General features: G+C 43.8%; 1 protein-coding gene across 1 annotated transcript; it reads right to left on the bottom strand.

Annotated features, from left to right (window-relative positions):
• Nucleotides 1–50,180: 50,180 nt before the first annotated feature.
• Nucleotides 50,181–263,885, bottom strand: myg1 (myg1 exonuclease). The gene is made up of 7 exons (XM_060910257.1): nt 263,458–263,885; nt 263,203–263,315; nt 201,710–201,869; nt 182,312–182,461; nt 118,981–119,103; nt 118,690–118,871; nt 50,181–50,575 (listed from the first exon to the last, which is right to left on the bottom strand). The coding sequence occupies exons 1-7, from the start codon at nt 263,704–263,706 to the stop codon at nt 50,395–50,397; spliced, it is 1,158 nt and encodes a 385-aa protein (XP_060766240.1). The 5' UTR covers nt 263,707–263,885; the 3' UTR covers nt 50,181–50,394.
• Nucleotides 263,886–288,358: the final 24,473 nt, after the last annotated feature.

The raw sequence follows: 288,358 nt of genomic DNA, 5'->3' as shown, positions 1-288,358 counted from the left end.
ATGAGTTGGAAAAAAAAGTGTCTACAACAGCAACGTACTATCACAAGGTAGTGTTGTGAAGGAAAAGAGGAAAGATTGGATTTTTTGCCCAAAAATAGCGCCCCCAGTGGCGAAATATCACAGAAATTGGGTAACATGTCAGAAGCCCAACGAGTGATTTGCGTGTGAAGTATGAGCAGTTTTGAGCAATTAGAAGATTTGTTATGAATTTTTAAGCATGTAAAAGTTTGCATTAAAAATTGATTGACGTATAATTTCTGAACGGTTAATGCTACGTGAAACGTATTCAGTAACTTTTGTCAGCCATGTCTGTAGATGACGTGTATCAATTTTGGTGACATTCCTATGAACGGTCTAGGAGGAGTTGCGCCGTCTTCGTGGCCATGCATTTCGCACAAAAGTGAAATTACCTCACTTCCTGTTGGGCGTGGCTAATGCATTGGCATTACATTTTTGTCCGGCTTAGTGAGATACATATGTGAACCAAATGGCATGCCACTACTACAAACTGCATGGCAACCAGGCACCTTAATGCGGGAGGCCAAAATCAAAATGAGTTAGGGGGCGCTATAGAGGCCCTGAGGCCCGCTTGGATCTGGGCTTCTGGTTCTCAGTAGCAGTGGCAGTCTAAGAAAAAGGAGCCAAATTTCGTGCGTTGTCGACCATGGCAAGCGCCCCAATAAGGGTCTTGTAAAGAGTTTGCTTGCCAAGTTTGACAAATCAGAAGCTGCAATATCATTTCTGCCATAACCAGCACCCCCAGCGGCGAAAGTGCACAAAATTTGGCGTACATGTCAGGTGAGCTATGAAGAGTTAGCCTATGAAGTGTGATGAAAATTGAGTAAATAGAAGATGAGATATAGATTTTTGAAGAATAAATTTTTTGGTTTTTCCCATGTCAGTAGGTGGTGCTATGCTGTACATGAGCGATTATGAGTTGGAAAAATAAGTGACAACAACAGCAACGTACTATCACAAGGTCGTGGTGTGAAGGAAAAGCATTATGGAATTATTGACCAAAAACCCGTTTTGGAGCAATTGCGTCGGCAAAAAACAGCGCCCCCCATGGACGAAAATTCCCAAAATGTGGTATACATGACATGGGAGGTAGTAAGAGGGTGGCCGTGAAGTTTGACCAAATTTGAGGAAAGATTGGAATTTTTGCCCAAAAATAGCGCCCCCAGTGGCGAAATATCACAGAAATTGCGTACCATGTCAGAAGCCCAATGAGTGATCTGCGTGTGAAGTATGAGCAGTTTTGACCAATTAGAAGATTTGTAATGAATTTTTAAGCATGTAAAATTTTGCATTGAAAATTGATTGACGTAGAACTTCTGAACGGTTTATGCTACGTGAAACGTATTTAGTAACTTTTGTCAGCCATGTCTGTAGATGATGTGTATCAATTTTGGTGACATTCCCATGAACGGTCTAGGAGGAGTTGCGCCGTCTTCGTGGCCATGCTTTTTGCACAAAAGTGAAATTACCTCACTTCCTGTTGGGCGTGGCTAATGCATTGGCATTACATTTTTGTCCGGCTTAGTGAGATAGATATGCCTACCAAATGGCATGCCAGTACTACAAACTATATGGCAACCAGGCACCTTAATGCGGGAGGCCAAAATCACAACGACTTAGGGGGCGCTATAGAGGCCCTGAGCCCCGGCCAAGTTTGGGCTTTTGGTTCTGAGTAGCGGTGGCAATTCTCGGAAGTGGTGCCAAATTTCGTGCGTTTTCGCCCATGGGAAGCGCCCCGAAAATGGCCCAACAGCGGAGAAAAATAAATAAGAAGAAGAAGACGGAAGAATAATAATAGTGAACTCTTACAAGAACAATAGGGCCTTCGCCCATAGGGCTCGGGCCCTAATTAAAGCCGCAAGCGGCCTCGACGGGCCCTCGCGCCAGCGGCCAAGGGGGGCGGGGGCATGCGTCCCCGCGAAACACCTTCCACAGCTTCTTCGGCAAGAGACATGACCACAAGGTAGTGGTGTGAAGGAAAAGCATTATGGAATCATTTACCAAATACCCCTGTTGGAGCAATTGCGTCGGCCAAAAACAGCACCCCCCAATGGACGAAAATTCCCAAAATGTGGTATACATGACATGGGAGGTAGTAAGAGGGTGGCCGTGAAGTTTGACCAAATTTGAGGAAAGATTGGATTTTTTGAACAAAAATAGCGCCCCCAGGGGCGCAAGTGCACAAAATTTGGTGTAGATGTCAGGTGAGCTAGGAAGAGTTTGCGTATGAAGTTTGATGACAATTGAGTAAATAGAAGATGAGATATAGATTTTTGAAGAATAAATTTTTTGGTTTTTCCCATATCAGTAGGTGGCGCTATGCAGTACATGAGCGATTATGAGTTGGAAAAATAAGTGTCTACAACAGCAACGCACTATCACAAGGTAGTGCTGTGAAGGAAAAGCATTATGGAATTATTTACCAGAAACCCGTTTTGGAGCAATTGCGTCGGCCAAAAACAGTGCCCCCCATGGACGAAAATTCCCAAAATGTGGTATACATGACATGGGAGGTAGTAAGAGGGTGGCCGTGAAGTTTGACCAAATTTGAGGAAAGATTGGATTTTTTGCCCAAAAATAGCGCCCCCAGTGGCAAAATATCACAGAAATTGCGTAACATGTCAGAAGCCCAATGAGTGATTTGCGTGTGAAGTATGAGCAGTTTTGAGCAATTAGAAGATTTGTTATGAATTTTTAAGCATGTAAAATTTTGCATTGAAAATTGATTGACGTATAACTTCTGAACGGTTAATGCTACGTGAAACGTATTAAGTAACTTTTGTCAGCCATGTCTGTAGATGATGCCTATCAATTTTGGAGACATTGCTATGAACGGTCTAGGAGGAGTTGCGCCGTCTTCGTGGCCATGCATTTCGCACAAAAGTGAAATTACCTCACTTCCTGTTGGGCGTGGCTAATGCATTGGCATTACATTCTTGTCCGGCTTAGTGAGATACATATGCGTACCAAAGGGCATGCCACTACTACAAACTACATGGCAACCAGGCACCTTAATGCGGGAGGCCAAAATCACAACGAGTTAGGGGGCGCTATAGAGGCCCTGAGGCCCGCCTGGATCTGGGCTTCTGGTTCTCAGTAGCGGTGGCAGTCTAAGAAAAAGGAGCCAAATTTCGTGCGTTGTCGACCATGGCAAGCGCCCCAATAAGGGTCCTGGAAAGAGTGTGCTTGCCAAGTTTGACAAATCATAAGCTGCAATATCATTTCTGCCATAACCAGCACCCCCAGGGGCGAAAGTGCACAAAATTTGGCGGACATGTCAGGTGAGCTAGGAAGAGTTTGCGTATGAAGTTTGATGACAATTGAGCAAGTAGAAGATGAGATATAGATTTTTGAAGAATAAATTTTGTGGTTTTTCCCATGTCAGAAGGTGGCGCTATGCTGTACATGAGCGATTATGAGTTGGAAAAATAAGTGTCTACAACAGCAACGCACTATCACAAGGAAGTGGTGTGAAGGAAAAGCATTATGGAATTATTTACCAAAAACCCGTTTTGGAGCAATTGCGTCGGCCAAAAACAGCGCCCCCCATGGACGAAAATTCCCAAAATGTGGTATACATGACATGGGAGGTAGGAAGAGGGTGGCCGTGAAGTTTGACCAAATTTGAGGAAAGATTGGATTTTTTGCCCAAAAATAGCGCCCCCAGTGGCGAAATGTGACAGAAATTGGGTAACATGTCAGAACCCCCATGACTGATCTGCGTGAGAAGTATGAGCAGTTTTGAGCAATTAGAAGATTTGTTATGAATTTTTAAGCATGTAAAGTTTTGAAGTGAAAATTGATTGACGCATAACTTCTGAACGGTTGATCCTACGTGAAACGTATTTAGTAACTTTTGTCAGCCTTGTCTGTAGATGATGTGTATCAATTTTGGTGACAATCCTATGAACGGTCTAGGAGGAGTTGCGCCGTATTCGTGGCCATGCATTTCGCACAAAAGTGAAATTACCTCACTTCCTGTTGGGCGTGGCTAATGCATTGGCATTACATTTTTGTCCGGCTTAGTGAGATACATATGTGTACCAAATGGCATGCCAGTACTACAAACTATACGGCAACCAGGCACCGTAATGCGGGAGGCCAAAATCACAACGACTTAGGGGGTGCTATAGAGGCCCTGAGCCCCGCCCAAGTTTGGGCTTTTGGTTCTGAGTAACGGTGGCAATTCTCGGAACTGGTGCCAAATTTCGTGCGTTTTCGCCCATGTCAAGCGCCCCGAAAATGGCCCAACAGCGGAGAAAAATAAAGAAGAAGACCGAAGAAGAATAATAATAGTGAACTCTTACAAGAACAATAGGGCCTTCGCCCAGTAGGGCTCGGGCCCTAATTAAAGCCACAAGCGGCCTCGACGGGCCCTCGCGCCAGCGGCCAAGGGGGGCGGGGGCATGCGTCCCCGCGAAATACCTTCCACAGCTTCTGCGGCAAGAGACATTACTCCCACAATGGCGACAAAGCACAGAATTGGACACATGGCAACAATAGGGTCTCGCACTGTACGGTGCTCGGGGCCTAATAATAATAATGCCATGACTGCCTGACGGATGAGAGACAGACAGACAAACACTAAAGTATGTGTGTGTGTGTGTGTGTGTGTGTGTGTGTGTGTGTGTGTGTGTGTGTGTGTTTCTCTGGTGTGAAAATGTACATTTATATATGTACAAAACTATACATGTGTCTCCTCCTTATCTCCATCTCACACTGTAATCTTAAGTCATCTTAGCTTCCCTGTGTCTGCAGTGTGTGTGTGTGTGTGTTGCTAGGACAACTATCATGATTCATGTCATTTTGGTACTGATCTAAGGGTTCTGAGTAAGGTTCTGGCCATAAGTTCTGAAGAGTTTTGTTTCAATTAGGGGGCGCTATGAAGTCCCTGGGCCACGCCCGGGCCAAACGTCCGTGGCTGAGAAGCGGTTACAATGACTGATGTGTGTATCAAATTTCATGAGTTTTCGTGCATGGGGAAATGCCTCAAATAAGGTCAAATGCGACAGAAAAATAATAATAATAACCCCCAGGGGCGAAAGTGCACAAAATTTGGCGTACATGTCAGGTGAGCTATGAAGAGTTTGCGTATGAAGTTTGATGACAATTGAGTAAATAGAAGATGAGATATAGATTTTTGAAGAATAAATTTTTTGGTTTTTCCCATGTCAGTAGGTGGCGCTATGCTGTACATGAGCGATTATGAGTTGGAGAAATAAGTGTCTACAACAGCAACGCACTATCACAAGGTAGTGGTGTGAAGGAAAAGCGTTATGGAATTATTTACCAAAAACCCGTTTTGGAGCAATTGCGTCAGCCAAAAACAGCGCCCCCCATGGACAAAAATTCCCAAAATGTGGTATACATGACATGGGAGGCAGTAAGAGGGTGGCCGTGAAGTTTGACCAAATTTGAGGAAAGATTGGATTCTTTGCCCAAAAATAGCGCCCCCAGTGGCGAAATATCACAGAAATTGGGTAACATGTCAGAAGCCCAATGAGTGATTTGCGTGTGAAGTATGAGCAGTTTTGAGCAATTAGAAGATCTCTTATGAATTTTTAAGCATGTAAAATTTTGCATTGAAAATTGATTGACGTATAACTTCTGAACGGTATAGGCTACGTGAAACGTATTGAGTAACTTTTGTCAGCCATGTCTGTAGATGATGTGTATCAATTTTGGCGACATTCCTATGAACGGTCTAGGAGGAGTTGCGCCGTCTTCGTGGCCATGCATTTCGCACAAAAGTGAAAGTACCTCACTTCCTGTTGGGCGTGGCTAATGCATTGGCAAAACATTTTTGTCCGGCTTAGAGAGATACATATGTCTACCAAATGGCATGCCACTACTACAAACTACATGGCAACCAGGCACCTTAATGCGGGAGGCCAAAATCACAACGAGTTAGGGGGCGCTAAAGAGGCCCAGAGGCCCGCCTGGATCTGGGCTTCTGGTTCTCAGTAGCAGTGGCAGTCTAAGAAAAAGGAGCCAAATTTCGTGCGTTGTCGACCATGGCAAGCGCCCCAATAAGGGTCTTGTAAAGAGTTTGCTTGCCAAGTTTGACAAATCAGAAGCTGCAATATCATTTCTGCCATAACCAGCACCCCCAGGGGCGAAAGTGCACAAAATTTGGCGGACATGTCAGGTGAGCTATGAAGAGTTTGCGTATGAAGTCTGATGACAATTGAGTAAATAGAAGATGAGATATAGATTTTTGAAGAATAAATTTTTTGGTTTTTCCCATGTCAGTAGGTGGCGCTATGCTGTACATGAGCGATTATGAGTTGGAAAAATAAGTGTCTACAACAGCAACGCACTCTCACAAGGTAGTGGTGTGAAGGAAAAGCATTATGGAATTATTGACCAAAAACCCGTTTTGGAGAAATTGCGTCGGCCAAAAACAGCGCCCCCCATGGACGAAAATTCCCAAAATGTGGTATACATGACATGGGAGGTAGTAAGAGAGTGGCCGTGAAGTTTGACCAAATTTGAGGAAAGATTGGATTTTTCGCCCCAAAATAGCGCCCCCAGTGGCGAAATATCACAGAAAGTGGGTAACATGTCAGAAGCCCAATGAGTGATCTGCGTGTGAAGTATGAGCAGTTTTGAGCAATCAGAAGATTTGTTATGAATTTTTAAGCATGTAAAATTTTGCATTGAAAATTGATTGACGTATAACTTCTGAACGGTTAATGCTACGTGAAACGTATTAAGTAACTTTTGTCAGCCATGTCTGTAGATGATGCCTATCAATTTTGGAGACATTGCTATGAACGGTCTAGGAGGAGTTGCGCCGTCTTCGTGGCCATGCATTTCGCACAAAAGTGAAATTACCTCACTTCCTGTTGGGCGTGGCTAATGCATTGGCATTACATTCTTGTCCGGCTTAGTGAGATACATATGCGTACCAAAGGGCATGCCACTACTACAAACTACATGGCAACCAGGCACCTTAATGCGGGAGGCCAAAATCACAACGAGTTAGGGGGCGCTATAGAGGCCCTGAGGCCCGCCTGGATCTGGGCTTCTGGTTCTCAGTAGCGGTGGCAGTCTAAGAAAAAGGAGCCAAATTTCGTGCGTTGTCGACCATGGCAAGCGCCCCAATAAGGGTCCTGGAAAGAGTGTGCTTGCCAAGTTTGACAAATCATAAGCTGCAATATCATTTCTGCCATAACCAGCACCCCCAGGGGCGAAAGTGCACAAAATTTGGCGGACATGTCAGGTGAGCTATGAAGAGTTTGCGTATGAAGTTTGATGACAATTGAGCAAGTAGAAGATGAGATATAGATTTTTGAAGAATAAATTTTGTGGTTTTTCCCATGTCAGAAGGTGGCGCTATGCTGTACATGAGCGATTATGAGTTGGAAAAATAAGTGTCTACAACAGCAACGCGCTATCACAAGGAAGTGGTGTGAAGGAAAAGCATTATGGAATTATTTACCAAAAACCCGTTTTGGAGCAATTGCGTCGGCCAAAAACAGCGCCCCCCATGGACGAAAATTCCCAAAATGTGGTATACATGACATGGGAGGTAGGAAGAGGGTGGCCGTGAAGTTTGACCAAATTTGAGGAAAGATTGGATTTTTTGCCCAAAAATAGCGCCCCCAGTGGCGAAATGTGACAGAAATTGGGTACCATGTCAGAACCCCCATGAGTGATCTGCGTGTGAAGTATGAGCAGTTTTGAGCAATTAGAAGATTTGTTATGAATTTTTAAGCATGTAAAGTTTTGAAGTGAAAATTGATTGACGCATAACTTCTGAACGGTTGATCCTACGTGAAACGTATTTAGTAACTTTTGTCAGCCTTGTCTGTAGATGATGTCTATCAATTTTGGTGACAATCCTATGAACGGTCTAGGAGGAGTTGCGCCGTATTCGTGGCCATGCATTTCGCACAAAAGTGAAATTACCTCACTTCCTGTTGGGCGTGGCTAATGCATTGGCATTACATTTTTGTCCGGCTTAGTGAGATACATATGTGTACCAAATGGCATGCCAGTACTACAAACTATATGGCAACCAGGCACCGTAATGCGGGAGGCCAAAATCACAACGACTTAGGGGGTGCTATAGAGGCCCTGAGCCCCGCCCAAGTTTGGGCTTTTGGTTCTGAGTAACGGTGGCAATTCTCGGAACTGGTGCCAAATTTCGTGCGTTTTCGCCCATGGCAAGCGCCCCGAAAATGGCCCAACAGCGGAGAAAAATAAAGAAGAAGACCGAAGAAGAATAATAATAGTGAACTCTTACAAGAACAATAGGGCCTTCGCCCAGTAGGGCTCGGGCCCTAATTAAAGCCACAAGCGGCCTCGACGGGCCCTCGCGCCAGCGGCCAAGGGGGGCGGGGGCATGCGTCCCCGCGAAATACCTTCCACAGCTTCTGCGGCAAGAGACATTACTCCCACAATGGCGACAAAGCACAGAATTGGACACATGGCAACAATAGGGTCTCGCACTGTACGGTGCTCGGGGCCTAATAATAATAATAATAATAATTAAAGCCGCAAGCGGCCTCGACGGGCCCTCGCGCCAGCGGCCAAGGGGGTCGGGGGCATGCTTCCCCGCGAAATACCTTCCACAGCTTCTTCGGCAAGAGACATTACTCCCGCAATGGCGACAAAGAACAGAATTGGACACATGGCAACGATAGGGTCTCGCACTGTATGGTGCATGGGCCCTAATAATAATAGCGCCCTAATAAGGGTCTTGTAAAGTGTTTGCTTGCCAAGTTTGACAAATCAGAAGCTGCAATATCATTTCTGCCATAACCAGCACCCCCAGGGGCGAAAGTGCACAAAATTAGGCGTACATGTCAGGTGAGCTATGAAGAGTTTGCGTATGAAGTTTGATGACAATTGAGTAAAGAGAAGATGAGATATAGATTTTTGAAGAATAAAATTTTTGGTTTTTCCCATGTCAGTAGGTGGCGCTATGCTGTACATGAGCGATTATGAGTTGGAAAAATAAGTGTCTACAACAGCAACGCACTATCACAAGGTAGTGGTGTGAAGGAAAAGCATAATGGAATTATTTACCAAAAACCCGTTTTGGAGCAATTGCGTCGGCCAAAAACAGCGCCCCCCATGGACGAAAATTCCCAAAATGTGGTATACATGACATGGGAGGTAGGAAGAGGGTGGCCGTGAAGTTTGACCAAATTTGAGGAAAGACTGGAATTTTTGCCCAAAAATAGCGCCCCCAGTGGCGAAATATCACAGAAAGTGGGTAACATGTCAGAAGCCCAATGAGTGATCTGCGTGTGAAGTATGAGCAGTTTTGAGCAAGTAGAAGATTTGTTATGAATTTTTAAGCATGTAAAATGTTGCATTGAAAATTGATTGACGTATAACTTCTGAACGGTTTATGCTACGTGAAACCTATTTAGTAACTTTTGTCAGCCATGTCTGTAGATGATGTGTATCAATTTTGGTGACATTGCTATGAACGGTCTAGGAGGAGTTGCGCCGTCTTCGTGGCCATGCATTTCGCACAAAAGTGAAATTACCTCACTTCCTGTTGGGCGTGGCTAATGCACTGGCATTACATTTTTGTCCGGCTTAGTGAGATAAATATGCGTACCAAATGGCATGCCACTACTACAAACTACATGGCAACCAGGCACCTTAATGCGGGAGGCCAAAATCACAACGAGTTAGGGGGCGCTATAGAGGCCCTGAGGCCCGCCTGGATCTGGGCTTCTGGTTCTCAGTAGCGGTGGCAGTCTAAGAAAAAGGAGCCAAATTTCGTGCGTTGTCGACCATGGCAAGCGCCCCAATAAGGGTCTTGTAAAGAGTTTGCTTGGCAAGTTTGACAAATCAGAAGCTGCAATATCATTTTTGCCATAACCAGCACCCCCAGGGGCGCAAGTGCACAAAATTTGGCGTAGACGTCAGGTGAGCTATCAAGAGTTTGCGTATGAAGTTTGATGACAATTGAGTAAATAGAAGATGAGATATAGATTTTTGAAGAATAAATTTTTTGGTTTTTCCCATGTCAGTAGGTGGCGCTATGCTGTACATGAGCGATTATGAGTTGGAAAAATAAGTGTCTACAACAGCAACGTACTGTCACAAGGTAGTGGTGTGAAGGAAAAGCATTATGGAATTATTTACCAAAAACCCGTTTTGGAGCAATTGCGTCGGCCAAAAACAGTGCCCCCCATGGACGAAAATTTCCAAAACGTGGTATACATGACATGGGAGGTAGTAAGAGGGTGGCCGTGAAGTTTGACCAAATTTGAGGAAAGATTGGAATTTTTGCCCAAAAATAGCGCCCCCAGTGGCGAAATATCACAGAAATTGGGTAACATGTCAGAAGCCCAATGAGTGATTTGCGTGTGAAGTATGAGCAGTTTTGAGCAATCAGAAGATTTGTTATGAATTTTTAAGCACGTAAAATTTTGCATCGAAAATTGATTGACGTATAACTTCGGAACGGTTTATCCTACGTGAAACGTATTTAGTAATTTTTGTCAGCCATGTCTGTAGATGATGTGTATCAATTTTGGTGACATTCCTATGAACGGTCTAGGAGGAGTTGCGCCGTCTTCGTGGCCATGCATTTCGCACAAAAGTGAAAGTACCTCACTTCCTGTTGGGCGTGGCTAATGCATTGGCATTACATTTTTGTCCGGCTTAGTGAGATACATATGCGTACCAAATGGCATGCCACTACTACAAAGTACATGGCACCCAGGCACCTTAATGCGGGAGGCCAAAATCACAACGACTTAGGGGGCGCTATAGAGGCCCTGAGCCCCGGCCAAGTTTGGGCTTCTGGTTCTGAGTAGCGGTGGCAATTCTCGGAACTGGTGCCAAATTTCGTGCGTTTTCGCCCATGGCAAGCGCCCTGAAAATGGCCCAACAGCGGAGAAAAATAAAGAAGAAGAAGAAGACGGAAGAAGAAGAAGAAGACGGAAGAATAATAATAGTGAACTCTTACAAGAACAATAGGGCCTTCGCCCATAGGGCTCGGGCCCTAATAATAATTAAAGCCGCAAGCGGCCTCGACGGGCCCTCGCGACAGCGGCCAAGGGGGGCGGGGGCATGCGTCCCCGCGAAATACCTTCCACAGCTTCTTTGGCAAGAGACATTACCACAAGGTAGTGGTGTGAAGGAAAAGCATTACGGAATTATTTACCAAAAACCCGTGTTGGAGCAATTGCGTCGGCCAAAAACAGCGCCCCCCATGGACTAAAATCCCCAAAATGTGGTATACATGACATGGGAGGTAGTAAGAGGGTGGCCGTGAAGTTTGACCAAATTTGAGGAAAGATTGGATTTTTTGCCCAAAAATAGCGCCCCCAGTGGCGAAATATCACAGAAATTGGGTAACATGTCAGAAGCCCAATGAGTGATTTGCGTGTGAAGTATGAGCAGGTTTGAGAAATTAGAAGATTTGTTATGAATTTTTAAGCATGTAAAATTTTGCAGTAAAAATTGATTGACGTATAACTTCTGAACGGTTTATGCAACGTGAAACGTAGTTTAGAAACTTTTGTCAGCCATGTCTGTAGATCATGTGTATCAATGTTGGTGACATTCCTATGAACGGTCTAGGAGGAGTTGCGTCGTGTTCGTGGCCATGCATTTCGCACAAAAGTGAAGTCACCTCACTTCCTGTTGGGCGTGGCTAATGCATTGGCATTACATTTGTGTCCGGCTTAGTGAGATACATATGCGTACCAAATGGCATGCCACTACTACAAACTACATGGCAACCAGGCACCTTAATGCGGGAGGCCAAAATCACAACGAGTTAGGGGGCGCTATAGAGGCCCTGAGGCCCGCCTGGATCTGGGCTTCTGGTTCTCAGTAGCGGTGGCAGTCTAAGAAAAAGGAGCCAAATTTCGTGCGTTGTCGACCATGGCAAGCGCCCCAATAAGGGTCTTGTAAAGAGTTTGCTTGGCAAGTTTGACAGATCAGAAGCTGCAATATCATTTTTGCCATAACCAGCACCCCCAGGGGCGAAAGTGCACAAAATTTGGTGTAGATGTCAGGTGAGCTATGAAGAGTTTGCGTATGAAGTTTGATGACAATTGAGTAAATAGAAGATGAGATATAGATATTTGAAGAATAAATTTTTTGGTTTTTCCCATGTCAGTAGGTGGCGCTATGCTGTACATGAGCGATTATGAGTTGGAAAAATAAGTGTCTACAACAGCAACGTACTTTCACAAGGTAGTGGTGTGAAGGAAAAGCATTATGGAATTATTAACCAAAAACCCGTTTTGGAGCAAAAGCGTCGGCCAAAAACAGCGCCCCCCATGGACGAAAATTTCCAAAATGTGGTAAACATGACATGGGAGGTAGTAAGAGGGTGGCCGTGAAGTTTGACCAAATTTGATGAAAGATTGGAATTTTTGCCCAAAAATAGCGCCCCCAGTGGCGAAATAGCACAGAAATTGGGTACCATGTCAGAAGCCCAATGAGTGATTTGCGTGTGAAGTATGAGCAGTTTTGAGCAATCAGAAGATTTGTTATGAATTTTTAAGCATGTAAAATTTTGCATCGAAAATTGATTGACGTATAACTTCGGAACGGTTTATCCTACGTGAAACGTATTTAGTAACTTTTGTCAGCCATGTCTGTAGATGATGTGTATCAATTTTGGTGACATTCCTATGAACGGTGTAGGAGGAGTTGCGCCGTCTTCGTGGCCATGCATTTCGCACAAAAGTGAAATTACCTCACTTCCTGTTGGGCGTGGCTAATGCATTGGCAATACATTTTTGTCCCGCTTAGTGAGATACATATGCGTACCAAATGGCATGCCACTACTACAAACTACATGGCACCCAGGCACCTTAATGTGGGAGGCCAAAATCACAACGACTTAGGGGGCGCTATAGAGGCCCGGAGCCCCGGCCAAGTTTGGGCTTCTGGTTCTGAGTAGCGGTGGCAATTCTCGGAACTGGTGCCAAATTTCGTGCGTTTTCGCCCATGGCAAGCGCCCCGAAAATGGCCCAACAGCGGAGAAAAATAAAGAAGAAGAAGAAGACGGAAGAAGAAGAAGAAGAAGAGGAAGAAGAAGACGGAAGAAGAATAATAATAGTGAACTCTTACAAGAACAATAGGGCCTTCGCCCATAGGGCTCGGGCCCTAATAATCCTTCAAAAACAATAGGGTCTCGCACTGTACGGTGCTCGGGCCCTAATAATAATAATAATAACTAGAAACTATATGCCAAGGAGGCACCTTAATGCGAGAGGCAAAAATCACAACACGTTAGGGGGCGCTATAGAGGCCCTGAGGCCCGCCTGGATCTGGGCTTCTGGTTCTCAGTAGCGGTGGCAGTCTAAGAAAAAGGAGCCAAATTTCGTGCGTTGTCGACCATGGCAAGCGCCCCAATAAGGGTCTTGTAAAGAGTTTGCTTGCCAAGTTTGACAAATCAGAAGCTGCAATTTCATTTTTGCCATAACCAGCACCCCCAGGGGCGAAAGTGCACAAAATTTGGCGTATATGTCAGGTGAGCTATGAAGAGTTTGCGTATGAAGTTTGATGACAATTGAGTAAATAGAAGATGAGATATAGATTTTTGAAGAATAAATTTTAGGGTTTTCCCATGTCAGTAGGCGGCGCTATGCTGTACATGAGCGATTATGAGTTGGAAAAATAAGTGTCTACAACAGCAACGTACAATCACAAGGTAGTGGTGTGAAGGGAAAGCATTATGGAATTATTTACCAAAAACCCGTTTTGGAGCAATTGCGTCGGCCAAATACAGTGCCCCCCATGGACGAAAATTCCCAAAATGTGGTATACATGACATGGGAGGTAGTAAGAGGGTGGCCGTGAAGTTTGACCAAATTTGAGGAAAGATTGGATTTTTTGCCCAAAAATAGCGCCCCCAGTGGCGAAACATCACAGAAATTGGGTAACATGTCAGAAGCCCAATGAGAGATTTGCGTGTGAAGTATGAGCAGTTTTGAGCAATTAGAAGATTTGTTATGAATTTTTAAGCATGTAAAATTCTGCATTGAAAATTGATTGACGTATAACTTCTGAACGGTTTACCCTACGTGAAAGGTATTTAGCAACTTTTGTCAGCCATGTCTGTAGATGATGTGTATCAATTTTGGTGACGTTCCTATGAACGGTCTAGGAGGAGTTGCGCCGTCTTCGTGGCCATGCATTTCGCACAAAAGTGAAATTACCTCACTTCCTGTTGGGCGTGGCTAATGCATTGGCATTACATTTTTGTCCGGCTTAGTGAGATACATATGCGTACCAAAGGGCATGCCACTACTACAAACTACATGGCAACCAGGCACCTTAATGCGAGAGGCAAAAATCACAACATGTTAGGGGGCGCTATAGAGGCCCTGAGGCCCGCCTGGATCTGGGCTTCTGGTTCTCAGTATCGGTGGCAGTCCAAGAAAAAGGGCCAAAATTTCGCGCGTTGTCGACCATGGCAAGCGCCCCAATAAGGGTCTTGTAAAGAGTGTGCTGGCCAAGATTGACAAATCAGAAGCTGCAATATCATTTTTGCCATAACCAGCACCCCCAGGGGCGAAAGTGCACAAAATTTGGCGTATATGTCAGGTGAGCTATGAAGAGTTTGCGTATGAAGTTTGATGACAATTGAGTAAATAGATGATGAGACATAGATTTTTGAAGAATAAATTTTTTGGTTTTTCCCATGTCAGTAGGTGGCGCAATGCTGTACATGAGCGATTATGAGATGGAAAAATAAGTGTCTACAACAGCAACGTACTATCACAAGGTAGTGGTGTGAAGGAAAAGCATTATGGCATTATTTACCAAAAACCCGTTTTGGAGAAATTGCGTCGGCCAAAAACAGCGCCCCCCATGGACGAAAATTCCCAAAATGTGGTATACATGACAAGGGAGGTAGTAAGAGGGTGGCCGTGAAGTGTGACCAAATTTGAGGAAAGATTGGATTTTTTGCCCAAAAATAGCGCCCCCAGTGGCGAAATATCACAGAAATTGGGTAACATGTCAGAAGCCCAATGAATGATTTGCGTGTGAAGTATGAGCAGTTTTGAGCAATTAGAAGATTTGTTATGAATTTTTTAGCATGTAAAATTTTGAAGTGAAAATTGATTGACGTATAACTTCTGAACGGTATATCCTACGTGAAACCTATTTAGTAACTTTTGTCAGCCATGTCTGTAGATGATGTGTATCAATTTTGGTGACATTCCTATGAACGGTCTAGGAGGAGTTGCGCCGTCTTCGTGGCCATGCATTTCGCACAAAAGTGAAATTACCTCACTTCCTGTTGGGCGTGGCTAATGCATTGGCATTACATTTTTGTCCGGCTTAGTGAGATACATGTGCGTACCAAATGGCATGCCACTACTACAAACTATATGGCTACCAGGCACCTTAATGCGGGAGGCCAAAATCACAATGACTTAGGGGGCGCTATAGAGGCCCTGAGCCCCGGCCAAGTTTGGGCTTTTGGTTCTGAGTAGCGGTGGCAATTCTCGGAACTGGTGCCAAATTTCGTGCGTTTTCGCCCATGGCAAGCGCCCCGAAAATGGCCCAACAGCGGAGAAAAATAAAGAAGAAGACGGAAGAATAATAATAGTGAACTCTTACAAGAACAATAGGGCCTTCGCCCATTCGGGCTCGGGCCCTAATAATATAATAGTGAACTCTTACAAGAACAATAGGGCCTTCGCCCAGTAGGGCTCAGGCCCTAATAATAGTGAACTCTTACAAGAACAATAGGGCCTTCGCCCTATAGGGCTCGGGCCCTAATTAAAGCCGCAAGTGGCCTCGACGGGCCCTCGCGCCAGCGGCCAAGGGGGGCGGGGGCACGCGTCCCCGCGAAAAACCTTCCACAGCTTCTGCGGCAAGAGACATTACTCCCACAATGGCGACAAAGCACAGAATTGGACACATGGCAACAATAGGGTCTCGCACTGTACGGTGCTCGGGGCCTAATAATAATAATAATAATAAATAATCCTTCAAAAACAATAGGGTCTCGCACTGAACGGTGCTCGGGCCCTAATAATAATAATAATAACTAGAAACTATATGCCAAGCAGGCACCTTAATGCGAGAGGCAAAAATCACAACACGTTAGGGGGCGCTATAGAGGCCCTGAGGCCCGCCTGGATCTGGGCTTCTGGTTCTCAGTAGCGGTGGCAGTCTAAGAAAAAGGAGCCAAATTTCGTGCGTTGTCGACCATGCCAAGCGCCCCAATAAGGGTCTTGTAAAGAGTTTGCTCGCCAAGTTTGACAAATCAGAAGCTGCAATATCATTTTTGCCATAACCAGCACCCCCAGGGGCGAAAGTGCACAAAATTTGGCGTAGACGTCAGGTGAGCTATCAAGAGTTTGCGTATGTAGTTTGATGACAAATGAGAAAATAGAAGATGAGATATAGATTTTTGAAGAATAAATTTTTTGGTTTTTCCCATGTCAGAAGGTGGCGCTATGCTGTACATGAGCGATTATGAGTTTGAAAAATAAGTGTCTACAACAGCAACGTACAATCACAAGGTAGTGGTGTGAAGGAAAAGCATTATGGAATTATTTACCAAAAACCCGTTTTGGAGCAATTGCATTGGCAAACAACAGCGCCCCCCACGGACGAAAATTCCCAAAATGTGGTATACATGACATGGGAGGTAGTAAGAGGGTGGCCGTGAAGTTTGACCTAATTTGAGGAAAGATTGGATTTTTTGCCCAAAAATAGCGCCCCCAGTGGCGAAACATCACAGAAATTGGGTAACATGTCAGAAGCCCAACGAGTGATTTGCCTGTGAAGTATGAGCAGTTTGGAGCAATTAGAAGATTTGTTATGAATTTTTAAGTATGTAAAATTCTGCATTGAAAATTGATTGACGTATAACTTCTGAACGGTTGAGCCTACGTGAAACCTATTTTGCAACTTTTGTCAGCCATGTCTGTCGATGAAGTGTATCAATTTTGGTGACGTTCCTATGAACGGTCTAGGAGGAGTTGCGCCGTCTCCGTGGCCATGCATTTCGCACAAACGTGAAATTACCTCACTTCCTGTCGGGCGTGGCTAATGCATTGGCAATACATTTTTGTCCGGCTTAGTGAGATACATATGCGTACCAAAGGGCATGCCAGTACTACAAACTACATGGCAACTAAGCACCTTAATGCGAGAGGCAAAAATCACAACACGTTAGGGGGCGCTATAGAGGCCCCGAGGCCCGCCTGGATCTGGGCTTCTGGTTCTCAGTAGCGGTCGCAGTCCAAGAAAAAGGGGCAAAATTTCGAGCGTTGTCGACCATGGCAAGCGCCCCAACAAGGGTCTTGTAAAGAGTTTGCTTGCCAAGTGTGACAAATCAGAAGCTGCAATATCATTTTTGCCATAACCAGCACCCCCAGGGGCGAAAGTGCACAAAATTTGGCGTATATGTCAGGTGAGCTATGAAGAGTTTGCGTATGAAGTTTGATGACAATTGAGTAAATAGAAGATGAGATATAGATTTTTGAAGAATAAATTTTTTGGTTTTTCCCATGTCAGTAGGTGGCGCTATGCTGTACATGAGCGATTATGAGTTGGAAAAATAAGTGTCTACAACAGCAACGTACTATCACAAGGTAGTGGTGTGAAGGAAAAGAGGAAAGATTGGATTTTTTGCCCAAAAATAGCGCACAAGTAAATACACACACACGAGTGAATACAGACACACACACATGAGTGACTATAGACATACGACTGAATACACACACACAGACACACACGATTGAATACATACATAAAGAAACGAGTCAATATACACACACACACACGAGTGAGTACACACACACACACGAGTGAATATACATGTGCACACACACACACAGGAGTGAATACACACACACCAACACGAGAGAATACACACACACGAGTGAATACACACACACACACGAGTGAATACACACACACATGATTTAATACACACACAAACGAGTGAATACACACACACACACGAATGAATACACACATGAAAGAATACACACACACACAAGTGAATATACACACACACACAGACACACACACGAGTGAATACACACACACAAGACTGAATACACACACACACGAGTGAATAAACACACACAAGAGTGAATACACACACACAAGAGTGAATACACACACACAGACACACACACACGAGTGAATACACACACACACGAGTGAGTACACACACAAACACACACACACGAGTGAGAACAAACACAAAAACTTACACGAGTGAATACACACACACGAATGAATACACACACACACGAGTGAATACACACACACACACACGAGTGAAAAGACACACACAGACAAGAGTGAATACACACACACACACGAGTGAACACACACACACACACAAGCGAGTGAATACACACACACACGAGTGAATACACACACACACAAACGAGTGAATACACACACAAAAACACACACGAGTGAATGCACACATACACACATGAGTGAATACACACACACACACAAACACACACGAGTGAATACACACACACACGAGTGAATACACGCACACACACGAGTGAATACACACACACACACACGTGAATCCACACACAAACACGACTGAAAACACACACACACACACACACACACACACACAACTGAATACACACACACACACACACGAGTTAAAACACACACACACACGAGTGAATACACACACACACACAAACACGCAAGAGTGAATACACACACACACAAACACACAGGACTAAATACACACACACAGATGAGTGAATACACACACACACACGCGAGTGAATACACACACTCACACGAGTGAAGACACACACACACGAGTGAATACACACACACACACACGCGAGTGAATACACACACACACGAGTGAAGACACACACACGAGTGAATACACACACACACACGAATGAATACACACACACACACACATGAATGAATACACACACACACACAAGTGAATACACACACACACACACTAGTGAATGCACACACACACACACACAGGAGTGAATAGACACACACAAAGACGAGTAAATACACACACACACAAGAGTGAATATACACACAAACACACACACACACGAATGAATACACACACACGAGTGAATACACACACACACACGAGTGAATAGACACACAAAGACACGAGTGAATACACACACACACAGGAGTCAATACACAGACACACACACACACAAGTGAATAGACACACACAGACACGAATGAATACACACACAAAGACGAGTGAATACACACACACACACACACACACGAGTGAATACACACACACTCACACACACGACTGAACACACACACACACACACACGAGTGGATACACACACAGACACACATATGAGTGAATACACACACAAACACCCACACACGAGTGAATACACACACACAAACGCACGAGTGAATACACACACACACACACGAGTGAATACACACACACACACAAATACACACACAAACGCACACGAGTGAATACACACACACACACACACACACACACACACAGACACAAGTGAATACACACACACACACGAGTGAATACACACACACACACACACACACGAGTGAGTTCACACACACACACACACACGAGTGAGTACACACACACACACGAATGAATACACACACACATGCGAGTGAATACACACACACACACACACACACACGAGTGAATAGACACACACACAGACATGAGTGAATACACACACACAGATGAGTGAATACACAAACAAACACGAGTGAATACAAACACAAACACACACACAAGTGAATACACACACACACGAGTGAATACACACACACACACACACAAGTGAATACAGACATCTGACTGAATACACACACACAGACACACACGATTGACTACATACACTCAGACACGAGTGAATATACACACAGACACACACGAGTGAGTACACACACACACACACGAGTGAATACACACACACAGACACGAGTGAATACACACACACACTAACACACACACGAGTAAATACACACACACATGATTTAATACACACACAAACGAGTGAATACACACACACACACGAATGAATACACACATGAAAGAATACACACACACACAAGTGAATATACACACACACACGAGTGAATACACACACACATGATTTAATACACACACAAACGAGTGAATACACACACACACACGAATGAATACACACATGAAAGAATACACACACACACAAGTGAATATACACACACACACAGACACACACACGAGTGAATACACACACACAAGACTGAATACACACACACACGAGTGAATAAACACACACAAGAGTGAATACACACACACAAGAGTGAATACACACACACAAGAGTGAATACACACACACAGACACACACACACGAGTGAATACACACACACACGAGTGAGTACACACACAAACACACACACACGAGTGAGAACAAACACAAAAACTTACACGAGTGAATACACACACACGAATGAATACACACACACACGAGTGAATACACACACACACACACGAGTGAAAAGACACACACAGACAAGAGTGAATACACACACACACACGAGTGAACACACACACACACACAAGCGAGTGAATACACACACACACGAGTGAATACACACACACACAAACGAGTGAATACACACACAAAAACACACACGAGTGAATGCACACATACACACATGAGTGAATACACACACACACACAAACACACACGAGTGAATACACACACACACGAGTGAATACACGCACACACACGAGTGAATACACACACACACACACGTGAATCCACACACAAACACGACTGAAAACACACACACACACACACACACACACACACAACTGAATACACACACACACACACGAGTTAAAACACACACACACACGAGTGAATACACACACACACACAAACACGCAAGAGTGAATACACACACACACAAACACACAGGACTAAATACACACACACAGATGAGTGAATACACACACACACACGCGAGTGAATACACACACTCACACGAGTGAAGACACACACACACGAGTGAATACACACACACACACACGCGAGTGAATACACACACACACGAGTGAAGACACACACACGAGTGAATACACACACACACACGAATGAATACACACACACACACACATGAATGAATACACACACACACACAAGTGAATACACACACACACACACTAGTGAATGCACACACACACACACACAGGAGTGAATAGACACACACAAAGACGAGTAAATACACACACACACAAGAGTGAATATACACACAAACACACACACACACGAATGAATACACACACACGAGTGAATACACACACACACACGAGTGAATAGACACACAAAGACACGAGTGAATACACACACACACAGGAGTCAATACACAGACACACACACACACAAGTGAATAGACACACACAGACACGAATGAATACACACACAAAGACGAGTGAATACACACACACACACACACACGAGTGAATACACACACACTCACACACACGACTGAACACACACACACACACACACGAGTGGATACACACACAGACACACATATGAGTGAATACACACACAAACACCCACACACGAGTGAATACACACACACAAACGCACGAGTGAATACACACACACACACACGAGTGAATACACACACACACACAAATACACACACAAACGCACACGAGTGAATACACACACACACACACACACACACACACACAGACACAAGTGAATACACACACACACACGAGTGAATACACACACACACACACACACACGAGTGAGTTCACACACACACACACACACGAGTGAGTACACACACACACACGAATGAATACACACACACATGCGAGTGAATACACACACACACACACACACACACGAGTGAATAGACACACACACAGACATGAGTGAATACACACACACAGATGAGTGAATACACAAACAAACACGAGTGAATACAAACACAAACACACACACAAGTGAATACACACACACACGAGTGAATACACACACACACACACACAAGTGAATACAGACATCTGACTGAATACACACACACAGACACACACGATTGACTACATACACTCAGACACGAGTGAATATACACACAGACACACACGAGTGAGTACACACACACACACACGAGTGAATACACACACACAGACACGAGTGAATACACACACACACTAACACACACACGAGTAAATACACACACACGAATGAATAAACACACGAGTGAATACACACAAACAGAAACACAGACCACCGAATACACACACCCTCACAAGAGTGAATACACACACACACACACGAGTGAACACACACACACACACACACACACACACACAAGTGAATACACACACACACACAAGTGAATATACCGACACAAACAGACACACACACGAGGAATACACAGAGACACACGAGTGAATACACACACAAACACGAGTGAATACACACAAACTCACACGAGTGAATACACACACACGAGTGAATACACACCCACACACAAACTCACACGAGTGAATACACACACACATACGAGTGAATACACACACACACACACACACACGAGTGACGACACACACATAGGAGTGAATACACACACACACACACGAGTGAATACACACACACACAGACAAACACGAGTGAATACACACACACAAGTGAATAGACACACACAGAGACACGAGTGAATACACACACACACACACACGACTGAATACACACACACACATACACACACAAGTGAATACACACACACACACAAGTGAAAACACACACACACGAATGATTACGGGCACACAGACACGAATGAATATACACAGACAAACACACACACACATACGAGGGAGTACACACACACGAGTGAATACACACACACAGACATGAGTGAATACACACACACACAAGTGAATACACATGCACACACGATTTAATACACACACACACGAGTAAATACACACACACGAGTGAATACACACACACACGAATGAATACACACACGAGTGAATACACACAAACACACACACACACGAGTGAATACACACACACTCAAAAGGTTGAATACACACACACACGACTGAACACACACACACACACAAACACACACACGACTGAACACACACACACACGAGTGAATACACACACACACACACACACACACACATATGAGTGAATACACACACACACGAGTGAATACACACACACACACGAGTGAATACACACACACACACACACAAACACACACACACAGAAGAGTGAATACACACACACACAGACACACGAGAGAATACACACACACAAACACACATGAGTGAATACACACACACACACACGAGTGAATACACACCCACACACAAACTCACACGAGTGAATACACACACACATATGAGTGAATACACACACACAAACACACACAAGAGTGAGTACGCACACACAAACTCACACAAGTGAATACACACACACACACACGAATGAATACACACAAACACACGAGTGAATACACACACACACACACATGAGTGAATAGACACACACACACGAGTGAATACACACACACTCACACACACACACACACGAGTGAATAGACAGACACACAGACACGAATGAATACACACACTCAGATGAGTGAATACAACCAAACACACGAGTGAATACACACACACACACAAACACACACACACACACACAAAGGTGAATACACACACACACGAGTGAATACACACACACACGCACACAATTGAATACAGTCATCCGAAGGAATACACACACACAGACACACACAATTGAATACATACACACATACACGAGTGAATATACACACACACACACACACACACACACACAAGTGAGTACACACACACACACACACACGAGTGAATACACACACACAGATATGAGTGAATATACACACAAACACGAGTGAATACACACACAAGCACATGAGTGAATACACACACACACACGAGTGAATACACACACACACACACACGAGTGAATACACACACACACGAATGAATACACACACGATTGAATACACACACACACAGACACACACTCACGAGTGAATACAAACACACACACCCTCACAAGAGTGAATACACACACACACACGAGTGAACACACACACACACACACACACACACACACACACACACACACACACACACACACACACGAGTGAATGCACACACACACACACGAGTGAAGATACCCACACAAACAGACACACACACACACGAGTGAATACACACACACGAGTGAATACACACACACACACACACACACACACACACACAAGAGTGAATACACACAAACTCACACGAGTGAATACACACACACTCACACACACAGGAGTGAATACACACCCACACACAAACTCACACGAGTGAATACACACACACATACGAGTGAATACACACACACACACACACGAGTGAGTACACACACACACACACACACTCGAGTGAATACAAACACACAAACACACGAGTGAATACACACACACAACAGTGAATAGACACACGCTGACACGAGTGAATACAGACACACACACACACAAACACACGAGTGAATACACACACACACACACATACACACACACAAGTGAATACAGTCACACACACGAGTGACTATAGACATACGACTGAATACACACACAGACACACACTATTGAATAGATACACACAGACACGAGTGAATATACATACACACACACGAGAGAATACACACACAAACACGAGTGAATATACATGTGCACACACACACAAGAGTGAATACACACACACAGACACGAGAGAATACACACACACACGAGTGAATACACACACACACGAGTGAATACACACACACATGATTTAATACACACACACGAGTGAATACACACACACACACGAATGAATACACATGAGTGAATACACACACACACACGAGTGGATATACACACACACACACACACGAGTGAACACACACACACAAGAGTGAATACACACACACAAGAGTGAATACACACACACACACACGAGTGAATACACACACACACACACACACACGAGTGAGTACACACACACAAACACACACACACGAGTGAGTACACACACAAAAACTCACACGAGTGAATACACACACACACGAATGAATACGCACACACACGAGTGAATACACACACACACACACACACACACAAGTGAATAGACACACACACAGACACGAGTGAATACACACACACACACACACACGAGTGAATACACACACACACACACACACGCGTGAATACACACACACACACACACACACACACACGAGTGAATACACACCCACACACAAACTCACACGAGTGAATACACACACACACATACGAGTGAAAACACACACACACACGAGTGAGTACACACACACACACACACACACGAGTGAGTACACACACACAAACTCACACGAGTGAATACACACACACACAAGAATGAATACACACACACACACACGAGTGAATACACACACACACATACACACACGAGTGAATAGACAGACACACAGACACGAGTGAAAACACACACACACACACGAGTGAATACACAGACACAAACACACACGAGTGAATACACACACACACACACACGAGTGAGTACACACCCACACACAAACTCACACGAGTGAATATACACACACACACACACACACGAATGAATACACACACACACACACACACACACACACGAGTGAATACACACACACACAAGAGTGAGTACACACACACAAACTCACACGAGTGAATACACACACACACACACACGAATGAATACACACACACGAGTGAATACACACACACACACACACACACGAGTGAATAGACACACACACAGACACGAGTGAAAACACACACACACACACACACACACGAGTGAATAGACACACACAGTCACGAATGAATGCACACACACAGACGAGTAAATACACACACACACGAGTGAATACACACAGACACACACACACACACACACAAGAGTGAATACACACACACACACACACACGAGTGAATACACACACACACAAACACACACGAGTGAATACACACACACAGACACACACGATTGAATACTCACCAACACACAAACTCACACGAGTGAATACACACACACATACGAGTGAATACGCACACACAAACACACACACAAATGAGTGAGTACACACATACAAACTCACACGAGTGAATACACACACACACGAATGAATACACACAAACACACGAGTGAATACACACACACACACACACGAGTGAATAAACACACAGACACGAGTGAATACACAAAAACACGAGTGAATACACACACACACACACACACGAGTGAATAGACACAGACATGAATGTATACACACACACAGACGAGTGAATACACCCAAACACACGAGTGAACACACACACACACACAAGTGAATACACACACACGAGTGAATACACACACACACGCACACAAGTGAATACAGTCAACCGACTGAATACACACACACAGACACACACGATTGAATAGATACACACAGACACGAGTGAATATACACACACACAAACACACACACACACACACGAGTGAGTACACACACACACACACGAGTGAATACACACACACAGACACAAGTGAATACACACACACACATAAACACATACACGAGTGAATACACACACACACACGAGTGAATACACACACGAGTGAATACAAACACACACACCGACACACACACACATGAGTGAATACACACACACACACCCTCACAAGAGTGAATACACACACACACACGAGTGAACACACACACACACGAGTGAATACACACACACACACACACACACACACACACACACACACACACACGAGTGAATATACCCACAACCACAGACACACACACACACGAGTGAATACACACAGACACACGAGTGAATACACACACACACACACACACACAAGAGTGAATATACACAAACTCACACGAGTGAATACACACACACACACACACACACACACACACACACACACACACACACACGAGTGAATACACACCCACACACAAACTCACACGAGTGAATACACACACACATACGAGTGAATAGAGACACACACAAGTGAGTACACACACACACACGAGTGAATACACACACACACACGAGTGAATACACACATACACACACACGAGTGAATACACACACACACACGAGTGAATACACACACGAGTGAATACACACACACGCACAGACACACACACGAGTGAATACACACACAAACACCCACACACGAGTGAATACACACACACAAACACACGAGTGAATACACACACACACACACAAGAGTGAATATACACACACACACACAAATACACACACAAACGCACACGAGTGAATACACACACACACACACACACACACACACAGACACAAGTGAATACACACACATACACGAGTGAATACAAACACACACACACACACACAAACACACATGAGTGAGTTCACACACACACACACACACACACACACACGAGTGAGTACACACACACACACACGAATGAATACACACACACATGCGAGTGAATACACACACACACACACGAGTGAATAGACACACACACAGACATGAGTGAATACACACACACAGATGAGTGAATACACAAACAAACACGAGTGAATACAAACACCCACACACCCACAAGTGAATACACACACACACGAGTGAATACACACACACACACACACACACACACTCACACACACACACAAGTGAATACAGACATCCGACTGAATACACACACACAGACACACACGATTGAATACATACACTCAGACACGAGTGAATATACACACAGACACACACGAGTGAGTACACACACACACACACAGGAGTGAATACACACACACACACGAATGAATACACACAAACATACGAGTGAATACACACACACACACATACGAGTGAATAAACACACAGACACGAGTGAATACAAAAAACACGAGTGAATAGACACACACACACACGAGTGAATAGACACAGACACAGACATGAATGGATACACACACACAGACGAGTGAATACACCCAAACACACGAGTGAATACACACACACACACACACACACACACAGAGACACACAAGTGAATAGACACACACACGAGTGAATACACACACACACGCACACAAGTGAATACAGTCAACCGACTGAATACACACACACAGACACACACGATTGAATAGATACACACAGACACGAGTGAATATACACACACACACACACACACACGAGTGAGTACACACACACACACACACGAGTGAATACACACACACACAAACACATACACGAGTGAATACACACAAACACACGAGTGAATACACACACGAGTGAATACAAACACACACACCGACAAACACACGAGTGAATACACACACACACACCCTCACAAGAGTGAATACACACACACACACGAGTGAACACACACGAGTGAATACACACACACACACACACACACACACACACACACGAGTGAATATACCCACAACCACAGACACACACACACACGAGTGAATACACACAGACACACGAGTGAATACACACACACACACACAAGAGTGAATATACACAAACTCACACGAGTGAATACACACACACACACACACACGAGTGAATACACACCCACACACAAACTCACACGAGTGAATACACACACACATACGAGTGAATACAGACACACACAAGTGAGTACACACACACACACGAGTGAATACACACACACACACGAGTGAATACACACACACACACACACGAGTGAATACACACCCACACACACACGAGTGAATACACACACGAGTGAATACACACACAGGCACAGACACACACACGAGTGAATACACACACACAAACACACGAGTGAATACACACACACACACACACACAAGAGTGAATACACACACACACACACACACAAATACACACACAAACGCACACGAGTGAATACACACACACACACACACAGACACAAGTGAATACACACACATACACGAGTGAATACACACACACACACACACACACACACACATACACAAGAGTGAGTTCACACACACACACACACACACACACGAGTGAGTACACACACACACACGAATGAATACACACACACATGCGAGTGAATACACACACACACACACACACACACACGAGTGAATAGACACACACACAGACATGAGTGAATACACACACACACAGATGAGTGAATACACAGACAAACACGAGTGAATACAAACACACACACACACCCACAAGTGAATACACACACACAAACGAGTGAATACACACACACACACACACACAAGTGAATACAGACATCCGACTGAATACACACACACAGACACACACGATTGAATACATACATTCAGACACGAGTGAATATACACACAGACACACACGAGTGAGTACACACACACACTAACACACACACGAGTGAATACACACACACACTAACACACACACGAGTGAATACACACACACGAATGAATACACACACGAGTGAATACACACACACACACAGACACAGAAACACAAGTGAATACACACACCCTCACAAGAGTGAATACACACACACACGAGTGAACACACACACACACACACACACACACACACACATACACAAGTGAATACACACACACACACAAGTGAATATACCGACACAAACAGACACACACACGAGGAATACACACAGACACACGAGTGAATACACACACAAACACGAGTGAATACACACAAACTCACACGAGTGAATACACACACACAAGTGAATACACACCCACACACAAACTCACACGAGTGAATACACACACACATACGAGTGAATACACACACACACACACACACACACACGAGTGAGGACACACACACACGAGTGAATACACACACACACACACACACGAGTGAATACACACACACACACACACACACACACACGAGTGTATATACCCACAACCACAGACACACACACACACGAGTGAATACACACAGACACACAAGTGAATACACACACACACACACACACACACACACACACACACAAGAGTGAATATACACAAACTCACACGAGTGAATACACACACACACACACACACACACACACGAGTGAATACACACCCACAAACAAACTCACACGAGTGAATACACACACACATACGAGTGAATACAGACACACACAAGTGAGTACACACACACACACACAAGAGTGAATACACACACACACACGAGTGAATACACACACACACACACACACACGAGTGAATACACACACACACGAGTGAATACACACACGAGTGAATACACACACACGCACAGACACACACACAAGTGAATACACACACACACACCCTCACAAGAGTGAATACACACACACACACGATTGAACACCCACACACACGAGTGAATACACACACACACACACACACACACACGAGTGAATACACACCCACACACAAACTCACACGAGTGAATACACACACACATACGAGTGAATACAGAAACACACAAGTGAGTACACACACACACACACACGAGTGAATACACACACACACACGAGTGAATATACCCACACAAACAGACACACGAGTGAATACACACAGACACACGAGAGAATACACACACACACACACACACACAACCAAGAGTGAATACACACCCACACACAAACTCACACGACTGAATACACACACACATACGAGTGAATACACAGACACACACAAGTGAGTACACACAAACACAAACTCACACGAGTGAATACACACACACACGAGTGAATACACACCCACACACAAACTCACAAGAGTGAATACACACACACATACGAGTGAATACACAGACATACACAAGTGAGTACACATACACACGAGTGAATACACACACACACACACACGAGTGAATATACACACACACACGAGTGAATACACACACACACAAGAGTGAGTACACACACACAAACTCACACGAGTGAATACACACACACACACACACACGACTGAATACACACAAACACACGAGTGAATAAACACACACACACGAGTGAATAGACACACAGACACGAGTGAATACACACACACACACACGAGTGAATACACACACACACACACACACGAGTGAATAGACACACACACAGACACGAATGAATACACACACAGACGAGTGAATACACACAAACACATGAGTGAATACACACACACACACACACACACAAGTGAATACACACACGCACACAATTGAATACAGTCATCCGACTGAATACACACACACAGACACACACAATTGAATACATACACAGACACGAGTCAATATACACACAGACACACACACACACACACACACGAGTGAGTACAAACACACGTGAGTGAATACATACACACAAACACACACACGAGTGAATACACACACACACGAATGAATACACACACGAGTGAAAACACACACAGAGACACACACACACGAGTGAATACAAACACACACACCATCACAAGAGTGAATACACACACACACGAGTGAACACACACACACACGAGTGAATACACACACACACACGAGTGAATATACCCACACAAACAGACACACACACACACACACACACACACACACACACACACACACGAGTGAATACACACAAACACACTAGTGAATACACACACACACACACAAGAGTGAATACAGACAAACTCACACGAGTGAATACACACACACATTGTTAAACATCCATTGTTAAAAGTAACGTTTTACTTTTACTCAAAGTACATTTTAAATGATCTACTTTTTACTTTTACTTGAGTAGATTTTTTGTCTGGTAACTTTACTTGTACCTAAGTAAAATTTCATCAGAGTAACAGTACTTGTACTTGAGTATAATATTTTAGTACTCTTTCCACCTCTGGTGAGTACACACACACACACACACACACACACACACACACACACACAAGTGAATATACATGCGCACACACACACACACACGAGTGAATACACAGACACGAGTGAATACACACACACACACACACACACACGAATGAATATACACACACACACAAGTGTGAATACACAACCAGACACACACAAACGAGTGAATACACACACACACACACACACACACGAGTGAATAGACACACACACACACACACACACGAGTGAAAACACACACACACACACAAGTGAATACACACACACAAACACACACGAGTGAATACACACACACACACACGAGTGAATACACACCCACACACGAGTGAATGCACACACACATGAGTAAATACACACCCACACACACACACGAGTGAATACACCCACACACACCCACACACACACACACACACACACACACACACACACACACACACACACGAGTGAATACACACACACACGAATGAATACACACACACACACGAGTGAATACACACACACACACACACACACACACAAACTCACACGAGTGAATACACACACACACACACGAATGAATGCACACAAACACACGAGTGAATACACACACACACACAAGAGTGAATAGACACACAGACACGAGTGAATACACACACACACACACACACACACAAACACACACACAAGTGAATACACACACACACACACACACGAGTGAATACACACACACACACACACACACACACACACACAAGTGAATATACATGCGCACACACACACACACACGAGTGAATACACAGACACGAGTGAATACACACACACACACACACGAATGAATATACACACACACACAAGTGTGAATACACAACCAGACACACACAAACGAGTGAATACACACACACACACACGAGTGAATAGACACACACACACACACACACACGAGTGAAAACACACACACACAAGTGAATACACACACACAAACACACACGAGTGAATACACACACACACACACACGAGTGAATACACACCCACACACGAGTGAATGCACACACACATGAGTAAATACACACCCACACACACACACGAGTGAATACACCCACACACACACACACACACACACACACGAGTGAATACACACACACACGAATGAATACACACACACACACGAGTGAATACACACACACACACACACACACACACACACGAATGAATGCACACAAACACACGAGTGAATACACACACACACACAAGAGTGAATAGACACACAGACACGAGTGAATACACACACACACACACACACGAGTGAATACACACACACACACACACACACACACACACACGAGTGAATACAGACATACGACTGAATACACACACACAGACACACACGATTGAATATATACACACAGACACGAGTGAGTACCAGAGGTGGAAAGTAACGAATTACATTACTCACATTACTGTACTTGAGTAGCTTTTTTGTGTACTTAGACTTTTTCAAGTAATTTTTAAAGAGTGTACTTTTACTTAAGTATGTTTTCTTTTAAGTAGTGTATTTCGGTACATTTAACATCACAACCATTACTGAGTAAAATAAATAAATAAATAAAGGCTAAAACAGAGAAGGGGAAATGCGTTCTGGAAATGAATCACTGGAAGGACAGTTGTCGCGCGCGCGAGTCTCACACAGATGATGGCGGACATGGACGAGACCGAGGAACCTGTGGTGGACGACCCTGCAGAAAACGCAATTTCTTCCAGTAATGAAGTGCACCCCTGGCCCTACATATGTGATCACTTCAGCTTCATAGAGAAAAGGGGTGACAGTTTCATTATGCAATGCAGATTATGTGTGCCCAAGAAGACAACCATTGCGGCATACAAAAATTCGACGTCTAATCTGCGCAAGCATGTTGAGGTAAGTATTGTCATTGGCATCATAATGTTTCCTTTCCATAGTAAAACCGACAATAGGCTGGTTATATTCCAAAAATAGTGGATGGCATTGCTAATGTTGAAGTAGCAACCTGTTTTTACTTTTACTTGAGTAGATTTTTTGTCTGGTAACTTTACTTGTACTTAAGTAAAATTTCATCAGAGTAACTTGTACTTGAGTATAATATTTTAGTACTCTTTCCACCTCTGGTGAATACACACACACACACACACACACAAGTGAATATACATGCACACACACACACACACACACACACACGAGTGAATACACACACACAGACACGAGTGAATACACACACACAGACACACACACACACACACACACGAGTGAATATACACACACACACACACACACACACACACACACACACACACACACACACACACGAGTTAATACACACACACACACACGAGTGAATACACACACGAGTGAATACACACACGAGTGAATACACACACACGAGTGAATATACACACACACATACACAGACACACACGAGTGAATACACACACACACACACTCACAAGAGTGAACACACACACACACACGAGTGAATATACACACACACACACGAGTGAACACACACACACACGAGTGAATACACACACACACACACACACACAAACGAGTGAATATACACACACACACAGACAAACACACACGAGTGAATACACACACACACACTCACACACACACACACACACACACACAAGAGTGAATACACACAAACACACATGAGTGAATACACACACACACGAGTGAATACACACCCACACACAAACTCACACGAGTGAATTCACACACAAACAAACACGAGTGAATACACACACACAAACACACACACGAGTGAACACACACACACACACACACACACACACACGAGTGAGTACACACACATACACACACACGAGTGAGTACACACACACACACACACACACGAGTGAATACACACACACACATGAGTGAATACACACCCACACACAAACTCACGAGTGAATACACACACACACACACACACGAGTGAATACACACACACACGAGTGAGTACACACACACACACACACACACACACGAGTGAGTACACACACACACACACACACACGAGTGAATACACACACACACACACGAGTGAATACACACCCACACACAAACTCACACGAGTGAATACACACACACACACGATTGAACACCCACACACACGAGTGAATACACACACACACACACACACACACACGAGTGAATACACACCCACACACAAACTCACACGAGTGAATACACACACACATACGAGTGAATACAGAAACACACAAGTGAGTACACACACACACACACACACACGAGTGAATACACACACACACACACGAGTGAATATACCCACACAAACAGACACACGAGTGAATACACACAGACACACGAGAGAATACACACACACACACACAACCAAGAGTGAATACACACCCACACACAAACTCACACGACTGAATACACACACACATACGAGTGAATACACAGACACACACAAGTGAGTACACACAAACACAAACTCACACGAGTGAATACACACACACACGAGTGAATACACACCCACACACAAACTCACAAGAGTGAATACACACACACATACGAGTGAATACACAGACATACACAAGTGAGTACACATACACACGAGTGAATACACACACACACACACGAGTGAATATACACACACACACGAGTGAATACACACACACACAAGAGTGAGTACACACACACAAACTCACACGAGTGAATACACACACACACACACACACACACGACTGAATACACACAAACACACGAGTGAATAAACACACACACACGAGTGAATAGACACACAGACACGAGTGAATACACACACACACACACACGAGTGAATACACACACACACACACACGAGTGAATAGACACACACACAGACACGAATGAATACACACACAGACGAGTGAATACACACAAACACATGAGTGAATACACACACACACACACACACACACACAAGTGAATACACACACGCACACAATTGAATACAGTCATCCGACTGAATACACACACACAGACACACACAATTGAATACATACACAGACACGAGTCAATATACACACACACACACACACACACGAGTGAGTACAAACACACACGTGAGTGAATACATACACACAAACACACACACGAGTGAATACACACACACACGAATGAATACACACACGAGTGAAAACACACACAGAGACACACACACACGAGTGAATACAAACACACACACCATCACAAGAGTGAATACACACACACACGAGTGAACACACACACACACGAGTGAATACACACACACACACACACACGAGTGAATATACCCACACAAACAGACACACACACACACACACACACACACACACACACACACGAGTGAATACACACAAACACACTAGTGAATACACACACACACACACAAGAGTGAATACAGACAAACTCACACGAGTGAATACACACACACATTGTTAAACATCCATTGTTAAAAGTAACGTTTTACTTTTACTCAAAGTACATTTTAAATGATCTACTTTTTACTTTTACTTGAGTAGATTTTTTGTCTGGTAACTTTACTTGTACCTAAGTAAAATTTCATCAGAGTAACAGTACTTGTACTTGAGTATAATATTTTAGTACTCTTTCCACCTCTGGTGAGTACACACACACACACACACACACACACACACACACACACACACACACACACACAAGTGAATATACATGCACACACACACACACACATGAGTGAATACACAGACACGAGTGAATACACACACACACACACACACACACACGAATGAATATACACACACACACAAGTGTGAATACACAACCAGACACACACAAACGAGTGAATACACACACACACACACGAGTGAATAGACACACACACACACACACACACGAGTGAAAACACACACACACACACAAGTGAATACACACACACAAACACACACGAGTGAATACACACACACACACACGAGTGAATACACACCCACACACGAGTGAATGCACACACACATGAGTAAATACACACCCACACACACACACGAGTGAATACACCCACACACACCCACACACACACACACACACACACACACACGAGTGAATACACACACACACGAATGAATACACACACACACACACACGAGTGAATACACACACACACACACACACACACACACACACACACACAAACTCACACGAGTGAATACACACACACACACACGAATGAATGCACACAAACACACGAGTGAATACACACACACACAAGAGTGAATAGACACACAGACACGAGTGAATACACACACACACACACACACACACACACACAAACACACACACAAGTGAATACACACACACACACACACGAGTGAATACACACACACACACACACACACACACACACACACACACGAGTGAATACAGACATACGACTGAATACACACACACAGACACACACGATTGAATATATACACACAGACACGAGTGAGTACCAGAGGTGGAAAGTAACGAATTACATTACTCACATTACTGTACTTGAGTAGCTTTTTTGTGTACTTAGACTTTTTCAAGTAATTTTTAAAGAGTGTACTTTTACTTTTACTTAAGTATGTTTTCTTTTAAGTAGTGTATTTCGGTACATTTAACATCACAACCATTACTGAGTAAAATAAATAAATAAATAAATAAATAAAGGCTAAAACAGAGAAGGGGAAATGCGTTCTGGAAATGAATCACTGGAAGGACAGTTGTCGCGCGCGCGAGTCTCACACAGACGATGGCGGACATGGACGAGACCGAGGAACCTGTGGTGGACGACCCTGCAGAAAACGCAATTTCTTCCAGTAATGAAGTGCACCCCTGGCCCTACATATGTGATCACTTCAGCTTCATAGAGAAAAGGGGTGACAGTTTCATTATGCAATGCAGATTATGTGTGCCCAAGAAGACAACCATTGCGGCATACAAAAATTCGACGTCTAATCTGCGCAAGCATGTTGAGGTAAGTATTGTCATTGGCATCATAATGTTTCCTTTCCATAGTAAAACCGACAATAGGCTGGTTATATTCCAAAAATAGTGGATGGCATTGCTAATGTTGAAGTAGCAACCTGTTTTTACTTTTACTTGAGTAGATTTTTTGTCTGGTAACTTTACTTGTACTTAAGTAAAATTTCATCAGAGTAACTTGTACTTGAGTATAATATTTTAGTACTCTTTCCACCTCTGGTGAATACACACACACACACACACACAAGTGAATATACATGCACACACACACACACACACACACACACACACACACACACACACACACACACACACACACACACGAGTGAATACACACACACAGACACGAGTGAATACACACACACACACACACACACACGAGTGAATATACACACACACACACACACACACACACGAGTTAATACACACACACACACACACGAGTGAATACACACACGAGTGAATACACACACACGAGTGAATATACACACACACATACACAGACACACACGAGTGAATACACACACACACACTCACAAGAGTGAACACACACACACACACGAGTGAATATACACACACACACACGAGTGAACACACACACACACGAGTGAATACACACACACACACACACAAACGAGTGAATATACACACACACACAGACAAACACACACGAGTGAATACACACACACACACACACTCACACACACACACACACACACAAGAGTGAATACACACAAACACACACGAGTGAATACACACACACACGAGTGAATACACACCCACACACAAACTCACACGAGTGAATTCACACACAAACAAACACGAGTGAATACACACACACAAACACACACACGAGTGAACACACACACACACACACACACGAGTGAGTACACACACATACACACACACGAGTGAGTACACACACACACACACACGAGTGAATACACACACACACATGAGTGAATACACACCCACACACAAACTCACGAGTGAATACACACACACACACACGAGTGAATACACACACACACGAGTGAGTACACACACACACACACACACACACACACGAGTGAGTACACACACACACACACACACGAGTGAATACACACACACACACACGAGTGAATACACACCCACACACAAACTCACACGAGTGAATACACATACACACAAGAGTGAATACACACACACACACACACACACACACGAGTGAGTACACACACACACACGAGTGAATACACACACGAGTGAATACACACACACACACGAGTGAATACACACACACACACGAGTGAATACACACACACACGTGAATACACACACACACACACACGAGTGAATACACACATACGAGTGAATACACAAACACACACACACACACACGAGTGAATACACACACACACACACACACACGAGTGAATACACACACGCACACACAAACACGAGTGAACATACACGCACACACGAGTGAATACACACACACACACACGAGGGAACACACACACACGAGGGAACACACACTTTCAAATGAGCAAACACACACGAGTAAACACACACGAGTGAACACACACGCAAGCGAACATACACAGACACACACACACACACACACGTGAGGGAACACACACTTTCAAATGAGCAAACACACACGAGTAAACACACACATGAGCGAACACACACACACAAGCGAACATACACAGACACACACACAAACGAGTGAACACACACAAGAGAAAACACACACGAACACGTGATCACACACACACGAGCGAACACACCCGCACACATGACCAAAACACACATACACGAGCAAACACACACACAAGCACAAACACACACACGATGGAACACACACTAACATTCGGGTTAAATGTAGACAATATTATCATATTTCCACAGTCTGAAGTTATCTCAAATCATTATCTCTTCTCATTCAAACTATGTCTGAGTAATATATGCACCTCACCACGCTACTGTATTAAACGTACATTTGCGTCAACTACTGCACAGGGCTTTATAAATGATCTCCCAGAGTTATCAACTTTGATTAGGTCACTGTCAGCCCCTGCAGAACTTGATCAGGCAACTGAATGCTTACAGTCAACATCCCGCCATACCTTAGATAATGTAGCTCCTCTTAAAAGGAAAATGGTCAGAGACAAAAAATTAGCACCCTGGTTTCATGATGACACTCGCACATTAAAACAGACCACTCGAAAATTGGAACATAAATGGCGTCAAACAAAATTGGTAGTGTTCAAATTAGCGTGGAAGGAGAGCTTCCTGAAGTATAGAAAAGCTCTTAGTGCTGTGAGATCAACATATCTCTCCTCCCTAATAGAAGATAACAAAAATAATCCTAGATTCCTATTTAATACTGTAGCAAAATTAACCAGGAATAAGTCCACTATAGACACATGCAGTATATGTATATGCTGTAGTATGTAGTAGCAACGATTTCATGAATTTTTTTAATGACAAAATTGAGAATATCCGACAAAAAATTCAATCTACTAATTTAAGGTCACACAATGTAAGTGACCCTGTAGTTAACAATATAACTGTATCAGATCATCAGTTAGAATGTTTTACTCCCCTAAAAGAAACTGAATTACTTTCATTAATCTCGGCATCAAAAGCCTCAACTTGTGTACTAGATCCCTTACCTACACGTCTATTCAAACAGATGATACCTGAAGTAATTGAACCACTTCTAAAAATAATAAATTATTCTCTTATGATTGGCTATGTACCCAAATCCTTTAAACTAGCAGTTATCAAACCCCTGATTAAAAAACCTGACCTTGATCCCTGTCAGCTGTCCAATTATCAGCCAATATCAAACCTCCCCTTTATCTCCAAGATCCTTGAAAAAGCTGTGGCACAGCAGTTATGCTCATATTTACATAGGAATAACATCCATGAAATGTATCAGTCAGGATTTAGACCTAATCATAGCACAGAGACAGCTTTGGTTAAAGTAGTAAACGACCTACTGTTGGCGTCTGATCAGGGCTGTCTCGCTACTTGTGTTGCTTGACCTTAGTGCAGCATTTGATACCATTGATCATTCCCTTCTTCTGGATAGACTAGAAAATGTTGTGGGAGTTAAGGGAACAGCCCTCTCCTGGCTCAGGTCTTATTTAACTGATCGCAATCAGTATGTTGATATAAATGGTGATATTTCTAGATGTACTGAGGTAAAGTTTGGTGTTCCACAAGGTTCTGCCTTGGGTCCACTGCTTTTTTTCTTTATATATGTTACCTCTGGGTGATATTATTCGTAAAAAAACATTGTATTAGTTTCCACTGTTATGCTGATGACACACAGTTGTATGTTTCTGCAAAGCCTGATGAGAGACACCAGCTTAATAGAATTGAGGAATGTGTAAAGGACATTAGACACTGGATGCTTATTAATTTCCATCTACTTAACTCTGACAAGACTGAAGTACTTGTACTAAGACCACATGAAGCTAGAAGTAAGTTTTTTGATTACACAGTAACTCTGGATGGCCTTTCTGTTTCTTCACGTGCAGCAGTAAAAGACCTCGGAGTGATTATTGACCCCAGTCTTTCATTCGAAACTCACATTGATAACATTACCCGGATAGCTTTCTTTCTTCTCAGAAATACTGCTAAGATAAGAAATTTAATGTCACTACATGACACGGATAAACTAGTTCATGCTTTCGTTACCTCCAGGTTGGATTATTGTAATGCCTTACTGTCTGGATGTTCCAATAAGTGCATAAACAAGCTCCAGTTAGTTCAAAATGCAGCAGCAAGAGTCCTTTCTAGAACTAGAAAATATGGCCACATCACCCCTGTCTTATCCACACTGCATTGGCTCCCAATCAAATTTCATATTGATTATAAAATACTATTATTGACCTTTAAAGCACTAAATGGTCTCGCACCACAGTACCCAAGTTAACTTCTGCTCCTCTATGACCCACCATGCCTACTTAGATCAAAAGGTGCAGGCTATCTGCTGGTACCTTGTATAGTGAAGGCTACATCAGGGGGCAGAGCCTTTTCTTACAAAGCCCCACAGTTATGGAACAGCCTTCCAAGTAGTGTTCGGGAATCAGACACAGTCTCAGCGTTTAAGTCTAAGCTGAAAACATATCTGTTTAGTCAAGCCTTTTGTTAATGGTGTTTATGAGGTAAAGGTGTAGATATGGATGGTCCTCAGACATGGAGTGTTTTGGTAAACTGGGATATATGGATGCTGTCAGTCCCCACTCGCTTGCTCACTCGAGTTTGTTGACGGTGTAGTGGCTGGCTCCTTTATGTCCTGGGGCTCCCTCATGCCTGTGTTACCTTCTGGCTCTCCCCTTTTAGTTATGCTGTCATAGTTAGTTGCCAGAGTCTCTGCTTGTACTCAGTGCAATATGTATACTGTTCCTACTTATTCAGGTGACATTGGGCATACCTAACAACCCGTGTTTTCTCTCCCTCTCTCTCTCTCCCCCCCTCCCCCCAAATCTATCCCTCTGAGTTACATGTTAGTCCTGGGATCGAGATGCTGACCTCTTCTGCTCCTCAGACCTGCCTGATCCATCCTGGTGCCCTGTGTCTGGTTGGAGTCTCATCACATCACTCCTGTGGAGGACGGCCCCATGAGGACAGTTGAAAGTCACACTTGGAGGACGCTCTGGACTCTTACAGTAATGCTTTTATGGCTGAGGACTACAGTTGACTTGCTAACTTTAGGACTGCAGTTGTCATGAACAACTGCAGTCCTAATAAGACAGTCGTTTTAAGATATTTTCATCCATGAGAGGATAAATACCTGATGCTCCCTACCAGTCAGACAGAACTGAAGAAGCCTTTCGGATGAGAGGTGAAACGTCTTCAAGAATCTTCAAGCAAGTCCAGTTGCTCTCTTTTACCACCCACAAGAGTTTATAACATCAACAAAACTGACGTCTTGTTAAAACTGTTAATATTATAGTCATGCTGTCTGTTGTTGCCCAAATGAGGATGGGTTCCCTTTTGAGTCTGGTTCCTCACGAGGTTTCTTCCTCATGTCGTCTGAGGGAGTGTTTCCTTGCCACCGCCGCCACAGGCTTGCTCATTGGGGATAGATTAGGGATAAAATTAGCTCATATTTTAAGTCATTCAAATTGTGTAAAGCTGCTTTACAACAATGTTTGTGGTTAAAAGTGCTATACAAATAAACTTGACTTGACTAACACACACACACAAGCAAATATACACAAACACACAAAGGAACACACACAAGAGTGAACACACAAACACATGAGCGAACACACAGGCATACACGAGCAAACACACAGGCATACACGAGCAAACACACAGGCACACATGAGCAAACACACCCTCACGCACGAGCAAAAACACACACGAGCAAACACACACACGAGCAAACACACACGAGCGAACACACACACGAGCAAACATACACAAACACACGAGGGAACACACACACACACACACACACGAATGAACATACACGCACACACGAGGGAACACACACAAGGGAACACACACGCACGCATGAGGGAACACACACTAACACACACGAGTAAATATATACAAACACACAAAGGAACACATACACGAGTGAACACACAAACACACATGAGCGAACGCACACACGAGCGAACACACAGGCACACATGAGCGAACACACCTGCACACACGAGCAAACACACCCGCAAACACGAGCAAAAACACACACGAGCAAACACACACACACACAAGCAAACGCACATGAGCAAGCACACCCGCACACATGAACGAACACACCCGCACACATGAGCGAACACACACACACACACAAGCAAACACATACTGTACACACGAGGGAACACACTCACACACACACACGAGCGAACACACACAAGGGAACACACACGAGGGAACACACACACGCACACGAGGAAACACACACGAGCAAACATATACACACACGAGTAAACACACGCAAGCGAACATACACAGACACACATGAGCGAACACACGCGTGAACACACACAAACGAACACACACACATGAGCGAACACACACAAGGGAAAACACGCGAACACAGAGGCACACACACGAGGGAAAACACACTCACATGAGTGAACACGCGCGAAAACACAATCACGATCAGACACACACAAATGAACACACAGACACATATGAGCGGGCACACACACATGAGCGAAAACACGCGAACACGTGCAAACAGACATGTGCATGAACGCACACACACATGAGCGAACACACACACGAGCGAACACACAGGCAACCACACGGACACACGCGCGCGAACATACACAAGCAAACACACAAGAGGGAACACACAAGCACACGAGGGAACACACACACACGAGCAAACATACACACACACGAGGGAACCCACATGAGTGAACACACACATGAGCGAACACACACATGAGCGAACACACACACAAGGGAAAACACACACGAACACGCGATCACACACACACACACACACACGAGCGAACACAGAGGCACACACATGAGGGAAAACACGCTCACACGAGCTAAAACACAAGCACGAGTGAACACACGCACACGATCGGACACACACACGAACACACAGACACATACATGAGCGGGCACCCACACACACATGCATGAGCGAAAACACGCGAACACACACGTGCAACAGACACAGACACGTGCATGAACACACACACGAGCGAACACACACACGAGCGAACACACACGAGTGAACACACAGGTGACCACACGAACAAACAGACAAGTGAACACAGACCCGCACGGGTGCGAACACACATATGCACAATCAAACACACATGCGAACACACACACGCGAACCAAACACGAACACACGCACGTGAACACACACACGCATGCAAACACACAAGCACGAGTGAACACACACACGATCGGACACACACACGAACACACAGACACACACACGAGCGGGCACACACACACACACACACACACACACACATGCATGAGCGAAAACACGCGAACACACACGTGTTCAAACAGACACAGACACGTGCATGAACATACACACGAGTGAACACACACGAGCGAACACACAGGCGACCACACGAACAAACAGACAAGTGAACACACACTCGCACACGTGCGAACACACATATGCACGATCAAACACACATGCGAACACATACACGCGAACCAAACACAAACACACGCACGTGAACACACACACGCATGCAAACACACACACACGAGTGAACACGCACACACACGAGCAAACACACACGTGTAAACACACATACATGAGCAAACACACACACACATACATGACAGAAAACACACACACACGAGCAAACACACAAGCACACACGCGCAAACCAAACACGAACATGCGCATGAACAAACGCACACGAACACGCACATACACGAGCAAACAAGCACACACACGAGCGAACACGCAAGCAAGCAAACACACACGAGGGAACACACACGCGAGCGAACACAGACATGAGCGAAAACGCACACACACTCAAACCAAACACACACGCGTGAACACACACAAGCGAACACACACACAAACGAGCGTGGAAGGACCTGAAGCGAGCAGTTCATGTGAGGAAACCCACCAACATCCCAGAGTTGAAGCTGTTCTGTACAGAGGAATGGGCTAAAATTCCTCTAAGCCGGTGTGCAGAACTGATCAACAGTTACCGGAAATATTTATTTGCAGTTATTGCTGCACAAGGGGGTCACACCAGATACTGAAAGCAAAGGTTCACATACTTTTGCCACTCACAGATATGTAATATTGAATCGTTTTCCTCAATAAATAAATGACCAAGTATAATATTTTTGTCTCATTTGTTTAACTGGGTTCTCTTTATCTACTTTTAGGACTTGTGTGAAAATCTGATCTTGTTTTAGGTCACACTTATGCAGAAATATAGAAAATTCTAAAGGGTTCACAAACTTTCAAGCACCACTGTAACTTCAACAAAATAGACTTCATGCTAAAACCATAATGAATTTGCTGGTTACACAGTTGTACTTTGTGACTCTATAGGACACAGTTACAGTGCCTTGAAAAAGTATTCATACCCCTTGAACTTTTTCACATTTTTCCACCTTACAACCACGAACTTAAAAGTTTTTTATTGAGGATTTTATGTGATAGACCAACACGGAGTAGCATATAATTGTGAAGTGAAACGAAAATGATAAATGGTCTTCAAAATTTTAAACAAATAAAAATGTGAAAAATGTGGTGTGCATTAGTATTCAGCCCCCTGTACTCTGATACCTCTAAATACAATCCAGTGCAATCAATTGCCTTCAGAAGTCATCTAATTAGTTAATAGAGTCCTACTGTGTGTAATTTACTCTCAGCATAAATACACTTGTTCTGTGAAGGCCTCAGTGGTTTGTTAGAGAACACTGAAGAACAAACAGCATCATGAAGACCAAAGAACTCACCAGACAGGTCAGGGATAAAGTTCTGGAGAAGTTTAAAGCAGGGTTAGGTTATAAAAAAATATTCCAAGCTCTGAACAGCTCAAGAAGCACTGTTCAATCCATCATTCAAAAATGGAAAAAGTATGGCACAACTGCAAACCTACCAAGACATGGCCGTCCACCTAAACTGACAGAGTGAGCAAGGAGACCACTGGTCAGAGAAGCAGCCAAGAGGCCCATGATCACTCTGGAGGAGCTGCAGAAATCTACAGCTCAGGTGGGAGAATCTGTGCACAGGACAACTATAAGTCGTACACTCCACAAATCTGGCCTTTTTGGAAGAGTGGCAAGAAGAAAGCCATTATTGAAAGACAGGCATAAGAAGTCCCGTTTGCAGTTTGCCAGAAGCCATGTAGGGGACACAGCAAACATGTGGAAGAAGCTGCTTTGGTCAGATGAGACCAAAGTTGAACTTTTTGGCCTAAATGCAAAGCGCTATGTGTGGCGGAAAACTAACACTGCTCATCACCCTGCACACACCATCCCCACTGTGAAACATGGTGGTGGCAGCATCATGCTATGGGGATGCTTTTCTTCAGCAGGGACAGGGAAGCTGGTCAGAGTTGATGGGAAGATGGATGGAGCTAAATACAGGGCAATCCTGGAAGAAAACCTGTTGGAGGCTGCAAAAGACTTGAGACTGGGAAGGAGATTCACCTTCCAGCAAGACAATGACCCTAAACATACAGCCAGAGCTACAATGGAATGGTTTAGATCAAAGAATATTCATGTGTTAGAATGGCCCAGTCAAAGTCCAGACCTAAATCCCATTGAGCATCTGTGACAAGACTTGAAAATTGCTGTTCACAGATGCTCTCCATCCAATCTGGCTGAGCTTGAGCTATTTTGCAAAGAAGAATGGGCAAAAATTTCAGTGTCTAGATGTGCAAAGCTGGTAGAGACATACCACAAAAGACTTGCAGCTGTAATTGCAGCAAAAGGTGGCTCTACAAAGTATTGACGCAGGGGGGCTGAATACTAATGCACATCACATTTTTCAGATTTTTATTTGTTTAAAATTTTGAAGACCATTTATCATTTTCATTTCACTTCACAATTATGTGCTACTCTGTGTTGGTCTATCACATAAAATCTCAATAAAAAACTTTTAAGTTTGTGGTTGTAAGATGGAAAAATGTGAAAAAGTTCAAGGGGTATGAATACTTTTTCAAGGCACTGTATAGAAGCAAGTTTTTTATAAATCATGCTATCTGTTATCACCCAGATGAGGGTGGGTTCCCTTTTAAGTCTGGTTCCTCTCAAGGTTTCTTCCTCATGTTGTCTGAGGTACTTTTTCCTTCCCATTGTCACCACAGGCTTGCTCATCAGGCATAAATAAATTTATTAGGGATAAAATAAGCTCATATGTTTGAAGTCTTTAACTTTCTGTAAAGCTGCTTTGTGACAATGTTGTTAAATACAAATAAACTGACTTGACTTTAACGACAATGAGTTGGAGTCTTCAAAAAAATACAAACAAACCAAAAAACACATCACTGTCATATCCATGTGCTCTGAACACCATTAGGACTAATTATAGCACTATGCACTTGTTCCGGATTAGAGCGCCATCAAAGCACACACTGATAAGGACTCTCTAAACCAGGGGTCATCAAACTACAGCCCGCAGGCCGACTATGGCCCGCCAGCCCCCTTTGACCGGCTCCCCAGCCCCTCTGCCCCCCACCACTTGAACTGGCCCTATGAGGTAATCCCCAAAAGTGGTCATGGCCTATTTTTTTAAATTGCTTTTTGGCAATTTAAAATACAGAACAGCTTCAACTCTGGGATGTTGGTGGGTTTCCTCACATGAACTGCTCGCTTCAGGTCCTTCCACAACATTTCGATTGGATTAAGGTCAGGATTTTGACGTGGCCATTCCAAAACATTAACTTTCTTCTTCTTTAACCATTCTTTGGTAGAACGAGTTATGTGCTTAAGGTCTTTGCCTTACTGCATGACCCACCTTCTCTTCAGATTCAGTTCATGGACGGATGTCCTGACATTTTCCTTTAGAATTCGCTGGTATAATTCAGAATTCATTGTTCCATCAATGATGGCAAGCCTTCCTGGCCCAGATGCAGCAAAACAGGCCCAAACCATGATACTATCACCACCATGTTTCACAGATGGGATACGGTTCTTATGCTTGAATGCAGTGTTTTCCTTTCTCCAAACATAACACTTCTCATTTAAACCAAAAAGTTCTATTTTGGTCTCATCCGTCCACAAAATATTTTTCCAATAGCCTTCTGGCTTGTCCACATGATCTTTAGCAAACTGCAGATGAGCAGCAAATGTTCTTTTTGGAGAGCAGTGGCTTTCTCCTTGCAACCCTGCCATGCACACCATTGTTGTTCAGTGTTCTCCTGATGGTGGACTCATGAACATTAACATTAGCCAATGTGAGAGAGGCCCTCAGTTGCTTATAAGTTACCCTGGGGTCCTTTGTGATCTTGCCGACTATTACACGCCTTGCTCTTGGAGTGATCTTTGTTGGTCGACCACTCCTGGGGAGGGTAACAATGGTCTTGAATTTCCTCCATTTGTACACAATCTGTCTGATTGGTGGAGTCCAAACTCTTTAGAGATGGTTTTGTAACCTTTTCCAGCCTGATGAGCATCAACAATGCTTTTTCTGAGGTCCTCAAAAATCTCCTTTGGGCCATGATACACTTCCACGAACATGTGTTGTGAAGATCAGACTTTGATAGATCCCTGTTCTTTAAATAAAACAGGGTGCCCACTCACACCTGATTGTCATCCCATTGACTGAAAACACCTGACTCTAATTTCACCTTCAAATTAACTGCTAATCCTTGAGGTTCACATACTTTTGCCATTCACAGATATGTAATATTGGATCATTTTCTTCAATCAATAAATGACCAAGTATAATATTTTTGTCTCATTTGTTTAACTGGGTTCTCTTTATCTACTTTTAGGACTTGTGTGAAAATCTTATGTTTTAGGTCATATTTATGCAGAAATATAGAAAATTCTAAAGGGTTCACAAACTTTCAAGCACCACTGTAACATGAATGTTTGGTGTGACAAGTGGGTCCATTTTAGTATTACAAACTTTTTGGCATAACAAACTATTTGGACGTCTCCCAAGCAGTTAATTATGGCAGGGTTGCAGTGTACCTGCAAGAGTGAGCAGCTCTATATCCTTGGAGGTTCATTACCATATTAACATGATGTGATCTGGCAATGCATGTAATCTTGATGTAGTTCTGGACAACTAACTATAATTCTCACCCTGCATTACTAACCTGACTTGGTCATGCAGATGCCAACTTTACATCTTCAGGAGGATATGGCCATTTCAGTTGCTAATGCTATATACTATCACTTTCTGAATATTTCCCATTAATGCCTTATATGAACACATGCATTGACCATATGATATTCATAACAAGTCCATCTAAAAATAGACAACAGAAAATGGTACAATAAGTGAATCTTAATATCTTAAGATATGAAACTACACTCAGCTGCACTCAATATATTAGGTATACTGTACCTGTCTTGAAACTACACTTAGTGGCCATGTATTCAATTCTATCTACCATATAGATGCACTTCATAGATATACAATAAATTGAACTCTCTGGTCCTATGGACAACTTCATCAAACACCAGGAATAAACAATAATTGTAATGATAATGTCAAAGGTCTTTAATGATTTAAACTGCAACCTATTGCCATTTTTAAAATTCTAATGAGCCTTGAAATGGAATACTAGTTACACAACATTACTTATTACATACTTCAAATTCAAATTAACAGTAACAACTTTTGTATCATCTAGAAAGCTTTAAAAAAAAAGGTCACAAAAACAAATGTTGAGATCGCGTCTTGCGATTTTATTTGTACCAACATAAAAATATGGAACATGCACATTAGACTATATTTCATTATTACAAAAGAAATGTTGGTTAAGCGAACAGAAATGAGACTTAGCAATAAAGCAAGGGTGTCTTAGCAACAATTTACATTGTTCTCTGATCTGTAAGATGTTGCAAAGTTCTTCTAGCCATCTCGAGAACACCCTCCTTGGTTTTGTTTCCCCCAATGAAGCCACTGGCATGAACAAAGATACAATCAGGGATTCCAGTGAATTGGGACAAGGCATAGTCCCTAAGCCCACGCCATTCCTCCAGCAGCGACAGCCTGTATAATGAGTGGATAAATAAAAAACTGATGAATTATAGGACAAATATCAGAATCCTTTCATTATAGTGACAATTCAATAGAAAAATTTATTACATAGGAATTATAAAATTATGTAGATTATATGGCCAAAAGTGTGCAGACACCTGACCATCACATCTACTTGTGGGCCTTTCCCAAACTGTTGCCAAATTCACAGAAAAAAAGTTTGATGCCCACAATTTTCTAGAATGTCTTTGTACACTATCCACAAAAGGTCACAACTCTGACCTTTCCCATAATTCATTGTTGTGTCATAGCGGAAGCCAGTGTCTTTCTTCTGCTCCACTGTGTTGACATTTGTAGCTAACGCTAACTGCTAGGTAGGTCAAAGATGACTAAAAGATGATTATGCAGATCTGATTTTCTGATGTGCCCTAGGGATAATACGATCAGAGTGCTCCATCCGTCTACCCTCATGGAGTCCTGCAGTCATGCAGCAGCTATCATCTGGAAAGTAGGCTATGTCAGAGTAGAACGACTATCATTTTATTGGTTTACTAATAATGTAGTGTATATACTGTAAGTCGCTTTGGACAAAAGCATCTGCCAAATATCATAACGATAACCATCTTGGGTCGAGAGCTTCACCGGCGAAGCTCGACAGGTTTAGAATGAGTAGGTCATGTATTTAGATAAATACCTCATCTCATCTCATTATCTCAAGCCGCTTTATCCTGTTCTATAGGGTCGCAGGCAAGCTGGAGCCTATCCCAGCTGACTACGGGCGAAAGGCAGGGCACACCCTGGACAAGTCGCCAGGTCATCACAGGGCTGACACATAGACACAGACAACCATTCACACCTACGGTCAATTTAGAGTCACCAGTTAACCTAACCTGCATGTCTTTGGACTGTGGGGGAAACCAGAGCACCCGGAGGAAACCCACGCGGACACGGGGAGAACATGCAAACTCCGCACAGAAAGGCCCTCGTCGGCCACAGGGCTCAAACCCAGACCTTCTTGCTGCGAGGCGACAGCACTAACCACTACACCACCATACCGCCCTAGATAAATATCTTCATGAGTTTTTCATCATACAAGCATGATAAACATATCGATAGAAACTTTATACTATACACTTTCCTATGCGGCGGCACGGTGGTGTAGTGGTTAGCGCTGTCGCCTCACAGCAAGAAGGTCCTGGGTTCGAGCCCCGGGGCTGGCGAGGGCCTTTCTGTGTGGAGTTTGCATGTTCTCCCCGTGTCCGCGTGGGTTTCCTCCGGGTGCTCCGGTTTCTCCCACAGTCCAAAGACATGCAGGTTAGGTTAACTGGTGACTCTAAATTGACCGTAGGTGTGAATGTGAGTGTGAATGGTTGTCTGTGTCTATGTGTCAGCCCTGTGATGACCTGGCGACTTGTCCAGGGTGTACCCCGCCTCTCGCCCGTAGTCAGCTGGGATAGGCTCCAGCTTGCCTGCGACCCTGTAGAAGGATAAAGCGGCTAGAGATAATGAGATGAGATGAGACTTTCCTATGCGCCCACTACCAAATAATATTATAGTTTTTAAATTTTAAGTTTTTGAACCTGGCGACTTGTCCAGGGTGTACCCCGCCTTTCGCCCGTAGTCAGCTGGGATAGGCTCCAGCTTGCCTGCGACCCTGTAGAACAGGATAAAGTGGCTTGAGATAATGAAAAAAATGAAAATGAAATTACCTAAATTAGATGAAACATAAAACTTGGTCACCTTAGTCACACCAGAGTCAGAACGCTAAGCGCCCACTTATGCATTCCTAAAAGACATTGTAATGGCATGATAATCACGTTCACTCTTTCGGTTTCGAATTATTTCTCTTTCACGGTGGGAATGCCCACCGTAAACAGGATAAAATCTGTTGACATAGTTTAGGCTATTTGGAGGTAAAACTTTTGAGATGGCACATGGATTTTATGCGCTTCGGATGATTCAGGACAGCAATTCAATTAATGATTCAGGACAGCGATTCAATTCAATCTTGAGAACTGCGACACTGATGATGAGTGGTACCCCCCCCCTTTTAAAAAATACTTCGACTCGATCCAGCTAAAGATCAACTTGAGTAAGTGTAAATATTTCTTCTATTTCTGATGAGCATATCGGTTGCGTGCGCTGTAGTGCATACACAGAAAAAATGACATAGCAATTTTTCCAGAGTTAAAAGTATTTTCCTCAAAAATAGTTAATTTTGCTCTATTTTGAGTTCGGAGAGTAACATTTGGAGCTGGAGTGGAAGAAAAGTTACAGAGTAACTGTGTAACAGAGTTGGTTGTGGCTCTGAACTGAGTAAAATAGTACAAGAGTTAATTTCAAGATGCACTGAATAGAGTCGAATACCAAAATAAAATCAAATACCAGATAAATGAAGCTGTTGTAAAAAGAAGTTTTAGAACTGTTTTGGAATGTGTGAAAAACATTACCTTACTCATTGTGACTTGACCTGATGAAATTAAGAGTTGACTTGATGTGATTAAAAGTTGGCAGTGGGAGGGGTTTTCACTCTTCTCATTGAATGGAATGGAAATTTTTACCCTTCTCATTGAATACCCCTCCCACTGCCAACCCTTTATCCCAAAACAATAGGACATACATTTTTTTGATGGCCAGTTAATTATCCAAATCAGTGGAGCAGATTTAAGTTTGTGCTTGATACATTCCCAAGACTGAACAGAAATAACACCTCAAGTGACCAAAATGGTTCATCACAATGGGTAAGGTAATGTTTTTTCACACATTCCAACACAGTTCTAAAAATTATTTTCCAACATCTTCATTAATCTTTTTTTAAAGTACAATCGTATAGTATACATACTACAGAGATATTACTGTAGCTGAACTTGTGCTGAATACAAAAAAAGGTCATATGACTTTGAAAATACTGCTAAGATTTGTTGAAATTGACAAAATCAGAGCATGCCAAAATCATTAGAGTGCCAGGAAATACCCTCAGATCCCAGAGGGTTAACCATAAGCACATACGGTAGATCTAGTCTAATAGAACTCCAGCCTACTGTACCGTGATGTCTCTTGTATAGGTTCAAGAAGCAAAAGCTAGGTCAGAGAAGCATAGGCTAACCATTTTAATGCAGATGTAAATGCTGTCAAACTTTGGAAACAATAAACATACCATACATAAATAATTCCTTGACTATGTATTTGTCCAGGCTTCTTCAACTATCATGACCATTCCAGATATTGGATGGTATTTGTAAGCTATCTGTTTACACTAGTACTTCAGCACTGGCCACTCTTGGATTCTCTTGGCTACCTAGACTACATGCACTTATTGTTAGTCACTTTGAACAAAAACGCCAGCTAAATGACTGTAATGTAGTGTAATGTTTGAATAATGTACAATATCTAAACAACAATTACACAGAATTAATGTTGATTCAGGTCCAAAATGCAGTGGTTAGTGGAAAGACAGGAATCGCATGTACAGATAAGCAGTGTATGGTGCTGGACAACATGTCTTGCAAGTCCGTTTGTGCTCAAAACAGATACCATTCATAAGATCTTTAAGCTTTCACGAGTTGTTTGTGCACCCGATGATGGCACACACTGAACCAGAAAAAGACACAATTAAAAAAAAAAAAAAAGACATTATCCTCTGACTAAAACATGGTTGTTGTAGCTAGCTCTGCTTGGCTACATCCGGCTCCCTCAGCTTCAGCTGCTTGGATAAACTGAAACTCAAAGCCCGACATCCAGGAGAGGCAAGTGTCATGGCAACCCCCAATGTCTCTCACAGGAAAGCCGTGGACAGGATTAAGGATTCCCTTCCCAGGAATTAAGGGGCTCAAACCTGCTCCAGTATGACAGTGTCCCTTTGCACAATTTGAGGTTTATAAAGACATGGTTTGTCAAGATTGGTGTGGAAGAACTCAAGTGGCCTGCACAGAGTCCTGACCTCAACCCCACTAAACAGTTTTGGGATGAATTGGAACAATGACTGCATGCTAAGCCTTGATGTTCTTCAACATCAGTTCCTGACCTCACTAATGCACTTTTGGCAGAATGGACACAAATCTCCACAGCCATGCTCCAAAATCTAGCAGAAAGCTTTCCCAGAAAAGTGGACAGTGTTATCATTTAATCTATAATCAGATGTTCAACAAACACGTATGGGTGTGACTTAGTCAGGTGTCCACACATTTTTTTGGAATATAGCGTATCCATCAGTACACACTGATATTGTGGGGCTGAACTACAATAAAAATGTTACTTTTTTTGAACATTCTTTATTTGAGATTATGCATATAAAAATAACACAAAACAATGCACTGAAAACAAAACACAACAGACAAGGAACAATTGGTATCTCAGCAAACCTACAAACCCAATTCAAGATCTACTTCACAAATGGACATCCCACAAAACTAAGCCTTGGATAGGGGGAAGAAAGTACACCCGACAGGAGACCTCCACAAAACAACAAAAACCACCTTATTTCTCACGACCAGCTGTTACCAATTCATCTATCTGTCCATCCAAAATGAGAAATGACAAGGGCCCACAAAACCAAATACATATCCATTTTTACATGAAGTTTTGTGGTCATCTTCTCCATTAAATAAACATTCTTTAGTCTCTCTCGCCGTTGTTGAAGGGTGGGAGGCAGAGGCTTGAGCCAGGACAGGGTTATCATTTTCCTAGCCACAAGTAAGAGAATCTGTAATAGTTGGACTTTCCTCTTCCCTATATCTTCCCCTGGAGTCAAACCCAGTATTATAATGGATTCAGTGGTAAATTTATTTTCAGAATGTTTTGAATTTCTGCTTGGATCCCTCGCCAAAATGGAATCAATATCGGGCAATCCCAGAAAATGTGAGTGCGGTCCCCGATCTGTTTACATTTCCTCCAGCATAAATTTGAATTATTTGTCATTTTGATGTAGTGGAAGGTGTCTTGAAGTATCTCATTCTTAATTTCCAATTGAAATCCTTCCACACTGGACTATGAGTGATTTTATGACCCTGTCCACACACCACCTCCCACTCTTCATCTTCAATAACAACATTCATTTCCAGTTCCCATTTTTCCTTTATATCTAAAGAGTTTCCTGAAAAATGTGTTTGTAAATGTTTGTATATATATTAGATACTATCTTCCTCTTACCATTCTCCTCGATACATTTTACCAGAAAATTTTCTAAAGGTGATGGTTGTTTCAAAGCGTTCCATTCAGTGTGCGACAAAAAATAATCCCTTAATTGTAAATACCTATAGAAATCCTTAGAGCACAATCCATATTTATCTTGTAGTTGCTTAAATGATTTAAGTGTTTCTCCCTCAAACATCTGGTTTATGGTTATTAGTCCTTTCCCTGCCCAGATCTGGAACCCAGCATCCAACTTATTTGGCAAAAAATCAACAATCTTAGCTATTGTTACTGCACGTGATATTGTTAAAGGTGCACCTATTTTTTTTCCCCTCACCAGAGACCAAACCCTGTGGGTACAAATAATCCATTCATTATCAATTTTTAAATCTCTCCATTTTTTTGTTCCATAAATGGCATCGTCTCAAGAGGTACTAGCGGGCACGCATGGCTCTCTAAACCAATCCAGTTCATTTCCTCGTCATGAACAACCCATTCAACCATACTACGTAGTTGCGCCGCCCAATAGTATAACTTCAAAATTAGGCAAGCTAAGACCGCCTTTTCCCTTTGGGCTAAATAGCAACTTCTGTCTAATTCTAGGCTTTCGCTTTTGCCAAATAAAAGCTGAAATCATTTTCTCATCTCATCTCATTATCTCTAGCTGCTTTATCCTGTTCTACAGGGTCGCTTTTCAAGCTAAAGCTTGAAAAGCTTGTATATCCATTCACCCGCACTTTTGACATGGGTCCTGAATATAATACCCCAATCCAACTGATGAAATCTGGATGGAATCCCATTTTTTCCAATGTGTTTTCCAAATACAGTACTTCCAATCCACCCTATCAAATGCTTTTTCAGCATCTAGGCTGAGAAGCATTGAGGGTTCCTGTTTTTTGTTTCACCACTGAAATCACATTTAGAATTCTCCTAATATTGTTTATCCCTTGACGACCTGGTATAAACCCAGTTTGGTCTGGTTTGATTATTGTATTTATACACTTTTGAATATGCTTTGCCAATATTGTGGTTAAAATTTTCGCATCGCAGCAGAGCAAACTTATTGGTCTGTAAGAGGAACAGTTTGTAGGGTCTTTGCCTTCTTTGGGGATTATGGATATTATTGCTTCAGACCAAGATTTTGGAGGGTCATTCTTTGTAAGGGCATAATTAAATACTCTTTGTAAGAGGGGCGTAACCTCACCTTGAAAACGCTTATAGAATCCACCTGGGTATCCATCTACTCCCGGCGCCTTATTGTTCTTTAGATTTTTTTAGGGTTTCCTCAATTTCCTTTCTTGTGATTGGTTCTCTCATTGCTTTGGAATCACTTTCAATTAATTTGGGTAACTTAATTTTTTCTAATACGATTTTATTCTTCTCCATTTTGTTGTCTGATCCCTTTGAGTCATAAAGTGTCTCATAGTAGACAGAAAAAGCTTCAACTATGTCTTTAGGGTGGGACAGTGTTTTTTTAGTAACAGGATTCACTATCCTTGCCACCATGTGATCTGCTTGTGCCTTGCGCAGTTGAAATGCTAATAGCCTGCTGACCCCATTTCCTGCTTCATAATATTTTTGGTTGGCAAAACATAATGCACCCTCCGCCTTGTGTGTCAATAAATCATTTAAATGTTTGTCTGTGCAGGCTAAGAGACTTCAAAATATTCTCGTCATTTGTCTTTTTATGCTCCATTTCTAACTCCTTTATGAGTTTTTCAAATTTTCCTTGTTCATTATCACAATCTTTTTTAATTTTGGATGACAGAGCAATCAATTTCCCCCTCAGCACAACTTTTGCCGCTTCCCATAAGATGGATACTGAAAATTCTCCATTATCATTGTGTTCCATATATTCGTTCCAATCTTTTTTTTTTTTAATACTTTGAATTATCTCTGGATGATTCAGAAGTGAAACATTCATTCTCCATTGTTTAGGTTGTTTTTCATTCGCTAAATTTATTGACAACCACTGGACCATGATCTGATATTGTTATGGGTTCAATATGGCAGTCTATAACTTTATAGGCATCTCTTTTTTTTGCCATTTTTTTTGTAAATCACTTTTTATTGGTTTTCAGCAACACAACATAATCAACATACACAAACCTGAACAACGACAAGAACAGAATAACATAATTGGAACCCCCCTCCCCCCCAAAGGAGGAAAAAAAAGGGAAAATATTACTCATATAGAGACACTTGCACAAATTAAACTAATATGGACACAAAAATAAATAGAAATAATTACACATATCTACATGCACAAGATTCACATTACATTCACATTACCAACATCTCTCTCACCTCCTTTACTCTCACAGACTCCACCTCACCATATATCAAATTTATGTCACAATCCAGACATGGCTTATTGTTTACATGAAAACCCATCAGTATAGCTACTCCAATCAACTACCTAGTATGAAATTCATGTATGGACCCCATATTTTCATAAATACCTCCTCCCTATTGTTCAGCCTAAAAATCAATTGTTCATAGCTAGCTATTTTGGTCATTTCTCCCATCCATTCATTAAATGGGATAACACTTTTTGACTTCCAGTGTCTGAGAACAATCCTACATAAGGGCCACCCTACACCACTGAGTTTGCTGGGATAATAACTCTATTCCCTCTGTTATTATGCCTAGAATACATAAAGCGGGGCTCTGAGATAAATCTGTCCTGAGTACTTTGTTGATAATATTATTCTTTCCCATAGGTTTTGTGTCATTTCACATTCATACAGCATGTGTAAAAGCGTTCCTCTACTCCTCTCACATCTCCAGCAAATCTCAGATTCATAGAGCTTTAATCTTGCCATCTTACAAGGAGTCCAATACATCCTATGTATGATTTTATACGTAATTAAGCGGGTCTGCACCTCTCTAGATGTCTTATACCAGGATCCGATTATTTCCTTCCATTTCTCCAGAATTATCTCACCCTGTAAATCTGTCTCCCATGCTCTCTTGAGACCCTCTAGTTTAGGTGGGTGAGATTGCCTCATAAGACTATAATATCTAGATGCCCCACCTCTCTTCCCCTGATCTCCCTGAACTAGTCTTTGTAGCTCTGTTTGAGGCAATAGGGGGAGTTTCCTTTGAGCAGACATTATACAGCTTCTTAATTGCAAATATTTCCAAAAGTCTCATCTAGGGATTCTATATTTAGTTACCATTTGTTCAAAACCCATAAAATTATCACCCTCGAAAACATCTCCAATAAAAGTAATCCCTGCTTCAGCCCATGATTTCCAGTAAAGAGTTTTTTACCCACTTTCAGTAGTTTGTTATGCCATAAAGACGACTTTCTAGTAAAAAACGGGTTAAGACCAATAAGATGATGTGATGCTTGCCAGGTTTCTCCTGCAAACAACAATAATGGATTCCGAGTTGGAATTTCTCCCCCGTTTTGTGAAATAAAAGCCAATAATCGGATTGGTTCAGTGAGTTCTTTTTCAATCGAGACCCAACCCGGAACTTGGTCCTCTGCAATATTTATTTTGGCCAATTGATTAAGAGAGGGCGGCACGGTGGTGTAGTGGTTAGCACTGTCGCCTCACAGCAAGAAGGTCCGGGTTCGAACCCCGTGGCCGGTGAGGGCCTTTCTGTGCGGAGTTTGCATGTTCTCCCTGTGCCCGTGTGGGTTTCCTCCGGGTGCTCCGGTTTCCCCCACAGTCCAAAGACATGCAGGTTAGGTTAACTGGTGACTCTAAATTGACCGTAGGTGTGAATGTGAATGGTTGTCTGTGTCTATGTGTCAGCCTTGTGATGACCTGGCAACTTGTCCAGGGTGTACCCTGCCTTTCGCCCGTAGTCAGCTGGGATAGGCTCCAGCTTGCCTGTGACCCTGTAGAACAGGATAAAGCGGCTAGAGATAATGAGATGAGATGATTAAGAGAGAAGGCATAGTGGTACCAGTCCACTCTTGGCAGGTTGAGGCCTCCATCCTCCTTTGCAGCACACATTTTAATTCTATTTAAACGGGGTCTTTTACCTCCCCACAAAAAGGTAGCTACCCCTGCATTAAATCTTTTAAGTAGTAGGGGAGGGAAGCTCATGGGTAATAAATATATGATATAATTCAGTTGTGGAACAACCATCATTTTAAGAATATTTATTTTTCCCAGCAAAGATAACCCTATTTTAGCCCAGTTTTGCAGAGTGTTCTCGATTTTCAGAAGTAGGGGGAGAATGTTCTCAGTCATTATGTCTTTTAAACCTGGTGTAAGCTTTATCCCTAGATACACTAAACCCGAAGGAAGCCATTTAAACTGCCAGTTCTGTCTAATGCTAGGTGGGCATAACCTAGACAGAGGCATTGCCTCTGATTTTCCCCAATTTATTTTGTAACCTGAGATATGGAAGAAAGTATCAATAAAAGACAAAATTTGAGGGACAGCCGTTTCTGGATTTGAGGTCAGTAACAAAATATCATCCGCATACAAAAATAATTTATGTTCCATCTTTCCCGCTTGGATACCCTTGATATTTGTGTTATTCCTAATGGCAGCTGCTAAGGGTTCTAATGCCAATGCAAAAATTAAGGGACTCAAGGGGCAGCCCTGTCTTGTATCCCGGTGCAGAGGGAAATATGGGGATACCCTTCCATTTGTTAACACTGAGGCCTTAGGGTTACAATATAGAAGTCCAACCCATTTTATAAATAAGGAGCCTAATCCCAACCTAAATAGCGTCCTGAACAAGTACCTCCACTCCACTCTATCAAACGCTTTCTCAGCGTCGAGAGAGAAAGTAACCACAGGATCAAGGCTATTCCTTACTTGCCAAATTAAATGAAGTAACCTACGAACATTATCCACTGAGGACCTTCCTCGAATAAAACCAACTTGGTCTGGATGTATAAGACTAGGCATACGTGCCTCCAGTCTCATAGCTAGTATCTTATAGGCATCTCTTTTTAACACACACAAAAAAAATCTATTCTGGAGTAACTTTTGTGAACCTTTTTTTTCAAAGTATAATCACACTCGTTGGTGTGTTTTTGACGCCATATACCTACCATCCCCAGTTCCTCAATCACATTGTGCAATACCTTAGTTTTCTGTAGTATAGGTCCCTGTTTAAAAGGATGTTTTATTTGTGTACATGTTCTATTTTTTTTTTTTACTAGTACTGTCTTGCCTGTGGTGCAGACTAGCACAAAGTAAAACAGTTGCCCTGTAAGACAAAGCTCATAGGTTCAGTTCTGTAGCTCTCAGTTCTGCCATGATTAGTTTGTACCCAGTTCTCTGTTGTTAGTTTAGAGCAGTGAAGCCCCTGCAGTAGTTCTCAGTTCAGTTTATGACCTTGCACTTTAGAAGCCAGGCAAACACAATGAACCCAAATGTCTTTCCATTTGCCAGTTGGGTTTTATTCCTTAATGGCATCAATTCTTTGCATCATCGTAAGATGTAACAGAGTGTAGAATTGAAACCTTGCTTTCAATTTAAAACTACAGGTTGCGGATGCAAACACTGAATGAAGTACATTTTGGGTAACAATCTATTGTTCAAGCTAGAAACTTAATCTTGACAAAATGTAATATGACGTGTAACATGAAAATGAATGTTTTGTTTCTTGAAGAACAGTTGTGTTCTATTTTTTATTGTGGTGATACCTTTATTAGTATGTTGTGTGGAAGGATAATGTCTGGGTGTGGTAACTAGTACATTTATGAATTAGTTGGTATACTTCAAGTTGTAGTAGCCCATAGTGTCAGGGCAAGGGGGATGAAAGACCTGTGGAGGTATCATGGAATGATAACTTTGCTGCAGCGAAGGATCTGTGAAGACTGAAATTAAAAATAGAGTGAAAGAATAAAGAATTACAGTAATGCTATGAGTTGTAAAGCTAGATATGATGTAAATATAGGCATTATTAGGTTGAGAAGGGTGTAGTATGGAGGCTTGTGTATTTGCAGAAAATATTTCCAAATTGCAGAACAAAATTTTGACATTCTGCAATATTGCAGAACACTGGAAAAAAGCATTTCGACCACTGTACCCGTAACCAAAATGTAGCGCCCCTTCTCGTCTTCGTACATGTTCTCTGAAGTAAAACCTAGTGATCTATGACACAGAATTGCAACTCCTCTTTTTTTACCCTTTTCACATGAAGCACTGAAAACCTGCCCTGCCCATTCCCTCCTAAGCTTTTTGTGTTCTACGTATATCATGAAGTTGGGTCTCCTGAAGTAACATGATTGAACAGTTCAATCTTTTCAACTGGTTCATAATTTTCTCTCTCTTTATGGGATGATTAACTCCATTTATATTGTAACTCACTACTGTCAACTTGTCCATTTTTGTAACTTAAAGTATTTTTATAGAAACCTGTTGTTTTAATACTCTGATAGTATTTTTTCATTCAACTGTACCATAATAACTGAGATCAAGATAAAATTATAAGCCGTAGCTACCTTGATGATATTGTTTGCCAAGAGACACATAACATTCTTAACAAAGAGATAGAATTATTTTTTTGAACATGAAAAACAACTATGAACTTCCAATACTCCCGTGGATTGCCCCTGAAATGAAAATGAACAGAGTCTTAACCTTACAAACAGACTCCGGGGATCTCCACTCCCGATCTTCACTGGGCAGAGAGAAAGGTCTCTCTGGGTAGAGTGCACAAAGTGCAATAGCGACGGTCCACCAGGTTGTCCCAGAGATGTGCTCATGTCGCCTCGATAGCAAAGTTCGCCTCATATTAGATGGTAATCATAACTCCCATCCCACCCTGACCCTAATATTCAGCTTATTTTCTTATGATAATACTACAGCCTGAATCAATAACCAATCAGTAATTTACGATAAACGATGGTCCTGTTTCATTTCAGCGTGTCCCCGTTTTAACCTTATTCCTAGCAGGACCAATCTCTTAGTGCCTCTTTCCTTTTCTTCTTCCTCACAAGTCCAGTCTCATAGTGACTCTTTCTTTCTGTTGCTATTATTTATTATTATTATTATTTTTGATCATCACCAGTCGAGTCTCCAAGTGTTTTTTGTCATCATTCGTCACAGGTCTAATCTTATGGTGTTTTCATCTTTACTCACAACCAGTGACTCTCACCTCTCTGATATCACCCTGAATGATGGCTCTGATCTCCACTGGATTCAGCTGTTGGTTCTTCCTCCTGTTCTGCTGTATTATCCATCCCTCTCGTGTTAGCTCCCTTTCCAATATTTCTCGGTCCTCCATTGCTGTTTCAATGGCAAGTTCTTTCAATGTTGACTGTGCCTCCAGGAGTGAGGGGAACAGTTTTGTGCCACCATCCAAGAAGAGTCTTAGCTGGGCTAGGTATGGAGACTGAGCTCTGATGTTCTTTTCTTTTAACTTTTTAATAACATCTCTGACTTTCTTCCTTTTCCTCTGCAGGCCGGGCAAGTAGTCATGGTCAAAATAAATCGTATGCTCTTGGAACTGAACATTTCTCTGCTTCCAAGCCTGCAGCAGCACCTTTTGTTTCACATTAAAGTCCAGAAACCGAGCTATAATGGATCTCGGTGGTGCAGCTGCGGCTTTGGGCTTCGGACCAAGCGCTCTGTCCGCTCTCTCTAGTTTAATGTCGACTTCTCCTTGAAACTCTAATGAAGTACTCAGAAAGTCTGTTAAAAAAGATACCATGTCATCCTTCTCCGCGCCCGTTGGAACTCCATACAGCCTGATGTTGTTGCGGCAGAGTCTGTTTTCCATGTCATCACATTTGGCAGTGAGATTAGCCTCTATCTGCAACAGGTAGGCCAGTGCCCTCTTCTGCCATATACTTCAGTCTTCCCTTGCACTTACTCTTCTCTCGGCGTCGGTCAATCTTCTGTCTAGCCTCTCAATTTGTTGTTTTAATTCCTCCATGGATGACTCCACTTGGTAGAGAGAGGTTTTCAAATCCCGAAAGGAGTCACTGTTCTCATGTCGAAGTTTCCTCAGCTCCACTAGCATCGCCGATTTCCCGCCAGCGTTGCTGGCTGATTTCAGCGGTGTAGATTCGGCTAACGTTAGCTGCTTGGAAGCTGTTATAAAGTCATCATTTTTACCGACTGTAACACTCCCTACGTGTGGGTGGAGCACTGAGGACGGCAGGACAGAGATCAGGTTTGGGAAAAGGCTTTATTGCCACACTTTTCAGTGAACAATCGTTACGGTGACTAGACAGACACACACACACAGCCAGCGTCTAGTCCGGAGATCCCCTCTGCTCTCACTCTCCCTCCTTAAATAGGGCGCGGTCACTGGGAAGACACACACAAACACAGGTTAATTGTTCTCAGGTGTCGTGATTCTGCCACTTACCTTCCCTGACTCCGCCCTCCTGTCACCGACCGGCGCTTGACCACGCCCCCGCTGCCACATACCCCCACCGCCCGACTCAGGCCGGGCGCCCGTCCGGCCTGCAGCCGACTCCCCCCCCCCTTGACGGGAGAGGAAGTCCGCCACGACCATCTGCGCCCCCGGCCTGTGGACCACCTTGAAATTAAAGGGTTGGAGCGCCAGATACCAACGGGTGATCCGCGCGTTGGAATCTTTCATGCGGTGGAGCCACTGGAGGGGCGCGTGGTCCGAACAGAGGGTGAAAGAGCGCCCCAGCAGGTAGTACCGGAGGGCGAGGACCGCCCATTTGATCGCCAGGCACTCCTTTTCAATCGTGCTGTAGCGCCCCTCACGCACTGACAGCTTCCGGCTGATGTATAAGACCGGGCGATCCTCCCCCTCCACCTGCTGGGACAAAACGGCCCCCAGCCCTCTGTCCGACGCATCCGTCTGTAACATAAAAGGGAGAGAGAAGTCAGGGGAGTGTAAAAGTGGCCCCCCACACAGTGCAGCCTTTACCTCCGAGAAAGCCCGCTGGCACTGCTCCGTCCACTGGACCGGATCTGGCGCCCCCTTTTTAGTGAGGTCAGTCAGCGGGCTGGTGACGTCCGAATAATTAGGTATAAACCTACGATAGTAGCCAGCCAGCCCCAGGAACTGTCTCACCCCCTTTTTGGTCTTGGGCCTCGGGCAGGCCGCAATCGCTGCTGTCTTATTAATTTGGGGACGCACCTGCCCGTTGCCCAAGTGGAAGCCCAGATACCGTACTTCCACCCGCCCAATCGCACACTTCTTTGGGTTGGCAGTGAGCCCCGCCCGTCTCAGCGACCTAAGGACGGCCCTCAGGTGTTGCAGGTGCCGCTGCCAGTCGTTACTATAAACGATAATGTCGTCCAGGTAGGCGGCCGCATAGGTGGCGTGGGGCCGGAGGACCCGGTCCATCAGCCGCTGAAACGTAGCGGGCGCCCCAAACAGCCCAAACGGAAGTGTGACGAACTGGTGTAAGCCAAACGGTGTGGAAAAGGCCGTTTTCTCCCGGGATAATGGAGTCAAGGGGATCTGCCAATATCCCTTCGTTAAATCCAGTGTCGAGTAGAAGCGAGCCGTGCCTAGTCGATCGAGCAGCTCATCAACACGAGGCATTGGGTATGCGTCAAATTTAGACACCGCGTTGACTTTTCTATAGTCCACACAGAACCGGACCGAGCCGTCGGCCTTGGGAACCAAGACCACCGGGCTGCTCCAGTCGCTGTGGGACTCCTCGACGATGCCCATTTCGAGCATGGCCTGAAGTTCTTCCCGAACCACCTTTTTTTTGTGTTCGGGTAGTCTATAAGGGCGGCTACGCACTACCACCCCCGGGGGTGTCTCTATGTGGTGTTCTATGAGGTTAGTGCGACCGGGCAGGGGCGAGAACACATCCGAAAACTCGGCCTGCAACTGGGCGACCTCCGTGAGCTGGGTCGGGGAGAGGTGGTCTCCACAGGGGACCGGAGAGGTACGTGATGCCAAACTCTCTTTTTGAACCTCCGGCCCCAGCTCCGCCTTCTCCGGAACTACCGACACCAACGCCACGGGGACCTCCTCGTTCCAGAGTTTGAGCAGATTGAGGTGGTAAATCTGTGGCGCCCCACCCCTGTCTGTTCGCCTCACCTCATAGTCGACGTCCCCGACTCGCCGTGTGACCTCAAAGGGTCCTTGCCACTTGGCGATTAATTTGGAGCTCGACGTGGGCAAGAGTACGAGTACTTTATCTCCCGGTGTGAACTCTCTAAGGCGCGTACCCTTGTTGTACAGGCGGGCTTGCCGTTCCTGGGCCTGCCGCAAGTTCTCCTGAGTTAGGTGGGTGAGCGTGTGGAGTTTTGCGCGCAGGTCCATAACGTACTGAATTTCATTCTTACTTTGTGAAGGTCCCTCCTCCCAATTTTCCCGCAGCACGTCCAGGATGCCGCGCGGCTTACGCCCATATAATAATTCGAACGGGGAGAACCCCGTGGAGGCTTGAGGGACCTCTCGCACTGAGAACAGCAAGGGTTCGAGCCACTTATCCCAATTACGTGCGTCCTCACTTACGAATTTCTTAATGATATTTTTGAGGGTGCGGTTGAACCGTTCTACTAAACCGTCCGTTTGTGGGTGATATACACTGGTGCGGATCGGCTTAATCCCCAATAACCCATACAGTTCGCGCAGTGTTCGTGACATAAACGTAGTGCCTTGATCAGTCAGAATCTCTTTCGGGATTCCAACTCGGGAGATGACGCGGAAGAGTGCCTCTGCAATACTGCGTGCTGAGATATTGCGCAGAGGCACTGCTTCCGGGTATCGCGTTGCATAGTCCACTAGAACTAATATAAAGCGGTACCCTCGTGCTGACCGATCTAATGGCCCGACGAGATCCATCCGAATTCTTTCAAACGGGGTCTCGATTAACGGTAGAGGGCGCAATGGCGCTTTTGGAATGGCTGCTGGGTTTACTAACTGGCATTCGCGGCATGCCGTACACCACCTACGGACATCGCCGCGAATCCCCGGCCAATAGAAACGGGCCATTATTCGGGCTAGTGTTTTATCCTGCCCTAAGTGTCCAGCCATGGGATTAAAGTGAGCCGCCTGGAATACCAATTCCCGGCGGCTTTTTGGAATCAAAAGCTGCGTGACTCGCTCCTTAGTTTGAGTGTCCTGCGTCACTCGGTATAATCTATCCTTCATAATCGCGAAGTAGGGGAAGGACGGGGTGGCATTCGGCTGGAGCGTTTGACCATCGATTACTCTCACTTGGTCAAACGCATGCCGCAGAGTCTCGTCTCGCGACTGCTCTAATGGGAAATCCGTGAGGGAATCCCCAATAGAGAGAGGAGGGGCCGGCGGCTCCTCACTCTGACGCGGAGATGACGTAGACGGCTCTGTGACAGCTGCTCCCGCCAAAGCGACACCGGGACCTCCCCCTGTCAAATGGCAGGACCCACTCTCGACTAGGCGTGTCATTAAACCCCGAAATCCCGGCCAATCCGTCCCCAAAATTAACGAGTGGGTAAGGCGAGGATTAACCGCCGCCTTCACTATAAATTTTTCCCCTCTGAAAATAATGTGAACCGACACCAAAGGGTAGCTGTGAACATCCCCGTGCACACACAACACCTTCACCCCCTGTGCTCCCCCCAATGCCTCGTTTTGAACCAGGCTTTGGCGAATTGAGGTCTGATTACAACCAGAATCCACCAACGCCTGATATGTAGCCCCTTGGATACTCACCGGTATGCGATACGCTCCGGCCCGATCGAGGGCGGCCTCTGGCGCGTCGGGGATCCGAACCACCGCGCCCACTTCCATTGCTGTGCACTGCTCATGAAGGTGGCCCGGCTCCCCGCAGCGCCAGCAAACCGGCCCGGACTTTCCCTCTGCACCGGTGATCTGGGGCTCACTCACCTGAGATGGGGGAGAGACAGACACAGAAGGGAGACACGGGAGGGCACCGCGGGTGCGGCGGGCCGGCTGGGGTGGAGCCGGCCCCCGCCTCCGCGGTGGGGGAATGGGGCAGGGACGGGACACAGGAGGAGAGGGAGAGAGAGAGAGAGAAGAGGAGAGAAGAGACGATGCCATCTGCTGTCCTGCCGCCGGGACAGCCGCCAGATGATCCTCCGCCAGCTCGACTGCCTGATCCAGCGACGCCGGGCGGTGGCACTGGACCCACTCCGCGGTTCCGGCTGGTAAGCGGGCGACGAACTGTTCCAGTACCACCTGGTCGACGATTCCCTCGGCGTCGCGATTGTTGGCCCTCAGCCACCGCCAGCAGGCGTCCCGGAGCTGCTGGCCGAACGCGAACGGCCGGCCGACTTCCTCCAGTCGCAGCGCGCGGAAGCGCTGGCGCTGTTGCTCCGGTGTGCGCCCCACGCGCTGGAGGACGGCCCGGCGGAGGTCCGCGTAGGCCAGCCGGCGGTCGGCGGGGAGCTGTAGCGCGGCCAGCTGCGCCTCTCCCGTGAGCAGGGGGAGGAGGCGCGCCGCGCGCTGCTCGATCGGCCACCCCGAGGCTTCGGCGACCTGTTCGAACAACGTGATGAACGCCTCGGGGTCGTCCTGCGGGCCCATCTTGGTGACAATGAGGGGAGACGGGCCCGCGGCCGGAGCGCTGGTGGACCCCGCCGACGCGAGAAGATGCCGGAACGCCTCGCGATCTTCCTGCTGGGCCAGCACCAGGGCTTCGAAGCGCTGCTCCTGCTCCTTTCGGAGAGTGACGAGTGCCTGGTGCTGGCTTTGCTGAGCCGTGGCGAGGGCGTGGACCAGATCGGTGAACGGGGAGGATTCCATGGGGCTGCTGGTTTGGTGCTCCACGTCCCGGGTTTCGGCACCACTGTAACACTCCCTACGTGTGGGTGGAGCACTGAGGACGGCAGGACAGAGATCAGGTTTGGGAAAAGGCTTTATTGCCACACTTTTCAGTGAACAATCGTTACGGTGACTAGACAGACACACACACACAGCCAGCGTCTAGTCCGGAGATCCCCTCTGCTCTCACTCTCCCTCCTTAAATAGGGCGCGGTCACTGGGAAGACACACACAAACACAGGTTAATTGTTCTCAGGTGTCGTGATTCTGCCACTTACCTTCCCTGACTCCGCCCTCCTGTCACCGACCGGCGCTTGACCACGCCCCCGCTGCCACACCGACTTTCAAGTCTTTCTTGCCTGTTTTCTGACTGGAACTCATTCCTTTAGCAACCTTTTCCTGCAGTCTGGTACTCATTTATCGTTTTTTGTTACTTTATCGGCTATTTATTAACGCGTCTGTCTACTCCATAGTGTCACCCGGAAGTCAAAATGTTACATTTTAATATGGTATTTCTTTTTCATTTTCTTAATACAATATATATGTATGGGCAAAAATTATTGTAAAAGAATTACCCAGATAAAATATTCCCAAAAGGAGTTAACTATCAACCTGGAAAATGAATGTAATGACCATACTGGTTAAAGGAGTATGCTCTTCATGCTTGCCCATAAATAATCAACTAAAGCCTCACTCTCAACCCACCATAAGTGTTTTGGACACGCACGGGTTGCAGGGTTTGATAGCTCGTAGCCGTGCCGCAGGGTCGCGGTGAACCTGGGGGAAAGTTTGGGGGAAGAGTACGGGCAAAGTACTTGTCAAGTACAGGTTGCACGCCTGACTTCCTCGAGGTGTGGGAAAAACCACACCGTTAGTGCGTGGAAAGCCTATGTCTGATGGACGTGATCAGTGCGTGTTCAGTGAGTGTGTAGTGCGTGTGACTTGCATTTTACCAGTTTCCTGCGCTACAAGTACGAGCCACCCTTGTGAAGCATGTGTGACGCATGTGATTAGCATGTTACAATCACTCAACTTGTGTGTGATGCAAGTCAGGAGTGGGTATGAAACCAGTGTGTCTGCAGCATTCTGCATCTGTCTTTTGACTGAAGAACATTGGATATTTTGTAGGAAAAATTTATAAATTTTCAGTTTAAAGGTTTAGAAAATGGGACCCAAGAAGAAGCAAGCAAAAGTGAAGTAACCCAGCCTGAAACAGCAGAGGGGGAGGAGGAGGAAGAATTTGATGATGGTAGCAGCACCAGCAAGCCCTGCACGGACAGGGAGAAGTATGCCTTCAAGCCAGCAGAAGCCACAGCACCCCGCCAGAGGTATTTTCACAGGTAAATACACATGCTTTAAACATTCATTTCAGTATCTATATGCTTATGTAATTAATATTATATTTGCTGATTTTCAAGCATGTTTCAGCTAACGATGCCCAGAAGTGAGGACATTGCAAGCCTGTCATTGCATCGCTGTCAGGCCATTGTGCCATGCTCAGTGATAAGGACAAGGACATCCCGACACCCCATCCCACCATTCAGCAGGAGTAGGAGCAGGACAGTATCTCGAAGTCAGTGTCAAAGTGTGTTTGAGTGCTCAAACTATTGGGCTATTTAGTTGGCATTTTTTACAATGTAATAAAATGTGTTATTCCCTTATACTCATGTTTTATTATTTGACGTTTGCATGATAAATTAACATATACTCGAATAAAAACAGCAAATGAGGTGGTCTTCCCTTCTACAATGCTACAAGCTACATGATCGGTTCCTTGGTTCCTCCCCAATATATATACCCAGAGTCTTGCCCCTCATGTCGCGTGCGCCACACATGCCACACATAGGAGTAGAAAGTGAGATATACTTCTGTCTTGCAGGCTGCACAAACAGCAAGTGTGGAATACTTGTGTAGTACTTCTGAGGCATGTCACTAGTACAATGACCGTGTGTCGCTCGTGCGTCTTACTGTCATCACAAAAAGCCCCTACTAGCCGTGCTGCTGACTTGGTTCAGGCGTACAAAAGGAGCAGTCCCATACATAGTGTATGCATTCTTGATTTGTCGCAAGACCTGTAGAATTTGCATGTGCAGGACCAAGTCTCCACAGCCAGTCTGCAACCTTCTACGGCGCTGAGAACACACAAGTGTCGTGCAAGTCTCAAGCATAGTTTTGCCAAATTTTTTACCGTAGACCACCCATAGTAGCACGTACAGTGGGTTGTGAGTGAGGCTTAAGTCCCTGCTTAGCACTGCCTATATGTGTACAGTCATAGGAAAAAGAATGTACACCATCTTTCAATTCTATATTTTATTAGAGCCTAAATAGCAATTGTATGGTCCTCACCAACTTCTGTAAACAACCAACCTCAGGTGACAAAAAGAATATATTTCAATATTTCCTATCCATCTTGGGAAGCAGGTCCTTCAGTGCCATGGCACCCAAGCTCTGGAATTCTCTCCCTCAATCTCTCTCTTACTGCTCTTCTTTCTCAAACTTCAAATCTGATTTAAAGACTTTTCTTTTCCATGAATACTTCTCTTCCTCCTCCTCTGTTTAGTCTAGCAATTTTCCCCCCGTAAAGCAACCTTGGGTCTGTGAAAGGCGCTATGTAAATTAAACTACTCCTTCTTCTAGTCATTTTTTCCAAAAAGTAAACCAACATTCAGAAACCTGGTGGAGGGGAGGGGAACATATAATTCAGGAACATGTATTCGGGGGTGGATGACTACATATTGAAATCTGGCTCGCTTTATATAGAATAGAAAGAGGTTGTAGATTCTTTTTCCTAAGACTGTACATACATAGGCAGTGCTAAGCAGGGACTTAAGCCTCACTCACAACCCACCATACACTCTCCATCCAGCCACTAAAAGAGGTCATTGTTGAAGAATGGAAAAAGATTGATGTTGCAAAATGTCGCCAACTTGTTCATTCCATGCCTAGAAGACTTGCTGCGGTCATTAAAAATCATGGAGGCCATACAAAGTACTAGATATAGTAGTTTTTGTTGTGGGGTGTACTCATTTTTGCACCACCCTAATTTGAGTAAAACTGAAAAACGTGTAATCCAAGTTTATATTATTAACCTTACTTTCACGTTACAAGTTAAACAGATGTTATCTTAAACTTTGTCTTTTCAACATTTTGGAAATTGTGTTCATTGAGATATTGTTTAAAATATTACTTTTCAAAGGGGGTGTACTAATTTACGCTGAGCACTGTATACACACACACGAATAATAAATCACCGTGGGTGGCATGGTGGTGTAGTGGTTAGCACAGTCGCCTCACAGCAAGAAGGTTCTGGGTTCAAACCCAGCAGCTGGCAAGGGCCTTTCTGTGTGGAGTTTGCATGTTATCCCCGTGTCTGCGTGGGTTTCTTCCGGGTGCTCCGGTTTTCCCCACAGTCTAAAGACATGCGGTTAGGTTAATATGGGACAGCCTTGGGCTGAGGTGTCCTTGAGTGAGGCACCTAACTTCCAACTGCTCCCCGGACGATGTTAGTATGGCTGCCCACTCCTCTGGGTGTGTGTGTGTGCTCATTGCTCACGTGTGTGCGCATGTGTGTGTTCACTGCTTCAGTTGGGTTAAATGCAGAGAGGAAATTTCACAAGCAGGCATGCAAACTGGTCAGGGGTGAAAAAGGTGAGAAAGGTGCATGGACACACGGCACGCACGCAAAAGTACATTTTGTAGTCTACGTTACAAAAAAAATTGCAACCAGTGACATCTTGAATTTAATACAGTACAAAATAACTTTCCATAAACATGTCTTTATTGGACAACAATTCAATTCAAGTGGACGCTTTCTTTACAGCCATTTTATTTTTTTTTCTTTTTCGCCTGCACCAGAAGTTCACAGGCCCTCTTCCTGTGTTTAGCTGCGTGCCTCAGCCTGGCCTGCTTCTCCTGTGTGTGGATGCAATGATTTCCATCTTCTTCTTATGTATTTCTGTTTAGACGTGAGCCATCAAAGCATGGCTGCCCTTTTTCGCATAGTTTGTCCTTGTGGCAGAGGACACACCTGGCCAATCCCTGTCTGTCAGTTTTCTTAAAGACATCACCTATGTGAAATGACACCTCTTGTCCCTTCACGGATACCTTGACCTCCAGTTTAAGCCAGGCCCACTTCCAGCTGCATTTTATTTCAGCATCCAGCTTTTTAACAGCTGCAGCGTCCTCCTCCCCTAACACACTCATTCTGCAAGAATAATGTTTGTATTAGTGTAAGTGGTACATCAGTACTATTAACTGTAAACCACTCTCTTTACTGTGTTCAGAGATCACAGAAGCTAAAGCTGTACAACAGCCAAAAGTAATTGACTTTGAATGGTGACGAGCGACAAAAGCTACAGCAGCGACTAAACAACAATGGCAACAAAGCGACTTTACACTACAGCTTTAGTAGCTTCTGGTCTAAATACACAACAAGCCTTTCCTGACGTCTCCTCTCACGCTGAAAAAAAATTGCGCCGAGTCAATGGATGAAGGCAGAACAGTGTACAACATGAGACGGGCCAGTTTTCGCTATTTTTAGATGGCTCTCAGAACTATTACGTTTCAATGAATCAATAAATAACAATCCTGGAGACCAGTGTTTCTGTTACTTAGCGTTGACAACACAAGTTTGACACTAATTTCATTAAAATATCTAGCAAACAGGAGCAAATCATTTTCCACCGGAGCTTTACTAGCTCTCGCGGTGTTCAACGCAAGTTGTAGCGAACGGTAACTAAACCAAGAGTTCCCCAGTAACTTCAATACTACCAGAAAATATAAAAATAATTGGAACCATTACTTGTGCTTGTGCATTGCTTGCGATCTACAGCCAGAGCAAGCTAGAACAAGCGGTTGTCATGGGGATTTGAAAAGACGCTTGGTGCTTATTTTTAGGAGAAAAACATCCTGTCGGCTTTCTAGCTCTCGAAAAAAAACCTGTATTTGAAAACCATCCATTGTGAAGAGGGAATTTCTCTATACCACGCCACTGAGCTGATCATGTGTTCGTTTTCACATCTTTCATATCTGGCGACAGTAAGCTATAGCAGCTGGTATTTACATCTGTAGCCGTCTTATGGAACTAGCTAACGTGTTATGTCTTAAACTTGATTTCAGCACGTATGTTAAAACATATTAGACATAGTTACATTTATGTACACATTTCTGGCACTGTAAAAGACTTACCTCAACACGTAACAGCAACAAAATCCAATGACTTTTCCAGTTATTCACCCCCGAGCGCGCTGGAAACTGTTCCATTGGTATGTTCAGATCCAGTCGCGAGATGAGGTTGCCAGATCTCTCTATAAAAAGGTGACTTTACGGTCTGAATCTGTGGAATATTCGTAAGCGAGGACTGGCAACCAGCAGTGGGTTGCGCACCAGCTGATCAGAACTCCAATGGAAAAGAAGTGCGTGTTACTGTTTATCTCGATTGGCTGTAACCTTGTAAGTGAAATGTTTGGCAACAATAACGTTGTAGCCTGCCTACCCCCCCAAAAACTCTTTGGATCTACACGATTCATACAAGTGACCTATTTTGGGACCAAAACGGCGAATTTCGCCGTAAGGTGAGGAGTTTGCATGTGTGACAAGTGTGTGATGAATAAAGTTGTGCTTTCTTTCTTTCTTTTTCACTGGGTTCTCAAGAACCTTTTATCTCCATCACCCTTGGATTTGTTGCCAATTTGCAAAGCCGAGTTTTATGAACTACTCCTAGGATTTTTGGCCTATCTTCACAATTGTGGGGTCAAACTACGCAGGCGAGTGTCTATCAAAAACATGTTCAAATATGTAAACAATATGGCTGCCATGTGTCAATCAATTCTAGAAAGGCATGGCTTTGCATTAAATTCGAACCATATAGAGCAGGGGTTCTCAACCTTTTTTACAGTAAGGCCCACCTATTCATACTTGTAACGAGTCGGGGCCCATTAAAAAAGATCACCAATTATTTTGGCTCATCTATTCTACTAGATTCTAATAATCTATTGTAAAGTGTATTAATGGGATGCAGCATCACTCCCTGTTACAGATGGGAGCCCAGGAATTAAATACATGCAATAAAAAAACTTTTTAATTGTAGGTATTGTATTTAAAACTGTATGGATGTGCCAGAAGCCAACATAAAACCATGCAAGCAGGGCATTCTTATGCCGCTTTTCCACTACAAACGCGGCTGAGCCGTGCCGTGCCGAGTCGAGCTGAGTCGAGCTGAGCGGGGCTATTGAAGTTGCATTTCGACTACAACCGCGCTGAACCGTGCTGGCTGGAAGTGGGTGGACACATTGGGTGGAGTTAGCGAAAGTGGGTGGACGTCACGTGATGTCGTTAAGCAGCGCAAACAGTGACATCAGTGACAGTGGCGGAACAAGTCAGAGCCGGGCCGGGGGCGGGGCAAATGACCGGGCCCTTTATTAAAGCTTATCATAACATCATTTTAGGCTACAAAATGTCCGCAACTGCGGTGTTTACCAATTTCAACACTACCGGGTGCAACTATGTTATTTAGTACATCAAGTCCTTCAAACGAACATGTAACTCAGAAACAAAAAACATTAGGATACTGTACATGGCTCATAATAAAACAACAATAGCCTATACTGCGCACATTATTTGAAGGGCATACGAATGAGCGCTCAGAGGTTGCAACGGTGACAGGAAGAGTCAGAAATAAAAGGAGGGCGGTGCAAACCTCACTGAATGCACTGTGTTTACCAATTTCAACCCTCCGGGGTGCAACTATGTTATTTTGTACATTAAGTCCTTCAAACGAACATGTAACTCAAACAAAAAAACATTAGGCGACATACTGTACATGGCTCATAATAAAACATCAATAGCCTACTGCGCGCATTATTTGAAGGGCATACGACGAGCCTTGCGCTCCGCGAACTCGTCCACGATGCTCTGTATGTCACTGATTCAGTGAGCTTTTAAGCGGTAGTCTCACGACCCGGATAGTAAACAATAAACATGGAGGACATGGAGTCGTTAGTGTTGCTGGTCTTGGTGCTGTGGCTTGTTGTCACCGACAACGCCAACAGATACTGGCAAGAGCGTATAGATGAGGCGAGGCGCATAAGGCTTCAGAAATTCTCGTAATTAGGGCCCGAGCCCTACTGGGCGAAGGCGCTATTGTTCTTGTAAGAGTTCACTATTATTATTAGGGCCCGAGCCCTATAGGGCGAAGGCCCTATTGTTCTTGTAAGAGTTCACTATTATTAGGGCCCGAGCCCTATGGGCGAAGGCCCTATTGTTCTTGTAAGAGTTCACTATTATTAGGGCCCGAGCCCTATGGGCGAAGGCCCTATTGTTCTTGTAAGAGTTCACTATTATTATTAGGGCCCGAGCCCTATGGGCGAAGGCCCTATTGTTCTTGTAAGAGTTCACTATTCTTCTTCTTCTTCCGTCTTCTTCTTCTTCTTTATTTTTCTCCGCTGTTGGGCCATTTTCGGGGGGCTTGCCATGGGCGAAAACGCACGAAATTTGGCACCAGTTCCGAGAATTGCCACCGCTACTCAGAACCAGAAGCCCAAACTTGGCCGGGGCTCCGGGCCTCTATAGCGCCCCCTAAGTCGTTGTGATTTTGGCCTCCCGCATTAAGGTGCCTGGGTGCCATGTAGTTTGTAGTAGTGGCATGCCATTTGGTACGCATATGTATCTCACTAAGCCGGACAAAAATGTAATGCCAATGCATTAGCCACGCCCAACAGGAAGTGAGGTATTTTCACTTTTGTGCGAAATGCATGGCCACGAAGACGGCGCAACTCCTCCTAGACCGTTCATAGGAATGTCACCAAAATTGATACACATCATCTACAGACATGGCTGACAAAAGTTACTAAATACGTTTCACGTGGGATAAACCGTTCAGAAGTTATACGTCAATCAATTTTCGATGCAAAATTTTTCATGCTTAAAAATTCATAACAAATCTTCTGATTGCTCAATACTGCTCATACTTCACACGCAAATCACTCATTGGGCTTCTGACATGTTACCCAATTTCTGTGATATTTCGCCACTGGGGGCGCTATTTTTGGGCAAAAGTTCCATTCTTTCCTCAAATTTGGTCAAACTTCACGGCCACCCTCTTACTACCTCCCATGTCATGTATACCACATTTTGGAAATTTTCATCCATGGGGGGCGCTGTTTTTGGCCGTCGCAATTGCTCCAAAACGGGTTTTTGGTAAATAATTCCATAATGCTTTTCCTTCACACCACTACCTTGTGACAGTACGTTGCTGTTGTAGACACTTATTTTTCCAACTCATAATCGCTCATGTACAGCATAGCGCCACCTACTGACATGGGAAAAACCTAAAAATTTATTCTTCAAAAATCTATATCTCATCTTCTATTTACTCTATTGTCATCAAACTTCATACGCAAACTCTTCATAGCTCACCTGACATCTACACCAAATTTTGTGCACTTTCGCCCCTGGGGGTGCTGGTTATGGCAAAAATGATATTGCAGCTTCTGATCTGTCAAACTTGCCTAGCAAACTCTTTACAGGACCCTTATTGGGGCGCTTGCCATGGTCGACAACGCACGAAATTTGGCTCCTTTTTCTTAGACTGCCGCCGCTACTGAGAACCAGAAGCCCAGATCCAGGCGGGCCTCAGGGCCTCTATAGCGCCCCCTAACTCGTTGTGATTTTGGCCTCCCGCATTAAGGTGCCTGGTTGCCATGTAGTTTGTAGTAGTGGCATGGCATTTGGTACGCATATGTATCTCACTAAGCCGGACAAAAATGTAATGCCAATGCGTTAGCCACGCCCAACAGGAAGTGAGGTAATTTCACTTTTGTGCGAAATGCATGGCCACGGACACGGCGCAACTCCTCCTAGACCGTTCATAGGAATGTCACCAAAATTGATACACATGATCTACAGACATGGCTGACAAAAGTTTCTAAATACGTTTCACGTGGCATAAATCGTTCAGAAGTTATACGTCAATCAATTTTCACTGCAAAATTTTACATGCTTAAAAATTCATAACAAATCTTCTAATTGCTCAAAACTGCTCATACTTCACACGCAAATCACTCATTGGGCTTCTGACATGTTACCCAATTTCTGTGATATTTCGCCACTGGGGGCGCTATTTTTGGGCAAAAAATCCAATCTTTCCTCAAATTTGGTCAAACTTCACGGCCACCCTCGTACTACCTCCCATGTCATGTATACCACATTTTGGGAATTTTCGTCCATGGGGGGCGCTGTTTTTGGCCGACGCAATTGCTCCAACACGGGTTTTTGGTAAATAATTCCATAATGCTTTTCCTTCACACCACTACCTTGTGGTAATGTCTCTTGCCGAAGAAGCTGTGGAAGGTATTTCGCGGGGACGCATGCCCCCGCCCCCCTTGGCCGCTGGCGCGAGGGCCCGTCAAGGCCGCTTGCGGCTTTAATTAGGGCCCAAGCCCTATGGGCGAAGGCCCTATTGTTCTTGTAAGAGTTCACTATTATTATTCTTCCGTCTTCTTCTTCTTCTTTATTTTTCTCCGCTGTTGGGCCATTTTCGGGGCGCTTGCCATGGGCGAAAACGCACGAAATTTGGCAACAGTTCCGAGAATTGCCACCGCTACTCAGAACCAGAGGCCCAAACTTGGCCGGGGCTCAGGGCCTCTATAGCGCCCCCTAAGTCGTTGTGATTTTGGCCTCTCGCATTAAGGTGCCTGGGTGCCATGTAGTTTGTAGTAGTGGCATGCCATTTGGTAGGCATATGTATCTCACTAAGCCGGACAAAAATGTAATGCCAATGCATTAGCCACGCCCAACAGGAAGTGAGGTTATTTCACTTTTGTGCGAAATGCATGGCCACGAAGACGGCACAACTCCTCCTAGACCGTTCATAGGAATGTCACCAAAATTGATACACATCATCTACAGACATGGCTGACAAAAGTTACTAAATACGTTTCACGTAGGATTAACCGTTCAGAAGTTATACGTCAATCAATTTTCGATGCAAAATTTTACATGCTTAAAAATTCATAACAAATCTTCTGATTGGTCAAAACTGCTCATACTTCACACGCAAATCACTCATTGGGCTTCTGACATGTTACCCAATTTCTGTGATATTTCGCCACTGGGGGCGCTATTTTTGGGCAAAAATTCCAATCTTTCCTCAAATTTGGTCAAACTTCACGGCCACCCTCTTACTACCTCCCATGTCATGTATACCACATTTTGGAAATTTTCGTCCATGGGGGGCGCTGTTTTTGGCCAACACAATTGCTCCAAAATGGGTTTTTGGTAAATTATTCCATAATGCTTTTCCTTCACACCACTACCTTATGACAGTACGTTGCTGTTGTAGACTCTTGTTTTTCCAACTCATGATCGCTCATGTACAGCATAGCGCCACCTACTGACATGGGAAAAACCAAAAAATTTATTCTTCAAAAATCTATATCTCATCTTCTATTTACTCAATTGTCATCAAACTTCATACGCAAACTCTTCATAGCTCACCTGACAAATACGCCAAATTTTGTGCGCTTTCGCCACTGGGGGCGCTATTTTTGGGCAAAAAATCCAATCTTTCCTCAAATTTGGTCAAACTTCACGGCCACCCTCTTACTACCTCCCATGTCATGTATACCACATTTTGGGAATTTTCGTCCATGGGGGGCGCTGTTTTTGGCCGACGCAATTGCTCCAAAACGGGTTTTTGGTAAATAATTCCATAATGCTTTTCCTTCACACCACTGCCTTGTGATAGTACGTTGCTGTTGTAGACACTTATTTTTCCAACTCATAATCGCTCATGTACAGCATAGCGCCACCTACTGACATGGGAAAAACCAACAAATTTATTCTTCAAAAATCTATATCTCATCTTCTATTTACTCAATTGTCATCAAACTTCATACGCAAACTCTTCATAGCTCACCTGACATATACGCCAAATTTTGTGCACTTTCGCCCCTGGGGGTGCTGGTTACGGCAAAAATGATATTGCAGCTTCTGATTTGTCAAACTTGGCAAGCAAACTCTTTACAGGACCCTTATTGGGGCGCTTGCCATCGTCGACAACGCACGAAATTTGGCTCCTTTTCCTTAGACTGCCACCGCTACTGAGAACCAGAAGCCCAGATCCAGGCGGGCCTCAGGGCCTCTATAGCGCCCCCGAGCACCGTACAGTGCGAGACCCTATTGTTACCAAGTGTCCAATTCTGTGCTTTGTCGCCATTGTGGGAGTGATGTCTCTTGCCGAAGAAGCTGTGGAAGGTATTTCGCGGGGACGCATGCCCCCGCCCCCCTTGGCCGCTGGCGCGAGGGCCCGTCGAGGCCGCTTGCGGCTTTAATTAGGGCCCGAGCCCTATAGGGCGAAGGCCCTATTGTTCTTGTAAGAGTTCACTATTATTATTAGGGCCCGAGCCCTATAGGGCGAAGGCCCTATTGTTCTTGTAAGAGTTCACTATTATTATTCTTCCGCCTTCTTCTTCTTCTTCCGTCTTCTTCTTCTTCTTTATTTTTCTCCGCTGTTGGGCCATTTTCGGGGCGCTTGCCATGGGCGAAAACGCGCGAAATTTGGCGCCACTTCCGAGAATTGCCACCGCTACTCAGAACCAAAAGCCCACACTTGGCCGGGGCTCAGGGCCTCTATAGCGCCCCCTAAGTCGTTGTGATTTTGGCATCCCGCATTAAGGTGCCTGGTTGCCCTATAGGTTGTAGTAGTGGCATGCCATTTGGTATGCATATGTATCTCACTAAGCCGGACAAAAATGTAATGCCAATGCATTAGCCACGCCCAACAGGAAGTGAGGTAATTTCACTTTTGTGTGAAATGCATGGCCACGAAGACGGCGCAACTCCTCCTAGACCGTTCATAGGAATGTCACCAAAATTGATACACATCATCTACAGACATGCCTGACAAAAGTTACTAAATACGTTTCACGTAGGATAAACCGTTCAGAAGTTATACGTCAATCAATTTTCACTTCAAAATTTTACATGCTAAAAAATTCATAACAAATCTTCTAATTGCTCAACACTGCTCATACTTCACACGCTAATCACTCATTGGGCTTCTGACATGTTACCCAATTTCTGTGATATTTCGCCACTGGGGGCGCTATTTTTGGGCAAAAATTCCAATCTTTCCTCAAATTTGGTCAAACTTCACGGCCACCCTCTTACTACCTCCCATGTCATGTATACCACATTTTGGGAATTTTCGTCCATGGGGGGCGCTGTTTTTGGCCGACGCATTTTCTCCAAAACGGGTTTTTGGTAAATAATTCCATAATGCTTTTCCTTCACACCACTACCTTGTGATAGTGCGTTGCTGTTGTGGACACTTATTTTTCCATCTCATAATCACTCATGTACAGCATAGCGCCACCTACTGACATGGGAAAAACCAAAAAATTTATTCTTCAAAAATCTATATCTCATCTTCTGTTTACTCACTTGTCATCAAACTTCATACGCAAACTCTTCATAGCTCACCTGACATGTACGCCAAATTTTGTGCACTTTCGCCCATGGGGGTGCTGGTTACGGCAGAAATTATATTGCAGCTTCTGATTTGTCAAACTTGGCAAGCAAACTCTTTACAAGACCCTTTTTGGGGCGCTTGCTATGGTCGACATCGCACGAAATTTGGCTCCTTTTTCTTAGACTCCCACCGCTACTGAGAACCAGAAGCCCAGATCCAGGCGGGCCTCAGGGCCTCTATAGCGCCCCCTAACTCATTGTGATTTTGGCCTCGCGCATTAAGGTGCCTGGTTGCCATGTAGTTTGTAGTAGTGGCATGCCATTTGGTACGCATATGTATCTCACTAAGCCGGACAAAAGTGTAATGCCAATGCATTAGTCACGCCCAACAGGAAGTGAGGTAATTTCACTTTTGTGCGAAATGCATGGCCACGAAGACGGCGCAACTCCTCCTAGACCGTTCATAGGAATGTCACCAAAATTGATACACATCATCTACAGACACGGCTGACAAAAGTTCCTAAATACGTTTCACGTAGAATAAACCGTTCAGAAGTTATACGTCAATCAATTTTCAATGCAAAATTTTACATGCTTAAAAATTCGTAACATATCTTCAAATTGCTCAAAACTGCTCATACTTCACACGCAAATCACTCATTGGGCATCTGATATGCTAGCCAATTTCTGTGATATTTCGCCACTGGGGGCGCTTTTTTTGGGCAGAAAATCCAATCTTTCCTCAAATTTGGTCAAACTTCACGGCCACCCTCTTACTACCTCCCATGTCATGTACACCACATTTTGGGAATTTTCGTCCATGGGGGGCGCTGTTTTTGGCCAACGCAATTGCTCCAAAACAGGTTTTTGGTAAATAGTTCCATAATGCTTCTCCTTCACACCACTACCTTGTGATTGTACGTTGCTGTTGTAGACACTTATTTTTCCAACTCATAATCGCTCATGTGCAGCATAGCGCCACCTACTGACATGGGAGAAACCAAAAAATTTATTCTTCAAAAATCAATATCTCATCTTCTATTTTCTCAATCTTGATCAAACTTGATACGCACACTCTTAACAGGTCACCTGACATATGTGCCAAATTTTGTGAACTTTTGCCACTGGGGTCGCTGTTTTCAGGCAACAATTTATATCTCGGCTTCTGATTGGTCAAACTTGATCAAACTTTACAAAACAACTCTTCATAGGTCCCTTGACATGTATACCAAATTTGGTGAACTTTCACCACTGGGGGCGCTCATTGCGCTGTAGCAGTTGCAGGAGAGGTGTTTACAATCATGAGGCACCAGGAGTATGTTGTTTTGGTTGCCTTAAACACACATGACTTGTGGACCACTGGGGGCGCTCATTGCGCTGTAGCAGTTGCAGGAGAGGTGTTTACAATCATGAGGCACCAGGAGTATGTTGTTTTGGTTGCCTTAAACACACATGACTTGTGGGGAATGGGTAGGCAGTCGGGAGCAAGTGTTGTAGCGTTACATACAGACTAATAGATGTCTAACAGAAGACAATCCTATGTAGCTATAGCTTGGTGACTGATGAGGTAAATACATTAATTTGGTTGGGAAGCCATGGCATAAAATGTTCTGTCCATGACAACATCTCAGCGCACCGTGTACTCTGTGTCCAATTCTGTGCTTTGTCACCATTGTGGGAGTAATGTCTCTTGCCAAAGAAGCTGTGGAAGGTATTTCGCGGGGAAGCATGCCCCCGCCCCCCTTGGCCGCTGGCGCGAGGGCCCGTCGAGGCCGCTTGCGGCTTTAATTAGGGCCCGAGCCCTATGGGCGAAGGCCCTATTGTTCTTGTAAGAGTTCACTATTATTCTTCTTCTTCTTCCGTCTTCTTCTTCTTCTTTATTTTTCTCCGCTGTTGGGCCATTTTCGGGGCGCTTGCCATGGGCGAAAACGCACGAAATTTGGCACCAGTTCCGAGAATTGCCACCGCTACTCAGAACCAAAAGCCCAAACTTGGCCGGGGCTCAGGGCCTCTATAGCGCCCCCTAAGTCGTTGTGATTTTGGTCTCCCGCATTAAGGTGCCTGGTTGCCATATAGTTTGTAGTAGTGGCATGCCATTTGGTACGCATATGTATCTCACTAAGCCGGACAAAAATGTAATGCCAATGCATTAGCCACGCCCAACAGGAAGTGAGGTAATTTCACTTTTGTGTGAAATGCATGGCCACGAAGAGGGCGCAACTCCTCCTAGACCGTTCATAGGAATGTCACCAAAATTGATACACATCATCTACAGACAGGTCTGACAAAAGTTACTAAATACGTTTCACGTAGGATCAACCGTTCAGAAGTTATACGTCAATCAATTTTCACTTCAAAATTTTACATGCTTAAAAATTCATAACAAATCTTCTGATTGCTCAAAACTGCTCATACTTCACACGCAAATCACTCATTGGGCTTCTGACATGTTACCCAATTTCTGTGATATTTCGCCACTGGGGGCGCTATTTTTGGGCAAAAAATCCAATCTTTCCTCAAATTTGGTCAAACTTCACGGCCACCCTCTTACTACCTCCCATGTCATGTATACCACATTTTGGGAATTTTCGTCCATGGGGGGGCGCTGTTTTTGGCCGACGCAATTTCTCCAAAACGGGTTTTTGGTCAATAATTCCATAATGCTTTTCCTTCACACCACTACCTTGTGAGAGTGCGTTGCTGTTGTAGACACTTATTTCTCCAACTCATAATCGCTCATGTACAGCATAGCGCCACCTACTGACATGGGAAAAACCAACAAATTTATTCTTCAAAAATCTATATCTCATCTTCTATTTACTCAATTGTCATCAGACTTCATACGCAAACTCTTCATAGCTCACCTGACATGTATGCCAAATTTTGTGCACTTTCGCCCCTGGGGGTGCTGGTTATGGCAGAAATGATATTGCAGCTTCTGATTTGTCAAACTTGGCAAGCAAACTCTTTAAAAGACCCTTATTGGGGCGCTTGCCATGGTCGACAACGCACGAAATTTGGCTCCTTTTTCTTAGACTGCCACCGCTACTGAGAACCAGAAGCCCAGATCCAGGCGGGCCTCTGGGCCTCTTTAACGCCCCCTAACTCGTTGTGATTTTGGCCTCCCGCATTAAGGTGCCTGGTTGCCATGTAGTTTGTAGTAGTGGCATGCCATTTGGTACGCATATGTAGCTCTCTAACCCGGACAAAAATGTAATGCCAATGCATTAGCCACGCCCAACAGGAAGTGAGGTACTTTCACTTTTGAGCGAAATGCATGGCCACGAAGACGGCGCAACTCCTCCTAGACCGTTCATAGGAATGTCACCAAAATTGATACACATCATCTACAGACATGGCTGACAAAAGTTACTCAATACGTTTCATGTAGCCTATACCGTTCAGAAGTTATACGTCAATCAATTTTCAATGCAAAATTTTAAAGCTTAAAAATTCATAAGAAATCTTCTAATTGGTCAAAACTGCTCATACTTCACACGCAAATCACTCATTGGGCTTCTGACATGTTACCCAATTTCTGTGATATTTCGCCACTGGGGGCGCTATTTTTGGGCAAAAAATCCAATCTTTCCTCAAATTTGGTCAAACTTCACGGCCACCCTCTTACTGCCTCCCATGTCATGTATACCACATGTTGGGAATTTTTGTCCATGGGGGGCGCTGTTTTTGGCCGACGCAATTGCTCCAAAACGGGTTTTTGGTAAATAATTCCATAACGCTTTTCCTTCACACCACTACCTTGTGATAGTGCGTTGCTGTTGTAGACACTTATTTCTCCAACTCATAATCGCTCATGTACAGCATAGCGCCACCTACTGACATGGGAAAAACCAAAAAATGTATTCTTCATAAATTTATCTCTCATCTTCTATTTACTCAATTGTCATCAAACTTCATACGCAAACTCTTCATAGCTCACCTGACATGTACGCCAAATTTTGTGCACTTTCGCGCCTGGGGGTTATTATTATTATTTTTCTGTCGCATTTGACCTTATTTGAGGCATTTCCCCATGCACGAAAACTCATGAAATTTGATACACTCATCAGTCATTGTAACCGCTTCTCAGCCACAGACGTTTGGCCCGGGCGTGGCCCAGGGACTTCATAGTGCCCCCTAATTGAAACAAAACTCTTCAGAACTTATGGCCAGAACCTTACTCAGAACCCTTAGATCAGTACAAAAATGACATGAATCATGATAGTTGTCCTGGCAACACACACACACACACACACACTGCAGACACAGGGAAGCTAAGATGACTTAAGATTACAGCGTGAGATGGAGATAAGGAGGAGACACGTATAGTTTTGTACATATATAAATGTACATTTTCACACCAGAGAAACACACACACACACACACACACACATACTTTAGTGTTTGTCTGTCTGTCTCTCATCCGTCAGGCAGTCATGGCATTATTATTATTAGGCCCCGAGCACCGTACAGTGCGAGACCCTATTGTTGCCATGTGTCCAATTCTGTGCTTTGTCGCCATTGTGGGAGTAATGTCTCTTGCCGCAGAAGCTGTGGAAGGTATTTCGCGGGGACGCATGCCCCCGCCCCCCTTGGCCGCTGGCGCGAGGGCCCGTCGAGGCCGCTTGCGGCTTTAATTAGGGCCCGAGCCCTATGGGCGAAGGCCCTATTGTTCTTGTAAGAGTTCACTATTATTATTCTTCCGTCTTCTTCTTTATTTTTCTCCGCTGTTGGGCCATTTTCGGGGCGCTTGCCATGGGCGAAAACGCACGAAATTTGGCACCACTTCCGAGAATTGCCACCGCTACTCAGAACCAAAAGCCCAAACTTGGCCGGGGCTCAGGGCCTCTATAGCGCCCCCTAAGTCGTTGTGATTTTGGCCTCCCGCATTAAGGTGCCTGGTTGCCATATAGTTTGTAGTGCTGGCATGCCATTTGGTAGGCATATGTATCTCACTAAGCCGGACAAAAATGTAATGCCAATGCATTAGCCACGCCCAACAGGAAGTGAGGTAATTTCACTTTTGTGCGAAATGCATGGCCACGAAGACGGCGCAACTCCTCCTAGACCGTTCATAGGAATGTCACCAAAATTGATACACATCATCTACAGACATGGCTGACAAAAGTTACTAAATACGTTTCACGTAGGATTAACCGTTCAGAAGTTATACGTCAATCAATTTTCACTTCAAAATTTTACATGCTAAAAAATTCATAACAAATCTTCTAATTGCTCAAAACTGCTCATACTTCACACGCTAATCACGCATTGGGCTTCTGACATGTTTCCCAATTTCTGTGATATTTCGCCACTGGGGGCGCTATTTTTGGGCAAAAAATCCAATCTTTCCTCAAAATTGGTCAAACTTCACGGCCACCCTCTTACTACCTCCCATGTCATGTATACCACATTTTGGGAATTTTCGTCCATGGGGGGCGCTGTTTTTGGCCGACGCAATTTCTCCAAAATGGGTTTTTGGTAAATAATTCCATCATGCTTTTCCTTCACACCACTACCTTGTGATAGTACGTTGCTGTTGTGGACACTTATTTTTCCATCTCATAATCGCTCATGTACAGCATAGCGCCACCTACTGACATGCGAAAAACCAAAAAATTTATTCTGCAAAAATCTATATCTCATCTTCTATTTACTCAATTGTCATCAACCTTCATACGCAAACTCTTCATACCTCCCCTGACATGTACGCCAAATTTTGTGCACTTTCGCCTCCGGGGGTGCTGGTTATGGCAAAAATGATATTGCAGCTTCTGATTTGTCAAACTTGGCAAGCAAACTGTTTACAAGACCCTTTTTGGGGCGCTTGCCATGGTCGACAACGCTCGAAATTTTGCCCCTTTTTCTTGGACTGCCACCGCTACTGAGAACCAGAAGCCCAGATCCAGGCGGGCCTCAGGGCCTCTATAGCGCCCCCTAACGTGTTGTGATTTTTGCCTCTCGCATTATGGTGCCTGGTTGCCATGTAGTTTGTAGTTGTGGCATGCCCTTTGGTACGCATATGTATCTCACTAAGCCGGACAAAAATATAATGCCAATGCATTAGCCCCGCCCAACAGGAAGTTAGGTAATTTCACTTTTGTGCGAAATGCTTGGCCACGAAGACGGCGCAACTCCTCCTTGACCGTTCATAGGAACGTCACCAAAATTGATACACGTCATCTACAGACATGGCTGACAAAAGTTGCTAAATAGGTTTCACGTAGGGTAAACCGTTCAGAAGTTGTACGTCAATCAATTTTCACTTCAACACTTTACATGCTAAAAAATTCATAACAAATCTTCTAATTGTTCAACACTGCTCATACTTCACACGCTAATCACTCATTGGGCTTCTGACATGTTACCCAATTTCTGTGATATTTCGCCACTGGGGGCGCTATTTTTGGGCAAAAAATCCAATCTTTCCTCAAATGTGGTCAAACTTCACGGCCACCCTCTTTCTACCTCCCATGTCATGTATACCACATTTTGGGAATTTTCGTCCATGGGGGGCGCTGTTTTTGGCCGACGCACTTGCTCCAAAACGGGTTTTTGGTAATTAATTCCATAGTGCTTTTCCTTCACACCACTACCTTGTGATAGTACGCTGCTGTTGTAGACACTTATTTTTCCAACTCATACTCGCTCATGTGCAGCATAGCGCCACCTACTGACATGGGAAAAACCACAAAAATTTATTCTTCAAAAATCTATATCTCATCTTCTATTTACTCAATTGTCATCAAACTTCATACGCAAACTCTTCATAGCTCACCTGACATGTACGCCAAATTTTGTGCACTTTCGCCCCTGGGGGTGCTGGTTATGGCAAAAATGATATTGCAGCTTCTGATTTGTCAAACTTGGCAAGCAAACTCTTTACAAGACCCTTATTGGGGCGCTAGCCATGGTCGCCAACGCACGAGATGTGGCTCCTTTTTCTTAGACTTCCACCGCTACTGAGAACCAGAAGCCCAGATCCAGACGGGCCTCAGGGCCTCTATAGTGCCCCCTAACGTGTTGTGATTTTTGCCTCTCGCATTAAGGTGCCTGCTTGGCATATAGTTTCTAGTTATTATTATTTTTATTAGGGCCCGAGCACCGTACAGTGCGAGACCCTATTGTTTTTGAAGGATTATTATTAGGGCCCGAGCCCTATAGGGCGAAGGCCCTATTGTTCTTGTAAGAGTTCACTATTATTAGGGCCCTAGCCCTATGGGCGAAGGCCCTATTGTTCTTGTAAGAGTTCACTATTATTTATTATTCTTCCGTCTTCTTCTTCTTCTTCTTCCGTCTTCTTCTTCTTCTTTATTTTTCTCCGCTGTTGGGCCATTTTCGGGGCGCTTGCCATGGGCGAAAACGCACGAAATTTGGCACCAGTTCCGAGAATTGCCACCGCTACTCAGAACCAGAAGCCCAAACTTGGCCGGGCCTCCGGGCCTCTATAGCGCCCCCTAAGTCGTTGTGATTTTGGCCTCCCGCATTAAGGTGCCTGGGTGCCTTGTAGTTTGTGGTAGTGGCATGCCATTTGGTACGCATATGTAGCTCACTAAGCCGGACAAAAATGTAATGCCAATGCATTAGCCACGCCCAACAGGAAGTGAGGTAATTTCACTTTTGTGCGAAATGCATGGCCACGAAGACGGCGCAACTCCTCCTAGACCGTTCATAGGAATGTCGCCAAAATTGATAGACATCATCTACAGACATGGCTGACAAAAGTTACTAAATACGTTTCACGTAGGATTAACCGTTCAGAAGTTATACGTCAATCAATTTTCGATGCAAAATTTTACATGCTTAAAAATTCATAACAAATCTTCTGATTGCTCAAAACTGCTCATACTTCACACGCAAATCACTAATTGGGCTTCTGACATGTTACCCAATTTCTGTGATATTTCGCCACTGGGGGTGCTATTTTTGGGCAAAAATTCCAATCTTTCCTCAAATTTGGTCAAACTTCACGGCCACCCTCTTACTACCTCCCATGTCATGTATACCACATTTTGGAGATTTTCGTCCATGGGGGGCGCTGTTTTTGGCCGACGCAATTGCTCCAAAACGGGTTTTTGGTAAATAATTCCATAATGCTTTTCCTTCACACCACTACCTTGTGATAGTACGTTGCTGTTGTAGACACTTATTTTTCCAACTCATAATCGCTCATGTACAGCATAGCGCCACCTACCGACATGGGAAAAACCAAAAAATTTATTCTTCAAAAATCTATATCTCATCTTCTATTTACTCAATTGTCATCAAACTTCATACGCAAACTCTTCATAGCTCACCTGACATGTACGCCAAATTTTGTGCACTTTCGCCCCTGGGGGTGCTGGTTATGGCAGAAATGATATTGCAGCTTCTGATTTGTCAAACTTGGCAAGCAAACTCTTTACAAGACCCTTATTGGGGCGCTTGCCATGGTCGACAACGCACGAAATTTGGTTCCTTTTTCTTAGACTGCCACCCCTACTGAGAACCAGAAGCCCAGATCCAGGCGGGCCTCAGGGCCTCTATAGCGCCCCCTAACTCGTTGTGATTTTGGCCTCCTGCATTAAGGTGCCTGGTTGCCATGTAGTTTGTAGTAGTGGCATTCCATTTGGTACGCATATGTATCTCACTAAGCCGGTCAAAAATGTAATGCCAATGCATTAGCCACGCCCAACAGGAAGTGAGGTAATTTCACTTTTGTGCGAAATGCATGGCCACGAACACGGCGCAACTCCTCCTAGACCGTTCATAGGAATGTCACCAAAATTGATACACATGATCTACAGACATGGCTGACAAAAGTTTCTAAATACGTTTCACGTAGCATAAACCGTTCAGAAGTTATACGTCAATCAATTTTCACTGCACAATTTTACATGCTTCAAAATTCATAACAAATCTTCTAATTGCTCAAAACTGCTCATACTTCACACGCAAATCATTCATTGGGCTTCTGACTTGTTACGCAATTTCTGTGATATTTCGCCACTGGGGGCGCTATTTTTGGGCAAAAAATCCAATCTTTCCTCAAATTTGGTCAAACTTCACGGCCACCCTCTTACTACCTCCCATGTCATGTATACCACATTTTGGGAATTTTCGTCCATGGGGGGCGCTGTTTTTGTCCGACGCAATTGCTCCAACACGGGTTTTTGGTAAATAATTCCATAATGCTTTTCCTTCACACCACTACCTTGTGGTAATGTCTCTTGCCAAAGAAGCTGTGGAATGTATTTCGCGGGGACGCATGCCCCCGCCCCCCTTGGCCGCTGGCGCGAGGGCCCGTCGAGGCCGCTTGCGGCTTTAATTAGGGCCCGAGCCCTATAGGGCGAAGGCCCTATTGTTCTTGTAAGAGTTCACTATTATTATTCTTCCGTCTTCTTCTTCTTCTTCTTCCGTCTTCTTCTTCTTCTTTATTTTTCTCCGCTGTTGGGCCATTTTCGGGGCGCTTGCCATGGGCGAAAACGCACGAAATTTGGCACCACTTCCGAGAATTGCCACCGCTACTCAGAACCAAAAGCCCAAACTTGGCCGGGGCTCAGGGCCTCTATAGCGCCCCCTAAGTCGTTGTGATTTTGGCCTCCCGCATTAAGGTGCCTGGTTGCCATATAGTTTGTAGTAGTGGCATGCCATTTGGTATGCATGTGTATCTCACTAAGCCGGACAAAAATGTAATGCCAATGCATTAGCCACGCCCAACAGGAAGTGAGGTAATTTCACTTTTGTGCGAAATGCATGGCCACGAAGACGGCGCAACTCCTCCTAGACCGTTCATAGGAATGTCACCAAAATTGATAGACATCATCTACAGACATGGCTGACAAAAGTTACTAAATACGTTTCACGTAGGATAAACCGTTCAGAAGTTATACGTCAATCAATTTTCACTTCAAAATTTTACATGCTAAAAAATTCATAACAAATCTTCTGATTGCTCAAAACTGCTCATACTTCACACGCTAATCACTCATTGGGCTTCTGACATGTTACCCAATTTCTGTGATATTTCGCCACTGGGGGCGCTATTTTTGGGCAAAAAATCCAATCTTTCCTCAAATTTGGTCAAACTTCACGGCCACCCTCTTACTACCTCCCATGTCATGTATACCACATTTTGGGAATTTTCGTCCATGGGGGGCGCTGTTTTTGGCCGACGCAATTGCTCCAAAACGGGTTTTTGGTAAATAATTCCATAATGCTTTTCCTTCACACCACTACCTTGTGACGGTACGTTGCTGTTGTAGACACTTATTTTTCCAACTCATAATCGCTCATGTACAGCATAGCGCCACCTACTGACATGGGAAAAACCAAAAAATTTATTCTTCAAAAATCAATATCTCATCATCTATTTACTCAATCTTGATCCAACTTGATACGCACACTCTTAAGAGTTCACCTGACATATGTGCCAAATTTTGTGAACTTTTGCCACTGGGGGCGCTGTTTTCAGGCAACAATTTATATCTCGGCTTCTGATTGGTCAAACTTGATCAAACTTGAAACAACAACTCTTCATAGGTCCGTTGACATGTATACCAAATTTGGTGAACTTTCACCACTGGGGGCGCTCATTGCGCTCTAGCAGTTGCAGGACAGGTGTTTACAATCATGAGGCACCAGGAGTATGTTGTTTTGGTTGCCTTAAACACACATGACTTGTGGGGAATGGGTAGGCAGTCGGGAGCAAGTGTTGTAGCGCTACATACAGACTAATAGATGTCTAACAGAAGACAATCGTATGTAGCTATAGCTTGGTGACTGATGAGGTAAATACATTAATTTGGTTGGGAAGCCATGGCATAAAATGTTCTGTCCATGACAATATCTCAGCGCACCGTGTACTCTGTGTCCATTTCTGTGCTTTGTCGCCATTGTGGGAGTAATGTCTCTTGCCGAAGAAGCTGTGGAAGGTCTTTCGCGGGGACGCATGCCCCCGCCCCCCTTGGCCGCTGGCGCGAGGGCCCGTCGAGGCCGCTTGCGGCTTTAATATTATTAGGGCCCGAGCCCTATGGGCGAAGGCCCTATTGTTCTTGTAAGAGTTCACTATTATTAGGGCCCGAGCCCTATGGGCGAAGGCCCTATTGTTCTTGTAAGAGTTCACTATTATTAGGGCCCGAGCCCTATAGGGCGAAGGCCCTATTGTTCTTGTAAGAGTTCACTATTATTATTCTTCCGTCTTCTTTATTTTTCTCCGCTGTTGGGCCATTTTCGGGGCGCTTGCCATGGGCGAAAACGCACGAAATTTGGCACCAGTTCCGAGAATTGACACCGCTACTCAGAACCAAAAGCCCAAACTTGGCCGGGGCTCAGGGCCTCTATAGCGCCCCCTAAGTCGTTGTGATTTTGGTCTCCCGCATTAAGGTGCCTGGTTGCCATGTATTTTGTAGTGGTGGCATGCCATTTGGTACGCATATGTATCTCACTAAGCCGGACAAAAATGTAATGCCAATGCGTTAGCCACGCCCAACAGGAAGTGAGGTAATTTCACTTTTGTGCGAAATGCATGGCCACGAAGACGGCGCAACTCCTCCTAGACCGTTCATAGGAATGTCTCCAAAATTGATACACATCATCTACACACATGGCTGACAAAAGTTACTAAATACGTTTCACGTAGCATTAACCGTTCAGAAGTTATACGTCAATCAATTTTCAATGCAAAATTTTACATGCTTAAAAATTCATAACAAATCTTCTAATTGCTCAAAACTGCTCATACTTCACACGCAAATCACTCATTGGGCTTCTGACATGTTACGCAATTTCTGTGATATTTCGCCACTGGGGGCGCTATTTTTGGGCAAAAAATCCAATCTTTCCTCAAATTTGGTCAAACTTCACGGCCACCCTCTTACTACCTCCCATGTCATGTATACCACATTTTGGGAATTTTCGTCCACGGGGGGCGCTGTTTTTGGCCGACGCAATTGCTCCAAAACGGGTTTTTGGTAAATAATTCCATAATGCTTTTCCTTCACGCCACTACCTTGTGATAGTGCGTTGCTGTTGTAGACACTTATTTTTCCATCTCATAATCGCTCATGTACAGCATAGCGCCACCTACTGACATGGGAAAAACCAAAAAATTTATTCTTCAAAAATCTCTATCTCATCTTCTATTTACTCAATTGTCATCAAACTTCATATGCAAACTCTTCATAGCTCACCTGACATGTACGCCAAATTTTGTGCACTTTCGCCCCTGGGGGTGCTGGTTATGGCAGAAATGATATTGCAGCTTCTGATTTGTCAAACTTGGCAAGCAAACTCTTTACATGACCCTTATTGGGGCACTTGCCATGGTCGTCATCGCACGAAATTTGGCTCCTTTTTCTTAGACTGCCACCGCTACTGAGAACCAGAAGCCCGGATCCAGGCGGGCCTCAGGGCCTCTATAGCGCCCCCTAACTCGTTGTGATTTTGGCCTCCCGCATTAAGGTGCCTGGTTGCCATATAGTTTGTAGTAGTGGCATGCCATTTGGTACGCATATGTATCTCACTAAGCCGGACAAAAGTGTAATGCCAATTCATTAGCCACGCCCAACAGGAAGTGAGGTAATTTCACTTTTATGCGAAATGCATGGCCACGAAGACGGCGCAACTCCTCCTAGACCCTTCATAGGAATGTCTCCAAAATTGATACACATCATCTACAGACATGGCTGACAAAAGTTACTAAATACCTTTCACGTAGCATAAACCGTTCAGAAGTTATACGTCAATCAATTTTCAATGCAAAATTTTACATGCTTAAAAATTCATATCAAATCTTCTAATTGCACAAAACTGCTCATACTTCACACGCAAATCACTCATTGGGCTTCTGACATGTTACCCAATTTCTGTGATATTTCGCCACTGGGGGCGCTATTTTTGGGCAAAAAATCCAATCTTTCCTTAAATTTGGTCAAACTTCACGGGCACCCTCTTACTACCTCCCATGTCATGTATACCACATTTTGGGAATTTTCGTCCATGGGCGGTGCTGTTTTTGGCCGACGCAATTGCTCCAGAACGGGTTTTTGGTAAATCATTCCATAATGCTTTTCCTTCACACCACTACCTTGTGAAAGTACGTTGCTGTTGTAGACACTTATTTTTCCAACTCATAATCGCTCATGTACAGCATAGCGCCACCTACTGACATGGGAAAAACCAAAAAATTTATTCTTCAAAAATCAATATCTCATCTTCTATTTACTCAATCTTGATCAAACTTGATAGGCACACTCTTAACAGCTCACCTGACATATGTGCCAAATTTTGTGAACTTTTGCCACTGGGGGCGCTGTTTTCAGGCAACAATTTATATCTCGGATTCTGATTGGTCAAACTTGATCAAACTTGACACAACAACTCTTCATAGGTCCCTTGACATGTATACCAAATTTGGTGAACTTTCACCACTGGGGGCGCTCATTGCGCTGTAGCAGTTGCAGGACAGGTGTTTACAATCATGAGGCACCAGGAGTATGTTGTTTTGGTTGCCTTAAACACACATGACTTGTGGGGAATGGATGTCTAACAGAAGACAATCCTATGTAGCTATAGCTTGGTGACTGATGTGGTAAATACATTAATTTGGTTGGGAAGCCATGGCATAAAATGTTCTGTCCATGACAACATCTCAGCGCACGGTGTACTCTGTGTCCATTTCTGTGCTTTGTCGCCATTGTGGGAGTAATGTCTCTTGCCGAAGAAGCTGTGGAAGGTCTTTCGCTGGGACGCGTGCCCCCGCCCCCCTTGGCCGCTGGCGCGAGGGCCCGTCGAGGCCGCTTGCGGCTTTAATTAGGGCCCGAGCCCTATGGGCGAAGGCCCTATTGTTCTTGTAAGAGTTCACTATTATTATTCTTCCGTCTTCTTCTTTATTTTTCTCCGCTGTTGGGCCATTTTCGGGGCGCTTGCCATGGGCGAAAACGCACGAAATTTGGCACCAGTTCCGAGAATTGCCACCGCTACTCAGACCCAAAAGCCCAAACTTGGCCGGGGCTCAGGGCCTCTATAGCGCCCCCTAAGTCGTTGTGATTTTGGCCTCCCGCATTACGGTGCCTGGGTGCCATGTAGTTTGTCGTAGTGGCATGCCATTTGGTACGCTTATGTATCTCACTAAGCCGGACAAAAATGTAATGCCAATGCATTAGCCACGCCCAACAGGAAGTGAGGTAATTTCACTTTTGTGCGAAATGCATGGCCACGAACACGGCGCAACTCCTCCTAGACCGTTCATAGGAATGTCACCAAAATTGATAGACATCATCTACAGACATGGCTGACAAAAGTTACTAAATACGTTTCACGTAGGATGAACCGTTCAGAAGTTATACGTCTATCAATTTTCGATGCAAAATTTTACATGCTTAAAAATTCATAACACATCTTCTGATTGCTCAAAACTGCTCATTCTTCACACGCAAATCACTCATTGGGCTTCTGACATGTTACCCAATTTATGTGATATTTCGCCACTGGGGGCGCTATTTTTGGGCAAAAAATCCAATCTTTCCTCAAATTTGGTCAAACTTCACGGCCACCCTCTTACTACCTCCCATGTCATGTATACCACATTTTGGGAATTTTCGTCCATGGGGGGCGCTGTTTTTTGCCGACGCAATTGCTCCAAAACGGGTTTTTGGTAAATAATTCCATAATGCTTTTCCTTCACACCACTACCTTGTGATAGTACGTTGCTGTTGTAGACACTTATTTTTCCAACTCATTATCGCTCATGTACAGCATAGCGCCACCTACTGACATGGGAAAAACCAAAACATTTTTTCTTCAAAAATCAATATCTCATCTTCTATTTACTCAATCTTGATCAAACCTGATACGCACACTCTTAACAGGTCACCTGACATATCTCCCAAATTTTGTAAACTTTTGCCACTGGGGGCGCTGTTTTCAGGCAACATTTTATATCTCGGCTTCTGATTGGTCAAACTTGATCAAACTTGACACAACAACTCTTCATAGGTCCCTTGACATGTATACCTAATTTGGTGAACTTTCACCACTGGGGGCGCTCATTGCGCTGTATCAGTTGCAGGAGAGGTGTTTACAATCATCAGGCACCAGGAGTATGTTGTTTTGGTTGCCTTAAACACACATGACTTGTGGGGGATGGGTAGGCAGTCGGGAGCAAGTGTTGTAGCGTTACATACGGACTAATAGATGTCTAACAGAAGACAATCCTATGTAGCTATAGCTTGGTGACTGATGAGGTAAATACATTAATTTGGTTGGGAAGCCATGGCATAAAATGTTCTGTCTATGACAACATCTCAGCGCACCGTGTACTCTGTGTCCGATTCTGTGCTTTGTCGCCATTGTGGGAGTTATGTCTCTTGCCAAAGAAGCTGTGGAAGGTATTTCGCGGGGACGCATGCCCCCGCCCCCCTTGGCCGCTGGCGCGAGGGCCCGTCGAGGCCGCTTGCGGCTTTAATTCTTCTTCTTCTTTATTTTTCTCCGCTGTTGGGCCATTTTCGGGGCGCTTGCCATGGGCGAAAACGCGCGAAATTTGGCGCCACTTCCGAGAATTGCCACCGCTACTCAGAACCAAAAGCCCACACTTGGCCGGGGCTCAGGGCCTCTATAGCGCCCCCTAAGTCGTTGTGATTTTGGCATCCCGCATTAAGGTGCCTGGTTGCCATATAGTTTGTAGTAGTGGCATGCCATTTGGTATGCATATGTATCTCACTAAGCCGGACAAAAATGTAATGCCAATGCATTAGCCACGCCCAACAGGAAGTGAGGTAATTTCACTTTTGTGCGAAATGCATGGCCACGAAGACGGCGCAACTCCTCCTAGACAGTTCATAGGAATGTCACCAAAATTGATACACATCATCTACAGACATGGCTGACAAAAGTTACTAAATACGTTTCACGTAGGATCAACCGTTCAGAAGTTATACGTCAATCAATTTTCACTTCAAAATTTTACATGCTTAAAAATTCATAACAAATCTTCTAATTGCTCAAAACTGCTCATACTTCACATGCAGATCACTCATGGGGCTTCTGACATGTTACCCAATTTCTGTCACATTTCGCCACTGGGGGCGCTATTTTGGGGCAAAAAATCCAATCTTTCCTCAAATTTGGTCAAACTTCACGGCCACCCTCTTCCTACCTCCCATGTCATGTATACCACATTTTGGGAATTTTCGTCCATGGGGGGCGCTGTTTTTGGCCGACGCAATTGCTCCAAAACGGGTTTTTGGTAAATTATTCCATAATGCTTTTCCTTCACACCACTTCCTTGTGATAGTGCGTTGCTGTTGTAGACACTTGTTTTTCCAACTCATAATCGCTCATGTACAGCATAGCGCCACCTACTGACATGGGAAAAACCAAAAAATTTATTCTTCAAAAATCTATATCTCATCTTCTATTTACTCAATTGTCATCAAACTTCATACGCAAACTCTTCATAGCTCACCTGACATGTACGCCAAATTTTGTGCACTTTCGCCCCTGGGGGTGCTGGTTATGGCAGAAATGATATTGCAGCTTCTGATTTGTCAAACTTGGCAAGCAAACTCTTTCCAAGACCCTTATTGGGGCGCTTGCCATGGTCGACAACGCACGAAATTTGGCTCCTTTTTCTTAGACTGCCACCGCTACTGAGAACCAGAAGCCCAGATCCAGGCGGGCCTCAGGGCCTCTATAGCGCCCCCTAACTCGTTGTGATTTTGGCCTCCCGCATTAAGGTGCCTGGTTGCCATGTAGTTTGTAGTAGTGGCATGCCATTTGGCACGCATATGTATCTCACTAAGCCGGACAAAAATGTAATGCCAATGCATTAGCCACGCCCAACAGGAGGTGAGGTAATTTCACTTTTGTGCGAAATGCATGGCCACGAAGAGGGCGCAACTCCTCCTAGACCGTTCATAGGAATGTCACCAAAATTGATACACATCATCTACAGACAGGTCTGACAAAAGCTACTAAATACGTTTCACGTCGGATAAACCGTTCAGAAGTTATACGTCAATCAATTTTCAATGCACAATTTTACATGCTTAAAAATTCATAACAAATCTTCTACTTGCTCAAAACTGCTCATACTTCACACGCAGATCACTCATTGGGCTTCTGACATGTTACCCAATTTCTGTGATATTTCGCCACTGGGGGCGCTATTTTTGGGCAAAAAATCCAATCTTTCCTCAAATTTGGTCAAACTTCACGGCCACCCTCTTACTACCTCCCATGTCATGTATACCACATTTTGGGAATTTTCTTTCATGGGGGGCGCTGTTTTTGGCCGACGCATTTGCTCCAAAACGGCTTTTTGGTTAATAATTCCATAATGCTTTTCCTTCACACCACTACCTTGTGATAGAACGTTGCTGTTGTAGACTCGTATTTTTCCAACTCATAATCGCTCATGTACAGCATAGCGCCACCTACTGACATGAGAAAAACCAAAAATTTATTCTTCAAAAATCTATATCTCATCTTCTATTTACTCAATTGTCATCAAACTTCATACGCATACTCTTCATAGCTCACCTGACATATACGCCAAATGTTGTGCACTTTCGCCCCTGGGGGTGCTGGTTATGGCAAAAATGATATTGCAGCTTCTGATTTGTCACACTTGGCAAGCAAACTCTTTACAAGACCCTTATTGGGGCGCTTGCCATGGTCGACTATGCACGAAATTTGGCTCCTTTTTCTTAGACTGCCACCGCTACTGAGAACCAGAAGCCCAGATCCAGGCGGGCCTCAGGGCCTCTATAGCGCCCCCCGAGCACCGTACAGTGCGAGACCCTATTGTTGCCATGTGTCCAATTCTGTGCTTTGTCGCCATTGTGGGAGTAATGTCTCTTGCCGAAGAAGCTGTGGAAGGTCTTTCGCGGGGACGCATGCCCCCGCCCCCCTTGGCCGCTGGCGCGAGGGCCCGTCGAGGCCGCTTGCGGCTTTAATTCATAATTATTCTTCTTCCGGGTTTGCGGTGTTTACAGATCCCAGCGTGCTCGCGGGGCGTGTGTGGGCATGTGAGGACACTCCTCCTCACCAATCAGTGCACAGGGGAGTGTCTGCTCACGCCCCCAGCCTCACTCGGCACGGCTTGGCTCGCTTCAGCCCCACTCCAAAACCGTGCGAGTTTTAGGGGCTAAGCAGGGCTGAAACGAGCTGAGTCGTGCTGGTTTTTGGTAGTCGAAACGCGAGCCGTGTCGGGCTGAAGTGAGCTGAAGCGAGCTGAAGTGAGCTGAAAAAGGGTAGTGGAAAAGGGCCATTAGTCAAAAGGGATTAATGATCCAAAAGTGGAGTCTGGTTGATTAACACAAGAATGTGTTGCCATGTTTGTGTACAGCAAACAAGTTATTAAAACCCAGAAGTACACTCAAAAGAAGTGGATATTGAAACCACTCAATCGGATAGATCCTTACTAGGGCTGTGCGATGTCCCCTTAATTGGCATCGACGATGTTTACAGTGCAAACATCGTGATGGACGATGATATCGTGGGCGGGGGGGGATTTTAATACTACGTTATTAAATATATTATTATTATTATTATTATTATTAAAAGTATTAGATACTCATCCGAGGCTTTGGCACGTAAAGGAAAAAAAAAGCGCTAGGTGATGTGGAATATTTGGCCTTGACAACGGATATGTGGTCCAGCTGCAACATGATGCCCTATATGTCAGCTACCGTACATTATGTGGACCGAGAGTGGGCAATGCAGTCCAAATGCCTGCAGACGAGTTTCATGCCAGAGACACATTCAGCGGACCATTTAGAAGACGCATTGCGCGAGACACTTGCCGAATGGAAAATAGAGGAGAAAAAGATCGCCTGCAACAACGGGGCGAATATTGTCGCAGCCATCAGGCAATTGAAATGGCCGTGGTTAAGTTGTTTTGGGCACAATTTGAACCTGGCCATAACCAACTCGCTTGCGCAACAGAGGGCCAGTACAGACCGAGCGTTTGGAGTTTGCCGAGCAGTCAACACTGCGTTTGCGCACAGCTGGCCTCGGAGAAATGAGCTGCGCAAAGCGCAGGTGGAAATGAACCTCCCCGAGCACTCACTGATCACGGCAAGATATTAATCTGCTCTAACAATGAAAGACTAGTATTCAAACTATGAGAAGAAACTACACTTAAGCTATTACTCATTGTTTATTTACACCATATCAATTGAAGATGCGTTTCGGCCTTTAGTGCGCACTTGAACGCGCTAATTTTTCCAATTTATTAGTGTTTGAATTATTGCGCCAGCTTTTAAAATCATGATTTAATATTGTTTTTTTTAACTGTCTTTACATTTATCAGAATCACCTTCATTCTTCCATTTGGTTTGACATTATGGCTTAGAGTGGACCATTTTGTGTCTGAAAGTAGGCCTATTTACCAGATTAAAGTTATTTGACTTCTGCCGAAGTCTGCGCTTCACTGCCGTTTGATAAGGTGCAATATTTCCCGACTGAAGTCGTTAATAGTGGCTATTTGTTTGAACAACATGACAAATTTTACATTAAAAGTATAGTGTAGGCTAAAAAATGAAGTCGAAATTTATTATTAGTAGCATACTGTATTTGTGTAACCACATTCACTAGCACGTCCCTGCACATTAGCCTACATGAACAAGCGGTAATAGGATATTACTTTATAATGATTTATATAATTATGTATTTATATATGTTATATAATATATTTATATATTAAACAAAACTAACTAACTAAACAAACAAAAAACTAACTTTTTAGGTTAAATAGGCCCAGATGATACCGTATATGCATGTTTATGACAGGAGGGGGCGTGGTATCACGATGGTGGCTCTCCATCGTGATGGATGACCACCATCGTCGATGGACGATGGCATCGTCTATCGGCACAGCCCTAATCCTTACACACTAACAAAAAAGGATTTTTCCTACGAGTTGGAAAATTATCTATCTGTTGAATTCCACAACATCTCAAACTACCTGGTGCTGCAGACGTTGTTCTATGGGGACAAACAGACGAAAACCTGGAAGAGTATGGAGGTGTACAACTTTTTATATGTGGCTGGGTGAAAGATCTGAGGATCAAGACACTACAAAATAGACTGTGTTAGATGGAGCCAAGTACAGGAAGAGTGTTTATTAGCAGGCATGATCTTTACAAAAACAAAAGCAAAAGAGAAAGGAGAATCATTAAGCAGAGTATTTAAAGTGTTACAAATATGGCTAGAAACAAATGTGACAGTGATGATGATACTTCGCAAAGCCTCCATGAAAACCGCGTCCGTATCTGTGCGTGCTGAGTGCACTGAAATCAGTATCAGGTGTTTCCCATAACGAACAGTTCCCAAATGCGCGCACAATACGATCTGTGAGCGAACACAGCTGCTCGAGCTGCACCAGACTCAAGTGCGCAAAGGCGTGATAGTCAAGTGTTTGCCTGCTGTGTGACCACAACTTTTAGCTCCCGTGGATATCACCATGCATTGCCACCAAAATGTCTCATTTTCATTGACAACCCCAGCCCTATGGCCGGTGAGCTAATCATTGCCCATTGGCTGGTGAGCTAAGGACAGATGGACGATAGACACCACGTGATGGCAATAGCTCATCGCCCTACAGCCGGGGAGCCAACTATATGGCCATAGTATGTGGACACCTGACCACGATCCCATATCAACATATGGGAGTTGTGGTCAGGTGTCCACATACTTTGGCCATATAGTTCATCTTTCCTTACAAGTCTGAACACAAACATTATATAGGTTTATGTTATACAGTGGTGCTTGAAAGTTTGTGAACCCTTTAGAATTTTCTATATTTCTGCATAAATATGACCTAAAACATCATCAGATTTTCACACAAGTCCTAAAAGTAGATAAAGAGAACCCAGTTAAACAAATTAGGCAAAAATATTATACTTGGTCATTTATTTATTGAGGAAAATGATCCAATATTACATATATGTGAGTGGCAAAAGTATGTGAACCTTTGCTTTCAGTATCTGGTGTGACCCCCTTGTGCAGCAATAACTGCAACTAAACGTTTGCGGTAACTGTTGATCAGTCCTGCACACCAGCTTGGAGGAATTTTAGCCCATTCCTCCGTACAGAACAGCTTCAACTCTGGGATGTTGGTGGGTTTCCTCACATAAACTGCTCGCTTCAGGTCCTTCCACGACATTTCAATTGGATTAAGGTCAGGACTTTGACTTGGCCATTCCAAAACATTAACTTTATTCTTCTTTAACCATTCTTTGGTAGAACGACTTGTGTGCTTTGGGTCGTTGTCTTGAGATTCAGATTCACCTTCTCTTGAGATTCAGTTCATGGACAGATGTCCTGACATTTTCCTTTAGAATTCGCTGGTATAATTCAGAATTCACTGTTCCATCAATGATGGCAAGCCGTCCTGACCCAGATGCAGCAAAACAGGCCCAAACCACGATACTACCACCACCATGTTTCTCAGATGGGATAAGGTTCTTATACTGGAATGCAGTGTTCTCCTTTCTCCAAACATAACTCTTCTTATTTAAACCAAAAAGTTCTATTTTGGTCTCATCTGTCCACAAAGCGTTTTTCCAATAGCCTTCCAATAGTCCACGTGATCTTTAGCAAACTGCAGACGAGCAGCAATGTTCTTTTTGGAGAGCAGTGGCTTTCTCCTTGCAACCCTGCCATGCACACCATTGTTGTTCAGTGTTCTCCTGATGGTGGACTCATGAACATTAACATTAGCCAATGTGAGAGAGGCCTTCAGTCGCTTAGACGTTACCCTGGGGTCCTTTGTGACCTCGCTGACTATTACACACCTTGCTCGTGGAGTGATCTTTGTTGGTCAACCACTCCTGGGGAGGGTAACAATGGTCTTGAATTTCCTCCATTTGTACACAGTCTGTCTGACTGTGGATTGGTGGAGTCCAAACTCTTTAGAGATGGTTTTGTAACCTTTTCCAGCCTGATGAGCATCAGCAACGCTTTTTCTGAGGTCCTCAGAAATCTCCTTTGTTCATGCCATGATACACTTCCACAAACATGTGTTGTGAAGATCAGACTTTGATAGATCTCTGTTCTTTCAATAAAACAGGGTGCCCACTCACACCTGATTGTCATCCCATTGATTGAAAACACCTGACTCTAATTTCACCTTCAAATTAAACTGCTAATCCTAGAGTTTCACATACTTTTGCCACTCACAGATATGTAATATTGGATCACTTTCCTCAATAAATAAATGACCAAGTATAATATTTTTGTCTCATTTGTTTAACTGGGTTCTCTTTATCTGCTTTTAAGACTTGTGTGAAAATCTGATGATGTTTTAAGTCATATTTTTGCAGAAATATAGAAAATTCTAAAGGGTTCACAAACTTTCAAGCACCACTGTATAAGTGTGAAAAATTTGGAGACATAAGACTGTCTAAAATGTCTCTGTATTTTGTAGCATTAAGATTTCATTTTACTGGAACAAAGGGGCCTAGCCCAAATCTATTTTGTTTTTTTAAATACCAACAGAAAGGCTATACAATACAACAAAGCAAAAAGACAATAGACAAATACAACAGTGCAGAAACAATGAACACAAGATGTGCAATGAAACAAGGGAAGAGGTAGATTTTCAAAGTGCAAATTAAATCTTTAAGTGATTTATACAGTATCACTGTATTAGTACAGTGATTTGTATTAGTTTTTGTATTACCATTTTCTACACCACAGAACAATACTGAAGACACCAAAACTTTGAAACATATAGAACACACACAGAACTGTATGACATATAAAGTATTTAAACAAAAAACAGGTTACAGGAATGACAGACCGCATAAGAAACAAGAGGATACAAAAAATTAGAAAAACAGACAATAAAAACAAAAGAGCAAAGACAAAAAAAGCAAAAAAGATAAAAACATTTGTTTTTATCTTTTATTTTAAAAAACAATAATACATCTGTATCTATTATTGTTTTTTAAAATAAAAGATAAAAACAAATGTTTTATCTTTTTTGCTTTTTTTGTCTTTGCTCTTTTGTTTTTATTGTGTCTGTTTTTCTAATTTTTTGTATCCTCTTGTTTCTTATGCGGTCTGTCATTCCTGTAACCTGTTTTTTGTTTAAATACTTTGTATGTCATACAGTTCTGTGTGTGTTCTATATGTTTCAAAGTTTTGGTGTCTTCAGTATTGTTCTGTGGTGTAGAAAATGGTAATACAAAAACTAATACAAATCACTGTACTGTGGTCTGACTGGCCCGCAGTAGTGGGCCCTGAACCCCATACTCCCGAAGCACCCCCCCAGGGCACCATAAGGGACATGGTCATAAGCCTTCTCCAGGTCCACAAAAACACATGTAGACCGGTTGGGGAAACTCCCATGCACCCTCCAGTACCCTTGCAAGGGTAAAACAGCTGGTCCAGTGTTCCACAACCAGGACGAAAACCACATTGTTCCTCCTGAATCCGAGGTTCGACTATTGACCGGACCCTCCTCTCTAGGCTTTCCCAGGGAGGCTGAGAAGTGTGAGCCCCCTATAGTTAGAACACACTCTCCAATCTCTCTTTTAAAAAAGCTCTGCCGGAGGTGGCAGTTGAAGATCCGACAGACGGGAGCCTCCACCAGACGTTCCCAGCATACCCTCACTACACATTTGGGCCTACCAGGTCTGTCTGGCCTCCTCCCCTGCCATCTCATCCAGCTCGCCACCAGGTAGTGATCAGTTGACAGCTCTGCTCCTCTCTTCACCTGAGTGTCCAAGATATACGGTCGTAGTTCAGATGAAATGACTACAAAGTCAGTCATTGATCTACGGCCTAGGGTGCCCTCATGTCACGTGCACTTATGGACACCCTTATGCTCGAACATGATGTTCATTATGGCCAAACCATGCATGGCACAGAAGTCCAACAACAGAACATTACTCGGTTTCAGATTGGGCAGACCGTTCCTCCCAACTACATCCCTCCAGGTCTCACAGTCATTGCCCACATAAGCGTTGAAGTCCCCCAGTAAAACACTGGAGTCCCCTCGTGGTGCACTGTCTAGCACCCCACTCAAGAAGGCCAGGTACTCTGAACTATCATTTGGTGTATAAGCTCAAATGACAGTCAGAGACCATTCCCCAACCCGAAGGCACAGGGAAAGTGACCCTCTCATTCACTGGGGAGAACGCTGATGTTAGCGCGCTGGGGGGCTACCAATAGCCCCACTCCTGCCCGGCACCACTCACCCTTGGCAATTCCAGCATAGAAGAGAGTCCAACCCCTCTCCAGGAAATTGGTTCCAGAGCCCAAGCTCAAGCTCACCATTGAGGTGAGCCCAACTATATCTAGTCAGTACCACGCAACCTCACGCACAAGCTCAGGCTCCTTTCCCACCAGAGAGGTGACATTCCATGTCCCAAAAGCCAGTTTTGTCAGCCAGGGATCAGTACGCCAGGGCCTCTGCTTTTGGCTGCCACCCAATCCACAGTGCACCGGACCCTCACAGCACCTCCTGTGGGTGGTGGGTCCACAGGAGAGTGGTTCCATGTTGCTCATACGGGCTGGGCCTGGCCGGGCCCCACGGACATAGGCCCGGCCACCAGGCGCTTGCTGACTAGCCCCTCCCCCAGGCCTGGCTCCAGGGTGGGACCCCGGTATCCTTGGTCCGGGCGAAGGCACTCGGATACCTGCTTTTCCTTTCATAAGGATCATTTGAACCACTCTTTGTCTAACCTTTCATCTAGGACCAGTTTGCCCTGGGAGACCCTACCGGGGCAAATGCCCCCGACGACAACATAGCTCCAAGAATCCCTGAGGCACTCAAACCCCTCCACTACGTTAAGGTGGCAATTCAAGGAGGAGTGTGACATCAGTGGAAGGGGTCTATTGTGGTCAGATGAATCAGTATTCCAGGTCTTTTTGGGAAGAAACTGACACTGTGTGCTCTGGACCCAAGACAAAATAGACCATCCAGAGGGTACCAGCAACAAGTACCAGGGTACCAGCAACAAGTCCAAAAGCCAGGGCCTGTCATGATATGGGGTTGTGTCAGTGCCCTTGGCAAAGGTAACTTACCCTTCGGTGATGGCAGCATTAATGCAGAAAAGTTCATTGAGATCTTTGAGCAACATATGCTGCCTTGAAGACGACATCTTTTCCAGGGATATTTCAACACAATGCAAATCTACATTCTGCACACAATACAAAGGCATGGCTGTGGAAGAAGAGAGTGCCTGTCCAATCTGTCCCTAACAGAGAATGTATAACAAATTTTGAAATAAAAATAAAAAATATGACAAGCGCGTACTGTTTTGCACCAAGGCCTATTTGCAGGAAGAATGAGAAAAGGAAGAATTTTTAACACCTGAAACACTTCATCACTTGGTGTCTTCAGTCCCTAAACATATTTTAAGTATTGCAAGAAGGAATAGCAACATTACAAAAGTGTCAACTTTACCATCCCAACCTTTTTTTGAAATGTGTTGCAAGAATTAAGTGTTTATTTTGAAAAAGCAAAAATATTCATGAGGTAAAACATCAAATAATATGTTGCATTGTTTTGAGTGTAATACAGGCCAAAGTTTATTCACAAATCATTGTTTTCAGTTTTAATTTAAATTTCAACATACTATCCCAACCTTTTCTGATTTGGGGTGTTTACGGCAGTGGCATAAAAGTAACTCTGCAACTGTAGGGGGAGCCCAGGAGCTAAAAAAAATAGCAATTCTCACATAATTGTTTGGCCATATAGGGTAGATCAGATGTGAGCCTAACACACTGTCTTCCATCTGAAATCCATAAAGTGACATGCTGCTGATCTTCACCATAATGTTACTGGGGAATCTCTGCAGCAAGAAATATGAGAACCAACAATGCTAATCCATCCATCCATAACCGCTTATCCTGTGCAGGGTCGCAGGCAAGCTGGAGCCTATCCCAGCTGACTATGGGCAAGAGACGGGGTACGCCCTGGACAAGTTGCCAGATCATCACTGGAGCACCCAGAGGAAACCCACGCAGACATGGGGAGAACATGCAAACTCGAACCCAGAACCTTCTTGCTGTGAGGCAATAGTGCTAATCACTACACAACCATGCCGCCCTGACAATGCTAATATTCAATAAATTAAAGTATTACCAGTGACGTTTAGGTACTTATAATGTCTATACAAGCACAGTGAGCAAATCAACAACAAAGCCATTATATTCTTTATATACAGCAAGTTCATTCTGCCAATAAAACACATTCTAAACTGATTGTCACTTCCTTCTTTAGTGATCTAGACTACACAAAAATTCAGAAATCGACGCAAATAAACAGAATTTCATACTTACTATTTATTTGCAATATTTACATATTACCAAAATAAAATATATACTAGTGTTAAACTGTTTCAGATTAGTCTAGGTCATCTAATAACTACTACTGCGGCTCCAAGTTACTGTGACGAGCATTGATATTGTTTGAAGCGTCAGTCATGTTCATGCCCCTCACTTGCTTCAGTGAGTGGCAGCTGGTTACAAGGTTCAACCCCTTTGAGAAACCTCTCAATTATCATCATATGGAGAAGCTGTGCATCCAACCAGGACAAAGAGTGTACTGTCCAATGAACTTTTAGATTTTTTTTTAAATACAAAACCTCCTCTTCCACATTTCCATTCACTCCCAGAGAAGCATAGTTTCAAGGTGGGACTCAAAATGACATAAGAAAAGCCTACTGTACAATGAATGTTAATGTTCCATTCCATTAAAACATATTACACTTGAATATGCCACAGAGTCTTAGAAAAGCACCATTTCTCTGAGTGTCTATTAATGCTGTTTTGGGGACTTTCAAAGGAGATTTTCATGCAGGCTACACTGTCCACCCAAATCAGTTTGCATAAATGAATGAACAGCACAATACTGCAGTGAGATGCAGTATATAATTCAATTTACTAAAATTTTCAATTCCACTGAATGACAAATATAGAAATTTTGGTAAACATTCCACTGCCGAATTTTAATGAAATTTTAGGGGAAGCCAGGCTTAGCACATAGTCTTAAAGCAATCATGTGTGCTTCAGCCATGACTCACTCTCCACACTCTGCTTACTGTTGGAGCAGAGAGAAAGAAAGAAAAAAAGAAAGAAAGCACAACTTTATTCATCACACACTTGTGAAATTTCCTCTCTGCATTTAACCCATCTGAAGCAGTGAACACACATGCATGCACACACACAGAAAAAGAAGAAAAGAAGAAACCTTTGTCACATGCACACTTCAAGCACAGTGAAATTCATCCTCTGCATTTAACCCATCTGAAGCAGTGAACATGCACACACACTCAGAGCAGTGGGCAGCCACACCAGAGCGCCTGGGGAGCAGTCAGGGGTCAGGTACCTTGCTCAAGGGCACCTCAGCCCAAGGCTGCCGAACGTCAACCTAACTACGTCTTTCGATTGTGGGGGAAACCGGAGCACCTGGAGGACACCCACACAGACACGGGGAGAACACGCAAACTCCACACAGAAAGGCCCTCGCCGGCCACTGGGTTCGAACCCGGAACCTTCTTGCTGTGAAGCGACCGTGCTAACCACTACACCACCATGCCACCCAGAGCAGTAGGCAGCCATGCTAACAGCGCCCGGGAAGCAAGGGCACCTCAGCCCAAGGCCGTCCCATATTAACCTAACCGCATATCTTTGGACTGTGGGGGAAACTGGAGCACCCAGAGGAAACCCACGCAGACACAGGAAGAACATGCAAACTCCACACAGAAAGGCCCTCACCAGCCGCTGGGTTCGAACCCAGAACCCAAAATACTGAATTTACTAAGTGTAAATGTTAGAATGTGTATTCCCCTACTCAGCAGATCAGATCAAAATCTGGTCCTGATCACCACCAGCTACACATTCCCCATCAACATCCAGCATTCAAAAATCTTTTAGGAAATGGACTCATGAAGCTGTGGAGACTTTGTGTGGGTGTTTGGATTTTACAGAATGAGATGTACTCTGTGACCCACATGGGAAGGACATTTACAGTATAATGGTCACAGACATCAATTTCTGTGTTGAAAACATCATTCCCACCAGAGAAGTTCACTACTTTCCAAACAATAAACTCTGGATAAATCACTGAGCTGAAGGAACACCTAAACAAGAAGAGACTTTATAGAGTAATGGACAAAGAGGACAGAGAGAACCAAAAGTAAAGACAACCCTGGAGAGATTAGTTCTTGCATATCTCAGTCCTAAAGTTGGCAAATTGCTGGATCCCCTACAGTTTGTGTATCAACACCAATTCAGTGTACATGATGCCATTATCTATCGACTACAAAGTGCCCACTCCCACTCAGACAAATCTGGCAGTACTGTGAGGGTCATGTTCTTTGACTTTTCCAGTATCTTTCACACTATACAACCCTTTTTCTTTGGTGAAAAACTTAAAGCAGATACGCATAACCTATATTTTTAAATACATTTCTGAGTGGATAGTATCTCCACCCTTAACTCTTGTATGCTGCATAAATGGGAATTAAAAATATATATCATGGATTAAAGCAAAAAAAAAAAATCATCTGACTGAAAAAAAAGCTCCATGTCGTTGGCCCCTACCACGTCAGTGATGCGTCAAATTTTAAACGCTGTGTTGTCCATTATCCCCTAGGCCCCTACTTATAGTACATTTACATAATTTTAACAATGACTAAAGCTAAGGCAAGACTTGACCATTGTCATTACTGGCTATTCATGATGAAACATCAAGTTTTCAGCGCAAAGTGCAAATTTATTTTTTCAACAGTACTTTAGTAATGCACAACAGTGGTTAAGAGAAAAGTGCAAGTGCAGTCGAACTTGAACCATGCTTTCAAAAGAGTGGAACAGAAAGAAAAATAAGAAAATCTGTTGAAATAAAGCCAGGAAACAAGTAAAGTGAAAGTTCACTTTTTCTGCTTCTTCGCAGTGAAGCCAAAGGCATCTAGTTTGGCAACACCTGATGCCTGTTTTTGTTTCTTTTTCCTTGGAACAGCAGCAGGAGCTTGCCATTATCGCCCATTTCATTTCGCCAAGCCCATCTCCACTTATTCTTTACCGTTTTGTCGATGTCTGACACATCTGTGCCTTTGTTTAAAAGAAGCGCGTCCATGCTGGCAAAACCGAAAGTAATTTGACGCGCTCTAGTGATGGAAATCGAAGGGCCTATGTCCGGTGAAATATGGCCTTATATGCAGTACTCGAGTTGAGGGGGGATGTGGGGGGGATGGCATCCCCCTTCTGAAATAAAAATCTCAAATCATCCCCCTTATAAAACGGCCATCCCCCCCATCACATCCCTTGGGCCATTTTACCAATTAATGTGGAAATTAACCTACTATTATTTTAACAAATATTACTACCATTTCAACATTAGAGGCTTTGTGCAGTGATAGCCTACATGTAGCCGGATAAAAAAGACGCATATTTATTTATTCGGGTGCACGTCTCATTCACACCTATACGGAGGTTTCAGTCACTGAAAACAGCTACTTTTGCAAACTCTGGGCAGAGTGGAGATTTCTGAAAACTCCATCTTCAGACACTCGTATAAATCGGGACAACGAAGCAACAGTGGGCGAGAAGGCGCGCGTGAATATAATGAGTAATAGGTGTGAATCTTTCACCGAATGCCAATTGTCCCAGTTCTTCATGAAATCGCACGCACAAATTCATTAGGTTAACTTTCAAATAACTGTTCTTGTGCACTTGCGACACCGGAGCCACTTTCCTGAATTTTGAGCTTTGGAGTATTCGCTTCTTTATCTATTTAATCAATGAATTTATTTGTCACATACATTAAATTACTAATGTAAAACATTAGTAGCCTATTTAAGCAATAGCTGTTTTCTCCACTGTTTTCCGACCTTTTGTGCTTAGTGAATGAGACACTTCATTACACTCCACTGACCGACTTCCAATTCCAGACTTTTTTGAAAATGTAAAATATAGGCCTACGAGATGTTTTTTTTGGCACTTAATTCGCGTTGGTCCTTCACTATTAATTTTTGAGACTGACGAGGCACTAAATACTGTGGAATTATTTTCTCCTTACTATGAAGTTTGGCATCTTAAACAAGTGTCGGGAAATCTTGCAGCCCGACTCTGCAGCCTCCAATGTTTAAACGAACTGCTGAAACCATAATGTTTAAAGATTAAATCGTAGGCTAATCAAACCAAAGAAAAACACAGCCTTTCCAGAACATTGTGTGCCGAAGCCTGTTTAACCTACAAAAGGCTTAATAGCATAGATCTTGCTGTGGCTTCAACAGGGCTGTTTAGATTTTTCACCTGATTGCCTTTCAATAGGCAACTATTATTATTATTATTATTACAATAGGCCTAGTATTAGTAGTAGGCAAGTAGTTGCCTAGTAATAGGACAGCCAGATTGTTTCATCAGTGGAGCCGCCGTTAAAAGGAAACTGATGCAGAGCGCCGCGGCTCGCCTCAGGGTGAATCCAGGCCCGGCGCCAGGAACAGTTTACTAAGGGGGCAATTAGAAATCGCAAGGGGGCAAATATTTTTCATATAGTGTGTAGTAGTGATGGCGGTCTGACAACGTGTTTCAAACAATTAACTGCGCCAACCACAAAACCACGGCCCCGAAGGTTGCTTTAGTACGGGAAAATCATGTGACATATTACCAGGGCAGTTGCGCTTTATCAACTCCCGTGCCCACCTGTTAACCCTCCCCTCCAATTTTCTCACAGACACGCGTTACAACCGGAAAGATGCCAAACATAAAACAACACACACAAACCTACAGGCAAGTCCTTTAAATTTAAAATACATACAAATAGCTCCGCGGCATGAAAACAAAACGTCAATGCAAGTCTAAGGTACTTGGCTCAGTGGCCAAAATCATAATTTAAAATTATGTAATCATTTCAGCATCAGTTTCCTTTTAACGGCGGCTCCACTGATGAAACAAAATTCCTGCACCAGTAATAGCCTTCCTGACTCGCACCAAGTCAACGCTAACCACTTAATCCGCGATCCCAGTTTAGGCGTGTAGGGGACAAAACACTCTGAAGTGATGAATTTTCACCCCCACTGCATGAGGGGTGACGTCAACGACACATATTCTTACGCTATTTGCACACAAAGCGGACCATGTATGAACACATACACCAACATAAACGGAGATAAACTTAGCCTACAAAGAAAGAAAATGGATTCACAATATTGTGATTGAATTCGTTTAATTCGGTGGGGGAAAGACTACTCCCGTAAACTTGACTGCATATTATAAGATATTGCAGAGACAGTGCACTTGTAAGTGTCATAACAACCAATCAGATTTGTTCTACCGTGCCAGTTTTAGTAGTGATTTATGTGAAATGTATTTTTGTGCAATACGCAACCACTTAATATTTCGTATTTGAAAATGCAAATTATTAATACGTCTATAATACATTATATTTTCATAAGAAAACAATTAAGTGATCTGAGTCTCCGTTGAGGGGGCGGGGCTGTAGCCACGAGGGGGCGACGCCCCCTTTCGCCCCCCCACGGTGCCGGGTCCGGGTGAATAGCGTCCCGAGGCGTGGGGCTGGCCCGCCCTGGCAGCGCTGGTTCGTTGGGGAGAGGGCAGAGGTCGCTGGCTGCCAAGTTTGGAGAAGCTGGGACCTCCCCTGGCCGAGTTACGAGCGTGCAAAGTCGGGCTGGAGCCACCGATAGAAACGAAACTCAAGCCGAGCACCGTGGCTCGCTGCCTACGCTGAGCCTCCCCGGGACTAGACAGTAGTGTAGGCTGTATTTATTTATTTAGGCCTATCTAGCGCAACAACTTATTCCTTTACATATACTCAAACATAGCACAAGAAAGGGTTCAACAACAGGCAATCACAGCAGCTTGGTGAAGTTCTAAATCACATCGGTGTCAGACCTATGGGCCTACCCCCTTTTTTTTCCCTCGGATCTGCATCACTCTCACTATTGACCTTTAGCGCTCCCAGTTGATGGAAATCCGTCGTAGCGACGGAAAACTTTAATCCATGATGTATGTTTTTGAGAGTTAAAATAGACCGCAAAGTTGGCATTTGAGCTGCCCCACTGAGCGAGCCAGCCAGCCCAGAGTGTGTGACGTCACAGCAGGAACCGGTTTTAAGGCTGAGGCCTTTGACAGCTATAGGCCAAAGTCATATAAATAAATAATTTATGGTGAAAGTAAGAAATACCATTACCGACTTGCTCAACTAAGACTGATTTGACTTCCTTGATTGTGGGTTGACTCATTAAAACAGGATAGATGTTATAACTTATGCAACATATATGTACATGCATGCATTTTCACTGATAAAGCGTAAAAGGCTAATTAAATAATCAGAAGGACTGAGACAATCACATTCTGAAGCAAATTAAATAATCTTATACCGGTAACTTAAACACACAATACAAGTTACATGTATTAATCTAAATGCAGGTAAACATCATGTTTTTGTTGTTTTTTTTTTTATCCAAATGAGAGTTGGAGCTTACCCGTCTGTGTTCTTGCTTCTTGAAGGCCGATCTTGTGGCCGATTGTTTCAAAACAATCTTTCAGTTTTTTGTTCAGTTCTCCGTTCATTCACTTCTTCTACATAAGGGTGAGGTGGCAGCAATATCCAGTTTAGAAATGACAGCTGCTCCATTCATTCTCTCCATACTGTGTATTCCGCCATTACTGCTTGGCTCAGGCAATTACTAAAACCCAGGACGGAATGGGATGTCACCGGTTTTAGCAACAACCACGGGGAGGTCACTGCCCGAGTGATATGTCCCGTCCCATTCCGTGCCCGGTTTTAGCAACAACCCTTGACTCACGCTCCAGGAGGACTGGTGCAACTGAACTGAACGGTGATGAGACCGATAGACTTCCTGTTGTGACGTTACAGATGTCAAGGTCATTCACTCAGACTGCTACCTATATAAATCACTTTAATCGTAAAAATTACTATATTAGATTTATTGCTCACGCTTAAAACTATTCCTGTGCCATTATTGAGGTCTCAAGGCATTTATAAATGAAAATGAGGCCATGGCTCTGCATATATGCTTTAAGGTGATAAGGTAGATATCACCACAACCTCCTGAACCACTACCTGCCAACCAGACCCCAGTTCATGCAATTGAGAAACTATGTCCCAATGGAGTCCCCCCACATCTTAAATCAAAAGTGTGTTTTTTTCATGTTCAGATTTTGTAAGGTTTTCCATACTTCTCTCAAATAGCTCTTGCTTGCATGCACATTTGCTTTGCTCCTGCTCAAAAAACCTGCCCTCTCTCTCTCAAACAGCCCCTGCTTGTACCCAGACTGCTTGTGTGTGCTCACGAATCTTCTGTTCACAAATTTCTGTACACTCTCTTGGATTTTGGTGAAACAACCCTATCAAAATTCACCAACCAATAGAATGCAAGGTATGACACTGACAAATGAAATATTCACTGCCTCATTGAGCGTGTTCACTTTACTTACAGGCGGGTTACTATTTAACTGGAAATGTGTCATTATATGTAGTTATTACCAAATATATATGCATACACACTGGAATATGTATTCACTCCAAAAGTCAAATAAGAAAGCAAGTGAAGTACATATACTGGTAAATAAGGCCCTGGATGGTTGGAGTGGATGAACCCTGTTAAACAGTAACCCACTTGTCAGTAAAATTTGTTTCACAAATTTTTTTAAAAAACATTTCTCTCCCCTTTCTTGTTCACACTGTTCTACACCTTATAATTTAAGTACAAATTAAACACGTTTTCTTATGACCAAGATGTAGCAGGATGTGCAAGTGAAGGGCTGGAGTCTGAATTCACAGCTTTGTTGAGTGATATGAAAGGAACAACATCGACAAGACAAAACAGATGGTGGTGAACTTTAGACTCCACTGAATCCTCACTCTATCCTTGGGGAGAATGTGAAAGTGGTGGACTCTTATAAGTACCTTGGGGACAAAGCAGACTTAACTTTTGGGAGAAGCTCAGATCTTTGAATGTATGCAACAGGATGCTGCATACCAGTTGGTTGTTGCAAGCACCATCTTTTATTTAGCAGTATGCTTGGAACAGTGGCATCAAAGCAAGAGATCCCAGAAGACTAAACAAACTGATAAGGAAAGCTGGAAAGGTCATTGGGACCAATCTGGACTCCCTGGAATCAATTTAACAATTAAGGGCAGTCTAGTTAGCCCTCAAGTTCTAACTGCAAGTGCTGAGATACCACTGCATCTTGGTCTGTATGGATAACATTGACAGTCAGGTATGTAAATCAATAGGGTGGCACAAGATTGAGGAATACCCTCTAACTCACACAAACTCCAAAAGTGCCTGTGACTAGCCTCACTTTGTGAAATTAGCCTGCACAACAGGGCAGAAAGTGCACAAGTTCAGGAGAGTGTTGCCTGCATCCAGAGGTGATATTGTAGAACTGGGAAAAAGTTTGACTTGGCACAGATGAATTTACCCAGCAAACACACGTACATACGACGTAGTGGTTAGGTAGTGGTTTGGTAATGTCAGGGAAATACGTCGTAGTTACATAGTAGACACGTCCTAATACAACGCTGTGCCAATACATAACGACAACGTAGGGGTAATACGTAATGGACACGTTATCTGGCGACCATCCAGTGACGTATGTCCTACTATGTAGTCTACATGTTGTGTGAATTTTCTATTTGATGATCGATGTATTAATAATTTGCTTTCGTACATTTTGTTGTATGTCTCTATGAATAACATTAACAATGGTGATCTTGATCTATTGATGAATTGATTGTGGTTTATTTAACTTTAAAATAGCGCTGAATGAGGCCATTTCAATGAAATAAAAGTTCGTAGATTCATTATTTTGCAGTTAGGAATGTCTTATCAGTTTATCTGCATTGTAACCCTCTAATACAACTATTAGTGGTATTTTTTTTTTTTATCCAAAATCATGTTCGGTACACGCAAAACTTTAACTGAAGGGGAGGACTTTCACATGATCCGTGATTGCCAACAAATTATTTCCGTGACCCGTGATTTGAGCCCGTTTCTATTCCTGTGATGTGTGATTGAGAATTTTTATTTTTGTGATCCCCCAGTGGCGGATCTGGGGGAGGGGCTTAACCCCCCACCCCCTTTCAGTGACCAGGGGAGAGGGGGGTAGGTATAAAAGAGTAAACACAACAGAAAGCTTGAAGCAAGCAAAATTATTCAAAATATGCTCAGATTCACTGAATGAACATGTACATTTTCATTTTCCAGGGCGCATGCCTTCGGGCCGTTCGTCGATGTTCTTTGTAGAAATTATCAATTTCCCCCCACTTTTTTTTCCAAATCCAATACCAGCCCCTATCCTGTGACCCTCTCCACCACCCCACCCTGTTAACTTGGCAGGAAAAGGGCATATGCTGGCTGACCTCTATCCCATCATGCTTTGCCGGCTCCGGATCGCGTCGGTCTTTCAAAACCCGTTGAAGGATTGACTTCCCGCATCCCAGTTTTTTTTTTTTATTTGTGCGAAGGGAAGGTGTTTCGTTATAATTGGAGAGCTTTGATCGACAGAATCTTTCAAGGTAAGAATGTTACCCTTGCTATTGTCGTCACTATGTGAATGTAAGGTGATTAAGTCTGACAATATATTATATGCAAATGTTATTGTTAAATGTTTATTTTAACGAATTTTAGTGTATGAGTATCCACCGCAGGAAAGCGTGCCGCGGCGCCATATTGTTTGTGGGGGATGATGACCGTGGTGTAGGAGTCCCGGCTCCCAGTGGCAACCCTGTTATTGAATGTTAGTGTGGATCCTTTATGGGGTAATTTCATTCACTTGTTTTAAACCATGGTTTAAAGCTGTGAAGGTTTAACTACCTCTTGATTTCAATCAAAAGATGACTTTACTCAGTTATCTAGTATTGTTACAATATAAACTGATAAACATGCATCCTAATATGAATGTTTGGTGAAATTTAAAAACTAAATTGTTTCACAAAATTTATTCTGTAACATATGTAGACTACTGATTGGGGTATTTGGAATGTTTCATAAAGCTGTTCCACACCATTTCAGTTTGTTTTACTGTTACATGCATTGATTATGCAATCTATAGAAAATTAACTTGGGTGGAATTTCTTTTTATCTCTTGGTAATATCATTCATCTCCAAGGTTTGCATATTACATTCATTAAAGACAAACAGTAAAATCTTACCATTAGCTTAATTAATTCCATTCGTTTTGCAAGATATTAATTGGTTTGCAAATTTGTCTCAGATACAGAGGACCTTGAAGCGCTGTTCAGGCCAAGGAGTACAGATCCACGGCAAAATAGACAGTGAGTTCTATTCTTACTTACAAAAGAGACATGCTAGCATACACATTTTATGAAAAGATAGAAACACTACTTGAATAAATGACTTGCATTTGTGATCCATCAGTCTGAATATCTGTGTAGTGACATCCAGTACCAATAATATTACTTACTGATGTATGGCATTTTATCATAAAATTCAACCATTTTTTAAATTTATATGGCTTTAATTCATAAATGCATAATGCTCACTCGTTTTTATGTGGCCCATGACACTAAACATTTCCTTTTTATGTGTTTTTATAGATTATCAGAGAAAGGTTCTGATGCGCCTAGATGAAATTGTGCAGAATTATCTGTAGGTACTTACCTCTTGCAAATGTTTTACGTGTACATACATCACTTAATCTGACCATATAATGGTAAACAAAGATTTCCCAATTTATCAATGATTATAATTATATTTGCAGGCTCGTGCTGCTGTGGCTGCTACAACTAAGGAGACAACTACTGTACCAACCCACCATTCAACTGATTCGGAAACCAGAGACAGCCGTTAGCTCTTTCACTGCTAGAATTTCTTGAATTATTATTATTATTATTGAATACTGGTTCACCATTAAATATTTTCTAGAGACAGAACAAAAATAATGGTTGGCATGTGTGTAAATATTGCAGTCAGTCTCTGTAGGTTTTTATGCCATTTTAGTGTAACATGTGTAACATATGTGCAACATAGTGTAACATATCTGACCAGCGGCCATCATAAAAGTGCAGGATAATACCTTTAAGTTCCTTTGCATATTCATGATTACATTTGATTTGATTCAGGTAATACATGTATTAATCTATTTCATCCTGTGAAACTACAACACATGACCTGTGTACTAGTACACACGATTTTATATATATATATATATATATATATATATATATATATATATATATATTTATTTATTTATTTTTTCTCCCCACATTTCTAGCCTAACCTGGCTGATGCAGCTATTTTTTGTTGAAATAAATGCACCGACTATGCAAAATATTGTTGCTTCTTCCATGCTTTCTGCATAATATTACTCGGGTTTTGTAAGGTAGTAGAAAGAATGTGAAAATGTAAGGTGGTGAGAACGTGCCCATATGGAGTGTGAAAGTATCCATAGGGTAGTGGGAAGGTGCCCATAGGGTAGTGGGTATGTAATTTCTCTACGTAACTTTACGACGTAGTAAAAACATTGCTGGTAGTCCAGAATTTTACGTAGTAACTACGTAAAAACACTACATAACATCTACCAAACCACTATGGTGTAAGTACGTAGTTACTACGTAAAATTGTTACCTGGGTAGTTGCTCACACAGAGTCTACTCAGTGTCAAGCACAGATCTACCCAACAAAATTGTTATATAAGGCATCTGACTTGACCATATGGTCATATTATTTCAGTAATTTAACGATGTTAGTAGTTTTTTTTTTTTTTAAATCTATCTTGAAAATGGCTGGACAAATCACCAAGTGACTGCTCTGAATATATTTAAATGATTTATCATACCTCTTGAAAAGCTATAAAATGGAAATGTAATTCGCAACAGCTAACATTTCAACACTAACAAAACCAAAATCCAACAACTTCAATTAATTGACCTTCACCTGTTGTGGAATGTGTTGAGTCCTGCTGGCACGCACTGGACTCTCCAATGCCCATTTTGGTCTGGATAGAGCACAAACTTTATTTCTATATCCAGTTTAAGTTCTTTTTCCAGGGAGAAGAGATGTTCTTTCCAAGGGCACCCACCTTGAGCCAACAAAACTATCTCTCCACTGGCATCCACCTAAGTATGAACAACCATCTTAAGAATAAGCATTACATGCAAGACTGCAATTCTTTACATGTTCACTGAACATCATATGTTGCAAATAATTATTGCAAATCTTGTTTACCTGATATCTTGTCTGAATAGCAGCCTCCACTATCGCTCGTGCTGGGAGCCATGCATTTTGATAGTAATGCAACCGATCTAGGAATTCTGCTCCCACCAGGGCAATGGCTTTGTTAAAACCCTCCTATATAACAAAATAAAAATTTTGAGCAACATTTTTGTTTTAAGAAACACTTGTAGTGGAAATGAAGTACCCAAAATGCAGGTACCATGACTCTAAATTTAATTTCTGAGTCTAATAAAATAATCAGTTTAATAAAGACAGACAGTCTCATAAAATATCCCCTTTCATAGGGTACAATTTTAAATAGATTTAAAATTAAAAGCTTTATTTAAAAGATTTGTAAAACCACAATGGAACTTGAGAGAAATAATAATAACAGCAAAATGATTAGTACTCAATAGTTTGGCTTCATGCAGTATCAAAGTAATAAATATAAGGCAATAAAAGGTCAATAAGATGTGATTTATTGAAATACAGGAAAATAGAGAAACAGTAGTTAAATATGGCCACAAGCAGCGATGAACATTCGCACCTCCTTTGATACATGACATTAACACAACATGACAATTAAGAGGGTTTATTTATTTATTTTTTAAACTAAGCTGAGAGTGCTGAAAAAGCCACTTTTGTTACCAGATAGCGGTACTATACCAGAGTCTCTCGGGACATGTGGATATCATTATAATTAATAATTCTTTCAAAGCTAACATGAATCCAATGAACTGTCTCAGAGCAATATAGCAGATGGGTGAAAAAGCCACTCTCTCTGATGCCAGATGGTGGCGATATACTAGAGTGTCACTCTAGGCACATTGAGATCATCCTAGCTCCTCGGCTAGGCTCCGTTAGCAAGCGCCGCAACTCATGCCTGTAACCAGCTTGGCAGCTAGCGAGCCCCAACTTACTCCAAGGAAATGGTGCGTCCGTCAACTAGAAGATATGACCACATCACTCCTGTCTTATCCACAGTGCATTGTCTCCCCATCAAATTTCATATTGATTATAAAATACTACTATTGGCCTTTAAAGTGCTGAATGGTCTCGCACCACAGTACCTGAGTGAACTTCTGATCCTTTATGACCCGCCATGTCTACTTAGATCAAACGGTGCAGGCTATCTGCTGGTACCTCATATAGTGAAGGCTACATCAGGGGGCAGAGCCTTTTTACAAAGCCCCACAGTTATGGAACAGGCTTCGAAGTAGTATTCAGGACTCAGACACCGTCTCAGTGTTTAAGTCTAGGCTGAAAATTGTTTAGTCAAGCTTTTTGTTAGTTTTATTAGGTAAAGGAGTAGATCTGGAGGGTCCTCAGGCATAGAGTGTTTGGTAAACTGGGATGGATGGATGCTGTCAGTCCCCCACTCACTTGGGTTTGTTAATGATGTAGTGGCTGGCTGGTGTAGTGCTTTATGTCCTGGGGCTCCCTCGTGCCTGTGTTACCTTCTGGCTCTCTCCTTTTAGTTATGCTGTCATAGTTAGTTTTGCCAGAGTCCCTGCTTGCACTCAGCGCAAAATGTATACTGTTCTTACTCATCAGGTGACATTTGGGTATACCTAACAACCTGTGTTTTCTCCCCCCCCCCCCCCCCCCCCACTCTGTCTGTCCCTCTGAGTTACATGTCGATCCTGAGATTGAGATGCTGACCTCTTCTGCTCCTCATACCTGCTTGATCCATCCTGATGCCCTACGTCTGGCTGGAGTCTCATCACATTGCTCCTGTAGAGGATGGCCCCACACGGACAGTCAAAAGTCACACTTGGAAGATGGCTCTGGACACTTACAGTAATGCTTTTATGGCTAAGGACTACAGTTAACTTGGTAACTCTAGGACTGCAGTTGTCATGAACAGTTTTGCACTCAAGTTTCCATCAATGAACAGTTTATAACTTCAACAAAACAGACTTCATGTTAAAACTATAATGAATTTCCTGGTTTCACAGTTATACTTTGTGACTATATAGGGCACCGTTATAGAAGCAAGTTATTTATAAATATGTTGTCTGTTATCACCCAAATGAGGATGGGTTCCCTTTTGAGTTTGGTTCCTCTCAAGGTTTATTTCCTCATGTTGTCTGAGGGAGGTTTTTCCTTGCCACTGTCACCACAGGCTTGCTCATTGGGGATAGAGTAGGGATAAAATTAGTTCATGTTTAACCCTCTGGGGTCGAGAGCTTTGCCGGCAAAGCTCAGCAAGTTTAGAATGAGTAGGTCATGAATTTAGATAAATATCTTTGAGAGTTTTTCATCATACAAGCATGATAAACATATTGACAAAAACTTTACACTTTCCGATGTGCCCACTGCCAAATAATATCATCGTTTTTAAATTACCTAAATTATATGAAGCATAATACTTGTCACCTTACTCAGTCACACCAGAGCTGGAGCACCCATTTACGCATTCATAAAAGACTATTCACTTGGTAACGGCATGATAATCACGTTCACTCTCAGTTTCCATTGGTTTCTCTTTCACAGTGGGAATGCCCACCATAAACAGAATAAAATCTGTCAGACATAGTTCAGGTTATTTGGAGGTAAAACTTGTTGTGAGACAGCACACGGATTTTATGTGCTTCGGATGATTCAGGACAGTGATTCAATTCAATCTTGAGAACCGCGACACTGATGATGAGTATTACAGAGTAACTGTGTAAGAGAGTAACAGTTGGTTGTAGCTCTGAACTGAGTAAAATAGTGCAAGAGTTAATTTCAAGATGCACTGAAGAGAGTCAAATACCAAAATAAAGTCAAATACCAGTATAAATGAAGCTGTTGTAAAAAGCAGTTTTAGAACTGTGTTGGAACGTGTGAAAAAAACATTACCTTATTGTGACTTGAACTGATGGGATTAAAAGTTAATCTGATGGGATTAAGAGATGGCAGTGGGAGGGGTTTTCACTCTTCATTGAATGGAATTTTATTTTTTACAGTTTTCATTGAATACATCCTCCCACCGCCAACCCTCTATCCCAAAACAATAGGACATACATTTTTTTTGATGGCCAGTTAATTGTCCAAAATCAATGGAGCAGATTTAAGATTTTGTGCTTGGTATATTCCTAAGACTGAACAGAACCACCTCAAGTGACCAAAATGGTTCGATAGAATGGGTAAGGTCATGTTTTTTTCACATATTCCAACACAGTTCTAAAACTGCTTTTTAAAACATCTTCATTTATCTGTTATTTTTTAAAAAGTACAATCATACTATATAGATATTATTGTAGCTGAGCTTGTGCTCAATATGAAAGCCATATGACTTTGAAAATACTGCTTAGATTTGTTGAAATTGACAAAATCAGAGCATGCCAAAATCATTAGAGTGCAAGAAAATACCCTCAGACACCAGAGGGTTAAAGACAATTTCTGTAAAGCTGCTTTGCGACAATGTCTATTGTTAAAAGCGCTATATAATAAACTTGACTTGAATTGATAATGCCTCCACAAAAAATTGTGAAGATTGGACAAACTTTGTGAAAACTACAGAGATAAACTCATTCAGAAATGTTAGGAACGCTATGGAGTTCACTGCCCACACCCAAGGCAAATGATCAAACAACATTTGACCATACTCTGAGGCAAAATGGATGACATCCAGTTGGGCAAATTTCCTGAATCTCCGTGCATTCCATAAGCATTTAAATATGCATTTTCAAACTAGGGGGCACTCTGGAGCTGATGAAGTGTGTATATGCTGCACCACTGCAATACAAAACTAGACAGGGACACTCTAACGAGTGCAAACCCCGCCTTTTCCCTATTAAAATACATTGGGTGAAAATTTCGAAGTTCTGCCATGACCTTGACCTTTGACCTCCAAAATTTAATGGTTTCCTTCCTGGGTGATTGGCAACACATGTACAAAATTTGGTCCAAATCGATCCATTGGTTCTTGAGATATCTTGCAGACACACGGACAGACAGACAGATACACACACACACAGACTGACGCAGGTGAAAATAATAACCCCTCCGACTACTGTCGGCGGGGTTAATAAAAAGGTGTCTCAACACACACACACACACACACACACACACACACACACACACTTCCAAAAAAGTTGGGATGCTATGTAAACTGTAAATAAAAACAATGCGATAATTTGCAAATCATGGAAACCCTATATTTCATTGAAAATAGTATAAAGACAACATATCAAATGTTAAAACTGAGAAGCGTTATTGTTTTTTGAAAAATGTATGCTCATTTTGAATTTGATGTCAGCAACATGTTTCAGATAAGTTGGGACAAGGGTAACAAAAGACTGGAAAGTGTAATGCTAAACACACAAACAAAAAAAAAACTAATTTGGTTAATTGGTAACAGGTCAGCATCCCAGAGAGGCGGCGTCTTGCAGAAGTAAAGATGAGGAGGGGTTCACTGCTCTGTGAAAGACTGCGTGGGCAAAAAGTGCAACAATTTAAAAATAACGTTCCTCAATATCAAATTGCAAAGAATTTGGGGATCACATTATCTATGGCACACATCATCATTAAAAGATTCAGGGAATCTGGAGAAATCTCTGTATGCAAGAGACAAGACTGAAAACTGACATTGGATGCCTGTGATCTTCAGGCCCTCAGACGACACTGCATTAAAAGCAGACACGTGTCTGTAGTGGAAATCACTGTATGGCTCAGGAACACTTCAGAAAACCATCATCTGTGAAAACAGTTCATTACTGCATCCACAAATGCAAGTTAAAACCAGATATAAACAACATCCAGAAACACCGCCACCTTCTCTAGGCCGGAGCTCTTTTATGATGGACTGAGGTGAAGTGGAAAATTGTCCCCGAGGTCTGATGAATCAAAGGTAGAAATTCTTTTTAGAAATCATGGACATCACGTCCTCCAGGCTAAAGAGGAGAGGGACCATCCGACTTATCAGTGCACAGTTCAAGAGCCAGCATCTGTGATGTTATGAGGGTGTATTAGTGCACGACATGGGTAGCTTGTACATCTGGGAAGGCATCATTAATGCTGAATGATGTATACACGTTTCAGAGCAATATAGTGCCATCCAGACAAAATATTTTTCAGGGAAGGCTTTCCTTGGCAAAAGATTTTTTTGCTTCTTTCAGCAAAACAATGCCAAACCGCTTTCTGCACATATTAAAACTGCATGGCGCTGTAATAAAAGAGTCCAGGTGCTAAACTGGCCTGCTTGCAGTCCAGACCTGTCTCCATTTAAAACATTTGGCACATTATGAAGCGCAAAATACAGCAAAGGAGACCCCGAACTGTTGAGCAACTAAAATTGCATATCAGGCAAGAATGGGACATTTCTCTTTCCAAACAATAGCAATTGGTCTCCTCAGTTCACAGACGTTTACAGAGTGTTGTTAATAGTAGAGGTAATGCAACACAGTGGTAAACATGCCCCTGTCCCAACTTTTTTGAAATGTGTTACTGACAATAAAAGAGTCCAGGTGTTAAACTGGCCTGCTTGCAGTCCAGACCTGTCTCCCATTTAAAAAATTTGGCACATTATGAAGCGCAAAATACAGCGAAGGAGACCCCGAACTGTTGAGCAACTGAAATTGTATATCAGGCAAATTTTTGTAATGTGCAATTTTTCCGAGCCTCTCAATAAGGCAATTTTTCTATACTTTTTCACAGTAGATAATGCAAATAGCCCTTTGTATTTAATCCTTCGTTTGTCTAATTTTTATTTCAGTTTTATTTGTTATCTGTTTGACATTTTCTTGCTACTGTAACATGTGAATTTCCCTGATGTGGGATGAATAAAGTGAATCTAATCTAATTGTGGCAGCAGGGGCGTGGCCAAGCAGCAGTCTGTGAATGGAGGGCGGGGTCAGGGAAGGTAAGTGGCTAAGTCATTACACCTGGTGTCAATTAATGTGTGTGTGTTTGTTGCCTGGATGGAGTATAAAAGGAGGGGGAGAGCAAAGAATCTCTCCCCTGACCAGAACACGTGTGTGTTGTGTGTGTGAGAAAAGCTGAAAAGCTAGTGAAAACAGCAAAATAAAGTGTCTGTGTGAACACTAACTCTCGCCTGCCGTGCTTCTGTGCCCCACCCACGTCAGGGATTACTACAGTGGTGCCGAAACCCGGGACACAGAAGAGAACACTGGAGTCCTCCCCGTTTGAAGAGCTCATCCTTGCCCTCGCTACTGCCCAGCAGAACCAGCATCAAGCGCTGATCACCCTCCGGAAGGAGCAGCAGCAGTGCTTCGATGCCTTGATGCTGGCCCAGCAGGAAGATCGCCAGGCGTTCCGGCACCTGCTCACGCCAGCCGGGCCGTCGGCCACCACCCTCACGAAGATGGGACTGCAGGACAATCCAGAAGCATTCCTCGCTCTCTTTGAGCAAGCAGCCGAGGCGTGGGGGTGGCCGCTGGAGCAGCGCGCGGCACACCTCCTTCCGCTCCTGACTGGCAAGGCGCAGCTCGCAGCGCAGCAGCTCCCTGCTGACAGCTGTCTGGTCTATGCAGGCCTAAAGAAAGCCATCCTGCAGCGGCTCAGCCACTCCCCGGAGCAACATCGTCAGCGCTTCCAGACACTGACACTGAAGGAGGTCGGCTGGCCGTTTGCATTTGGCCAGCAACTCCGGGATGCCTGCCGGAGGTGGCTGAGGGCGGAAGACCGCAACGCCGAGGAGATCATCGATCTGGTGGCACTGGAGCAGTTTATCTCTCAATTTCCGGAAGGAACGGCAGAATAGGTCCAGTGTCACTGCCCGGCGTCGCTGGAACGAGCCATCGAGCTGGCGGAGGACCATCTAGAGGTGGCTCTGATGGCAGGCAGACGAGGCGTCTCCCCTCGCCTCTCTTCCCTCTCTCTCTCTCCCTCCTATCTCTTGTCGCCCTCTCCACCCCATTCCCCTGCCACGAAGGCGCCGGCTGGCTCCTCCCCAGCCGGCCTGTTGCACCCGTGGTGTCCTCCCATCTCCCTCTTCTGTGTCTGTGTTGTCTCCCCCTCAGGTGAGTGACACCCATAACACCAGTGCAGAGGGAAAGCCTGGGCCGGAGTGCTGGCGTGGCGGGGAATCGGAGTGTCTCCAGAGTCAGAGCTCTGCAAGGGAGGTGGGTGCTGTCATCCGGATCCCTGATGCGCCAGAAACCGCCCCCGATCGGGCCGGAACGTATCGCATACCGGTGAGTATTCAAGGGGATACACATCACGTGGATTCTGGTTGCAATCAGACCTCAATTCACCAACGTCTGGTGCAAGGTGAGGCATTGGGGGGAGCACAAGCAGTGAAGGTGTTGTGTGTGCACGGGGATGTTCACCATTACCCGCTAGTGTCTATCCATATTCTATTCCGGGGCCAAACTCATAGAATAAAGGCGGCGGTTAGTCTTCGTCTTACCCACTCGTTTATTTTGGGTACTGATTGCCCGGGATTTAAAGAATTAATGGAGTATTTAACATGTAGTGGGTCCTGCCCTAGTAGGTCACGGGAAGATCCTGGTGTGGCATTGGCTGGAGAAGCTGTCGCAGAGCCATCCACGTCGATACCGCGTCAGAGTGAGGAGCAGCCCGCTCCTCCTCCCTCTCTTGGGGAGTCCCTTGGGGATTTCCCGTTAAAGCAGTCGCGGGACAAGACTCTGCGGCATGCGTTTGACCAAGTGATCGATGGTCAAACTCTTTAGCTGAGCGCGGCACCGACCTTCCCCTATTTTGCCATTATTAGAGATAGATTGTACCGAGTGATGCAGGACACTCAAACTAAGGAACAAGTAACCCAGTTGTTAATCCCAAAGAGCCGTAGGGAACTCGTATTCCATGCGGCTCACGTTAATCCCATGGTTGGACACTCGGGGCAAGACAAAACACTAGCCCGAATAGTGGCCCGGTTCTATTGACCAGGGATTCGCGGGGATGTCCATCGGTGGTGTGCGGCGTGCCGTGAATGCCAATTAGTCAATCCTGCGGCCACTCCAAAAGCGCCCTCTTCCTCTAATTGAGACCCCGTTTGAGCGAATTGGGATAGATCTCGTCAGGCCATTAGATCGGTCAGCACGGGGATATCGCTTTATTTTAGTTCTAGTGGACTATGCAACGCGATATCCGGAAGCAGTACCTCTCCGCAATATCTCAGCACGCAGTATTGCAGAGGCACTCTTCCGCTTTATCTCCCAGGTCGGGATTCCGAAAGAAATCCTGACAGACCAAGGTACCTCGCACATTGCGCGAGCTGTATGGGTTACTGAGGATTAAGTCAATCCGCACCAGTGTATATCACCCACAAACGGATGGATTAGTAGAGCGATTTAACCAGACACTCAAAAACATAATCCGGAAATTTGTAAGTGAAGACGCGCGTAATTGGGATAAGTGGCTCGAGCCCCTGTTATTCGCAGTACGAGAGGTCCCACAAGCCTCCACAGGGTTTTCTCCCTTTGAATTATTATATGGGCATAAGCCGCGTGGCATTCTGGATGTGCTGCGGGAAAACTGGGAGGAGGTACCTTCACCGAGTAAAAATGAAATCCAGCATGTTCTTGACCTGCGTGCAAAACTCCACACCCTCACGCACCTAACCCAGGAGAATTTACGGCAGGCACAAGAACGTCAAAGCCGGCTGTATGACAGGGGCACACACCTTAGAGAGTTCACACCGGGAGACAAAGTACTCGTATTATTGCCCACGTCGAGTTCTAAATTAGTCACCAAGTGGCAAGGGCCCTTCAAGGTCACACGGCGAGTCGGGGACGTCGACTATGAGATGAAGCGAACGGATAGGGGTGGGGCACTGCAAGTCTACCACCTCAACCTTTTAAAACACTGGAATGAGGGGGTCCCTGTGGCGTTGGTGTCGATAGTCCCAGAGAAGGCGGAACTGGGGCCGGAGGTAAAAAAAAAGATAACATCTCGGACCCCTCCGGTCCCTTGTGGAGACCACCTCTCGCTGACCCAACTCACGGAGGTAGCCAAGTTGCAGAAGGAATTTTCCGACGTGTTCTCGCCCCTTCCGGGTCGTACCCACCTCATAGAACACCACATAGAAACACCCCCGGGGGTGGTAGTGCGTAGCCGCCCTTACCGCTTGCCCGAACACAAGAAAAAGGTGGTTTGGGACGAACTCAAGGCCATGCTCGAAATGGGCATGATCGAGGAGTCCCACAGTGACTGGAGCAGCCCAGTGGTCCTGGTTCCCAAGACCAATGGGTTGGTCCGGTTCTGTGTGGACTATAGAAAGGTCAACGTGGTGTCTAAATTTGACGCGTACCCAATGGCTTGCATTGATGAGTTGCTTGATCGGTTAGGCGCTGCTCGCTTTTATTCGACACTGGATCTAACCAAGGGATATTGGCAGATCCCCTTGACTCCTCTATCCCGAGAGAAAATGACCTCCTCCACACCATTTGGTTTACACCAATTTGTCATGCTCCCTTTTGGGTTGTTTGGGGCGCCCGCTACGTTCCAGCGGCTTATGGACAGGGTCCTCTGCCCTCATGCTGCCTACGCGGCCGCCTATCTAGATGACATCATAATCTACAGTCATGATTGGCCACGGCACTTGGAACACCTGAGGGCTGTTCTAAAGTCGCTGAGGCGAGCGGGCCTCACAGCTAACCCGAAAAAGTGTGCGATTGGGCGAGTGGAAGTACAGTATCTGGGGTTCCACTTGGGTCATGGGCAGGTGCGTCCCCAAATTAACAAGACTGCAGCGATTGTGGCCTGCCTGAGGCCCAAGACCAAAAAGGAGGTGAGGCGGTTCTTGGGGCTGGCTGGCTATTGTTGTAGGTTTCTACCTAACTATTCGGACGTCACCAGCCCGCTAACCGACCTCACTAAAAAGGGGGCTCCAGATCCGGTCCAGTGGACGGAGCAATGCCAACAGGCCTTCTCTGAGGTAAAAGCTGCACTGTGTGGGGGGCCACTTTTACACTCCCCTGACTTCTCTCTCACCTTTATTTTGCAGACTGATGCATCAGACAGGGGGCTGGGGGCCGTTTTGTCCCAGGAGGTGGAGGGTGAGGAGCGCCCGGTGCTGTACATCAGCTGAAAGCTGTCGATGCGCGAAAGCAAGTACAGCACAATTGAAAAGGAGTGTCTTGCCATCAAGTGGGCTGTCCTCACCCTCCGATACTACCTGCTGGGGCACCCTTTCACTCTCTGTTCGGACCACGCACCCCTCCAGTGGCTCCACCGCATGAAGGATGCCAATGCGTGGATCACCCGTTGGTATCTCGCTCTCCAGCCATTTAAGTTCGAGGTGATCCACAGGCTGGGGGCACAGATGGTGGTGGCGGACTTCCTGTCCCGTCGGGGGGGTCAGCTTCAGGATGGACGGCTCCCCAGCCTGAGTCAGGCGGTGGGGGTATGTGGCAGTGGGGGCGTGGCCAAACAGCAGTCTGTGAATGGAGAGCGGGGTCGGGGAAGGTAAGTGGCTAAGTCATTACACCTGGTGTCAATTAATGTGTGTGTGCGTCTTTGTTGCAGGGATGGAGTATAAAAGGAGGGGGAGAGCAGAGAAGAATCTCTCCCCTGACCAGAACACGTGTGTGTTGCGTGTGTGAGAAAAGCTAAAAAGCTAGTGAAAACAGCAAAATAAAGTGTCTGTGTGAACACCAACTCTCGCCTGCCGTGCTTCTGTGCCCCACCAACATCAGGGATTACTACAGTAATCTAATCAAATTCAAAATAAGCATATATTTTCAAAGAACAATAAAGTATCTCAGTTTCAACATTTGATATTTTGTCTTTGTACTATTGTCAATGAAATATAAGGTTTCTGAGATTTGCAGATGATCACAATCTGTTTTTATTTACAGTTTACACACTATCCCAACTTTTTTTTGGTTTTGGGGTTGTACACATACACACACCAAACACCCCTTCTGGTAAACCCACAAAATCGATATATAAACCCTAGCTCAACCTGCAGTATTGGTATTGGTAGTACCATGACCTCATAATTGCCACACTGGTGTAATCAGGACTGAGCCATTCATAACCATGCAAGATTTAGGACTGGTAAAACCAATTTAAAAAACAAAAACAACGCCTCCTGTTTTGGTGTGTTGTTTCATGCAAATCAGTATCCCTGTGAGTTATCCACTTTTCCTTCTCAATTTATCATCATGCATGTCTGAAGATTATTGCAACCAATTTTCAGTGAAATCTGATGAAGTCTATAGGAGGAGTTCGAAAGAGTTTATTAAAAGTATGTGAAAATGTGGAAAATCCAAAATGGCCATCTTCCTTTTGGGCAGAGTTGCTCACACCAATGTTAAAAGTTTCTAAAACAACACTCATGCCAAATTTAATGAACATTAAAGTAACCGTATCATGATCATGAACCACTTTGCATCTGGGTTTTGTCACATCTCAAGAAAATCAACTGCTCACCATTAATGTGTACATTTGAGGTATCAACTATTCCTTCACAATTTATCATCACATATGTCTCAAGTTTATTCCAAATAAATTTCAAGGAACTCTAAAGGTGTTCAAAGAGTTTGCTAAACATATGTGAAGAATGCAGAAAATACAAAATGGCTGACTTCCTGTTGGGCAGAATCACTCAAACCAGTGTTAAAAAGTTCTGAAATGATGACCAGTTTAGTGTTGTGTTTCAAGCAAATCAATTGCCAGCCATTATGTGTTGGTCTGAGGTATCCACAATTCCTTCACGTTTTGTATGTAGTTTATATCAACGTTTCTCAACCTGTGGGTCACGACCCAAATTTGGGATGTGGCAAATTCTGAAAGCATCACGAGCCACAGTTGGAAATTAAACATTTTAAAACTAGTCAGCTCCTAAACACATCAATTCTAACATCACCCTCTATAAACTGATCCTGGATCTGAAGTTGCTTAGCACCAAACTGAACACTCATTCAACCAAATCACATAAGCCTACCTTCATGTTTAATTTCAAATTTACTGGCACATCCCGTCAGATGTGTGATACGGGTTGATTGGCAAGTGCACTGCACGCTTCACTGTGCTAAACTTCACGTGTAGGCTTGACATTATAGCTATTCTTGCAATCGTCTGGCAAATCTCATTCTAGACTAAGCACCAGCTGGGGGGAAATATTCATTCGAACTTAAAATAATATAAAAGGACATATGACCTGGATTTGCTCAGATATGGATTTCCCTCTGCTGTTACAAGCATGGTGAGCACAAACCACCGTGTCCCGTGTAGTGAATTGCTTGTTAACAAATGCATGAAACCTTCCAAATTACAAAGCATGTCAACTACAAAGATAAGCCTCTCGACATTTTTAAAGTAAGAGTCAAAATCTTGAGGCTTCCCAAAAGACTTCTGAACACACGTGTATAGTACAGGAGCAGGCAGTCTGTGCTTCACATCTGGTTTCATGTCGAATTGCTAAGTGTAAAAAGGCCCATAGTACTGCAGATAAAGCCTATACGTCCTTATGCCATTGCCATGTGCACCAAAATTCTAAGTGACTCAAAAGCAAAAAAATTAAACAAAATTCCCATGTCAAATGACACAGTTCATCGGAGTGTCTGCGTCATGTCTAAGGACACTGAGCATCAGATAATGAAGCGTCTCCAAGCTAGCAACTGTTTCACTTTACAATTTTGATTAATCCACCAACATGGCTAACTGTGCAATTCTGCTGGCATTTGTGAAGTACATGTGGAATGATTACTCTGAAGACCAGTTTTTGTTCAGTGCAAATTTGCTGAAATCCACCACTGCAGCAGAGATTTTTTTTCTGCATTGGATACATATTTGAATTCAGTGGGGCTGAGCTGGGCAAAGTGTATTGGTGTGACAACAGCCAGAGCAGCCTCAATCACAGGCAAACATTCAGGAGTTGTGAAAATAATTCTGGATGTAGCTGAACCGAATGCAATGTGGAACCACTGTTTTTGACACAGAGAAGCATTAGCTTGGAAAAACAATGTGCCAGAGCTTCACGACTTCACGAAACCCTGCAAAGTGTGGTGAAGGCTGTCAATTACATTAAGCATAATGCAAAGAATACCAAGTCTTGTCAAGCGTTTTGTCAAGAGATGGGGAGTGGGCATGAACACCTCCTCTATCATGCTGAAGTCCGCTGGCTCTCCAAGGGCAACGTGTTATCCTTTGCTTATGATCTTAGAAGCGATCTGGCAGCTTTTCTTGCTGAAGTCAGATCTAGCAGAACATTTTAAACGATGACTGGTGGATTGCTCAGCTTTCTTATCTTGCAGACATTTTAGATCATTTGAATGTACTGAAAGTGTCATTACAAGGGAGGGGGCATAACTTTGTTTGCTCAAATCGGTTAACGCCTTCAAAAAAAGTTGACTCTATGGACCAAGCATGTAACTAACAGCAGGCTGTACATGTTAGCAAATGTGTGTCATGAAGTTTTAAATAAATGAATAAATAAATAGAAAATACATTTATAAAAAAAAAAACTGACTGACTCTGACAGCTCAGTGCTGAAAAGGGTGATCAGTGCCCATTTGGAGAAACTGCATGTGCGGTTTTGCAATTACTTTCCAGAAGAGGAGATGGTGTTGGCCTATTTGTGGATAAGGGAGCCATTCAGAGTTGATGTGGAAACTAATTTTGCAATCTGAAGCAGAAACTCAACTGGTTGAGATATCATGCAATCATGATCCTCAAAAAGAAGTTCTCAGAGTTGAGTCTCCCTCACTTCTGATGCAGTGATGTATGCAAGTATCCTGCTCTTGCTAACCATGCAATCAGAGTGCTTTTGTCATTCAGTACCACATATTTATGCGAAGCTGGCTTTTCTGCCCTCACCCAGCTAAACAACAAAAGCAGAAACAAACAGTGTTGAACATGACCTCTGGATTGCATTATCCTCAATTACCCCCAATTTTGACCAACTTATTGAAGGCAGCCCCAGGTTTATCATTAAAAAGAAACTGATCATAATTTCTGTCTGGACCACTTTCATCAAAGAACCTTTGATGAACGTGCAATATTTGCAACAAGTTGTATTTGGCAGGTGGCTCTGTTCTGGAATATCCCTGCCCTTCCACCTGCATACATGGAAAGCCTTGGGGCAGGGAGAGCACACCTTCCTGCCCTACCATATGCCTACATGGAAAGCCTAAAAGCAGGGAGAGCAGCAGCAGCAAACCCCCTCCCCCATGGGGTACAGAACAGAGCAGGCATCAGAGATGACAATGATTAAGGTCGGAATATGGGACCTCCCTGCCCTTCCACATGCCTACGTGGAAAACCTTGAGGCAGGGAAAGCACACCTTCCTGCCCTTCCATGTGCCTACATGGAAAGGCTAAAGCAGGGAGAGCAGCAGCAAAGACCCAGCAAAGGCCAGGGAGCAGACGAACAGGCTAAACTGACTGACTACTAGCAGCACAGAGTCGTCACTCAGGGTCCACTACATCAAGACTGTCTGTTTCCCGAGCTAAACAAAAAAGTAGAAATACTCAGTTTGTTCCAGTAATCTAATCAATATAAAATTAGGTCATACTAACTGTACAGCCGCTGCCAGCACCTTTGATCTAAAAGGTCGGGCTATTAAATATTAGATCTCTTACATCTAAAGCGCTAATGGTTAATGAACTTATTACTCAACAGGAGTTTAATGTACTTTGTTTAACTGAAACATGGATTAAACCAAATGAATATATAGCATTAAATGAAGCTAGTCCTCCGGGATACAGTTATATACACCAGCCTTGTCTAACTGGCAGAGGAGGCGTCAGCGTCACAGTTATTTATAATGATCATCTAGGTCAGGGGTATTCAATTAAAAGTCACTGAGGTCCAGTTATTAAATTTTGTCCAAGTAGAAGGTCCGAACCGAAGTCCAGCTTGTGTCTTATAGCCTTCCCCTATGTCCACGTTTTCATATGGTTTCAACAAAATTAATTGTTAATTTCCAATGTAGGAAATGAACTGAGTACACAACTATCTCTTTTACCATAAATAAAAGTAGTCCCAGGAAAATAAATTCAAGGCCTTTATTTCAGATTAAAGAAAACAAACCTCAGAATAAAATAAGTAAAAAAAGTGCAAACAGAGTGGAATAACTCCTTTTTCTCTTAAAGAGGTCCCAACCTGAAGAATTGAAGGCCTACACTTCAAGTAAAAAAGTCAACTCAGAAAACATTAACTAAAAAGTGCAAACAGAGCATTGACTTAACATTTTCTCTTCTTTGTTCTTAAAATAAGGAGGTCCCAGCCTAAAAAAATGAGGGCCTACTTTTCAAGGAAAAAAAGTCCACATCTTCAGAAAACAAGTGGCTTTTTAGGGGGGGAAATGCAAACAGAACATTTTTCTTTGAACTTTTCTCTTTTAATAATTCTTCTTTTACTTTTCTTAATGAGAAAAATGGGCATGTGGCTGACCTGCCAGTAATTTAAATCTTGGTTGGAATGGAGTTAGTGCCATTCTCATGCAGATAATTATGTAGGTGTTCATTGTTGAGCCTAGAACAGTACTTGGTTTTGACAATGCTCATAGTAGAAAAAGCTGACTCACAGCTGTAAGTCGATCCAAACATAGTCAAGGTGTGCAGTGCTACTTTGGTTAGACCAGGGAACACACACTCAAACAGTCTGTAACCAGAAATTAGCAGGATCAGTTGTCTCAAAATGCTCTCTTAATGCAGCATTTCCTTGCAGATCACTGAGCTCAAGCTGTGGAGATCCTGCGTGTGCCCACTTGAATGTCTGAGTCGCCTCCTTTGAAAATCCTCTGACTTCTCTGATGAGGAAAGGATTCTGAATTAGCAGGAGGAGCTGCTGCCCAAGGTAGAAGCTGTTGAACCTCATCTCATCTCATCTCATTATCTGTAGCCGCTTTATCCTGTTCTACAGGGTCGCAGGCAAGCTGGAGCCTATCCCAGCTGACTACGGGCGAAAGGCGGGGTACACCCTGGACAAGTCGCCAGGTCATCACAGGGCTGACACATAGACACAGACAACCATTCACACTCACATTCACACCTACGGTCAATTTAGAGTCACCAGTTAACCTAACCTGCATGTCTTTGGACCGTGGGGGAAACCGGAGCACCCGGAGGAAACCCACGCGGACACGGGGAGAACATGCAAACTCCGCACAGAAAGGCCCTCGCCAACCACGGGGCTCGAACCCGGACCTTCTTGCTGTGAGGCGACAGCGCTAACCACTACACCACCGTGCCGCCCGCTGTTGAACCTGTTACTGAAATTTCTAAATCAGCTTGTTAATGAAGTCAACATAGGGAGAAACATCTCTCTCACCCTGAATCTGTTCCTGCAGTTTTGGGAAGTGTTCACACTCTCCTTCAAGATCTTCTTTGAAAATGTCCAGCTTCCTCTGGAAAGAGTGAACAGCTTTCATCAAATCAGCAACTGAATTGTTTTGGCCCTGTAGCTTTAAATTGAGCTCATTAAGATGTGATGTAATGTCAACCAAAAAGGCAACCATCTCCATCTTGTGCTCATCTTGCAGAAAAATCGAAAACTGTGTTGCTCTCTGACTCTTGACCTGCTCTAAGAAAGCTGCTATTTCTTTTCAAACAGACCAGAAACGTCCCAGTGCATTCCCTTTACTCAGCCACCTCACATTGTTGTGCAGTAGCAGGTCATTAGCCTTTGCCTCAACATCTTCCAGGAATTCTCTCAGGAGGCGATGCTGAAGGGATGAGGATGCTCTAAGGAAGTTGAGTTTCATCACGGTGTTCATTATTTCAGCAAATTGTTCTGATATGGTGGCACACAGAACAGTCTGATGGATGAGACAGTGGTAAGCAATAAGATCTGGGTTGTCCTCTTTCATCCGGGGCACAGCCCCCTTCTCTTTTCCCACCATGGAAGGGGCACCATCTGTGGTGACAGAGACAACCCACTTCATATCTATGCCCCTCTTTCTCAGCATCTCTTTTATTGCTGCATACATGTCCTCTCCTCTTGTGTGTGTTTCAAGTGGTGTTACACCCAGCAGGTCCTCACAGAGCTCCTTCTTATCTTTGTGAAAAAATCTCACATACACCAAAAGCTGGGCATTGTCAGTAACATCTGTAGACTCGTCAATGGCCAAAGATAGGCATGGTGCACTCTGAATAGCTGCATCAAGCTGTGCCAGTACATCATCTGCTAATATTTCTGACTTTCTGGTTGCTGTTGTAGCTGACATCGGGATTTGTTTGATTTTTTTCACACATCTCATCTTTTTGTTTTCCCTCAAATAATGTCTCAGCAACGGCGTTTAAGCACTCCTTCACAACTGTCTCATCACTAAATGTTTTTTTTATGTTGCCCCAAAATCCACGCTACTTTTAAGGAACATTTGTTTGCACGTTGCTGGACTGTAAACGTATGTGCGATGAGTCGGGTAGACTGGTCATACTGTGCTTGCAGTTCGGTTATTTTGCGTGCCCTCAGCTCGGACTTAAGGGGATAACTTTGCTCAAAAGAGCTGTGCTTTGTTTCGTAGTGGCGCTTCACGTTGCTGCTTTTAATTAATGCTACGTTTTCGGAGCATATGAGGCACACTGATTTTGAACTACTCACCGGAAGAATGAACATGTATTTCTCCGTCCATTCATCTTTAAAACAATGATTTTCCTTGTCTACTTTCCACCGCCTTTTGGAGCAAGCCATGTTGTCTTGGTCGGTTGTCTCTTAACTCTCTTCCTCTCTGCTTGTTGCTCTGCTGTGGTGCGCTGGGTAAACTAACGATTTTATTGGCTCAACTGAGTGAAGCTATTGTCGTATTAATTGGAGTAGCAGCGCCCGCTGTCAATAGCCACGACCGTCCAAAATAATGCTCCATGAAAATTACTTAATCTCGTGAATTTACCATTGGTCACGGGTTCAGACAGAACCATCACTGGGTCCGGATCCATCATCAATTTGGTGATGCCTGCAGTAGGGGTTAATCAGAATGTCATAGGACCGACCCATAATGGTGGTCACACTCTTGATCTAATACTAACCTTTGGGTTAAACGTAGAAAATATAGGGTCATACTTCCATGGTCTGAAGTTCTCAGATCATTATCTCATCTCATTCAAAATATGTCTGAGTAATAATATATGCACCTCACCACGCTACTGTATTAAACGTACATACAAGTCAACTACTGCACAGAGCTTTATAAATTATCTCCCAGAGTTATCAACTTTGATTGGGTCACTGTCAGCCCCCACAGAACTTGATCAGACAAGTGAATGCTTAGCGTCAACGTTCCGCTATACTTTAGATAATGTAGCTCCTCTTAAAAGGAAAATAATCAGAGAGAAAAAATTAGCAGCCTAGTATAATGACACTCGCACTTTAAAACAGACCACTCGAAAACTGGAACATAAATAGCATCAAACAAAATTGGTAGCGTACAAATTAGCTTGGAAGGAGAGCTTCCTGGAGTATAGAAAAGCTCTTAGTGCTGCTAGATCAACATATCTCTCCTCCCTAACAGAAGATAAAAAAAAATAATCCTAGATTCCTATTTAATACTATAGCAAAATTAACCAGGAATAAGTCCACTGTAGACACATGCACACCTGCAGTATGTAGTAGCAACAATCTCATTAATTTTTTCAATGCCAAAATTGAAAATATCTGACAAAAAATTCAAACTACTACTTTAAGGTCAATGTAAGTGAACTTGTAGTTAACAATATAACTATCAGATCAGCAATTAGAATGCTTTACTCCCCTTAGAGAAATTTAATTACTTTCATTAATCTCCGCATCAAAAGCCTCAAATTGTGTACTAGATCCCTTACCGACACATCTATTCAAAACAGATAATACCTGAAGTAATTGAACCGCTTCTAAAAATAATAAATTCTTCTCTTAAGATCAGCTATGTACCCAAATCCTTTAAACTAGCAGTTATCAAACCCCTGCTTAAAAAACCTGACCTTGATCCCTGTCAGCTGTCCAATTATCGGCCAATATCAAACCTCCCCTTTATCTCCAAGATCCTTGAAAAAGCTGTGGCACAGCAGTTATGCTGCTCATATTTACATAGGAATAGCATCCATGAAATGTATGTGTCAGGATTTAGACCTCATCATAGCACAGAGACAGCTCTGGTTAAAGTAGTAAACAACCTACAGTTGGTTTCTGATCAGGGCTGTCTCTCGCTGCTTGTGTTGCTTGACCTTAGTGCAGCATTTGATACCACTGATTATTCCATTCTTCTGGACAGACTAGAAAAAGTTGTGGGAGTTAGGGGAACAGCCCTCTCCTGGCTCAGGTCTTATTTAACTGATTGCTATCAGCATGTTGATGTAAATGTATTTTTTTTATTTATATATATATATATATATATATATGGCGGCACGGTGGTGTAGTGGTTAGCGCTGTCGCCTCACAGCAAGAAGGTCCTGGGTTCGAGCCCCGGGGCCGGCGAGGGCCTTTCTGTGTGGAGTTTGCATGTTCTCCCCGTGTCCGTGTGGGTTTCCTCCGGGTGCTCCGGTTTCCCCCACAGTCCAAAGACATGCAGGTTAGGTTGACTGGTGACTCTAAATTGACCGTAGGTGTGAATGTGAGTGTGAATGGTTGTCTGTGTCTATGTGTCAGCCCTGTGATGACCTGGCGACTTGTCCAGGGTGTACCCCGCCTTTCGCCCGTAGTCAGCTGGGATAGGCTCCAGCTTGCCTGCGACCCTGTAGAAGGATAAAGCGGCTAGAGATAATGATATATATATATATATATATATATATATATATATATATATAACCTCTAAGTGATATTATTCTTAAACATTGTATTAGTTTCAACTGTTATGCTGATGACACACAGTTGTATGTTTCTGCAAAACGAGATGAGACACACCAGCTTAATAGAATTGAGGAATTTGTGAAGGACATTAGACACTGGATGCTTATTAACTTCCTTCTGCTTAACACTGACAAGACTGAAGTACTTGTACTAGGACCGCATGCAGGTAGAAGTAAGTTTTCTGATTACATCGTAACTCTAGATGGCCTTTGTTTCTTCATGTGCAGCAGTAAAAGACCTCAGGGTGATTATTGACCCCAGTCTTTCATTCGAAACTCACATCGATAACATTACCCAGATAGCTTTCTTTCCTCTCAAATATTGCTAAGATAAGAAATTTAAATGTCACTACATGACACAGAAAAACTAGTTCATGCTTTTGTTACCTCCAGGTTGGATTACTGTAATGCCTTACTGTCTGGATGTTCCAATAAGTGCATAAACAAGCTCCAGTTAGTTCAAAATGCAGCAGCAAGAGTCCTTACTAGAACTAGAAAATATGACCACATCACTCCTGTCATAACCACACTGCATTGGCTCCCAATCAAATTTCGTATTGATTATAAAATACTACTATTGACCTTTAAAAGCACTGAATGGTCTCACACCACAGTACCTGAGCAAACTTCTGGTTCTTTATGACCCACCATGCCTACTTAGATCAAAAGGTGCAGGCTATCTGCTGGTATCTCATGTAGTGAAGGCTACATCAGGAGGCAGAGCCTTTTCCTACAAAGCTCCACAGTTATAGAACAGCCTTCCAAGTGGTGTCCGGGAATCAGACAGTCTCAGCATTTAAGTCTAGGCTGAAAACATATCTGCCTTTTGTTAATGGTGTTTATGAGGTAAAGGAGTAGATCTGGAGGGTCCTCAGACATTGAGTGTTTTGGTAAATTTGGATGTATGGATGCTGTCAGTCCCCCATTCGCTTGCTCACTCGAGTTTGTTGATGGTGTAGTGGCTGGCTGCTTTATGTCCTGGGGCTCCCTCATGCCTGTGTTACCTTCTGGCTGTCCCCTTTTAGTTATGCTGTCAGTTAGTTTTGCCGGAGTCTCTGCTTGCACTCAGAGCAAAATGTATACTGTTCCTACTTATTCAGGTGACATTGGGCATACTTAACAACCTGTGTTTTCTCTCTTCCCTTCTTTCCCCCCAATCTGTCCCTCTGAGTTACATGTCAATCCGGAGATCAAGATGCTGACCTCTTCTGCTCCTCGGACCTGCCTGATCCATCCTGATGCCCCATGTCTGGTTGGAGTCTCATCACATCGCTCCTGTGGAGGACAGCCCCATATGGACAGTTGAAAGTCATACTTGGAAGATGCTCTGGACACTTACAGTAATGCTTTTATGGCTGAGGACTACAGTTGACTTGCTAACTTCAGGACTGCAGTTGTCATGAACAGTTTGCACTCAAGTTTCCATCAATGAAGAGATATAACATCAATGAAACTGACTTCATGTTAAAACTGTTAATGTTATAGTCATGTTGTCTGTTGTTGCCCAAATGAGGATGGGTTCCCTGTTGAGTCTGGTTCCTCTCGAGGTTTCTTCCTCATGTCCTCTGAGGGAGTTTTTCTTTGCCACAATCGCCACAGACTTGTTCATTTGGGATAGATTAGGGATAAAATTAGCTTGTGTTTTAAGTCATTCAAATTCTGTAAAGCTGCTTTGCGACAATGTCTATTAAAAGCGCTATACAGATAAACTTGACTTGACCCTGCAGAGGGTACAGAACAAAGCAGGCATCAAGGACACGGAAATGGAATTGATTAAGGGACTTCCCTGCCCTTCCATTTGCCTACATGGAAAGACAGGGAGAGCACACCTCCCTGTCCTTCCATGTACCTGCATGGAAAGGCTAAAGCAGGGAGAGCAGCAACAAAGACTGTTTCCATTAGAAGGTCTTTAGAAGACCAAAGCACCCACCCTTTAAAGTGACACAGGTCGATGTGCTGGTTCAGGAACCATTTAATCCACTCCCCTTTCTGAAATGTTTGAGCTGATACCCATCCCCATAGCTGGAATGCATCATCTTGTTTCAATACATTTTATTTCCTAATGCGGGGTGTCCTAACCATGTGTTAGTTTGCTTACAAACCACTCGGCAGCCAGTTTGAAAAAGTCACGTGAGGTTATGCAACCGCAGAGTTACAGCAAACATGGTGGATCACCCAGATCAAACAAAGACTCCTAAATTGAGACAAAAAAAAAAAAAAAGAATTTTAAGGAAGCATCTGACATTGTCAGAGGCATAACACACCAGAAAAGAGAGGGAAAATACATGGCAGACAAGCCGAGTAAATACTGCTGGCCAGCTTTCCCAATGGAGGGCCAAAAAGGCAAAAACAAATGCGGCATCTGATGCCAACTTTGTCAAGATGCTGCTGGACAGGTGAGTAACAAGAGAGTTTGCACTTTGAGAAACATCATTTATACAGGTTATAATTGAAATATTCTAAATCTAAAAACGCACCTGTGAACTCGAAGCCTCTTGAGCGCTCGCTTCTGTGTCGGAGGCCACTGGTTCTGCCATGTTTGTTGCAACCTCGCTCATTATATTATTATATTGAGGAAAAACTTTGGCTGTGTCCATACCCAAGTGTAAACATTAGCGTGCTGTGTTTTTCCAGCTCATTCACAGGCATGAGGCAGCAGGTAACACAGCATGTGATTTAAGTACCTAGGGGTTATTCTAGCTCCACAAGGTACTATTCATCTTAATACATCAACCTGTGTCACTTTAATCATATGATTATTTTATGCAGAAATGGGGAGAATGAAAGGGAGACGTACATCACTGCCTTGTGGTTTTTCTCTCTTAAGGCCATTTAGTGAGAGATGAATAGATGGGTTTTCAATCAGCTGAAGGTGGATGAATCCAAAAGCATGGATGAAATTTAATTCCTGTGACAAAGTCCTTTAATGGAGGATGGCTGCCTTGTGGGAATGGAAACAGTGAACTATAAAGGCACCGAGATGCGACCAACATTGATTATATTGTCTTTCAAGGCAACACTATTCCTAATAGCACTGGCCTCTTTTGGTAGAATAATGCACCCTGTCACACTATAAAGCATACAGTCACATTATGTCACATTATGTCACAAAATGTCACATTAAATAATGCATAACTATATATTTCAACAAGCTTATGAATAGATATTATGATAGAAACATTGACAGGCAGAATAGGTATGGACAAGGTGGCACAAAAGGAAGTGAAGTTGGGGCAGCACGGTGGTGTAAGTGGTTAGCACTGTCGCCTCACAGCAAGGTGGTTCTGGGTTCAAGCCCAGTGGCCGAAGGGGGACTTTCTGTGTGGAGTTTGCATGTTCTCCCCGTGTCTGTGTGGGTTTCTTCTGGGTGCTCTGGTTTCCCCCACAGTTCAGAGACATGCAGTTAGGACGACATGGAACGGCCCTGAATTGAAGTGCCCAAGAGTGGTGGCGCGCACGTACGCAGCAGTTTTGCTCTCCTATGATGAACTAAATTTCACTGTACATTTGTGCAGTGACAATAAAGACATTCTTCTTCTTCGAAAGCAAAACCATGCAGAGTCATACATTTTTTTTTTTTTTATGTGGACTTAGCTAACCCAGATTGCATACAGTGAGCAGCAGAGCACACACGTTTGCAGGGTTGTGGGCAGGCATCACTGATACAGAAATGATCAGACACTGATTAATCAGACACTGATTAAAGTCAGACAGCAGAAAAGGGGAGGGGAGCTGGGGTGGAGGTGGGTTGCAAAATGGCTTGCAGAGAAAGCAGCAAAGGTAGGCAGGTTAAAGCAGATTAAATAAGGCGCTCTATGAGAGCTATGCCAATAGAATGTGTAGAAGGGACTCAGCTGAGCTGATAGCTCATGTGGGCTGGCTTGAGATCAGCTGCAGTCAGCTGATGTATCTGGGATTGACAGTGGAGCTTGATTTCGTGGCCTGCCAGAACTATGCTAGATTTCTGTCAGGACTACTCTCATCAAAGAAACTATATTTACATTTGCAAAATTTGCAACAAGTTGTATCAGGCAGGTGGCTCTGTTCTGGGTGCATACATGGAAAGGCTTGGGGCAGGAACAGCACACCTCCCTGCCCTACCATATGCCTGCATAGAAAGGCTAAAGCAGGGACAGCAGCAGCAAACCCCCCCCAAACCACCACACCAGGCAAACCTCCCTGGCCTTCCATGTGTTTACATGGAAGACCTAGCAGGAGGAGCTAGCTGAACTATTAAGTAGGAAGCAAGTTAGACCAAGTGAAATATGGTGAGTCAAGCTGATGCTTCAGAGATCGCTAGCTGGGGTAACATAGCTAGTAAGTTTATACAGGGAGCCTGAGCAGCTATACAATAACATTTATTGTTTAATCTAACACAGTTTGAATGAATGGGGGCAGGTCAGTCTGGATAGCGCTGCCTCTGAGCACAGTTTGGCGAAATCTTTGAAATTCAAAGCGGGACAAAGAATCATCCATTTGTTGTCCAAACCTGGAATATGGGCTGTTCAAATGATAAAATTACCCCATGCAGAGGACCATGCAAGGCACGTCACAAGTCTATAAATAAATGGAACTGAGGAGCACTCTTTGTAAGTGATGTTTACAGCTGCCTCATTGTCACAAAACAGGATTTGCCCCACAGAAGACGAGCTACACGATTGGGAAAATTTCCATTAAAGCATGGAAATGTTCGCTGGAAAAGATGACCATTATTTTGGCCATGCATCAGCAAACCGCTGTTTATTGAAACCCCCCCTCCAAACAATGCAAGGGGCTGTGTCTGTGAACAACTTAACTGCTAATGGAGATTCCAGATTTTCATTATAGAAGAATGAGATACTGTTCCATTTACACAACAGAAGGAGACCAGAACTGGAATTCAGATCTGTAGCCTGTATCCAAGCTCACCCCATCATGGAGTTCTCTACAGATTTAGAGAGGTCGAGAAGCCTGGAGGTGGCACGGTGGTGTAGTGGTTAGCCTGTCGCCTCACAGCAAGAAGGTCCGGGTTCGAGCCCCGTGGCCAGCGAGGGCCTTTCTGTGCGGAGTTTGCATGTTCTCCCTGTGTCTGCGTGGGTTTCCTCCGGGTGCTCCGGTTTCTCCCACAGTTCAAAGACATGCAGGTTAGGTTAACTGGTGACTCTAATTTGACCGTAGGTGTGAATGGTTGTCTGTGTCGATGTGTCAGCCCTGTGATGACCTGGCGACTTGTCCAGGGTGTACCCTGCCTTTCGCCCGTAGTCAGCTGGGATAGGCTCCAGCTTGCCTGCGACCCTGTAGAACAGGATAAAGCGGCTAGAGATAATGAGATGAGAAGAGAAGCCTGGATATAAAGGAGCGTTCTTGTGGAGTAACACATATGCGTACTTAAGATGCCCAAACATAGAAGCAATTCCCTTGGAAATTGCTTTTCCTTCCTGCACTTCTCATGACCTCTCTGATGCGATTTGATTTTTCCGAGAGGCAATGAAGCTTGCATCTGTCAATAAGGGTGTTGAGAGCGACAGCTCTAGCCAAACTACAAACATGGCTTCTCAGAACTACAGTGCCCAAGAACCAAAGCACCCCCTGTCACCGGCTTATTGATTACAGCTGACTCTCATTCACGCACAATCAGCCATGCTACTTAAGCCTCTCTCACTCTCACTGCAAAGTATTGTTCTGAGTTTACCCGGTCATACCAAGCCTTTCTATCGCTGCCTGCCTCTAGTTTTCCTGACCCTTGCCATCTCTACTTCTACGCCTATTGTCTCCTCCATGTTGCCCCATTTGCTGATCGACCGACCCTTGCTTGCTGTTTTGACTACGATTCTAGTTTTGTGATTGGCTATGTCTCCTGTTTGCTAACCCGCTCTCCCCTGCACATACATCTGTAAGTGCCTGCACCCTGACAGGATACTTTGTCTCGGTGGATACAGCAGAGGAGCCGAAGCAAACTGATCGGAGTGCTCAGGGACACCTTTTAGGAGAAAACCAACAGATGCTTGCGGACCTCTACACCAGGATGGCACAGATAGCAGCTGCAGTGCCACAGGCCCTCCTAACGCGCTCTGAAACTTCTCCGAGTCCTGCTTATCGGCTCCCCATTCTGAAGAAATATGCGGAGGATGCCCTCAATTGTAAGGGATTTTACTTCAGTGTTCCTTGTACTTCTCAGCCATGCCTAACATCTCTGAAGAAAGTAAGATCACTAACTTGCTTACGTTTCTCACCGGCAAAGCGCTATAGTGGGCTAGCACAGTATGGAGGAATGAAGGAGCACATGACATTATTTGATATATAAATATTACAACCCCAATTCCAAAAAAGTTGGGACAAAGAACAAATTGTAAATAAAACGGAATGCAATCATTTACAAATCTCAAAAACTGATACTGTATTCACAATAGAGCATAGACAACATATCAAATCTCGAAAGTGAGACATTTTGAAATTTCATGCCAAATATTGGCTCATTTGAAATTTCATGACAGCAACACATCTCAAAAAAGTTGGGACAGGGGCAAAAAGAGGCTGGAAAAGTTAAAGGTACAAAAAAGGAACAGCTGGAGGACCAAATTGCAACTCATTAGGTCAACTGGCAATAGGTCATTAACATGACTGGGTATAAAAAGAGCATCTTGGAGTGGCAGCGGTTCTCAGAAGTAAAGACGGGAAGAGGATCACCAATCCCCCTAATTCTGCGCCGACAAATAGTGGAGCAGTATCAGAAAGGAGTTCGACAGTGTAAAATTGCAGAGAGTTTGAACATATCATCTACAGTGCATAATATCATCAAAAGATTCAAAGAATCTGGAAGAATCTCTGTGCGTAAGGGTCAAGGCCGGAAAACCATACTGGGTGCCCGTGATCTTCAGGCCCTTAGACGGCACTGCATCACATACAGGCATGCTTCTGTATTGGAAATCACAAAATGGGCTCAGGAATATTTCCAGAGAACATTATCCGTGAATACAATTCACCGTGCCATCCGCCGTTGCCAGCTAAAACTATAGTTCAAAGAAGAAGCCGTATCTAAACATGATCCAGAAGCGCAGACGTCTTCTCAGGGCCAAGGCTCATTTAAAATGGACTGTGGCAAAGTGGAAGACTGTTCTGTGGTCAGACGAATCAAAATTTGAAGTTCTTTATGGAAATCAGGGACGCCGTATCATTCGGACTAAAGAGAAGGACGACTCAAGTTATCAACGCTCAGTTCAGAAGCCTGCATCTCTGATGGTATGGGGTCGCATTAGTGCATGTGGCATGGGCAGCTTACACATCTGGAAAGACACCATCAATGCTGAAAGGTATATCCAGGTTCTAGAGCAACATATGTGGCAGATCACAGAATCCAGGGACACATGTCTGCCCGGGGGCATTTTGAGTTATTGACAGATTCAGAAAGTACAGTTTCTAAGCTTTCCAATGATGCCTTCCATGTGGAGATCTGACAATATTTGAAGAATGTGTGGCCTTTTGAAAGTGTATACTTCTTAAAACTGAAAAGGGAGAAAATCGCCCTCAAAGTTTTCCATCTCAGCTACTCTGGGTGTAGGGCGGGCACATAATGGTGCTCATTTGCATGATATTAAGGAAAGCTCTACCCCCTACAAGCTAGCACAATACTACTTTCATATAAACAAAGATCACCACGTCAATTTTCCTTCCATGCAAAGTATGCCCAAAACAATTATGAAGTACAAAAATAAGTCCTAAAGTGTACTTTAACGTTTTGTGGTTGAAAAATTACTCACACCGTAAGAAATAAAGATAGCACGATGATGACACAACTAACACAACACTAGTTTCATGTAAAGCCTCGGTCACAACTGGCCGTACCGTGCTCCTACGGCCGGTCTACATGCAAAAAAAGCAAGAAACACACGTTGAGCGCGCATGAAACGCACGAGAGCGCGCGTGTGATGTGCTGATTTTCGAGCCACAGACCGGCCGCAGAGGTTCTTTGTCATGTCAAACAAACTCTACGGGCGCTTATGTTTTTTTCAGGTTGCAAGACAAACTTACGGCCAACGCGCGTCTTTCTCCATGAACAAAAAAAAAAAAACCGCAGCGATTTGGGAAACGCCAAAAATCACATGGCCAAAAAAAATCGTACGTCCGGTTGTGACCTAGGCTTAACCAAACCACAACACTCTCCGTTACATGCAAAAATAACCACACAGCCTTAGATTAATAAACTTACCCCATCAGAAGGAGAAACGGCGCCTTGCACACACCAATGCCTCCGATGGAATGTAATCCTAGAACAGTCCGTGTATCATCCGATCATTCAAGTATTCCATTCAATCTGGAAAACAAGGTTGCGTTTTTTTTTTGCTAGAAATGGTTATCTCCGATGTAAATACTGTGTGTCTGTTTGCTTCGTGGTGTTTCAGCTCCTCTGCGCTCTGTTTAGTAACTCATTCCATAGTGAAATTACATGCCTGTATGCAGCTAAGTAGCCATGCGCTCAGCCCATATCATACAGCTGATTCGCGAAAAAAAAAAAAGACTTAAATCATCATGTGAATGGCACATATGGTAATTTACCCACACCCCACAGCAGGCTACAGTCCTGACAAAAACGAGACAATTTGCAACAAAAAATGTATGCTTTTCCAACAAAACAATCTATTATCTGAAATACTGATTGCATTCTTCAAGATCTCAACTTGCACATGATGGAAAAAAAAAATCACAAATTTCGAAAAAAAAAATGCTTCTTTTGCGATTATCTCAGATTCGTTTCGGCCGACATGTGTCCCTGGATTCGGTGAGGGGTCACATATGCTCCCATCCAGACAACGTCTCTTTCAGGGAAGACCTTGCATTTTTCAACATGACAATACCAAACCACATACTGCATCAATTACAGCATCATGACTGCATAGAAGAAGGGTCTGGGTACTGAACTGGCCAGCCTGCAGTTCAGAGCTTTCACCCATAGAAAACATTTGGCGCATCATAAAATGGAAGATACGACAAAAAAGACCTAAGACAGTTGAGCAACTAGAATCCTACATTAGACAAGAATGGGTTAACATTCCTATCCCAAAACTTGAGCAACTTGTCTCCTCAGTCCCCAGACGTTTACAGACTGTTGTAAAGAGAAAAGGGGATGTCTCACAGTGGTAAACATGGCCTTCTCCCAACTTTTTTGAGGTGTTGCCATGAAATTTAAAAATCACCTAGTTTTTCTCTTTAAATGATACATTTTCTCAGTTTAAACATTTGATATGTCATCTATGTTCTAGTCTGAATAAAATATGGAATTTTGAAACTTCCACATCATTGCATTCCGTTTTTATTTACAATTTGTACTTTGTCCCAACTTTTTTGGAATCGGGGTTGTGTGTGTATATATATACACACACACACACGTACATGTATATGGGCGGCACGGTGGTGTAGTGGTTAGCGCTGTCGCCTCACAGCAAGAGGGTCCTGGGTTCGAGCCCCATGGCCGGCGAGGGCCTTTCTGTGTGGAGTTTGCATGTTCTCCCCGTGTCTGGGTGGGTTTCCTCCGGATGCTCCGGTTTCCCCCACAGTCCAAAGACATGCAGGTTAGGTTAACTGGTGACTCTAAATTGACCATAGGTGTGAATGTGAGTGTGAATGGCTGTCTGTGTCTATGTGTCAGCCCTGTGATGACCTGGCGACTTGTCCAGGGTGTACCCCGCCTTTCGCCCGTCGTCAGCTGGGATAGGCTCCAGCTTGCCTGTGACCCTGTAGAACAGGATAAAGCAGCTAGAGATAATGAGATTTTATATATATATATATATATATATACATACACACACACACACACACACGTGCATCTCAAAAAATTAGAAGATTGTGAAAAATTTCAATATTTTCCATCAGTTATTTAAGAAAGTGAAAATGTTATGTATTATAGACTCATTACACATAAACTAAAATGTTTCAAGCATTTTTCTATTTTAATTTTAATCAGTATGGCATACAGTACAAAAACATTAAAAAACATCTCAAAATATTAGAATATTTCATTTCGAGTTTGAGTAAAACAGTATGAACACGGTGCATCTCTCGGTCTAGTTCAGTACACACAACCACAATCATGGGGAAGACTGCTGACTTGACTATTGTCCAGAAGATGATCACTGATGCCCTCCACAAGGAGGGTAAGCCACAAAAGGTCATTGCTGAAAAGGGTGGCTGGAAAAGGTGCACAAGCAACAGGGATGGCCGCAGTCTTGAGAGGATTGTCAAGAAAAGTTGATTCAAGAACTTGGGAGAGCTTCACAAGGAGTGGACTGAGGCTGGTGTCAGTGTATCAAGACCCATCACGAACAGACACCTTCAAGAAAGGGGATACAACTTTCGCATTCCTAATATCAAGCTACTCCTGAGCCAGAGACAACGTCAGAAGTGTCTTATCTGGGCTAAGGAGAGAAAGAAATGGACTGTTGTGGTCCAAAGTCCTCTTTTCAGATGAAAGTACATTTTGCATTTAATTTGGAAATCACGGTTCTAGAGTCTGGAGGAAGAGTGGAGAGGCACAGAATCCAAGGTGTTTGAAGCCCAGTGTGAAGGTTCCACAGTCTGTGATGATTTGGGGTGCCATGTCATCTGCTGGTGTTGGTCCACTATATTTTATCAAGTCCAAAGTCAACACAGCCATCTACCAGGAGATTTTAGAGCACTTCATGCTTCCATCTGCTGACGAGCTTTTTGGAGATGCTGATTTCCTTTTCCAGCAGGACTTAGCACCTACAAACAATGCCAAAACTACTACCAAATTGTTTGCTGACCATGATATTACTGTGTTTGATTGGTCAGCCAACTTGCCTGACCTGAACCCCATAGAGAATCTATAGGGTATTGTCAAGAGGAAGATGAGAAACACCTGACCCAAAAATACAGATACGCTTAAGGTAGGGTGACCAGATTTCCCTAGTCTGAAACCGGGACACTTTTGCGTGTGATCATGCTCGCGCACGCACACCTTTTTTTTACGTAAACGTGACACTCAGAGAGGTGCTCTTATCATTTTGTTGAAGCTCACATTTATCAACATCTCACATGAAATAAAAAAAAAACAGGCATTTTGTTATCTAGTAGCATAGTGGTATACAGATCAGTTAAATTATGGTCAGAAAACAGATTTTGTAATGGCTGAGAATAGGCCAGGCTATGTCCATAGGCCAAATTTAAACTGATTTATTTCACCTGTTTGTGAGAACACCAAGAAGAATGCATATGCACATGTAGGCTATATCTCTAAAATTGTATGCACTATAGCATGAACTTAAAAAGTAAATATGTGACCTAGGTATAGCCTAGGTCAGAATCAACCTTACTAACCATTCCCCACAACTGAATGAATAAAGCAAGATGATGTGTACAAAAATGAACACTTTAATGGAAGGTGCTGTTTAATGGAAGGAAGCTGTTCAACACCGCAGTATGACCAAACTGTCAGAATGGTATGTTAAACAGAAACAAAAAAGAGACAAGTGATTTGAGAATGTATAGACCCTTTTCAGTCACGTGACCTTCGTAAATGCGACCACCATTTTGGACATGTAGCGGACTTCGGCTCGAATTGGTTTGAATGCGAGGAAGGTGACAAACGGAGAACATACAAGAAAAAGGAGCGAGATGCAGACAACACCTTCGCTATCCAGCGACGTAGGGCATTTACAGGGCGAGCAGAGGGAGAAATAACAACAGTAACAACACATCGGCCGTCAGACATTCTGTCGCATGTCCCAGACCCAGTGAAATGTAACTGAATTGTCTTGGCCAGGCCTAAGAGTCCCATCTGCATCTCATCATTGCTGAGGAGTGTGCTCCCATCACCCAATCAAGCATCCAGCCAGAGCAGGTCATGATATATTTTTTACCATATTAACATGCCATTGTGCGTCATGCCTGATGTAAAGACTCTCGTCTCTGTGAGCCTACCACACAGATTTAATACTTGTCATTTTTAGGGCATACCTAACAACGTGTTTTCTTTCTCTCTCCCCCCCCATCTGTCCCTCTGAGTTACATGTTGATCCTGGGATTGAGATGCTGGCCTCTTCTGCCCCTCGGACCTGCTTGATCCATCCTGGTGCCCTGTGTCTGGTCGGAGTTTTATCGCCCCACTCCTGTGAAGGACGGCCCCATGAGGACAGTTGAGGGTTATACCTGTTAAAACTGTTAATATTATAGTCAGGCTGTCTGTTGTTGCCCAAATGAGGATGGGTTCCCTTTTGAGTCTGGTTCCTCTCGAGGTTTCTTCCTCATGTCGTCTGAGGGAGTTTTTCCTTGCCACCGTCGCCACAGGCTTGCTCATTGGGGATAGATTAGGGATAAAATTAGCTCATGTTTTAAGTCATTCAAATTCTGTAAAGCTGCTTTGCGACAATGTTTATTGTTAAAAGCGCTGTACAAATAAACTTGATTTGATTTGATTTGACATTAGCAACGCCGTACAGAAATAACGGTTTATGGCACAGACCCTTTCGGTTCTTGCTCATCTAGCTGCTACAATGACTGCTTAGACTGCAACAATAATACCTAACACACATTTAAGTATCCGTCGTAAAGACATGAAACTCGTCGAGTGACGAGTGTGTTCATTGATAAGCTAACACAATCTAAAAGTAGACATACCATCACACTGCCCTGGCGCTGTGTACAGTTTACCTTCTATGGTTTGTGCACTCACTTTTTGCCATTACTTTCTCCAACCGTTGTTACAGATTACAGGGAACGGCCTGGATTTAAGAGACAAATACATGTTCCTCTTGTTTTGAACACTTATTTGTAGGCAGTGCTTAATTTGTAAAGTGGGAGGTCCCGAAGCGCAGAGGATGAGCGGCTCCGGTGCGGAAAAAAAGAGGGGGGGCGCGGCGCTGCGCTTCTGGGCATGTTTTGTAATAACACTGCAAATAAAGTTCATCTGCAGATATTTTGTGGATGTCGTTTCATGAGAGAAATCACCAACAAGACAGATATCAAAATCAGACATTAACACTAAATAAACTTGCATTTTTTTATTTAATTATTTGGGTTTTTTTTTTTTGTTACATAGTCAAAAGAGGTGTCGGATCACCGGATCCAGTGTAAATAGCTGCCGGAGCCAATGCCCGAGGTTCCGGAGTGCGCTCCGGCTTGCTCCCCCTCAAATTAAGCGCTGCTTGTAGGACACTGCCTCTGATCTGTCCTACAGTCTACCAACAGCAAAGGAACACAACGCTAGCTAATGTCGTTAGCTAATAGCTACTACAGAAGAACAAAGAGGTTACAATGGGTTATTTTAGCCTATTTGGTTACACACTCGCCGCCACAGAATGTTAACAGCAATGTAATGCCTTTTCTGGCTAATTTTATTCGTCTTACCTCCAACAAAGTGGTCACTACACAAGCGCTGGTATGCCGAGGGCTGCTAATCTTTCCTGTTTATGGCCGCTATCCATCTTCTCCGTCGGGATCCGATAAAATGATAAACCTTGCCTTGTTTGTTGATGGTTACTACATCCAGGTGCACAACAATATAGTGGCATGATGGAAGTCTTGCTGAAAATAAACACTTTCTTTGCTGCCATTCCTCAATGCTGGCTGTGGTAAACTACTGGTAGTACATGTCCAAAATGGCGGCCGCGTTTGTCGTGATGTCACGTGAAAAGGGTCCATACCTACGGAAGCCGAGAGAGGCCCTTCATATAATCCTTTTTTTATTCACCTTGTTATCCCGAGATAACGACATAATTAATTCAGGATCTCGAGAAAACAACACAACTAATTCGAGATCTCGAGAAAACAAAACAATTATTCAGTGATCTTGAGAAAACAAAACAATTATTTCATGATCTCGAGTAAACAGCTGAGAAATGGTTCATTCAGGTGCGCCAAGAGACTTGTGATATGCTGACTTTGGGGCTATTATATAGACGCAACTTTGGTCATTAGAATGTCTGGAATAATTGATCACCTAATAAGGCAATATTTTGATCAGGGGTTGACACAGGGAGAGATTGCATTAAGTCTTTTAATTGTTAGGACTTGGGACTATCTTGGGCTCTAGAGGCCACTATTATTTCTTTGTCTGGTTATGTTTGTTTTTGACAGCTAGAGGCTGCTATTGTTTCTGTGTTTTGTGTTTGTTTTGACAGCCTTGTTTTCATGTGCCTTTTGCCCCACCTGTTCTTTATTTTCTGCCCTGCCTAGTTTCTTAATTACCCTGTGTATTTATACTTCCTCAGTTTGGTCCCTAGTCACGGAGTCTTTGTGCTGTTCATGGCTAGTAACCTCTGTTCCGTGTACCTTGCCTATGTCCTTGTGTTTTTTGACATTTTTGCTTTCTTGTGAACTTTTGGACTTTTTACTTTGTCATTTTTTGGATCTTCTGAGCATTTGGATTTTTGCTTTTTCTTTTCTGATTTTGGACTTTGGACTTTGAACTTTTGGATGTTTTATTTTTCCCGTATATCTGCTGAGCGTTTGGATTTTACTTTTGTTACTTTTTTGCTTTGGAATTTTCTGAACTTCTGGGCGTTGTCAAACTGTTTTTTATTCTACTTTCCTCTCACTCCTCTGCACTTGAGTCATTCCCCTGGTGGCCTAGTGGGGGTTTGCTGGACTACCACACCAGCAACCCTGGTTCGATTCCCAGCAAAACCCTAACAGAAAGACTCCGTCATGACCGACTCAGCAAAGGCTTCGTCAACCATCTACCCAGCCAACCTTCAGGGAATTACAGTTGCTTTAACGCGCTTCGGAGCTACCATGGACACTCATGGATGAACACTTGCAAGCCAACGTGAGGCCCTTGCTCGTCACGAGGTACTGCTTCAGCAAATTGGGAAAGCCCTGGCACAGCTGACTCCTCTGCCCCCATCTCCTGTTCCTGCTCCACCATCGCCTCCCGCTCCAGTGCCTCCTGCCACGCTGCCTCCATCACCTCGCGAACCCTGCCTTCCTGCACCACAGAGGTATGACGGCAAGCACGGTGAGTGCCGGGAGATCCTTACCCAGTGTCAACTCACCTTTGAGCTCCAGCCTACCACCTACACTACGGATCGCCGCAAGATTGCATTTGTGATAACCTTGTTAGCTGATAAGGCACGAGCTTGGGCAACAGCCATCTGGCAGAGACAGGGACCCGAGTGTTCTGATTTCAAGCTGTTTACGGAGGAGATGCTTCGTGTTTTCGATCAGGCGGACATCAGTAAAGATGCAGCCAGGAAGTTCATGTCCATCCGGCAGGGAGGAAGCGTTGCAGTCTACGCCATCTCGTTCCGGACGCTCGCAGCAGTCAGTGGATGGAATGAGACTGCCCTGGTTTCAGCCTTCCACCATGGTCTGTCTGACCCCATCAAAGATGGTCTGGCCTCTATCGGATGCCCAAGTGACCTCGAAACACTGATCTCACATGCCATTCGTCTTGACAACAGGATTAGAGAGTGCCGCCAAGTCCTGAGCTTCCCCTGCCTCACTGCCTCAACCTGGAGTCCGTCTACCTCCTCCAATGACTGTCCGGACCCCATGCAAGTGGGCCATACTCGTCTCTCCGCATCTGAGAGGGAGCGCAGAAGTAAGGACAAGTGCTGCATCTACTGTGGCAAGCCTGGCCATTTCCGAGCATCATGTCCCGAGCTCTCGGGAAAAGGACCGCCCCGTCCAGCCGAGGGAGGGTTGTGACAGGGCCTACCCTCTCTCCCAAACTTCCTGGCCAAAGAGTCTACATCCCGGTCTCCATCTCCTGGGGTGAGTCCGTCCACTCTTGCCAGGCCTTGTTAGACTCCGGGGCAGCTGGAAACTTTATGGATGTCCACTTCGCCCGAAGAATCAATGTCCCTACGGCACCTCTTGAAGTCCCGCTGTCTGTGTCTGCCCTGGATGGCCAAGCTTTAGGTGACGGAAGAGTCACCCAAGTTACTTCTCCAGTCTTTCTCCAGTCTCAAGGTCACAAAGAAGAAACATCCCTGCACCTGATTCATTCCCCAGAGTTCCCAGTGATTCTAGGCCTTCCTTGGCTTACCCGCCACAACCCTCGCATAGACTGGGTAACAAGCCAGGTTGTGGAATGGGGCCCTGCATGCCATGCCTCTTGTCTGCTCTCTAGCTCTCCTGTGTCTCCTGCCGAGCCTCCTGATCTCACCGAGTTATCTCAAGTTCCCACAGAGTACTGGGATCTGAAAGAAGTTTTCAGCAAGAGTAGGGCCGCCGTTCTTCCTCTGCACCGTGCCTACGACTGTGCCATCGACTTGCTCCCTGGGACTACCCCTCCTCGGGGCAGCCTGTTTTCCCTCTCTCAGCCAGAACGCAAGGCCATGGAGGAATACATCAAGGACGCCCTGGTCTCTGGGTTCATTCGACTCTCCACCTCACCTGCTGGTGCCGGCTTCTTCTTTGTCGGCAAGAAGGATGGGGGGCTCCGACCGTGTATTGATTACAGGGGCCTGAACAAGATCACTGTGCGCAACCGCTATCCCCTTCCACTGATGTCCACAGCGTTCGACCTGCTCCAAGGCGCCACTGTCTTCAAGTTGGACTTACGGAACGCATACCACCTCATCCGTATCTGACAGGGAGACGAGTGGAAGACTGCCTTTAACACCCCATCAGGGCACTATGAGTACCAAGTGATGCCCTTCGGACTCACCAATGCACCAGCAGTATTTCAGGCCCTTATCAACGACGTCTTGAGGGATATGATCAACCAGTACGTTTTCGTCTACCTCGACGACATTCTGATATTTTCCAAGACCTTGCAGGAGCACCGCCACCATGTCCGCCAGGTTCTCCAGAGGCTGCTACAGAACAGTCTGTTTGCTAAGGCCCAGAAATGCGAGTTTCATGTCCCCGAGGTCTCCTTTCTGGGTTTTATTGTACGGACGGGACAACTCCAGATGGATCCAGCCAAGACCCTGGCCGTCCGGGACTGGCCCACTCCCAAGTCCATTAAATAGGTTCAGCGGTTCTTAGGATTTGCTAACTTCTACCACAAGTTTGTCAAGAACTTCAGTTCTGTAGCAGCACCGATATCGGACCTCACCAAAAAGACAGGTGGATCTTTGGTCTCCTCAGGCGGAAAAGGCGTTCAAAGACCTCAAGCACCGCTTCTGCACGGCACCCATTCTGGTCCTCCCGGACACTTCGCAACCCTTCATCGTCGAGGTGGACGCCTCGAACAGCGGCGTCGGCGCGGTCTTATCTCAACGCTCGGATGGAAGGTTGCACCCTTGCGCATACTTCTCCCACCGCCTGAGTCCTGCGGAGTCCCGGTATGATGTGGGGGATCGAGAACTGCTAGCAGTTAAACTGGCCCTTGAGGAGTGGAGGCAGTGGCTGGAGGGAGCGCAACATCCATTTCTGGTTTGGACGGACCATAAGAACCTGGAGTACCTCCAGCAAGCCTAGAGACTTAATCCACGACAGGCTAGGTGGGCCTTGTTTTTCAGTCGGTTCAACTTCACCCTATCGTACCGCCCCGGCTCTAAGAACACCAAACCTGACGCTCTTTCCAGGCTGTTCTCTCCCACCAACAGGGAGAGTGAAGTTGGGCCTATTATCCCTGCGTCCCAGATTGTGGCCCCTGTCCGCTGGGGTGTTGAGGAGGCCGTCCGACAAGCTCAACGCCAGGACCCCGGTCCTGGGACGGGGCCACCGGGCCTCTTGTACGTCCCACGTCAAGCCCGGGCCAAGGTTCTCCAGTGGGGTCACTCGTCCCCTCTCACCACCCACCCGGGAGCTCGAAGGACCCTGGACTTCTTGAAAAGATGCTTCTGGTGGCCGAGCATGGAGAAGGAAGTGAGGTCATTCGTCCTGTCCTGTGATGTGTGCAACAGAACCAAGAACCCACGACAGCATCCCCAGGGCCTCCTGCATCCTCTACCTATTCCCCGGCGTCCCTGGTCCCATGTGGCGGTCGACTTCATCACAGGCCTTCCAGACTCTCAAGGTAACACTGTCATTTTGGTCATAGTCAACAGATTCTCTAAAGCCTGCCGCTTCATACCGCTGTGCAAGCTCCCTTCTGCCCTTGAAACAGCCAAACTAATATTTACTCATGTCTTCCGAGTCTTTGGGCTCCCACAGGACATCGTCTCAGACCGGGGGCCCCAGTTCTCCTCCCGAGTGTGGCGGGGGTTCTGCAAGCTCATCGGGGCCACGGCCAGCCTCTCCTCTGGGTTCCACCCCCAGGCCAATGGCCAGACTGAGAGGCTCAACCAGGACCTAGAAACCACCCTGCGAGGTCTGGTGATGGATAACCCGACATCATGGAGCACCTGGCTGCCATGGGCGGAGTACGCCCACAACACCCTGCAGTCATCGGCCACCAGGTTGTCACCGTTCCAATGCCAATTCGGGTTCCAGCCACCTCTGTTTCCGGAACAGGAGGACGACGCTGGGGTGCCCTCAGTGGGGTGTCAACCAGTACGTGAGACGGTGTCGCAAGACCTGGAATAAGGTTAGGAGGACCCTCATCCAGACTTCAAGGGCCAACCAGAATCAGGCCAACCGCCATAGAAGGCCTGCCCACATTTTCCGCCCTGGGCAGCGGGTTTGGCTGTCCGCCAAGGATCTTCCCCTGTGGATGGAGAACCGCAAGCTTGCCCCTCGCTATGTTGGTCGCTTCAAGGTTGTGCGCAGGGTGAACCCTGTCGCCTACCGGCTCCAGTTGCCCCGGACTCTAAGGATCAACCCTACATTCCATGTATCCCTGTTGCGGCCTGTACTGTCGTCCTCTTATGCCCCTGCCCCTAGGAATCCCCCGCCTCCCCGCATCCTCCAGGGTCAGACCGTGTTCACTGTGCCCCGCCTACTGGACTCCCGCCAGGTCCGTGGCGGGCTTCAATACCTAGTGGACTGGGAGGGCTATGGCCCTGAGGAACGCTGTTGGGTTCCTGCTCGGGACGTGTTAGATAAAGAACTTTGTAGGGAATTCCATTTGGCCCATCCTGATCGCCCTGGGAACGTCAGGAGACGCTCCTTGAGGGGGGGGTCCTGTTAGGACTTGGGACTATCTTGGCCTCTAGAGGCCGCTATTATTTCTTTGTCTGGTCATGTTTGTTTTTGACAGCTAGAGGCTGCTATTGTTTCTGTGTTTTGTGTTTGTTTTGACAGCCTTGTTTTCATGTGCCTTTTGCCCCACCTGTTCTTTATTTTCTGCCCCGCCTAGTTTCTTAATTACCCTGTATTTATACTTCCTCAGTTTGGTCCCTAGTCATGGAGTCTTTGTGCTGTTCATGGCTAGTAACCTTTGTTCCGTGTACCTTGCCTATGTCCTTGTGTTTTTTGACATTTTTGCTTTCTTGTGAACTTTTGGACTTTTTACTTTGTCATTTTTTGGATCTTCTGAGCATTTGGATTTTTGCCTTTTCTTTTCTGATTTTGGACTTTGAACTTTTGGATGTTTTATTTTTCCCGTATATCTGCTGAGCGTTTGGATTTTACTTTTGTTACTTTTTTGCTTTGGAATTTTCTGAACTTCTGGGCATTGTCAATAAACTGTTTTTTACTCTACTTTCCTCTCACTCCTCTGCACTTGAGTCATTCCCCTGGTGGCCTAGTGGGGGTTTGCTGGACTACCACACCAGCGACCCTGGTTCGATTCCCAGCAAAACCCTAACATTAATAAGGGATAATTTCAAAATTAGTCTGCGGCACCTCCGCAGAAGACTGGCCTGGCTTCGTCTCTACCGATGGAGATACAGTGATCCAGCTGAGATCATGAAATAACGGTTTTGTTTTCTCGAGATCTCGAATTAGTTGTGTTGTTTTCTCGAGATCCTGAATTAATTATGTCATTATCTTGGGATAACAAGGTGAATAAAAAAAAAGATTATATGAAGGGCCTCTCGCGGCTTCCGTAAATATACACTCAAACAAAACAGCAATAAAGGAGGAGGGGGCGACAGCCCGAGGAAAGCCCCCACAGGAGCACACAGCATTTGCAGCATAGGCTACCCAACTCAGTACAAGAACAAAGCACTTACAGTGTCTGCAGTAGGCTTCGTGCGCATTGTTCTGCACCTCTCGGAGGAAGGGGTAGGTGCCCTGTAAATCTTTGGAAAAGGTACATTTTCCTTTCGGCATAATTGCTGCGGCATTACTGCTGCTAGACAAAGAACATTCATCTCATCTCATCTCATTATCTCTAGCCGCTTTATCCTTCTACAGGGTCGCAGGCAAGCTGGAGCCTATCCCAGCTGACTATGGGCGAAAGGCGGGGTACACCCTGGACAAGTCGCCAGGTCATCACAGGGCTGACACATAGACACAGACAACCATTCACACTCACATTCACACCTATGGTCAATTTAGAGTCACCAGTTAACCTAACCTGCATGTCTTTGGACTGTGGGGGAAACCGGAGCACCCGGAGGACACCCACGCGGACACAGGGAGAACATGCAAACTCCGCACAGAAAGGCCCTCGCCGGCCCCGGGGCTCAAACCCAGGACCTTCTTGCTGTGAGGCGACAGCGCTAACCACTACACCACCGTGCCGCCCCACAAAGAACATTCGCGCCAGTTAATGTTTATTTTATTGTTGCATGGCAACACATTCTGTTGTCTGGAATAATGTGGCTAAATAAACACCCATGCCACAGGGCCAGGGGGCAGTAACCAGGAAAGTTTGTGATTCCTGTCAATTCATCAAAATAGTAAATGCAGACATTTCTCCGCTAATGATTCCCATGCTGCTCAGTCGCAAACGTCGCGAGTAGCGAAAACCGGGACATATCCGTGTCCCAACAGACTTTTGTCGGGACTCGGGACACAACCCCAAATCGGGACTGTCCCGGTAAAACCGGGACGTCTAGTCACCCTAGCTTAAGGCCACTATCAAAGCAACCTGGGCTTCAATAACACCTCAGCAGTGCCACAGACTGATCACCTCCATGCCACACCGCATTGATACAGTAATTCATGGTAAAGGAGCCCCAACCAAGTATTGAGTGTACAAATGAATATACTTTTCAGAAGTTGGACATTTCTGTATTATAAATCCTGTTTTTGATTGATCTTAGGGAATATTCTAATAATTTGAGATACTGGATTTCTGATTTTCATGAGCTATAAGCCATAATCATCAAAATTTAAACCTAAAAGGCTTTAAATATTTCACTTTAAATGTAATGAATATAGACTATATGAAAGTTTACCTTTTTGAATTAAATTATGAAAAAAAGGAAATTTTTCATGGTATTCTAATTTTTTGAGATGCTTTTGTGTGTGTGTGTGTGTGTGTATATATATATATATATATATATATATATATATATATATATACACACACACACATATATATAAATATATATAACATACATACACATATATACATACACAATGTATACACACATACATTACATACATATAATGTATGTGCATATACACACAACATTATATATATATATATATATATATATATATATATATATATATATATATACACACACACACACACACACACACACACACACTATACATTATATGCAAGGATGCGTTATCCTAATGGGCTTCATGGGCAGCTGCCCAGGGCCTCGGCCACTAGGGGGCCTCGGGGGTAGTGAGATCGGAAAATATGAAACGATATTTTCAGAAGTTTTGATCATAACGATAACATTTTTGATGCATTTCGCCACCCGTAAGGAAGCCCACCTTGTCCCGTCGCATAAATCACCCGTCATTGTCAATATGATCACCTTGTCTTCACACGCTACGCCAGCTTGAGTTCAATGATTTAATTAATGACTTCACTTTCCAGAAAAGTAGGAAAGTGCCCTTGTAAGTTGACCCATGGCTGTCAAACTGAATGCGCAAAGCTGTGTGCCACTGCTGTTTGGGACATTACGTGTGTGAAAGGATGAAATGTTTCACATAGCCTAAGATTTTGAGATTTATTTCTGAGAAGCAAGATATTTTTTCTCTCTTTGTTATCGCTCTTTGTTTTCACAAGTTAAAAGTCGCCTGGATTCCAAAATGAAAACGAACGGTTATATACCAAATGAATGTTCTTGTTCTGAATACTAAAGAAACTGTTTTAGGCCTAGGTTATGTTCTTGACATGTTCTTTATTGACTCACTCATTCAAAGGCTTCTTGAGGCTAAACTTTAGTTAACCAGACTTGTCAACAGTGATGTCTGATGGATTTTTTCACCATGCAATTGCCTATTTCACCATTGCTTTTTCTCGATTAAATAGGTGTTGATGGATATAAAGTTTTATCGTTCAATAGTATTTCTAATTGTGCCACTGTCATTAAGTTTCTGTGTCTAGTTAGACAGGCATGTCTGAGGGGGTGAATTTGCTGAGCACAGTTGACAACAGGCGGGGGTGGGGCCTCGGGGGGGTGTCTGCCCAGGGCCTCGGCAAGGGTTAACGCGGCCCTGATTATATGTAATGTATGTGTGTGTGTATATATATACACACAGTGCTCGAAATTCGCGGTGGTCCGGTCGCCCGAGGCGACTTAATTTGTCATTTGGCGAATAATTCCTGTCACTAGCCAGCCCGGCTGGCTAGTTGAAAATAAAAGATATATGAAGAAGATTCACACACACCGTCAACTAAAGCCGCCACACATTAAGCGCGTGCCGTGTCTGTGTTAATCGATGTGTTTATCGGCAGGACGGTCAGGCTGTCGGTTTTTTCACTACTGCGCATGCATATAACAGACATTCCAAGTCTCCCGGACGTTCCGGGAGTCTCCCACATATTGATAGTGGCTCCCTGATGCCAGCAAATTGGAGAATATCTTCCGGAATCTAGAGCAAGCGAGCAAGAGCGTGCACGCAAAACATTAATGTCTGCATCACGCATATGACGGAATGCGCGAGGAAGCGCGAGAGAGACTGCGCGTGTGCCAGTTCATGAAGCGCATGCTAGACAAAGAGCATCCTGATTGGTTTACAGACATCCCAACCTGCAGACCCCCCCACCGCTGATGGGGAAAAAAGTCCAATATATTATTATTTGTTGATATTATATTATGGTGCTCTGTGTTGTTCTCATTTATGTATTTAACAACAGTATCAAAATACTCCGGTTCTTGAAATAAATGCACATTAGTCATAAACAATGGTAACTACTCTCTTTTGTGTTATTTTTGACAGAAGTAAAATCAGGGGTGAAAGTAAGCTGGTCCTGGCCGGTCCGGCGTACCACGAAAAGATTTGGCCGTACCGGGAAGAAAAATATACTGTCTCTGAAAAAAAAAAATGCACTTTCAGCATAACAATTAACACACCTGCTAACGTCAATTTACCAAAAGCAACACGTTTTCCTCAATATACATTGCATATAACTCGTTCTGACCTGTCTCTGAATTATGTCTGAAGTGAATTCCTTCTGTGTTTCACTCGACAGACAACGTGCGAGATAGTGCGCATAGCCCACTGCTTAACCATCTTGCGCCAACGTGCACAGCTGGTATCCAAAGTGTTTTAGTAGACAGAATGTCCAAAATGAAAAGTTAGTTTTCAACTGTTCAGCTAAAAAAAAATGTTATTAAAACAATTGTGTTGTTGAAATGATGTGTTTACAATTTATTTATAATAAAAACTGATACAGGTGGATGAAACAGTGATAGTGTGATTAAAAAAAGTACTATACTAGTACTACTGAGTGCTAAGAAGTCCTAGTGAATGCTTGGTAAGTAGACAATAATAAATAATTAGGTGTATTTTTCGGCGCTCGCTGCGCGCTCACACTATGACTCAAAATAATAGTAACGGCAAGAAATAAAAGTTACTTTCACCCCTGAGTAAAATTCATACATGAACAAATTTTGGCGAGTTGATTCTCTGTTTGGCTAGTTACTTTGGAAGGCAACTAGTCCGGCTGGCTGGTGAAAAAATATACAAATTTCGAGCCCTATATATATATATATATATATATATATATATATATATATCTCTCATCTCATTATCTCTAGCCGCTTTATCCTTCTACAGGGTCGCAGGCAAGCTGGAGCCTATCCCAGCTGACTATGGGCGAAAGGCGGGGTACACCCTGGACAAGTCGCCAGGTATATATATATATATATATATATATATATATATATATATATATATATATATATGTATGTGTGTGCGTGTGTGTGTGTATAGATAGATAGAAACATACATACATACATACATACATACATACATACATACAGTGGTGCTTGAAAGTTTGTGAACCCTTTAGAATTTTCTATATTTCTGCATAAATATGACCTAAAACATCATCAGATTTTCACACAAGCCCTAAAAGTAGATAAAGAGAACCCAGTTAAACAAATGAGACAAAAATATTATACTTGGTAATTTATTTATTGAGGAAAATGATCCAATATTACATATCTGTGAGTGGCAAAAGTATGTGAACCTTTGCTTTCAGTATCTGGTGTGACTCCCTTGTGCAGGAATAACTGCAACTAAACGTTTCCGGTAACTGTTGATCAGTCCTGCATACCGGCTTGGAGGAATTTTAGCCCATTCCTCCATACAGAACAGCTTCAGCTCTGGGATGTTGATGGGTTTCCTCACATGAACTGCTCACTTCAGGTCCTTCCACAACATTTCGATTGGATTAAGGTCAGGGCTTTGACTTGGCCATTCCAAAACATTAACTTTATTCTTCTTTAACCATTCTTTGGTAGAACGACTTGTGTGCTTAGGGTCATTGTCTTGCTGCATGACCCACCTTCTCTTGAAATTCAGTTCATGGACAGATGTCCTGACATTTTGCTTTAGAATATGCTGGTATAATTCAGAATTCATTGTTCCATCAATGATGGCAAGCCATCCTGACCCAGATGCAGCAAAACAGGCCCAAACCTTGATACTATCACCAACATGTTTCACAGATGGGATAAGGTTCTATTGCTGGAATGCAGTGTTTTCCTTTCTTCAAACACTTCTTATTTAAACCAAAAAGTTCTATTTTGGTCTCATCCGTCCACAAAAGATCTTTCCAACAGCCTTCTGGCTTGTCAACATGATCTTTAGCAAACTACAGATGAGCAGCAATGTTCTTTTTGGAGAGCAGTGGCTTTCTCCTTGCAACCCTGCCATGCACACCATTGCTGTTCAGTGTCCTATTGATGGTGGACTCATGAACATTAACATTAGCCAATGTGAGAGAGGCCTTCAGTTGCTTAGAAGTTACCCTGGGGTCCTTTGTGACCTCGCCGACTATTACACACCTTGCTCTTGGAGTGATCTTTGTTGGTTGACCACTCCTGGGGAGGGTTAAAATGGTCTTGAATTTCCTCCATTTGTACACAATCTGTCTGACTGTGAATTGGTGGAGTCCAAACTCTTTAGAGATGGTTTTGTAACCTTTTCCAGCCTGATGAGTATCAACAACGCTTTTTCTGAGGTCCTCAGAAATCTCCTTTGTTCGTGCCATGATACACTTCCACAAACATGTGTTGTGAAGATCAGACTTTGATAGAGCCCTGTTCTTTCAATAAAACAGGGTGCCCACTCACACCTGATTGTCATCCCATTGATTGAAAACACCTGACTCTAATTTCACCTTCAAAATAACTGCTAATCCTAGAGGTTCACATACTTTTGCCACTCACAGATATGTAATATTGGATCATTTTCCCTCAATAAATAAATGACCAAGCATAATATTTTTGTCTCATTTATTTAACTGGGTTCTCTTTATCTACTTTTAGGACTTGTGTGAAAATCTGTTGATGTTTTAGGTGATATTTATGCAGAAATATGGAAAATTCTAAAGGGTTCACAAACTTTCAAGCACCACTGTAGATAGATATACACACACACACACACACACACAGTTAGGTCCATATATATTTGGACACTGACACAAATTGTGTTTTTTTACCTGTTTACTGAAACACATTCAAGTTGTAGTTATATAATGACAAAGTCCAGACTTTCAGCTTTCATTTGAGGGTATCCACATTAAAATTGGATGAAGGGTTTAGGAGTTTCAGCTCCTTAACATGTGCCACCCTGTTTTTAAAGGGACCAAAAGTAATTGGACAATTGACTCAAAGGCTATTTCATGGGCAGGTGTGGGAAATTCCTTCGTTATGTCATTCTCAATTAAGCAGATAAAAGGCCTGAAGTTTATTTGAGGTGTGGTGCTTGCATTTGGAAGATTTTGCTGTGAAGAAAACATGCGGTCAAAGGAGCTCTCCATGCAGGTGAAACAAGCCATCCCTAAGCTGCGAAAACAGAAAAAAACCATCCGAGAAATTGCTACAATATTAGGAGTGGCAAAATCTACAGTTTGGTACATCGTGAGAGAGAGAGAGAGAGAGAGAGAGAGAGAGAGAGAGAGAAAGAAAGAAAGAAAGAAAGAAAGAAAGAAAGAAAGAAAGAAAGAAAGAAAGAAAGAAAGAAAGAGAAAGAAAGAAAGAAAGAAAGAAAGAAAGAAAGAAAGAACTGGTGAACTCAATGCAAAAAGGCCTGGACACTCACAGAAGACAACAGTAGTGGATTATCGCAGAATAATTTCCATGGTGAAGAGAAACCCCTTCACAACAGCCAACCAAGTGAACAACACTCTCCAGGAGGTAGGCGTATCAATATCCAAATCTACCATAAAGAGAAGACTGCATGAAAGTAAATACAGGGGGTTCACTGCACGGTGCAAGCCACTCATAAGCCTCAAGAATAAAAAAGGCTAGATTGGACTTTGCTAAAAAACATCTAAAAAAGCCAGCACAGTTCTGGAAGAACATTCTTTGGACAGATGAAACCAAGATCAACCTCTACCAGAATGATGGAAAGAAAAAAGTATGGTGAAGGTGTGGTACAGCTCATGATCCAAAGTATACCACATCATCTGTAAAACACGGCGGAGGCAGTGTGATGGCTTGGGCATGCATGGCTGCCAGTGGCACTGGGTCACTAGTGTTTATTGATGATGTGACACAGGACAGAAGCAGCTGGATGAATTCTGAGGTATTCAGAGACATACTGTGTGCTCAAATCCAGCCAAACTGATTGGTCGGCGTTTCATAATACAGATGGACAATGACCCAAAACAAAGCCAAAGCAACCTCGGAGTTTATTAAAGCAAAGAAGTGGAATATTCTTGAATGGCCAAGTCAGTCACTTGATCTCAACCCAATTGAGCATGCATTTCATTTATTAAAGACTAAACTTCAGACAGAAAGGCCCACAAACAAACAGCAACTGAAAACTGCTACAGTAAAGGCCTGGCAGAGCATTAAAAAGGAGGAAACACAGCATCTGGTGATGTCCATGAGTTCAAGACTTCAGGCAGTCATTGCCAACAAAGGGTTTTCAACCAAGTATTAGAAATGAACATTTTATTTACAATTATTTAATTTGTCCAATTACTTTTGAGCCCCTGAAATGAAGGGATTGTGTTTAAAAAATGCTTTTAGTTACTCACATTTTTATGCAATCATTTTGTTCAATCCACTGAATTAAAGCTGAAAGTATGAACTTCAACTGCATCTGAATTGTTTTGTTCAAAATTCATTGTGGTAATGTACAGAACCAAAATTAGAAAAATGTTGCCTCTGTCCAAATATTTATGGACCTAACTGTATATATAGTGTGTGTGTTGTGTGTGTGTGTATGCGTGTGTGCATATTTTTTATTTATTTATATATATGTTATTTTTCTGTGGCAGAATGATTGTACAGCATACATCTTTAAAAAAAACACTAGAATTTAGTGCACAAGTTTTAATTTTCTTTGGGTTTTCTGAAATCAACACAAGGTCAAAATTATAAATACAGGGACAAAAATTTACATATGCTCACTTAGATGATTAATTCAGAGGTGCTGAATCTTCCAAAATGTCTCTTATCTTGCCAAGGCCGAGGTCTCTTAACTTCCTGTTAGTGATCATGATTGACTACAGCTGGTAGCTTCTCTGTACCTTCATAAAAAGGGTTTGTTTACAGCACTCATTGCATTGACCAACACACAATAAAATGGGAAAGTCCAAGGAGCTCACTGCAGATCTGAGAAAGAAGACTGCAGATATATACAACTCCGGAATGTCTCTTGGAGCCATTTCTAAACAACTGCAAATTCCAAGAGCAGTTCAAACAATTGTATCCAAGTTATTGTGAGGTGTAGTCATTTTTGCCAAGCAACTTTGCTTCAAGAAAACCCAAACTGTCACCCTCAGCTGAAAGGAAATTTGTTTGGATGGTCAGGAACAACCTGGGAACCACCATGGCAGAGCCCTGCCATCAACTGGAAGCTGATGGGTCACTGTCTACAGTTCAGATCACCATGGCCTAAGAGACTGCTATCCAAGAAATAAGCCCCTGCTCCAAAATTGACACCTTCAAGCTTAAAGTTTGAAGCTCACCACATGAACAAAGAAAAAGCCTTCTGAAGGATAGCTGTATGGTCAGACGAGGCAAAGATTGAGTTGTTTGGCCACAATGGCCACCATGTACAGAGGGACATTGTACCAGCTGGAGGTGGTGATAGGATCATCATGCTCTGAGGCTGTTTTGCTGCCAGTGGAACTGGTTCATTGCACAAAGTGGATAGAATAATGAAGGACTACTTCAGAATTCTTCAGCATAAACCATCAGAAACTTGAACACGACTTGGGAGTTACAACAGGACAATGAACCCAAACATGCATCAGAGCTGGTTGTGGAGAATAAAGCAGGCTAACATTAAGCTTCAAACAAGTCCTGACTTCAACCCTATTGAAAATATACGGACCGTTCTTACAAGGGAAAAAAACAAACAAACAAAAATTTAATTGAACTGTACCAATTCTCCCATAAAGAGTTGTGAAATATCTAACCAAGGTTCTGCCAGAAACTTCTCATCTCGTCTCATTATCTCTAGCCGCTTTATCCTGTTCTACAGGGTCGCAGGCAAGCTGGAGCCTATCCCAGCTGACTACAGGCGAAAGGCAGGGTACACCCTGGACAAGTCGCCAGGTCATCACAGGGCTGACACAGACACAGACAACCATTCACACTCACACCTACGGTCAATTTAGAGTCACCAGTTAACCTAACCTGCATGTCTTTGGATTGTGGGGGAAACCGGAGCACCCGGAGGAAACCCACACGGACAACATGCAAACTCCGCACAGAAAGACCCTCACCGGCCACGGGGCTCGAACCCAGACCTTCTTGCTGTGAGGCGAAAGCGCTAACCACTACACCACCGTGCCACCCCTGCCAGAAACTTGTTCATGGTAAACAAAAATGTTTGGTCAAGGTCAATCTTGCGAAGAGACATTTTACCCAAATATTAAGTGTGCTGTATGTATATTTTTAACCCAGTTTGCATAATTTTGACCCTGTGTTGATTTCAGAAAACCCAAAGAAAATTAAAACTTGTGCACCAAATTCTAGTGTTTTTTGTTAATTAAAGATGTATGCCGTACAATCATTCTGCCACAGAAAAAGAACAGTTCAAAGAAATTACTGAAAGCCCAAATATTGCCATGACATTCATACACAAGATGACATTCATGTCACTGTATGTAAACTTCTGACCACAACTGTAAATCAACAAAGGAAAAATATATGAAAAAATATTAAAAGTAAAATATGCATGTCTATATTATATTCTGATTTTATACAATTTCCCTCATTAATATAAATAACGTCAATCATTTAAATCAAAAAGAAAAAAAGTCTTAAGTTGTCTTTTGACGCTTTCTATATCTTAAAGCATATATGCAGAACCATGGCCTCACTTTCGTTTATAAATGTCTTGAGACCTCAGGAATGGAACAGGAATAGTTTTAAGCATTAACAATAAATCTAATATAGTAATTTTTACAATTAAAAAGTGATTCATATAGGTAGTGGTCTGAGTGAATGACCTTGACGGCCACAACGTCACAGCGGGAAGTCTATTGGTCTCATCGCCATTTCTGCTATACTTAAAAAAACAGAGCTGACTGCAACTCCAATCCTCCATTTTGAGCCAATTTATCGCCATGCCACGTAGATGTGCCAGCAACACGACAGAAGGTGGATTTACGTTGCATTCATGGCCCAAGAATGTTCAAATTGCAAAGATTTGGATGCGTTTTGCGAGAAGTTCATGGGCACATTGGGCGCCTATGAAGTAGTCTCTCCTCTGCTCTGCACATTTTACTGAAGACTTGTACGAGAACTCTGATCTGTTGGAGCATTGGCTATAAGCCCGTATTGAAAGAGGGTGCAGCACCAACAATAAATAAAACTACAAGAAAACGAAAAGCATTTATTTATTTTTTTTTAAAGCAAGTTCAGTTGCACCAGTTCTCCCGGAGTGTGAGCTGAGGGTTGTTGGTAAAACCCGGGATGGAATAGGACGGGACATATCGCTCGGGCAGTGACCTCCCCGCGGTTGTTGCTAAAACCGGTGACGTTCCGTCCCAGGTTTTACTAATTGCCTGAGCCGAGCAGTAATGGCGGAGTACTCAGTACGGAGAATGAGTGGACCAGCCGTCTAATTTCTTCACTGGATATCGCTGCCATCTCGCCCTTACGTGGAAGAAGTGAATGAACAGAGAACTGAACAAACAACTGAAAGTCAGATTTTTTCAAAACAAAATCAGCCACAAGATCGGCCTTCAAGAAACGAGAACAGACGGGTAAGCTCTGACTCATTTGGATATAAAACACTCGTTGTTTACCTGAATTTAGATTATGTAACTTGTATTGTGTATTTAAGTTACCGGTATAAGATTATTTAATTTGCTTCAGAATGTGATTGTCTCAGTTCATCTGATTATTTAATTAGCCTTTTACGTTTTATCAGTGAAAATGCATGCATGTACATGCATGTTGCATAAGTTATAACACCTATCCTGTTTTAATGAGTCACCCCACAATCACTGAAGTCAAAGTGGCAGTCCACTTGCGTCCCAGTAGCAGTCCACGGATCACCCCTTTTAATCCAAAGCCACCGTGTGGCTTTCTCTGCGGCTTCGCTTGCGGATGCAATGGCCCTCTTCTTAGCTGCTCCTACAATGCCCAAATGGCTCAGGACTTTGCAGAGGGAGCGCCCTGCAAAACCCCTACAGCCGACTTCTATGGGCTCGTAGAAGGTTCTCCAACCTCTCTCCCTGCACTCCTCCACCAGCTCCTGGTACTTGGCTCTTTTCCTCTCATTGGCCTCCTCAAGACGCTCTTCCCAGGGAACTGTTAGTTCCAGAATGATGAGGTGTTTTGAAGCCTCAGATGTTATCACCACGTCTGGATGGAGAGTTGTTGCTGCCACATGTTGGGGAAACCTCAGCTGCTTTCCCAGGTCGGCCTGCAGCTGCCAGTCATTTGCCATGTGGAGGAGGCCTGTTGTTATATGTTGGCGTGCTCGGGGTTTCTCTTCAGCTTTTACGAAGGAGACTGCCTTCTTTGGGGCATGATGGTGCTTGCAGGAGCTGATGGCAGAGGTTAAGCTTTCAGCAACTGCCTTAAGCACCTGGTCATGGCGCCACCAGTAGTGGCCATCAGCCAGGGCCTTTGGGCAGCAGCTGAGAAGGTGTTCTAAGGAGCCTCTACCAGAGCACAGAAGGCAGGAGGGTGTCTCACTCTTTCCCCAGACATGGAGGTTCGCTGGGCTAGGCAGGACATCATAGACAGCTTGCACTAGGAAACGGACCCGATGGAAGTCTGCCTGCAAGATGTTTGTCCAGGTGATCCTGCGCTGTAGTGCGCTCTCCCACCTTGTCCATGCTCCCTGTTGCCGGAGTCCCACCTCCCTGCTCACACGCTCTTCCTCCATGCCTGCTCGGACCTCCTCCTGGATCAGGTGGTGTCTCTCCTTACCACGGGTCTGGCTGATCAGGGTCTTTGGGTAGTAACCCAGGCCAATATGTCTGATGTACGTACTCAGTAACCAGTGATGTCAAATCAGATGGGCTGGAGTGGAATAATGGCAGTGCTGACACCTCTTTACCAAAACAGTCCAGATCAATCTGTTGAAGTTTTGAATATGAGCTCCAGACTTTAAATGATGCAGGTTATGGAAAATCAAGAGTACAAATGAGTGTGGCATGATCAGATGGCCGATTCATGCAAGTATGAAAATTAGAAATGAGATCAGAATCAGACTGGGTAATAATTAGATCCAAAATATGGCCCTTATTGAGAGTGACACAGTGTTGAACCATAGCAGCAGATTCAATAAGATCATTAAAGTGCTGTGTGTCTGCATTATCATCCATGTCCATATGAAAATTGAAGTTGTCACAAATAAGAGAATTACAACAAAAGACATTCTCCAGCAGGCTAGAAAAATTGTTGAAGAACATGGCTGGCATAAGTCCATTCTTGTTTGAAGGAGGTCTGTAAATTGATATAAGGCAAAGAGATTTGTTTCCAGCATTGAGATTGATGTCAAGACATTCCATGGCAGTGTATCTACATGTTGGTTCATTTTCAGTGATCGTGAGGCCTTTCCATATTATTGCAATTCCACCACCAGTTCTGTTTTATCTCGGCCAATGAGTAATCACGTGAGTAGGTAGTGCATTTGAAAAATCAGCAATTGTTTGTTCATCCTGTCCATCACCATTCAGCCAGGTCTTAGTTATAACCATAACATCAATTTGGCAAGAAATTATAAAGTCACATAAACTGGCTGACTTGTTCTTAATGGAACGGGCATTCCAAAGAGCTAAACGGACTTTAGGACTCTATGAAGTCGGGATGATTTTAGAAATGTTTACATTTATCCTTCTTGCAGATGATTTATCTTGATCCAAAGTAACAGAAATAGTAGATGAATATTGATGATGTCGCCCTTTTGGATTATGCCCTTTACATGAGATTGTAAAGGCATTGATGATGCAATGTTATAATTATGCTTCATTGATTCTGGGAAAATCTGCATGTAAGGTGGCCAGAAACCATTTTCTGAATTTGAACTTCGATACTACAAGGACTTTGCTCGGCATCCATTGACGCGAGTCTTCCAATCATCTCTGGTGGCCATAGCAATTTGGAGTTCATCATATGTGAGCCCAGTATCCTCAAGTAATTGGTCAATCTATATTTTTGCAGGTCTTCCTCTGGCACATCTCCCATGAGGTGGTTGCCACAAGAGCACATCAGCTACAAGTTCCTCTTTGCTGCACCAACAACAGCCTGTGAATCTCAGTCTATATTTTTGGATGGTTTCTGAGATTTGGGGAAGTTCTCCATAAAGTTCTTTATTTGTGATGTGTTATTTCCAAGATATGTTGAGTGCAGACTTGGATACAAATTCATAGAATATGTTTCAATACTTCAGTATTTACCATAACCCAATACTGTTATAATGGGCCTTTACTTATTCTGACCAGATGTGTAGAAATTCCCAGAATGTGGATCAAAACTTGGGTATTTACCATAACCCAGTACTGTTGTGATGGGCCTTTGCTTATTCCGACCAGCTCTACAGCCACGTTGAAATGAAAAAGATTGCTGGTATTTTGAAATTAAGTTCTTCCAGATAGCAGAATCCAATCATGGCACTCGAGGAAGTGCTGCAAGAATGCTCCATAAACACAAAACTCGGGTTTAAAAACAACAACAACAACAACAACAACAAAAGCTTCAAGCGCCTAAAAGTTTAAAAAGCAATAAAAACATCGCAGTCAGTGAGGCGCCAAACAACTTCCGGTTTCAGCCAATCCCTTGACAGCAGCGCAACGCATTAAATTATGTAGATACAAATCAAAACAGCTATAGTCTGGAGAAGGCCTGATGTTTTCTCTTCAGATGGAGAAATAACCAATTCTGTAAATGTTTGTATGTTTGAGCGCAGGCAGCACAGTGGTATAGTAGTTAGCACTGTCGCCTCACAGCAAGAAGGTTCTGGGTTCAAGCCCAGTGGCTGACGAGGGCCTTTCTGTGTGGAGTTTGCATGTTCTTCCCGTGTCTGCATGGGTTTCCTCCAGATGCTACGGTTTCCCCCACAGTCCAAAGACATGCAAGTTTGGCTAATTAATGGCTCTAAATTGACTAGTGTGAATGGTTGTTTGTCTATGTGTTAGCCCTGCGATCACCTGGCAACTTGTCCAGGGTGTACCCTGCCTCTCACCCACAGTCAACTGGGATAGGCTCCAGCTTGCCTGCGACCCTGCACAGGATCAGCAGTTATGGATAATGGATGTTTGAAAGCGGAGATATATCGGTCCGTCTTTGAATTGGGTAGCAAAAGTCATCTAAGAGGTGAAGCATGAAAAGCAGTTTACAGTTGTTAAGGAGGGTCCAGCAAAGAGCCGCTGATGAGGTGTCAAATATTTTAGGGCTGCTACAACAATCAAAGGTGAGCCTGACTGAGAAATATATCCTGTCTCTCCATTTAGCCAAATAAATGCCAATGTGAATTCATGACTTGAATGAGACTCTTGATGCTTTGAGCTTTGCCAGTATGAGAAGCAGATAAATCTATCAGGCATTTTTTCCCCCTCTTCTTTTTTCCCCCCTCTCCTCCCAAAATATTTACAGGGAGATATACCTATAGGGTTAATGCAAGTCATCACATTGAGTAGTTGGGTGATGACGTTATCGTTCTGCAACGCAGGAGCTGGCCCTGCAGCTAAATCGGGAGCATGGAGGATGTAAATAAACCTGCTGTTGCCAGGAAATGCAAACTTGTAGAGGGAGCCAAACTGGAACTCCAGAATCTAAGCCCTGGAGTCATGGTGGCAAGTGACGCTGGACAAGGCTAACAAGGAGGAGTTATTTGGGTCCGCAGGTGCAGCTGCTGGGCTTAGACTCACGCTTTCTTGGGTGGCGAAGCGACCAGAGCTAGGACCGCGCGGAGGTGCGAGCAGTGTTTGCAGCGGCTTCCCTGGGAGCAGAGGAGCTGAAAAAAATCTGCTGCTAGTGAACTTGATGCAGATGCCCCCCGCGACAATGCAAGTAGTTGCAAAATGAAACTCTTGCAAAATGGCTTGCAGAGGAAGCAGCAAAGGTAAGCAGATTAAAGCAGCATAAATAAGGCACTCTACGTGATGCATGTGCCAAAATTCTTTAGTTTTCAAGCATGGCAAATGCCTCTGTAGTAATCCCCGCTGAGGGTGGAGCACAGAAGCACGGCAGGCGAGAGTTCGTGTTTACACACACGCACTTTATTGAGCTTTTCAGCTTTCTTTCTTTCTTTCTTTTACTCACTCACTCACACAAGTGCTGTGGTTGGGGAGACATTCTTCTCTCCTCTCCCCCTCCCTTTATACTCCATCCCTGCAACAAACACACCCACACCACACAAATTGGCATCAGGTGTAATGACCTAGCCACTTACCTTCCCCAACCCCGCCCTCCATTCACAGACTGCTGCTTGGCCACGCCCCTGCTGCCACATACCCCCACCGCCTGACTCAGGCCGGGCAGCAGTCCGGCCTGAAGCTGACTCCCCCCCCCCCCCCCAAGACGGGACAGGAAGTCCGCCACCACCATCTGTGCCCCCGGCCTGTGGATCACCTCGAACTTAAATGGCTGGAGAGCGAGATACCAATGGGTGATCCGCGCATTGGCATCCTTCATGCGGTGGAGCCACTGGAGGGGCGTGTGGGCCGAACAGAGAGTGAAAGGGTGCCCCAGCAGGTAGTATCGGAGGGCGAGGACCGCCCACTTGATGGCGAGACACTCCTTTTCAATTGTGCTGTACTTGCTTTCGTGCACCGACAGCTTTCGGCTGATGTACAGCACCGAGCGCTCCTCACCCTCCACCTCCTGGGACAAAACGGCCCCCAGCCCCCTGTCCGATGCATCAGTCTGCAAAATAAAGGTGAGAGAGAAGTCAGGGGAGTGTAAAAGTGGCCCCCCACACAGTGCAGCTTTTACCTCCGAGAAGGCCTGTTGGCATTGCTCCGTCCACTGGACCGGATCTGGAGCCCCCTTTTTAGTGAGGTCGGTTAGCGGGCTGGTGACGTCCGAATAGTTCGGTAGAAACCTACGATAATAGCCAGCCAGCCCCAAGAACTGCCTCACCTCCTTTTTGGTCTTGGGACTTGGGCAGGCCGCAATCGCTGCCGTCTTGTTAATTTGGGGACGCACCTGCCCATGACCCAAGAGGAACCCCAGATACCGTACTTCCACTCGCCCAATCGCACACTTTTTCGGATTAGCTGTGAGGCCCGCTCGCCTCAGCGACTTTAGAACAGCCCTTAGGTGTTCCAAGTGCTGCAGCCAATCATGACTGTAGATTATGTCGTCTAGATAGGCGGCCGCGTAGGCAGCATGAGGGTGGAGGACCCTGTCCATAAGCCACTGGAACGTAGCGGGCGCCCCAAACAACCCAAAGGGGAGCGTGACAAATTGGTGTAAACCAAATGGTGTGGAAAAGGCCGTTTTCTCTCAGGATAGAGGAGTCAAGGGGATCTGCCAATATCCCTTGGTTAGATTCAATGTCGAATAAAAGCGAGCAGCACCTAACCGATCAAGCAACTCATCAATGTGAGGCATTGGGTACGCGTCAAATTTAGACACCGCGTTGACCTTTCTATAGTCCACACAGAACCGGACCGACCCATCAGTCTTGGGAACCAGGACCACTGGGCTGCTCCAGTCACTGTGGGACTCCTTGATTATGCCCATTTCGAGCATGGCCTTGAGTTCATCCCGAACCACCTTTTTCTTGTGTTCGGGCAAGCGGTAAGGGCGGCTACGCACTACCACCCCCGCGGGCGTTTCTATGTGGTGTTCTATGAGGTGGGTACGACCCGGAAGGGGCGAGAACACGTCGGAAAATTCCTTCTGCAACTTGGCTACCTCCGTGAGTTGGGTCGGCAAGAGGTGGTCTCCACAAGGGACCGGAGTGGTCTGTGATGTTATCCTTTTTACCTTCGGCCCCAGCTCCGCCTTCTCTGGGACTACCGACGCCAATGCCACGGGGACCCCTCATTCCAGCGTTTTAAAAGGTTGAGGTGGTAGACTTGCAGTGCCCCGCCCCTATCCGATCGCTTTACCTCATAGTCGACGTCCCCGACTCGCCGTGTGACCTCGAAGGGCCCTTGCCACTTGGCGACTAATTTAGAACTCGACGTGGGCAATAATACGAGTACTTTTTCTCCTGGCGTGAATTCTCTAAGGCGCGTGCCCCTGTCATACAGCCGGCTTTGACATTCTTGTGCCTGCCGTAAATTCTCCTGGGTTAATTGCGTGAGGGTGTGGAGTTTTGCGCGCATATCAAGAACGTACTGGATTTCATTTTTACTCTGTGAAGGTCCCTCCTCCCAATTTTCCCGCAGCACATCCAGAATGCCACGTGGCTTACGCCCATATAATAATTCGAAAGGAGAAAACCCTGTGGAGACTTGCGGGACCTCTCGTACTGCGAACAACAAGGGTTCGAGCCACTTATCCCAATTATGCGCATCTTCACTAACGAATTTCCGGATTATGTTTTTGAGTGTCTGGTTGAATCACTCTACTAATCCATCTATTTGTGGGTGATATACACTGGTGCGGATTGACTTAATCCTCAGTAACCCATACAACTCGCACAGAGTGTGTGACATAAACGAGGTGCCTTGGTCTGTCAGGATTTCTTTCGGAATCCCGACCCGAGTGATGACGCGGAAGAGCGCTTCCGCAATACTGCGTGCTGAGATATTGCGGAGAGGTACTGCCTCCGGATATTGCGTTGCATAGTCCACTAGAACTAAAATAAAGCGATATCCCCGTGCTGACCGATCTAATGGCCCGACAAGATCCATCCCAATTCGCTCAAACGGGGTCTCGATTAGAGGAAGAGTGCGCAACGGCGCTTTTGGAGTGGCCGCGGGATTTACTAATTGGCATTCATGGCACGCCGCACACCACCGACGGACATCCCCGCGAATCCCTGGTCAATAGAACCGGGCCATTATTCGGGCTAGTGTTTTGTCTTGCCCCTAGTGTCCAGCCATGGGATTAAAGTGAGCCGCATGGAATACGAGTTCCCTACGGCTCTTTGGGATTAACAACTGGGTTACTCGTTCCTTGGTTTGAGTGTCCTGCGTCACTCGGTACAATCTATCTTTAATAATGGCAAAATAGGGGAAGGTTGGTGCCACGCTTGGCTGAAGAGTTTGACCATCGATTACTCTCACTTGGTCAAACGAATGCCGCAGAGTCTCGTCTCACAACTGCTCTAGCGGGAAATCCCCAAGAGAATCCCTGAGAGAGGGAGGAGGAGCGGGGTGCTCCTCACTCTGACGCGGTGTTGACGCAGACGGCTCTGTGACAGCTTCTCCAGCCAATGCCACACCAGGATCTTCCCGTGACCTACTAGGGCAGGACCCACTGTGTGTTAAATACTCCATTAATTCTTTAAATCCCAGCCAATCAGTACCCAAGATCAACGAGTGGGTAAGACGAGGATTAACCGCCGCCTTCATTTTATGCGTTTGGCCCCGGAATAGAACATGGACAGACACTAGAGGGTAATGGTGAACATCCCCGTGCACACACAACACTTTCACTGCTTGTGCTCCCCCCAATACCTCACCTTGGACCAGGCGTTGGTGAAATTGAGGTCTGATTGCAACCGGAATCCACCAAAGCGTGATATGTATCCCCTTGAATACTCACCGGTACGCGATACGTTCCGGCCCGATCGGGGGCGGTTTCTGGCGCGTCGGGGATCCGGATGACATCCCCCACCTCCCTTGCGGGGCTCTGATTCTGGAGACGCTCCAATTCCCCGCCGTGCCAGCACTCCGGCCCAGGCTTTCCCTCTGCACTGGTGTTATGGGTGTCACTCACCTGAGGGGGAGACAACACAGACACAGAAGAGGGAGATGGGAGGACACCACGGGTGCGACGGGCCGGCTGGGGAGGAGCCAGCCGGCGCCTTCGTGGCAGGGGAACGGGGTGGGGAGGGGGACCAGAGACAGGAGAGAAGAGAAGCGAGGGGAGGCGCCTCGTCTGCCTGCCGTCAGAGCTGCCTCCAGATGGTCCTCCGCCAGCTCGATGGCTCGTTCCAGCAACGCTGGGCGGTGACACTGGACCCATTCCGCCGTTCCTTCCGTAAGTTGAGAGATAAACTGCTCCAGTGCCACCAGATCGATGATCTCCTCGGCGTCGCGGTCTTCTGCCCTCAGCCACCGCCGGCAGGCATCCTGGAGTTGCTGGCCGAATGCAAACAGCCGGCCGACCTCCTCCAGTGTCAGCGTCCGGAAGCGCTGAGGGTGTTGCTCTGGGGAGTGGCCGAGCCGCTGCAGGATGGCTTTCCTCAGGTCCTCATAGACCAGCCGGCTGTCAGCAGGGAGCTGCTGCTCTGCGAGCTGCGCCTCGCCAGTTAGGAGCGGGAGGAGGCGCGCCACGCGCTGCTCCAGCAGCCACCCCCATGCCTCGGCTGTTTGCTCAAAGAGAGCAAGGAACGCTTCCAGATCATCCTGCGGTCCCATCTTTGTGAGGGTGGCGGCAGCGGCGGCCCTGCTGACGTGAGCCAGTGCTGGAACGCCTGGCGATCTTCCTGCTGGGCCAGCATCAAGGCTTCGAAGCGCTGCTGCTGCTCCTTCCGGAGGGTGAGCAGCTCTTGATGCTGGGTTTGCTGGGCGGTAGCGAGGGCAAGGATGAGCTCTTTGAACGGGGAGGACTCCATGGGGCGGTTCCCTTCTGTGCGTCCCAGGTTTCAGCACCACTGCAGTAATCCCTGATGAGGGTGGAGCACAGAAGCACGGCAGGCGAGAGTTCGTGTTTACACACACGCACTTTATTGAGCTTTTCAGCTTTCTTTCTTTCTTTTACTCACTCACTCACTCACTCACACAAGTGCTGTGGTCGGGGAGACATTCTTCTCTCCTCTCCCCCTCCCTTTATACTCCATCCCTGCAACAAACACACCCACACACACCACACAAATTGACATCAGGTGTAATGACCTAGCCACTTACCTTCGCCCTCCATTCACAGACTGCTGCTTGGCCACGCCCCTGCTGCCACAGGCTCCAAAACAAGTGAATGCACTAAAAATACTACGAATTAAAAACACTCCAAAAACAACAGGGCTTTACCTTCATCTGGTGCTCAGGTCCCAATAATAATAATAATAATAATAATTAAAGCCGCAAGCGGCCTCGACGGGCCCTCGCGCCAGCGGCCAAGGGGGGCGGGGGCATGCGTCCCCGCGAAATACCTTCCACAGCTTCTTCGGCAAGAGACATTACTCCCACAATGGCGACAAACCACAGAAATGGACACACGGCAACAATAGGGTCTCGCACTGAACGGTGCTCGGGGGGCGCTATAGAGGCCCTGAGGCCGGCCTGGATCTGGGCTTCTGGTTCTCAGTAGCGGTGGCAGTCTAAGAAAAAGGAGCCAAATTTCGTGCGTTGTCGACCATGGCAAGCGCCCCAATAAGGGTCTTGTAAAGAGTTTGCTGGCCAAGTTTGACAAATCAGAAGCTGCAATATCAGTTTTGCCATAACCAGCACCCCCAGGGGCGAAAGTGCACAAAATTTGGCGTATATGTCAGGTGAGCTATGAAGAGTTTGCGTATGAAGTTTGATGACAATTGAGTAAATAGAAGATGAGATATAGATTTTTGAAGAATAAATTTTTTGGTTTTTCCCATGTCAGTAGGTGGCACTATGCTGTACATGAGCGATTATGAGTTGGAAAAATAAGTGTCTACAACAGCAACGTACTTTCACAAGGTAGTGGTGTGAAAGAAAAGCATTATGGAATTATTTACCAAAAACCCGTTTTGGAGCAATTGCGTCGGCCAAAAACAGCGCCCCCCATGGACGAAAATTCCCAAAATGTGGTATACATGACATGGGAGGTAGGAAGAGGGTGGCCGTGAAGTTTGACCAAATTTGAGGAAAGATTGGATTTTCTGCCCAAAAATAGCGCCCCCAGTGGCGAAAGTGCACAAAATTTGGCCTATATGTCAGGTGAGCTATGAAGAGTTTGCGTATGAAGTTTGATGACAATTGAGTAAATAGAAGATGAGATATAGATTTTTGAAGAATACATTTTTTGGTTTTTCCCATGTCAGTAGGTGGCGCTATGCTGTACATGAGCGATGATGAGTTGGAAAAATAAGTGTCTACAACAGCAACGTACTATCACAAGGTAGTGGTGTGAAGGAAAAGCATTATGGAATTATTTACCAAAAACCCGTTTTGGAGCAATTGCGTCGGCCAAAAACAGCGCCCCCCATGGACGAAAATTTCCAAAACGTGGTATACATGACATGGGAGGTAGTAAGAGGGTGGCCGTGAAGTTTGACCAAATTTGAGGAAAGATTGGAATTTCTGCCCAAAAATAGCACCCCCAGTGGCGACATATAACTGAAATTGGTTAACATGTCAGAAGCCCAATGAGTGATTTGCGTGTGAAGTATGAGCAGGTTTGAGCAATCAGAAGATTTGTTATGAATTTTTAAGCATGTAAAATTTTGCATCAAAAATTGATTGACGTATAACTTCTGAACGGTTTATCCTACGTGAAACGTATTTAGTAACTTTTGTCAGCCATGTCTGTAGATGATGTGTATCAATTTTGGTGACATTCCTATGAACGGTCTAGGAGGAGTTGCGCCGTCTTCGTGGCCATGCATTTCGCACAAAAGTGAAATTACCTCACTTCCTGTTGGCCGTGGCTAATGGATTGGCATTACATTTTTGTCCGGCTTAGTGAGATACATATGCGTACCAAATGGCATGCCACTACTACAAACTACAAGGCACCCAGGCACCTAAATGCGGGAGGCCAAAATCACAATGACTTAGGGGGCGCTATAGAGGCCCTGAGCCCCGGCCAAGTTTGGGCTTCTGGGTCTGAGTAGCGGTGGCAATTCTCGGAACTGGTGCCAAATTTCGTGCGTTTTCGCCCATGGCAAGCGCCCCGAAAATGGCCCAACAGCGGAGAAAAATAAAGAAGAAGAAGAAGACGGAAGAAGAAGAAGAAGAAGAGTGAACTCTTACAAGAACGTGAACTCTTACAAGAACAATAGGGCCTTCGCCCATAGGGCTCGGGCCCTAATAACAACAACAACAACAACAACAACAACAACCCAAAAACAGGGGGGTCCCTGCACTTTTGGGGCTCGGGCTCAAATAAATTGAGAATAAAAATATTTAAGTTATCTGTATGGAGGGAATAAGGCCCTATGCACCTCATATGCTTGGGCCTTAAGTAACTAAGAAAACCCAATTCTTTGTGTGCATGGGAGAGAGAAGGAGAGTGTCTGTGTGTCAGCCCTAGAGATTGCATGTCCATGTGAACTCATGGAACTACACTCATCGGTCACTTTAGTAGGTACACCCATACACCTGTTTTATGTGGTCATCTAAAATCAGTCAATCCCTTGACAGCAGTGCAATGCATAAAATCATGCAGATACAAAATCAAGAGCTTCAGTTAATGTTCACTTCAAACATCAGAGTGGGAAAAATCATGATCTCTATGACTTTCACTGTGACATGGGTGTTGATACCAGATGGACTGGTTTGAGTATTTCAGAAACTGCTGATATTCTGGAGTTTTCAAACAGTCTTTAGAGTTTACACAGAATGGTGAGGAAAAACAACACTGAGTGAGCGACAGTTCTGTGTTTAGAAAAATATTGTTGATAAGAGAGGTCAGAGGAAAATGGCCAGATTGGTTTGAGCAGCCAGGAAGGATATAGCAACTCATAGCAACTCTTTACAACCATGGTGAGCAGAAAAGCATCTCAGCATGCAACAGCAGAAGACCACATTGGGTTCCACTCCTGCCAGCCAAGAACAGGAATCTTAGAATCAAGAACAATTTCCTATTAAAGTGGCTGGTGAGTGGATATTACCATGTTTGATGGACAACTATGCCTCCTGTTAGGTACAACAGAAAGACAACACCTAACAGCAAACAGCCAATCCTTGTGTGTGCATGCGTTTTGTGGACCATATTATTAATGGACCCTGACTGAATGAGTGGCAATGCAGTGGACCAAGTTTGTTTCATACATACTAGCATTTCATGAGCTGATCTGATTAATTAAATTCCTGGTGCAGTTCAGTTGGCATTTGTAACTTGTGATGGTCCGACCATTAAATAGCATTGAAAAACAAAAAGTAACTCACATAAAAAAGTACATTGCTGAGTGAAATTTTTATTTTCTACCAATGTGAAAATGTGACTGTTGTGAGCCGTCCTTGCTTTGTGGTCCCGTTGTGTCATACAAGCTCAGGGAGATGCGAGACTTTTTAGTGGCCACATCAAGCAGTAATTGTTTGAGGGAAAACAAACAATGGTTGGTGGATCCTTTTTCATGCATTTGTACTACCGTTTGAAAGTACTTTAGTGAAAGGTTGCCCCCTACCTGTGGATGCATGGGCTATAAACATTTCTGGGCAGGTTACAACTAGAAAAACATCTGGGAAGTCATGTAGTAGTAGAAAGCTACTTGTGCTTATTAATGAAAGGCTGCCCCTTCTCCATTTTAGATTAACTCCATAAAGAGATTATCTAAAATACATAGCTACCACTATTTTCACAAGAAACCCACACTTTGGAAATAATACTGTTTCTCTACTGAAGCTGTTTGGAAGCTTAATAGAAATATACAAACAAATGAAAGAAATCCTTGGTCACGGTCATCATGTTGCATGGTCTTTCCTTAATTTTCAAACATTTATACGGACGAGTTCAGAGAAACGTTTTTATAGTTAAAACAATAGACTAATGCTGGTTGTACTGTGGAAATCAATTAGACTCACATCAGACACCAGGTTTAAAAGAAATGTTAACAGAACATTAAAATGCATACTTGACAAACAAAAACAAAAGCATGAAAGGGATTTTCCATCTTCCTTACTAACCTCTGTGTCCTGGCAGTTGCTGTTCCACCATGGGTTAAGATGACTGACACGAGCACTAAGAGTGGTGCTAACAGTATAACGTGCCTCTCCATCATACTGAGAAATCCCATTATCCACAGCATCCACTTCCTCCACAAAGTTCTCATACATCTGAAAGAAAAATATCAGCACATTAACAACATAAGTTTATTTTTTTTGCGGCCCCAGTTTCCATCAAATCGTACGCTCTGGCTTGCGAGCGGTCCGGAATCCTACAATAAGGGACCCCGGTTACGGACCTTTGGCGACTCACTCGTTCACATCGTACATAGTAGCAATTTATCAACGTTTATTTTCGCATTTCTCAGGATAATAGCATTAATTTTACAGCATGGATAGCGATAATGACAGTGTTCACAGCGAAAGCAAGTTTTACTACCCTGATGAAGACAAAATAAAAGAATACATTTCAGGAGAAAGCCAAAAACCTGTAACTGTTGCTAACACCGAGCAAATCCAGCAATTTATTGAGGAACAAAGGGCAGAAAAAAACAAGAGAGACAACCTACGACCTCAATGTCTTTGGGAAGTTCTGTCGAAACCTAAATGAAGGTCAAAAGGTGGAAGACATACCTGGCGAAGAACTAAACATGTTGCTGTGCAACTTTTTCATGTCCACAGCAAAGAAAAATGACTAGGTGTACGAGCAGTCCTCGCTCACATCTTGTAGCAGGTTTGTTCTAAATATGGTTTCCCTTTCGGGCGCTCTCATTTTCTGTTAGAATTTGGTAAAGAAAAGAAATAGATACGTTATTTACAAGCTTAGTAGGCAGCACGGTGGTGTAGTGCTTAGCGCTGTCGCCTCACAGCAAGAAGGTCCGGGTTCGAGCCCCGTGGCCGGCGAGGGCCTTTCTGTGTGGAGTTTGCATGTTCTCCCCGTGTCCGCGTGGGTTTCCTCCCGGTGCTCCGGTTTCCCCCACAGTCCAAAGACATGCAGGTTAGGTTAACTGGTGACTCTAAATTGACCGTAGGTGTGAATGTGAGTGTGAATGGTTGTCTGCGTCTATGTGTCAGCCCTGTGATGACCTCGCGACTTGTCCAGGGTGAACCCTGCCTTTCGCCCGTAGTCAGCTGGGATAGGCTCCAGCTTGCCTGCGACCCTGTAGAAGGATAAAGCGGCTAGAGATAATGAGATGAGATGAGATTTACAAGCTTAAGGTCAGTCCGTATCGTGAAATACCATGATCTTGGCCTTGAAAATACTGACCTCAGCCCAGAAGCCTTGGTCAGTATTTTCAAGGCCGGGGTCACGGTATATAAATAATTTCTATTGAACAATAACAAAAAGATAGCCTCTCAGGAATAACTGGAAATTCCAAAATTTTGGAAACGAAGATATTCTGGAACTGTAATATACTCAATATTTCAACGTGGCTAGTTTTGATGTTATTCAGGTGTATTGCATGCAACATGTTTAGATATTTTTCATCTGTCATTAGTAATAGTTTTACTTGGCAGGAGTTCATACCCATTTGCATTCTGACTGAGAAGACTGTAGCATTAGAGGTGCTCATCCAGATGTTAGAGAGGACCAGGAAGAGGAGCAAAGATTCAGTACAAGAAATTCTGTGTGCTTTAAGCAAAGACAGTGAACCCATGACTCCAGCATTACACAGATGGGTGACAACTAGTTACAAAGCCAAGGCCATCAAATGCTCTGGCCCTATCCCAATGTGCTTTGCCAAATGTAGCTTACTGCAGGTTATGGTTACTGAACTGGACGTCCACGTGCTTTGAAAACAGTTTGGGCTATAGAGGATGTGCAGTTACGTGACCCGCACGTGTGTACTCCGCCATATTGGACGGCATCAGGATTGTTTACCTTGTGCGAGCGTAATGGGTCCAGGGAGTAATCCCCAAGAAAATTCGGAAAATACCTCATCTACATCGCGCGATTACTTGTCTAAGTTTGTTCAGCATCTTGAAGGTGACGTGAGGCAGCGTTACATGGAAAAGTGTTCCAGGTTGGGGATTGCAGATCCGTACAACTTGCCGCAATCCTTGTTCAGGGAAATTCGGAGCTGCGGTGCCGGCGATTTGCCCGATCTGGCCTACCACGACATTTACAATTTTCTTGTTAATCGTGAATCGTGTTACACTGGCAAAGCCCTCAAAGCTTACAAGAGCCTGGAAGCTTATAAATATTTTGTTGCGGGATGGGCATCCCAACTATACCTCTGGAAGGTTCCGAAGAAGGAAGTCTACTTGATAACCTCACGGGTAAGTGGCATTAAAACGTTTATCATAAAAAGACTATGCAGGACGTTTTATCGTAGGAATGTTCGAAATCTAAACTCTAAAGTATGAGAAGAAAACAGTAAATCAGAAAGCTGCGCACATTTGCGCAGCTTCCGCGAAAACATGCACAGCTTTCTGATTTACTGTTTTCTTCTCATACTTCCTGTTTCATGGACTGTAACGGCATTTGCTTATTTAGTAATTTTAATACAGAATTTACTCTGATGAAATTATTCAGACACTCCAAAGCCCCCCCTAAAAAAAAAATTGGATCTGCACGATTCAGCCGTGAAAAAGGCACGCCGTTTGCATCCCTGTTTAAACTCATAGATTAACCGACTTTAACTGGCTAATGAGCTTGGTGGTCGGTCAAGATTTTTTTTTAGTTTTCGCCATCCCTACTATGAATTGGCCTTTCAAAGGCATATATGAGCCAAAAAGATAAAACATTGTCATAGACTAGGCCAGGGTAGTAGGGCTAGGCATAGCCATTTTAAACGTTAGAGATCAAGCGGACTGACGGCCACAAACACTGTACTGTCTAGTTTCTAAGTATGCAGTTATCATTCAATCCGAAAATCAACTTAACAGATGTACTAGGAGTATTGAATTAGAAGATTACACCTACCTGATATGAAGTGTTCACTACAAATTCGGCTGGTAGAACTGGGGTTCCAGTTTTCTCTTCGCACAGCGGACACCCATTTTGCGCGTCTCTCCTCGTCTGCGGGGAATCTATAAAATGACAGGCCCTCCTTTTGGCCCTGTCTATTGGTACAACCAAATGCTGAACAAGATATAACCATTCTTGAAAGATCTACTCCCACACACTTGATAATTAGAACGGGTTCGTCTAAGTTCTATGCGCGGCCTTGCCGTCCAAGATGGCAGATAAACAAATATCACGTGACCTCGTAACGTCACGTGCACGCTCTCTATACAGATAACTAGGCTACATTTAAGGACAAGTCTGGCCTTTTAAGGCAATATCCACCCCACTCTGGAAGGTGATGTTCTCATTTCCTGTAGTATAGCTCAGTCTTAGAACATGCCTAGTTAAATCGGTAACAATACAGAGCTGGCAGGAGACAAAAAGGCTAACCTGATGATCTGCTCACTGCCTTGAGGCGTTACTCTGATTCCACTACCTTGAGACTGTATCTAGTCCTGAAGTTTAAAAAAGGCAAAAAAAAATCTCAAGTAGTTTGTTTTACTAATCAACAATTAGTTCATACTAAATGTTAAGCCAGCAGCAAGAGCCGATTAAAATTAAGAGGTTGGTAATGTCAAACTTTTCATTTTTGCTGATGGTCCCTTCCATTTTAGTGACTCTGAGGATCTAGCCATTTCTATCCACAGTGATCGCTTAGGTACTTGTTCAATTCCTTGTTATTTTGTGACTGGATTACTGCAACTCACTCCTGGCAGGTCTTCCTGCATGCTATATGACTTTTGCAATTGATTCAGAATTCCTCTATAAGACTGCAGCTGTTTTCAATCTCCCCAAGTTTTCCCACATCACCCTGACACCACATCCCCTCCAAGTGCCTCTGCCCAACTCAGATTTCAAGCACTGATGCTTGTCTTCAAAGCCAAAAACAGACCAGCCCCCATCAACCTAAAGGTGTTTCTCACACCCTGCCCTGTACTGCATTCCATTTGAGCCTCAAAGCATAAGCATACTTCAAGGTACAAAGAATACATGCATCAAAACTCTTCTCTGTACTGGCACCCAGGTGGTGTATCCATCCATCCATTAACTGTAGCCGCTTATCCTGTTCTACAGAGTTGCAGGCAAGCTGGAGCCTTTCCCAGCTGCGAGAGGCAGGGTACACCCTAGACAAGTCGCCAGGTTATTGCAGGGCTGACACAGAGACAAACAACCATTTGCGCACTCAGTTACACCTACGGTCAATTTAGAGCCACCCATTAACTTAACCTGCATGTCTTTGGACTGTGGGGGAAACCGAAGCACCCAGAGGAAACCCACACAGACACGGGGAGAACATGCAAACTCCACACAGAGAGACCCTTGCCAGCCGCCGGGCTCGAACCCAGGACCTTCTTGCTGTGAGCCGACAGTGCTAACCAATACACCACCATCCCTGCTTTCACTCAATGGAAAATGTATCCTATTCTTAACCATTGGGTGACACTGGGCATAACAACCTGTGTCCCCCCGTCTGTCCCTCTTCATGGAGTTGCATGTCGATCCTGAGATGCCACTGTTGCTGACCTGAAGAGCACTGTCTACTCTTCAGACCTGCCTTATCCATCCTGATGCCCTACATCTGGCTCGAGTCTCATCACATTGTTCATGTGGAGGATGGCCCTATATGAACAGTTGAAAGTCACACTTGGAAGATGGCTCTGGACACTTAGTTTCGTTATGATGGCTGAGGACTACAACTGCCATAATAACTTTAGGACTGCAGTTGACATGAACAGTTTTGCACTCAAGTTTCCATCAATGAACAGTTGATAACTTCAACAAAATAGATTTCATACTAAAACTATATTGAATTTCCTGGTTACACAGTTGTACTTTGTGACTATATAGGACACTGTTACAGAAGCAAGTTATTTATAAATCATGCTACCACCCAAATGAGGATGGGTTGCCTTTTTTAAATTTTACTGGCCAACTCCAAATCCTTACTATCTCACAGTCCTCCAATTTTTGTTAATATTGTGTGCGCTTGTTAAACCTGCTCCTGTTGTCAGAAATCTGTGTCCTCCTTAAACATGAGTTGGATCCAACATGTCTTTTCAGGTCTAGACCCATCTCAAATCTTCCCTTTCTAGCTAAAATGATGGAAAGAGTGGTAGCTATGCAACACCATACTTTTTTTAATGAAAAAACACGAAGTCCTTTCAGCCTGACTTCCATACACATCACAGCACTAAGACAGCTGTTCTGCATGTTGGTAATGATCTCTGCCAATCTGCTGATTGTGGTTCTTTCAACATTCTCCTCCTTCTTAACATAAGTGTTGCTTTTGACACCATTAACGACAGTATACTCATTTCCATCACTGACATAGCCCTTCAATGATTCAGGTCGTATCTTACAGACAGACAACAGTTTATCAGACTAGGCTCACACAAGTCCACCACCTCTTCTGTTAAGTGTGGGGTCCCTCAGGGATCAGTTCTTGGGCCTCTTCTCTTTTTAATCTACATCCTACCTTTTGATTGTATTATCTGTAACCATAGTCTTCAATTTCACTGCTATACAGATGATTCAGCTATATCTGTATAGTCTGTAGACTCAACCACAGACTCCCCTCCCAGTACACCAACTATCTCAGATTTAAAGCTTTGGTTGCAGAAAAACTCTCGTTAAAACACTGATAAAAACTGATGTCCTACTGGTTGGTCCCAAATCCCCACTATCTGAATCATCCAACATTTCTATTCGTTTTGATGGTGTGCTTGTTAAGCCTGCTCCTGTTGTCAGAAATCTTGGAGTACTATTTGATCCATCAGTCAATTTTGACTTTCATATTAAGTCACTCACCAAACTTGCATTCTTTCACCTCTGTAACCTTGCCAGTCTCCGTCCCCTTCTGACAAGCGATGTACAAATTCTGGTTCATGCTTTATGTCTCATTTAGAGTATTTTAATTCACTCTTTCTAGGCCTTCCTGCAAAGTCTTTACAAAATATATTCAGAATTTTGCAGTTATAGTTCTAACTATAACAATAAAGAATCTATCCCAATAAATTTCTCCAACAAACCTCCAAAAACAACAAGGAAGGAGGTATTCTTGCTGAAAGTTGCCAAATTTCTTTATTTTTATTCTATACAATGAAAAACAGGCTCTACCAAAACTTGTGCTCACATCACCCCCCATTCTTTCTTGGCTACACTGGCTACTGGTTCTGTCCTGTATTAAATTTAAAATCTTGTTCGTCACTTTCAAAACCCTGAATAATCTTGCACCGATCTACCTTAGGGAACTGCTGACCCCTACACCCCCTCTTGCTCACTAAGGCCTAGCAACAACTGACTTCTTGTCCCATGCACCAGACTTTCCACCAGGTCTTTCAGTACCATTGCCCCAAACTCTGGAATTCTCTTCCTCAATCTCTCAAGGACTGCTCTTCTTTCTCTACTTTCAAATATCAATTGAAGACGCATCTTTTCCATGAACATACCCCTTCCTCTTTCACTGCTAATCCTTTTTTCCCTTTCCACCTCTAAAGTGACCTTGGGATTGTGAAAAGCACTAGAGATTTAACTTACTATTACTGCTACTCGGCCCATCATTAAATTTTGATTTACATATCAAGTCCCTCACCAAAATTTCATTCTTTCATCTCTGCCCATTTATGACTAGCAATGATGCACAAACTCTGGCTCATGGTTTCATTATGTCCTGATTAGACTACTGTAATTCCCTCATCATCAGCTTCCCAGCTAAGTCTTTACAAAAGCTACAGTAAATTAAAAACTCTACAGCTTCTCACCCATACCAAATACTCTACTCACATCACCCATCCTTTCCTTACCATCCCAACATTTTATGATTTGGGGTTGAACCAGCGTTTCTCTGTGCTCCCCTCAAGTACCACCACATCAATGTCCTTTTTAAGTCTCTATAAGTAACTATTAATTGGATAAAATGTGATGCATTATAAATGGCAGCTCTTTGACTTTCTTTGTCAAAAAAAAAACACTTGTGGCAATAGCCAAACTCTATCCCAATAAATTTCTCCAACAAACCTCCAAAAACAACAAGGAAGGAGGTATTCTTGCTGAAAGTTGCCAAATTTCTTTATTTTTATTCTATACAATGAAAAACAGGCTCTACCAAAACTTGTTTCAGATACATCAAGCAATATGGGATGATTACTATAAGATAAACTTTATTCATCCCTCAGTGGGGAAATTTACAAATGTATATACCTTAATCCTTTAAAGGAGTGAAACAGTACCTGAGAGAAGAATGTCAAAATCAATCAAGAATTCCTTAGGAGGAATAGACCCCTTGTACATAACATCATGCACCATGTGATAATTTCTCCTGGGGGACAACCAGACACCGTCTTTCCTGTAAGCAAGTCTTAATCTAGCTAAAATATGGTTCATTTTTGCACTGTTTTTAGTTGTTCCAATTGTTCAAATAGAGAAAAAGGTAAAAGGGTATTACCGTCTCCCTGGAACTTTGTATTGAACTTCAGATTGAGGCTTAGGAACTTGACTTGGGCATTTCTTTAGAAAGGAAATATCTCTGATCCGGGAGTAGGAGATTTTTTTCACAGCAGTAGGAAGAACCCAGTATGCCTTTTTATCTATAATGGTCAGTGAATTCCTTTGTTTCACTCCAGCTTCAATAGCCCACAACAATGATGCTATGTGAGAACAGCGCTCTCCAAGGCCCATCATACACTCGCAGCATGTGGCCACGATATTGCCAATTTTTTTTTTTACTGGCAATCCATGGAGTTAAATGTTTTTCGGTCATTCTTTGCGAGTGGTTAACCTGGAATAGAATATAGGTTGTATTCAGTCACGTGACTTTTGCTTTCAAGTTTACTTTCTTTCAAGATGGCGCCACAAGAGTGGCAGCTAGTTGCAGTAGCTCCGAGCGTGTTTATGTGTTTTGGTATGTTTTTGTACTTTTTTCGTGTTTCTTTCTGCACTAGTCTCAGTCGGAAGTGTGCACCTCGGGATGTACTACTTGAGACTGCATTTGTATTTTTCTCTTTCTTTCTGGGGCTAGTTAAATCGGCATCAGCGGACCCTTTTAGCCACGGCTCCATTGTTTATACTCGGGAGCAGCTGTTAGCACTGCGCAACACAAAGGTACTCCCCGTGGAAAGACCGGTGATCCCCGCGGAATTAAGGAGGAGAAGGGGATGCAGAGCTGGAATGAAGTGCCGGGAGAAGAAAAGGCGGTATAAACCATGTATACCGTCTGTCATCATGGGAAACGTAAGATCTCTCCCTAATAAGATGGATGAGCTAACGGCGCTAACCAGGCTGCAGAGGGAGTACCGGGAGTGTAGCCTTATGTGCTTCACAGAGACTTGGCTGAATGAACTCTCCACTGGACTCACATGTCACTCTGGACGGATTTCAACTCGTGAGAGCGGACAGGAAAGCCAAGGAGAGCGGTAAGAGGAAAAGAGGGGGTATAGCGATGTTTGTGAATGACACATGGTGTAACCCGGGACACATCTAGGTAAAGGAGCAGTATTGCAATAAAAACATTAAACTGCTAGCGGTTAGCATTCGGCCATATTACCTCCTGAGGGAATTCTCGCACCCCCCCGCTGGGCCGTTCTGACCACAATCTGGTTCACTTGTCCCCTACATACATACCTATGGTGAATAAACAACCACCCACCAAGAGGTATGTAAGGAGCTGGTCTGAGGAGACCAGTATGGCACTGAGGGACTGCTTTGACACCACGGACTGGGATGTGTTGTCTGAACCTCACGGGGATGACATTGATAGCCTGACAACCTGCATCACGGATTACATTAATTTCTGTGTTGAAAACACGGTGCCAGTCAGGAAGGTACGGTGTTTTCCCACCAATAAACCCTGGGTGACCTCTGAACTAAAAGCCCTATTAAATGAGAAGAAGAGGGTTTATAAATCTGGCAACAAGGAGGAGATGAGGAGAGTGCAGAGGGAGCTGAAGAGGGGGATAAGGAGAGGCAAGGACAGCTACAGGAGGAAGCTGGAGGAGCACCTCAAGGGGAGCAACACTGGAGAGGTATGGAGAGGCCTGAAAACCATCTCTGGCCACACAAAGGACAGTGGGAGGGGCCCTGTATCTGGGGGCCAAGACTGGGAAAATGAGTTGAATCTCTTTTTCAACAGATTTGACTGTGCCACCCCACCCTCCCCCACTCACCATAGTCCTGACCGGTCTGTGATCTCACTCCCCCCCCCCATAATACCTCTGACACCAACAGCTCCCTCCTCACACCACATCACCCCCCTCCGATCCCTGCCAGACCAATCCACACACTCCACCCCCGACCTCACTCTACAGGACTCACACCTCGGCTACACCCCTTGCCTCTCCATAACAGCTGATCAGGTGTTGAAGGAGCTGAGGAGGATCAAGACAAGGAAAGCTGCTGGCCCTGATGGTATCAACTCCAGACTGTTTAAAGACTGTGCAGATCAGCTCTGTGGGATTCTTCTGTACATTTTCAACCTGAGCCTCAGTCTGGAGAAAGTTCCACTTCTGTGGAAAACATCATGTGTGGTTCCAGTTCCCAAGACTGCGCACCCCAGGGAGCTCAACCACTTTCGGCCAGTAGCTTTAACGTCTCACCTGATGAAGATCATGGAGAGGATTGTTCTCTCCCACCTCCGACACCTGGTGAACAGCGAGATGGACCGCCTGCAGTTTGCATATCGACGGGGGATTGGTGTGGATGACGCTGTCATTTACCTGCTACACCGGTCACTTCTGCACCTGGAGGGCACTGGGAGCACTGTGAGAATCATGTTCTTTGACTTCTCCAGTGCTTTCAATACAATCCAGCCATCACTGCTTAGGGGGAAGCTGGAGGGAGCTGGTGTCGACTGCCACCTGGCTGCATGGATCATCGACTACCTCATTAACAGACCGCAGTATGTGAGGCTCCGCGATTGTGTGTCTGATGTGGTAGTCTGCAGCACAGGGGCTCCACAGGGTACAGTGCTCTCTCCTTTCCTCTTTACACATCTGACTTTAGCTACAACACGGACAGCTGCCACCTCCAGAAGTTCTCAGATGATACAGCCATCGTTGGACATGTGTCAGAGGGGGACGATCTGGAGTACAGAGAGGTCATCACCAACTTTGTCGCCTGGTGCGAACTGAACCACCTGCGCATCAACGCCAGCAAGACAAAGGAGATGGTGATCGATTTCAGAAGGACGGTTCCTCAAATTGCACCAGTGAACATCCAGGGTTTGGACATTGAGATCGTGGAGGAGTACAAATACCTGGGTGTTCACCTCAACAACGAACTGGACTGGACTAACAACACAGATGTCCTGTACAAGAAGGGCCAAAGTCGTCTCCACCTCTTAAGACTGAGGTCTTTTGGTGTGTGCAGGACACTGCTTAGGACTTTTTATGACTCTGTGGTAGCATCAGCGATTTTCTACGCTGTGGTCTGCTGGGGCTGTGGAAGTTCAGAGAGGGACATGAAGAAACTTAAACTGGTCAGAAGGGCTGGCTCAGTCTTGGACTGTCCTCTGGACTCCATTGAGGAGGTGAGTGAGAGGAGGATGTTAACCAAGCTGACCTCAATCATGAATAACTGAACCACCTCTCACCCCCTATATGAGGCTGTGGGGGCTTTAAGCAGCTCTTTTAGTAGTAGACTGCTACACCCACGGTGTAAGAAGGAGAGGTACCGCAGGTCATTCATACCTACTGCTGTCAGACTGTATAACACCCACAACTTGTAACGTAGCACCAATAACCTGCTTGTTGTTTAATTTGCACTACTTCGCCACTACTACCTCTGCCATCTCTCATCGATGCAATTATTATGTGCAATAATATAGGCCCTAAACTATTTTTATGCATACTTATATATATATATATATATATATATATAAAAATATAAATATAAATAAAAGTTATATATATATATATATATATATATATGCAGAGTCTACCTGTAATGTGCAATTTTTCTATACTTTTTCACGGTAGATAATGCAAATAGCCCTCTGTATTTAATCCTTTGTTTGTCTAATTTTTATTTCAGTTTTATTTGTTCTGTGTTTGACATTTTCTTGCTACTGTAACACGTGAATTTCCCCGATGTGGGATGAATAAAGTGAATCTAATCTTAATCTAATCTACTTCCAGTGAATGAAGGCAGTGGTCAGGCAAACCAATCTGGCTGTCATTAAGCAAAGAGCTCAGGAAACTGTGACTATTTTCACAGTTTAGAGGCCAATCCAGTCGAGATACCTTCAGAAAGTTGCTCTTTGCAATGGGATAGATTCTTACACGCTAATAAAATAAGGATTTTTCCGGGGGGTGCTAGAGCGAGCATGACAGACTAGACGTGCCTAGGTGAGGCTCCGCTCCGATAAATCGAGTTTATCATAAAAACACCATCTTTTGACCAAAGACAGTACAGTAAGCTTGTAAATTCGTACGGGACGTTCTTAAAGATGCCACCAAAGAAGCAAACGGCGAAGAAAACCGAAGAAGCAGCTTCGGAATCTTATGAAAGTGACCTGCTAACTGAGCTAACAGCTAGTCCCTCACAAGAAAGTGCAGCTATTCTCTCTGCTATAAACGAAATGAGTAAGCAAATGGTCGAGAGATTTAACTCCCTGAAAGAGTCTCTGCAAGCCAGTCAAACTACATTGGCAGAACATGCGTCCCGTCTCTCTGCAGTGGAGGTAATGGCCAGCGACCACGATCACAGGTTAGCTGCGCTCGAGCTACAGGCTAAACGCCTGGGGGATGCTAACAAAACTTTACAAGACAAAGTTGTGGACCTTGAGGCACGCTCCAGGTGTCAAAACAAAGATAATAGGCCTGCCTGAAAATGCTGAGTCTGGTCGCCCGGTTGAGTTTGTGGCAAGTTTATTGAAAATCTGTTTGGAAAAGAACATTTTCCGAAGCACATTGAGGTTGACTGTGCACACAGGCTGGGTGGACAGCTTGCTAACGGCGTTAATCGAGTCTGACCCCGTGTGCTGATAGCCAAGATACACAGCTACCGCATCAAGGAGCTCATCATGAGGCTTGCAGTACAACAATCCCCTCTGATGTACCAAGGTCAGCGCATCCATATCTTTCCGGATTTCCCGGCTGAGATTATGAAACAGCGTCAACTCTTTGAAGACACCAGGAAAAGATTCGAGTCTGCTGGTCTTCGCACGGGATTCATTTACCCTGCTCACCTGAGTGTTACCCACGGCAACGTTACCTCAACATTCAACACCCCAGAGGAGGCGGAGGTGTTCGCAGATAATCTTGCCACGTGAAGATGTCCCAGGAGTGACTGTGAGGGTTGGTCACCATGAGCAAACTGAGATATCTAATGCTTATAATATCAGATGTTCGCAGACAATCTCGCCACGTTAAGATGTCCCAGGAGAGACTGTGATGGTTGGTCACCATGATATTCCTTTTCTGACTGTTCATTTCACAATGATTGCCTTACACATCTACTTCTATTGTTTCAGTGTGAGTGTTTCACTTATATATGTGCTTTATATCAGAGGGGAAGCAAGATGTTAGGTTGCTTTTAGCGTTTTCACAGCTTAGTGCCAGGCTAAGCCCAGTTGGAGTTCCCCCTTCAACAATATGTTTAACCAGGGTTTTTTCCTACTTTGTTTGGGAAAGTGGGATTGGGGGGAGGGGGAGGTTTTGTACACATTCGGTACACCTTTATGTTTTTGTTTTCTTGTGTTTTTGTCTGAGGCTTTCTGTGTGTCCACTATTCGAGTAATAACTGTCACAATATGTCATGTTACCAGTAAATAGTAGTCGAAGTAAGGGGGTTACTATGGTTAGCTGGAATGTAAAGGGATTAGGACATCCTATTAAACGAGCAAAGGTTTTCACTCATTTAAGATCTTTATCCTCCGACTTAATGTTTTTACAGAGAACTCATATGACCGTCTGAGCAGTCTCGTTTAAAAGGATAGTTCGGGATTTTTGACATGAATCTGTATCGCATCCCCATCAATAGTGTCGTGCAAACACACTGACTTACCCCTGACAGCATCCTGTGAGTCCAGTTCTTGTCCAGACGAAAGTAGTCCGGCAAGTTTGTTGGGGTCACGAAAGTAAAACGTTTTTCGTCTCAAAACAGTATGTGTTCAAAAGAATGATATATTTGCATCACAAAACCGTTGCCAAATAAAAAGTCAGACCTCGAAATCGCTTGGCACTATTTTCTCTCCCGTCTTATCACTGCGCGCTGCCGCCAGGTGACAGCCACGGCTGTTTCATTCATTGTTTACTAGTGATGGGAATTTCGGCTCTTTTTCGGGAGCCGGCTCTTTTGGCTCTTCTTACTATAAGCAGCCGGCTCTTTCGGCTCCCAAACAGCTCCTGAGATTTTATTTTTGATTTAAAGGAATACACCGGCGGCACGGTGGTGTAGTGGTTAGCGCTGTCGCCTCACAGCAAGAAGGTCCTGGGTTCGAGCCCCGGGGCCGGCGAGGGCCTTTCTGTGTGGAGTTTGCATGTTCTCCCCGTGTCCGCGTGGGTTTCCTCCGGGTGCTCCGGTTTCCCCCACAGTCCAAAGACATGCAGGTTAGGTTAACTGGTGACTCTAAATTGACCGTAGGTGTGAATGGTTGTCTGTGTCTATGTGTCAGCCCTGTGATGACCTGGCGACTTGTCCAGGGTGTACCCCGCCTTTCGCCCGTAGTCAGCTGGGATAGGCTCCAGCTTGCCTGCGACCCTGTAGAAGGATAAAGCGGCTAGAGATAATGAGATGAGATGAGGAATACACCACCCCCAGATGAAATTGAGTCAGTCCCTGCAGTCCCTAGAGTTGGATGAGTGAGCCAAAGCGTTTTGTAGCCGACCCAGCCATTGTCCTGATCTATAAACGCCCAGGTTAGCTTAGCTTAGCGTAGTCGCTGTAATCCGGCATGTCCAGCTAGCATTGTCGTTGCAAAAGTGAATTAAATAAATCAAGATTTTTTATAATTATTTCTCATGACTTGTACATTCACATCGAGTACACATATCAATGCAAATTAACACGAAGGGATTTACTAGACCAATTTATATCTGGAACTATTTTCAGCCACAGCACAGGCAAAGCACCACTGCAGGCGCAAAGACACCGTGCAGCGCCTGAAAACGGGTGCGCAGCGCCTGAAAACGGGTGCACAGCGCCTGAAAACCCGTTTTCAGGCGCTGCGCGGTGTCTTTGTGCCTTCCTTTTCCTACCTATTCCTTTAATTGCTGCAATTAACTAGTTAATTCTGATTCTATTTCTCCTCTCAGTTATAATCTGTCCTGCTTTTGAAAAGATCCTCTCTGGGGGGACAGATGCTGCCACTATACACATCCTCCGTGCCATCACATGTGTAAGCCGTGGATAGAGTGCAGCCTTGGTCTCCCACCAGCTTAGTGGGTCTGCGTTTCGCTGTCACCTGGCGGCAGCGCGCAGTGATAAGAAGGGAGAGAAAATAGTGCCAAGCGATTTCGAGGTCTGACTTTTTATTTGGCAACGGTTTTGTGATGCAAATATATCACTCTTTTGAACACGTACTGTTTTGAGACGAAAAACGTTTTACTTTCGTGACCCCAACAAACTTGCCGGACTACTTTCGTCTGGACCAAAACTGGACAAGAACTGGACTCACAGGATGCTGTCAGGGGTAAGTCAGTGTGTTTGCACGACACTATTGATGGGGATGCCATACAGATTCATGTCAAAAATCCCGAACTATCCCTTTAAGGTGCAACTGGGCAGGACATATTTTTCAATCTACATTTTCTAGCAAGGCACGAGGGGTAGCCATTATAATTAAAAAGAATATACCTTTTCAACATGTAAAAACTATCAGTGATGATGGTGGCAGATTTCTAATTGTAACTGGACAACTTTACTCTATGCATGTCACTCTGGTTAATATCTATGGTCCAAATGTTGATGATGCAGGCTTCTTCTGTAAAATATTTGATAAACTGCCAGATCTCTCAAATACTAATTTGATTATTGCTGGAGACTTTAATACGATTTTAGACTGGCATCTGGACAGATCTTCAAAAAAACAATCAAGTCCTTCAAATGCATCAGTCACTTTAAACAATCTAATCTCCTCATCCAACATTGTAGACATTTGGCGACTGCAACACCCAACAGATAGAGAGTATTCCTCTTTTTCCAATTTGCATAACTCATATTCATGAATTGACTTTTTTCTATTAGACTCTAAGCTCCTATCAAATGTGCTGGACACCAAATACCATAACATTGTCATCTCAGATCATGCTCCAGTTAGTGTTAACTTAGACTTTAACCAACAAAAACTGCAAACGACTTGGAGGCTCCGTCCTTATTTAATTAATGATGCAGATTTCTGTAAATACTTGTCAGGTAAAATTGACGAATTCCTAGAAACGACCGACACCTCTGATACTTCAGATTCAAACTTGTGGGAAAAGTAGTCATGAGGGGTCATACTATTTCTTACGAGGCATCATTAAAAAAAATCAAGAAACTCAAGATTGGTTGAAATAGATAGCAAGTTATCTCAACTGGAGACACAATATAAACAAAAGTAACAATAATCAAATACTGCAGGAAATTATTAATCTTAAATATGAGTACAATACAATCTTAACAAAACAAGTCAGTGACCAACTGTCCCGTCTGCAGACACGTTATTTTGAACTTGGAGACAAACCACACGCTGCTAGCCCGTCAATTTAGGGGGCAGCAAAATAGTAGGGCTATACTTAGAATTAGATCTGGTGCTGGAGATATACTCACCCACCCAAAACCAATAAATAAGCATTTTGTGGAGTTTTATCAAGATTTATACAAGTCAAAAGCAAGGGGTGATGTGGATTCTTGGCTTAAAAATGTTCCCCTTCCTAAACTAGATGATGCCTCACGGGAGGCTTTGGTAACTATCCAATCTTTTACTAATGGAAAGGCCCCTGGGCCAGACGGTTTTGGACTAGAGTTCTATAAAAAATTTTCTCGGCAGATATCTCCACTTCTGCTCAGGATGCTGTCCCACTCCACTGAGATAGGAAAACTACCAACATCATTATATAATGCGGACATTGCTCTCATACTTAAACCGGATAGAGATGACACAAACCCAGCCTCTTACCATCCAATTTCTATGCTCAATATGGATTTTAAGATTTTTACTAAAATATTAGCCAACAGACTAAACCAGTATATTTAATCCCTTATTCACAAAGACCAGACAGGGTTTATTCCAAACAGATATTCCTTTTTCAATACAAGATGACTAATAATGTAATTTGTAATCATGTATTACAAATGTGCTAAAAGTTCAAAACAGGCCATTTTATGTTTAGACGCCAAAAAGGCATTTGACCAGGTGGAGTGTGGGTACCTGTTTGGAGTGATGGAATCATTTGGTCTGGGAGGCACTTTTGTCTCCTGGATACAGATGGCCTACCTTAATCCAACTGCTTCTATTGTCACTAATCAAAACAGATCACATCCCTTTCCGCTCGAGAGGGGCACCCGTCAGGGGTGTCCCCCCTCACCATTACCTTTTTGCACTAGCCATTGAGCCACTGGCAATTAGTATAAGGGAAAATAAGCTCATTAAACCTATCATTATTGATGGCATTAGTCACAAAATATCACTCTACGCAGATGACATTGCTATTTTTTTTGACAGACCTCAAACAATCTGTCCAGTATTTGCTCGATCTGATAAATGAGTTTGGTATGGTTTCGGGATACACCATAAACTGGCAAAAAAGCGACCTTCTGTCACTCACAACTGATTTAGACCCCTCATTCGTGACCTCAACTCAGTTGAACATTGCAAAATACCTAGGTGTTAAACTCACTAAAAAAACAATTAATTACTTTTTAAATATAACTTCATGGAGAGATTAGACGGCCTGAAAAAGAATATTGAAAAATGGAGAACATTGCCTCTGTCATTGATAGGCCGTATAAATACAATTAAAATGGTCTCTTTGCCAAGATTCCTTTATTTGTTTCAAAACATCCCAATTTTTATCCCAATGTCCTTTTTCAAAATGACTGACTCTGTGATTTTACCATTTATCTGGGGATATAAGGCACGCAGAATCTCTAAACAACATCTTCAAAAGCCAAAGGAATTTGGAGGCCTAGGCCTACCATGTTTCCTACATTATTACCGGGCCACTAATAGCAGAGCGATGGTATATTGGCAACTGGCTAATAATCCTGATCCACAGACTGAGATACCATCCTGGTTAGCAATAGAACAAAGTCTACCCCAAAAAACCTCCCTCAGGGCAATTCTCTTTTCATCACCAAGGCTCTTATAAGGGAGAGCATTACACGATATCTAATGCTCAAAACATTTGGATGCAGATCAGAAAATTTTGTGATTTTCCAAAGACATCAGTGCACGCCCCAATATGGCATAATCATGCCTTTCTCCCTTCAAACACAGATGCAGTTTTTAAGGAATGGAGTAGGAAAGGAATAGGGTCCATAAAAGATCTCCATGTTAATAAACACTTATGTTCATTTGAATTATTACAAAAAATATATAACCTGCCAAAATCAAACTTCTTTAGGTATTTACAATTACGTCATTACATAAGACAAAATATTTCATCATCTGACTCCCTGCCAAAAGAAAATGTCTCCATACATAAATGTCTCCATCCATAAATCTTAACATCACGATTCAAGATGAAATATGGAAACAAGCTTTAAATGGCCTTCACCATTGCTCAGTTAATGCTAGGTTACAGTTGATTCAATTTAAGGTCATACACAGGTTACACTATTCAAAGGTTAAGCTGCATAAAATCTTTCCCCAAACTTCCCCCTGTGTGAAAGGTGCAAGAAATCAGATAGCACACTTGCACACCAATTTTGGCTGTGCCCTGAGATTCAAAATTTCTGGTGTTCGATTTTCAGATGGTATTCCCATGTACTTAAAGTAAATCTGGACCCTGACCCTGCTGTACTTGGCATCTCTAACACTTTGGACAACATGGGTCGAAATGTTAGTACGGTGGTGGCTTATGGTATGGTCATAGCAAAGAGATGCATTTTGAAAGTGTGGAAATCTGACTCACCACCTAAGTTTGAGCCTGGCTGAGGGAGCTGGTAGGAGTCCTCCACATTGAAAAACTGAGACATGAGATATCTGACAACTTACAGAAATTCTATGGTGTATGGAGACTTGAACCTGTAGTTAACCCCCCTAAAGAGTACCTATTCTGGCATATTTGATGCAGTCAAGTGGTCATTCAACTCTGACATTATGTCAAGCCTCTTTGTGTGTTTTGTTTTGACATGTTATGGTTTGTGTCAAGTTGTTATTATTTTTATGTGTATTGAGTATTTTGTTTTGGTATGTTATGGTTTGTGTCTAGTTTTTTTTTTTAAAGATTTTTTTGGGGGCTTTTTCCACCTTTATTGGATAGGACAGAGTAGAGACAGGAAATGAGCGGGAGAGAGACAGGAAGGGATCGGGAAATGACCTCGGGTTAGAATCGAACCCGGGTCCCCGGATTTATGGTATGGTACCTTATCCATCTGAGCCACGACACCCCAATTTTTTTATTTATTTTTTTGTGTGTGTGCACGCGCGCGCACGCGCGCGGTAGTTAAAAAAAGGGAAAAAAAAAAGAAGGATTTTTCCAATGATTTGATAAATTATCCATACGTCGAGTTCCCAGACATCTCAAACTACCTGGTGCTGCAGACATCGTTCTACATGGACAAACAGATGCAAACCTGGAAGAGTACAGAGCCATACAACTTTTTATATATGGCTGGGTTTAAGATCTGGAGATTAAGATCACACTACACACACACGCGCACACATAGTAGATCATGTAAAAAAGATTTTGTAGCACGAGGTCTCATGTCTGATCCAGTTTCTGCTGGTGACACTTTGCCACACTTTGCATTTTCTCTGTGGAAATGCAGTCTAGTTCCAGCTTGTGCTTTCAAAAGAAACACCATTGTGGCATTTATATGCTACACAATGAGGCACACATTTAAAAATTATAAATTCTTTAAAATACTCGTAAAACTAGCAAAACTATAATGTAAACTGAGAATATAAACAGCTGAGTTGCTCCAAGCGACTGCTACCTGACATCATTGCATACGTCACCACCGCAGGAAGTCTATCTGGCGTTTTAAAGAAAATTCATTTCTCTTGAACACTATTTGGTCTCTGAAAATGAAAGTTTTATTTTTTAAATCTGTGCCTACTTTGATTTAAAATAAGTTTGAGAATAAATCTGCTGGAGGATCTCTTTAACTGCTAGGATGTTAGTTAGTGGTTAGCTGTTTACAGGACTGAAAATCTAGTTTTTAATATGGTGTTGGTAGCTAAATCTATAGGTCAGAGGATTTTTTTAAGATGAAGTAAAAAACCTAATACTTTATTTTACACAACATTGTTTATTACAGGAACTAACCTTATCATAGAGGATCTCCAGCTGCCTGTTGCCCTGCGGTAAGTGTGTAAGATGAGCAAGTATTCGAAGGCCAAAGTGATGATAAATTAAACCTGCTGAGCTCAGCCTGGTTACCCATGGCTTCTCTGGGCATAAGCTGTTGAACGTCTCTTCAAAGGACCTGGGGAAAAGAACAGGAGCCATATTTACAAATCAATCATGTCTTACTGCTCTCCTTGGCACTAACATTTAATTAAACTAAGAAATTCTCTTTGAAAACTCGAAACAGGTTTTGTACTGCATTCATTTGCCAGCACCCATACTTGGGTCTGAATTATATTTGAAGAATTTTTTTTTTTTAAGTTCTCGAGGATTGATTTTTTTTAGTTCTTACATTTTGAAAAATATGACAAAGGAGACCCCAAACTGTTGAGAAGCTGAAACCCTATATCAAGCAAGAATGGGACAAAATTTCATTTTCAAAACTATTACAATTGATCTCGGTTCCCAAACATTTACAGTGTTGTTAAAAGAAAAGGTGAAGCAACAGTGGTTAAAAATGCCTGTTACAACTTTTTTGAAACATGTTGCAGGAATTAAATTCAAAATGAGCATTTTTTTCAAATAGCTATAAAATCTCACTTTCAACATTTTATATATTGACTTTATACTATCTTCAGTGAAATACAGCGTTCCATTATTTGCAAAGCATCACATTCTGATTTGATTTCTATTTATACAGTGTCCCAACTATTTTTGGAAACAGGGTTGTACAGGTATTTAAGATAAATCAACATACTGATATACACAGATTAGCTATCACATTAAAGCTACCTGCCTAATATAGTACAACTGGGTTGCAAGGTGGGGCCTCCATGGATCAGACTTTTGTCCAGCACATCCCACGAATGCTCAATTGGATTGCGATCTGGGGAATTTGGAGGACATCAACAACACCTCAAACTCTGTCATGTTCCTCAAACCATTCCTGAACAATTTTTGTAGTGTGGCAGGGTACAATATCCTGCTGAAAGAGGCCAGTGCTATTTGGGAATACCATTGCCATGAAGGGGTGTACTTGGTCTGTGAATGTTTAGTTGAGTGGTACATGTCAAAGTGGTGGACTGAGCAGTCAGTTTTGGCAGATCTCCTTTTTCTCAGCTAACTCATCACAGCCGGCATTTATGAGTCCTTTGATGACTGAAAAGGCCAATCCTTGAGTGGCAAGGATGCTGGCAATGAGTAACTGGTTCCTGAACATTGGCGTTCGCGTGACAGGCTACTGAACTTTCCTGGATCTTGTTGATGCAACAGCATTCAAAGTGTTCTACACCAGCATAGCAAGTTGATCGCCACTCAGAGTGGTTCAGAGCCAACTCTTTCCATGTATCAACCGGTATGTTGCAAGCCTTAACCTTCCTCTAGTGTTAGGGTCGGCACCGACCCGTTTTTAGGTTTAGCATGCATAAAAGTACTACATAAATTTGTTTATTGCATCAAGACTTTTTGACTTTGTCAGGAACTTCTATTTAAGCAAAATAAAATCCAAAAAAATAATTTTACTAAATTATAAAATGCTCTGGTGAAAATTGTGACCTTTGTGTTGTTAGGGTCAATTTCGACCCAGTTAAAATATAAGATTATAAAACAATAATAAATGCCAAAACTGAAATCATAAACACACAATCAGCCAACAGCCTACAGCCAGCTCTTCCTCCAACCACTTGAGCTTCAGTCAGGGGCTTTTCTCTTTGCCTGTTTGACAGAACAAACAAAGACCGACATGTCCAGGCATGTAAGGCCAATTGAGTTTAGAGTTGGTGACTTGCAGAGTACACATCTCCAATTTACAGCATGCAACAATGAGAAGAGGACTGAATATAAGCCAAGCTCTGGATCATATCTTTGCTGATAATGAGGCAGAGGACACAGAGCAGTATAGCGATGGAGATGAGCAGGTCTCTGAGGAGGAAGATGATGTGGTGTTTCAACCGGAAGACACAGACACATCTGATCAGTCTGATGAGGAGGTCACCGGTGCTGAAGCTGCTCCTGCTGAAACATTCAGATCCAAAAGTGGCAACATCCGTTGGAGCTCAGTACCTCCTGACGTACATGGCAGGACAGCTGCTGCAAATGTCATCAAAATGACCCCTGGGATCACAAGGTTTGCTGTGATGAGAGTAAGTGACATCAAGTCATGTTTTGATCTGTTTATGCCATTGTCACTAAAAAAAGTCATAATTGCTATGACAAACCTTGAAGGAAAAAAAGTCCATGGCAACATGTGGAATGACATTGATGAGGAATGCCTGGATGCCTACATTGGTGTTCTTCTCCTTGCTGGAGTGTACAGATCCAGCAGTGAGGCCACTGATAGTGGCTCAGGTCTTATCTAACTGATCATTATCAGTATGTTGATATAAATGGTGATATTTCTAGACGTACCGAGGTAAAGTTTGGCGTTCCACAAGGTTCTGTCTTGGATCCACTGCTTTTTTCTCTATATATGTTACCTCTGGGTGATATTATTCATAAACATTGTATTAGTTTCCACTGTTATGCTGATGACACACAGTTGTATGCAAAACCTGATGAGAGACACCAGCTTAATAGAATTGAGGAATGTGTTAAGGACATTAGACACTGGATGCTTATTAATTTCCCTCTGCTTAACTCTGACAAGACTGAAGTACTTGTACTAGGACCACATACAGCTAGAAGTAAGTTTTCTGATTACACAGTGACTCTGGATGGCCTTTCTGTTTCTTCACGTGCAGCAGTAAAAGACCTCGGAGTGATTATTGACCCCAGTCTTTCATTTGAAACTCACATTGATAACATCACCCGGATAGCTTTCTTTCATCTCAGAATATTGCAAAGATAAGAAATTTAATGTCATTGCGTGATGCAGAAAAACTAGTCCATGCTTTCGTTACCTCCAGGTTGGATTATTGTAATGCCTTACTGTCTGGATGTTCCAATAAGTGCATAAATAAGCTCCAGTTAGTTCAAAATGCAGCAGCAAGAGTCCTTACTAGAACTAGAAAATATGACCATATCACGCCTGTCTTATCCACACTGCATTGGCTCCCAATCAAATTTCGTATTGATTATAAAATACTACTATTGACCTTTAAAGCACTAAATGGTCTCGCACCACAGTACCTGAGTGAACTTCTGCTCCTCTATGACCCGCCACGCCTACTTAGATCAAAAGGTGCAGGCTATCTGCTGGTACCTCGTATAGTGAAGGCTACATCAGGGGGCAGAGCCTTTTCTTACAAAGCCCCACAGTTATGGAACAGCCTTCCAAGTAATGTTCGGGAATCAGACAGTCTCAGCATTTAAGTCTAGGCTGAAAACATATGTGACCCCTCACCGAATCCAGGGACACATGTCGGCCGAAACGAATCCGAGATAATCGCAAAAGAAGCTTTTTTTTTCGAAATTTGTGATTTTTGTTTTTTTCCATCATGTGCAAGTTGAGATCTTGAAGAATGCAATCAGTATTTCAGATAATAGATTGTTTTGTTGGAAAAGCATACATTTTTTGTTGCAAATTGTCTCATTTGTGTCAGGACTGTAGCCTGCTGGGGGGTGTGGGTAAATTACCATATGGGCCATTCACATGATGAGTTAAGTCTTTTGTTTGTTTTTTTTTCGCGAATCAGCTGTATGATCCGAGCTGAGCTCGTGGCTACTTAACCTGCATACAGGCATGTAATTTCACTATGGAATGAGCGAGCTAAACAGAGCGCATAGGAGCTGAAACACCACGAAGCAAACAGACACACAGTTTTTACATCGGAGATAACCTCATCTCATTCTCATTATCTCTAGCCGCTTTATCCTTCTACAGGGTCGCAGGCAAGCTGGAGCCTATCCCAGCTGACTACGGGCGAAAGGCGGGGTACACCCTGGACAAGTCGCCAGGTCATCACAGGGCTGACACATAGGCACAGACAACCTTTCACACTCACATTCACACCTACGGTCAATTTAGAGTCACCAGTTAACCTAACCTGCATGTCTTTGGACTGTGGGGGAAACCGGAGCACCCGGAGGAAACCCACGCGGACACGGGGAGAACATGCAAACTCCGCACAGAAAGGCCCTCGCCGGCCACGGGGCTCGAACCCAGGACCTTCTTGCTGTGAGGCGACAGCGCTAACCACTGCACCACCGTGCCGCCCCTCGGAGATAACCATTTCTAGCAAAAAAAAAAAAAACGCAACCTCGTTTTCCAGATTGAATGGAATACTTGAATGATCGGATGATACACGGACCGTTCTAGGACTACATTCCATCGGAGGCATTGATGTGTGCAAGGCGACATTTCTCTTTCTGATGGGGTAAGTTTATTAATCTAAGGCTGTGTGGTTATTTTTGCATGTAACAGAGAGTGTTGTGGTTTGGTTAAGCCTAGGTCACAACCGGATGTACGATTTTTTGGCTGTGCGATTTTTGGCGTTTCCCAAATCGCTGCGGGGTTTTTTTTTTTGTTCACGGAGAAAGATGCGCGTTGGCTTTAAGTTTGTCTTGCAACCTTAAAAAAACGTAAGCGCCCGTAGAGTTTGTTTGACATGACACAGAACCTCTGCGGCCAGTCTGCGGCTCGAAAATCAGCACGTCACACGTGCGCCCTCGTGCTTTTCACACGCACGCTCTCGTGCGTTTCATGCGCGCTCTCGTGCGTTTCCTGCGTTTTTTGCATGTAGACCGGCCGTAGGAGCACGTACGGCCGGTTGTGACCGAGGCTTTACATGAAACTAGTGTTGTGTTAGTTGTGTCATCATCATGCTATCTTTCTTACGGTGTGAGTAATTTTTCAACCACAAAGCGTTAAAGTATAATTTAGGACTTATTTTTGCACTTCATAATTGTTTTGGGCATACTTTGCATGGAAGGAAAATTGACGTGGTGATCTTTGTTTACATGAAAGTAGCATCGTGCTAGCTAGTAGGGGGTAGGGCTTTCCTTAATATCATGCAAATGAGCACCATTATGTGCCCGCCCTGCACCCAGAGTAGCTGAGATGGAAAACTTTGAGGGCGATTTTCTCCCTTTTCTGTTTTAAGAGGTATACACTTTCAAAAGGCCACACATTTTTCAAATATTTTCAGATCTCCACATGGAAGGCATCATTGGAAAGCTTAGAAACCGTACTTTCTGAATCTGTCAATAACTCAAAATGCCCCAGGGCAGACATGTGTCCCTGGATTCTGGATTTGGGCATATATCTGTTTAGTCAAGCCTTTTATTAATGGTGTTTATGAGGTAAAGGTGTAGATCTAGAGGGTCCTCAGACATAGAGTGTTTTGGTAAACTGGGATGTATGGATGCTGTCAGTCCCCACTCGCTTGCTCACTCGAGTTTGTTGACGGTGTAGTGGCTGGCTGCTTTATGTCCCGGGGCTCCCTCATGCCTGTGTTACCTTCTGGCTCTCTCCTTTTAGTTATGCTGTCATAGTCAGTTGCCTGAGTCCCTGCTTGTACTCAGTGCAATATGTATACTGCTCCTACTTATTCAGATGACATTGGGCATACCTAACAACCTGTGTTTTCTTTCCCCCCCCCCAAATCTGTCCCTCTGAGTTACATGGAGTCAACAGGAAATCTTTTGGTGGAGAGGGTGGAGACCTCGACTGACTATCGTAGCCTGCAGGGAATCGGCTGTCAGACTTTCTGTCGCATGTCCCAGACCCAGTGAAATGTAACTGAATTGTCTTGGCCAGCCCTAAGGGTCCCATCTGCATCTCATCATTGCTGAGGAGTGTGCTCCCATCACCCAATCAAGCATCCAGCCAGAGCAGGTCATGATATATTTTTTACCATATTAACATGCCATTGTTGTGTGTTATGCCTGATGTAAAGACACTCGTCTCTGCGAGCCTACCACACAGATTTAATACTTGTCATTTTTAGGGCATACCTAACAACATGTTTTCTTTCTCTCTCTCTTCCCCCCCCCCCCCCAATCTGTCCCTCTGAGTTACATGTTGGTCCTGGGATTGAGATGCTGGCCTCTTCTGCCCCTCGGACCTGCTTGATCCATCCTGGTGCCCTGTGTCTGGTCAGAGTTTTATCGCACCGCTCCTGTGAAAGACGGCCCCATGAGGACAGTTGAGGGTTATACCTGGAGGATGCTCTGGACTCTTACAGTAATGCTTTTATGGCTGAGGACTACAGTTGTCTTGCTAACTTTAGGACTGCAGTTATCATGAACAGTTTTGCACTCAAGTTTCCATCAATGAAGAGTTATAACATCAATGAAACTGTCCTCATGTTAAAACTGTTAATATTATAGTCAGGCTGTCTGTTGTTGCCCAAATGAGGATGGGTTCCCTTTTGAGTCTGGTTCATCTCGAGGTTTCTTCCTCATGTTGTCTGAGGGAGTTTTTCCTTGCCAACGTCGCCACAGGCTTGCTCATTGGGGATAGATTAGGGATAAAATTAGCTCATGTTTTAAGTCGTTCAAATTCTGTAAAGCTGCTTTGCGACAATGTTTATTGTTAAAAGCGCTATACAAATAAACTTGACTTGACTTGATAGTCTCTGGGACGTATCGACAGGCAGGAATATTTTCCGGGCAACAATGTCACTTCAGACCTTTCGAATGATGTCAAGAGTCCTCAGATTTGACAACAGAGACACCAGAGCAAAATCTGACATGTTTGCTCCCATCAGGGATGTCTGGGAGAGATGGGTGCAACTCCTTCCACTGATGTTCAACCCAGGGCCAGAGGTGACAATAAATAAACGTTTTCTCCCTTTCCGTGGAAAATGCCCGTTCTGGCAATACATGCCCAGTAAGCCAGGCAAATATGGCATAAAAATCTGGGCATGCCTGGATGCCTACATTGGTGTTCTTCTCCTTGCTGGAGTGTACAGATCCAGCAATGAGGCCACTGATAGTCAACAGAAAAAAAAAAAAAAAAAACTTGTTTTTTGCCCTTTTCTTGAAGTAAATATATATGGGTCGAAATTGACCCAAAACACCATAGATGTTACTATAGTTGATAATATTAAAATTAAAATCTTTTTTTTTTTTGAACATTTAAGAGATGTGATCTAATACCCCTCAGTAATAGTCAAGTAACAGAACAACTTTTTATTTGTTTACATTATTCCCTTGAGGTTCATTTGACCACTTTTTTATATTGAAAACGAGGGGTATGCTGTTAAAAGAAAGGCCCAGGGGGCCACAACAAAAATATTAAAACCAATCTTTTCAGGGATAAGGGAGCCTAACAAGGTAACCAAGAGGTAAGAAACAAATTGGATGATAAATAATTGTTTTTAGGGTATTTTATGGCTGATTTAAGACACGGGTCAAAACTGACCCGTTAACATAAGAGATAGTAACAGAAAGCTAACACCAGAGGAAGGTTAAAGCATATATGCAGAGCCATGGCCTCATTTTCATTTATAAATGCCTTGAGACCTCAAGAACGGCACAGGAATAGTTTTAAGCGTTAACAAATCTAATATAGCAATTTTTACAATTAAAGTGATTTATGTAGGTAGCGGTCCGAGTGAATGACCTTGACGTCCGGAACGTCACAACAGGAAGTCTATCGGTCTCATCACCATTTCCGCTATACTAAATTATGCTATTGCTGGCATTACTCGTTTTGCTCTTAAACATCTAGAGAATCCTGTGGCCTATGCACGCATCTTATTTATTGATTTTAGTTCTGCTTTTAATTCACTGCAACCCCACATACTGATAAACAAGATAAATCATATGAATACAAGCCCTTTCATCATTAGATGGTTCCATTCTTTTTTAACTAACAGACTTCAGAATGTAAGAATTAACACCACATTCTCAGACATCAAGTCTATTAGCACAGGTGCACCTCAAAGTTGCATCAGCTCTAGGGATGGCGAAAACTAAAAAAAAATCTTGACCGACCACCGAGCCTCATTAGCCGGTTAAAGTTGGTTAACCTAGGAGTTTAAAATTCTAGAATTGGAATTATTAGAATCTATTCTAAATCTAACCGCGAGCATCCGCACATTCAGTCCCAGTCGCTGCCCTCCACTCACATTACCTTTTCTACAGCGCAAAACATTTAGTCAAACGCGGCACTGATGTCGAGGGGTTTGTATTGGAGCGGAGGACAAATGGCTCCAGCTTAGAGACAGTTTCAGTTGGCCATGATGGCGTTGAAAATAAAGTCAAGTGCTAGAAGTAGTACATAACATTCAGTGATGGGAATAACGACGTTAAAATAAAGGCTGTTATAACGCCGGGTAATCTAATTAATTAGCTACAATCGTTATAACGCCGTTACCAATATCAACACGCCATTACTGCATGGTATTGAAGTTGCTCTGAAGCTGTCACCGACTTGGCTCACAGACATAAAAGCTGCGTTTGTCACTCCCCTTCCAGACACCGCTGTCATTTCATTCTCTCCCCTTCCCTCCAAAAGTCGGCATCTGCGCCTTTAGTTTGTGTGGAGAGATATGATCTGCAATAACATGCATTGTTTGCTACAGACCGAAACATACTTTCAGAATGCACTGGCCAAGGCAGGACTAAACTTGATGTGCCTTCTAATAATAATAATTTTAAAAAAAGCAGAATAGTAATTTGTAAGCTAAAAAGTCTAGCCTGATACTTTTTTATTTTTCATAAATATAGTCAGTGTTAATAACTGCAGTAGGCTGTGTGTTGATATTGCATACTGCTACGGACTAGGCACTTTTCTTCGAAGTGAGCCACAGAGACCTCATACTGCAATTGTTTTCCAGCTACTAATATTACGGTTACATGGCTGCTAATTGTGCACAGCCATTGGGAATGGGATAGCTGGAGCTGAGCTGATTAGCCGCTAAGCTAATATAGCAACTATCTGATGCTAAGTAACAGTGAGTAACCAGGTTTTAGTTCAGATCTTGTGTTATTACGTTGACATTAATATTCACCAGACTAATCAACCATCGACTTCATTCATGCGCCGTGTTCTTGTTTCTTTGATAGTCAAGAATTTCCTTGATGTTATGTACGTGGTTAACATCGTAGTAAAATGTAATCAAACACTGAGACTTTTCTTTCGCCGAGTGGCAGCTGTCTTCAACTGGGGCGAGAGGGCGGGACATGATTGAATGGGTGTTTCTGATTTGTCAGCTGTCGTCCTTACACCGCATGGCATGCCCCAAGCGTTTACAACACAGAATTCCAGGTTCTCCGCTCCAAAATCGGCAGCTTCAAAACGATTGATTTTTTTTTAACCAACAACCAAAAAAAATTAACCGGTTGACGTTGATTCGGTCAACCATCGATCAAACATCCCTAATCAGCTCACCAGTGCTTTTTACACTGTACACGAATGTCTGCTCTCACAGCCATCCTGATCATTTTATCTTTAAATTTTCTGACGACACTGCAATCCTGAGCCTGCTGTACCAGGACACAGAGCCTACAGCATACTTTAAGGAGGTGCAATCTTTTGTCAAGTGGTGTGATGAAAATTACCTCACTATTAATGTTAGGAAAACAGAGGAAATGGTGTTGGATCCTAAGTTAATAGGGGACCATACTCCACTTTGTATCCATGGTGTAAAAACCAGCCAAGTGAATTCATATAGGTATCTTAGTATCCACCTTGATAACCTCTTCAGTTGGCAAGTCCATGTTGACTACTTGTGTTCTCGCCTGCAGCAAAGATTGTACTTCTTGCACAGGCTCAGGATGTTTGGTGTAAACCAAAAAGTAATCTTTTTATTTTATCAGTCTATCCATTCTTAGGTATGGTATGACAGCTTGGTATGGTAACCTGACTTAGATATGTAGATATTTGTGAAGTGTATATATGGACTGTAGTATATATTTATTTTGTAATTAAATATTTATACTGAGGTATTTCACCCACGTGACCAAGTCACATGATGCAGCCATTTTGGACGGCACGCTTAAGTCCTTCAGTGCAAGGCGGTATGAGATGGTGAAGACCTTTGCACATTTTAACAAGAAAGTAAGCTGTGATTCGTGTTAAATTGGATCTGTCTTTTATCACAAACACTGTACCCAGCCTTGGTATGGAGCCAAGGTTGTCGACAGAAGTCAACAGTTTGATGAAGGATGACCCCAGCAGTTTGAAACGGTACAAGGTAGGCTATGTTCACAACACTGTCTTGTTACTCAGGGGATCCGAGATCCCCTGAAACAGACATGAGATCCTTTGAAAACATGATTTGGGAAATGTTGGGGGGTCTCTAAAATATTGGCAAAATTATGTTTATTGACATAGCAATCGTGTGTAACGGGAAGCATTTGCATATCCGAAGTGTTGTGTTTACATGACAACGACTGCTGCTGCCAGGTTGGTTGTTGAGTAGCCTGACTGTTTTGTTTCTTGCGTGTGGTATCATTGTTGACGCGAGGTTGTTTTTTGAACATGCCAATGCAGACACGATTTCCCCTGATGAGTTATGACTTCAGACGCGATGCGTGTGTGGAGTCCGCGTGATATGTGCGTAAGATAGGCTTCTCATGTGTTTGGAGATCCGTGCTCTTTTTTTTTTCTTTTTCTCTTTCTTTCTTTTTACTTAATTTCCCTGTTTATTTCTGTGTCCCGTTTTTCTAGCCTCTGTTATTGCGTTTTAAGTCTGATGTCTGCTACATGCAACCCTAGACAAATTAACACTGCCTTGTTTCACTGCTCAGATGGGTTAACAAACACTGACCCATTTACTTTTTGCTATATATTTTATCAAAATTGCGTTAACTGATAAACTAACCTGAAATGAAATGATCACTGCAAAGTCTGGAGTACTCTGTTGGCTCCCAATCCTGTCTTTTCACAGCTGTAATCCCTCTTGTCTGGGTCAGTAGTAAACCGGTAGTGATGTGTCGGTCGCGAACGATCTGGTTCAAAGAGCCGGCTCTTTGAAGTGAACGACGGGAGCCGGCTCTTCGGTGGGAGCTGAATTATTTTTTTGTCCTTAGGTGCCTCAGAGAGAGAGAGACTTTCACAAAAAAAGTTGCTGTCTGATTGCGTCTTTGTGTTGTCTATTACCATTCAAAGGAAAAAAGTAGCATGGTGTACGCCTACTTTTTTTGGTTGATGTCATTCACAGCTGCGAAAATACGAAAATTGGTGTAATGCTTAAAGCTGTGGAGCGCAGGGGAGAGGAGTCTGTGAGGCACCTGAGGAGGGGAAAATCAGCTGTGTATTTTATATTGGTAATATAACACAGTTTTGCATTATGTTTGTGAGAAAATAATTTATTAATTGGTAAGTTTTATTTCTATAGCTAGAACATTGTTACACTGCTATACTTTACAAAGCTTTACAATGGCTACAAAAACTAAAAAATAAAATGGAAAACATCCTATTGATAAAATATAAATAATTTAATTAATTAACTAGTTAATTGCAGCAATTAAATCAAAAATAAAATCTCAGGAGCCGTTTGGGAGCCGAAAGAGCCGGCTCCTTATAGTAAGAACAGCCAAAAGAGCTGGCTCCCGAAAAAGAGCCGAAATTCCCATCACTAGAAACCGGTAAAAGGAGCATCCTGCACGCTGTCCCTGTCTGTTGTGGCAGCCCACAGCACAACAAGCAAACACCATGGTTATTTATAGAGTGCTTACTGACAAATTAATCTATTCTAGGTGTCTGTAACACGTTTTTTTTCAAGCCGGTTCTCCCTCTCTGTCTGCAGCGTTAGTATGTAGCTTGACGTTCAAAATGGCGGACACCGGGGCGTCACGTGACCCTGTGACGTCAGGTGAAATACCTCAATAGATGTTTAGGAAGTGTGTATATATATGGTGTGTAGTATATATCTATTTTTGTAATTATATAGATATTCATGAAGTGTATATATGGTATATATTTTTTTAGGTGTATTAATGAAGTTTGGATTTCGGGGTAGTTAAAAAGGGGTGGGAAATAAAAGTATTGTACTTCTTCCCACTCCTTTTTCGAACAATGTGCGGTGTATTGTAATGTCTGAGCTCTTCATGTATTTTATTTATTAATTTTTTTGTCACTTTCTCGTGTTCTTTCTTTTGTATGTACAAATAGTTACATACTTTTTTTTTTATACATGTTCGAAATAAATTCAAATTCATTCAAAACCTCTCAGTCCATTTGAAATCAAGAATTGCCCATCTGGTACAGACAGCAATGAAGGTGATGGGGAGGTCTGAAAAGCTGCCCCTGCAGGCCATCTACAAGCAGTCTGTGCTTAGACATGCACAGAAAATTTTTATCTGATGAGTCCCATGTCCTCCACTCTGAATATGAGCTCTTACCATCAGGCAAACGCTATGGAGTCCCCTACTACAGGCTTAACCGCTTCAAAAATTAATTCTTGCCAACTTCAGTCAGAGTTTTTAATGCTTCCAAGGCCAAAGGTGGATTTACGTTGCATTCATGGCCCCAAAATGTTCAAACTGCAAAGATTTGGACGCGTTTTGCATAAAAACATATACAACACATGCACCCCCACACACAGAACCATGAGTATAAATACACAACCAAAAACCAAGGGCTAAGGATGGTTCATCATGGTGGTTTTTGGTTGTGTATTTATACTCATGGTTCTGTGTGTGGGGGTGCATGTGTTGTATATGTTTTTATGTTTACCTGCAGGTGTGTCTGTACGTCTGTATGCGTATTGATATTTATTAGTGTGTGTTTGTACATGTTGGTATGTGTATTGTTCATCTATTTATTCTCTATGTAAGCAGCATTGTAGCAGCAATGAAGTACAAGATGAATTTCCCTTTGGGAACAATAAAGTGCATCTTATCTTCTCATCTTAAAAACACAGACCACAACTACAATCCTCCATTTTGAGCTAATTTATTGCCATGCCACGTAGATTTGTTGCTGGTGGGTGCAGCAACATGACAGAAGGTGGATTTACGTTGCATTCATGGCCCCAAAATGTTCAAACTGCAAAGATTTGGACGCGTTTTGCAAGTTGTTCACGGGCACATTGGGCAGCTACAAAGTGGTCTCTCCTCTGTTCTGCATATTTTACTGAAGACTCGTACGAGACCTCTGATCTCTTGAGGAGTGTTGGCTATAAGCCCGTATTAAAAGAGGGTGCAGTATCAACAATTAAAGAAAAGTATTTATTTTTTTTAAAAGGAAACTGAGTTCAGTTGCACCAGTCCTCCCGGAGTGAGCCGAGGGTTGTTGCTAAAACCCGGAACAGAACAGGATGGGACATATCACTCAGGCAGTGACCTCCCTGTAGTTGTTGCTAAAACCAGTGACACCCCGTTCCATCTCGGGTTTTAGTAATTGCCTGAGCCCAGCAGTAATGACGGAATACATAGTATGAAGAAAAGTGAAGGAGTGGAGCAGCTGTCTGATTTCTAAACTGGATATTGCTGCTATCTCGCCCTTACGTGGAAGAAGCGAATGAACAGAGAACTGAATGAACAACTGAAAATCAGATCATTTCAAAACAAATCGGTCACAAGTTCAGCGTTCAAGAAGCGAGAACACAGACGGGTAAGCTCCAACTCTCATTTGGATTAAATAAAAAAAATAAAAAAAAACATGTACCTGCATTTAGATTAATACATGTAACTTGTATTGTGTATTTAAGTTACCAGTATAAGATTATTTAATTTGCTTCAGAATGGGATTGTCTCAGTTCATCTGATTATTTAATTAGCCTTTTACATTTCAGGGAAAGGATGAGATCGTTAGGAGCCACAAGTACCTGGGTGTTCATCTGAACAATAAACTGGACTGAACCGTTCACACATGCCCTGTGCAAGAAAGGCCAGAGCAGACTCCACCTGCTGAGGAGGCTCAGGGCCTTTGGAGTACAGGGTCCACTTCTGAACTCTTTTTATGACTCTGTGGTGGCATCAGCCATATTCTATGGAGTTGTCTGTTGGGGAAGCAGTATCAACAGCAGAGAGGAAAAAAATAAACAAACTGATTAAGAAGGCAGGATCTGTCCTGGGCTGTGCACTGGACTCCGTGGACGTAGTGGGGGAGAGGAGGATGTTGGCCAAGTTGTCATCCTTAATGGAAAACACCTCCCATCCACTGCAGGAGAGAGTAGCAGCACTGGGCAGCTCCTTCAGTAACCGGCTCCTCCATCTGCGGTGTGTTAAGGAGAGAGATACAGCAGCTCCTTCCTCCCTACTGCTACAAGACTGTACAACTGGCACCTCACCAAGCACAGCACCAGTCACTCCTCACAATAATGAACAATACTGTCCAGATCATTTCTACATCCATAGAAACCCCTCTGAACGTATACTGTGTGCACTGACTATCAGCATCAGTACTTTACAGCAAACTGCTAGCTACACATGGTTAAAATGGCTCTTGTGCAATATACCAACTTACTTGTACAATACTATCTGGGTAATACTAGTAATAATACCTGTGCAATACTTACACATACAATACCACCTTTGTAATACACTTATGTTAACTACAGATCTGCAAACCATTTAATTTATGCAAATTTGTTAATTTTTTATCTCTAAATTTGTAGTTTATTTCTTATGTCCTTTTTTGTATACTTAGTACTTTTGCGCTACTCCTTCACTGTCTTATCTTTTTCTCTTTATACATTTTGCTGCTGTAACAATGTAAATTTCCCCTTGTGGGATAATAAAAAGCCATCAGTGAAAATGCATGCATGTACATGTATGTTGCACAAGTTATAACACCTATCCTGTTTTAATGAGAGTCAACCCACAGTCAATGAAGTCAAATCAGTCTCAGTTGAGTAAGTCGGTAACAGTATTTCTTACTTTCACCATAATTTTTTTTTATTTATATGACTTTGGTCTATAGCTGTAAAAGGCCTCGGCCTTAAAACCGGTTCCTGCTGTGACATCGCACTCAGGGCTGGCTGGCTCAGCGGGGCAGCTCAAATGCCAACTTTGCAGTCGATTTTAACTCTCAAAAATATACATTTTTTAAATTCCCATTTATGCAGCATATAAGAGTCAAGGATGGAAACACTATCCACTCAGAAATTTATTTTAAAATAAAGGTTCTGAACATCTCTGTGGCAGCAGGGGCATGGTCAAGCGCCGGTCTGTGACAGGAGGGCGGAGCCAGGGAAGGTGAGTGGCAGAATCACTACACCTGACGGTAATTAACCTGTGTTTGTGTGTCTTCCCAGTAACCGCGCCCTATTTAAGGAGGCAGAACAGAGGAGACGCTCTTCCCCGGACGAGAACACAGTGTGTGTGTTTCTCTCCAGTGTTTATTGTTAAACTGAAAAGTGTGGCAATAAAGCCTTCTTTTAAAACCTTAATCTCTGTCCTGCCGTCCTCTGTGCCCCACCCACACCCACATTCTACAGTGGTGCCGAAACCTGGGACAAAGGTGGAGCACCAACCCAGCAGCCCCATGGAATCCTCCCCGTTCGCCGACCTGGTCCATGCCCTCGCCACGGCTCAGCAAAGCCAGCACCAGGCGCTCGTCACGCTCCGAAAGGAACAAGAGCGGCGCTTCGAAGCCCTGGTGCTGGCCCAGCAGGAAGATCGCGAGGCGTTCCGGCATCTCCTCGCGTCGGCGGGGTCCACCAGCGCCCCGGCCACAGGCCCGTCTCCCCTCACTGTCACCAAGATGGGCCCGCAGGACAACCCCGAGGCATTCCTCACATTGTTTGAGCAGGTCGCCGAAGCCTCGGGGTGGCCGATGGAGCAGCGCGCGGCGCGCTTCCTCCCCCTCCTGACGGGAGAGGCGCAGCTGGCCGCGCTACAGCTCCCCGCCGACCGCCGGCTGGCCTACGTGGACCTCCGTCGGGCCGTCCTCCAGAGCGTAGGGCGCACACCAGAACAACAGCACCAGCGCTTCCGCGCGCTGCAATTGGAGGAAGTTGGCCGGCCGTTCGCGTTCGGCCAGCAGCTCCGGGACGCCTGCTGGCGGTGGCTGAGGGCCGACGATCGCGACGCCGAGGGAATCGATCAGGTGGTGCTGGAACAGTTCATTGCCCGCTTACCAGCAGGAACCGCGGAGTGGGTCCAGTGCCCCCACCCGGCGTCGCTGGATCAGGCAGTCGGACTGGCGGAGGATCATTTGGCGGCTGTTCCGGCGGCAGGACAGCCGACGACGTCTTCTCTTCTCTCCTCTTCTCTCTCTCTCTTTCTCCCCTCCCTTCTGTGTCCCGTCCTCGCCCCATTCCCCCACCACGGAGACGGGGGCCGGCTCCACCCCAGCCAGCCCGCCGCACCCGTGGTGCCCTCCCATTTCTCCCTTCTGTGTCTGTCTCTCTCCCCCCTCAGGTGGGTGAGCCCCAGAGCACCGGTGCAGAGGGAAAGCCCGGGCCGGTTTGCTGGCGCTGCAGGGAGCCGGGCCACCTGCAATAACAGTGCACAACAATGGAGGTGGGCGCGGTGGTACGGATCCCCGACGCACCAGAGGCCGCCCTCGATCGGGCCGGAGCGTATCGCATACCGGTGAGTGTACAAGGGGCTACATATCAGGCGTTGGTGGATTCTGGTTGCAATCAGACCTCGATCCGCCAAAGCCTGGTGCATGACGAGGCATTGGGGGGAGCACAGGGGGTGAAGGTGTTGTGTGTGCACGGGGATGTTCACAGCTACCCTCTGGTGTCGGTCCACATATTTTTCAGAGGGGAAAAATCTAGAGTGAAGGCGGCGGTTAATCCTCGCCTTACCCACTCTTTAATTTTGGGGACTGATTGGCCGGGATTTCAGGGTTTAATGACGCGCCTAGTAAAGAGTGGGTCCTGCCATTTGACAGGGGGAGGTCCCGGTGTCGCTTTGGCTGGAGCTGCTGTCACAGAGCCGTCTACGTCATCTCCACGACAGAGCGAGGAGCCGCCAGCTCCTCCTCTTTCTGTTGGGGAATCCCTCGCGGATTTCCCATTAGAACAATCGCGAGACGAGACTCTGAGGCATGTGTTTGACCAAGTGAGAGTAATCGATGGTCAAACACTCCAGCTGAACGCCACCCCATCCTTCCCCTATTTCTCTATTATGAAGGATAGATTATACCGAGTGACGCAGGACACTCAGACGAAAGAGCGAGTCAGGCAGCTTTTAATTCCAAAGAGCCGCCGGGAATTGGTATTCCAGGCGGCTCACTTTAATCCCATGGCTAGACACCTAGGGCAGGATAAGACACTAGCCCAAATAATGGCCCGATTCTATTGGCCGGGGATTCACGGCGATGTCCGTAAGTGGTGTACAGCGTGCCGCGAATGCCAATTAGTAAATCCAGCGGCCATTCCAAAAGCGCCTTTGCGCCCTCTACCTCTAATCGAGACCCCATTCAAAAGAATTGGGATGGATCTCGTCGGGCCATTAGATCGGTCAGCACGAGGGTACCGCTTTATATTAGTCCTAGTGGACTATGCAACATGATACCCGGAAGCAGTGCCTCTGCGCAATATCTCCACACGCAGTATTGCGGAGGCACTCTTCCGCGTCATCTCCCAAGTTGGAATCCCGAAAGACATTCTGACTGATCAAGGCACTACATTTATGTCACGGACACTGCGCGAACTGTATGGGTTATTGGGGGATTAAGCCGATCCGCACCAGTGTGTATCACCCACAAACGGACGGTTTAGTAGAACGGTTCAACCGCACCCTCAAGAATATTATTAAAAAATTCGTAAGTGAGGATGCACGTAATTGGAATAAGTGGCTCGAGCCCTTGCTGTTCTCAGTGCGAGAGGTCCCCCAAGCCTCCACGGGGTTCTCCCCGTTCGAATTGTTATATGGGCGTAAGCCGCGCAGCATCCTAGACGTGCTGCAGGAAAATTGGGAGGAGGGACCTTCACAAAGCAAAAACGAAATCCAATACATTATGGACCTGCGCGCAAAACTCCACACTCTCACCCACCTAACTCAGGAGAATTTGCGGCAGGCCCAGGAACGGCAAGCCCGCCTGTACAAGGGTACGCGCCTTAGAGAGTTCACTCCGGGAGATAAGGTGCTCGTACTGTTGCCCACGTCGAGCTCCAAATTGATCGCCAAGTGGCAAGGACCCTTTGAGGTCACACGGCGAGTCGGGGACGTCGACTATGAGGTGAGGCGAACGGACAGGGGTGGGGCGCTACAGATTTACCACCTCAATCTGCTTAAACTCTGGAACGAGGAGGTCCCCATGGCGTTGGTGTCGGTAGTTCCGGAGAAGGCGGAGCTGGGGCCGGAGGTTCAAAAAGGGACATTGGCATCATGTACCTCTCCGGTCCCCTGTGGAGACCACCTCTCCCCAACCCAACTCACGGAGGTCGCCCAGTTGCAGGCCGAGTTTTCGGATGTGTTCTCGCCCCTGCCCGGTCGCACTAACCTCACAGAGCACCACATAGAGACGCCCCCGGGGGTGGTAGTGCGTAGCCGCCCTTACAGGCTACCCGAACACAAAAAAAAGGTGGTTCGGGAAGAACTTCAGGCCATGCTCGAAATGGGCATCGTCGAGGAGTCCCACAGTGACTGGAGCAGCCCGGTGGTCTTGGTCCCCAAGGCCGACGGGTCGGTCCGGTTCTGTGTGGACTATAGAAAAGTCAACGCGGTGTCTAAGTTCGACGCGTACCCAATGCCTCGTATTGACGAGCTGCTCGATCGACTAGACACGGCTCGCTTTTATTCGACACTGGATTTGACGAAGGGATATTGGCAGATCCCCTTGACTCCACTATCCCGGGAAAAAACGGCCTTTTCCACTCCGTTCGGCTTACACCAATTCGTCACACTTCCTTTTGGGCTGTTTGGGGCGCCTGCTACGTTTCAGCGGCTGATGGACAGGGTCCTCCGGCCCCAAGCCACCTATGCGGCCGCATATCTGGACGATATAATCGTTTATAGTAACGACTGGCAGCGGCACTTGCAACACCTGAGGGCCGTACTTAGGTCGCTGAGGCGGGCGGGTCTCACTGCCAACCCGAAGAAGTGTGCGATTGGGCAGGTGGAAGTACGGTATCTGGGCTTTCACTTGGGCAACGGGCAGGTGCGTCCCCAAATTAATAAGACAGCAGCGATTGCGGCCTGCCCGAGGCCCAAGACCAAAAAGGGGGCGAGACAGTTCCTGGGGCTGGCTGGCTACTATCGTATGTTTATACCTAATTATACGGACGTCACCAGCCCGCTGACTGACCTCACTAAAAAGGGGGCACGAGATCCGGTCCAGTGGACGGAGCAGTGCCAGCGGGCTTTCTCTGAGGTAAAGGCTGCACTGTGTGGGGGGCCACTATTACACTCCCCTGACTTTTCTCTCCCTTTTGTGTTGCAGACCGACGTGTCGGACAGAGGGCTGGGGGCGGTGTTGTCCCAGGAGGTGGAGGGGGAGGACCACCCCATCCTGTACATTAGCAGGAAGCTGTCGGTGCGTGAGGGGCGCTACAGCACTATCGAAAAAGAATGTCTAGCGATTAAGTGGGCGGTCCTCGACCTCCGTTACTACTTGCTGGGGCGCCCTTTCACCCTCTGTTCGGACCACGTGCCCCTCCAGTGGCTCCACCGCATGAAAGATGCCAACGCGCAGATCACCCGTTGGTATCTGGCACTCCAACCCTTCAATTTCAAGGTGGTCCACAGGCCGGGGGCGCAGATGGTCGTGGCGGACTTCCTCTCCCGTCAAGGGGGGGGGGGGGTCGGCTGCGGGCCAGACGGCCGCCCGGCCTGAGTCGGGCGGTGGGGGTATGTGGCAGCGGGGGCGTGGTCAAGCGCCGGTCTGTGACAGGAGGGCGGAGCCAGGGAAGGTGAGTGGCAGAATCACTACACCTGACGGTAATTAACCTGTGTTTGTGTCTTCCCAGTAACCGCACCCTATTTAAGGAGGCAGAGGGAGAGCAGAGGAGACGCTCTTCCCCGGACGAGAACACAGTGTGTGTGTGTGTGTGTGTTTTTCTCTCCAGTGTTTATTGTTAAACTGAAAAAAGTGTGGCAATAAAGCCTTCTAGTCACCTTAATCTCTGTCCTGCCGTTCTCTGTGCTCCACCCACACCTAAGGGACATTCTACAATCTCCTTTAAGGCTGGACTTCAGCACATCCTTGTAGTGTTTGTACTGGCCTTCCTGTGTGCATGCTGGCTATCTGCTAGCTCCCCCTAGCACAGGACCTTTGGTATCCATCTATTGTCCAACATGGCCTGCCCAGCAGAGTTGATTCATTAGGAGAAGCACCTCAACACCTTCCACACCGCAGTGCTCAAGAATGGCAGTGTTCAGTACTTTGTCCCTCCATGAAATGCCGCAGATCTTCCGGAGGCATCTGAGGTGCAACTAGTCTAGTTTCTTCAAATGTTGGCTGTACCAGGTCCAAGATTTGCAACCATATAGAAGCGTGGATAAAACTACTGCTTGGTAGACTGCAATCTTGGTGCTGAGGCAAATACCATGGTCTGACCAGAGTCTGTGGTGCAGTCTGCCAAAAGTGCTGCTTGCTTTGCTTAAACAAGTAAAAAAGGGGAGTAAAACATTCTAACTGATGATCTGATACAGTGATATAGTTAACTACAAGGTCACTTTCATTGTCTGACCTTAAATTAGTAGTTTGAATTTTTTGTCGGATATTCTCAATTTTGTCATTAAAAAAAATTAATGAAGTCGTTGCTACTACATACTGCAGGTATGCATGTGTCTATAGTGGACTTATTCCTGGTTAATTTTGCTACAGTATTAAACAGGAATCTAGGATTATTCTTATTAAACAAGAGGTGATATCATCTATGTGGGCATTTTGTGAGCTACAACTGCCAAGGTAGCAGAACTTCAGCGCCACCTTTCTCGATGACTGGGTCGTGAGGGGCATGCCCAGGTTTACTTTGAAACATCATCTCCGTCTTCTGGATACTGATAGCAAGACTGTAGCGGATAGCAGCTCTGGCAGAATTATCCACAATACTCTGTAGGTCTTCCTGGGAATGGGCCATCAATGCACAGTCATCTGCATACAGCTCACGCAACAGCAGGGTGCAGACCTTTGATCGTGGCTTAAGGCGGAGGGGGTTGAAGATGCCGCCATCCCCTCTAAATCTGATCAAGACACCTTTACTACAGTCCTTGAAAAAGTCATGTAGCATTGCAGAAAAAAATTATACCAAACAGGAGAGGAGCCATCACGCAACCCTGCTTTGTTCCATTTGAGACTAGGAATGACTCCAAGATCTTCCCATTGTCTGCAACACGTGTCATCATACCATCATGGAATGAGCAGATGTTGTTAACTACTCTTAGCGGGCATCCAACCTTCATGAGGATTTTCCAAAGCCCTTCCCGACTTGCAGTCGAAAGCCTTGGTAAGATTGATAAACACCATGTATAGGTCACAGCTTTGTTCCCTACATTTTTCTTGGATTTGCCTTGCTGTGAACATGTCAAAATGGTACCTCTGCCGGATCTGAAGCTACACTGGCTCTCTGGGAAGATATAGTCCATGTGGGGGGTAAAGTGGTTGACGATCACTTTGGCGAAAACTTTGTCAGCGATGTTCAAGAGCGAAATCCCCACCCACACCCACATATTGCCTTTGTTCTTGTACAGGTAGATAAGCAATACATCTCTGAAATCTTGTGTGACTGCTTCCTCTTCCCAGAGCCATATGAACAGTCAAGTTAGTTCTACTGCAAGTGTGTCACCACCGTACTTATACACTTCTGGTAGTATGCCATCCTCAACAGGAGCTTTTCCACTTTGGAGTTATATTGCCTTCAGTGTTTCAGCAAGGGTTGGAGTATTGTCAAGTTCCTCAATCTGGGGTATTCCGGTGATAGCATCACCAGAGACACCCGATTGGCGGTTTAAGAGGTGGTTAAAGTGTTCAACCCGTAAGATAAGAGCTGATTTTTTGATAAGAGACTGCCCTTCAAGGTCAAGAAGAGGGCCTGTACCCCTAGAGGATGGGCCATACATAGCTTTCAGCTCACTGAAGAACATTCTCACATCCTTTGTATCAGAAACAGCCATCCACCAAGTGTTCATCTCACACAGCTATATATATTCAATATACTGAATTAAATAAAAACATTCATATCTTCATATCTCACATCATCTTGTAATTTTTGCTTAGTTCTATTGTAACGATCTTTCTTTGCTTGTGAGTTCTTATTTATGTACGCGGCGGGATGGGAGTGGAGTTCATCAAGCAGACAACTCACAGACACATCACTCTCATCAAACCAGTCCTTGTGGTTTTTTTGGCAAACCCAACTGTGTCTGCCGCTGCATTATAGATTTTCTCACGAAGATCATCCCAATGGTGTTTTGCGGAGTCATAGTCTAAATTGACGACACCCATCATCTTTAAGGAGGTCCCTCACCTTGTTGTTTGCAAGTTTTGCAACATCTAGTTTTCTTGCATGCTGGACTCTTTCGTGTTTGTGTTTCTGTTTAAAGGCAATAGAGACTTTACTGCACAAAAAAGCATAATTAGAGAAGCAGGTTGTTGCTCTGGCAGCTCGTGTGAGTTTGAAGTCATGCCAGTCGTGCTGCCTGATGATAATGAAGTCAGATCGATGCCAGTGACCAGAGCGCGGATGCCTCCATGGTGATTTAAACAGGGATGAGAGTGGGTGCTGATGAAAAAAAGCAGAAAATCTGTAATAAGGGGGGTCCGGGGGGACACCCCCCGGGAATTTTTTTTCAAAATGAGACCTTATACACCCTATTTCCTGCAATCTGAGCTGTAGTTAATTAAAACACCTGATGCCTATTTTAATACTTATTGAAATAAAAACACTTATATAGAACAATATGTATCAAAATCAATGTGTATTGCATTAATTCAAAATAATATCTACATTTTATGGGGACTGGTTATTACTCATTGTCAACATCACTTGTTTTTCTAAAAAATGTAGATTAAAATTCAGTTATTTACAGTACCATTAATAATTCAAATTTTCATATATTCAATATATTGAATTAAATAAAAACATTCATATCTTATGGAAACTGACCTTTTCCTAATGTCCACATTACTTGTATATGATTTCTTCACAATGTCTATTTAAACTTTAAAGTTATATAGTTATCAACACTGTCAGCTATAATTCAAATGATCATATATTCAATGTACTGAATCAAACAAATGCATATTTTATGGGGACTGTCTTTATCTTATTGTCCACATCACTTGTATGTTTTCTTCAAAAGGAAAATGTCTATTTACACTTTTTACAGTTAAAAGTTATTTACAGTTCTCAGTTATTTTTGAAATAAATTTTAATTTGATCATTTAGACTTCAGCTTCTTGGCCAAAGCCAAAAGCTTATCAGTCCTCTCTTTTTTCCTTTCATTAGCCAGCACCTCCTGTGTTTTTACATGCTCTAACCTGGCTCTCTTCTGCTCTCTCTCACACTCCTCTCTTGCTTTCCTTTTGCTTTGCTAAACTTGTTTTTATACCAGCATCAATTTCACGTACCTTCGCTTCATCTCGCTTGTCAATAGTATTCGGCATCTTGAGAAAAAACACCGATTAGAGGAAAGTATTTTTGATATGCAGCTCACGAACATGTGTAAAGTTTTGATAAAAGAAAGCGGATGTGGGTGTCTTTGTAAAAACTGTTTTGATTGGCCATTATGGTCTCGACATCGATGTTTTGACCAATAAATCAAATCAAGTTTATTTGTACAGCGCTTTTAACAATAAACATTGTCGCAAAGCAGCTTTACAGAATTTGAACGACTTAAAACATGAGCTAATTTTATCCCTAATCTATCCCCAATGAGCAAGCCAATAACAATGTAGATAACATGAATTTTACATCACATTCAACGAGATTAAACAAGACTAAAGATGGCGACTTACAAATAATGTGTAAACATCGTTGGAGTTAATACAGTTTGAACAGCATGAAGGAACATACCCCAACACCCCAAAATTAATTTTAAAAAAATCTCAACAGATTTGGCATAATATAAAAAGGTAATTTTTTACTCAGAAAAAGTGGAAATCTGCCGAAAAGCGGAAAACTCTCACACACATCACACACATCACATTATCTCTAGCCGCTTTATCCTTCTACAGGGTCGCAGGCAAGCTGGAGCCTATCCCAGCTGACTACGGGCGAAAGGCGGGGTACACCCTGGACAAGTCGCCAGGTCATCACAGGGCTGACACATAGACACAGACAACCATTCACACTCACATTCACACCTACTGTCAATTTAGAGTCACCAGTTAACCTAACCTGCATGTCTTTGGACTGTGGGGGAAACCGGAGCACCCGGAGGAAACCCACGCGGACACGGGGAGAACATGCAAACTCCGCACAGAAAGGCCCTCGCCGGCCCCGGGGCTCGAACCCAGGACCTTCTTGCTGTGAGGCGACAGCGCTAACCACTACACCACCGTGCCGCCCCCGGAAAACTCTCATCCCTGTTTAAAGCTTGTTTTTTTGCTGGAAGAGTGTGTTGGTTATTACCAGTTGTTTCTCAGTGCAGAGTGTTAGTAATAGAGTACCATTAGAGTTCCCCTTTACAAATACCATGATGGCCAATGACCCTGTTCCACACCGTATGGTCTGCCCCCACACAAGCATTAATCGGCAAGTAAAAACAATTTGTTGGAGTGTGGTACTGATTGGATGAGGTTGCCAAGCTGCTTGTAGAACTCCTCTCTGGCCTCTTCCGGGTACATCGTGGTGGGAGCATAGGTGCCAAATGATTGTTGCATAATCTGCAGGTACCTCCAGGCAAATGGATATAAGCCGGTCATTGATCCCTTGGGGGAGCTTGTTGATTAGTTGGAGATGTTGGTTACGGACTGCAAAACCAACTCCTGACTATCTTGCCTCATTTTCTGGGCATCCACACCAGAAAAATGTGTACCCAGATCCGCGTTCCTCAAGCTGCAAGGATTCCAGCAAGTGTGCTTCACATAGAGCTGTTGTCTGTGAAGATTCTCAGGTCATCCAGGTCATCGTAAACTGTGGGTGGTAAAAGAGAGCAACTGGACTTGCTTGAAGATTCTTGAAGACGTTTCACCTCTCATCCGAAAGGCTTCTTCAGTTCTGTCTGACATATGCCGTGTTCACACTTATACCGGTACGAAAGTGGTATAACTGTATCGATACAAAGTATACCGGTACAGTTTAGTGCATCTGTCCACACTAGCGAGAAATGTTTGCAGTTTTCTTTCACGGAAGTTGAAATGCACGTGCGCGAAATGTTTCCGTGGTTACCGAGTAACTTCCTTCCAAGAATATGGCGGATGAAACAACATGTGTGTGCTTTTTGTTGTCAATGTACAGTCTGTATTTCTGGTGATCATTTATTCAGTCGAATCGTATAAAACGCGCGAGGCAGTTGAGAAAGAAACAAAGAAAACGAATCTCCCTTTCTCCCCCTCCCTTTCTCCCTCTTGCCTTCTCTTCCCCTCCCTTTCTCCCTCTTTCCTTCTCTTCCCCTCCCTTTCCCTTTATAATAGTTATACCGCTACAGTACCGGTATAGTTGCTAGTGTGGACAGGTGTTGCAGTGCGAAAGTAGTTTTGTATTGGTACAAAATCCCTAGTGTGGACAGGGTATAATAGGGAGTATCAGGTATTTATCCTCTCATGGATGAAAAGCAATCCTAAGGTGTCGTTGAGTCATCCTGTTGGTGTGGGTCACTGGGGGCTGGGTGTGAACAGCCTAGAGAGTTGTTGGGATGATCAATGGATTTATGGATCATTTATCAGCCACCTACAATGCAGTCCTTAGCACACTTCCCAGACAACTGAATGCACACCAAAACCCAGCTGTTTTCAGTGACTCACAGGAGGACAGAGAGAACCAACAATCCATTGATCATCCCAATGACTCTCTAGGCCATTCACACCCAGCCCCCAGTGACCCACACCAACAGGATGACTCAACGACACCTTAGGATTGCTTTTCATCCATGACAGGATAAATACCTGATACTCCCTATTAGTCAGACAGAACTGAAGAAGCCTTTCGGATGAGAGGTGAAACGTCTTCAAGAATCTTCAAGCAAGTCCAGTTGCTCTCTTTTACCACCCACATAGAGCTGTTATGTCAATATTGTAGCATTCAAGTTCTTTTGGCACTATGGCAGTGCGACGTTCTAAGTTATTCGGGGTGTCCTGAAGAGTGCACATTCCATGTTGATATCTTTGCCCTTTCTGATCTTTCGGATTTCTTTCTTGGTTGGTTGACTGCAGGAGTTGGATAATCAGCTCGCTGTGGTAAGCAAGCAGACGCAAGTAGTGAGCAAGCTTTGTTTAGGAATTCTTTTCTCTTCCCCTCCCCTTCTGGGGAAAGCAGTGTTGTCCCAGTGGGCTGCTTCATCACTCAGGTAGGATGCGAATTGAGCAGTCACCCAAGTCGGCTGCAAAAACAACCGTCACACCCGAGTCACCTACGTGGAAACTTGTGGCTAGAGGTGTCATTCACCCCTCGCCATAGGATTTTTCCAGAGAGAAAGTAACCTGCACAGAAAACTTAGGGGTAATGGAGTTGTACTGGTCCGAAACCTCCTCTATTCCCAAGGAACATCAGTGACTACAGGTATGTAAATGCAACATGCAGGCAATGTACTCAGGTGCAGCAATGGAGCACTTGCATGTGACATCACATCCGATCCAGATTGTAAACAGACGCCACCTTGTCGGTCAAACGCCATATTTCCGCCTTCTACTTCTGCTTCTACCTTTTCTTCTGGAAAACCCTACTATATACAATTCTACTACAACGTCAACTCCACTGAAAATCAATAAAACATAAGACGAGTGGAATCCTGTGTCCGAGTCCTTCCCTTTCAAGTGTGGGAAACCCATTATGCTCACATACACTTGACAGTAGGCTGCCACGGGACTCTGACAGGCGTACAAAATGGATTGCTGCTATCAGTTATACCATATATACAGTAATAGTGATAGACTACAAGCTCTCCCTACCTGTGCACATTTTTTATGTTAATTTGTGTGTATTTTTGCGTGTTGTTCGTCTGTACCGGACTTCAATATCTACTACAACCGTATGGACTTACTGGACATTGGTTTCCAGCAGAAAATGACGGTTTGTAGAGATTTCCATTGCATGCACAACATTCCGGACGAGATAGCGAGACCAGCGGGGTCTCAATACTTAAGTGACTTACCCGTCCAATGAGGATTGTTATTTTCTTGTTTACAAGATGCCACATCTGAGGGGGGCTGACAAATCCTGAATTTCTGTAAAGATAACTGTCCAAAGATTTATAAGCACGCAGTGCTTCACCACTGAACAGCGAGGGAAAGTTAATGAGGTAATTATACACATCTGGGTATTCCACCTCTGGCAGTTCAATATCCACTGACATGGTCATGAAAACTACGTCCAGTAATCGATAAGGGTCACTAATCTGTAGGTCGTTTATTTTAGACATATATCTAGTTATCTGTTCATTAGAAAAATGAGCCGTGTAGTCCGTCGGTTGAAATTGATCCATTTTGTACACTAGTGCAGCAATATTCAGCTGTGTTTTTTACTGACAAGATGGCGGCTGTTTACATTCCGGTCACGTGACTGCAAGAGGTCTATTAGCCAGGATCCATCACTATGGCCTACCCTTACAGCTGGATGCAGCAGCTGTTGTGCAGGATGGCCGCTGGCTCACAAGGAACTCATCCGCCCTTTGTCAAGTACTGTTTTAGTCCTGCTGGGTGTCATACCACCCTCCTCACCAGCGAGTGCTGGTGGGGGAGCCAGTTTAGACGCGGACCACCCGTCTACACGGCAGGTTGTACTGGGTTACATGTTACCAATAGCAAGTGACTCCAACCTGACCTGACCGCACATGTCAAAAGTACCATTAACAAGAATGACAGGACCCAAGGTTTCCCAGCAGAACACTTCCCATAGCATTAGACCGACTCCGCCAACTTGCCTACTTCCCAGCCTGGGAAGTGGTACCATCTCTTCCCGTGGTAAGCGACACACTCACCAGTCATGATTCATCAGACTAGGCCACCTTCTTCCATTGCTCCATGGTCCAGTTCTGATGCTCACATGCTCATTGTAGGTGCTTTTGGCAGTGTACAGGGGTCAGCATGGGCACTCTGACCAGTCTACTGCTACCCAGCCCCATGTGCAACAAGCTGTGATGCGTCGTTTGTTCCAACACCTTTCTATCATAGCCAGAATTAACTTTTTCAGTAAGCTGTGCTTCAGTAGCTCTTCTGTGAGATTGGACCAGATGAGATTGGACCAGCCTCCGCACCCGACACATTAACAAACCTTGGGGCACCCATAACCCAGTCCAAATCTTCCTTATTTGGACCACTTTTGGTAGGCACTAACCACTGTATGTTAGGAACACCCTGCAATACCTGCCATTTTGAAGATGCTCTGATTCAGTTGAACAAACATCACAATTTGAACATTGTCAAAAGTTGCTCAGATCCTTATGCTTGCCCATTTTTCCTGCTTCCAACACATCAACTTCAAGAACAGACACTTCATTTAGAAGAGCGAATACTCTAAAGTATTCGCTTGTTAAATCTACACCACTGACTATAGAGATCTTGCAGTCACATGACCGGAAAGTACACAGCCGCCATCTTGTCGGTCAACAGCACAGCTGAATATTGCTGCACTCGTGTACAGAATGGATCAATTTCAACCGACGGACTACACGGCTCATTTTTCTAATGAACAGATAACTAGATACATGTCTAAAATAAACGATCTACAGATTAGTGACCCTTATGGCTTACCGGACGGAGTTTTCATGACCGTGTCAGTGGATATGGAACTGCCAGAGGTGGAATACCCGGACGTGTATAATTACCTCATTAACTTTCCCTCGCTGTTCAGTGGTGAAGCACTGCGTGCTTATAAATCTCTGGACAGTTATCTTTACAGAAATTCAGGATTTGTCAGCGACTCGGATGTGGCATCTTGTAAACAAGAAAATGATCCTCACTGGATGGGTAAGTCACTTAAGTATTGAGTATAGCACTGACCAGCCGATTATAGAATAGAATAAGGTAATTCCAGCTGTAATTCCAAATCGTCCGTCTTGTTTACCTGGCGTTGGAGAGGTAGAGGCTTAGCAGTGGAGGTTTGAGTGGCTGTTTTCTGAGCTTAGTGAGAAGCTCAAAAACCCTGATGATAGCCAACAGTACCAGCTCAACCTCCAAAACAGATTCCAGCTATTGCAAGAAATGGGGCCAGACTTAGAAGACCAGTGGGCACTCTTCAGGGAAACAGTCACAAAGTGCAGAGGAAACCATCGGTAGAAGGCAGGGTTCAAGGAAAGAGCAATGGATACAGGAGCCTACCTGGAAGCTCATTGATGAAAGAAAGATGATGAAGGGTAACAGAGATAGAGCAAAAACAGAGGAGGAAGAGAAACGAACAGATCAACAGTACCGTGACCTTGACCGGCAAGTGAAGAAGAGTTGCCGTGCAGACAAAAGGCACTGGTTGGAAAAGAAAGGCGCTGAGGCCGAGGAAGCAGCTAAGAGAAACGATTCAAGGACCCTGTATCGTCTAGTCAGAGAGCTCTCTGGAAACTGGAACAACAACAACTCAAACGTGCCTGTAAAGGACAAACATGGGAGGATATTGGTGACTACAGAAGAACAAAACCAACAGTGGATGGAACATTTCCAGGAAACCCTAAACCAGCAATCACCAGGTACTCTGTTAGACTTCAAAACAGAAGAAATACCAGATCCACTTGAGGTCTGTGAGGAGCCTATCAGGACAGAGGAAACCATAGAAGCCATTAAAGCTATGAAAAACAACAAGGCAGCAGGACTGGATGAAATCTCGGCAGAGATGCTGAAGCATGGGAGTGAGCCTATAGTGGAGATGCTGACCAGGCTGATGGACCGCTGTTGGCAGGAGAAACAGGTCCCTAGGGACTGGCAAGAGGGCGTGATCGTGAAGCTCCCAAAGAAAGGGGACCTCTCAAACTGCAACAATTGGCTGGGAATTACTCTTTTATCCATCCCTGGGAAGGTGTTCTGCACAGTGCTCTTGAAGAGGTTGAAGAAAGATGTTGACTGTCGGTTGAGAGAAGAACAAGCTGGTTTTCGTAGCAACCACTCATGCACAGAACAGATATTCACCCTTAGAAACATCATTGATCAATGCCTTGAACATCAAACACCATTAGCACTGAATTTCATCAATTTTAAGAAGGCATTCGATAGTATACACAGGGAGACTCTCTGGAACATTGCTCTGTCATATGGAATACCAGAACGCTTTGTCAGTATCTTTAAGAGTCTCTATGCAAACTCAAGGTGCTGCGTAAGAACGGAGGAAGGAACAACAGATTTCTTCAACATCACAGGTGTCAGACAAGGCTGCATCCTTTCGCCCTTCCTCTTTCTTCTGACAATCGACTTCATCCTGAAGAAGACCACCAGAGAAGGCAGAGAGGGTATCAAATGGAGGGATGAAGCAAGGCTGGCAGACCTAGATTTTGCAGATGACCTAGCCCTGCTGACTGAAAACAACCAGGATCTACAACACCTAACCACAAGGCTAGAGGAGTTTGCCAGGAAAGCTGGGCTGCGAGTGAGCTCCGAGAAGACCAAGACAAGGAGGTGGGAAACCACATCAGTCAAACACCACTGAGCACCATTGTCAATGGCAGCCAGGTGGAGACAGTTGATCTGTTTACTTACCTTGGCAGTGTTATCAGCAACAGAGGCGATGTGGAGCCAGACAACAACTGCAGAGTAGGGAAAGCCGCTTCAGTGTTCCAAAGGATGAATACTATCTGGACAGCAACCAACATCAACCTTGACACAAAACTCCGACTGTATAACAGCATAGTCCTACCCACTGCAATATATGCAAGCGAGACATGGAAGTGTTCTGTCAAAATGACCAAAAAGCTGGATGCCTTCCACCAGAGAAACCTAAGGAAGATCTCAAAGGTGAGGTGGCAAGAGCACGTAACAAATTAAGAAATCCTCAGAAGGGCTAAATCAAGACCGCTCAGTGACATTATTACAGCCAAGAGGATGCAGCTGGCAGGACACATCCTCCGCCTACCCAGACACTCTAAAACAGCCATGACCTGGGTTCCTCCAGATGGCAGAAGAAAGAGAGGAAGGCCAAAAAACACCTGGCGAAGGACATTCCTGGAAGATCTAAAAAGGGCAAACATCACCTGGGAGGAAGCAGAGACAGTAGCAGCCGATAAACGGACATGGAAGCTTGCTGCCCGATGTGCCTCTAAAGGCACAGGAGGAACTAAGGTAAGGATTGATGCCCTCGTGAAGGCTAAAAGATGCCAAGTGTCAGGAGCCAGCAGCAGCCGACAGACTTGGTGAGAGAAAGCGGGGAGGGAGGTTAATCAGCATTAAGGCCTGGGCCTAATTCTTTTGTTCACAAATGTTTGCAGTCTGAAGAATGCAGTTCTTTGAAAATAAGATTACTCTGGTTTCACTTTAAAAGACAATGAATATTGTGCAGTATATCATTCTCAGCTTCAGTAGGCCTAGCCTACAAAATAGTTTGATCTGATGTAGCCTAATCGTATTGCTCATGCCCTGCTATAACTTTGTTTGTTAATTTTATTTTTCATAAATTTGCACATTTACATTTTTAGGCAGGATGTTTAGGCTACTTTCTTCATAGCTCCCACTTGAGTTTAGTGTGGGGAGTTGGTTCAGGTTGTCAGATGTAAAAATGTATTCACTCAACTGTATAAAAATAAACCAGTTGTTTGAGAGTGAAATGCATTTTATTTCAAATCCATTGGCCTCTGTGAATAAATGTGCAATAATCTAGATCCCTTGTGATCAGTGATTATGTAGGCTACAAATGTAGGCTGAAGCATAAAGCATAGCCTACTGAAAAAACAATGCTAAAGATTTGGAGTTGACAAAGGTTATTTTGCAATTATTTTACTGGTCCGGCCCACTTGAGATCAGATGGGCTGTATGTGGCCACTGAACCAAAATGAGTTTGACACCCCTGCAATAGAGAGAATGAAAGTCAGTAGGAGCAAGACAGAGTACATGTGCATGAATGAGGGTGAGGACAGTGGGATGGTACAGCTACAAGGAATAGAGGTGGTCAAAAGAGAAGAGTTCAAATAACTGGGGTCAACTGTACAAAGTAATAGCGAGTGCAAAGGAGACATGAAAGAGTGTGCAAGCAGGTTGGAATGGATGCAGGAGAGAGTGTCAGGAGTGATCTGTGACAGAAGGTTGCTAGCAAGAGTGAAAGTGTACAAGACAGCAGTAAGACCAGCTGTGTGGTATGGTTTAGAGACAGTGGCACTGACAAATAGACAAGAGGTTGAATTGGAGGTAGCAGAGCTGAAGATGTTGAGATTCCCATTGGGAGGGACAAAGTTGGACAAGATTAGAAATGAGAATATTAGAAGGACAGCACATGTCAGACGACTTACTGACAAAGTGAGAGAGGCGAGATTGAAATGGTTTGGACATGTACAGAGAGGTCCAGGGCATATTGGGAAAAGAATGCTGGAGATGGAGTTGCCAGGTAGAAGGAAAAGAGGAAGACCAAAGATAAGATTTATGGATTTGGTGAAAGAGGACATGAGGATGGTTGGTGCTACAGAAAATAATAGAGAGGAGCAAGAGTAAGAGCAAGGAGGAGATGGAGGGACATTATCCACTGTGGCGACACCTAACAGGAACAGCCAAAAGACGATGCATGTAAAATTTATATATTTATAGATAAATATATTTATTTATAAAAAAATTATAAAATTTATATTTATATCCGGAATTTACAGTACCAGTCAAAAGTTTGGATGCAACTTTCAATGTAATGTTTTTTTATTTTTATTAATTAAAAAAAAAAAAGACACTTCATATCTTAAAGTAATCGGTCCTTTCGCTTTTCTCAGTTGAATGCTTCAACATAATATGGATTACTACAGTTGTTGATTATGGGTATTTACTGTATTTTATTATTTACATTTCCTGTTTGGTGGTCTCAAACGCATTAAGGCAGCAAGAAATTCCACCAATTAACTTTGACAAGGCACATCTGTTAATTGAAAAGCATTCCGGGTGACTACCTCATGAAGCTGGTTAAGATAATGCTAAGTGTGCAAAGCTTTCATCAAGGTAAACAGTAGCTAATTTGCAGAATGTAAAATACGCAACGTTTTGTTAAACTTTTTTTGTTTACCACATAATTCCATCTATGTTCTGTACGTTATTTAACAGTTTTGATGTGTCTAGTATTGTTCTACAATGTAGAAAATCAAAATGTGGAAAAACCTATGAATGAGTAGGTGTCCCCAAATTTTTGACTGGTCCTGTATATATTCCTGTAAAGCTGCTTTGAGACAACGTCCATTGTTAAAAGTGCAATATTTTATCCTGTTCCGGTGATCCTGAAAAGCATATGCTAGCATAGGTGAGTGAGTAATCCTTTAAAATAACTTGCTAAATGACAATCAGTTTGATGACAGCATAAAAGAGTTAGACTGACAGAAGTTCAGTTGAAGTTGCTCAGTGTCGAATGAGTTCGCGCCATTTTATACAGTATGGCAATTAATAATCAGTATCCTAAAGGTGATGGAGAGTCGTCTTCACTAAATTCATTTTTGCCTTTTGCTGATAATCTCAGTTTTGAGAGGGAGATAGGGCAAATGCTAGATAAAGTGTGTGGAAAGAGAAAGGTGAAGTTACGCAAAGAGCGTGAGGCAACACCAAGTAGGAATTTTACCTTAAAAGAAAAGAAAACCCAATTTTTAAAATACAGTTATGAAGATAGAAACTAACGATTCATGTGAATAACTGAAAATAAGGAGCTCACACAACCAAGATATCCATCTCCAAAAGTCAGTTTCTATGCAGAATGGACAATTTCATGGAGGCTACCATTGCAAATATTTTAACCAAATCAGAAAAATCCCCCCCGATCGTTTCCGGCAGTGCTCTGACGTCATTTGAGCGCAAGACACAGAAGCTCCGCATAGCGAGTAAGACTTGAAGCTGCCCCTGGCTGGAGATTATTTCATTAAAAAGTTTATACAGTTGGGTCCATGTTATGAGTAGCACACTGTGTGAGCACAATCGCTATCAGGCGCGTTAAAATGTAAATAACTTTTCTAGAATTTCACCAAAACTCATTGAATTTTCAGCATTGTAAGAGAACTCCCTAAAGTATTATTCAGCAAAACCCCAGAATGATAGCACAAATCTAGAATTTTTAACAGAATTTTAGTTCTTAAAATTTAACTTAATTATGGACGTCACACGTAACATTTACACCCGTGAAAAATCACTTTGAATGCTGTTTTGAAAGTTTTGATCAAATATTCTCTATAAAAAAAAAAAATTAAAAAATAAATAAATAAATAAATAAATAAAAATAAAAATCGCTTAAATATTATAAACACACAGTCTTAACGTATCAAAAAATAATTTTGATAAAGCAAGGAAATTCGGAAGAAAATTTGTTTTTTTCTTTTGCTTGTTGTGCACGTCACGCTACCAAAATCTAACTAACCCCTTCATGAACAATTCCAACTTTCATGGACTTGTAGCGCGAATAAACCTTTAAAAAAATACATAATACTTCTCACCCAGTAAATTAGAATCCTGGTGATTTATATCCTCGTAGCTTCAGTAGATCTAGAGATTTAGTCGATTTAGTAAATCCCAAACGCTGTGAAACACGCCAGCCATCTATGGTGAGAAGTGCTGCTGTAGTTGAGAAAGTCTCATTTCTCCCGCTTGCAACTAACTCCGTGACCCATACCAAAATAACAATGTCACGCTCATCACTTAAGGATGATTTATGCCAAGTTTCACGGAAAAATACAGCGAAATAAACTTGCTAGAAGCATTTTTCAAAATCCCAAACATTATGAAACATTTCTTGTAGGGTTTCAGGTTACAAATTTCGAGAATAGAGAAACTGCAGCGCAAAAGTTTGCCACTAAACTCGCGAAAATACTCCATCCTAGCGAGTTTCACAACTGAACTAGGCTACGTGACAGTCCATGACCATCCAGGAATGTTCTAGAAGGTACGCTTCTAGGAATGTGCGATCGAGAAAGACGCCACGTGAAGGTAGTACAGGTAGTATTTCCACTGTCTTATGACGTTTTTGCTTGTTTTAGCGCGATAAACAATGCATTATGGGTAATCATTAAAATGCTGATTTCAAGGTTAAAATGGGTAAAAACAACTAATTTATATAGATATTGTAAAAATTGTGCCTAATAGTTATTTCAGTACATAAAATCAAAACCTGAATTTTTTATTTTTTTCCCTATGTTACACCATTGTGCATCTATAGCATGCTACTCATCTATATATTTGGACACTGACACAAATTTTGTTTTTTTCACCTGTTTACTGAAACATTCAAGTTATAGTTATATAATGGACATGGACATAAAGTCCATACTTTCAGCTTTCATTTGAGGGTATCCAAATTAAAATTGGATGAAGGTTTTAGGAATTTCAGCTCCTTAACATGTGTCATCCTGTTTTTAAAGGGACCAAAAGTAATTGGACAATTGACTCGAAGGCCATTTCATGGGCAGGTGTGGGAAATTCCTTTGTTATGTCATTCTCAATTAAGCAGATAAAAGGCCTGGAGTTTATTTGAGGTGTGGTGCTTGCATTTGGAAGATTTTGCTGTGAAGAAAACATGCGGTCAAAGGAGCTCTCCACGCAGGTGAAACAAGCCATCCTTAAGCTGCGAAAACAGAAAAAACCCATCCGAGAAATTGCTACAATATTAGGAGTGGCAAAATCTACAGAAACATCCTGAGAAAGAAAGAAAGCACTGGTGAACTCATCAATGCAAAAAGACCTGGACGCCCACAGACGACAACTGTGGTGGATGATCACAGAATAATTTCCATGGTGAAGAGAAACCCCTTCACAACAGCCAACCAAGTGAACAACACTCCAGGAGGTACGGTAGGCATATCAATATCCAAATCTACCATAAAGAGAAGACTGCATGAAAGTAAATACAGGGGGTTCACTGCATGGTGCAAGCCACTCATAAGCCTCAAGAATAAAAAGGCTAGATTGGACTTTGCCAAAAAACATCTAAAAAAGCCAGCACAGTTCTGCAAGAACATTCTTTGGACAGATGAAACCAAGATCAACCTCTACCAGAATGATGGAAAGAAAAAAGTATGGCGAAGGCATGGTACAGCTCATGATCCAAAGCATACCACATCATCTGTAAAACACAGCGGAGGCAGTGTGATGGCTTGGGCATGCATGGCTGCCAGTGGTACTGGGTCACTAGTGTTTGTTGATGATGTGACACAGGACAGAAGCAGCCGGATGAATTCTGAGGTATTCAGAGACATACTGTGTGCTCAAATCCAGCCAAATGCAGCCAAACTGATTGGTCGGCGTTTCATAATACAGATGGACAACGACCCAAAACATAAAGCCAAAGCAACCCAGGAGTTTATTAAAGCAAAGAAGTGGAATATTCTCGAATGGCCAAGTCAGTCACCTGATCTCAACCCAATTGAGCATGCATTTCACTTGTTAAAGACTAAACTTCAGACAGAAAGGCCCACAAACAAACAGCAACTGAAAACCACTGAAGTAAAGGCCTGGCAGAGCATTAAAAAGGAGGAAACACAGCGTCTGATGTCGTCCATGAGTTCAAGACTTCAGGCAGTCATTGCCAACAAAGGGTTTTCAACCAAGTATTAGAAATGAACATTTTATTTACAATTATTTAATTTATCCAATTACTTTTGAGCCCCTGAAATGAAGGGATTGTGTTTAAAAAAAAATGCTTTAGTTCCTCACATTTTTATGCAATCATTTTGTTCAATCCACTGAATTAAAGCTGAAAGTCTGAACTTCAACTGCATCTGAATTGTTTTGTTCAAAATTCATTGTGGTAATGTACAGAACCAAAATTAGAAAAATGTTGTCTCTGTCCAAATATGTATGGACCTAACTGTATGAAAAAAAAATTGAAAATTCCATTTCTCTAACAAAAAATTGGAGGGGGAAACATACTGACGTCACTGATGAACAGCGAGGGAATAATGACCAGCTGATTTATTTTTACGTGACTGAATGCAGGGAGGCAACCTTTTATATTTATATCCCCGGTACAAGTAGTACTGCCATGACAGCCTCATTCCGTGGATTGTAACCTTGCTAGACAACCTACAAACAGATCTGCATACAATCTCATTTAGATAAATCTGTTGAAGAGGCAAGTGCGCGAGTTTTTACATGCTCCTGGGAGCATAAGCACTCGTTAGCACGTTTAGCATGCTCTCAACTCATTCATGAAAACTTCCTCATCAAGCAGTCACCAGGCTAGCCTACCTTTCTTTTTTTCTCCGTGCTCTCACGGAAGGCGGTCGCATTTCTCAGCTCTCCTCTCCTTTTTTTTCCCCTGCTTGTGCTCTTTGTTTCATCTCGTCTGCCTATACTTTTTTTTTTTGAGAGACTCTCTCCGCATTGAATTTCTAAACTAAAAAAGCATGGATTTGATAAACTGGTCTCCTAACGAAATTGACACAGTTTTCTCAACGAGAAGCCTGGGTTCGGGGGAACCCACCTGTCCTGCCAGAACGTCTGTGGAGGACATTGGAGATATTTACCTATTCAGAACCATGATTACCGGACTTTTGCTGATTGGATTAGACATTGCCCTGGTATATCGAGGAAATCAGACAACGGTGACAGCTGTTCAAAGCCCCACAAAGCTGCCCGATATGATTGAAGCGGTGGGCAAAGCTGTCGGCACTCAGACTGTGGCAGAACTTGAACCACAACATGGTTGTCATCTTGGAGACGCTTTCGGCTTTGCAAGGAATAAGTATTTCGGAGACCAAATTGAATTGAACAGAATGGACGAAATGGACAGATATGGACGAGTGGTGTGGACGTGTAAAGACTGCGTCTGTTCAAAAGACCAAACGATCTTATCGACATTCGGCTCCCTGAACAGCACTGGCCTCGATCAAGGCCGTTGCTGGGGAAACATTTCCCCCAGAAGGTCACTGCTGGGAGACACTCTCGCATTCTTCGCATTCCTTCCCCAATTTTCTGCGGTCGCCGTTTTTCACCCCCAGTGTGACAAGCGGGTGCGTGACCAGCACCCTCATGGCTGCAGGAGCGGACGGCTGCTTGCTTGCGCTGGGTTACCTCTACCTCCTCCCCTCGCCTCCTACCCCCTTACCCCCACCCCTGATTGCTCCCTCCTTTCCCCCCTTAAGTCCCGTGTTTTAAAGTGTACTTGTGTTATTGTGTGCTTGTGCAGAGGTTTTTAAATGCTCCCACACTGTACTCCTGATAGGAGCATAGTGGGGGGGGGGGTGTTCTTTTTTTCCTCATCTTTCCTCATGTTACTACTGTGCTTCTTTTTCTTTTATCCCTGTCTTCCTGTCCTGTTCCCCCTCTGTAAGGGCAGGTTGATGGTCAATTTCACTGGGAACAGTGATAATAAAGGGTTCATTCATTCATAATTACTGTAGTAGAGTATCCAACACCCACGGCAATGCAGAAAGAGGGTAAACAAACACTGCGTCGCACAGCTCATGTGCTCGGAACATTTTGAAGAAAATTGTTTCACTCAAACAACTCGGATGCACCGGCATTAGGAATACTGTACAAGCCAGCACTGAATCCAGATGCGGTTCCCACAATCTTCGGCCAAAAAGCGGACAAGACAAACGAGACAACACGGTCAGTAGTCCGCAAAAGAGAAGTCCAAAGGGTAAGAAACACTTATGGCTTCCCTAACTTTTTATTCAGCGTGATGTGTTATTTTGAGTTCCTTTGTGCATAAACAATTGCTGATACAGCTAAGCGGCTTGATGTTTGTTGGCTGTCTTGCTTCGATTCAGTGTTGTCAGAAAAGCCTCGGTAATGACTAACTAAAAACAACTCTATAATCATTGCTCACTTGTGTGTAACTAATTGATATGGTAATGCTCGTTTTTCATGATCATCACTATTCGTGTCATTGTCTGAAATACTTGAAATCAGTGAAGAAATGTCACTGGCGCTATGGTCCATTTTGTTGAACATGGCCGTGTATTGTAAGTGACGTCACACTTTATGTAAACCATTCGGAGTTCTTTTACATATATAGGAATTTGTTTGTGGAATAGCCAACCTCGATCAGTGCAATCTAGTCAAACACGTGATAATTTTAAGAAACAGGTGAAACAGTTTTTATGGGGTTAATTTCGAAACCCAGTTTTATGATGTGCATAAAACTAATTTATCATTTTGGTGCCATTTCCATAATCTAGTTGTACACGGAGATACAGTTAGCATATTTTTGTTTATGACTTTCATCATTGTTTATACAATTGTCAATTTATTATTGTTTCTTATATTTTATTGTTTCCTGCTGTCATCAAGAGGACCACATTGGAAATAAGTGTATTTTATAACTTTGTGCTGTCCTCAGTGCCATTTATACTGTATCTTTTACATGTATGAATTTTACCAAATAAATCCATACCAGCAGTTCGGGTGTTTCTGGCAATATTTCCGCCTTTTTCCTGTACAAGTGCATCTTCCTGTAATGTTCACATGAATCCTGTATAGTAAAGCAGTGTTCGTTTACCCTCTGTGTTGCCACAGGGGTTGGACTGCCTACAACAATAATTACGGTAGGCTAGCCTGGGGATGTCTTGATGAAGTTTTTCATGAAGGAGTTGAGAGCATGCTAAGCATGCTAATGAGCAGTATAACAGTTTCAGCCTTGTTTTACAGGTAGTGTGTTCAGGTTTGTCCATAAGTCAGGGTTGCAGCTCATTAATACACTATTTCAGATGTATAGTGGAAGAAAAAAAAAAAGAGACATTGTCACCTTAGTAGACCTTTCGCTTTGCCCCTTCAGTACTTAAGTATACACTCAGCCTTGTGCCCAAATGACATTACACATCGCCCTTCCAACAGGCAACGTGGCAGCCTCCTGGTGGCATTAGAGCAGCAATACAAAAACGCTCACAATTTTCTTATAAATGGTCAAACATGCCTGAAACTTTTTTATGGGCTCGCAGTATTACAAGCTACCAACCCATGCATGTATTTACTTTGCATTTTCTATTCCTTTAAAAGATCAGCTTCAAAATCATTTTAAATGGTACACTGATTTGTAAATGGGGAGAATGGCTTGTCTTCTATTCCAAATCTGCACCCAGTTCACCAGTTAAGTCCAATGTCAAGTACCCACAGTCAGTGATGGTCTGGGGTGCCATGTCAGCTGCTGGTGTTGGTCCACTGTGTTTTATCAAAGGCAGGGTCAATGCAGCTAGCTATCAGGAGATTTTGGAGCACTTCATGCTTCCATCTGCTGAAAAGCTTTATGGAGATGAAGATTTCATTTTTCAGCACGACCTGGCACTTGCTCACAGTGCCAAAACCACTGGTAAATGGTTTACTGACCATGGTATTACTGTGCTCAATTGGCCTGCCAACTCTCCTGACCTCAACCCCATAGAGAATCTGTGGGGTATTGTGAAGAGGAAGTTGAGAGACACCAGACCCAACACTGTGGATGAGCTTAAGGCTGCTATCGAAGCATCCTGGGCCTCCATAACACCTCAGCAGTGCCACAGGCTGATCGCCTCCATGCCACGTCGCATTGAAGCAGTCATTTCTGCCAAAGGATTCCCGACCAAGTATTGAGTGCATAACTGAACATAATTATTTGAAGGTTGACTTTTTTTGTATTAAAAACACTTTTTTTATTGGTCAGATGAAATATGCTAATTTTTTGAGATAGGGATTTTTGGTTTTCCTTTACTTTTTTGCCAAAATCATCAATATTAAAACAATAAAAGGCTTGAACTACTTCAGTTGTGTGTAATGAATCTAAAATATATTAAAGTCTAATGTTTATGAGTACATTACAGAAAATAATGAACTTTATCACAATATGCTAATTTTTTGAGAAGGACCTGTGTGTGTGTGTGTATATATATATATATATATATATATATATATATATATATATATATATATATATATATAGAGAGAGAGAGAGAGAGAGAGAGAGAGAGAGAGAGAGAGTGTGTGAGTAAGACAGAGAACAGAGAGACAGATAGATAGGAGAGTGGTCCATTTGTTTACTTTTCGTCGTCTTGTTTAGACTTTCGTCGAACATTACGACGAATCCACCACTTGCCTCATTAACGTCTTTGACCAACTCCTTCGTTATATAAGGAGCAAGACCGAATTTTGTTATGCAAGACGTTTTGTTTTTTCCACAGGAGAATGTTGTAGTGACTTCCGAGTCTGGGAACATAGCCTTAAAGAGTTCACTTATGCCCTCATTCGAGCTGTACAAGTGGTGTTCCGTAATTGTTTTTAAAATCCAGAGCACCTCTGCCCGAAGTGTCGGGGTTCCACCGACACCCATCATGCCACTGCTCGGCCCTTGTGTTGTTGCTAGCCTTGCCGATGATGTCTGGCTTGGCTGATGCTGCTGACGTTCGACAGTGGTGCTAGTGCCAACTCCAGGTGCATTCGGAGATTGAACCGTGCAGAACTGAGCGATGGGCTGGTGGCAGTGGAGGGCAGATGCAATGTGCTTTGAGCTCTTCATGTGAGACTCTAAAGCGAAATGACCTATAGTGGACAACTTGAAGGTCTTTCGACAAACACAGCATCTTGCTTCAACGTCGCTTCCAGGAACCTCTCTCACCCAATCACAATATCTTTCATCTGAAAGCCACTGCTGATTAAAACGACACTTCCCCATGCTGCGATTCGCGGAGTCTCCTCTCCACCACGGACTCCAACGATTGTGCCGGCACGAAAATGTATCAATATTGTTTCTTTCTTTGCGCATACTCCAAGAAATTCACTGATGTTATGCAAAACCCACGTTTTCACATTGTAGAATAGTATGAGTAAATTTAAGACCTTTGTTTAAAAAATTAAGACTTGGGCAAAGCAATTTAAGACTTTTTAAGGCCTTAATTTTGGAATATTAAATTTAAGACTTTAAGACTTTTAAGACCCCGCAGCTACCATGGCAACCCTCTCATAGTCCGTCTCGCTGTCATCCATGCTGATGTGGATCAAATTGTCCAGCGAGTCTTCTCCTAGCGTATTAAAGTCAGTCGGCTTTGTCCATCTGGTGGGGGACAACATCAGCAGCCAATCAGATCGCTTATAATGAATCAGAAACTTCCGGGATGTTTGACGTTTTCTTTCCATATTTTTATAGGACGGTTTGAACACGTGATCTTGACGTAGCCAACAGATTACAGTTTGTTTACATCATACCACGCGGACATATTACTTTGACAGAATCAACACAAACATTGAAAAAAAAGACCGCTTGTTTAACACAAATATCAATCAATATGTAAATGGATCTGTTATTTGCTCTCCCATGGATTAAAGCAAAAAAAAAAAAAATCTGACTGAAAAAAAAAAAAGCTCCATGTCGTTGGCCCCTACCACATCAGTGATGCGTCAAATTTTAAACGCCGTGTTGTCCATTATCCCCTCAGCCCCTACTTATAGTACATTTACGTAATTTTAACAATGACTAAAGCTAAGGCAAGACTTTACCATTGTCATTACTGGCTATAAATGATGAAACATAAAGTTTTCAGCACAAAGTGCAAATTTATTTCAACAATACTTTAGTAATGCACAACAGTGGTTAAGAGAAAAGTGCAAGTGCAGTCGAACTTGAACCATGCTTTCAAAAGAGTGGAACAGAAAGAAAAATAAGAAAATCTGTTGAAATAAAGCCAGGAAACAAGAAAAGTAAAGTGAAAGTTCACTTTTTCTGCTTCTTCGCAGTGAAGCCAAAGGCATCTAGTTTGGCAACACCTGATGCCTGTTTTTGTTTCTTTTTCCTTGGCACAGCAGCAGGAGCTTGCCATTATTGCCCATTTCATTTCGCCAAGCCCATCTCCACTTATTCTTTACCGTTTTGTCGATGTCTGACACATCTGTGCCTTCATTTAAAAGAAGTGCATCCATGCTGGCAAAACCGAAAGTAATTTGACGCACCCTAGTGATGGAAATCGAAGGGCCTATGTCAGGTGGCCTTATACGCAGTACTCGAGTTGAGGAGGGATGTGGGGGGGATGGCATCCCCCTTCTGAAATAAAAATCTCAAATCATCCCCCTTATAAAACGGCCATCCCCCCCATCACATCCTTTGGGCCATTTTACCAATTAATGTGGAAATTAGCCTACTATTATTTTAACAAATATTACTACCATTTCAACATTAGAGGCTTTGCACAGTGATAGCCTACATGTAGCCGGATAAAAAATACGCATATTTATTTATTCAGTTGCACGTCTCATTCACACCTACAGTACCAGTCAAACGTTTGGAAACGCCTCTAATTTAGTGGTTTTTCATTATTTTAAAATTTTCTGAATTGTAGATTAATACTAAAGTCATCGACATTATGAAGAAATATATATGGAATTATTTGGTAAACAAAAAAAAAAAAAAAAGTGTTAATCAAACCAGAATAGGTTTTATATTTTAGATTCTTCAAAGTGGCACCTTTTGCTTAGATGACAGCTTTGCACATCTTGGCATTTTCTCAGTCAGCTTTATGAGGTAGTCACCTGGAATGGCTTTCAGTTTACAGCTGTGCCTTGTAAAGAGTTCATTTCTTGGATTTCTTGACCTCTTAATGTGTTTGAGACCATCAGTTGTGTTGTGAAGAGGTCGAGTTGGTATACAGTGAATGGTCCTATTTGAGTACTGCTCTAATCCATATTATGCCAAGAACTACTCAACTAAGTAAAGAAAAACGACAGTCCATCATTACTTTAAGAAATGAAGGTCAGTCAGTCTGAAAAAGTTTGGGATGAGTTGGATCGCAGAGTGAAGGCAAAGCAGCCAACGAGTGCTCAGCACCTCTAGGAACTCCTTCAAGACTGTTGGAAAACCATTTCGAGTGATTACCTCATGAAGCTGATTGAGAGAATGTCAAGAGTGTGCAAAGCTCTAATCAAAGCAAAAGGTGCCTACTTTAAGAATCTAAAATATATTTTGGTTTGATTGACATTTTAAAGTTTACTAAATGACTCCTTATGTGTTGCCGCATAGTCTGGATGACTTCAGTATTCATTTACAATGTAGGAAAAAAAATTTAAAAATAAAAACATCGAATTTGAAGGTGTTTCCAAACTTTTGACTGGTACTGTATACGGAGGTTTCAGTCACTGAAAACAGCTACTTTCGCAAACCCGGGGCAGAGTGGAGATTTCTGAAAACTCCATCTTCAGACACTCGTGTAAATCGGGAAAACGAAGCAACAGTGGGCGAGAGGGCGCGCGCGAATATAATGAGTCATAGGTGTGAATCTTTCACCGAATGCCAATTGTCCAGTTCTTCATGAAATCGCACGTGCACGCACAAATTCATTAGGATAACTTTCAAGTAACTGTTCTTGTGCACTTGCGACACCAGAGCCACTTTCCTGAATTTTGAGCTTCGGAGTATTGGCTTCCACTGTTTTCCGACCTTTTGTGCTTAGTGAATGAGACACTTCATTACACTTCACTGACTGACTTCCAATTCCAGACTTTTTTGAAAATGTAAAATATAGGCCTATGAGATGTTTTTTTGGGACTTAATTTGCGTTGCTCCTTCACTATTAATTTTTGATACTGACGAGGCACTAAATACTGTGGAATTATTTTCTCCTTACTGTGAAGTTTGGCATCTTAAACAAGTGTCGGGAAATCTTGCAGCCCAACTCTGCAGCCTCCAATGTTTAAGCGAACTGCTGAAACCATAATGTTTAAAGATTAAATCGTAAGCTAATCAAACCAAAGAAAAATACAGCCTTTCCAGAACGTTGTCTGCCGAAGCCTGTTTAACCTACAAAAGGCTTAATAGCATAGGTCTTGCTGCGGCTTCAACAGGGCTGTTTAGATTTTTTACCTGATCACCTTTCAATAGGCAAATATCATCATCATTATTATTATTACTACTACAATAGGGCTAGTATTAGTAGCAGGCAAGTAGTTGCCTAGTAGTAGGACAGCCAAATTGTTTCATCAGTGGAGCCGCCGTTAAAAGGAAACTGATGCAGAGTGCCGCGGCTCGCCTCGGGGTGAATCGCGTCCCGAGGCGCGGGGCTGGCCCGCCCTGGCAGCGCTGGTTCGTTGGGAAGAGGGCAGAGGTCACTGGTTGCCAAGTTTGGGGAGGCTGGGACCTCCCCTGGCCGAGTTACGAGCGTGCAAAGTCGGGCTGGAGCCGCCGACAGAAACGAAACTCAAGCCGAGCAACGCGGCTCCCTGCCTACGTCGAGCCTCCCTGGGACTAGACAGTAGCGGAGGCTGTATTTATTTATTTATTTATGCATGCTTATCTAGTGCAACAACTTGTTCCTTTACATATACTCAAACATAGCACATTTATTTATGCCTATCTAGCGCAACAACTTGTTCCTTTACATATACTCAAACATAGCACAAGAAAGGGTTCAACAACAGGCAATCACAGCAGCTTGGTGAAGTTCTAAATCACATCGGTGTCAGACCTATGGGCCTACCCCTCCCTTTTTTTTCTTCCTTGGATCTGGCCATCCTTAAAAAAAATCCGTTTCCTGTCCACCGGGTGAGAAAAAAAATTTTCAGTAGGGAGGGAGGGATTTTTTTTATTTTATTTTTTTTAATGGATGGGTAAGAAATCGCAATGCTGTGTTTGCTTTTTTTTCAGTACTTTTTTATTACAAAAGCAGACACATTTAATAAAATGACAGTTTAATCAACCGAAACTTGTACAAAAACTTTAAGTTAGCATTTTAAATGCTGACTGCAACATTTGCAAAACTTTTACAAAGGTACTTAAAATGTCCGACACACGGACTTTTTGTAGTTCTAAATCGACCGTTAGGCCTATATGAAATTACACTATTAAAATGATCACTGAATGATTTGTTTTTCTGAATCTTTACTATTTTGTTGTTCGCTAGAATATCATTTTGCGATTTCACACTTAAGCAAATGTTTGAAAACTCCGGATCTCCTTCCTTCATGGTGGCTGCCATTTTTTTGTGCCGCACGGCGCATGCGCAGAGCTGATTCGACAGGGCTTTCCACAAGCGCCGGCTGCCGGCCATACAGCCGACTACACAATTAAGTCCAGCCGGCTACTTTAATGACTAGGCTCTAAATATTAATTTTCGATTTTAATAAAATTAAATGTTTATCTAACGGACTGACAATAATGTCAAACTGAACCGCACTCATTTAAGTTGTGATTCGCGCTGTTTGTACCGATAATAACCACAAATTCCCCGCCGACTTCGTTGATCAAGGGAGAGTAACTCATCCGCGGCCCCTGCATGGTGTGCGCGGCGGAGGCAGTAGTGTGTCGGGGCTGTCGGAGGCGACATCGGAGAGAACAGAAGCAGAGATAACGCTTATTTTGTCTCCGGTAAACCAGTCTTCTCTCGTTCAATTACGTGCTGCCATCAAAAGACACCGTTGGTTGTAAATGAAACCAAACTGAGTCGTTGGAGTGTATTTGCATACACAAATGGAGAAATGTTCAAATCAAATTTATTTGTACAGCGCTTTTAACAATAAACATTGTCGCAAAGCAGCTTTACAGAATTTGAACGACTTAAAACATGAGCTAATTTTTATCCCTAATCTATCCCCAATGAGCAAGCCTGTGGCGACGGTGGCAAGGAAAAACTCCCTCAGACGACATGAGGAAGAAACCTCGAGAGGAACCAGACTCAAAAGGGAACCCATCCTCATTTGGGCAACAACAGACAGCCTGACTATAATATTAACAGTTTTAACAGGTATAACCCTCAACTGTCCTCATGGGGCCGTCCTTCACAGGAGTGGGGCGATAAAACTCTGACCAGACACAGGGCACCAGGATGGATCAAGCAGGTCCGAAGGGCAGAAGAGGCCAGCATCTCAATCCCAGGATCAACATGTAACTCAGAGGGGGGGGGGGACACGTTGTTAGGTATGCCCTAAAAATGACAAGTATTAAATCTGTGTGGTAGGCTCGCAGAGACGAGAGTCTTTACATCAGGCATAACACACAACAATGGCATGTTAATATGGTAAAATATATCATGACCTGCTCTGGCTGGATGCTTGATTGGGTGATGGGAGCACACTCCTCAGCAATGATGAGATGCAGATGGGACCCTTAGGGCTGGCCAAGACAATTCAGTTACATTTCACCGGGTCTGGGACATGCGACAGAATGTCTGACGGCAGATTCCCTGCAGGCTACGATAGCCAGTCGAGGTGTCCACCGTCTCCACCAAAAGATTTCCTGTTGACTCCATGTAACTCAGAGGGACAGATTTGGGGTGGGGGGAAGGGAAAGAAAAAACAGGTGGTTAGGTATGCCCAATGTCACCTGAATAAGTAGGAACAGTATACATATTGCACCGAGTACAAGCAGGGACTCAGGCAACTAACTATGACAGCATAACTAAAAGGAGAGAGCCAGAAGGTAACACAGGCATGAGGGAGCCCCAGGACATAAAGCAGCCAGCCACTACACCGTCAACAAACTCGAGTGAGCAAGCGAGTGGGGACTGACAGCATCCATACATCCCAGTTTACCAAAACACTATGTCTGAGGACCCTCCAGATCTACTCCTTTACCTCATAAACACCATTAACAAAAGGCTTGACTAAACAGATATGTTTTCAGCCTAGACTTAAATGCTGAGACTGTGTCTGATTCCCGAACATTACTTGGAAGGCTGTTCCATAACTGTGGGGCTTTGTAAGAAAAGGCTCTGCCCCCTGATGTAGCTTTCACTATACGAGGTACCAGCAGATAGCCTGCACCTTTTGATCTAAGTAGGCGTGGCGGGTCATAGAGGAGCAGAAGTTCACTCAGGTACTGTGGTGCGAGACCATTTAGTGCTTTAAAGGTCAATAGTAGTATTTTATAATCAATACGAAATTTGATTGGGAGCCAATGCAGTGTGGACAAGACAGGCGTGATGTGGTCATATTTTCTAGTTCTAGTAAGGACTCTTGCTGCTGCATTTTGAACTAACTGGAGCTTGTTTATGCACTTATTGGAACATCCAGACAGTAAGGCATTACAATAATCCAACCTGGAGGTAACGAAAGCATGGACTAGTTTTTCTGCATCATGCAATGACATTAAATTTCTTATCTTTGCAATATTTCTGAGATGAAAGAAAGCTATCCGGGTGATGTTAATGTGAGTTTCGAATGAAAGACTGAGGTCAATAATCACTCCGAGGTCTTTTACTGCTGCACGTGAAGAAACAGAAAGGCCATCCAGAGTTACTGTGTAATCAGAAAACTTACTTCTAGCTGTATGTGGTCCTAGCACAAGTACTTCAGTCTTGTCAGAGTTAAGCAGAAGGAAATTAATAAGCATCCAGTGTCTAATGTCCTTAACACATTCCTCAATTCTATTAAGCTGGTGTCTCTCATCAGGTTTTGCAGAGACATACAACTGTGTGTCATCAGCATAACAGTGGAAACTAATACAATGTTTACGAATAATATCACCCAGAGGTAACATATATAGAGAAAAAAGCAGTGGACCCAAGACAGAACCTTGTGGAACACCAAACTTTACCTTGGTACGTCTAGAAATATCACCATTTATATCAACATACTGATAACGATCAGTTAGATAAGACCTGAGCCAGGAGAGGGCCATTCCCTTAACTCCCACAACATTTTCTAGTCTATCCAGAAGAATGGAATGATCAATGGTATCAAATGCTGCACTAAGGTCAAGCAACACAAGCAGCGAGGCACAGCCCTGATCAGACGCCAACAGTAGGTCATTTACTACTTTAACCAGTGCTCTCTCTGTGCTATGATGAGGTCTAAATCCTGACTAATACATTTCATGGATGTTATTCCTATGTAAATATGAGCATAACTGCTGTGCCACAGCTTTTTCAAGGATCTTGGAGATAAAAGGGAGGTTTGATATTGGCCGATAATTGGACAGCTGATAGGGATCAAGGTCAGGTTTTTTAATCAGGGGTTTGATAACTGCTAGTTTAAAGGATTTGGGTACATAGCCAATCATAAGAGAAGAATTTATTATTTTTAGAAGCGGTTCAATTACTCCAGGCATTATCTGTTTGAATAGATGTGTCGGTAAGGGATCTAGTACGCAAGTTGAGGCTTTTGATGTAGAGATTAATGAAAGCAATTCAGTTTCTTTTAGGGGAGTAAAACATTCTAACTGATGATCGGATACAGTTATATTGTTAACTACAAGGTCACTTTCATTGTCTAACCTTAAATTAGTAGTTTGAATTTTTTGTCGGATATTCTCAATTTTGTCATTAAAAAAAAATTCATGAAGTCGTTGCTACTACATACTGTAGGTGTGCATGTGTTGATAGTGGACTTATTCCTGGTTAATTTTGCTACAGTATTAAATAGGAAGCTAGGATTATTTTTGTTATCTTCTATTAGGGAGGAGAAATATGTTGATCTCGCAGCACTAAGAGCTTTTCTATACTTCAGGAAGCTCTCCTTCCAAGCTAATTTGAACACTACCAATTTTGTTTGACGCCATTTACGTTCCAATTTTCGAGTGGTCTGTTTTAATGTGCGAGTGTCATCATTATACCAGGGTGCTAATTTTTTGTCTATGACCATTTTCCTTTTTAGAGGAGCTACATTATCTAAAGTATGACGGAATGTTGACTCTAAGCATTCAGTTGCCTGATCAAGTTCTGCAGGGGCTGACAGTGACCCAATCAAAGTTGACAGCTCTGGGAGATCATTTATAAAGCTCTGTGCAGTAGTTGACGTGAAAGTACGTTTAATACAGTAGCGTGGTGAGGTGCATATTATTATTACTCAGACATATTTTGAATGAGATGAGACAATGATCTGAGATAACTTCAGACTGTGGAAGTATGACTATATTGTCTACGTTTAATCTGAATGTTAGTATTAGATCAAGGGTGTGACCACCATTATGGGTCGGTCCTATGACATTCTGCTTAATCCCGACTGAATCTAAGATGGACACAAACGCTGTTTTTAAAGGGTCTTCTGGGTTATCGAAGTGAATATTAAAATCTCCGACAACTAAAGCTTTGTCTAAGGAAATAACCAGATCTGAGATAAAATCTGCAAATTCAGAAAGAAACTCAGAATATGGCCCCGGGGACCTGTAAATAATAAGCAATGGAATTAACTGGGTAGACTTATTTTTCGAGGCGACACACATTATATGAGTATGAAGAACTTCAAATGTATTAAATTTATAACCAGGTTTTTGTGTTACACCTAGATAATCGTTATAAATAACCGCGACGCCTCCTCCTCTGCCAGTTAGACGAGGCTGGTGTATATAACTGTATCCAGGAGGACTCGCTTCATTTAATGCTATGTATTCATTTGGCTTAATTCATGTTTCTGTTAAACACAGTACATTAAACTCCTGATCAGTAATGAGTTCATTAACCATTAGCGCTTTAGATGTAAGAGATCTAATATTTAATAGCCCCACCTTTAGATCAAAGGTGCTGGCAGCAGCTGTACAGTCAGTATGATCTAATTTTATAGTCCGGGAGCCAAAGGCCCAAATTTGGCTGAACCTGGCTTCGTCGGTTAAAGTTTTTTTTTTTTTTGCTGTTTGTTGTTGTCCAAGGTCTACTCATTAAGATAAGAGAGGGTGCCCGGTGATATCCCTTGGGCAATTCCGGATATTGGCCCTTTATTGTTGGATGTGCTGCAGTCATAGCCTAAATTCTGACATTTTGACATTCTTCACTTTATGTTCACCAAAGTCTATATATCATACTTATTTTTGTGTTTGTTAACATAATAGGATGAGTTTAAGGCCTGGGGGTGGGGTTCCAGCCATGGTTGGGGGTGTGGCCATGCAATTGGGGGCGGGGCTTATACCAAAAAGCCCTTTATTACTCTATTACTTTGGTTGTTAATGCAAGCCTTAAATTATTAGGCATACACTCCATTGTCATCCTTGTGTTTACTTCTGCAGGGGCATATGAGGGACACAATTAGCTAATTCAAGCCAACTTGTGTAGCTATCTTGCTAACTCTGTCAATCACACTGCCCCCAAAAGATCACAGCACGCATAAGCTAAGCAGAGAAACTATTTGACTGTAATCATGAAAGAGCAGTGACGTACTCACTGCTCACCAGTGAACTAGACCCATAGTTTCACAACACTGGCTAGCACACCCAACTCTCACCTAGTAAATGCTAGTCACTGATTTTTTTAAGCTAATACATTAAGCTAATAGATTGCTTATTTTAACGATATTGACTGTTGAAATAGTAATGTCCCTGGTTCCCTAGTAAAATTCAGGGCATTGTCCCCGATTATCATCTCAAAAGTCTGTTAACCTTACCCTCACCCCCACTCCAAACCACACTGCTTGTGGACTGAGTCATGTGCACTAGCCAGTCCACTGACTAGCACGACTTTTAAAACGTTGGGCAGTAAGGTTTCCTTAAGCTAATACATTAAGCTAATAGATTGCTTATTTTTACGATATTGACTGTTGAAATAGTAATGTTCCTGGTTCCCTAGTAAAATTCAGGGCATTGTCCCCGATTCACCCCCACTCCAAACCACACTGCTCTTCCACTGACTAGCACGACTTTTAAAACGTTGGGGAGTAAGGTTTACTTAACATTCTCCTCTGTACTAGCTGGCATCCAGTACATAAGCATATTTTTACAGACACTAAGCAATGGCAAAGGGTTTAGAGGGGTTTTTTTTTCATCTGAACTCTTAGTTCTTTCCTTAAATAGTTTCTGTGTTTTGTGTGTGTTTGCATACTGTATGTAATTATTTTACATAATTATTGCTCATTAGTGTGTGTGCATGTGTGTGCATGCATGCATGCACGTACATGCTTTATGTACTGTAGTTCTTGTATCAAAATTGTTAATTTTGCAAATTTATGAAAGGGTCAATTACACGTTTGACTAATTTGAATGACAGTAAAGCGTGAATACTGTACAGCCAATTTGGTTAATTGAAAATCAGTATCTTTTGCTATTCTTGTGTGTGTGCGCATGCTGTATATGCCATTTTGCATGCTTGATATATTGCATACTGTAGTTTTACATAGTGGATCACTGGTGTGAGTGTATATGCATGCTGTATATAGTTCTATTGCATGCTGTATATAGTTCTTTTACATAGTGGATCACTGGTGTGAATGTATATGCATGCTGTATATATTTCTATTTCATGCTGTATATACAGTAGTTCTTTTACATAGTGGATCACTGGTGTGAGTGTATGCATGCTGTATATAGTTCTATTGCATGCTGTAGTTCTTTTACATAGTGGATCACTGGTGTGAGTGTATGCATGCTGTATATAGTTCTATTGCATGCTGTAGTTCTTTTACATAGTGGATCACTGGTGTGAGTGTATACATGCTGTATATAGTTCGTTTACATAGTGGATCATTGGTGTGAGTGTATGCATGCTGTATATAGTTCTTTTACATAGTTATTGGTCATTAGTGTGTGTGTGTGTGTGCATGCTGTATATAGTTCTTTTGCATGCTGTATAGTTCTTACATAGATATTGATCATTATTTTGTATTAACTGTAGAGTTTATGTAATACTTGTATAAAAATTGCTAATTTGGAAAAGTTATGAAAGGGTTAATTAATCCACATTTGATGTATTTGAATGACAAATATAGAGAAAAATGTGAATACCTATCAGATACAGCCAACTTGGTGCATTTAATATCAGTATTTACACTGATATTATTTTTTTTGTATTTTCTTCCATTATTTGGGCATATAGGGCATTAAAGGGTTAATATATTAAATTGCCCAAGGGATATCACTGGGCACCCTCTTAAATCTTGAAGAGCTACCTCAAATCTATAAGATAAAGCAAAAAAAAAACTTTAACCAAAAATTCCGGGTCCGACCCCATGGCTCCCGGACTATTATCTTGATTAGGTTACTAGAACAAACTCTCTGAAAATTTCTACCTTTTTGTTGAGCTCGGGGAACAGACACAGTCTCGATGTAGTGGGCCCTGAGTGACGACTCTGTGCAGCTAGCAGACAGTCAGTTTAGCCTGTTCGTCTGCTCCCTGGCCTTGGCTCTGGATTGTCAGAAATTAACTAGGCCTGTTCTGAGACTATGACCTATGCTGCAGGAAATGAGAGCAGCACCTTCCCGAGTGGGATGGATACCGTCCCGCCCTAACAGGCCAGCACTGCCCTCAAAATTAGCCCAATTATCTATAAAGCCCACACTGTTTTCAGAGCACCACCTGGACAGCCAGCAGTTCAGCGACCATAACCTGCTGTAAGCTACATCGCCACGTCGCATTGGGATGGGGCCAGAGCACACTACAGCATCGGACATCGCCTTCGCTAATTTAAACACCTCTACAAAGTTACTCTTAGTAACCTCAGACTGACGAAGGCGTATATCATTAGCTCCTGCATGGATAACTATCTTTGAGAACCTGTGCTTGCCTAGGACCCTAAGATTACCTGCTATGTCCGGTGCCCTGGCTCCGGACATACACCTGACTAAAGCTGCTGGTGCCCCTAAAGGCTGAGCTAATTTCACGTGCCGTATGATAGAGTCCCCTATAACCAGAGCTCTTTCAGGTTTCTCAGTGGGTGCATCACTAAGGAGAGCAAACCTGTTCGACACGTGACGCGGAGAGGAGTGGTGCTCCCGTGGGCGAGCCTCAGCGGTAGCTTTGGCTCTACACTTATGCCGCCGATCCGTCACCCATTCGCCCTGCTGTAAGGGCTCTAATGCCGGAGTTGGGGGATTACTAACTCCACCTAGGGCGTCCAGACTTTCCCTAACAGAAACTACACTGTTCTCACGCTCACTAACCTGCTCTAAAGCCTGGACATGCGCTTCTAGCACTGCAATCTTCTCCGTCAGAGAGCTAACTAATCTGCACTTATCACAAGTAAAGCTAATAGAGCTATCGCTAGTGACGGAGGAAGAATGACTAAACATCCTGCACTCAGCACACTGAACAGGCTGAAGGTGTGCCATGATGAAAAGATTCACGTACCTTAAATGAAGATCTGTTGATATTAAAGCAGATCAGATGGCCTCCGCTTGTGGACTTTACACAGGAGGAGAGAAAAGAAAAGCTTCCGGTCTCGGCGTTCTTCCGAAAAAAGAAAGAGAAAAAAAAAAACGGGGAAAAAAACGGAAAAAGGAAAGCGAAAAGTACAAAAATGAAAGCGACAGTACAATAAAAATGAAGAGGATACTGGAAATTTATTTGTAGAAAAAAAGTTAAAAAAGGATTAGTAATTAACGCCGACACTCGCGGGAAAAAGGACTCGGCGCGAACAACTCAGGAAGCAGCAGTTCACTGAGTGTTTAATTGTGTAGCCCCACTGCAGACCGTTGTTGTTGTTGTTAATTCATAGCATGCTCAGTTGCGTGAATGTGTCATGCACCAAAAATAAGAGATTTACAAGCCAGGAATGCCTCATGATGCAATACGCAAGAAAAGAAAGATGATTTACTGCCATTTTACTTTGTATTTGAGTAAAGTGAATAAATAAATGGTCTGTGGAAAATACATTTAATCCTGGGAACTGCATGCACAGGAGTTTATTATTAGTGATGCAGTGCTATGCATTGCAAACTATTGACTCCCATATAGGGAGTCAATAGTTTGCAGTGCAAAGCACAGCAAACTCTTGCTCTTCCGTTTTTCATCTTCCGTTCAAATTTCGATTTCGAATAACCCAATAACCGTACATCGCACACAGACAAACAATACATCAAAAAGTGCGGCTTGATCGGACTCGCTATGCTATTACTTTGTTCAGCATTCTATGATTTTTTTCGCGACGTAGTCGCGAAAAAATCACAAAATTTCCCATTCATTTTCTATGGAATTAATTGAAAAAAAATCGCACATTTTCAATGTTTTTCAAACATCCTCTGCTCTGGCATGCTTTCACCTAGAGACATGATTCAAACTTTAAAACGTAGACAAACTTCTCCTGTGTGGATCTGGCATTCAACTTTTTTGCTCGGTTCTATACTGTTTGATCAGTCACAGATCAATCACCATGATCAATTCTGGAGAAATTCAGACTTTATAATGGGTGTCTATTGCGTTACACACCAGCGGGGCTCAGGAATTTAGAATGTACGCAGCCTGAAAAAAAAGCTCTAACTTTCTCATTTAAGCTGTGTTTTCAGACACAATTTTCACTCTACACACATAATTTTCTCAAAAGTAGTAGTCACACTTGTCTTAATTCACACAATGTGTCTACCTGAACGATAGGATTTACAGTTTTTGAATGAGAAGCCTGAAAGTAAGGAGAGGACAGCCGCGCTGCCCCATAGACTCCCATTATAAACATGGGAGCGCTGTGACTGCAAAATAAAAAAAAAAAGTCACTTGTTTTTAACTCGCTCTATTGTCCACATTTTTTACACTAGGGACAAAAAAATTACATCAATGTGTTCAGGGGAGCCTTGTAGCACTCAATGTGAAAGAATTTTGTGAGTACCTCCTTTCGTTTCCGTGTAAATCAGCGTTGTTCGAGGAGAGGGAACTCTGAGAAAAAGCGCTCTTTGCTTGTCATATTGTATCTCTTCCCTGCGCCTGAGCACCGTTACCAAGGCGACGAGCTCCACTCAGGGAGCAGAGAGGCTGCTCTCTCACACACACACACACACACACTCCCCCCGGCGGCTACTTATCTGTCATGGCTGGCTAGTATGAGCCTTAGTGGAAAGCCCTGGGAATGCGGAAATGTCAAGTTCGATTTTAGATTATGAACCCGAAAAAAATGTCGGAAAACCGGCGTTAAATAAAAATTTCACCCGCACAAACGGCACTCACCCGGCCGGTGGACCGGAAACAGAACATTTTTTAATAATGGCCTCTGCATCACTCTCATTATTGACCTTTCGCGCTCCCAGTTGACGGAAATCCGTCGTAGCGACGGAAAACTTTAATCCATGCTCTCCTATGTATCTAGTTACTTGTGGGTAGGAAATTTTAACGTATCAGTATAAATCTAAGCGTATCGGATTTTAACTAAAGCGACTAAGCGTATCGGCAGGCAGAGCAAGCGTATCGGGCCCGATACGCTAAAACGCTTTGGGGAAACCCATGATCATTATTATTATTTCTTATATCAATAAAATTGAAATTTCTAATATCAAAGTGATGAAGCCAGACTATAGGGGAACCTCATGTGATGCTTTGCCTTGAACCTAGCCATTTTTCGCCTCATAAGGAGAAACCTGGTAAGGTTGTCCTAGTTCTTGTATTGACAATGAGCTTCTGGTTAGCCCAAAGCCACTGAGCTTCTTGCCCAATGTGTCTTGCAGATCATCAGCATAACTCAGCATTTCTGTTAACCTGATTTGTTGCATCTTTGGCAGGAATAAAGCTGAACATGAGCTTAGCCCTGGTGGTGAAGCCAAACAGGTTACTGGATGATGGAGACATCACACCACAGCAGATGGAGAAATTCCATGAGGCTGCTTTGGCATTTCTGATCAACACTGTGGACTACGCTTTGAAGAAGCTGCCCCTCCAAGAGCCAGTGCTCAAGCATGCCAAATTTGTAGACGTCCGACAGAGGTCTGAATGTGACATAGAAGATGTCCTTTACTTTGTTGAGAGGTTAGGATCTTTCAGTAATTACTATGTTATTTTATCTAAAATATCTTGAATTTGTGGCCAGGCTAATGAAAAGGCATTTTAACCATAGAATTTTGCCTTTGAGAATGAGCTGTCCCTAAGCAGCATCTTTTTTTTAAATGCTTGTATGTATTTACTGCTGTTGGTTGATGACCATATATCAAAAACAAGTAACTTGTAACTCTACTTTCATAAATAGGTTTCCCCACCTGCTCCCATACCATGGACCAGCGGAGCATGGTCTACTGGCAGAGGAGTTTCTGGAGTACCAGACAATGCCATTACCACCACTGCAGCACCCAGAGAAATTTGAAATTGAAAGCTTCTGGGCTGAAATGGCTACACGGAAAGCTAAGGTAAAGCTTATTTTTGCACACCAAGAACGCAGTAGAAACAACCTCTTGAGCATTATTGATACCAGTACATATAAAGCATCATGGTAGATGCATGTATTTTGTCTGTGCATCAACCTATACTCATTTGTCAAAAGAGATAAAAGGAAACATCACGAGAGCATATTTCCATTGTGTTCTGGGTTCATTTGGCACAGGTGACAGGAGTAAAACAATTTCAGAGGCTTGCTGCGATTTCAAAGCTGGTCCTCATCCTCCCACATTCCAATGCAGATGCAGAAAGGGTGTTGTCTGTGGTGGGCCTCAACAAAACAGACAAGAAACAGCTTGGCACACTCTCCTCAATCATGACTGTAAAGATGGCAGACTTGGAGCCCTGCTTTAAGTGGGAGCCTTTGTCTACGATCATCAAGGCCTCCAAGAAGGCCACAGGCCTGTACAATCAAGCGCACAAAACTTAGGACTTCTCTAGCTTTTTGTGAACATACTGTTGAAACACTATTCAAATTCAGTTTTTTGCAGCACATCTGCTCACTGTTTAAGCACTTTATTTGATTATTTGTGTATTGCTGTTTATGTAAATGTTCTGCTAAACCCAGTGGTGTGAAGATGCCTTGAAGAATGGATGTCTCTGAAAGACTAATCTTGTATCATTTTTTGACAAAACCTAATGCTCTTCAGAATGCAACAGTTATTCAAAACATCAATCAAGGACAGTATGCAATAGGCACATACAGTGGTGCTTAAAAGTTTGTGAACCCTTTAGAATTTTCTATATTTCTGCATAAATATGACCTAAAACATCATCAGATTTTCACACAAGTCCTAAAAGTAGATAAAGAGAACCCAGTTAAACAAATGAGACAAAAATATTATACTTGGTCATTTATTTATTGAGGAAAATGATCCAATATTACATATCTGTGAGTGGCAAAAGTATGTGAACCTCTAGGATTAGCAGTTAATTTGAAGGTGAAATTAGAGTCAGGTGTTTTCAATCAATGGGATGACAATCAGGTGTGAGTGGGCACCCTGTTTTATTTAAAGAACAGGGATCTATCAAAGTCTGATCTTTACAACACGTTTGTGGAAGTGTATCATGGCACGAACAAAGGAGATTTCTGAGGACCTCAGAAAAAGCGTTGTTGATGCTCATCAGCCTGGAAAAGGTCACAAAACCATCTCTAAAGAGTTTGGACTCCACCAATCCACAGTCAGACAGATTGTGTACAAATGAAGGAAATTCAAGACCATAGTTACCCTCCCCAGGAGTGGTCGACCAACAAAGATCACTCCAAGAGCAAGGCATGTAATAGTCGGCGAGGTCACAAAGGACCCCAGGGTAACTTCTAAGCAACTGAAGGCCTCTCTCACATTGGCTAATGTTAATGTTCATGAGTCCACCATCAGGAGAACACTGAACAACAATGGTGTGCATGGCAGGGTTGCAAGGAGAAAGCCACTGCTCTCCAAAAAGAACATTGCTGCTCGTCTGCAGTTTGCTAAAGATCACGTGGACAAGCCAGAAGGCTATTGGAAAAATGTTTTGTGGATGGATAAGACCAAAACAGAACTTTATGGTTTAAATGAGAAGCGTTATGTTTGGAGAAAGGAAAACACTGCATTCCAGCAAAAGAACCTTATCCCATCTGTGAAACATGGTGGTGGTAGTATCATGGTTTGGGCTTGTTTTGCTGCATCTGGGCCAGGACTGCTTGCCATCATTGATGGAACAATGAATTCTGAATTATACCAGCCAATTCTAAAGGAAAATGTCAGGACATCTGTCCATGAACTGAATCTCAAGAGAAGGTGGGTCATGCAGCAAGACAACGACCCTGAGCACACAAGTCGTTCTACCAAAGAATGGTTAAAGAAGAATAAAGTTAATGTTTTAGAATGGCCAAGTCAATGTCCTGACCTTAATCCATTCAAAATGTTGTGGAAGGACCTGAAGCGAGCAGTTCATGTGAGGAAACCCACCAACATCCTTAAGTTGAAGTTGTTCTATATGGAGGAATGGGCTAAAATTCCTCCAAGCCGGTGTGCAGTACTGATCAACAGTTACCGGAAACATTTAGTTGCAGTTATTGCTGCACAAGGGGGTCACACCAGATACTGAAACCAATGGTTCACATACTTTTGCCACTCACAGATATGTAATATTGGATCATTTTCCTCAATAAATAAATGACCAAGTATAATATTTTTGTCTCATTTGTTTAACTGGGTTCTCTTTATCTTCTTTTAGGACTTGTGTGAACATCTGATGATGTTTTAGGTCATATTTATGCAGAAATATAGAAAATTATAAAGGGTTCACAAACTTTCAAGCACCACTGTAGGCAATGAAAATGCAGGGAAATACATTTTGGTACAAATAAGTAGCCTAATTCAGCCAGGAATTATGACATTGCATAGTCTCCTTCAATTCAAGTCAATCCAAAAAGACTGAGGTGTCAGTTAAGAAACATAAGTTTGCACAAATTATATGCCACACTCAATTTGTCCTAAATGCATTAATGGACATATTTGCTAGAGTCTTTTTCATGAACATGACCACAAACATGTAGGTTATTAAATCATTGACTTATATAGGCTGTTGTGAATAATAATTTTAAAAAAAAGAAGACAGAGAGAACAATATACTACGGAGACAGGGTTTCAAAGAGGGCAAGACAGGTAGAGAATATTTGTCAGATAACAGGCCCTGATGAATGCTCTATTACGAATAAGAACTATAGATAAGAAATAAATTAATAAGAAATATATTAATATAGCTTATTTAAGTATGACCAAAATTTAAGCCCAACTTTGTGTGTACATTCCCACCTATGGCCAAGGTCCAGCTTTTTGTGTTTCAATTAGGGATGGCGAAAACTAAAAAAAATCTTGGCCGACCACCGAGCCTCATTAGCCGGTTAAAGTCAGTTAACCTATGAGTTTAAAATTCTAGAATTGGAATTATTACAGGGATGCAAACGGCGCGCCTTTTGGCAGATGCCGCCCTCTCCACGGCTGAATCGCGCAGATCCGACCTTCCTTTCCCAAGGGGGGGGGCGTTGGAGTGTCCACCCACAACTTCATCAAAGCAAATTCTGCATATAAGCAAATGCCGCCACAGTCCACGAAACACAGGAAGTACAAGCACGAGAAGAAAACAGCAAATCAGAAAGCCGCGCCCGCCCGCGCCGAAGCTGCGCAAAATTTAATGTGCGCAGCTTCCGCGCAAACGCGCACAGCCCCCCAATCCACTGCCCTCCTCCCACACCCCCCACGCCTCATGGACTGCAACGGCACCCGCCTATTTAGTGATTTTAATACAGAATCCACCTTGAAATTACTATCAGACACTCCAACCCCCCCCCCAAAAAAAAAAAACGGATCTGCGCGATTCAAAAAAAAAGTCGGCATCTGCGCCTTTAGTTTGTGTGGAGAGATATGATCTGCAATAACATGCATTGTTGGCTACAGACCGAAACATACTTTCAGAATGCACTGGCCAAGGCAGGACTAAACTCGATGTGCCTTCTAATAATAATTAAAAAAAAAAAAAAAAAAACAGAATAGTAATTTGTAAGCTAAAAAGCCTGTGTCTACACTTTTCTTTCGCCAAGTGGCAGCTGGGCGGGACATGACTGAATGGGTGTTTCTGATTTGTCAGCTGTCTTTAACTGGGGCGGGAGGGCGGAACATGACTGAATGGGTGTTTCTGATTTGTCAGCTGTCGTCCTTACACCGCATGGCATGCCCCAAGTGTTTACAAACACGGAATTCCAGGTTCTCCGCTCCAAAATCGGCAGCTTCAAAACGATTGATTTTTTTTTTTTTAACCGACAACCAAAAAAAAATTAACCGGTTGACGTTGATTCGGTCAACCACCGGTCAAACGGTCATCGGTTAACATCCCTAGTTTCAATACTGTTCAAACTTAATTATTTTAAATGTTTCTTGTAACACATGCACATTTGCTTACTGTTTAAGCATTTTATTTGTTGTCTCTTGCTGTTGATTATTTTTCCCCCATGCCAGTTTTCTGCTGAACCCAGTGGTGGGGAAAGCCCTTAAATGAATAATGAATGTCCCTCACTGACTAATCTTATTTTATTTTTGCAACAGTTATTAAAAACATAACATTTAGTTTCAGTTAAAAAAGGTGTTTAGGCTTAGCTGATGAAATATTTTCAAACATGAACTTGCCTTTAAATCTGAAACACAGGTCTATAGGGCTACAGGAACATTGGCAGTCATCTGTAGTTTTCTAGTGTGGGGGCTTTTAAGCCAAAACTTGGTGCTTTTGTTGGCCACAAGCTGAAGGCCTGGCAAGTCAGGGTGTGTAGGAATGTAGGTACTGTACGGCACATCTCCAGCAGGCCACTCCAAAAATCCACCAGAATGCAGGAAATCTCATCTACTAAATCCAAAATCTCAACCCCCCTTCATTGTCCATTTCCAGCTGGACGACCCACAAACAAAAACACCAGAATGCAGGGGGACAAGTGAATATCAAATTGAATACAAAATTCCCACTTACTGCGTGGTGTGCGGAAAAATTTTGCCGTCGACCCCCCCTCAAAAAAAAATCTCACTCCAAGGAATTTTGAAAAGTTGGCAGCCCTGATCTTATTTTTATGCATACAGATTATCTGAAAATACCTCTGATGATGGTCGTATCGGTGTTGTTTTTGATCATAGACTCCGCCAACGTCGACCACAATATCACACTTAGCCAGCTCTACGGGGTCACGGGTCCGAACTATTTCGGCATCCTGAGGGGAGAGACAAAACTTTAAAAGGCAGCACATTCTGCTGTTTGTACAATCAATAAACCCATAAAATATTTATCAAGCTATTAAAACAACTATTCCTTTCATTCTGATTAAATAAGTTAACGTAAATAGCAAAGTTAACCTTGTACTCCGGTAGCTGGCGTAGAAGATAGCATGCCAAAACTTCATCACAGTGAAAAGTTCCGTTGTGTGTACCAATTTTAACAGAACACATTTTTACTAAGAAACGTTCTTTGGTTGAATATATGTGTCGTCTCTGAATTTTAAAGATGTGCGATCTTTTTGCAGCTATCTGATTAGAAATTTGATAGGAATACAGCTGAAAAAAATGGAATGATATGTTTACACGCAATAAAGAAATGCAGCACATGCTCAGTACATCGTGAAAACCCAACCCTTCCCTGTGTCCGAAATTACTCACTATAAACCATATAGTGAGTTCGCCATTATGTACTGCTGTCCTACCGTCTAGGGAGAATTATTACACGTGAACTCGTAGTATCCCACAATGCACCGTGAAAAGTAGCGTAAGACCGATGGTCATGAACCAAACAATATATTCCATCATGCATTGCGGTTGCGCGGAAAGAAAAAAAAAAAGTGTGTCGGGGCACTGAGCTCTGGAAAGCTCATAGCCTATTCCCCACTGTAGAGAAGAGTGAAGCCATCTGGCCGCCATATTACCACTCACATAGCGTGTATTTGGCTTGTCTTAAACCGTGGTATCCGATCAAACTTGCCCCAAGAAAATCTCCTAACTTTTTTTCCCCTTTCATTACCTCCGCTTATTTTCTCAACTTTACTCACATTCCTTACATATTTTTATAGCGTTCCCCTTCACTATTAGTTTTTTTTCCTTTTCCAGTCCAGTCTCTGATAATTTTTTTGATGGCTCTTTTTACTACTATAATTATTTTTTACTGAGATTATTTCAGTTTTTCTCTTATACAGTGTCTCTTTCATATATTTATTCTTCCAATCTATCTATCTATCTATCTATCTATCTATCTATCTATCTATGAATCAATCAATCATACTCACACAAAGGCTGTTCAATACTTCCTTTCTGTTTAGGACAGCAGAGGCAATTCTAGAGTCTGTTGTGGGCCCAAGCAAAAATTTCCAGGGGGCCCTTCTGACCAGTGTTCATCACCAATATGTTATAAATAATCTGACAGAACGAAAAATGTATGAAACCAAAGTTTTTTAAATTCCAAATGTGAAAATACAATGGTAAAGAACAATAAAAAAGAAAATAAATAACTAAATAACAACAAGGTTGTTACAGTACATTGTAAATAATTTGGCATCATATAAATATAAAAGGCGGCACGGTGGTGTAGTGGTTAGCGCTGTCGCCTCACAGCAAGAAGGTCCGGGTTCGAGCCCCGTGGCCAGCAAGGGCCTTTCTGTGTGGAGTTTGCATGTTCTCCCCGTGTCCGCGTGGGTTTCCTCCGGGTGCTCCGGTTTCCCCCACAGTCCAAAGACATGCAGGTTAGGTTAACTGGTGACTCTAAATTGACCTTAGGTGTGAATGTGAGTGTGAATGGCTGTCTGTGTCTATGTGTCAGCCCTGTGATGACCTGGCGACTTGTCCAGGGTGTACCCCGCCTTTCGCCCGTAGTCAGCTGGGATAGGCTCCAGCTTGCCTGCGACCCTGTAGAACAGGATAAAGCGGCTAGAGATAATGAGATGAGATGAGATAAATATAAAATAAAAATATAAATAAAATAACTTCAAAATAGCCTATATCAGGGGTGTCAAACCTGATCCATAAAGGGCCTTGCGGCTGCAGGTTTTCATTCCAGCCATGCAGCAGCACACCTGACTTGGCTCATTCAATCAACTGAACTGTCTTCACACAGTCAAATACTTGCAGCCACACCCACCCTTGATTAAAGGGTGGGTGTGTCAGTTGATTGAATAAGCCAAATCAGGGTGCTGCTGCATGGCTGGAATGAAAACCTGCAGCCACACGGCCCTTTATGGATCAGGTTTGACACCCCTGGCCTATATAAACTTAGTACAAAATATACAATAAAAATATAAATAAAATAAATAACTTCAAAATAGCCTATATAAACTTAGTATAAAATACACATTACACTGTAAATAACCCACATCAGTGCAGACTAAATTGTGCTGAAATTAAGTTTTCACATCAGTAGAAAGCATCATGTACAGTCAGAGGTGGAAAAACCCGGGTGCAGAAAGTAAAAACCCTGCCACGTTTTTGCTCCAACCAATTCAATGAACCAGCTGATCCTAATTACCACATCCCCTAAGCCAGGTTGATGAGCTAATTGGTGAAATCACCTGTGTTGAGAGCACAGGCAGAAGGAAAACCTAAGCAGGACTTTTACTCTGTCAATCCAGTTTTTCCACCTCTGTGTACAGTACAACAATAAACAATGGAACAATAAAACTTGAAAAAAAAACATATAAACTTTGTACAAAATATAAGTACGCAATTCTCTTCAGCACCTTGTACTGTAAGCACTGCCTCTAGAAATGCTGCTTACAGGCCTTGGATAGAGCAAATGCAGAAACTATTTCCTCCAGATCCAAAGCTCTTCGTACACTGCGCTCTATAGACATGAGAGCCAGCCCTGAAAGTCTCTGAATCTGAGATAGGTCTTGATGAGTTTTAAGGAGGAGAAACTTCTCTCTCCAGAGGCAACAGTGACCGGAACAGTAGTCATTTACTGTTAATGTTATGCTTATATCATTATCTGCTCCACTTACCACTGTCTTTCTTTCTTTTTTCTTCATTCTCTTTTTTTCCTCCTCTTCTCACTACCAGATGGATAACTCCTCTTCATTTAGAACAGGAACCTGCTGAAAACCAGCTGAAACTGAGCCAGGCCCTCTAAACTGTAACTGTCTGTTACTTTTTAAAATTCCTGTATAATAAATGAAATGAAATGAAATTTTCCCTCAGCTTCTTTTCCATTGCAGTCCGTTAACATCACACAGGTTAACGTGAGGCGGGATTGACGTGGGGCCCCATTCGGGAGGTTTCCTACTGAAATTATGTCATTGCAAATCGCCCATTGTTGTTTATTTGATTTAACCTTTATTTTTAACAGGGAGGTCGGTTGAGAGCAAGCTGTCTTTTTCAATTCTCTCTGTCATTGTTTTTTCAAACATAAATTTTTTTCAAATATATATATATTTTTGAGACATTTCGGTACATAAAACAGCCCTCAGGCCTCGACTCTCGGGGGGCCAGGGGGCCCCAAGCAGTTGCCTGCCTTGCCTGTTCACAAGCTGCACACCTGTAGGACAGTTGTTGAAAGAGGATAATTTTTCTCATGTTATTTGCCATTTTCACTTCATTCTCACGTCATAATATTTATTGGTCACACAATTCACTGTAATTTTAGACACAAACAATTCAATTTTGATTCTTTTCTTTTTAAGACCACATAGTGTTTAGCAAATGGGGTAACTTTTAATGTGGTAAACAAATGCAATGAGAAATACAATGTCCGACAGCATGGATGCCAGATGCACCATCTTGCCAGATGCTTCAATGAGAAGATGACTCACTCCGCAAGCATTTAACAAACCTCATCTTGCATAGGCTTGAATGATTTCATTTTCCAATGCATAAATCATTTATAATTCTGATAAAAGTTGCATTTGTTTGTCATATTGTTTGCCAAGTTGTATTTCTCATTGCATTTGTTTACCACATTAAAGTTTACCCCATTTGATAAACACTGCATGGTCTTACAGTTTTTTTCAACTGCTTACACACATTTTCAAAGCTCTGTGTCTTTTTCTCAAAACTTTACACACAAATCCAACTATTGCTCACATGAAATGCAAAAAGCGCCCTATCTCCTGCGAAATGAAACACAGTATTCAAAATATTCTAAACACACCTCAAAAGCAAGCATTTGTCTCACATCATAAACACATTTCCCATAGTATCACATACGTGTGTATATCATTTACATACTGTTGCTCTAAATCTAAAGCTCTTTTATGTTTTTTTTATATATATTGCCATACAAGAATGAAAATACAGTATTATGCAAATAGAAGTCAACACAAGCAATATTGGAACCAAAAATATTTAATTTTCTGAATAAATCAGTTGCTGTTGTGAATGCAGTATTGTACAGCATATAAGAAAAAAAGAAAGCAAAGTACACCAACCACCACATATGGTGATACAGCAACCAAAAAATAGACATTTATGAAAGTGTGTGTGTGTGTGTGTGTGTGTGTGTGTGTGTGTGTGTTGATGGGGAGAGCAAGTTGGGTGTGTATTTAGGATCAATCTCTCCTCCGGGCTGGGTCTGGCCACAATATTTCATCAACATCGCATGCTATATTTTCTCTTGCCAAACATCGAGGAAAGAATCGTCTTGTGTGGCGTATCCAACCTTGGATAGAAGCATCATCAATGTCACCACATGCTTCCTCCATTGCCTGGAGAAGTGTAAGGCGGGCATAGGGACAATGATCATACACTTTCCAACGCCATGTTGAGAAGAATTCTTCGATCGGGTTAAGAAATGGTGAATATGGAGGCAGGTTGACAACAGAAAAATGGGGATGGTTGACAAACCAATTTTGGACCAGCTGGGAGCGATGAAAACTGACATTATCCCATATAACCACAAATCTTGCCTGTTCTGGATTCTCTTCTTTTGGAGCAAGAATACTATGAATATTGTCCAGAAATCTTAGGATATGACCAGTGTTATAGGGGCCAAGTGTTGCATGGTGGTGCAGGACACCATTCTGCATTATGGCAGCACACATGGTGACATTTCCTCCACGTTGGCCTGCGACATTGACAACTGCTCTCTGTCCAATGATGTTTCTCCCCCTCCGTCTTGACTTTGTGAGGTTGAATCCCACCTCATCCACATAAATGTATTCATAGAGGATGGGGTGGGCATCCATCTCCAAAATTCTCTGTATTGGACAAAAGAATAGATTAGGATACGCACAATACAATAGTCTGTCTCAGCAGGTGAAAGTCTGATGTACTGGCAGTGCTATGTACATACCTCCACATAGTCACGCCACAGGTTCTTGACTCTGTCACAGTTCCTTTCAAATGGGACCCTGTACAGCTGCTTCATCCATAACTGATTCCTCTGGAGGACCCGATGTATCGTAGATAGACTAACAGCATCAATATTGTTGAATATGGTGATGTCTTCCAAAATATGATTTTGAATCTCACTGATTCTAATGGGGCGGCACAGTGGTGTAGTGGTTAGCGCTGTCGCCTCACAGCAAGAAGGTCCAGGTTCGAGCCCCGTGGCCGGTGAAGGCCTTTCTGTGCGGAGTTTGCATGTTCTCCCCGTGTCTGCGTGGGTTTCCTCCGGGTGCTCCAGTTTCCCCCACAGTCCAAAGACATGCAGGTTAGGTTAACTGGTGACTCTAAATTGACCGTGAGTGTGAATGGTTGTCTGTGTCTATGTGTCAGCCCTGTGATGACCTGGCGACTTGTCCAGGGTGTACCCCGCCTTTCGCCCGTAGTCAGCTGGGATAGGCTCCAGCTTGCCTGCGACCCTGTAGAACAGGATAAAGCAGCTAGAGATAATGAGATGAGATGAGATGAGATGAGATGAGATGAGATGAGATGAGATGAGATGAGATGAGATGAGATGAGATGAGATATGAGATGAGATATGAGATGAGATGAGATGAGATGAGATGAGATGAGATGAGATGAGATGATTCTAATGGCATTATTTGCCAAAACCATATTCACAATTGCGGTCTCCTGCTCTTGTGAAAATATACGACCTCGTCCTCCATGATGCTGTTCTTTCCACTCTAGAAAATTCAGAAATACAGTAGTACTGTAAGAGTGCTGTATAAAGTCATGGTTGTACTGCCCTGTGACCATTCATACAGTGTAGTGCAGTAAAATGGATGCTTGGAGCTACAATAGTATACATGTATTTTACAGCTATGCAGGAATGGCTATTACATGTACATGTACATTACAGTACTGTTGATTGTTGCATACCTGTTCTCATTTCGAAAAGTTCAAATTATGGCCGCCACTATAAATCGACTCAAGTTGGGCTGGACTCTGAGTCCAGCCTCTCTCATGGTCAACCCATGATTGATCACGTGATCAATAAGAGTAGCCCTAATCTCATCAGAGACTATTCTTCTTGGTCCTCGTCCTCTTCCTGCTCCCCTTCCAAAGCGTCCTCCACGAACCCGAACTCCTCATCATCCTCTGTGCCTTCCTCTGACTCCCCTGGCTCTCTCTGCATTGTTGTTATCCATTGTTCAAGACTGATAACTTGACCTTTACCCTATTTATAGGCTTATGACAGGCAGTGATTGGTTGGTGTTCATTAAAGCAATTATTGTTTGCACCTATGAGGACATAGTCTGAGGCACTGATGAATAAGTGTGGCATTTTGATTGGTTGTGTTTGAAATAGGAAATCAAGTTACTTCCTGTTAGATTTTCGTGTGTTAGGTAGAGAATTGTGTGTATTGATGTGCAGAAAGTGAATAGCTAAATTGAAAACTGTGTCAAGGCTGAGAATTAGTTTATGGTTTTGCTGATTTGAGGTGGAGTTGTGAAGTTTGAGTGACAGAGTTTAGAAATAGTGTAATATATAAAGGTTTTGTGTGTAAGCAATTGAAAAAAACTGTAAAAAGAAAAAGCATCAAAATTGAATCGTTTGTGTATAAAATGACTGTGAATCCGAGATCTGTGGGGACTCACAACACCACCCTTTTGACTGGAAGGAGCATTTCAACACCTGCTCAGCTGCAATTCAACTATGGATAATGCCTTCCTACAGAATGTGCCTCAACACCCTCCACAACCCTGGATGTCTGTTCCACCCACTTTCAACGAGTTCCAATCAGCTCTCAAGCAAATGCGCCGAGGAAAAGCCACAGGACTAGAGAACGTCCCAGTAGAGCTGCTCGACCACAGCAGAATGGCCCTGAAGACTCAGGTCTTCACCTTGATGCTTCAAATGTTGGATGCAAAGCATGTTCCAGACAATCTGAAGAATGCGCTGATCATGACCATCTTCAAGAAGAGAGACTAAAACATCTGTGGCAATCACTGTAGGATATCCCTACTCTCCATCGCTGGAAAGATCCTGTCCAGGATTATCTTGAACTGCCTTCAAGAAATTGCCAAGAAGATCCTCCCGGAATCTCAAATGAATTACAAATAACAAGAAAATAATCCTGTTTCAACAACTGTCCTAAATAGAAAGGAAGTATTGTACAGCCTTTGTATTGGTATAAAAATTAAAGTAAGTAAATACATTCTATCTATCTATCTATCTATCTATCTATCTATCTATCTATCTATCTACTGTATAGGAAATTAATCTTTGAATATATGGAATGAAACTTTGAATATATGGAATGAAACCCTGAATATATTTTTGAATATTTTTTGTCCTTTTGGCTCAGCTCCTTCTTCACCACAACGGACCGGTAAAGCGACCATATCACTGCGGAGGCTGCACCAATCTGCCTGTCGATCTCATGCTCTATCCTTCCCTCACTCGTGAACAAGATCCCGAGATACTTAAACTCCTCCACTTGAGGCAGGACTTCTCCACCAACCTGGAGAGGGCAAGCCACCCTTTTCCGGTTGAGAACCATGGCCTCGGACTTGGAGGTGCTGATTCTCATCCCAGCCGCTTCACACTCTGCTGCAAACCGCCCCAGTGCATGCTGAAGGTCCTGGTTTGAAGAAAATAACAGGACAACATCATCCGCAAAAAGCAGAGATGAAATCCTGTGGTTCCCAAACAGGATTCCTTCCGGCCCCTGGCTGTGCCTAGAAATTCTGTCCATAAAAATTATGAATAGAACCGGTGACAAAGGGCAGCCCTGATGGAGTCCAACATGCACTGGGAACATGTCGGACTGACTGCCAGCAATGCGAACCAGACTCCTGCTCCATTCGTACAGGGACCGGACAGCCCTTAGCAAAGAGCCCCGAACCCCATACTCCCGAAGCACCCCCCACAGAATACCACGAGGGACATGGTCGAATGCATTCTCCAGATCCACAAAGCACATGTGGACTGTTTGGGCAAACTCCCATGAACCCTCGAGCACCCTATGAAGGGTATAGAGCTGGTCCAGTGTTCCGTGACCAGGACGAAAACCGCATTGCTCCTCCTGGATCCAAGGTTCGACTATTGGCCGAATTCTCCTCTCTAGTACCCTGGAGTAAACCTTCCCTGGGAGGCTGAGAAGTGTGATTCCCCTATAATTAGAGCACACTCTCCGGTCCCCTTTCTTAAAAAGAGGGACCACCACCCCAGTCTGCCACTCCAGAGGCACTGTCCCCAACCGCCACGCGATGTTGCAGAGGTGTGTCAGCCAAGACAGCCCCACAATATCCAGAGACTTGAGATACTCAGGGCGAATCTCATCCACCTCCGGTGCCTTGCCACCGAGGAGCTTGCAAACCACCTCAGTGACTTTGGCTTGGGTAATGGATGAGTCCACCTCTGAGTCATCAGCCTCCGCCTCCTCAATGGAAGACATGATAGTGAGATTGAGGAGATCCTCAAAGTATTCCTTCCACCACCCGACAATGTCCCCAGTCGAGGTTAACAGCTCCCCACCCGCACTGTAAACAGTGTTGGCAGAGTACTGCTTCCCCCTCCTGAGGCACCGGACGGTTTGCCAGAATTTCTTTGAGGCTGACCGATAGTCCTTCTCCATGGCCTCCCCGAACTCCTCCCAGTTCCGAGTTTTTGCCTTCGCAACTGCCCGAGCTGCGGCACGCCTGGCCTGCCAATACCCGTCAGCTGCCTCAGGAGTCCCGGGGGTCAACATGGCCCAATAGGGCTCCTTCTTCAGCTTGACGGCATCCCTTACTTCCGGTGTCCACCACCGGGTTCGGGAATTGCTGCCACGACAGGCACCAGTGTTAGGACTTGGACTGTTTTGGCCTCTAGAGGCCGCTGTTATTTCCTTTTCATGTCATATTTATTTTGGCCTCTAGAGGCCGCCACTGTTCCTGTGTTTTGTGGTTTTTTTTGTTAATTGCCTGTTAGTCCTAATTATCTTCACCTGTGTCCTTAATTAGTTTGTGTATTTATACCCCTGAGTTCAGTCCTCTTGTCACGGAGTCTTTGTGCTGTTATGTTTATCTCCAGTTTCCTTTGTACTGTGTTTTGTGGATCTTCTGAGCTTTTGCATTTTTGCCTTTTTCTTTTTGAATTATACTCTTTGTTTTTGTTTTTTTTGTTTTGCCCTGGATTGTATATAGTGTACATAGTATAAATAAACCTTTTGTTACTTTTTCTACTTCCGCCTCACGCCTCTGCATTTGAGTCATTCCCCTGGTGGCCTAGTGGGGGTTTGCTGGATCATCACACCAACGAACTAGGTTCAAATCCCAGCAAAACCCTAACAGAAAGACTCCGTCATGACCGACTCAGCAGAGGCTGCTTCAACTGTCTACCCGGCCAACCTTCAGGGAATTATGGCAGCTTTGACACGCTTCGGAGCGACCATGGACGCTCATGGACGTACGCTCACCAGCCAACGTGAGGCCCTTGCTCGCTACGAGGAACTACTTCAGCAAATTGGGAAAACCCTGGCACAGCTGACATCTCTGCCTGCTTCTCCTGCTCCTGATCCAGTTCCTGCTCCTGATCCAGCTCCCACTCCTGCTCCAGTGCCTCCTGCCATGCTGCCTTCTTCACCTCGCGAACCCAGCCTTCCTGCACCACAGAGGTATGATGGCAAGCACAGTGAGTGCCGAGAGTTCCTTACCCAGTGTCAACTCACCTTTGAGCTTCAGCCTACCACCTACACTACGGATCGCCGCAAGATTGCCTTTGTGATCACCTTATTAGCTGGTAAGGCGCGAGCCTGGGCTACTGCTATCTGGCAAAGACAGGGACCTGAGTGCTTTGATTTCCAGCTGTTTTCTGAAGAGATGCTTCAGGTCTTCGATCAGGCAGACATCAGTACCGACACAGCCCGAAAGCTCATGTCCATCCGGCAAGGAGGAAGCGTCGCAGATTACGCCATCTCGTTCCGAACACTCGCAGCAGTAAGTGGATGGAACGAGACTGCCCTGGTGTCAGCCTTCCACCATGGTCTGTCTGACCCCATCAAGGACGGTCTGGCCTCTATTGGATGCCCAAGTGACCTCGAAACCCTCATCTCACATGCTATTCGTCTGGACAACAGGATGAGAGAACGCCACCAAGCCTTGAGCCCCCCCAGCCTCCCTACCTCTACCTGGAGACCGTCTACCTCCTTCAGTGACTGTCCAGAACCCATGCAAGTGGGTCGTACTTGCCTCTCCGCATCTGAGAGGGAGCACAGAAGGAGGGACAAGTGCTGCATCTACTGTGGTAAGCCTGGTCACTTCCGAGCATCATGTCCCAAACTCTTGGGAAAAGGACCGCCCCGTCCAGCCGAGGGAGGGTTGTGACGGGGCCTACCCTCTCTCCTGGACTCCCTGGCCAAGGAATCTACATCCCGGTCTCCATCTCCTGGGGTGAGTCTGTCCACTCTTGTCAAGCTTTGATAGACTCAGGGGCGGCTGGGAACTTTATGGATATTCACTTCGCCCAAAGCATCAATATACCTACTGCACCTCTTGAAGTCCCTCTGTCTGTGTCTGCCCTCGATGGCCAAGCGTTAGGTGATGGAAGAGTCACTCAAGTTACTTCTCCAGTCTTCCTCCAGTCTCAAGGTCACAAGGAAGAAATATCCCTGCACCTGATTCCTTCACCTGAGTTCCCAGTTATTCTAGGCCTTCCTTGGCTTACTCGCCACAACCCTCGCATAGACTGGGTAACAAGCCAGGTTGTGGAATGGGGCCCTGCATGCCATGCCTCTTGTCTGCTCTCTAGCTCTCCTGTGTCTCCTGCCGAGCCCCCTGATCTCACCGAGTTATCTCAAGTTCCCACAGAGTACTGGGATCTCAAGGAGGTATTCAGCAAGAGCAGGGCCGCCGTTCTTCCTCCGCACCGGGCCTACGACTGTGCCATCGACTTGCTCCCTGGGACTACCCCTCCTCGTGGCAGACTGTTTTCCCTTTCTCAGCCAGAACGCAAGGCTATGGAGGAATACCTCAAAGACGCCCTGGTCTCTGGGTTCATTCGACCCTCCACCTCACCTGCTGGTGCCGGCTTCTTCTTTGTCGGCAAGAAGGATGGGGGGCTTCGACCATGTATTGACTACAGGGGCCTGAACAAGATCACTGTGCGCAACCGATATCCCCTTCCGCTGATGTCCACTGCTTTCGACCTGCTCCAAGGCGCCACCATCTTCACCAAGTTGGACCGACGGAACGCATACCACCTCATCCGTATCCGACAGGGAGACGAGTGGAAGACTGCCTTTAACACCCCGTCTGGGCACTACGAATACCAGGTGATGCCCTTCGGACTCACCAACGCACCAGCTGTTTTTCAGGCCCTAATCAACGACGTCTTAAGGGACATGATTAACCTGTACGTCTTTGTCTACCTCGATGACATCCTTATCTTTTCCAAGACCGTGCAGGAGCACCACCACCATGTCCGCCAGGTTCTCCAGAGGCTGCTACAGAACAATCTGTTCGCCAAGGCCCAGAAATGCGAATTTCATGTTCCCGAGGTCTCCTTTCTGGGATTTATTGTACGGACAGGCCAACTCCAAATGGACCCTGCCAAGACCCTGGCCGTCCGGGACTGGCCTACTCCCAAGTCCGTTAAGGAGGTTCAGCGGTTCTTAGGATTCGCTAACTTCTACCGCAAGTTCATCAGGAACTTCAGTTCTGTGGCAGCACCCATGTCAGACCTCACCAAAGGGACAGGTGGATCTTATGGCTGGTCTCCTCAGGCAGAAAAGGCGTTCAAAGACCTCAAGGCCCGCTTCTGCACGGCACCCATTCTGGTCCTCCCGGACACCTCCCAACCATTCATCGTGGAGGTGGACGCCTCGGACAGTGGTGTCGGCGCGGTACTCTCTCAACGTTTGGAAGGAAAGCTGCACCCCTGCGCTTACTTCTCCCACCGCCTGAGTCCTGCGGAGTCCCAGTACGATGTGGGGGATCGAGAACTGCTAGCGGTCAAACTGGCCCTTGAGGAGTGGAGGCACTGGCTGGAGGGAGCGCAACATCCATTCCTGGTTTGGACTGACCACAAGAACCTGGAGTACCTCCAGCAAGCCAAGAGACTGAACCCTCGACAGGCTAGGTGGGCCCTGTTTTTCAGTCGGTTTGACTTCACCCTCTCGTACCGTCCCGGCTCCAAGAACACCAAACCTGACGCACTGTCCAGGCTGTTCTCTGCCACTAACAGGGAGAATGAAGTCGGGCCTATTATCCCGGTGTCCCGGATTGTGGCCCCTGTCCGCTGGGGTATTGAGGAGGCTGTTCGACGAGCCCAACGCCAGGACCCCGGTCCTGGGACGGGGCCACCGGGCCTCTTGTACGTCCCACATCAAGCCCGGGCCAAGGTTCTCCAGTGGGGTCACTCTTCCCCTCTCACCACCCACCCGGGAGCTCGGAGGACCCTGGACTTCCTGAAAAGACGCTTCTGGTGGCCTAACATGGAGCAGGAAGTAAGGTCATTTGTCCTGTCCTGTGAGGTTTGCACCAGAACCAAGAACCCACGACAGTGTCCCCAGGGTCTCCTGCATCCTCTGACCATTCCCCGGCGTCCCTGGTCCCACGTGGCAGTCGACTTCATCACGGGTCTCCCTGAGTCACAAGGTAACATGGTCATTTTGGTCATTGTTGACAGATTCTCCAAGGCCTGCCGCTTCATACCTCTGTGCAAACTCCCCTCTGCTCTTGAAACAGCGAAACTTATATTTAATCATGTCTTCCGAGTCTTTGGTCTTCCACAGGACATCGTCTCAGACCGAGGGCCCCAGTTCTCCTCCCGAGTGTGGCATGGGTTCTGCAAGGTCATCGGAGCCACTGCCAGCCTCTCCTCTGGGTTTCACCCACAGTCCAATGGTCAGACGGAGAGGCTCAACCAGGACCTGGAAACCACCCTGCGAGGCCTGGCTATGGATAACCCGACATCGTGGAGCACCTGGCTGCCATGGGCAGAGTACGCCCACAACACCCTGCAGTCATCGGCCACCAAGCTGTCGCCATTCCAGTGCCAATTCGGGTTCCAGCCACCTCTGTTCCCGGACCGGGAGGAGGACACGGGGGTGCCCTCGGTCAACCAATATGTGAGACGGTGTCGCAAGACCTGGAGCAAGGTCAGGAAGACCCTCATACAGAACTCCAGAACTAACCAGACTCAGGCCAACCGCCATAGAAGACCTGCACACACTTTCCGCCCTGGGCAGTGGGTTTGGCTGTCCACTAAGGACCTTCCGCTGCGGGTGGAGAACCGCAAGCTTGCTCCTCGCTACATTGGCCCCTTCAAGGTGGTGCGCAGGGTGAACCCTGTCTCCTACCGGCTCCAGTTGCCCCGGACTCTGAGGATCAACCCCACTTTCCATGTTTCCCTGTTGCGGCCTGTACTGATGTCTACGTATGCCCCTGCCCCTAGGAACCCCCCACCCCCCCGCATCTTCCAGGGGCAGACTGTGTTCACTGTGCATCGCCTGCTTGACTCCCGCCGGGTCCGCGGCGGGTTGCAATATCTGGTGGACTGGGAGGGCTATGGTCCTGAGGAGCGCTGCTGGGTTCCTGCTCGGGATGTCCTGGATAAAGAACTGTGTCGGGACTTCCATTCGGCCCATCCGGATTGCCCTGGGAACGTCAGGAGACGCTCCTAGAGGGGGGGGTCCTGTTAGGACTTGGACTGTTTTGGCCTCTAGAGGCCGCTGTTATTTCCTTTTCGTGTCATATTTATTTTGGCCTCTAGAGGCCGCCACTGTTCCTGTGTTTTGTGTTTTTTTTTGTTAATTGCCTGTTAGTCCTAATTATCTTCACCTGTGTCCTTAATTAGTTTGTGTATTTATACCCCTGAGTTCAGTCCTCTTATCACGGAGTCTTTGTGCTGTTATGTTTATCTCCAGTTTCCTTTGTACTGTGTTTTGTGGATCTTCTGAGCTTTTGCATTTTTGCCTTTTTCTTTTTGAATTATACTCTTTGTTTTTGTTTTTTTTTGTTTTGCCCTGGATTGTATATAGTGTACATAGTATAAATAAACCTTTTGTTACTTTTTCTACTTCTGCCTCACGCCTCTGCATTTGAGTCATTCCCCTGGTGGCCTAGTGGGGGTTTGCTGGATCATCACACCAACGAACCAGGTTCAAATCCCAGCAAAACCCTAACACCAGAGACCTTGCAGCCACAGCTCCGAACAGCTGCATCTACAATGGAGGTAGAGAACATGGTCCACTCAGACTCAATGTCCCCCACCTCCCTCGGAAGCTGGGAAAAGCTCTCCCGGAGGTGGGAGTTAAAGACCTCCCCGACAGAGTGTTCGGCCAGACTTTCCCAGCAGACCCTCACCATACGTTTGGGCCTGCCAGGTCTGTCCGGCTTCCTCCTCCGCCAGTGGATCCAACTCACCACCAGGTGATCAGTTGACAGCTCAGCCCCTCTCTTCACCCGAGTGTCCGAGACATAGGGCCGGAGATCAGATGAAACGACAACAAAGTCGATCATCGACCTCCGACCTAAGGTGTCCTGGTGCCACGTGTACTTATGGACACCCCTATGCTCGAACATGGTGTTCGTTATGGACAAACCATGACTAGCACAGAAGTCCAATAGCAAAACACCACTCGGGTTCAGATCGGGGAGGTCGTTCCTCCCAACCACGCCCCTCCAGGTGTTACTGTCATCGCCCACGTGAGCATTGAAGTCCCCCAGTAGAACAATGGAGTCCCCAGTCTGAGCACCTCTCAGTACCTCTCGCAGGGACTCCAAGAAGGCCAGATACTCTATACTGCTATTCGGCCCGTAGACACAAACAACAGCAAGAGCCCTCTCCCCAATCCGAAGGCGCAGAGAGGCGACCCTCTTGTTCACTGGGGTAAACTCCAACACATGGCGGCTGAGCTGGGGAGCTATAAGCAAGCCCACACCAGCCCACCGCCGCTCACCATGGGTGACTCCAGAGAAGTGGAGAGTCCAGCCCCTCTCGAGAAGCTGGGTTCCAGAGCCCAAGCTGTGCGTGGAGGTGAGCCCGACTATCTCTAGCCAGTACCTCTCAACCTCCCGCACAAGCTCAGGCTCTTTCCCCCCCAGCAAAGTGAAATTCCATGTCCCAACAGCTAGCTGCTGTGTTCGGGGATCAGGTCATCGAGGCCCCTGCCTTCGACTGCCGCCCAATCCACACTGCACCGGCCCCCTACGGCTACCTCTGTGGGTGGTGAACCCACAGGAGGAATCCCCGAAAGTTCAAAGTTTCATTCAATATATTCAGGGTTTCATTCCATATATTCCATGAATCCCCGAATATATGGAATGAAACCCTGAATACATTGAATGAAACTTTGAATATATGGAATGATTCTCTGAATATATTGAATGAAACTTTGAATATATGGAATGAAACTTTGAATATATTGAATGAATCCCCGAATATATTGAATGAAATTTTGAATATATTGAATGAAACTTTGAATATATGGAATGAATTCCCGAATATATTGAATGAAACTTTGAATATATTGAATGAATCCCCGAATATATTGAATGAAACTTTGAATATATGGAATGAATCCCCGAATATATTGAATGAAACTTTGAATATATGGAATGAATCCCCGAATATATTGAATGAAACTTTGAATATATGGAATGAATCCCCGAATATATTGAATGAAACTTTGAATATATTGAATGAATCCCCGAATATACTGAATGAAACTTTGAATATATTGAATGAATCCCCGAATATATTGAATGAAACTCTGAATATATGGAATGAAACTCTGAATATATGGAATGAAACTTGGCTGACGTCATGAAGGCACTGCCGCCGTCCTGCAGCAAAAATGAGTCAGTCGGCTCGGGATTTGGTTGCGGCTATTTTAAACAATAAAGACATTGTTAACACTCTGGCGAATGCTTGTGGTTTTATTAGTGTTTACTTCTTTTATGTGCAACGAAGCTACGGTGACAAAGTCATTTCCCTCGTGGATCATATTTGTATAATGGTATTTTCTGTATATAAAACTAATTTGTAAATTTTGTTTGTCGAGTTTTACAGCGTTTCTCAATATACTCTAATACTCTCCTCTGAGTCAGAGTTTTTCTTGGGACCTGTTGTCTATCTGCCGAGCTGTGGGAGCGGGGGCAGAATACAAAGTTTCATTCCATATACTCAGGGTTTCATTCTATATATTCAAAGTTTTATTCAATATATTCAAAGTTTTCAATATATTCAAAGATTAATTTCCTGAACGGCATAAATTATAAAAAGGAAGAAGAACTATATGAAAGAAAAAGGTGCACTGTATAAGAGAAAAACTGATATAATAATAATGATAGTTTCTAAAATAAAGAGCCATTCAAAAAAAATTATCAGAGACTGAACAACTGGAACAGGAAAAAAAAAAACAATAACAGTGAAGGGGAGCGCTATAAAGCTATGTAAGGAATGTGGGTAAAGTTGAGAAAATAAGAGGAAGTAATGAAAGGGGGAAAAAGGCAGGAGATATTTTTCTTGGGGCAAATTTGATCGGATACCAATGTTTAAAACATAAGCCAAGTACACGCGATGTGAGTGGTAATATGGCGGCCAGATGGCTTCACTCTAACAGTGGGGGGGGGGAAAACTCTCCAGATTTTATATAGAGCTCAGTGAGCGTACCTTATGGTCCAAGCGGCCATTTTACCACACCCGTCATGTGTACTTGGCTTCACTGATCTCATCTCATTATCTCTAGCCGCTTTATCCTTCTACAGGGTCGCAGGCAAGCTGGAGCATATCCCAGCTGACTACGGGTGAAAGGTGGGGTACACCCTGGACAAGTCGCCAGGTCATCACAGGGCTGACACATACGCTACGTTCACACTGCAAGGCTTAATGCTCAATTCTGATTTTTTTGTGAAATCCGATTTTTTTGTGAGGTCGTTCACATTAACAAATATATGCGACTTGTATGTGATCCTCAGTATGAACGAAAAGCGACCTAAAAGTGTTCCGCATGCGCATTGCAGGATACGACGACGTCACACGCAGTGAGCATGGCCAGTGTTTACGGAAGTAAAACCGCCCGGTTGCGGTATGACCCATCCAATCTAGCTTGAATAGCTGCATCCCCCCAAATGGAAATCAGCTCCCTAACCTCTGCGTCCTTCCATTGAGAAGATTCAGAACCTTCACAGCCCGAAGCGTCCCTCGCATTGATGTCATGCACAGGGGCGCAGATACGTTTTTTGAACTGGGGGGGACAAAAAACTGGGGGGGGGGGCAAAGCTGCCAGCAAACCAACCCCAACCCCGATATGCCTGTCAAACTTGTTGTGGGTTACCATAGCAACCAAGTTCGAGCTCGCAACCTGTGCAGTCTGCGCAGCTCAACCAACCGAATATCAGTCTTTGTTTTGTTTTATGTGAGTTGTTGCAACTATGTATACACTGCTGTGCACCTCAATAAACCGAATGGTAATTAGTCTTTTGATTTTTCCGTGAGGTTTGCCTTATGCAAAGAAAGACAGCATAGATGTTTTTTCCTCCCTATAAGTGGGGGGGACCGAACGAAGTGAATTTAAATCTGGGTGGGACGAATCCCACCCGTCCCATCCTCTATCTGCGCCCGTGATTATGCGCCATGTTGTTGTAACTTTTTTTGAGAGACCCGCCGCCTACTTCAGCACAGAATAGTGACGTTTGTGGCTTGTTGATGACGTGTAAGTCGGATGAATGCGACCTGGCGGTTCAGACTGAAGTCGCATATGAAAAGAGCGGATAGGAATCGGAATTAGGACCATATATCCAAACGGCCTGGGTCGGATTTGAAAAAATCGGATCTGTGTCGTTCATATTGTCAATGAAAGATCGGATACAGGTCACATATGGGCGAAAAGATCGGATTTGAGTCACTTCAGCCTGCAGTGTGAACGTAGCCATAGACTACGTTCAGACTGCACCCTGAAACGACCCATATCCGATTTTTTTGCCCATATGCGACCTGTATCCGATTTGTTACTGACAATCTGAACGACACAGATCCGATTTTTTCACATGCGACCCAGGCCGCTTGGATATGTAGTCCTAATTCCGATGCATATCCGATATTTTCACATGCGACTGCAGTCTGACCGGACAGGTCGCATTCATGCGACCTACACGTCATCAACAAGAGACAAACGTCACTATTCTGCGTTGGCTAATCCCGCCTCTTTGGTGGAAAACAACAACATTTGTACAGTTTTCAGAATTTAAATAGACTTTTATAGAATTGATCAAGCTAATGGTGGATTTGGTAGGGACCTGGATGTTTATCTGTTAGCCTGATTAAATAAAACAGTTTCTATAACTGATTTATAACTTAAACCATCCTGTATTACAAGATTATAAGATTGTTCTGGAAATTTCCAGTAATTTGACACCTTCGGTCTCATTACTCTGCTGCCCACATTAATCAGATTATTGTGTGAGTTCCGCCGCCGCCACAAAAACCACATCGCCAGGTCTTGCCTCATCTCCATAGCAAACTTCACTGGTGTTTATGCACCTTGAGCCAGTGCTGAGAGAAGTTGCAGAATTCAGCTGGCTATAAACAATCTAAATAAATATTTATAAAAATGTAGAAAAAGTTTATTAATATGACGAAATAAATATGTGCAAATTATTAAGCCTGAATTAAGAGTTTGGTAATACAGCGGCCGTATCCCAAATGACTGCCTACTGAAGCTCGAGTGCACTATATAGAGTTTAAAAATCCATTACTTCCTAGTAACATGTAGTGCACTTATATAGAAATTAGAGAGACATTTAGGAGTCAACTCTCGTTACCAGGCTACACGTTTTCATTTCAGTTCAGAAACAAAAACACACACGAGACCTCACACTTTAACACTAACCAGATAATTAAACAAACAAACAAAAAAAAGAAATCATTAAACATGAAGAGTGCGCTTTGCGCTTTTTTTTTGTTTACGTATTATGTAGATGTGCTTATTACGTGTCAATTTGCGCATGCGGGACACTTTTGGGTCGTTTTCCGTTCATATTGGAGATCGCATACAAGTCTCATATAATTGGTAATGTGAACGGCCTAACAAAAAAATCGGATTTCACAACAAATCGGATATGGGTCGTTTCAGGTTGCAGTCTGAACATAGTGAACACAGACAACCATTCACACTCACATTCACACCTACGGTCAATTTAGAGTCACCAATTAACCTAACCTGCATGTCTTTGGACTGTGGGGGAAACCGGAGCACCCGGAGGAAACCCACGCGGACACGGGGAGAACATGCAAACTCCACACAGAAAGGCCCTCGCCAGCCACGGGGCTCAAACCCGGACCTTCTTGCTGTGAGGCGACAGCGCTAACCACTACACCACCGTGTCGCCCGCTTCACTGATCTCTACGTAAAATATCTGGAGAGTTCATTGGCCACTCAGAGTAAAGCCATCTGGGCGCCATATTACCACGCACATCGGCTCGGTAAGGTCATATCTCTGCCTCAGAAGCTACACAAAACTGGTAATGTTATTTATCTACTTGTTGAGGGGGAAAAAACACAAACTGGACATGCAAGTAAATGGACTGAACTTCATAAAGCCCCTTTCTACAATAATATTTAACTAGACGCGTATGTATGTGTATGTCAGTGTGTGAATGGTTGATTTTTGTGGGGTGTTTGAGTTTTCATCATAATTTATAGTTTTCAATGCATTTTTTAATCATGGATACATTCAGGAAGATTGCTGCGGTTTGTTTGTTTATTTATTTGACCAAATATCAAATACATAGACAATACATGAGAAGAAGCAAAGTGTACATCATGACAGAACAATTCTGGTTCACACAGAGATGAAGACAGTATGTGGGTCAGGGTCCAGAAAAGTAAAGTCATTTCCTGTTGCCCAGAAGCATGTGAACCCTCCTATGCTGTTCCAGATCAGCAATTTAAAAAAAAAAAGAGAGAATTCTATTGTACAGAATGAAAAATGAAATGAAATTAGGCTGAAGGCCAGACGACTCCCCGGCTTCAGTTGGGCGGTGGGGGCATAGACGTATAAACATAGACGCCGCATTGAGCTGGTGGCCCGTTGCTGGGATACGTCAGAGTGTCCACCATATTGGATGTGGCAAATCTTCCCCGTAAACCAATGCAAGTAAATGGACTGAACTTCATAAAGCCCCTTTCCACAATAATATTTAACTCGATGCCTTTTATTCACCCATTAAGACACACACGTATATATTTGGGAAACAAACAGGCATCAAAACAACATATATAACTTTTAATGTGAATAGTGTGCGAAATACCCGTCAATATTCCGTGGGAGGTGTGACCTAAATTTCCTCAACATGCAGCAGGCCTATACCGGAATCAAGCTATCGGAAACTTGTTTTTTTTTTTTAAATTCCGCTGCTACTATTGTAGGCTACTAACGATATCTACACATCAAGGCATGTTTTGGAGCTCAGTGGGGATCGTGTAGAATAATGTGCTTTGCTTACGCTGCTGAAGCCGTGTCGTGCTGTCTCCGCATCACTTTCATTAAATGCCGTGCAGATAGGCTATAAAATGTCTCCAAAAACAATTTTTGCAATATACAGTGCTATATGGAAAAAAATTCAATTAAACCATATTACAATGGGATTGCTCCATGTGATTGCTTCACAGTCTGACATGCTTCCAATCTCTTCTATTTTTGAGTGTGCCATCACCATCTGACAGCTGGTGGTGAAATTGGTTGGGTGGGCTATGAAATAAATTATACCCATAGACCTGAGGCCAAAATAACCAACCTACAAGACTGAATATGATAAATGATGGAAATAGTGGAAAAACTGGAAATAGTGAATGAAAATAAAAATTTACTGTTTTATTTATTGAGTCACCACACAGACCTACTCTCGTTGAATAAAGTGAGCTGAATGACCGCCAAACTGAGTTCGGCCAGGTTCTAACGTCATACCAAAACAAAATACATCACTGATTCCTTCACATTCAGAAAGGTTAAAAACATTCATCATACGTTCAAAAACGTTCATCATAGTGTGGCACTGTATTATCTAATTCTCACTGCTTATAATTATACACCTACCCGGTGGAGATGAGCTGGGAAACTGAAGACTGAAGGAATCTCTGATCCTGACTGTCTGACCTGTTCTGTCAAAATCCTCCGTTCTGAAGTGTTCACTGCAGAGCATGGATGACGGAGTAGCAGAAAACCCTTCCCGTCGCACAGCTGTCTCCCACTGCTTTTTCATGTCTTTATTTTTGGGAAACCTACATAGTAAGTGAAAAGTTAGCTAAGCAACTAACAACAATCAGCGTAGTTACAAAGGAAATACTTCGTTGTTTAGAGACAGGTTTCACCGAGCGGCTATTATGTACGAGACTTCATATTAGCCACAAAGTCAGAAAAATCTGTTCGTAAAATTACGTTATAATGACCAAATACAATGAAAAGTATTTTTCCAGTCTCACCTGTGAAAGGTAATCCCATGTGATCTCGTTTGGACGGTAAACCTGTTGGTACAGTTAAACGCAGCACACGAATGAGGCATCTTTATTCTCGGCTACTGTCTAGACGCTATACCAGAGACGGCTGAAGAATCTCCACTTTGCCACATCCAATATGGCGGCGAGGATGACGTATGATTCTACGCAGAAGGCGGCGTCTATGTTTATATGTCTATGGGTGGGGGTATGTGGCAGTGGGGGCGTGGCCTACCCTCTGTTTGCGAATGGAGGATGAAGCCAGGAAAGGTGAGTAGGAAAGTGATCACACCTGTTGTCAATTGATGTGGTGTGTGTCTGTTTCAGTGATGGCAGAGTGGTGAGAAAAAAAGGGGGAGAGCAAAGTGGTGGGTGTCTCCTGACCAACATGTGTGCGACAAAAGTCATATCAATTAAGCTGAAAAACCAAAAGTAAGAATAAAAACTGTGTCGAACATCATTATGCACCTGTCTGCGCTTCAGTATTCCTCCCACCCTCAGGGACACACACCAATTGTAATGTCACATTCATATTGACACATTTTAATCAAATTTAACTCCATTAGTAGGTAAGTGATTATCTGATTTAGTGTCATAAATGAGACAAATTGCTGCACCTGTAATACTGTATATATAAGGGCAAAACATTGCCAACATGCCATTGTGGAGAAGAGTTGAAATAATTATGGCTGCATGCCAACGAATCCACTCTGAAGCTCCACTTGTCTCATCAGCATGTCTAGTTTTGTCCATTTAAGGCCCATCTGCTCTAGATAGTGCTGCTCCCTTTGGTCATGCAGGTCTCATAACAACTGGAGCTGCTCCAGGGTGCACTGACACTCTCAGCCAGCTGAACTCTGCCTGCCTGCAGCCTGGGAAGCAGTCAACCAAAAGGGTCCAGGGAATGAGGTGGCAGTAGGACCATGGGGGTTGGGGAGGCAGATGATGGTATCTATACCGCCTTCATCTGCTAAATAGCACTCAGCTACATGCTGATTTATAAGGGGCATGAAGCTCTTGACTGGGTAACAGTGAAATGAGTGGGTACAGGGAAAACATTTTACTCAATTATTTAGCTTATTATTTGCTCATTCTTTCATGTGAACGTTTGTTCCTTTAATTGAAAAACATGCTTGGAATAAAAAAGGTTATTGTCCAAAAATGTAAAATTGTTTGAATTATTAATTACTACATCATATATGTGATGCTTAATGATGATACAATATATTTAAAAAATCTATATACTTTAAGCACATTATATTTCATTGGTTAAAAATGAATGCCATGTGAGTTCATCGACTGAGTTTTACAATGATGAATGCCCTTAGTGAGGACGCATGCTGCAAAGAAACAGTGAGCAAAGTTGCTCTTAAGAGACCTTCTGAGTGTGTTTGGGAAAAGCACGTACAGAGACAATGTTTATTGCTCAAGTTTGTCTTTAAACTCGTTCATTCACCCTAAAGTGCAACATTATCAGGAAAACCACCCTAGTTCTTTCAAGTAATCCATTAATTTCAAGAATGTAACTGTATTCTGATTAACATCAATTTATATTGTATCTGAATACAATTACTCATATTTTGTATTCCATTACCCCCCACCCACCCACCCACACACACACACACACACAGTGGTGCTTGAAAGTTTGTGAATCCTTTAGAATTTTCTATATTTCTGCATAAATATGACCTAAAACATAATCAGATTTTCACACAAGTCCTAAAAGTAGATAATGAGAACCCAGTTACACAAATGAGACAAAAATATTATACTTGGTTGTTTATTTATTGAGGAAAATGATCCAATATTACATATCTGTAAGTGCCAAAAGTATGTGAACCTCTAGGATTAGCAGTTAATTTAATTTGAAGGTGAAATTAGTCAGGTGGGTGTGTGTATATATCATTATCTTTAGCCGCTTTATCCTGTTCTACAGGGTCGCAGGCAAGCTGGAGCCTATTCCAGCTGACTACAGGCGAAAGACGGGGTACACCCTGGACAAGTCGCCAGGTCATCACAGGGCTGACACATAGACACAGACAACCATTCACATTCATACCTATGGTCAATTTAGAGTCACCAGTTAACCTAACCTGCATGTCTTTGGACTGTGGGGGAAACCGGAGCACCCGGAGGAAACCCACACGGACACGGGGAGAACATGCAAACTCCGCACAGAAAGGCCCTCGCCGGCCGCTGGGCTCAAACCCAGGACCTTCTTGCTGTGAGGCGACAGCGCTAACCACTACACCACCGCACCGCCATATATATATATATATATATATATATATATATATATATATATATAAAACACACACACACACACACATATATATATACAACCCCAATTCCAAAAAAGTTGGGACGCTGTGTAAACTGTAAATAAAAACAGAATGCGATCATTTACAAATCATGGAAATCCTGTATTTCATTGAAAATAGTACAAAGACATCAGATCAAATGTTAAAACTGAGAAATTGTATTGTTTCTTGAAAAATATATGCTCATTTTGAATTTGATGTCAGCAATACATTTCAGAAAAGTTGGGACGGGGCAACAAAAGACTGAAAAATTTGTGTAAAGCTGAAAAAAACTAATTTGGTAAATTGGCAACAGGTCAGTAACATGATTGGGTATAAAAAGAGCATCCCAGAGAGGCGGAGTCTATCAGAAGTAAAGATGGGGAGGGGTTCGCCGCTCTGTGAGAGACTGCGTGGGCAAACAGTTCAAGAATTTAAGAATAACGTTCCTCAATATAAAATTGCAAAGAATTTGGGGATCACATCATCCGTGGTACGTAACATTGTGGGTGCAATCAGTTAGTTATTGATATTAAGTGATCAATCTCGTTAAATCAGTCTCATTAAATTTTGAAGGTCAATAATTAAAATGAATCAATCCCATTGAATCGTTTAATTTGACTCATTTGAATTGAATCATACCATAGAATCACTCTCATTTGAAGTGAATCGTTCAGTGAATCGTTCAATGAATCATTTAGTGAATCATTTAGGGAATTGTTCAATGAATCATTTAGGGAATCGTTCAATGAATCATACCATGAATCCTGGATAAATTACCAAACAGCTAGATTATGGTATATTTCCAAATTATTACAATCACTTACCATATTACATAACTTTTATATGCACCCTTTTTGAATTCTTTGAGAAGATTGGGGACTTCAGATGTTGTTCACACAAATAAACACAGTTTGTTTAATAAATGAATTTATTATACAAAGATAAAAAGAAAAATAATAAATCAATATATACAAGCAGTGAGGTGTGTGTGTGTGTGTGTGTGTGTGTGTGTGTAGGACTTGACCATGTGTTTAGCCTCGTGTAGCTAACTACACGTGGTGGAGGCCTAGCTTGTTGGTAGCTAAACAAAAGAATGTTATCTAAACAGAACAAAGGATTAGCTCTGTGTTTAGCCTTGTGTTGCTAGTGTGAGTTTGCTAAAGGCCCTATG

This window comes from Neoarius graeffei, chromosome 26 (genome assembly GCF_027579695.1).
Source record: "Neoarius graeffei isolate fNeoGra1 chromosome 26, fNeoGra1.pri, whole genome shotgun sequence".
Taxonomy (NCBI): domain Eukaryota; kingdom Metazoa; phylum Chordata; class Actinopteri; order Siluriformes; family Ariidae; genus Neoarius; species Neoarius graeffei.
Note: the sequence above shows the minus strand (reverse complement) of the source record. Positions and strands in the feature narration are given on the sequence as shown.

Bases quoted from the DNA above. Each gene is read 5' to 3' on its own strand.
- myg1 (XM_060910257.1), bottom strand. From the start codon at position 263,706: ATGTGCTGCATTTCTTTATTGCGTGTAAACATATCATTCCATTTTTTT. The intron at 118,872-118,980 runs GTAAACAAGATT...GTTCATACTTAG, and splicing joins CTATTCAGACAAGATATCAG to GTGGATGCCAGTGGAGAGAT. The intron at 50,576-118,689 runs GTGAAGGTCAAT...CTCATTATACAG, and splicing joins CTCAACACATTCCACAACAG to GCTGTCGCTGCTGGAGGAAT.